The sequence below is a fragment of the Cavia porcellus genome, unplaced genomic scaffold, assembly GCF_034190915.1.
Source record: "Cavia porcellus strain 051 isolate PalLab524CR breed Dunkin Hartley unplaced genomic scaffold, mCavPor4.1 scaffold_8, whole genome shotgun sequence".
Lineage (NCBI taxonomy): Eukaryota > Metazoa > Chordata > Mammalia > Rodentia > Caviidae > Cavia > Cavia porcellus.
In genome coordinates, this window is record NW_026947491.1 from 26,842,268 (window position 1) to 27,129,405 (window position 287,138).

The 287,138-nt window shown below is 42.8% G+C and overlaps 3 protein-coding genes, 1 long non-coding RNA gene and 4 pseudogenes across 12 annotated transcripts; 2 read left to right on the plus strand and 6 right to left on the minus strand.

Moving 5' to 3' along the window:
• Positions 1 to 2,081: 2,081 nt before the first annotated feature.
• Sinhcaf (SIN3-HDAC complex associated factor) lies at positions 2,082 to 36,726 on the minus strand. 4 transcript variants are annotated; one of them, XM_063254506.1, is made up of 6 exons: positions 36,503 to 36,726; positions 20,222 to 20,369; positions 18,331 to 18,430; positions 16,679 to 16,805; positions 6,704 to 6,854; positions 2,082 to 4,105 (listed from the first exon to the last, which is right to left on the minus strand). In XM_063254506.1, the coding sequence occupies exons 2-6, from the start codon at positions 20,347 to 20,349 to the stop codon at positions 3,946 to 3,948; spliced, it is 666 nt and encodes a 221-aa protein (XP_063110576.1). In that variant the 5' UTR covers positions 20,350 to 20,369; positions 36,503 to 36,726; the 3' UTR covers positions 2,082 to 3,945. The 4 variants fall into 4 exon arrangements, with proteins under 4 accessions (XP_063110576.1, XP_063110575.1, XP_003466828.1 ...); XM_063254505.1 differs by lacking the exon at positions 36,503 to 36,726 and adding an exon at positions 36,264 to 36,469; XM_003466780.5 differs by lacking the exon at positions 36,503 to 36,726 and adding an exon at positions 34,729 to 35,205.
• Positions 26,822 to 26,914, plus strand: LOC111755923 (U6 spliceosomal RNA; annotated as a pseudogene).
• Positions 36,727 to 54,359: 17,633 nt separating the features above from the next.
• LOC134477271 (uncharacterized) lies at positions 54,360 to 61,952 on the minus strand. The gene is made up of 2 exons (XR_010049188.1): positions 60,920 to 61,952; positions 54,360 to 59,947 (listed from the first exon to the last, which is right to left on the minus strand). It is a non-coding gene; the product is annotated as an uncharacterized LOC134477271 (long non-coding RNA).
• A 5,500-nt stretch (positions 61,953 to 67,452) lies between these two features.
• On the minus strand, positions 67,453 to 239,912 carry Dennd5b (DENN domain containing 5B). 5 transcript variants are annotated; one of them, XR_010049189.1, is made up of 23 exons: positions 234,032 to 234,287; positions 160,608 to 160,673; positions 157,263 to 157,372; positions 146,987 to 147,653; positions 129,518 to 129,705; positions 121,715 to 122,251; positions 118,685 to 118,916; positions 114,693 to 114,843; positions 107,459 to 107,552; positions 103,237 to 103,368; positions 102,011 to 102,163; positions 99,016 to 99,094; positions 93,405 to 93,486; positions 89,390 to 89,518; positions 86,447 to 86,568; positions 80,116 to 80,261; positions 77,820 to 77,938; positions 76,529 to 76,716; positions 74,795 to 74,877; positions 74,550 to 74,676; positions 73,637 to 73,811; positions 72,351 to 72,455; positions 71,528 to 71,697 (listed from the first exon to the last, which is right to left on the minus strand). XR_010049189.1 is itself a non-coding variant. In XM_063254510.1 (22 exons), the coding sequence occupies exons 3-22, from the start codon at positions 157,263 to 157,265 to the stop codon at positions 71,514 to 71,516; spliced, it is 3,591 nt and encodes a 1,196-aa protein (XP_063110580.1). In that variant the 5' UTR covers positions 157,266 to 157,372; positions 160,608 to 160,673; positions 239,883 to 239,912; the 3' UTR covers positions 67,453 to 71,513. The 5 variants fall into 5 exon arrangements, 4 of the variants coding, with proteins under 4 accessions (XP_063110580.1, XP_063110578.1, XP_063110581.1 ...); XM_063254510.1 differs by lacking the exons at positions 72,351 to 72,455; positions 234,032 to 234,287 and adding an exon at positions 239,883 to 239,912 and having other exon boundaries at positions 67,453 to 71,697; XM_063254508.1 differs by lacking the exon at positions 72,351 to 72,455 and having other exon boundaries at positions 67,453 to 71,697.
• On the minus strand, positions 122,289 to 129,505 carry LOC106027005 (atlastin-2-like; annotated as a pseudogene).
• On the minus strand, positions 129,748 to 133,087 carry LOC134477273 (translationally-controlled tumor protein-like; annotated as a pseudogene).
• Positions 195,937 to 196,594, plus strand: LOC100712815 (large ribosomal subunit protein mL42-like; annotated as a pseudogene).
• Positions 239,913 to 271,398: 31,486 nt separating the features above from the next.
• Positions 271,399 to 277,294, minus strand: LOC106026991 (ataxin-2-like protein). 2 transcript variants are annotated; one of them, XR_010049190.1, is made up of 3 exons: positions 276,168 to 277,294; positions 274,950 to 275,679; positions 271,399 to 271,655 (listed from the first exon to the last, which is right to left on the minus strand). XR_010049190.1 is itself a non-coding variant. In XM_013149292.3 (2 exons), exons 1-2 carry the CDS (start codon positions 277,233 to 277,235, stop codon positions 275,515 to 275,517), a joined length of 1,233 nt encoding a protein of 410 aa, XP_013004746.2. In that variant the 5' UTR covers positions 277,236 to 277,294; the 3' UTR covers positions 271,399 to 275,514. The 2 variants fall into 2 exon arrangements, 1 of the variants encoding a protein (XP_013004746.2); XM_013149292.3 differs by having other exon boundaries at positions 271,399 to 275,679.
• Between the last annotated feature and the right edge of the window lie 9,844 nt (positions 277,295 to 287,138).

The following is a 287,138-nucleotide window of genomic DNA, read 5'->3' on the forward strand; positions in this document are numbered from 1 at the left end:
ATCACTGTCTTCCATGTGTATTTTTTGACACAAGGTCTAAATTGTACAGGCTGGGCTCTAATTCAAAATTCTTCTGCTTCAGCCTCCCGTAGTGCTGTGGTTGTAAGTATGCATAGCTTTTTTGAGATTTAAATACAGAACCTAAGCACAAAACAACCATTGCAAAAACCCCTCTGGAACAGGCTGAAGCTAACCCAAGCTGTAGAAGTATTGAGAGCTGATACTCTGAAGCAGTGATTGGCTGCTTTCAGATACTGAGTCCTGGGTGATGCCTCAAAATATGGGAGGGCCAGTCTTTGCCCAGAGGGGAAGGAATTGGATACATAGACATCATCCTGAGGACCAATAACCCAGCCCCTCGGTGGGTTGTGTTTTTGTCTGGATTTCTCCCCCTCCCGTTCCCCAGGCGCAGGCTGCACCAGAGGTCTGGACCTCGGCGCGCCAGGTGCCAGCTAATAGCATCCCTGGCAGGATGCATTCTTCACTGCAGGAGGGAAAGGCTTCCTTCCTTCCGGCTACTGGATTGGTCATGGGCATATCCAGTTTTTTCCACTGAACCGCAGTTTTTGCACACAAAATACAGCAAATGCTCTATCAGCAGTAGGCAAAAAGCAAACCTGATTTATAGACAAAGGGCAGCCTCTGTGAGGGTCCAAGGTGCTCCGCACTGTCCGCCTTCAGCAAGGAGGGAAGCAAGACCCAGTCCTCACTCGGCGTGATGGTGAAGATGCAGAGTAAATAACCCTGGGAATGCAGATGCAGAGAGGTTCCAGTGCACAGGAGGCTGGGGGTAGGGAGATGGAGTGCGAGACCAGCTTGAGCTACCCAGCATGACCTTGAGGACAGGGCAAGGGGGAGATAAAGAAGGGAGAAGAGAATCTGGAGAGCAAAATACTTTAGAATCGAAGATTCTTATCAAATACCATGACTTCCTTAGACCTTTACCTACCCACCCGTGAATTCATTTTTGTGTATAGATTTAAACAGTGTTGTTTTCCACTATTTTTTTTGGTACTAGGAGTCGAACTCAGGGCCTTGCGCTTGCCAGGCAGGTGCTTGAACAGTATTTAAAAGCACCCAGCCCACCTGGGCTGTTGGTGCACACCTTTAATGCCAGCATTCAGGAGGCTGCGGCGGAACCTCCCTCAGTTCAAGGGCAGCCTATACTACATTCGAGACCATCTTAAAAAACCAACTGGAAAATGCACCTGGCCCATGCTGTTTCATGAGGACTTCTTAATTGCTACACAAGTGTAACCATAGGTTGCAGAGGCAGACACACCTCCTGACTAGCATTCATTTGAGAGGGCAGAACACCCCACGCATTTGCTACAGTAAGGTGAAGTATGGAGCAACCAAGGTGGTAAGCAACCAAAGGAGGTGCCTCCCGGGGAGAAGGCAGTTGCTGGGTCCCCCAGCTACAAGGAGGGGTAGGGCAAAGCCTGGGCAGGGTGTAGTGCCCCATGGGGGAAATCAACCAACACCCTTCGGGACCCCTAGCATACAGCTCAGGTGGGCCCCACAGAAACTGAGCTCCTTGCTATCACCGCCCACTGTTCAGCCAGTAACTTCACAGCCTCTGTATCAGGTGCCAATAAAACATCTGACTGCCCACAGCAGCACAAGGCTGCAGCCTAGACTCACGAGGCCACAGTTCTAACATTCTAAGTAATTAACAACAAAATCCTCAACAGCAGCACAGGATGTCCAGCCCACAGACCTACCTCTCCAGGTAACAGAGCTGGTTTTCAGGGATTTGGTGGGGATTACACCTCCAGATTTCTCACAATGCTAAAGTAACTCTGTACATTTATTCCAGTGACCAGTAAAGAGCAGACTACAACACTGAAGTACTGAGAACACCACTCTTTACTGGCAAACCCTCTTAAAAACCAAGTTCATGACTGTGCATATCAGTTAAAATAGCCTGTGAAGTTGGGTCTTTATTTCCTGGTAAAGAAGTTTTTACCTCTCATGGCTAGGCTAGGAATACTACTAAGAGCTTAGACTGAGTGTCTTTAAGACCAAGAACACTAGGTAAGCTTATCAAAGATCTGGAATACAAAGCCACAAACAGCTCCTTTTATTTTCTAATAAGACTAAATTTATTCAATGTCCTAGTAAAAGTTTTGATTATAAGTATCCAACAGTATAAAAAGTACAAAACAGATTTGTAGATTTCTAATATATTAATACAAAGTGCATGACTACATACAGTACATCCTACAGGCAAAGAGAGGTGGAAGGGGAAAAAGAAGGCTGTGGTTGAGGTCTAGTAATAAATAAATAAATACAGAAGTAGAGATGATCCATATTATATTCTACCACCAATACTGCAGCCAAAATGTACAAAAAAAAAAAAAGCCATTTCAAAACACCTCAGGAGGATGGTATGGCTGGCCTCTTGCAATCCCTCAGGCCATGGAGAGCCACCTGTCTCTTGCTACGGTCTCTCATACTGTGGCTCTTGTATGTGGGTTTTCCAAAAAGAAATAAAAAACGTTTCGAGTCAGAGCTGTGAAAAACCTTCATGTGCCTGTAGAAAGTGGCTCACTCCTCAATATGACACTACCCGATTTTAGAAATCCAGTTTTGAAAACAAACAAGCATAGTGTAAGGCAAGTGAACACTCTTCTCACTGTGAGAAGTCTGACTGGTGTGATTTTCCTCCTGAACTTTCAGAGAGAAGACCACGAGTTGGTGAGAGGCCACCATGAACATCCTGGAACTGACTAGCTCCCCGCTCAGGCTGATCTCAATGTTCAGAAGCCTAAAGGGAAGAAGCCAAACCGAAACCAACTGGCTTAGCACTGACACACACCTCTTTCTTCCACTAACTTTTACTTCAAGTAGAGAGAAAACAAACCCTAAGAAGCTAAGTCAGACACCTACTCTACACAGATAAGACCTTCACAAAGGTCAACTGAAGTAATCCAGAGCTGAAACTGAATTGTGCAGATTTCAACGGAGTCACCAAACCAACGCCACCGAACTTACACGTGTGGCAAGCCCTCTAAGAAACATGCCCAGGAAGTGTCAGTCCTTGTCGTGTGCCATCCTGAAGACCTGCATGGTACCAAACAAGGTAATAGTGAGTGTGGTGAGGCCCCAGCACTACCTGAAGCATCCTGCATACCCTGTGGACTTGCCCTTTCCTTGGGAGGAGTAGATTCTGCTTGCTGTCTTTATCAAACATTGACATAAGGGAAGGTGACACAGGATACAACACAGGCAGCCAAACTACCTCTTAGCACTTTTTTTGAGCTCACTATGTAGCTCAGGCTGGCATCAAACTCAAGAGATCCTCCTGCCTCAACCTCCCTACATTAGGATTACAGGTATGCGCCACCACGCACAGCTAATTGTTTGTATAGTTTAAAACTACTTCCTCAAAGGTATTTGCACCAGAAAACTATCTGTCCTGCTTAGTAATCAGTAGTACAGGTTTGAATCATCAGAACCTTGGCAAGACCTTAATAATTTCAAAATTATTAGCAACTACCTGTCACCTAGTTAGGCAAATGTATGAGGGAAAACAAGAGTAGCCAGCCATCTTAAGAAATGCCCCAACCACTGCTTCTTAATATAGAAAGACTAAAACTACACACAGTTTATCATACAACGAATCCCATCTCTGTCCCCTGAAGTTCCCCTAATTCATTCATTAGAAGGGGATTTTAAAAAAGACTTAAAGAGCACTTTACAGCAGCATTCAGCTTTCCTATGAAACACTCAGCATCTTAAATATTATGTACACTTCTCTCTTAGTAAGCTAGACGCTGGCTTCAGAGTTTGGTGGAACTGGTGGAGTGGGGGGAAATAACCCATTCGACACTATTCTAAAAATGTCTTTTGGCAGAATAGCAGGTGTCCGAGTTGAGAACAGGAGTCAGTCTGTGGGTCCGCGGTCCTCTGAATCCTTGTCCCCCTGTGCATGAGCCTCGGTCACCACTCCTGCGTGGAGATGGGCAGTGGCTCGGGCGGCTGCTCCTCGGGCTTCTCCGGTGCCGCCTTCTTACTGCTGCAGCAGGGCTTGAAGAGGTGCGTGTCAATGAGGACCTCCCCGAAGCGGCCTTTGTAGATGATCCCGCAACACACTTTTTGTCTAAAGGGAAAAGTAGAGAATGAAAGGTATTAAAGGGCAGAAAACTAAATAGCAGCCAAACTAAACACAGAAAAACTACTGACTATTATTATTAGTCAAGCACGACCAAAAGTTTCTACTTCTTTTTTTTTTTTTTTTTTTTTGGTTTTTTTTTTTGTCTTTTTCGTTTTTATCGGTACCAGGGATCGAACTCACGACTGCCTGCTTGCAAGGCAGGCGCTTATGCCGCTGAGCTAAATCCCCAGCCCCAAAAGTTTCTACTTCTGCAATCCTATCAGAGTCCAGTAAAAGGACTCCTGACTGACTGCAAGCTGACTTGCGAATGGAAATCACCCGGCCCCCCTTTAAGACCACTCTGGAATTTTCTTAACTATTAGGGAGGAAGAAGGCATTTAAGAGCCGGCAGGCAGCAAGTTTCAGAGGCTGCTTCTAAAGTTAACTATTTCCTTCCAAACTCTTAGGTTCTTAAAGAAATGAAGGACCAGAGACACCAGAGACAAGCGAATAGCGGCAGAGGCTTTCAGTTAACTGAGTAGATCAAAGTGCATATATACACTATGGCTCTACTCAAGGCATTAAAACTAAGAAGAGTCAGGATCACCCCTGAGGAAAAGCGGGTCACATCCCAGGAGGTCACCATGCAGGCCTCTCAAGGAACACCCTGCTGCATCTGCCTCAACTCCCCTGGCACTAGGGCAGTGGTGGCGAACCTATGGCATGTGTGCCACAGCCAGCTGCTTGTTAGCATAGACAACTCTAAAAGGTTCACCATCACTCCAATTTCCCTTCTCCCTTATGTTTTCTGGCTGTTTCTGTTGTTTGTCTCTAAATACTGTACATGGCTAAATTATCTACTACACAAACACCCACACTTACTGTATTTGGCAACTTTTACTCAACAGAGAGGAACAGAGATGAAAATGTAGTTATGGGCTCTATTTTGTTGTTACGTGTAATAGTCTAACCAGGCAACCATCCAGTTTTGTTTATCCATTCTCCCTCTTGTGCATGACTGTTGCCATGATTAACACTGCTGCGTACCTTCAGCGTACACATCCTAAGACTACCTCCTGGGTTATACTATTAGGATACAAAGATAGGAACATCTTCAGCTTTCCTCAACAATGCCAATTATTAGTCACTAGGCTTATACCCATTCACCCCCATGATCCACCTTTCCAGTCTTTCCTCAAGATTTTGCAACAGAAGTTATTCTAGTATTGACTGATCTAGGGTATGTAAAATTAAGTTGTGCTTTCATAATTGTCTACAATCTGAACATTTTCCCACTTAATTAGCTATTTATTTTATGTGAGAACTTTGCTTTTGGTATAGCACCAGACAGAAAACCTAAGAACCTCTGCAATGACATATACCCTGTTCCTTTTTAAAAAATACACCTATTGAGACAAGGTCTTGTCCAGGATGGGCTCTGTAAATTGCCTAGCCTCTCATGTACTGGGACTGAAGGCAGGCCACTACCACACCACATGTGGCCTTTTCAAGTCCTGTGCAAAGGACAATGGACACTTGGCCTGATTACCTTTACCCCCAGCTAAGCGTTAACAGTTACCATGTAATTCTTTTTTAACTACCTTGAACACTATCACTTTAAACTTGTCTGCTAAATACTTTATTTCCACTTCTTTCCTCTCAGAATGTCTGCCTCTCTAAAGGTCAGCTTGTTCACAAACTTTATCTTCATCCAAGATGTCTTAAGCTCTTAGTCACAAAAGCTACTTTTATACATATACGATTTTGAGTTATTATCTCTTGACCCACTGAAGATACGTTTCACTGTTCTCTCCTCATTTATATTTTTAAGAACTCAGCTCTGTTTCTTGTTCCTTTGAAATTCCTTTTAAAAATTATTTTTATTAGTACATGATTGTGATAATGAATACGTTTGTTGTGCAGACGTGACTCTTGTAATATATATATATATATATATATATATATATATATATATATTTTTTTTTTTTTTTTTTTTTTTTTTTTTGTCTTTTTCCTTTTTATCGGTACCGGGGATCAAACTCACAACTGCCTGCTTGCAAGGCAGGCGCTTATGCCGCTGAGCTAAATCCCCAGCCCCTGTAATATATATTTTTAAAATACTGTTTTCTCACTGCTTACCACATATCTGTTTCATCTTCCTTGTTCTGTAGTTTCACTGATATATTTGTGTGAGATGTTTTATTCTTTTGCTTTTGTTTTCTGTAATCTGGGAAACCCTTAACTACTTTCCTTTTGAAAATATTTTCTTTTTCCTACTCTATTCTTGGATTTGGGGTCACAGACTTAAAACAGTATGTCTGGCACTTACACATTCTAGGTGGCAAAACTGAGTTATCAGTATTTTTAATCTACTCCCTCATAGAAAATATAGGTACCTATACAAGAAGTATTTTTTATCTTAAATCAATTTTAAGAAGAAAAACACAGAATCCCAACACCCTGTTTAGTTCCTGCTTAACCCACCTGCAAACATGTGTGCTATCAGCTGTTTGCCAAATGCCATTTAGTTACTACAGAAATGGGAAACTGCTGCCTGTAATTAAGATGGGTTGTTGATTACAGGGTATTTTCTGATGTTTTTACCTTTTCCAGTATGTAAGATCTAAAAAGGAGAAAACCGGTGTTCTGTTGGAGCCCGAAGCCATCTCTGTGTCTGAGCCATCATCTGACTGGTTGCTGTAACATGGAGACTGAGCAGGGGAGGCACTTGAGGTGGTACTATGAGCATCAGAATCTGCAGAGAGGAGAGAAGACAAAAGACTATGATAACTGTGACTACAGAGGCTGCTCTTTCTCTGGGCAGGGTTATATCCTGATAAACTCACTATAATATATGCTAAACTGGAAGCACGTTTACTCTACCTAACAAACAGCACAGCCTAGCAACAGCACACTGTGTGGAACACTGGTTGTTTGCCCTCGTGATTGTGTGGCGGCTGACAGGGAGCCATGGCTTGCTCTGGCTGCCCAGCACCAAGACAGAATCACATGCACATAGCTAGCTTGGAAATAGACCATAACTTGAAACTTACACCATTGTTTCTATTGCATACACCTTATTTCTGCACCATTGAAGTCAAAATGCCAGTAAATCTTTAAGATACTAAGTTATAAAATGGTAAAAAACAGAACTTATTTTTATGCCACTAATTTTGAAAACGTTGGTACTATAGTAATTGTACAAGAAAACAGGAGCTGGGGATTTAGCTTGGTGGCATTCAGTGCCTTGCTGGGAAATGCAAGGTCATGAGTTCAATCCTCAGTGCCAAAAAACAGAGAAAGAAAAAGGGAATACATACATTTCCCCTCTTCTTCCTGCTCATTACATTATAAAACAGATTTGAAACCCTGCAGGGTAATGGGCATACTAGCACCTCAAGACCTTAGACCTAAAAACGGGAGGACATAGTGGGAAATTCCTTTGCTTTTCTGGATTTTCTCTGTGCCTCAAAAATCACAACTTAGATATAAAGCAGCAGTAACTCAAGTGATGCAAAGAGAAACAGGTGATCTCAACACACACACACACACACACACACACACACACACGCCCCAGCGCACATCTCTGAATGCTTGTCAAAGGATCAGGGAAAGAGGAAGACTAGCAGACCTTTTTTTTTTTTAAATTACCTTTTATTAGACAATAACCACTCTTCTCCAACTAAACACCAAAGAAAACCTGGACAAAACCTTCCACCCAGCAAGGCCAAGGAGGGAGGCTACACTGCCCCCAGGTACGGGAACTTCAAGCAGGGGAGCTGCCAGATGCCCAGTGAGGAGCCAGGACTGTCACCACCCCTGGTCACAGGGGGCAGAGTCCTCCCCTGTTGGTAAGCAAGAACCAGCCCCACCTCAGTCCGTGGAGGCAGAGGCACCTGCAGTCAGGCAGCAACCAACAAAGTGCCTGTAGTCCTGTCCCCCACTCCTGCTGCAAGTCCAGATAACCCAGTCAAAACGGGTTCAGCTGAGATCCAGTCTCACAGCAGAAAATGAAAGGGCCCATAATTTCAACGAAAATCATAGTACACTAAAAAACGGGAACGTCTCTGACTGCATGGGAAGGCAAATACATGCCAGCACCAAGGTGACAGATGTTAGATTTATTAGACCAAGATTATGAAGTAGTCAGACAAAAACGTTTCAACTTGCACTCAGAAATATGGTGAAACAAACTGAAACACAGCTTTTGGCAGTCACAGGAGTCTTCACTGGGGGTAAGGGGGATACAGTGCAGGGGGGTCACAGCCCATTCCTGGCAAGCACGAGGTCCCAGTTCAATTCCTGGTAAAACTTCCCCCCTGCCTCCCAAAAAAGGAAAAGGAGAGGACACTAAGGATGGTGTGCAGGGGGAGCCATGTGCTTAGCAGGCCTTTATTCCCCAGCAACAGGAGAAGTAGGGACAACAGATACAAGCTATCAAGAAACAAATGCAGACTATCAAACCAAAAAGCTACAGTAAGTGAAATAGGCAGCTTGGTGGATTGGTGCAACAGCAAAGGGGACAGAGAACAAACAGAGAACTATAGTAACAGAAACCACTCAAATCTGAACACAAGTCGCACTCACAGCACTGCCCTCTTGGAGGGACAGGAGAAAGAGAAGAGGTGGAAAGGTAACAAAAAATGGCTGATATTTACCAAATGCAGTGACACAAACCTAAGAAGATCAAGAAGCTATCAAAGTCCAAACAGGACAAAGGTAAGAAACACCATACTACACATCTGAAAATCAAACAAAAGAAAATCCTGGAAGCAGCCAGGAAAACACCACCTCACCTACAATAAGGAAGATAACAGACCCTAGAGTTTACATTAGGAATAAAGTTCTTTCTAAGCAATGCTAATTGTTCAGGAGTCTTCATATAAATTTAAAAGCCAGAAAATACACCTTGGTTGCTCATTACAACACTACACTAGATGGCTACAATATTGCCTGTACCACAGCAAACAAGATCATAAACAGGGTAAAACTAACATCAACTGGGCAGGTGCATAAGGTAATCCTCTAAAATTCAGAGAATAATCAAATATTTCTTAAGCACCAAACCCTGTAAGTTGCCAGAGTGGGGGTGGGCATGGTTTGTATTAATGGCAACACAAAATGACAAAATTATCGACATGTAGAACAGAGTGCCGTTAGTATTTTATTTATTTATTTATTTATTTATTTTTGCTTTTTTATCGGTACCAGGGATCGAACTCACGACTGCCTGCTTGCAAGGCAGGCGCTTATGCTGCTGAGCTAAATCCCCAGCCCCAGCCGTTAGTATTTTTAACATGTTTATTTCCAATAAAAATATCACTCACCTTTATTTAAAAAAAAATCCTCAAAGGTTGCAAACTTTAAGACTAGTGGGATATTTTTTAAACTTTCCAAATAAAGTTGGACTGGTGGACTGGTACTGGGGAAACTCACTATTTTAGAAGTACTTAATAGCTTTGAACCATCTAAAATTACAGTGATGGACCATTTTTATTTATAAGTGCAATTTCATATGGTTTAATATATATAATGACATATAAACACAGTAAGGGACTTCCGGGAGAACATGGCGGACAGATAACAGCAACTACCGGAGGCTCTCTGGAAAACTAGGCTCAGAAGCCAGGTATGGTGCGGACTAAAGAGACATAAGCAGGTGGAGTTATGCTCTGCTGACTCAGGAACAAACTCGGCTGAGAGAAACCAACTTGGAATGCAGTCCTGGTGCTAAAACAGGAACAGAAAAGTCTCGCTGCTGAGGCTGGACCCTGCGCCATTGGAAGCCACGATTTGGGTTTCCCGCCGTGCGGCGGCTGGCTGCCTCTACATCGGCTCGGCAAGGAGAGAGACGCGCAGAAACTCTGAGAACGGGAATCTGCGAACGGAGTCGAAAACAGGACGGGCAGGGAGGCATGTTCTGACTTGTGGCGAGGTGAGTGAGAGAAACTGACACTCCACCACAGTTTGACTCCAGCGGACTTTCTGGGCCCGAGCAGTCCTGCGGGAGCAGGGCGCGGTGGAGACTCCAGCCACACATTCCCCTCTCGGGCGGGATTGGTGAAAAGTGCCTGGCCTGCGTGACGCTGCCGGCGGACCCCGTAGGCTGGCCCAAACCAGATCCCAGAGCCTGCCGGAAGCCAGGAGGGGCGGGCCTCCGCGTAGGCTGCCTGGTGCGCAGCGGTGAGTGGGAACACCTAACCGGCGCAATTCGATCAGGCTGTGGCTGGCAGGGAGAGAAGCTGGGCCTCTCATATAAGCTTGCATATATAACGAACAGAGAATATGGGAAGAGGCAGCAACAAGAAAGGCTCCTCGGCCCCCAATTCTGAGAAACAGGCAATAGCAGACACCGCACCAATACACATAAAGCACCATATAGAGAGCCTCATAGACCAATTCAGGAATGAAGTTATCAACGACCTGAAGCTAGAAGTATGCAAAATAGTTAGAGAAATGCTAAGCCCCACCCAAGAAAAAACAGATGGTGGAATGGAAGAACAGAAAAAGAGGGGAGAATTGTTTGATGGAGAAAACAGGGAAAGCATAGAATACGTGAAGCAGGTTCAAAGGGACTACCAAGAAACTAAGAAGTCTATCGAAGACTGGCATAACAGCTTGAAAGAAACTAAGGACAGACTATCTGAACTGGAGGGCAGAATTGTAATATGGGAGAATGAAATGAAAAACTTCTTAAAAATAACAAAGAAACAAACAGCAATAATACAAAGACAAGAAGATGATAAGAGGATCCATAACTTAAGGATTAAGAACATAAAAGAAGAAGTAGGGACACAAACAAGTGAACTACAAAAGCTACTCACAGAAATAATCCAGGAGAATTTTCCTAATTTAGCAAAAGGTAAAGATACTCAGATGTATGAGGCATACAGGACCCCAGCTACCTACAACCCAAACAGAGCAACACCCAGGCATATAATAATAAAAATTCCAGAAATTCAATACAAGAACAGAATATTAAAAGCTGTCAGAGACAAGAAACAGACCACTTACAAGGGAGCACCCATCAGAATTACAGCAGATTTCTCTGCACAAACCATCAAATCACGAAGAGCGTGGGGGGAAATAATTCAAGCTTTGAAAGATAATAATCTCCAGCCAAGATTGAGATATCCTGCACAACTGTCCCTGGAAATTGATGGAAAAACAAGATGCTTCCAGGATAAAGAGGAACTGGGGGAATTTGCAACCACCAATTCAACTCTACAGAGAGTATTGCAGGATATTCTAAAAAAAGAAAAATACAAAGAATCCAGAAATAGTGGAGGCCACAACTAATGGAGCAGAGAACAAAGTGAAGAAGACAAACTGACAGCTACTGACAGAATAAGAGCTCAACAGAAATGAGGCATAGAAGATTGGATGATAGGAACAGCTATTTTGGAGAAAATGACATCTTAATAGGTAATACTGATTTAGTACCATCTTGTTTTGAAGTCTCATCTAGCTTTTGTCCTTCTGTCTCCAATGGTCTAAATAGGTTGTATCTTACTGGATTTTATTATGTATGATAGTATAAGCAAAAACCTTTTAAAGACAAGGAGATTATACAGAAATCATTATTCATTTTCTGTTAGTCGGTTCTAAATATTCTGTAATGCTGTCATTCTCTTAAATGGTTTTACATTGTTTTGATATACTTAATGCTACAGTATACGAAGTTGTACTCAAGGATTTCAAGGAAAGAGACAATATGGTAACTACTTTTAGGTCAGGATTATCTGGTGGTGAAACACTATTCTGCTTAAATGGTTATGTTTTGATCTGTGCTGTTTAGTTGTTATGCCCTCTTTTATCTCAATCTCCACTCCATTATTTACTTTTTTAATACTTTTTTAAAATTTTTATCCTTTTAATTAATGGAAAAAATAGCAGGATATATTATAGTAACCCACTTTGACTTTCCATTACCTCGATTTAAAGCCCTGTATTACTCTCACCATCTGGTTTTTAACTGATGTTCCCCTATTCTGTTTTGCTGGATAGTATCAGGTTCGAAAATTTAGGCATCAGCTGTGAAGATAATGAGATTCATTATAACGCCCATTCTCGTTGACTTTTATCTACTTTTGAAGACCTACAATGTCTCCAATGGTTTGGTTTTGTTGGTTTTGTTCTTTACTGTTTTGTTCAATTGTATTATAACTAATGGTATAGGCAATTCTATTAGAGATAGCGAGAGGCATTATGGTAACCATTGTTGATCACCTTGTATTATGTTTTCACATTATCTATTATGTCCACCCTTTTGACTTGACCGATTCTGTTCTGTTATGTCACATTTGGTTTTACTCTCTTCCAAAAAAGTAATAAGAACCGTGAGAGCAATGAAACCCAAAATGTGTAATAGTCATTGTACAAAAGAGAGGAAAAGAAAGTGCTCTAAACTATATAACTGCATGTATATTTAAGTGTATAAGATAGAATATGATATCACAGAATTTTATCAGATCATTGAACAGAACTGTTTGCAGTATCATTGTTGGAATGTCCACTTTACAAGCTTTAATTTTGTGACTTGAACAATTATTTCTAAGATGACAATATGTAATCCATTAACTTGTGATTTCCTACTGTTCATTTTTTTTCTGCAAATCTGTATAACTTGTACCCTTTCTCTGCTTTTTTTTTCTCCTTAAATAAAATATTAAAAAAAAAAAAAAAAAAAAAAAAAAAAACAGTAAACAACTTTATTCTAGAAATGTAGGTACGGAAATTCTTCAAAGTCTAATTTTACAAGTCTTGAAAATCAAGCAGCTATTTCCAAAACTGTTACACAGATTCAATGCAATCTCAATCAAATTTCCAAAGGCATGTGTATCTCACGGAACTTGAGAAAACAATCCTATAATTCATCTAGGATCAGAAAGAGACCCAGAAAAGCAAAGACAATTCTGGGCAACAAAGGCAAGACGGGGGCATCGCAATCCCTGACTTGAAATTATACCATAAAGCTACTGTGATAAAGACCACATGGTACTGACAAAAAAACAGTCCCAAAGATCCATGAAACAGCTCAGAAGATGCAAAAATAACTCCAGGAACACCAAGCCACCTTATCTTTGACAGAGGTGCCAAACTTCCATTCACTGGAAGAAAGACAGCCTCTTTTAATAAAATGGCAGAAGAACTGGTTCTGCGCATGCCAAACATTACAGTTGGAGCCTATCTTTCACCATGTACTAAACTAAATGTGGAATGGATTAAAGGTCTAAATATTAAAAGAGAAACATTTGGAGATTTAGCTGGAGATTTAGCTCAGTGGCATAAGCGCCCGCCTAGCAAGCATGAGCTCATAAATTTGATCCTCAGTACAAAAAACAAGAGAGAAAAAAAGAAATATATTGAATCTGCTGAAAGATATAGTAGGTAACACTCATTGTGCAGGAACTATCACAGAGTCAACAACAGAGATCTCATTCTATTGAAAAGCTTTTGCAAAGCAGGAGAAACCACCAACATAGTGAAGAGACAGCCACAATGTGGGCGAAAATGTTTTCCAGCTGTCCTCAAAGGATTACTATCAAGAACATATAAACAACTTAAAGAAAAAAAAAACACCAAAAACAATCAGCCCAGGGGCTGGGGATTTAGCTCAGTGGTACAAGCGCCTGCCTGGCAAGCACCAACCTCCCACATTTAAAGACTCAATCCAAAAGCAGGCATCTGTGATGAATACACACTTCTCAGATAAAGAAATACAAGCAGCAAATAAATATATGAAAAAAGAAAAAAAAATGTTCAACATCACTAGTCATTCAAGAGATACAAATTAAAACACTGAGATTCCACCTTACCCCAGAAAGAATGGCTATTATCAAGAAATAAAGGGCCAGGGATTTAGCTCAGCTGTGTAAGCACCTGCCTATCAGGCATGAGGTCATGAATCTGATCCCTGGTACAGAAATAAAGTTTTTTAAAAATTAAGAAATCAAGCAATAACAAATGCTGGCAGGGCTGTGAGTAAAAAGGAACCCTTCTCTACTGTGGGTGGGAGTGTTGACTGGTGCACTGTGGAAATTAGTGTGAAGATTCCTCTAAAATCTAGGACTAGAGTTCCCATTCAACCCAGCTATTCCCTTCCTGGTTATCTTCCCAGAATAATTAAAAAACATCATACCACAGCGATGTATGTGCACCTATGCTTACAACAGAATAATTTGTAATAGCTAGATCTTGGAAACAAATGAAATGCCCAGTGATTGCAGAATGGATAAAAAAGATGCAGTATTTTTATGTGATGGAGTACTACTCAGCCATAAAGAAGGACAAGCTTGGTTTTTATAGGTAAACAGATGCAACTTGAAACCATACTCAAAAGTGAAATAAATCAGACACACGTGTCAACATCTTACTCTCTCACTAGTATGAAAGGCTGAAACAATATGTGTGTATGTATGTGTATTGTGTATCTATATATGAATCCGATAGTTGAGACAGTTATACTACTGGCTTCTGAGTCACTGAAGGGAAAGGTTTGTGCTAGTTATTTTTTGGATCACTCAATGCCGACCTCTTGTGCTCTGGGAGACTAATATGGGGATAGCAGTGCACAAAGTATGTAATAACATCATTGTCATGTTTTGAAATTGTTTTCCCTCTGTCTCTTTGAAATAAAATAGATTTCAAAACAAAAAAAAAACTAGGCAGATTTGAAAAGGTATAAAACAGTGCTGATGTAGACAGTGTGAGGCAGGCAGGCAGACGGGAACAGCAAGCATCTCCGCATTCTGCTTACTGCACAAAACTGATTCACAGCCAGCCCAGAGCCACTGTCCCTCCAACACAAACCTCCAAAGACTCTGCAGGTACCTAACAACATTTATTCTACAGAAACCAGAAATGACTAATTGCTGAAAAAAATGCCCAAAAAAAGGGCAAAAATTTCTTTGGGATGTGGATGTGGAGCTCTTGGCTTGAATGCACAAGGCCCTGGGTTCGATTCCCAGCACCACAAAGAAAGAAAAAATAGTATTGTTTTAAAAAAAAAAACAAAACAAAACTTGTTTGCACGCTGATCTCATTTCTCAGGCAAGGAAACCGTGGTTAAACATCAGCAATTCTAGAGTCAAACATCTACAACTAACTCAACAGATCTAGAAGCCCTAGGTCCAAGTCTTCCCAGCACTCCACATACGGGGTGTTTCCAACAGGTAACAGGACAGGTAGCTGCTGCATGTACAAGAGCAAACACCACTAGGAGGGGGCAGGAGGTGATTTTACCCAGCGCTGTGTAGAAATTCAAATGTCTTGAAACTGAGCTGCCAAAATTCAAATTCACCTCACCACTTATTAAGTGAGTGGTCAAGGTTAAACAGGCCCTCTGTGCTACCCTAAACTGTAAAGGTAAGTAACAGACGATAATAATGTACAAAGTGTATCAAAACGTGCTCTTCACAGTCTTCCTCTACTTCTTCAGTAAAATCATTTGTCTTTTCTTGTGTAGGAGGGTCTATACTGGCCATTAAATCCAGGGCCTTTGCACTAGCTATACCCCCAGAGCCACTGTCCTAAAATCCCTTTTCTTAAGATAGGGTTTTACTAAGTTGCCCAGGTTGGTTTAGAGCTGATGATCTCCCAACTCAGCCTCTCAGGCATACGCTAACATGTAAGCCTGTCTCTTTCCTTTGTTCTAAAACATGCACAATGATTGATTTGTCTGGACTGATAACATTTTGTTTACAAGATCCTATAGATATTTTTTAAAATCTTGAGAGCTCCAAATACAAGTCCTTAAACCCATCCACAGTTCTGAGATAGCAGTAAATCTGCCTTGACCTGAAATGTGATTATAGGGTGATGGACAAACCTATGCAGTCCACTCATCCCACCTAATGTGAAAATCCTTCTGCTTTTTTGCTGTAAAAACAAACATTTGATTCAACAATGGTAACTCAGCTCCCGAGGGGGATGAGAATATTGTGCAGCAATGTTATATGCAGTGTGGTTCCTTTTCAGAGCTGGAAACATTCCCAAACCTGAACACCACCCCACCCTCTGCAGGTTCAACGACAGCATGTGAAGCTGCTTTTAATCTGACACTAATTTTCCATTCCGTCACCCACAGGACACACTCGCCCTTAAACCTGAAAGCCCACGGACTGGCCATCCTTATGTATGAATGGTGAGCTCTGAAGTTCCCAGCAGTCTGGGCTTTGGCCGCAGACTGTCTGCTAATACACAGCTTTCTCTAGGACTCAAGCTTCTTTATGTGTAAGAAAGCTAAGCAAGCGAACTAGAAATGTACCTTCTAAAAAATTAAGTAGCCAGTGGACTCTGATGATGCTTTCATGGTATTAGAATCTGATAGACTTTGAAGATAACGATACAGTGTACTATTGCTATTCTTTTGTGGTTATGAAAGTTTATTTCTTCATAAAAAATAAATCAGATAAGAGTTCTAAGATTTCATAGTAATAACATCCTTACCAATTAAATACAAATGGTCTCTCTTCAAAACAGCTGTAAGGGGGAAAATGATCTACACATACCATGTACCAGCTCCCACCAAACACAAAAACTGAAAAATAACTGCTGAAGTTCTAATTCCAAACTTACTGTGACGTTTAAATTCCTTCTGCAGTTTGCTGATCTGGTTACCCTTTATCCTGTTTCCAGACAGGGTTTTCACTTTCTTTGGTTTCAGTGTAGTCTTTAGACTGGGTCCTGCCCTTGCGTCTACCACCTGGAAGAAAACACTGAATATTTAACATCATTTAAGAAAGGAGACAAGAGAACTGGTTCAGATCTATGGCTAAGAACTCAGGTTTTATACTCAGTTCTATACAGAAGGCTCTGTGCAACTCTAATCATCACATGAGATAAGAATAAATACCATTTATCTACTGGGGTTTCTATGGGTGGGGAGGGACCCAGGGGCACTCGTATGTCATGAAAACATTCTACCACTCAGTGATGCTTCCTGCACTTCTTAGTTGCTTTGTTATTTTTAATGCTGGAAAACATTTTAAAATAGATGTATGAGAGTTAATCATTACTGGCTAACCCAATTAGATTTAAAAAAAAAAAAAAAAAAAAAAAATCAAGCCCACCCTGGTGTGGGGGCACACACCTGTAATTCCAGCACTCTGGGAGGCTGAGGCAGGAAGGCTGCAAGGTTGAGCCCAGCCTGGATAACTCAGCAAGACTCTGGGTCAAAACGAAAAATAAGAGGCCAGAAATGTAGCTTAGAGTAAAGGCTTTGAGTTTAAACCCCTGCACTTCAAATTGTCACCACTGATCAAGCTTAGTAACTAACATTTCTACAAAATAATATTTTACAATTTAAAAATCTCTCAGATTCTTTTGATTTTATCACAAAGCAGCAAGAGAGCTATTTTGTTAGTCTAATTTTAGACTGAAGCAAATTAAGGCAAAGAACAATTACTTCCCAAGCTAGTAAATAGGTGAGGGTAGCTGGTGGGGTGGGATGAGACCAAGGCCTCCAGACCCACTGTCTGCCCTTGTTCCACTGTACCCTGACTTTAGGTGTTAGAGGCACAGGCTCCCCTCACACCAGCCAGCCTCGGGGCTACACATGCATTCATTCACACTGACCCTTGGAAGACTGCTGTGTGAACGAGAGGTGCCATCACCTCCAAAGATCACAATCCTGATCTCCTCCAAATACGGCCCTAAATGAAAACTCACATTTAATAAGGTTACAGATCTACCAGAGTACACTCCAGTCATACAACACTGTCCGTGAAGAATGGTGTAAAAGGAAATGCAGGGGAAGGGACAAGGAAAAACGCCCTCTACTTAAAAAGAACTGAGTAAGACTGAAGCTGGACAAGCATTTACGTGGCAAGTGCAAGGTAATATGCTCAATCCCTGATACAACAACTATAGCAAAAAAAAAAAAGATTGAGGCCAGGCACAGCTCAGCTGTGAAGCACTCTCCTAGCATGTTCAGGGGTCTGAGGCTCCGTCCCAGCACCAGAAAATTGAAACAAATGCACAAACACCCTCAAAAGCACTGTTCACAGCATCATAAATACTTTGTTCTAGAGCCCAGGCAAGATGGCATACACCTGTAATGCCAGAAGGATTGCCAGATCCAAGCCCATCCTGGGCAACTCGGGAGAACCTGCACCAAAGCAGGAAATGAGAAAGGACTGGGGACAGCCAGGGGAGACTTGGGTCCTGACTCCTGATGGTGAAACAGCAACAGGGGAGAGAGGAATCACTGGGGAAAAAGACCAACTCACGTGATTCCAGTTTTTCTTGGATCCTGCTGGCAGCTTCTTCCACCTCTTCACGAGCAGCACACAGGCATTGCAGATATCCCCTGAGCGAGTCTCGTGCAGCCTGGGAAAGAAGCGTGAAATTTCACCACAGCCCTTTATCTTAGAGGCTCCAGCACGTACATTTATTGTAGATAGGCACCACTTCTGTCTTGTTTTGTTCTGATTTTGTGAGACAGGGGCTCACTATGTATATAGTTCACTATGTATATAGCTTGGCCTTGAACTCACTGTGTAGCCCAGGCTGGCCTCAAACTCAGCAGTCCTGCCTCAGCCTCTCTGCAGATGTATGTCACATACCTGGTAACAAGGTATAACTTCTAATCATTCGAGATAACCCAATTAATTTGTATGAAGCCTAGAACCAATAGTACATATTGTAATTTGGTAGTTTTAGTATAATAAATTTCCTCAGCATGGAAATCAATAACCAATCAATCAATAAAATGCTTGTAAAATTTAAGACTAGAAAAAGATCCCAGCTGCCATGGTTTTGTTTTGTCTGTTTTGGTATGGGGGATTGAACCTCACAACCTCACACTTGTTGGGCAGGCACTTACACACAACACTGAGCTAAATGAAACTTTCTAATGAATCTTTCTGGAAACTTATAGGTATTTCATTAATTAGTAAAGTGCTACCTTTTAGAAATCAATGTGACATGATATTCCAGAATGGTGACATTCATCTGTAATTCTAGTTACACAGTAGGCTGAGGCAGGAGTGTTGCATGTTCAAGTCCCACCTGAGCAACTGAATGAGATCCTGACTTAAAACAATAAAAGGCCTGGGGCTATAGCTCAGTACAGTGGAAGAATGCTCCTGGCACCAACACAAAACTGCCCACCTTTTTTTTTTTTTTTCTTGGTACTGGGGATCGAACTCACAACTACATGCTTGCAAGGCAAGGCACCTATGCCACTGAGCTAAATCCCCAGCCCGAACTAACACAAAACCAACAGGCATGGCACACAATCCTTTTGACAACTCTCAAATACTGTATAATTATTAAATCTAGGATTAGCAAGTGGTCAATAAATGTTCTGCTAAGAAAAGTGGTGAAATTAATTTCTAACACAGAAAATGATTCAACAATATATATCTATTCAGGTGTTTACTGGAAAATAAACTCCCTGTTATTAAGCAGAGGCTTACTCTTTAAAAAAGAAATGAAATTATGACATTAAGCTAATACAGCCTGACAAGTGTCAGGACAGAACATCAAGTCTTACTTAATACCATCTTTCTCAGCAAGTTGGGTTAAAATATATCTCCATGGGGGCTGGGGATTTAACTCAGCGGCATAAGCACTTGCCTTGCAAGCAGGCAGTCGCGAGTTCGATCCATGGTACCAATAAAAACGAAAAAGACAAAAAAAAAAAAAAAAAAAAAATATATATATATATATATATATATATATATACACATATATATATCTCTCTCCATTGTTTAGAAAATCAATACCATGATTAGTAAGAGGGAATCAGGTAGTTTTTAAAAACCCCTTTATATATCCTGTAATTGTCAACAAAATGCTTTTTGTCTAGTTAGAACTATAAGAGAGCCCTCTCAATTTGGTAGCTCCTACTAATTTGTAAAAAACAGGTTGTTAGGGGGCTGGGCATTTAGAAGTGCCTGCCTTGCAAAGTGCGCAGTTGTGAGTTCGATCCTACCAATAAAGAATGGTTGTTGGTATGGTTTGATTCATTTAAAGAACAGGAGCCTTAAATATCCTGGAATAAAACACAAGTGCTTTTTAATTGTCAGCACAACGCTCCACTGCTTTGCTTGGAAATAGTTCTCCTGCTAGGACTGTTTTCTCTATAAGAACAGTGCAAAAGTCAGCTGCTCTCACCCGAAACAGCTCTGGAAGTCCTTTTCGTAGCGTTTACTGTCCGTGAATCGGGAACTGGAGGACTTCGCCCTGCAAATACAGCAGCCCTCCAGACTCCGGTACATCTTTGGCTTGTGAAAACCAAACATCTTTTCTTCTGGGCAGCAGTCTGGGAAAGCAAGGGAAGCGACACAGCTTTTGAGGATTGTAACAAGGCACTGAGTTTTTCTGTTCCCCACCACCCCTAAACTATTTGGTGTTGTATGACTGGGCCAAGCAGGCAGGCTGTGGGGAAGCCCTCCTGGATCAGTCTCCAGAACAGACAAGAGCAGCAGCACACACAGCACCCACCCCCGGAGGAAGGCCTCCTCTACCTCCTTCTGCTCTCCTAAACACGAGTTCTGAAAATGAGGAAGAAGGCTTTTTCAAAAACCAAGTGTTTCAAGAAATACCACAAACTCCCACAATCTTGTAAAATGATGAAATACTACACAATTAAGGATGTATCCTCACTTAAGGGTGCACTGTAAGGCATGGCTTTATGTGTCGTGCCTGATTCCCCTCTGGGGAAGTCCTGTGCTTTAACAGGACAGCCGCGACACCAAGCACATGGGCAGCTCAACACACATCAACCCACACTGCTTGCTCTGCCCACAGTAAGTTGGTTTGTATGTGTTCATTTCTCCTGTGATACACAGGGTGTTCTAAGAAGTCAAGTTTGGACTTGCACTGGAATTGCTGAAAAGAAGATTGAAAATTCCCAGAAACCTCAACACTGAGATTTTAGGGGAAAAAAAAAGAAAGAAAAAGAAAATGCCCAGAAACCAAAGCTTAGAATTTAGGATTAGTAATTCTATGAATCGTTAATACAAATTAAGAATGAGCTCATGTTGCCTGATCTGCTCTGCCCCTCAGCTGTTTATAGAAGTTACAAAGTTTTGTGCTAAGGATAGTTAATAGTAGACTGCAAAAACCCAAGAACTGCAGAGTCAAATAAACTGTGATTCCGCTGATCAAGGAATGTCAACATTAGTGTTAAGGAAGGAAGAAACCTTAGGACTTGACACAGAAACACAGCTGGCAGTAAATCTGTACTTGGAGATGTCATTTCCCAAACCACAGGCCAACCTCACCAGCTCATGTGGATGAAGACAGGTGATAAAAAGCCAAAGCCGGGGGCTGGGGATTTAGCTCAGTACCTGCCTTGCAAGCAAGCAGTCATGAGTTCGATCCCCGGTACCAATAAAAATGAAAAAGACCAAAAAAAAAAAAAAAGCTAAAGCCAAGTGGGTATGGAGGTACATGTCTGTAATCCCAGCAGTTGGGAGGCTGAGATAGAAGGATTGCTATTGAGTTCAAGGCTAGTCCAGGCTATAAAGTGAGTTCAAGGCAAGCCTGAACTGCTTTTCTGGTCTCAAAAAAAAAAAAGAAGAAGAAGAAAAATCCGATTGACAAGTCTGGGAGGTGATGCATGTGAGAACCCATCTATAATTGATCATAAAAGCATCAGACAGGCACCAGGTATAAGGAAATCACTAGCACCAATCACCTCTGTGCCAGTTAAGAAGTGTCATGACCACACAGGGTCATCCTTCTAAAGTTACTTTTGAAATACATGAGCAAAACAGAAACTTCAGGACCTGCCTTTAGCACACCCTCCCACTCCCAAGCTGATCAGTACTCTCCACCAGGCAAGACCAGTGTAAGTGATGCAAAGCAGCAGCCAAGCATGGGTCAGAAACATGGGAAGAGGATTTACAAACAACGTTTTAAGAAATTTTAATAAAATAAAATAAAATGCTTTTAATAGCATAATCTACAGCTTTTCTTTGAAGTGAGCTACTATTAATCGGTGTTGCCCCTCCTTAATGTTTTGTTGCTGAGGGAGGCAAGCAAAGGAGACATAAGGAAACAGAAGGCCACTGATGCAGTTTAAAGTGAAACCCACACTGGGCATGGTGGTACACACCTCCATCCAGCACTCAGGAAGCTGAGGCAGAAGGATCACTGCAAGTTCAAGGCCAGCCTGTGCTATATATTGAGTTCAAGCCCAAGTGTCTGAAAATAAACAGGTCTTAAAAAAATTTCTTTTAAAAAGCTAGGGATGTAGCTCTAGTGCAAGGGCCATCAGTTCAATTCTTAGTATGAAAAAAATCAAAGTTTTCTGTAAGAATTGTTAAACCATGAAAAACCCATTATAATGATTTTAGTTAAATGCTTGAGAATTATTTTGAAAGTAAAAAATGAGAAATTTACACTGCATGTAAGAAAAAGTATAATGAGACTTCTTTAAAAATAAGGCAGATTTTTTCAATCTAACAAACCCATGTTACAAATGAAAATAGCTTCCCACAAAAATGGCCATGTGTTGCTCTTGAAAAACCAGGGTCAAATGGCAGATTACAGAAACCAAAAAGTAAAATAAGTTACTGCTTTAATTTGCATATTCCTGTTCTAAAGCAAAGGTCTTGGGATCCCCACACCCCACCCTAGTTCACAGTCAACTCTAGTCCCTGTGCCATCCTCAACAGCTTCAGGAAACCTCGGCTCTCTCCCTTGTGAGAACAGAGGACAAAGGCAAGGCCACACTCCAGCAGGCCAGCTCCTTCCATCAGTGCCCAGCCAGTCCCCTCCTTCCTGCTGTGAAGGTGACAGAGCAGTAGCTCAGCACTCAAAACAGAAGCGAGGTGGCATCTGGACAGGCAGCCCTGTCTGTGGCCCCGCCATGCTGGCTGGCTGTAAAGGAATGCTATGCCTATCGCTAAACACCGGGCTTTCTTTTTCATCAACAGCTATTCTGAATCAATTGTTCACTTAAATGATCTTTTGTTTGTAGGAACCGCCATAAAACTTAAATGTTCAGCCACTCATTGGTCAGACACTCCATTTTCCACTGGAGGAACACCCCTAAATATACCAAGGAAACAATCGAAGCATCTTACGAGATCATGAGCCTTTACTGCACAGCTCTGGCCAGCTGCCTTTCGCTCTGTCCTGACCAGATTCTTCTTCTACCTGAACAGACCCTGAGGGAGACCCATGCCCAGGGCTTGCCCCCAGCAGCATGCTGGGGACAGCCTTGAAAGTAGGGCCACTCAGCCCTCCTGCAGCCAGCCCTGTGCGTGCCAGCCTCCAGGAACCTTCAGCAAACACTCAGGAGCTCATGCTGGGCTCTGTTTACAGCAACCCCGCTAAATAATGGTTGGTGTTTAACTGCTTTGAAGCTTGGGATGCCCTAAGATTAACTCAAAAGTATTTTCACCAAATCCAGACCTAACACAAAACCAAATCTGACTGCTGAAACGACTTAATGTATCTATATTTCAGACTGTGCTTGGTGGGGTGGCACAACCACTTTAAATTTCAGATTTCAGGGACTGGGGATTTAACTCAGCGGTGTTAGCTGTGCCTGCCTAGCAAGCATGAGGTCATGAGTTAGATCCCTGGTACCAAACTCACACATAACACACAGAATTCAGGTTTCAGTTACTTCAATCAACCGGATAGTTGGTTCTTTGCTGGTGCTGCATTTGTGAAATAATGATTCCTCCAGATCTGTCTGATTTGTTCAAATGAGGTTGGCTATTAAGCTTTTGTGCATTTTGTACATATTCTCACAGGCACATCATTCAACATTGGTTTTTGTTATTTTGAGATGAGGTCTCACTATTTAGTCGAGGTTGGCCTTAAATGCATTATGTAACCCAGGTTGGCCTCCAACTCCTGGAGATCCTGCCTCCACCTGGGAATGCTGGGTTAGAGGTGTGCGCTACCATGCCCTGCTCCACCACTGTTGTAACAGATGGAACCTAATACTGTACCTACTTCCTAACTGATGAACTGTTACAGGTAAAAGCAAAACGCATCCAATCCCACTCAAAATCACGTTAGGAAAGAGTAAAAGAAAACTAAGTTTGCGATAAAGCCAATAATCAGAATGAATTTTTAAAAATCTATTTAAAAGTCACCTGTCTTCTACAGATGGACAGTGATGATGTTTGCAAAAGACACCAAATAGCCCAAGTCTGTAATCCCTGAAATTGGAAGGCTGAGGCAGGAGGGTTGCTGTGAGTCCAACCTGGACTATATAGTGAAACCTGGTCTCAAAAAGCAAAATAAAACCAAAGTCACCAAATAGTATATAGTGTTACGAGAATACATTATCTGATCAGCCAGTTTTTAAACTACAATGAAAATGAAAATAAGTGAGCCAGCAACTGCTTTGTAATCCTGGCGTCTAGGCTCATGCTCTCTCCTCTCACAAAGTGTATTCAATAAACATGATTAAACTATTTCAAAAGCAGTTACTGTATATCATCTTACATCTGATAAAGTACTTTCTCTGACTTTTTTTAGCTAGTGTCAGCCAAATACTCACAAGTCTGAAAAATAATAGTGAAAAGTAATGGTGAAGTCAAAGATTAAGAATGTCATACTGTTTCATTCGTGTAACAAGCTGAAAGAAAAAAGCATTATGTGTATGTATACGTAAATAAAAAATAGGTAAGACAGTTGTATTACTGATTTCTCTGAGTTCACTGAAGAGAAAAATTTGTGCAGGTGTTGTTCAGACAGTTGAACACCCATGTCTTGTGATCTGGGTGAATGATTTGGGGATGACAATGCACCATCTATGTACCATTGGTGCCCCCATTGACCAAATGTCTTTAAATTTTGTTGTAGTTTTTTTCTTTTTATCCTTGAATAAAATGCATTTGGCAAAAAAAAAAAAGTCTAATTAAGGATGTCTAAATTTCACATCTAATCCAACACACATAAAGTTACCAAGTATAATGTAAATGAGAAAGGAAAACTATCTTTTTTCTCAGCCATATTGAGGAAAGGCTATATAAGAAGTCTTCTGGCCTGTAATGGCACACACCTGAATCCTAGCACTCTGGGAGGCTGAGGCAAGAGGATTCCAAAATTCAAACCCTGCCTGGGCAATTTAGCACCTTAGTGAGACCTTCTCCCTCCCCCCCCCCGCCCAAAAAAAAAGCATAAGCAGCCTGTGAAGGACTTGGGTTCAATCCCTAGTCCCACCAGAAGAAAAAAACAGTTCAGATGAATAATTTGAAACTTAAAATTGATCTCTTACAAGTTAACAATACCAAATACTTGATTTTAAGCTCCAACTAGCAAACTGAAATAAAAAACACAATTTGTAGTCCCCTTTCTAATACAGATTCAGGTGAAAAGGTGAAAAATTTAGTTCTTCCCAGCATTTTCTTGTCTTTTAAATCTTAGAAGAGTGTTAATTTAAGGCTTATGAAAATGGGAGCAGGAAAAAAAGGGGGGGGGGCTGGGGATTTAGCTCAGCGGCATAAGCACCTGCCTCGCAAGCAAGCAATCATGAGTTCGATCAAAGACAAAAAAAAAAAAAAAACCGAAAAAGACAACAAAAAAAAAAAAAAAAAAAAAAAAAAGAAAGAAAGAAAAGAAAAGAAAAGAAAATGGTAGCAGGGCCAGCTACTCATGCCCATGATCCCAACCCAGGCCAGGAGGAAAGCCAGGAGGGTCACAGATTCCAGACCAGCCTGGACAACTTAGCTTCTATCTCAAAATTTTTAAAAATGTATTTTAGGGCTGGGGATTTATCTCAGTGGCATAAGTGCCTGCCTGGCAAGCATGAGGTCATGAGTTCAATCCCCAGTACCGCAAAAAAAAGTATTTTAAAAGAGTAGGGATGTAGCTGGGTGTGGTGGCACATACCTGCAATGCTGGAAGCTGAGGCAGGAGGATCATCTTGAGTTCAAGACCAGGCTGGGCTACAAAGTGAGTGCCTGAATTGCACAGTGAGACCCTATCTCAAAAAGACCAAAAAAGAAAGAAAGAAAGAAAGAAAGAAAGAAAGAAAGAAAGAAAGAATAGGGATGTAGTTTTAATGGTAGAGCACTTGCCTAGTATGCACAAGCCCCCCCCCACTCAGTCTTTCAGCTGTAAAAGAAAATGAGACATATAGAGGGTTCTCACTATGATAAAAGTAACACCTGTCAGGTGCTCATGTGTGGCTTTAAAGGATTCCAATAACCACCCTATAATAATTTCCCCAATTCCACCTTTGAGTCCTTCTGGCTTTTTTATATTCAGAAATACAGGCATTTTCTGTCCAAAAATATCTTCAAAACTTGAAAATGTCCCTGGATGGACTAGAGAAAGAAAAGTAGCATAAACCCAAACATTTATCTTCTAGTCATCATTTTTTTTTCTAAAAATGACTGACCTAATATGTCGAAAAAGGAAAAGAAAGGCAAACAACCTAAGTACCTATGGACTTTCACATTGGTTAAATTATGCTATCTTCATACTATGAAGTACTGTTTCTGCCCTTAAAAAGAATACAGATCTGTTGGTATACGAAAAGATAAGAACTATGTACTGTGTGCAGGAAAACTTGTTCTATGTAACAAGCAAATTGGGTAACAGTATAATCTCACAAAGTATGTTTAAAAATTGAGACCTTGTTTAACGTAATTCTGATCAAAATTCCAATAGCAAAAAAAAAAAAAAAAATTGCAATAGCACCAACTCACAGTATTAGAAAAAACACCTTAAAATCTATTTGAAACCAGAAGAGACCTAGAATAGCAAAGGCAATTCTGGGCAACCAAGGCAAGGCAGGAGGCATCACATTTACTAAAACTGGAATGATACAGAAGAGCATGGCCTCTGCACAAAGATGACACACAAATTCATGAGGTGTTCCACATTTTTATGCTACAAATCTGTTAGTTCATTCAAAAGAACAATTTGTGCTCTCACTGTTTTGAGTGTTTGCTCATTTTTCTGTGCCTGTATCTTATAACCTGGACAACTACTAAGATAACAATATGAAATGTATTAGTGTTAATTTTCTATTTGTTTGAGATTCTTTATCATTTCTATCCTTCTTGTTTTACTTTTTTTAAAATAAAGAGAAGAAGTGTTGAAAAGAAATGCAAAGCTACTATGATAAAAACGTGGTACCAGCAAAAAAAAGAAACACCCACAGATAATGAAATAGATTAGAAGATGCAGAAACGGGTGCTGGAAAATGTTTGCCAGTTGGATACGTTCACTATTCAGAACATATAAAGAACTCAAAAAAAAGCAGACTTCCCAAATTTAAAGACTCAACCCAAAAATGGGCAACTGAGATGAATATACTTTTTTTTTTTTTTGTCTTTTTCCTTTTTATCGGTACCGGGGATCGAACTCACGACTGCCTGCTTTCAAGGCAGGCGCTTATGCCGCTGAGCTAAACCCCCAGTCCATGAATATACTTCTTAATGAATAAACATCCTGGGAAGAATGGTTATTATCAGGAAATCAAGCAATAACAAATGCTGGAAGGGCTGTGGGGAAAAAGGAACCTTCTCCACTGTTAGTGGGAATGCAAACTGATGCAACCACTGTGGAAATCACTGTGGAGTGAAGATTCCTCAAAAAACTAGGACTGATTGGAGGTTATCTTTCCTGGTTATCTTCTTAGAAGAATTAAAAACATCATACCACAGAGACATAGGTGCACCCATGTTTATAGGAGCACAATTTGTGATAGCTAAATTTTGGAAACAACTCAGGTGTCCAGACTGAGCAATGGACTAAAAAGAAGTGGTCTTTTTATATAATGGAGTACTACTCAGCCACTGAAAAGGATAAACTTGAGATCTTTGTAGGTAAATGGGATGCAACTTGAGACCACATTCCTAAGTGAAATAAGCCAGATGCACATGTGTAAACATTGTATTGGCTCCCTAGTGTAAGAAGCTGAGAGTATAAAGATCTAAAATGTACAAGAAATATTGTCAAATGAGTAGAGACTTCCAAAGGACCAAGTTAAAACAAACTTATATAGATATACACATACATACATACATATAAAAGATATGATAGTTAACATAGTTACACTACTAATTTCTCTTGGTTCATTGAAAAAGGTTTGTGCTAACATTTTCGGACAATTGAATGTCAGTATCTTGTACTCTGAATAACTAATTTAAAGATAATAAAGCACAATGTATTAGCCATCGTTACCCTATTATCTTCTTTTGAAGTTTTATTTTCTTGCTAAAAATTTTTTTCAGCCAGGCATGGTGGTGCAGGCCTGTAATCCCAGCACTTGGGAGGCTTGAAGCAGGAGGATCATTACGAGTTCGAGACCAGCCTGGGCTACAAAGTGAGCTCAAGGCCAGCCTGAACTGCAGAGAGACGCCGTCTCAAAAAAGACTAAATAAATAAATAAATATATATATATATATATATATATATATATATTTTTTTTTTTTTTTTTTAAAAGATTGAGACCTTAAAGATGCAAACTTTAATTTTTAAATTTATTTTTGGTGGTACTGGAATTAGACCGTAGGGCACTCTGCCACAGAACTACATCCCTGTCTTCTTTTAAATTTTGAGCCAGGGTCTCACTAAATTGCCCAGGCAGGATTCAAACGTGCAATTCTTATGCCTCAGTGTCCCAAGTAGTGACATTACAAGTGTGCACAATTATGCCTGACTTACTTTTCAAAAATAGTTAATTGGTTTACTGATGTTGGCGTAGTACTGGGAATTCAAACTTGCTAGGCAAATACACTACCATTGGGTTACATTGCTGTTCCTAAAAAAATTTTAAAGATTTTTAAAAAATTAAATATCGGTTGCCCCCAAGGAAAGAAGCATGAAAGAAGCTTATTTTCACTTTCTTGTTTTCTACATGTTGTTTTGGTTTTTTTTTTCGGTCTTTTTCCTTTTTATCGGTATGGGGATCGAACTCACAACTGCCTGTTTGCAAGCCAGGTGCTTATGCCGCTGAGCTAAATCCCCAGCCCCTACACGTTTTTTTTACATAGCTTTTAACACAGAGCATCACTCCCTAACAACCTTCCCTGAAACTGTAAGAGGCACTGGAAAAGGCCCAGAGAGCATAAACACATTTCCTCCAAGACAGACACACACGCTGGAAAATACATCAATCTGGAGAGACCACAGAACAGACTGGCAAAATCAGGACACAGCAGAACAGGAAGGAAATGGTGGGGAAGGGACAGAGAAGATTTGTAAAATGGGACGTACACAGCAATGAACAAAGACTGGGCACCAAACCTAACTCTGAGGTGAAGGAGGTACTTTCCTTTAGAGCTGAACTTTAAGACAGGATGATGGGAAAGGAGAGAAATAAACATACCAAGAACTTGTGATCATACAAGGGAGTCCTAAAGCTGCCAGTTTAGGCAATCCCAGCTCTCTGGTTACCTGGTCAGTACAGGATTCAGTCAACACTGGTGCAGCACTTCTAGAAGGGTCAAGGAGAGCAAGTATTTTGGATTTTGTACTCTCCTGCCGCTGGCCCACTTGGCTGCAGTATTCATAACAATCTCATAGTTCTTATCAGAGCATTAGGAAAGCTATGGAGTAATAAAACATTTCCTCTCACCTGATACCAGATACCACTAGTGGTTCTGAATTTAGTGAATCACTTTTAAGGGACAAATTTAAATTTCCCTGAAGAACTGAAAAAGAATGGGGCGTGAACCTCAATTGTTTGCCAAGAGTTCCTCCAAACACCCACCCTGTCTCTTAAAACATTAGCAAATGTGAATGTCTATATAGAATCCACACCTGGCAGAGGTGCCTGAACTTATCCCTCAGAGAAAGGGGTTCCAGCTCAAAGCAGTCTTCAGCTAACACAGCAACAGCTTAAAAATAAAAATCACAAATCCAAGTCTCTTCTAAAGTATTTTAAAAAAAGCCTGGCAAACACAAGGTGCTGAGTTCAATTCCTGTTACCAAAAAACCCCGTAATATTAAACAATCGCTTTGCCCATTTTAGTGAAGAAATGCCCTCCCCCAAACTAGGTTTCCCAGTTCCTCCCTGAGTTGATTCCTGTGAATAAGAAAACTGAAAAAGTCTGCAGAGTCTGTTTAAAGGCTGATTATGAGTTATACATGTTACTACAGTGAATGGTAAAAAGGTACCAAGACTCAACTGTCTATTTCTGTTCTGTCTCTACAAGCAAATAGGAAGTAACTTCTAATTTTATTTGCCTCGGTAATCTTAGGGTGAAATTTCACTTCTACTTTCCAAGGATGCTGAGAAAAAAAGTGTATGAAGGTATCACTGTGTAAGACTAGTGTGTTACAAAAAAGGAAACTGTCTCCCCAGGATACACCCAGGGTTTCCTGATACATCATGCTTTCCTGATTTTTGAAGGTTTTCTTGTAAGCTGAGGCTACAAGACAAGGACAGCCTCAATTCTCAGGGAACTTTTACAGTCATGAAGTGGGTCCATACTCCTTTCCATGAAACTTAAGCCACTACACTTCCACTTTCAAGCTTATCAAAAAATGTTCATGAAAAGAGTGAAAGCACATACAGCTGGATCTGACCTCAGCCGCAGTGAAGAAAGTTTCTTAATTTCTCTAGCCTTCTTTCCTTACCTATAAAATAGGGATAAATCCCAATTCTTTAGAATAAAAGCACCAACACAAGGACTGGAATATGGTAGACGTGCAGTTCTCACAGTTCTTTCTAAGCCCAGGTGGGTCTCCTTTTACCATTCATTTTTCTTTTTGTCTTAAGAATTTACTGTCATTAAGTTACTAACCCCCTCGCTGGTAATATCTGTCCAACCTCTGTCTTTTGCCATAACCAAAGGTAGCCAACTGACCATCATCAATCCATTGATTTTTTTTTTTTTGGATACAAGGTCTCACTATACAGTTCAAGTTGGCCTTGAGCTTATCTTGTAGCCCAGGCTGGCCTTGAACTTCCCCAGTACTGAGATTGCAGGCATGCACAACCATGCTCTCCCTACCCCATCCTAATTTTTAAATGCCCCAATGGACTGAAGTAATTTCCCCTCTAAACGTTCTTCCTTTGTTTGCCTATCTCCATTGCCACCCACAGGGTCACACTCACACACAAAGCCTGGAGGTCTCCTGGTCTCTTCCTCACCCTCTTCATGGCTCCTCAGCTGGATTCCTATCCTTTACTTCTCTGGTTTCAGTTCCTTCCATTCTTACTGACTGACCCCTCATCTTGGTGTTTCATCTGTCAGGATCTCACAGATTTCTCTGCATCCCTCAAATAGACAGCTCTCTTTGCAAAGCTCAAATATAAAAACTGTCTCCTCCAAGAGTTTCCTGATACATCAGGCTTTCCTCATTTTTGGAGGTTTTCTTCTAAGCCCAAACCTACAGGACAGGGAACAATCTGAATTCTCAGGGAAATTGTACAGCACTCCATATTCTGGTTTCAGACTATATCCAATCTCCTTGACAAGGAATTCAAAGTTGATCACAACCCAGTTCTGCCTTACTAAATGCTCCTAAATTGGGAATTCTGATATAGTAGGAATATCAAACCAACTTTAATACCTAGCTGCTACTCTAACATGGCTTCCTCTATTCCCTAAATCTGTTGAATTCTTTTAAGAATTAAGTCTTGCTGAGCATGGTGCTGCATGCCTGTAATACCAGCACACACCTCGAGGCTGAAGCAGCAGGACCACAAACCCATCCCAAATGACTTAGTGAAACCCTGTTTCAAAATAAAAAATAAAGTTAAAAGGACTTCCACTCTCTTTAAAAGAACTCACTGGGAAGACCTTGTGTTCAATGCCCAGTACTACCAAAACAAAACAACAAAAAAATTTAAGCCTTTTTACAATACTTCTCCATACCTTTATTAAAGTACCTCTCAAACAAGACTTTGTTACTGCATTATCTCCTCTGCTCAACAGCAAAAGGCTGCAGGCCTGGGAAGCCTTCCATTAGAGCTAGGTATCTGTGAAATTCCCCAACTACCCAGAGTGTGGAAAAGCCAAAGCAATCTAAAGGGCACAAAATGGGAAATGGTGAGAAAAAAAAACCTAATGTTTGGAAATCAGTTTTTTCTCCCTAAAAGTTAGCCTATATACTTTTGTGGGAAAAAAAAAAATGGTATTTAAAGAGTTCCAGGAAATGAATTAATGAATTGCTAAAAAGAGGACCAAGGATGAACAATTTTCCTGATAACTAGTAGAAAAAAAAGTTCACAACTACTTAAATCGATACTGTGGGGAAACCAGGAGACTATTATGGGGAGGAATGAGTCAAAGTTAGTGCTACTTCAAATCAGCAGACACTAACATTAACCAAAGCACAGTAACATTTAAACCAAATCAAACTTCTTAGGATAGCTGGAAACAACTGTATACAAAACTAGACTTTAGTTCAGTTGCAACTTCTGTACTTTAATAGGAAATACAGCTGTGACCTTAGTGGTCCTGATGCAGAAAGTAAACCTACTTATCTAAAAAGCGAACATCTTTCTTTTAGAATGGATTTCCAGATTATACCCATAATTAGTAGCAGATAAAATCAAAATAGAAACTGAAGAACCAAAAGACAACAAAACAGTTTCAACTAAAAAACCTACAGAACCAAAACTAAGTGTAAGAAGAAACCTAAGCACTTCTGTGCACAACAGAAACCAGGAAGAAAGTGACATTTTCTAGGACTTCGCTGGACTTTCTGATGTAAAATGGTTGAATCAGAATTGGAAAGGCGACCGGGAGCTAGGTACAGCAGCACGTCCCCAGAACCAGTTTCTAAAGGTGTAGGACAGGACCATTCACTCACTTTTTCCATTCAGCATTTACAGTACATGTGGACACGGTGAAGTGAGCTAGTAGGCCTGTTCTTATCCTCGGTAAAATGTCTACTTCCCAATGTTATGAGGATGAGAGTAGCCAGTATTTATTAACCACATCACTTGCTTAATCATTTACTACATATATTATAGCTACTACTGCCATTTGAAAAGTGAAAAAACTGGACCATGAAACTACCTGTGACCAGCTTTAAAACCCAGGCATGCTTAAATTCAGAAACTTTTGAGCTAACCTTTATTCAACGTGTTTGCTTTCTTCTCATTTATATTCCATTTCCTAAGTTCTGAAAATAATATTTCTAAAGCAACCTTCTATATAAATAAATTTTTTTTTAAAAAAGCAACCTACTATAAGCCTGTGCAGTTAATTACTTTGTCTTCATGGAGTTGCTTTTGGTTTCAAATAATCTTTCCCCAGTGAGAAACTTTTCTCATATGAAATATTCTCCCAATGTCTTGCTGACATAAATATGACACATGAGTCAAAGTTTTCTCAAGACAGGATCAGTATTCTGGAGGGAAAAGACTGACCTAATCTCAGATATTTAGGAATAAAACTACTATACAAAAACTTTGCAGCCTGCTATCCACCAAGGTTCTAGAATATGGAGTGAACTTTTCATCTCCAACCTCTCACAACAGAAATACAAAGAGAAGGTAGTGGAGACCTTGTCTGTGTCTCTTTCCCATTCTCATTCACTTTGATAAGCCAAATCTCTACATGCCCTGAATACTAGAACAAAACTACCAAATTCTAGGGCTAGGGATATGACTCAGTGGTATATGCCTAAGGCCGGGCTTCAATTCTCAGTATATGGTTGGGGGGGAGGGGCAGCACTAAGTTATTACAGGTTGCATCTAAAATTTCCCAGGATACTGAAATTGTACCAGTAAATTAGTAGGGAAAAAAAAAAAAAAAAAAAAACCAAAGAATCTGGTATATTTGCAAAATACCTCATATACTTTTAAATGCATGACCTAGAGAAATTCTAGCCTGAAGGAAACCAAAAGTTGTGTTTTCCAAGGTTTTTCATTTCCTTGACATGTTCTATTCATTTCTGAAACGCACTATACTGGTCACCATTCCATACTTGTAATCTGGTCAACCAAAACATAGGAGGAATGTGCTTATTGAATAACAACAATTTTTAAAAATACAAGATTTCAATTTGTATGGATTTTCTGGTGTGTTTGGGCAGAACACCAAGTATAGTTATTTTTTCAGTCAATTCCAGATTAACATTCAAACTGATTCAAATATAAGTAAATCAGGGAAAAAAAGCAACAGAAACAGTGCTGCTTTCTCGGATGTCTAGACTTCAGGCAAACCCCAAATACCAAAGAAGCATCCATGTGTCAAGCCAGCATAATTTCTGAGCTGTGCCTGGGGCCACATGCCGGGGAGGGAAAAAAAAAAGCTAGCCTGAAAAGACAACCTAGGAGGGTAAACTAGAAGGTCAACCCCAGACCACAGGAACTGGGGGAAGCTCCGGAGGGCTAGCTGGCCATTAACCAGTGTCATCTTCCTGAGCTGCTTCCTGTTGGCCCCCTGCAGTACCTCAGAAAAGCCCGACTACTGAAACTCAAGGTCACCCGGAGATAACCATCAAACCCTGCATACCTTCAGGCCAAAAGAGATTCCCCTTCCCCCAAAAAATTCACCAAGTAAAATACCTTAAATGCCATCCGGCTTTTCTCCGGAACTCCACCAGAAACAGGCATCCAGAATTTAATTTAGGCTGGGTAACAAAATGTGTTCTGTTTTGCAGCATAAATTTTTAAGGGGCTTTTTGACTTGGGCAAAGTACAGTTTAGAAAGCAGGTGCTTTCAGCGCACTTTTTAATGATAAGGTCAAATTCACTTTATTAAAACAAAAGGACGAAAAGTTGTTCTAACCTTCCTCAGGACTGCTTGGGTAAAACTCTGTGACAAGGTCCCTGTTTGGCTAAACAGTGACTCCTCATCTTCAGGTCTCAAGCAATCATACAGGGTTACCAGCAGAAAATAACAAAGAAACCGGGATCAGAGTTAGCGGCACGAACTGCACCCTCCTCAAGCGAGAGCACAGACCCCACGACCCGTGGAGACCTACCTCCCCGGCACCACCACCCCCACGTAAACACACAAAGGCCCGCAGCACGTCTCCACCAGTGTTTCCCTTCCTTACGAGGACGAGCGGAGTCCCTAAACTTCCCCGGGGAGACTTTCCGGGGGTCGGGAGGATTGGGTCCCCGAGACATGCGACCCGATCTCCCCGGAAGCGAAGCAACTCCTTCCCGACATTCGGGACTCTCGGGGTTCCCCCGCCCCGAAACCTGCACCCCCTCCGAGGTGACCGCGGAGCAGAGCGTAAAGAGCCGCCGAGCGGTCAGCGCTGCGGGCCGGCAGGCAGGAGGAGAGGCAGGCACCGCCCCGCCCTCACCTGCGCGAGAACCCCGCCGCCCCCCGCCGCCCGCAGGCCGCGCCTCCCGCACGCCGCGCTGCCGGGGCTTGTTCCTGTTCATGGCTTCGCCCTGACGTAATTCAAACATGGCAACAGTTCACTTCAAAGCCGGCCCGCGGACCTCCCAGGCTCGGCCCCGGCGCGGGGCGGGCGGTCGCGCTCGCTTTCGGGACCCGGGCCGGACTGGGAGCCCCGGGCCGCTACCGAGCGGGGAGCTCAAAGCCCCGCGCCTCGCCGCGCCCGCTGCGTCGCCAAAGTTTCCCCGCGCGGCCCGGGGGACAAAAGCCGCACCCGGCGCTCGCCCAACTCGCGGCCGCCCCACGGCGCGAGGCCCTTTGTCTCGGGCCCGGCTCTCGGGGCGCTGCCCTCCGCCCCCACCCCCCGCGGCCCGGCCCGTTCCTGCAAAGTTTGGCGGTGACCAGAGCAGCAGCGCCGCACGCCGCCCGCGCAAACGCGAGCGGCGACTTGGGCACCGCTTTCGAAACTGGCCGGGCGCCATCACGCGGGTCACATTGTCCCGCGGCCAGACCTCCGCGCCCGAGACGGCAGCCCGCACGGGGTCGCCTCCGTCGCACGTGCTCCGTCACGCCGAGCACAAAAAGCGGCGCCGCGAGGGTGGCCCGGCCCAGCCCGGCCGCCGAGTCCCCGACCTGGACCGCGCCGCGCCCACACCTGCGCCACAGGTGAGCGGGTGGGGACGCCGCGGACGCCAGCCAGGCTGCCAGGACCGACGCGCGTGGCGCTCATTGTCGCCTCTTCATCCCCAGAGTTGGCCAACCCCCCCCCCCCGCCGCCGCATCGCCCAACGCTGCCCCGAGGCTGCGGGCCCCTCCTGCCGCCCGCCTAGGGGCAACAACTTAGTTCCCTGCGACGGCGCTCATTGTCCCCCGGCCCACGCGCGACGGTGGCCGCTCCCCGCCGCCACCAGGGCGCCCTCCGCCCGGCCGGCCCGCGCGGGACTCGCCGCGGCGAGGAAAGTCATTGTCACCTTCGGTGCCCCCCCACTCGGGGCCGCGGTGCCTCCAGGTAGGGGCGCACGGGGAACGGGCATACACAAAAGGGCCGGGCCGGGCCCCACAGCAGGGCCCGCCGGTGCCACCGAGACAAAACTTCCTGTGTGCGTGCGCGCGTGTGTGAAGGACGAGGCGGTGAGCGAGGGAGAGAAAACACCCTGATCGGAGTCCCGAGTTCATCTCTGCACCCGAGAACTGCCTCGGAATCACTCACCTTCTCAAAGCGGCCGACCCACGCGCAACAACGTCCCCGAGGTGTGGTGTGCACGCCCAGCCAGCCCCTCCGAGCTCCGCTCCGCCTCAACTGCCGCGTCCAGAAAGATTGTCTCCTGCAGTTCTGCAGTTGCTACGGCCAGCCGAGAAGGTGTAGATTCCGCTTTCCCTCTGCGCACGCGCAGCTCCCGGGACGAAATTCTCTTGAATCGAGCTCATTTGCATGCGGGCGGGCGCGCGCGCGTCGCGGGCAGGGAGGGGGAGCGGGCCGGGCGGCCGCGCGCGCTCCCGAAGCCTCTATTGTCCTTTTAAGGGGAGAAGCTCCGCGACGCGGGAAACGCGGCTGCCCAAGGAATTGGGAGTGGAGGCGGGGCCTGCTTACTACGGCAACGTCACATAAACAAACGCCTCCGGGCGGCGCGGAGAGGGCGGGAGTGGGGCCGGGACGTCTGGCGACGTGCCGGGCACAGCGTGCGAACGTTCGGGTCCCACGGGTGTGAGTGGCCCTCGCACCTGTACGGAGAAGGTGCTTTGGCTACGCCCTGCAGTCTCCCGCTTCCTGAGTCTGAGAAGGCGCTCAACTTTTTAACGCTGTTTCAGGGAACCGGCACTGCTGCCCGCAGCCATGGCGCCCGGGGGACGCAGCCGCCGCCGCCGCCGGCCGTCCGCGCGACGGGAGGCGGGCGCCTGGTCTTCCCAGGCGGCCCGGCGGTTGTGCGGGTCGGAAGCGGGGCGCGGCTCGTCGGGGCTGCGCAGTAACTGACCGTCCGCACGCGTGTCGTCCGAGGGGAAACAGAAACTGAAACGACGCTCCCGGGAGAGCGGCGCCTGGCAGAGATCACTGCGACACCGCCGGCGCGCACGCGGCCGCCCGAGGGCGGCGACCCCGGTTTCGGGGCGACGAGAGTGGGGGAGGAGGCGGTGCTTTTCCTGGAAATTTGCGGCTGGTCCGAGCTACGAGTGCGACAGCCAACCGCAAAACTGTGGCTGCCGGTCTCGGGCTCCCTCCGAGCGGCTGCAGCCAGTGCAGTGGGCGCTTCGGGACCGGGGTCCCGGCGCTGGTCCGATGGAAAGTGAGCCAATCGCCCCTCCGCAAGGCGCCGAGCGCATGCCTACCTCGCTCCAGTGTCCAGTACCAAGTGACGGTGATCGGCAGAGAATGGGTGCCGAAGAGTGGCTTATAAAGCAGCGGACATTTTCAGGTTTATTACAGGGTTGTTTCAAGTGAAAATACACTTTTCATGTTTGATCTAAAATGCGTTGGCGGTTAGACACCACCTTGATTGGTAGGTGCCATCTTGGTCCTTGCGGCCGTAAAAATAACCAAGAGCTGACCTTGGTGCCACACAGCGGTAATCCCAGCAATCACAGATGCTAATACAAGGGGGATACCAAATTGGAGACCAGCCGGGGCAGTTTAGCGACTAGTGAGACTCTCCCCACCCCCAACAGTCTCAGAATTGACCGGGGCAGGAAAAGTTAGAGAGGCTGATTTAAAATAACTTTTTTGTGTTATTAGTAGTAAACTGGACCATAAGCATAAACTTCTACCTTGTTTTTTGAAGAGCATTTTAGAATGTTAGGTTGTCTCAAATGCTTGGTTTATGACAGATCCACCAAAAATAATTTCAAATTTATGTCTCTGAAAATTGCACAACGTGATAGTATTCTGAAATGTTATTTAGAGTTTAAAGGAGAAATACTGACATGTAAAGTAGAAAAACAGCTTGAATGACATTTCTCTTGAAAATTCGTGTCAAAAATATATACTAAAGGGCATGAGGTGTGGCTGCGTGCTACAGTGCTTGTTTGCCCAGCTTGAAAAAGACTGTCCAGTTGCACCCCAGTGCGCGTGCACACACACACACACAAGCACGCACTCACGAAATGAAACTGACTGTTGGAAGTAGCACAGGAATCAGACTGTTTAGGAAAAACTGCTCAGATAGGAAAACCTGGTCGCTCCAGAGTTCCTGAATTAATATAAAGCAAGACTTGTTTCAGTGTCGAAGTAGAGGTCAAGAAGTAACCTGAATAATTTTTGTAGGAAAGCTAGCAACAAAATCCTTAAAAAGAAATTTGAATTCCTTAGAGTCTTTTTTTTTAACAACCACCTGCTATTTTTGAACCACCAGGTGCATTCCAAAGGTTCTTTTGTTCATTTCCTTGCTTGAACATGTTGTTAGGGCTGGCCCTACCCAAAGCCAATAGCTCATTTATGGGCTACTTTAAAATTCTACTGCCTAAACAGCCCAAGTAAATTTTTAATTATAAAAAAGCAAGAAAAAGGAAATTTATAATAAATGTGAATCGTAGGAGATTGAATTATGCCATGCTGAGGAAATACCTGAATGTTATTAGTGACTTTAGTGTTATGTTGAGCATGTGAGTTCTAAAAGAGTTTGAAAATAAAATAGTTAACTAACCAGGTACTCGGGTTCAGCCAACAACTTTGATCGCAATGTATTGTCCTGCTGTGGAATCACCCTTCCTGCTTGAATATTCACAGTCCTTTAGCAAACACTGAATCGTCATAACCCTGTAGTGTAATCACAAGAACTAGAGAGCTCAAGCTGCCTTAATTTTTTAAAATTTGTTTCTGTTTTTATTTGTTTTTTTTTCCTCTGTAGAATGCATTACATTTTTAGAGATTTAAATTTTGTCACTAACTTGAGCATGTATGGCAAGATTCTTGTAGTGGAGGACAAATTACATTACTGAAAAGGATAATTCTTGCTTGGTCATGAAGGATACTATCCACAAATTTATTAGTATTTGCAATGACAATTCAAACAAATGATCATGGTTTAAAGTGAAGGCTGGTAGCCTCATCAGAAGCAGGGGCCATATTAAAACATTTGTGGTTAAGCCCAGAAAGGAGCTGCTTATTATTATTAAACATTGAGTTTGGTTTCCGCTATGACCTGAATGTGTCTGAAGTTCATATTTTGGAAACTTAATTTTCACTGTGGCAGTGCTGAAGTAGAGCTTTTGAGTGAGTTAATGCTGGAAGGTGAGTCCCTGATAAAGGATGAGTGTATCCCTTTTCCCCTCTGTGTTACAACACAGCAAGAAAGCCCTCCCCTACATACTGGACTTTCCTGCCCCCAGAACTATAAGCTGAACAAATTTCTATTCATTTTAAATCACCTGATCTCAAGGACCCTGTCATAGCAGGACATTATGAACTAATTGTGTTCTACAATAAGTAATACAGGACCAAACCAAAAGTAAATAAAAGAACAAAATAAAAGAGATGGTAAGGAACTAAAAAGCAGTCTTGCTGAGATGAAGAAGGAATTTGGGGAAGACAGATAGGACTAACTGGACTGAAAATGATTGTGGCATGTCACACACCTGTTCCAGTGCCCCAAACGAATGTAACTAGTGTATATCACAAACATACACTAAGGACAGATACATGGAACTAAACCAAGAGCTTTTTCCCAAACCCTTTTACCAAAACAAGTACTTACAGCATTTTGTTACTTAATTCCCTTTGAAGTTTAAATAGTAAGTGTTCAGAGCAAGTCAGACCGTTTGACACTGCCAAGGTACAGAGTTGATGGTACCTGCAGAGATGCCCAGTCCTCCAGCAAGTGTGGACAACTGCCTGAGAGAGACATTTGCTACTTAGTAGAGCAGAAATTACTCTTTCAAATTTCAGGCATTTAAAGACTTAAAGGATTATCACAAACATTCTTAGAGTGTCCTCTGAATGCATAGAGGCTACAAGTTTGGGGATAGGAATGCAGCTCATTGGTAAAGCTCTAACCCTGCTTGCACAAGATTGAATCAAATCCTGCTGCTGTGCAGAGGAGAAAGAGAGCTGGTGAGAGATTTTAAGTTTTATACTACCATCTCACATCATTTGAATACATATTGTTAGAATTATCAGTAACAAAAAGTTTTATTTTAAGAACACAGTGAAACAAGAATGAGTCCCCAGAAGAGTAATAGAGATTATGTAAACTATACCTGAAAAGCAGTCACAGAAGAGGGCTTGTGTTTTGGATGAGCAAGACATGTTAGTGTGCAAGGAGCCACGAGTTCTATCCCCAGAACCAAACCAAACCAAACAAATAAAAAGCACTGATGTGACTTGTGAAGGACTGTTGTTAGCAGAGCAAATGAGCTTGTCTTCGTTTTTTTTGTTTTGAACAAAAATTGAAAAATCAAAAATGTGGCTAAATTTGAAAAAATTTTCTAATATACAAATTTCCACAGATGGTTCAGGATGTTCAAAAGATACCCCAGAACTAATGATAAGTACTCATCAAACAAACTCCAGGTCCTACAGTAAGAGCTCCTTACTAACTGCATTATTAACAGCTATCTACCCTATCTGCATTATTAACACAGCTATCTACCCTCTACACTCAGGTGGAGTTTTATCAACCTGTAATTGCATTGGGTAAGTGACTGGTGCCAACAAGTGCCTCAAATCAGGAGAGAGATGTAGTTGTAATAGCTGCAGAGGTGAGGAATGTCTTTTTGGACAGGATGAGATTTGAAGTTCTACATGAATTCACTCATTTATTCATTCAACAAATTTTGGATATAAACTACATTCTAGGCTCTGATGAACAATACACAGTCACGCAAAGTGGAAATCATGCATCCCAAACACCCCACAAATCTAATTACAAACTGGAAAATAAAAGGAAAAAGTAGTCAGAGCCTAACCATGGGCTGGGACTGGGGTTGGTCTACCTGGATATGAGACTGGATTTGTGGGAGAAAGTGAAGTTACTGGGATCAGACAGAGAACTGGAGAGGAAGAGTGTCGCATTGGTGGCAAGTCTAGAAACAGCGTTTTGAAGACAACCTAGAACTTGGGACTATAGGGAAAGACACAACCAGGAAAGAAGCCAGGTCTTAGAAGAAACACTGTTGGCTATAAGTTATGTTGGACAGAAAGGATGATGTCCACGCTGAAAAAAAGTCAAGAGCAAAACCCCATGTTTGAGGACGTTGTGTGGGAGCTAGAAGTAACAAACCTTGCCCTGAGACAAACCCCTGCAATTAGGTTGCCACTGGCTTAATCAAAACACATCTCTCCTACGAAAATGATGTTTTCTTTTTATTTTGAATTAATGTACAATAATTTAAAAAATAGAATGCAATCTTAGAATTTAGATCACCAGATAACAATTATATATTTCAAAGATTCTAGCTATACTGTCATATGTATATAAGTACATATATATCTACATATTCCGGTGTATGAATTAATATTGTCAAGTAGTGCTGTAGTGTTCCAACAGAGGTAATTAGTGCACTTAGTGCGTTTCTAGCAAAGGCTAGAAAAGATGATTTTGTGAAAGAGTAAACACTGCATACTGACTGCCTAGCAGGCAAGCTTCAGTATTTGAACATATTTTAAATTTTTCTTCCAGAAATAAGTGTAGAAATATTTCTTAGGTTGTGCTGAAAGCAGACTATTCAAATAACTTATGAGAACTAAAATTACTGTAATGCAAATAATATAACTATAACCATACTTAATATATAAGACTTTGTGAAAAATGATAGCTCCAAGGTCTTTAAAACTATTTCTGAGTCAGGAATAGAGGCACACACCTGTAATCCCAGCATTATGTAAGAATGAGACAGGATAGGGGTTGGGGATTTAGCTTAGCGGCATAAGCGCCTGCCTTGCAAGCAGGCAGTAGTGAGTTCGATCCCCGGTACCGATAAAAAAAAAGAATGAGGCAGGACAATCTCAAATCCAAGCCCAGCCTGGGCAATTTAGCATGACCCTATTTACTTTACTCAGGAAGATCCTATCTAAAACTAAAAAATTAAAATATGGGCTGGGATGTAGTACAGTGCAAAGGCTCTAAATTCAATTTCCAGTACTATTCAGAAAAAAAAATCACTCCTTAAAAACTCACATTCCATAGGAAAAAAAATGTTAAAAAATAAAAATTACATTCCATAATTTCTCATCTTTTTTTAGCTTTTTGGAACAGACTCTCCCACGTAGCCCATGCTGGCTCAAACTCCTGATCTGCCTGCCTCAACCTCTTGAGTACTGACATTGCAAGAGTGTACCACCATGTCCTAGATCATTTCTTCAAATCTAGAACTCCTGCCAATCTTGCTAGAATGATTTGCAGAAATGTAATAACTAAGCATTTTTGCCCAAATTCCTGATGTGGAAAGCAAAATATATTTCTGTTAACTTTTATTATAATTCATATAACAAAGGAGAAAGTTTACCTTTTCCCGTTTTTAAAGCACTGAAAAGATGAAATGTAAAACTTTTAACAGGAGGCTAAGGCAGGAAGACCCACTGAGTCTAAAAGTTTAAGACTAGGCTGAAAAACATAGCAAGAACTCATCTCAAAAAATAAAGACAAGGGGCTGGAGATTTAGCTCAGCGGCATAAGTGCCTACCTTGCAAGCAGGCAGTCGTGAGTTCGATCCCTGGTACTGATAAAAAGGAAAAAGACAAAAAATAAAGACAAAAAGTTTTACATTGAATGATGTATTTACTGGGCTGGGGATTTAATTCAGTGGCCCAGCAGCAGCCTGGCAAGCATGAGGCCCTGAGTCTGGTTCTCAGTACCAAAAAGAAGAATATATTTACCTTTCCTGTGTGTGCATGTGCGCACATGTGTGTGTGTGAGTCCTGGCACTGACACCTGCAAGTGTGTCTTCTACCATGGAGCTATATACCTCCAACCCCCAAATAAAAACATTTTCCCCAGTATTGGGGATTGAAAAAGAATTTTTAAATCATGGAATGAAGAAATTTAAAATACTTAAGAGTAACAAATTTAACTATATAAAATTTAGAATTTGTACATTGGAGAAAATACCATATAGTCAAAGACCAAAAAAATAGGAAAGTTTTGTTTTGTTTTGTTTTGTCTTGTCTTTTTGAGACAGGGTCTCACTATGCAGTTCAGGCTGGCCTTGAGCTCACTTTGTATCCTAGGCTGTTCATGAACTCACAAAGATCTTCCAGCCTCAGCCTCCCAAGTGCTGGGATTACAGGCATGAGCCACTATGCCCGGGTAAAATAGGAAAGTTTTGCAAAATAAAGAGATAATTTCTTAATATCAGTAAAATATAAGAAAATTCATTTGGACTGGATATAGCTTGGTGATTTAGTGCTGACCCAGCAGTGTGAGTCCTTCAAGAAAGAAAAGTTGGGGCTGGGGATTTAGCTCAGTGGCATAAGCACCTGCCTTGCAAGCAGGCAGTCGTGAGTTCAATCCCCGGTACCGATAAAAAAAAGAAAAAGACAAAAAAAAAAAAAAAAGAAAGAAAAGTTTAGTTGCCCCAAAAGAATAGAAATGAAAAGAAGCATGTAGGAAGATGCTGGCTTGTATGCATAATAATTTTATAATAATTTGTTTATAAACTTTATCATCACCTCATTCATACTGTGAAAATGTAAATTGAATGAACCACTTTTATCTAGATTTGATCACTGACTATCCAGGATTGGCAGCCACACACGAAAAGATAAATGCTCTGACTTTCTTATTCTGAATGTGAATTACTGCTTGCAGCAATTTAACATCATCTAAAAAATTTTAAAACTGTCCAGTTCACTTCTAGGAATTTCCCTTAAGAAATATTTGCACTGGTACTGAAGTATATGTATAAAAGTACTCATTACAGCATAGTGTGTAGTACAAGTCAAAAACAGAAACAATCCAATGTCCATATGGAATAAATAATGGAACATCTGTAACATGAAATTCTATGTTGTTGTTACAAAGAATAAATGGATTTATTTTGGTAAATTATTATTCACAATAGTAGTAGTGTTTGCGGTAGAGGGATTTAACCCACGCCTTTTGCACGGAGCTACATCCCCAGCCTTGTTTTATCCCCTTTCATATCCCCATGTGGCACTCATTAAGTTGCTAAAATGATCAGATTATGCTTACTGTGGTCCTCCTGCCTCAGCCTCCTGGTGTGCCAGGACTGCGGGTGTACTTTGCACACCCTGCTCTGAAAAGACCTGAAGATGCACTAAGTGCGTGAGAAGCACATGTCCATGCACGGGTTTGCACACTGCAATGGAAAAAGAGTCCCAGTGACTTCTGTGGGTGGCAATGAGTGCCCGAGGGACATTTAGTTTTATGTAATTTTGCCCTCTTTGAGCTTTTATAAGGTCAATTACTTTCATAGTATAAAATATTTAAAAGTAAAAAATACCTATTTTTTTCCTCTCTCTCTCTCTTTTTTTTTTTAATCGGTACCGGGGATCGAGCTCACGACAGCCTGCTTGCAAGGCAGGTACTTATGCCGCTGAGCTAAATCCCCAACCCCTAAAAAATACCTATTAAAAACACGCCTCGGACGTCAGGGACGTAACCACCCCTCCGTTGAGGAAATGTCCACAGCAGAGTGGCAGGCGAGCTGTCCAGGGAACTTAGCTTCTGGAAAGCAGCACTCATGAGGCCTTCGGATGGCCGCGAGGAGCCCAGGGTCGCGAGCTCAGCGGCAGCCTAGATGACAGCGAAACCCTGGCTCAAAAAACAAAAGCGAACAGACGAGAAAGAAAGAAAAAAAATGAATGAATAGAATCGGAAGCAGAAACCAAAAGACCCATCAAGCGTCTGGGCTCCCTCCACCCCGAACCTCTGCCCTCTGCGGGTCGCCATCCCGCCTCCTGCCCGCTGCCGCCCCACGCCACCTTCTGTGCCCAGCGTGCTCTGACTCACTGCATGGTTTAACATCCTCACAGCAGTCCTGCACAGGGATCCCAGTCCTTGTTTGTGGATGAATAAAGAGCCTTCGAAGGGATGGCACTCTCTTTCCGTGTGTCCTGTGCCACTGTACAGTGGGGGAGGAAAGACAGAAAAGTACTTTTAACCTGCTTCAGTCTGAATTACTCCATTTTACTCTATCGCTGCCCTAGTATCACAAACAGGAAGCACTATTTTTCCTCACGGTAATTTTTGAGACAGGGTCTCACTATGTAATTGAGGCTGGCCTTGAACTCACTATGTAGCCCAGGCTGGCCTCCAACTCTCTGTGATCCTCCTGCTTCAGCTTCCTGAATAGTGGGATTACAAACAGTTCCTCATGGCAACTTTTTTTTTTTTTTTTTTTTTTGTCTTTTTCGTTTTTATCGGTACCAGGGATCGAACTCAGGACCGCACACTTGCAAGGAAGGCGCTTATGCTGCTGAGCTAAATCCCAGCCCCGCAACACTTTTTAATGCTTTGTCAGTCTCTCTCTTCCTCTGTTATTGCAAATTGAACTCAGGTCCTTCACAGGGAGCTACCTCCCTAGCATTTTTTTACTTTTTATTTTGAGACACTCCCAGAGTGCTGGGCTTCTGTCTGACATCATGCCTACCATACCCAGTCTCTATCTAAGACTGAGCATTGAAGATGAACATTGAACACATTCACACATAGACTTACAGAGTCAGAGTCTCAGCAGGTAAGTAAGCACCTGTCATTCCAGGAGGCTGAGACTCAAGTTCCAGGCCAGTCTGGGTGGGGGTGTGGGGTGTCAGTGAGTCCTTGTCCCAGGAAAGGAGGAAAGCCGGCGCTGGGTGTGTGGCTGGGTGGTGGAACACTTACCTGCTTGCCCATAGTGGCCCTCGGTTCACGTCAAAGCGGTTGGTTCAACTGCATTGATGGTTTCCATAATCCCAGTGTGGGAGGGGAGCTGCTTTTCTGGAAGAAAAGCCCAAGAGTTTGGGCAGTGCAGTGCAGGCGTGTGTGTGTGTGTGTGTGTGTGTGTGTGTGTGTGTGTGTGCGCGCCCCATCCTCCTGAGGAAGCTATGCAGAGGCAGAATGGCCCCAGGGGCAGTGGCCCTCCCCTTTGCAATGGATGTGGGTGTTTTACCCAGCTCATACTGGACAAAGAGCCACCGATGGTAGCAGTGCTTTGAGGAAGAATGAAGTGGCCCGGGATGGGGAAGGGGACTGGGTGACCGGGGCAAAAATGTGGCCGGGGAGGACTGACCACCTATGCACCCAAAAGTACAAGGTTTCCTCCCTGAGGCATTGCCTTCCAGAAGCCATTTTGAATGAGCTCTCTGTCTCTTACAATAACAAAAATCCCTGTTTGTGTGTGTATAAGATTAGCAGATAGGTCACTTCACAACTTTGATTTGATTTATTTTTTTTGGCTGTGGTACTGGGGATTGAACCCAGGGTCTTTGAACTGCATCCCCATCCCTTTTTATATTTTTTAAATTTTGAGACCGGATCTCTGTCACTAAGTTGCCTGGGCAAGGCTCAAACTCACAATCCTCCTGCCTCAGCCTCCAGTATTGCTGGTATTATACATGTGCACCAACACACATGTGTAATGGCTTCAGTGGACATTTCTGTTAGGCATGTCCATGGAGGACCCTCACGGGCGCTGCCCTAAAGGCTCCTCTGCACGGCCTGCCCCCTTCTCTCTCTCTGGGGTGTCTGCTGTGCCACTGCCGTCACAACCCTGCTCTTAGGCTTTGGCCCTGACTCTGAGCAGCCACCAGCAGCTGCCTGGTGCAGCCTCTTCTTGACTTGCTTACTTTAATTTTTGAACACATTTTTTTTTCTTTATGTATTTATTTTGTGGCCTTGAGGATCTGTGCTGCTCTCCCTGGCCCCAGGCACAAGTTATCAGGCACCTTTGCACAGAAAATAGGAGCTGCAGAAGCCCTGGCTCCCTCTTGAGAGATGCCCTGAGGGGAGAGAACAATACTGTGTGTGTGTGAACCAGATGGCTGCTGTACCCTCCAGCGAGCTGTCCTGCTGTCAAAGGCTGCTGTCACTCAGACAGGTGGGAGAATGTCACGAGGCCTTCTCTGAGGTCCCCTTGCTCTGTCCCTTGCATTCCCACAACATGAGCCGAGACTCCCGGGCCGAGACTCCTGAGCTGGAGGCCCGCTGAATGGGGCTCGTGGGACATAGAGAGCCATCCTGAGAAGCCAGGAATAGAAAGTGATGAGGGTGTCATGACTGAGAGAGGGCCATGGAGGCCCTTGGCGTCAGGAAGTGTGACCCGTGACAGTGGACGGCTGGAACACAGTGGTCAGTCCTGCAGTGAGGCTTGGCGGTGTGGAGCTACTTCTGCTGTTCTTCCCTTGGGCAGGAATCATCTGGGGCATGGTGCCCTGTGCTTGGGAAAGAATGAAGAGGAGTCAGAGCTCGGCTCAGTAGCACATATCTCTAATCCCTAGCTACTTGCAAGGCTGAGGCAGGAGGCTCACTAGTTCAAGGTCAGCCTGGGCAGTACACCAAGATGTCAATCAATTAACCAAAGAGTTGCAGAAGGAGGTAGGTGATAGAGCACTTGCCTAACACGCAGGTGGTCTTGAGTTTAATCCCCGGTACTGAAGAAAAGTACAGCATTACAGAAGTCATCCAGTGCCAGGACCTCTGTACTTCCCCCTATTTGTCCTCCACACCCCCACATGTGCTGCTGGCCAGCGGCAGCTCGGGGAGGGAGCAGGAGGAGTGGCACAGGCTGTCTCTCTGCCTGAGACAGCATGACCCTTCTAATTTCTGTAGTGGTCCCACTCCCTGGGAAAGATCATGACACAATTTGAAGACTCACTTTAGATTGGATAAAATGCACTCTTGTGAATATTAGCAGTGAACATTCACTTTTGCAACCTTAGACATTGAGTATAATTTTAAAAATCTCATTGAAGATTGTTGACTTGATCTTTTTCTCTGTAGGTTTGTGTGGGAGTGTGCATCACTGAGATTGAGTTGTCTTTTTTTTTTTTTTTTGTCTTTTTTCCTTTTTATCGGTACCGGGGATCGAACTCACGACTGCCTGCTTGCAAGGCAGGTGCTTATGCCGCTGAGCTAAATCCCCAGCCCCCAACATCACTGAGATTGAAGCCAGGACCTTCACAGTCAGCTAGACTCAGTTCTTTTTCATTTTTTATTGTGAGTCAGAGTCTTACAATGGCACTAAGACCTAAATTTCCCAGGATGGGTTTGAACTTGAGATCCTTCTGCCTCAGCCTCCTGCTTAGCTGGCTAGTTTAACTAGACTGTGCTTATTAAATGTGGATGATAGAGCTGACCCATAGCTAGACAGAAATATGCTTGAGTTGTTTTTTCATAACATCCATAATGATGATCCTAGTTATGGATTCTATCTGAATGCCTCCCCAAAGCCTCATGTGCTCAAATTGTGGGGTTTGATTGGATTATGGGGTGTAATAGTGCAGTGTGATGCCTGGAGGTGGTGTTGTCAGAAGGGGCAGGTCAGTGGAGGTGTGACCTGGAAGGGCACCTGTCTTCCTGCTTCCTCTCTTTTCTGTCTGCTTCCTGGGTGCCACAGGCAAGTGGATTTCCTTCACCAGGCCCTTCCTCTATGTCACTTGCTGTCAGCTATCTACAAATCAGAAGCTCTACAAACTGTGAGCCAAAATGCATCATTCCTCCTTTAAATCATGGATGCCAGGTATTGTGTCTCAAAAATGAGAGAGTAGGTAAGATACATTTTGGTATCAGAGAGGTGGGGTTGCAGCTGTGACATTATTCTGATCATGTGTTTCACAAGCCTTTAGAACTGACTTGAGGAGGAAGAGTTGGGAAAGGCTGGGAAAGGCTGGCTGAAGAAGCAGTCCTGGACTGCTGTGAGCCAAGTTTCATGGGCGATTCTGATTGCAGTTAAGAAGACCAAAATGCTACTAAAAAGGCAGAGGATAAAGGCCAGGCTTTCAGCTGGGAACATGGACTCCACTGGCAGTTGGACTCAAGACCATAGGTGTTGTGCTTTGGCAGGAAATTTATCTTCATTTTGCTCATGTCCTGAGATTTTGTGAGAGACTGAGATTAAAGGCAGCAGGTTACTTAATGTGATGACAAAATTTTAAAGGTGGCCCAATATTCAGACTGTAGTATAGGTCCTGTTGGAGCTTTTAGCCAGTTTTACACTGAGAATCAAGAGCAAATGGCACAGCTGGGTGATTTTTAAGGTTTTGAGTTTCATCAGAGAGAGAAGTCCTGTAAATTTGGGGCCTGTTAATTGGAGCAAAGAGAGCTTGATTCCTGAAAAGATTAGTATTAAAAAGAAACCCACATCAGGACACTATAAATGATGTCTTGAGAGCATCAGAGGAGTATGAAAGACCCCACCTTTTGTAGACTCAAGGGTGGAAAAGTAAAAGACTGCTTTGAGAAGAATGCCCAGGGTACTCTGTTCCAGGAAGTCTCTTAGGAAATTAGCTTTGTAGGATTCCATTCATAGTTCTCAGCCATCCAGACAATCAGGGACTGCTGCAGCCATGATGCAAAAGGGCTTGGCTACTGCTGGAGCCAGCCGCAGACCTTTGTGTTACCAACATGATGCTGGTTTTTCAAGCATACACATTTCAAGAGTTGTGGGATCATACACACTTGCATTCAGATTCCAGAAGGCATAGGAAGCCAGGCAGAATGCCCCTGAGAAGGCAGTGCCCTGAAGCTGTGTGAGTGGAATCAAAAGTGCAGTGGAGAGCCCCAGGAAGTTGAAATGTCTGAGAAATGTCTCAAAGAGAGAGCAAAGCAAGACAAGAGAAGCCATGAGAGCTATGGCCACCAACAGTGTTATGGAGTGGGACTGCTCACGATCTTTGGAGTTTATATCTCACCACAACTTGCCTTGGTTGCTAAATGTGGAGCTCTAGGATTCAATGTTTGCCTTGCTGGGTTTTAGCCTTAATTTGTCCCACTGGTTTCTATCCCTCTGTTTCTCCCTTTTGAAGTGGGGCGTTTATCTTAGGCCATTGTGTATCAGTAACTTCTTTCTTATTTTTACAGAGGGTCATAGCTGAGAGTTTGCCTTGAATCTCAGAGGAGACTTTTTTTTTCTTTTTTATCGGTACCAGGGATCGAACCCACAACTGCCTGCTTGCAAGGTAGGCGCTTATGCCGCTGAGCTAAATCCCCAGCCCCGAGAACTTTTTTTATGTATGTGTTGTATTTTATTTATTTATTTACTTGTCTGTTTGTGGGGTGCTCTGCAGATTGAACCCAAATCTTCATGCATGCTAGGCAGGCACTCAGAGGAGACTTTATTTTTTATTTTTTATTTTTTTAATTTTATTTAAGGAGAAAAGAAGAAAAAAAAGCAGGGAAAGGGTACAAGTTATACAGATTTACAGAAAAAAATGAACAGTAGGAAATCACTAGTTAATGGATTACATATTGTCATCTTAGAAATAATTGTTCAAGTCACAAAATTAAAGCTTGTAAAGTGGACATTCCATCAATGGTCAGAGGAGACTTTAGATTTGGACTTTTTGGCAGTGGTGGAATTGTTAGGAGTTTGGCAACTCAGAGATGGACTTAGTGCATGAAGAGATACACATGAATCTTTTAGGGGCAGGTTGGAATGTTATGGTTTATACTGGATGCTTCCCCTGCCAAGCCTCATGCTCTCAAAGATAGGATTTGAAAAGATGTTTGATTGTGGGGTGTGAAAGCTCGGTATGATGCTGGGAGGTGGGGCTGTCTGAAGAGGCAGGTCAGTGGAGGTGCCCTGGAAGGATGTCTTTCTTCCTGTTCCTCCCTTTGCTGTCTGCTTCCTGGGTGCCCTGAGAGTAGCACCTTTCCTCCATCAGCCCCCTCCAATGTGCTCTTCTACCTCAGAGCCAGCTAAGTATCAACTGAAACATCCTCAGACTGCGAGCCAAAATAAACCTCTCCTGTAAGGTGTGGGTGTTAGGTATTATGTCTCAATGGCCAGTAAAGTGACCAAGACAATCACTAATTATCTTTGTAGTGCATATATGAAGCTATATGATAAACAGACACAATAGTACAAGATAGTCTTCCTATCTATCAGGAGCTTCTGGCTCATTACACAAAATAGTTACCAAAAAAAAAAAAAAAAAAAAAAAAAATCTAAGTACCCAGAATAAAGGAATCCAGGTCCTGCACCCAATGATGTGTACTCACCCTTGTTTGGATATGAGCCAGAGGATCCATGCCTGAGGCAAATGTAGGAAGTCAGATAGGTAAATAGATTGTTTCAGAGCCCCAGGATGAGGCACAGCTCAGTGGCAGACTGCATGCTCCATATGTGCAAGACCCTGCACTGCAAACACACCAACACTATTTAAGCCTAATTTGATAAATTATGCACAAGAGTATAGAGAACCCTTATCCATCCTCGTCGTGGTCCAGGAAGGTTTATATTTGTAATCCCATGGAGTAGTTATTGGAATTCTAGTAAATTAATTCCAATCTACTACTTCAGTGCAACCTACAGTGAGAATAAAGACACTAATATATATATATATATATATATATATATATATATATATACACATATATACACACACACACAATTGTGGGGAGCCAAGGAGTCCTCAGTCCAGCCAAGATGGTGGTTCACCAGAACAAAGGCCCCAACCCAGAGCCAATCAGGTTTTATTAATTCTCCATGAGGGGAGTGGCTCAGGATGAGTGACAGTGAGAGTGGAGGGAAATTCATAACTGCCATGACTTCTGCGGGCTGGGCTAGGTAGGTCTGAGATCATCTCTGTGATAAGCAGAGGGCAAGAAATGCAGACAGAGCAATCTGCATAACAACTGAGGTAGCAGCTAATAATTTGAGGTCAGTGCTTTAGTTCTGATGTCCAATCCTTTTGCTCTGGGAAATCCGAGCCTCTTTTTCGAGGCTCAGTCCCAGGTGACCATCCTGCCTGGCTCATCGATGTATTTGGGGAGTCACTGAGTGGGGTAACTCTGACCTGTCACTTTGCTTCAGAGGTTACACATCAGCTCCTCAGCCAGCCCAGTTTACATTGCTTAAAGCCAGTTGAAGGAACAAGGAAATAGCCCAGCCAGCTCTGTACACATCAGTACATGGAGATAGGGCCAAGTTTATCCAAAATGGAGACAGCTGCTCTTCTTTCCAAGAAGAGTCATCTGGGTGGTTTCCCACACAAGAGCTCCTATGGAAAAATAAAAACGGGGTTGCTCATGCAGCAGGAACTGCAGAAGCCAGTAAGTAGGAGGCAGACACGTGCCATCCTCAAGGGCCATGCTGAATAAGGGGAATACTGAGCATACAGTTGGACCTTCGGGGACCTGGTGGGGAATCTCAGAGGACCTGGGAGCTGTGGCTTCAGCTGTAGGCAAAGGAGCCGTTAAAGTATCTGAGCAGATCGGTCGGTCCAGTGATTCCGTTTGTTTGTATTTGTTTTGAAGTACTGAGGACTGAATCCAAGGCCATATGCAAGCCTGACAAAGCACTCTACCGATGAGCTGTATCCCCAGGACATTTTATTCTTTATTTTGAGATAGAGTCTCACTAAGTTCACCAGGTGGGACTTGAACCTTTGATGCTTTTGCTTCTGCCTGCCAAGCAGCTGGGTTTACAGGCATGTGGCAGCACACTAGCTAGACTCATTTTGAAGTCTAGGGACACAGTAAAATGAGGAAAGATGGCTGGGGATGTAGCTCAGTAGTGGGGCTCTGGTTTAGTGCACAGGGTCTGTTTGATCCCCAGCAAGGAAGGGGGCAGAAGTGAGCAAGTCACTTTACACTGTGAAATCACATTCCCAAAGTTTAGCCACAATATGTGTAAGGACCATTAACAGGAGGTATTTTGCAGCACTGGGAATGTGGCACCACCAAACTCTACCCCACCCCGAGAATGGGGAGATGTTTGAGAAGTGAACCAGGACTTGATGACTGACTAAATGTATATGATGAGCAGAAGTTCTGGAACAGATCTGTGTTCTAGAGTGTAAAGTCTGGCATACGAGCGCACACTTGCAATTCCAGCACTTGGGAAGCTGAGGCAGGACTGCCACAAATTTGAGGCCACCTTAGGCTACATAATAAACTCACTTCAGCCTGAACTACATAGTGAAACCTTGCCTCAAAAACAAAACAAAACAAGAGTGTAGTCACATAAACTGAGGCTGGGAAAACCAGAAAATAAATGAGCAGGTTAAGGAAAAAGGTGATCAGACCTGACTTGGGGAAAGAAAAGTAAGCATAGACTTAGACAGGGATGAAAGGTCAAAGAAATTTTTCATTTTATTTTTTTTGAGACAGGGTCTTGCTATGCAGTTCAGGCTGGACTTGAACTCACTGTGTAGCCCAGGCAGCCTCACACTGGCAATGGCCCTGCTTGGGCCTCCTGAGGATGGGGATTAGAGGCCTGCACTAGCAGGTCAAGGAGGTCTGTGCCTTGTGCTGTACAGCAGGCGCTCAGTGTGTTGGAGTGGGGAGCCAGGTGAGCAGCAGGTAGGACGAAGAGTCTGTGCGGCTGACAGAGCGAAGCCCAGGGAGATGCAGTGGTGTTGAGAGCAGCACAGAGGGGACCAGGTGTCCCAGGTGCAGTCTTCCTGAGATGGCCTCCAGGCCAGGCCATGAAAGCAGTGAGAGCTGAGTGAACTGCACAGACAGGTCAGGTGCAGGGCTGCTGAGGGACTTCGGATCCCCTAGGTGACAGCAGAGGATTTGGAGACAGGTTCCCCAGGGGATCCTGGAGGCCGTGTGCTGGGCGACAGGAGAGGGCCCTTGAGGTTAGCCGAGTGAGCACACTGCAGTGCGGACCATCTGCTCTGGCTGGGGAGTTCCACACTGGGCTGGAGATGCCCCCAACCATGGCAGGCAGATCAGGCCACGTGTGACATGGACACACAGGCTGTGAAACCAGGGACACAGGAGGCCTAGAAAGCGACAAAGCCTCCTCAGAAGGGGCCTGCTGATGCTGGTCTTATAAAATGGGGAGAGATTTATTTGTATTTTGTAGCACTACAAGCTTGAGCCCAGGGCCTTCACACTGAGCTATACCCCGGCCCTTTTTAGTTTTTGAGACAGGAGCTTGCTAAAGTTGCCTAGGCCAAGCTTGAACTCCAGTTTCAGCCTCCCAGAGTGCTGGAAATAGAAACAGATAAAACAGATACCACCACATACAGCTTTTTTTTGTTTTTAAATGATTTTATTTATGTTTTGACAGACAACCCTAACTGTGTCACCCAGGCTGGTTTTGAATCCAGGATCAGCCATTTTCCTTGCCTTCCCTTCTGGAGGATCGGGGAGCACAGGCTGGTGCCACAGCAGCCTGACTGCTGGTACCTCGCTGTGTGTCCAGTGAGACTCACTTTGGACTTCTGATCTTCCGAGCTGTGAGAGAAGGAATGTGCCTTGCTTTCAGCCACTATCTTTATAGATTGGTAATCTTTACAGGAGTAATAGAAAACTAACGCAGGCAGTTAGGAAGAAAACCTGGCCACTGAAGGAAGGATAGGATGTACACAGCCAACAGAACAAGGATGTGGGCTGGCAGTTGCTCTGTCAGATTTAGATAGGGAACCGCCATGAACCAGGACAAGGAGAGGATGGGAAAATAAAGAGGAAAACCGAGTCCTGATGGAGCCCTCTCCTGATGGGAGGAAAGGGCCTGCTCAGCCACTGGAGCAGCTTTATTTATACACTCAGGAAGGAGGAGGAGGTCAGTTTCACCCCCTCTGCTTAGCAGTTTGTTTGCCTGGCTGGCCTGGGCCCCTGCCTTCTCCAAGCTGGAACAGCTGGTTTTCCTGCTGGGGGCTCTCCCTGGTCTCAGGGCTGGCCTGGCTTTAGCTCCACACTGGTGATCCATCTGCAGTCCCCCCTCTAGAGGAGCTGCTTCCTATACAAAAGCCCAGCTTCCAGCAGATCCTGTGCTGGGGCATAACAGGTACTTTTCTAGAGAAACAAAACCGACAGATGATGCTTGTACGTAATTCTAGTAAAAGGTTTTATTTATGTTTACTTAAATATTTGGTATGGAACTAGGCACTGAGCCCAAAGTCTCTTGTATGTAAGGAAATGCTCTGCTACTAAGCTGTATCTCCCGCCCTTGTGATATGAGAAAGGCTGGGCTGTTACTTTCTATCCTCCTGCCTCAGCCTCCAGAGTCCCTGAGATTACAGGCTCCTGTCCTTCCTTGTTCTTGGCCTAGGAAAAGACCCATGTTAAAGCGCTGACTCTGGCAGTTGTAGTGCAGACAAACTGAAACCCCAGGGCCAACCAGGAGGGGGAAGCCCAGGCCTCAGGCAGAGGCTGAGCTCGCCTGGTCGGTGAAGGTGAGGTTACTTCTGTAGGAAACCTGTTTGCACTCTTCCTTTGCGGTGCTGATGGTTTGGTCTTCACCCCTGGCTCCTGGCTCCTGGCTCCTGGCTCCCTAGGTCTAAGTGAGTAGAACAGTGTTGGGGCTCTGATCAGTCTCCGGTCTGCCTACTCTACCACCCCCACCCAAAGCACCTCTCCGAACCACCGTCTTTGCAGGTAGGACCAGGCTTGCTGAGGAATGTGGGCAGACAGGCCTTGCGGGGTCCCTGCCAGCTGTGAGCCTGCTGTGCTGCTGCTTCAGGCAGACCCAAAGCCAGTCTGGGGACCATCCAGCAGGCCTAGGTGCTGGGAGGGGACCGTTCCTGCATGCTCCCCTGGGCTTTTCTTCATCTCTTTGTACCATTCCTCCTAATAAACTGGTAAAGCCAGGCATGGTAGTGCATGCCTGTAACCTCAGCACCCTGGGAGGCTGAGGCAGAAGGACCCCACGCTGGAGCCCAGGCCAGGTAACTGGACTAAGGCTGTGAAAGTAACTGTGAGGGCCCTGGGTTTAATCCTCAGTGCAGGAGGAAAATTAAAATAAACTCTTGAATGTTAGCTCTTGAGTTTGTGAGCTGTTGAACAAATTCATGGGACCTCAACGGTCTAGTGGGAAGCAGGTGAGCCCATCTGGGGACATCAGAGGGCACGGTTCTGCAATGGAGCCCTCACTGCAGCCATGACACCACTTGTGGGGCAGCTGGCCTGCAGCGATCACCCAAGCTCTTGACTCAGCACCAAAGGGAGAAGGGAACAAACCAGGGAGCCACTGGCGCAGGCCACGCAGAGCTCAGGGAAGCCCCATGCATGGCTGCGGAATCGGTGTTGTCTGTCAGCGGGGGAGAAACTAAGTCTGAGCCAGGGCCGGGTTTTCCCTCTTCACCCTCAGGCTCATGGGGACCTGGAGTTGGTGGAAAGGTGACTTGAACCGGAGACTCACACAAACTCCCTCCCACCTTCACTCTGCGACTGCTGGGAAACATGCTGGACACAACCTCAGGGGACAGAGAAACAGCTGTCCCCGGAGGGGAGGGCGCCTTCCTCACTAGCTGCCTTGGCCTACCCAGCCTGCTCGTCCCCGCACTGGGGAAGCACTGGGTGTGTGCCCCTCCTGTCACGTCCTGGCCCACTGTCATCTTGAGACACAGTATCTCAGCCACTTTCCTCCTCAGTGGGACAAAATATCAAGTGCCTTCAATTTAAGGAAGGAGAGGGTCACAGTGGACTGGTGACTTAGGGGTTTTGGCCCTGGGTACTGGCCAGCTGCTTACCTGAAGGCAGTGAGACACCCTGCCAGGTGCTCCCAGTGACACCTACGTCCAACCAGACCCCAGCTAAGGGACAGCAGGTCCATGCTGGTGCCCATAATCCGGTCACCCCCCCCATCCCCAGCTGTGACCAGATGATGATCCTGGGGACACGCAGACACCTAGGCCTTGTCACACTGGCCAGGCTGGGCTCAGACTTTGAGTCCTCCTGCGTGCTGGGTGACAGTATCTCGGGAATATGGGACCCACAGGCAAGCTTGGTCCTGGCTGTTGCAGAGCAAGATTTTACCTAAGAGACAAGGGAGCTGTCACAGACGGAAGGAGGCCAAAGGCTGCGGGGGCACCTGCTGCGCTCAGGTGAAATGAATGCAAGGCACCGTCAGTGTCCACATCTGACCATGATTTATCATCTGGGTTGGTGTTTTCCTGAGTTTTGCATTCCTATTTTTTAAGTTTGGGTTTCTCTCAAAGTGACACACAGTCTGAATTGTAAATTATAAGCCTGGAGTTCTGGCAACCGTCAGAAGGAAAAACCTGAGGCAGGACGGTACAGGCTGTGAATTGGAGCTGGACGCACTTCCCTGGCTCAGTGAGATGGAGAGCCATTGCCAACAGAAACTGAAGAAGCACTTTGTGCAATTAACAGTAAGCGTTAACTATCATTAATGGCTCTGTTTTGACCTTCGGCTTTGGCCTGGCTGAACGGGTTCTGAGAAGTGAAAGGCATGAGCTTTGGGCCTGGGCCGAGACCAGGGCCTTGGAGAATGGATCGAGCTGCAGAACACCTTGTGCTGTGTAAGGTGAATTAAAACCAGGAACCCAGAGGCCATGCGACGGGCTTTACCCAACATGTCAGCAGTGGCTGGCAGTAGCTGCAGACTTCTGTATGAATCGTATGAAGTAAGCAGACCTTTTTCTAGACCCTCGCATTCATCCAGCACATGGTCTCCAAGTACCTTCCCATCTTCCGGCTGCAGCCCGCAGCCTTTGGGAGCTGGGGTCAGGAGGGGTTCTTCTGCAGGGCCCCACACAAAGTGCCAGCCTCCTGTGCTGCCGTTCTGTCCCCAGAACAGGACTGTGAGCACCAGGCTATCCTTGCTGCAAGCAGGGGATGGCACCAACCCTGGTCCCTCCAGATCAACACAGCATAGTGCTCAGAAGCTGTACCACAAACCAGTATTTCCTCTGCTGTGGAACCTGGACAGTCCTGGAGGGAGGCCCCCTTTCCAGGGGGTGGTCACCCAGTATGCAGGAGTGCGTGTCACCCTACAGCCAGCATCTCCCAGGACACTGTGGATGCAGCATTAGCAAAGGGGCCCTTGTATTTAGTCTCTGTGGTATACGGGGGAACAGGGCAGAGCTCAGACACCAACAGCAGCACAGCACCCAGTGACATGCCTCCCCAGGTGACATCCCTGTGGTTATCCACATGGCAAACACCCTTTCTCGAAAATGCAGTTGTGGGGACCCTTATTCCACCTCCACCCCAGTGAATACCCTTGCAGTAATGAGTGGAAACTTCTGAAAAAGAGCAATCACACCATCGTGTCCTGCACATGGGTCACGAATCAGCTGGCTGTCAGTGTCCACGAGGCTTGATGGGGTCTGAGTCCCCGCAACTGTGGTGGTCAGATACCGCTGTGGATTCCCAAAGCTCCTGGCTGTGTGAATGGGAAGCACATCAACCTTAAGGCCATGAAGCTAAACCTTAAGGCTAAGTGTGCAAAGACCCAGGTGGAACTGCTTTTGAAATTTTGGATTTAGGTTCCCCAGAACCTGCTGTTCCAATGGATCTGTAACTGTGCAAATCCCATCACCTGGACTCAGTTTCTCCATCTCTAAATGAGACAACAAAACAAACTTCACAGGACTCTTGTGAGGAGCAAAGGTGCTTATTAAACATACCAAGCTATAATCAGCTTTGACTAAGTGTTACCGTGGGGCAACCACACATTTTACGAGGTTGCACCAATCATACTGCCTAGGTGCCTGCTTAGAGAGGTGGGGACAGAAAGCTGCTCAGAAGTAGCTGAGAAAGATGCAAACACTTCCTAAAGAATCAACGAGGCGAGGTGGTACACACATGTAACACCAGCACTGGGAGGCGGACCAGGCATCAGGGCACACAGAGCCCTGAGGCGATCAGCCTAAGGGAGGAGAGCACTGCATAGCCCCAGCTTTTCACTCTGGCTTTTGGGGTGGCCCCGTCCCTGCAGGCTGCCATGGCCTCCTTCTCCAAACCAGGTCCCACAGCATGTGTTGGGGGCCTCCCACCAGCCCATCAGATTAGCACCCCATCTCAATGAGGACCTCATCCCCAAAACAGCTGCACAAAGCCAAGCCTGCACCTCGCCACAGCGAGGTCCAGGCAGGGCAGTACCCAGGGCTGCAGTGGAGGCTGAAGAAAAGGCACGCAGAGGCAGGGAAGGAACACAGCACATCTGAGGCCCAGCCTGCGACCCTGTGCAGGGGGAGCTGCAGAAGCTGCTCAGGAAGGGGGGGGGCGAGTCAGAGAAGCCACACTCATGGAAAAACAAGTCATGTAACCTATCCTGGTGTGTGGAGGACATGACCTTACTCTAGGCCATTGTTCTCTCAAGTACTAACCAGGCCCGACCCTGCTTAGCTTCCGAGATCAGGCGAGATCGGGCGCGTTCAGGGTGTATGGCCGTAGACTAGGCCATTATTCACTGGGCACAGCGGCATACAGTTTGCATACACCGTAAGGGAGGGATAGAAGCTTGCTCCTCCCTTTCCTCCTGTTGCTTTTGCTGTCTTCTGCTGCCTTGAAGGGCTGCCCCTGTGCCAGGCACGCCTCCTGCCTTGGAGCCAGCTGACTGCAAACTGAAACCTTCACAAACTGTGAGCTAAACAAACCTTTCCTTCTATACCTTTAGGTGCCAGGTATTTTGTCCCAGCAGCGAGCGGAAAGTAAGCAAGACAAGCCACTTTTCATGTCACTGTGAATTATCAAACCACAACGAGGGCTTTTGGCAAATGTTTTCTGTAAAGGGTCAGTTAGTAAATATTTTCATTTTGTAGAGTTTTAAAAAAATTTGGTTTTTTTTGCAGCAACATTTTCTGGAAGGCTGAGGCAGGAGGATGCCAAGGTCAAGCTCAGTATGGGGTGCCTTAGTGAGACCCTGCCTGAAAATAAAAAAGAGATTGGGGATGTAGGTCAGTGACAAGGTTCTAGTTCAAAATTCAGGATGAGAATTAAAGTTTCATTTTTATTTTTGGTACCAGAAATTGAGCTCACAGCCTCATGCTTGTAGATTGGTGCTTTGTCACTAAGCTAAATCCATAGCCCTCTGTTATTTTTAATTGTAACTAACCACAAAAGCTTAGGGTTACTCTGTGAATATTTAATACAGTGTGTAATGAGCAAATGAGGGGAGTTGGTTAACATTTCTATCTCCTTAGATATTTTAAAAAATTTCAATTAGTTACTCTGTTTCTCTGTTACACAGGCTGGCCCTGAACTCCTGGGCTCAAGCAATCTCACCTCATCCAGCAGAGTAGCTGGGACTTTTGGGGTCAGGCATCGCCCAACCTAGCATTTGTTCTTCTTGAGACAGAGGCTCACCATGTAGTCTAGGCTGGCCTAGAACTCGTGATCCTCTGCCTCAGCCTCACAAATGCTACATTTATTGGCATATACCATCATGCCAGGTTTAGGCAATGTTTGATTACCTCATAAAAGTTAAATATACTCATATGGGCATGGTGGCTCACAACTGTAATCCCAGCACTCAAAAGGCTGAGGCAGGAGTTGCGACATGAATTTAAGGCCAAGAGACAGACAGATTCGTAAATTCTAGTGAGACCCTGTCTCAAAACAAAATAAGGCTGGGGATGTAGCTCTGTGGAAATTCTTGATTCCATTCCCGTACTGCCAAACAAACAAAATGAAAAGAAAACTACTGTAGCTTTAAATCCATCTACTTGGAGATGGCTTAAAAACCACATCGCCCTTGGGACCTGAGATGGAGCCCAGCTCAGCTACCAGCACCGGCCTGGCAAAGGCAAAATCATGAGTTGGATTCCAGGTACCAAAACCAGAACATCAACACCTGGGGCTTCCGCCGCTGGCCCAGGTCGACTTCTGTTTTACCAGACCTGCACCCATTCCCAGGAGGGAGTCCGCGCTGCAGCCGCCGGGGGGGGGGGGGGGGGCGGGGCGCCGTGCAGCCTGTTGCAAGCGGCACAGTCCAATCTCTGGGACCCAGTCAGCTTCACTCCGTGTTCTTTAAGCGTAACACCGTCGACCGCCAGAAACAGTAGTAATTATTCTAAAGGGCGCACAACCCTGCAGAGCCCGGGGAGAGCAAGTCCAGATGTCGTCAGAACGAGTCCTGACTGCGATCACCGCGACATAGTCGCCTTGGCCTGTGCGTGTTTTGGGGAGGGGCTGGGGATGGAACCCTGAGTGTCACCGCTTGGCCCCAGCACCTGGACTCATTTTCCCCTGCACCCCAGTGGCAGGGTCGGGGCTCGGCCTCGGCTGGATTCTGCCCCGCAGCCCCCCGTCTCGGCGCCGGCCGGAGCACGCCTACTGCCTTGTACTTGTGGCCCGGCCTCCTCCGGACGAGCCCCGCACCGGTTGGGACGGACTGCGGGGCCCGAACCTCGGTCTTCCCGCGCGGCGAGCCCGCGCGCTCCGCAGACGCCACCCCACGAACCGGGACCGGCCGACGACGCTCCTGCCTCGCACCCTGCATTTCCAGGAAGCGGCGAGGGCCGGGAAAGGTCTCCGCGGCCAGGGGCTTGCTGGGCCGCGCGGGCTGCTCGGCCGCTCCCGGGCTCTGGCGAGCCTCCTGTCTCAGCCTCCCCGCGCCGCGCGCCTTGTGAATCGGCGGGGTCGTCCAAGCCCACGCGGGGCTCCCGGTCGACGGCTGCAGAGGCGCGGCCCAAACGTCCTCAGCGTCCGCACCCGGGCTCCGGCTGATCCCACCTTGGGAGGCTGAGGCAGGAGGGGTCCCGCAGGGGAACTTACTGACGCATCCAGACCGTGCGAAAACAAGAGGACCAGGGCTCGCTCAGCGCGCGGCCGGGTCACGGCCCAGAGCGCCGAGAGAAAAAGCTCGAACCGGCCGCCCCGCCCATCGCTCCCACGCGCAGCACGGCGCCGGGGGCGCGCCCAGCACGGGGCGTGTCCTGCGCTGCGCGCGCATGCGCAACAGCCGTGCTTGGCGTGCGCCTGCTCCCAGCCTGCACCCTCTGGGCGGTGTGCCCAACCCCTAGCGAGCATGACAACCGGCAGGCGCTGGGCTTCTGGGTGATGAGGGTTGGGCCTGGTGATCCACAAGGAAAAGATCTCACTGCAGGCAGGCGGGGTGGCACACACCTGTGAGCTCAACGCTCTGGAGGCTGAGGCAAGAGGATCGCAAGTTCAGGCCAGTCTGGGTTACATCATGCATTCTAGGGCCGATTGGACTGCATGGCAAGACTTTGTCTCAAAACATCAAACCAAACCAAACCAAAAAAACATGTTGCCCCTCCCCCCAGCACCCTCTCTCCTAAGAGAGCAAGGATTCATTTAGAAATTGGTTTCTTTTTATCTGTTGCTCTGTCTAGAATATAAACTTCAATACAGCAGGGATATTTACAAACTAAATAAATATCACCGGTTCACTTTGGTGGTTTTAGGTGAAAGAATGTGGTTCTTTCGTTGTTTCACTTTTCTGAGGTGAATTTGACCCAGGATTCTTGTTTCATTTTGTTGTTAGACCAGGGTGGGGTGTCACTGTATGTTACCCAGGCTGGTCTCAAAGTCCTGAACTCAAGGGATCCTCCTGCCTAAGCCTCTTAACTATAAGCACATGTGGCTGAATGGGTGAATGGATTCCTGCTTGGAGTAACCGGGAGAGACCATTCTCAGAGTTGAAGCCATACAGTAGTATCTTAACATTCAAGAAATATCTGGGCTGGTGATTTAGCTCAGCAGTGTAAGTGCCTGCCTGGCAAACGTGAGGTCGTGAGTTCGATCCCCCGTACCACTTAAAAAAAAAAACAAACCTGAGGATATGAGGCAACACCCAGGAATCTGTGCTTAGGCAGCACTTGAGGTGTGAGTGACCCAGAGAGCGCCTCAAAGGAACTGTCAGACACTCAAATCAGAAGCACCCAGGTTCCAATCCTGGGACTCCTTCCTACACCCAAGAGCCCCATGCAGTGATGCATATTTGTAATTCCAGCACACTGAGAGGCTGAGGCAGGCAAATCACAAGTTTGAGCCAGCCTGGGCAAGTTAGCAACATAGCAATCCTGTCTCGAAGTAAAAAATCACCAAGATCTGGGGCTGTAGCTTGCAGTGAAAGCCTTGAGTTCTATTCACTGGAGAGTACTGCAAAAATAAGTAAATCAGAAAGAGACCATGATGATACTATAGCAAGTACTGGAGTACGCACCTGGTGTAGGAGTTTGCACCTTGGTGGAGGATTGAAGGGGCGGAGGAACATGGGAGGTGAGCACAGGCAGCACAGTGAAGACCTGAAACTGGGGATTTAGCTCAGCAGCAAGAACACCTCCCTGGATCCCAGTGCCAAAAATAAATACACATAGACCAGGACCTGGGAGGGGCCGAGTAGAGCAGGAATTGCAGGTGGAGTCTGCCCCTCTTAGTGCAACCTTGCCTCATTTTCTCCACATTGTCTGTGTCACTACAACTTCATCCAGGTAGTGGTAAGTCTTTCACATTTTTCATCTCCCTTAAAATTATTTTGGCTCTTCTAGATCCTCTACATTTCAATATAATTTTAGAATCGGTTTGTTAAGTTCTACAAAGACTCCTAGGCTGGTTGGATGTTGGATGCTGTTAAAATGTCCTAACATCAGTGTCCATCCCTTTTTTTGTGGTGCTGGGGATGAGGCCTGGGGACTGACACCTGCCAGGCCTGAGCCAACCCCAGCACAGTTTTCCTTTCCCCCTAATCTATGAATGAAAGCTAGAACTTCTCAGTAATTTAAAACCTAGAGATAATTATAATTAAATAATTTTTAACTTTTAGAATTTTATTAGTACCTGTTTCCATACATGATTGCTTTGTGTAACCAAGACAGTAAGAAATATATTTTGTTGTTTAAAAAAATGACTGCTTTTTAAAAAATCCACAATAGAGCAGTACTCTTCCATAACAAAGTGTCTTACCTTCCTCTTGTTGCTGAAACAAAACACCTGATGCCCAAAATGAAGGAAGGAACGGTTTACTTAGCTCACAGTTTGTGGAGGTTTCAGTCCATAATCAGCTGGTTGCAAGGCAGGGTGGCATGGCAGAAGGCAGAACTTCATGGCAGCAGCCAACAAAAACAGCCAGAGAGGAGAGACCAAGGTGGCAGAGCAGTAAGCAGCAGAGAAAACAGCATCTCTGAGCTGCTGTCCTGCTGCTGGAATATAGCATCATGAGAAAGACAAGCAGGAGGGAAGTTGGTCCAGTGGACCCAGGAAGAATCTGAAGTGCGAACTGAAGCCCACAGAGAGAGCGAAGAGAGAAACTCCAACTAACAAGAGATAGCCGGTGGTGCCTTCTCCCTGAGATGGGACTAATTGCATGAGGGGCAGTTCAAATCTGCAGATCCAGAGTGATGGTGATGGATGGGGACCCCAAGAGCCTCTTCAGAATCATGGCAATGGAGGGGAGCAGCAGATGTGAAGGCCTGCAGTGGCTGGTGGTGAGTGCTGAGGGTTCTCCTACAGGAGAGAGTGTTTGGCCTGGGAGCCATCTTGGAGACAGACCAGCTGAGCTCAGAACCCAGAACTATTGCTGGCTCCGTCTAGCAGATCCTAGCTGGGCCTAGACCCACAGAAACTGCTTGGGCAGCGGTGAGCCCAGTGAGTCTGGTCTCTGGCAGGCCTGCTAAGATTACCCACTACCCCACCAAAAAGCTACTGCTGGCTTGCTGGGAGAGATCAGCAAGATCTGTCTCTACAGATTGTTTACTACTGAACCCAGAGAGAACTCTGAAAGTGGACATTTTCTTCCTTTTTTCCCCCTTTTCTTTACACTTTTTCTCTTTCTCTTTCATTGTTTTTGTTTTGTTTTGTTTTTATTGGTACTGGGGATCGAACTCATGACCACACACTTGCACGGCAGGCGCTTACGCCGATGAGCTAAATCCCCAGCCCCTCTCCTCCATTGTTCAAGCTTGTTTATGTGTGAGTGTGAACCTGGCTCTTAGCCTCCTTGTGGTGTGGTTCTGTTGTGTTGTTCCTTTTATCTCTTCCATCTCTCTTTTTCCTTCAGTCTTCTGCATCGGTTTCCCCAAGTTGGTATGATCACCTTGTCCTCCGACCTTCTAACCTCTTCCTCTTTTTCCACTCCTGTATTTTTCTCCATAATCCATTTTAAATTCTAACCCTGAGGACAAAATGGATTTGTATACTACAAAATAATTTTCTGGTCACAGATTTTGTTATATCACCACAAATCTAGTTTATATGGTTAAAAGTGGCAAATTAGGGGCTGGGGATTTAGCTCAGCGGCATAAGCGCCTGCCTTGCAAGCAGGCAGTCGTGAGTTCAATCCCTGGTACCGATAAAAAGGAAAAAGACAAAAAAAAAAAAAAAAAGTGGCAAATTAAGGGTTAGCTCAGTTTGTGATTTGACCGGATGTGTTAGATGCTATTGGTACCACTATAGCCAAACTGACATAATTATTCCTAACAGCTGTTGGTCCTAGTATTCCATGACTGAGATGGACTAAGGGTCACAGAAAATACGGTACTTCAGTGCCAAAGAACCAGGAACTAGGCAAAACAAACAACAACTTCTCATCTTCAACAAACCCAGAGGTAAGGTATTCCAAAACCAAAAACCAGCTACATTTGGAAGATACTTCAGAGAAGTAGCCATTATCTAGGGATCTTAATACTAGCAATAAATTGCCTCACCATAGGCAATTTATAAACATCACCCTAGGAATTAAACTAAAAAAAGAAAAAGTGAAAAGCTACTTAAACAAAATGCAACCCCACCTATCCAGTTCACCAAAAGCAAATCCAGGGGCCAGTGAGTTGGGACAATCGGCCCCTCCACCTGGCCTCTTTTATGGGCAACAACAAAGCAATTGAATGAGGCTCTGGAAAAATGAAATCAGAAATAATCTCTCAAATAAAGACCATGCTTAGTGACTTGACAGCAGATACAGACAAAAACAGATGAGCTTAAGAAAATTATGGAAGCTCAGCATAGGAAAGAAATGGAGCCCATAAAGCAGATTCAAGCAGATATCCAGAATAAAATTTCCATGGGAAGTATTCAAAGCAGGTTAGGTCAATGTGAGGATAGGATCTCAGATTCTACAGGCTTATAGTGAGCGACCAGGAAAAAAGATTTCTCAAAAACAGCAAAAGGAAAAAAAAAAAAAAAAAACAAAAGACAATGAGAAATCAATTCAGCAGCTGCTAGATGATACAAAGAAGAATCATTTAAGACTGACTGTACTCAATGAAAAACCAGGAGATGCCACAAATGACATTAAAGCAGCAAGAGCCATCTTGTGTCTTCTAGTTCATTAAGAGGGGAGCTCTTGAAGCAGGTTTGAGACTTTTTTAAAAACAGCTTTCAGGGCTAACACCCTTCTGCTTTAGATGTGGCCTATGAATTGACATGCTTTACTTTCATTCAGCTCCACTGATTGGAACTGAGATTGAACCTAGGGCCTTTCCACTGGGCTACATCTCCAGCCCTTTTAAAATGTTTTTGACAGGGCCTCACTGGGCTTGGCCTGCACTATCTGTCTCTTACCCCTACTTCCAGTGCTGGGGTTAGAGTGTGCTCAATAATGCCTGGCTCTGAACTGACTTCTTGTTGTCTGTTGAGCAAGGATAAAGCTAGACCTTGTGGACAGCACTGCCTACCGTCAGCAGCTCTGGAGAGCACTCCCAGTGCTAGTGTACCCCTCTCCCCTCTGCACTCCTGCCAGCTTTCCTCCTACTGGATGGGCCCGGAGGAAGGCTCCAGTGGGCCGGTCCATCGTCCCATAGCTTCTCTGGTGTCTCCCCAGTGGTCTGCCTGCATCACCGCCTAGTGCTGCCTCCTGAGCACTCTTGTCCAGCACCCTGTCTCCCCTCAGCCCCTTGTGCGCCTCAGGCTGGGCTCCTGCAGGGTGTCTGGCCTCAGCCCCAAGCTGCTCCTGTGTGCACCGCTCTCATGGCCTTCAGAGTTCCTGTCACTACTTGGCAGCAAATCCTCTGTCACTGCAACTTTTTATTACTGTCGGTGATAGTTACTCTTACGAGTCAGCTTGACTGGGCCAGCAGGTAGCTGGTCAAACACAACCCTGGATCTGACAGTGCTTGGGGGATGCAATTGACCCTGAAGTTGGGGATTTACTGTGGGGTGGGGCAGGCATCCTCTTAGATACGTGTGAGCCTTGGTCAGTAGGCCAAGGCCTCAATATAGTTCTAGGAACTGCCTTTTGTGTGTGGTGTCAAGGAAGGGTCAGTTGTTTTCCCATTGGGATAACCAGTTGCCAACTTTTTTTTTTGGTACCAGGAATCAAACTCAGGACTTTGCACTTGCAGGCAGGCACTATGCCACTGGAGCTACATCCCTGGCCCTTTTAAACAACTAAATAATGAGTCTGATCTCTGCTTTTAAAATCTCACTCCCTGTGAGCAGTAAAATTCTCCAATAAAAAAACAGAACAAAGTATCAATCCCACAATTTTATTTGTAAAGAACAAAGCATGAAAAGTCATATTTAAATGTACTCCAAAACCTGAAAAACCTACATCGGTTTGTCTGATATGTTAAAGTGCTTAATATCACAATACTCTTGAAATTTTGTATTACGTTCACATGAGGAAAAAAGAATCCAGTTCTGATACAACTCTGTTAACAATACAAAGGAAAAATATAATTTAAATGCAGAAATGCTAATTAAAAAAAGACACAAGATACATTTATACATGGTTCAAGTGTTAACACAGGACTTTCTCTGCTTCACACCCTCTACTGGCTGGTAACAGACTCCTTATTGTACTCCTCTACTGTCAAAGCGATGTGATGTGCAGGATAAAGACAGGCTCCAACACACAAGTACATTCGGTTAACTGGACTGAGCATGATTCCCTCCCACACAACCTGAGGAGATACTGGATTGCTCCAGACTGGAAAAGCTTGACTTGATGACTTGTTTTCATGCTGGCATTAGATCTTGAAGTTACGGTTTTTGCATGCCAAGTGTGTGCTCCACACCTGAGCTACAGCCCAGCCCTCCTTGGATTCCTTCCATCGCAACGCGACAGCACCTCTTCAAAGAGCCTGGAATTGTTTGATTCAACAGATTTATAAGGGACCCAGTCATTCTCTATCCTTTCTGTCTCCTACATACACTGAATGGTCACGTGCATACTCATGGAAGAGACGGGTAGACCACGTAGAAACAGGGCTCACTTCACAGACAAAGAGCTCAAGGCCCTTCTCTATCGGTGAAGTGTATTAATACTGAGACATCAGTACCACAGATCTGATTGTCCTTTCAACACTGAAAAGGGTAGACTAGTTTCTGTAAACCTCACAGGAAATACTCAGTTTTCTAAATGAAAAACTCTATTGAAAAGTCTTAATTCTTAGCAGAAGAAGATATTTCATTATGAAGAGCTATATTCTCAATGCTGTCAAATAAATACATCCCTGATCTGGGGTCCTTGCCTTATGTTTCAAAATATCTTGGGGTGTCAAAATATACTACACATAAGCTGATATGCATAGTCTTAGCCTCTTTTTCACTTAGTTACATACAACAGTGCTTTATTGCCAAAAAAGGAAATATGAACAATTCAGTATTTCCCTTACATCATTCACATAGTGACAGATTCATTAAAACAATTTTGTAAAAGCTGTGTTAAAATAAACACCACAGGGCTACAAAAGGTATAAAAATGTGTGAAATATTTAAAATGACATGTAGAGGGAAATCCAAGCCTTTGCACATTTTTATTTCCTGTATCAAACTCTTATTACCAGTGAGATGCTGGCTGGGAGGCTGACTTTTGACCCTGGGAGCCCCTTGGAGCCAGTTCCTCCAGTGCCACCCTCCACCTGCCCCTGCCCCTAGTCGTCCTTAAGGTGCTGATGCTGCCCACTCCTTCCAAGGCCAGACACAGGAACGCTATCAATCACTCAGAAAGGATGGTAGTGCAGGCTTTAGAATATGAAAAACACAGAGAATAAACTCTTGAGGAGTTAAGTTTTTGGCCATGGATTTAGTACAGTAAAATACCTTGGTCCACGAACACTGCTGTTTGCAAACAATTTGGTTTGCAAACAAAAGCATTTGGCAAAACTTTGCTTCCATTTACAAACTCCACACTGGGTGGCAAACACAACCACAGCCATCTTCCCCCACATAAAAACAAAGGCAGCTGTCTTCCCCCAAACTGCAGGACAAAGCAAGTTCACAGACCGAAGCACCACTGGATTTACTTTTGCAGTGGTGGAGAAGAAACCCAGGGTGTGTTAACAGGTGCTTGTCACTGAGCTCCACCCCAGCCCAGCAACTCCATTCTGAGGCTGTTTATGTAAAAACCCTAATTATTATTATTATTATTGTTTTTGGTACTGGGAATCAAACTTACAACCTCACATTTGCCAGGCAAGTACTTATGCCACTAAGCTAAATCCCCAGCCCTAATTATGATCCTAGGCATTAACTGTTAGGTTATGAGGTGGGAGTGCAGGCAGAGTTTTGGCTATCTTCTTTGAAGTGTGATTCTAAAGCAACAATGAGTGGGAAAATTAACACCACAGAGAGGATACCTTTAAGTGGGCATGGTCCATCAAAAAGTCAGCTTGTGCAGATATAAGACTTTTTTCAAGGGTTCTGCTACTTGCTTGCTCAAAATATTCTGGAATTGGCTTAGAGATAGTTAAAGCCAAAGGAGAATTAAATTATGACTGCACTCGATGACTCCAACTCCAGTTGCAGCATTCTTCCTATGCATCTGACTTGGATCCTAAGCACTTTATGCTCTTGCCAGTATTAAATCTGTTTTGAAAGGCTAAGATTTACCACCACTGGAAGTATTCAAAAGAATGAGCTGTCACCCACGGGCCCCACATGCAACTCTGCTCCCAGTTTTCACAGCAGACATGACTTCTAATGCATTATCAGTCCTTACAAGTGCACAGTGGGGGGACGTTATTTCCCACCTGTACAGGAAGATGAATAAAAGGACTGCAGAAGGCCCTGCAGGGAGTGTGGTGCACTGCAGGTTGGCGGGAGGCGGAGTGGCCCATGGTTTCCTTTTGGCTGTCCCATGGGAAGACAAGGCAGAAGACCAGAAGCACGGCCTGCAGGAAAGCCTGCGGGAGTGACCCCGCATTGGTACCTACAGTTTCTTTCTGAATTCTGGGACCAGGTCTCCCTGGGCTGCTCAGTCTGCCTTGAACTCTTGCCCCTCCAGCCTCGATCAGTAACTGTAGCCAAAGCCAGGGCAGTGGGCTTCGCTCGCCACCATATTCTTCTATTCCTGGCGTGGCTGGACTACCACACAGTCACTGTTTCCTCCAGGTGCCTGCCCAGACTCAGCGCCACGGGGCCAAGCAGATGAGGAGGGGCCACTGCTTCATTACACCACACTGCTGGTGGAAACTCAGGACCTCCAATCCCCCAGGGCCCCACTGGCTTCTCAGCCACAGCAGAGTAAACAATGCACTTTGCTGAGGTGATTTCATTTATGCTCTGCCAGTGCCCATAAGTTCAAAGACGTGCCCGAAGACAAAGTTAAGGTAACTAATAACACTCAGCTTCTTTATAAACTATCAAACTGCCCAGGCATGAAAAGCAGGTCGGCAGGTCAATACTCTGAGAGACTGAAGCAGAAAGATGGCAAGTTCGAGCCCAGTTTGGGCAACTTGGGACGCTCTCTCAAAAAACAAAATCAAGACCTAATCAAACCACCAGACTGCAGAGTCATGCACAACTGCTGATCTTATGTGGTGGCTGCCTCCTGGTTTGCTTCCATGCAGGCAGGCTGTTCCACAGTGGCCTTGAACTTCCCTGGCCAGTTGTTTCACATTATTGCCCCTTCCCACAGAGGGACACAAAGCTTACCCTGAGACACCCAGAAAGGATTCATTCTTCCCTTCTCCTTTTGTGATTTGCATTATCACAGCCAACAAAATTTTCACAAAAACAGTGCAGGTCACCAAGAGGGTGGCCTCCTCCGCCTCCCTCCATTGTCCTTCCCTTGCAAGGGTGGGTGAGCCACCTGCACTGGAGATGCCCTGCAAGAGGCAGCCGGGCTGCTTTCCTCCAGTGCTGACAGTACACCCAGCCTCCCGGGACTCCGTCCTGCACTCTCCAGCACGCCCAGCTCCAGGCCTGAGGCTAAAGTACTTCCTGTCTTTACCTCGAGTGGCTGAGAAAATGCTGCAAAAGCTGGAAGAGTGACATGAAGGGAGGAGTGGAAAGGCATGGAGCAATGACCTGGAAGTTATGGGGCTGGGCCACTCTGTGACACCCCTGCTGCGCCCCTGGCTTCTTCCTAACTGGCTCCAAACTATACAGTTAAACTCACAGGGAGATGCCATCTAAGGAAAATATCTCATTAGGGTCATAGGACTTCTTACAGAAGATAGCGTATTTACACACATCTACCACATGAAAATACTCTATTTTATACTAAATTCCAGGTTTAAAGCAACTATGGTCTGCAGCTGAGCCAGCTGCAGGGGAAGCCCTGCCACCCAGCCTTCCTCTCCTCCTTCACACGTCCACGCCTTTGATGAGTGAGCCCTCCAGCACAATGCTGAAGTCCTGGATGGTCTGCAGGATCCGAATGAGTGAGTTGACAGCCATGTGGTCGCGCAGCAGCGCACTCTCCTCATACATGCGGGTGATGGCAGGACACTCAGCCAGCAGCGGGATCCACTGTGGGAGCAGGCGGTCCCTGCGGAGTCAAGCAGAGCCAGCCTGAACCCCATGTGGACATTGTTTTTTTTTTGTCTTTTTCCTTTTTATCGGTACCAGGGATCGAACTCATGACTGCCTGCTTGCAAGGCAGGCGCTTATGCCGCTGAGCTAAATCCCCAGCCCCTCCATGTGGACATTGTTGCTGAGGGGTGGCAGAGGCACTGGGAAAGACAGCCCCGGGAGCACCAGACTAAGGGGGGACCCCACCTGATGCTGAAAATGTATCCAGAATCTGGGACCCTAAAATTCTCCACAACAGTAGAGAATGCAGAGTGCTTGCTTAATATGCCTGAGACCCTGAGTTCCATCCCCAACATAATGCCGAAAAAAAGAAGAAAATCCTAATTTTATCACATTTAAAAAGAAGTAGAAGTCAGGTATGGTGGTGTATGCCTATAATCTCAATAGTCTGGGGGGGTAGAGGGCTGGGGATTTAGCTCAGCGGCATAAGCACCTGCCTTGCAAGCAGGCGGTCGTGAGTTCGATCCCAGGTATGGATTAAAAAAAAAAGTTGCTAATAATCTGGGAGGATGAGGCAGGAAGATCTCAAACTGGAGCCCAACTTGGGGGGCAAATCAGCAATTTAGTGAGACCCTATTGCAAAATTAAAAAAGGGCTGGAGACACAAACCTGTTCAAAAACTGTGGCTTCAGTCTCTTGTATGGAGGGGGCTGTGGAGGGCTGGGGAATGGTTCAGTGATAGTTTTTCAGCAAGTGCCAGGCCTCAGCTAAAGCCTGGCAGCACACAAACGAACAGTAACAGAGTAGGATGTTAGTTTCTATGCCTTTTTTTTTGGAGAGGGGGGAAGTCAGGGCTTGGGTCAATGTCAGTGTTTGACGGCTGGCAATACAAATATAGTGGTGCCTCAGTTCATCCCTGGATTCGGGAAAAGGTGGCCAGGTTGATGCAGGGTTCATGAAGAAAAACAAAAGTTTGCAGAACGCTTCTGTTTACAAACTGAATGGTTTGCAAACAAAAGCATTCATGAACTGAGCTACCACTGTACATAAATAGAAGAGAAAGAGAAGCCATCGTGTCACTCAATCTGAAGCAATACTGCACAAGGGCTCTACGGAGAGGGCAAAGGTATAGGCTGGAGTGGGTTACCAGCCCCAACCAGTGCCCTCCGACCAGTGGGGATGGGAGGAAATCCTGGCTTTTCCTTTCCCTGCTGCATGCCCGGGAAAGTCTGCTAACCTAACCATGCTTCATCTATTTTCCCTTTTCTTAGTCCTGAAGTCCCTCCTTGGTTCACAACGCATTCTCCAGGTCCATAGTCCATGCTGGAACTATGTACTCCCAGGAAATCTTTTCAACCAAGGCTGCAATTTTTCCCAGAAGGCTGGAAGATTTACTAATATTGTTGTTTTGACTGGGGATTAGCTGGGGATGTAGCTCAGCGGCATTAAGTGCCTGCCTGGCAAGTGCTAGATCGTGAGTTCGATCCCCAGTTTAAAAAAAAAAAAAAAAAAATCTGGGGATTAAACCCAATGCCTTCACACTGAGCTACATACATGACCCCAAAACCCTCCCTTCCTGAATTTTGAAACAGGGTCTTGCCAGGTTACTGAGCTGTCAGGCTGGGCTCAAGCTTGGGATCCTCCTGCCCCAGCCTCCCAAAGCACTGGGATTGCAGGCATGCACTCTGCAGCTGAGCTCTACCCACAGTTTGAGGATTTACTCAGGGCCTGGACTTTCTGATACACTTCCGGGGTCTGCTGTCCGCCTGGCACTCAGTGCTCTCCTTGCAGGAAATGGGAGCCACATGCAGTGGTGGTAGTGACAAGACAGGGGACACTAGGGAACAGGAGTTTTGGAATAAAAGTTGGGATGAAAAGAAGAGTGAGCTTTGCTATAATTTTGGACTCCTGCTTAATAAGTAACAAAGGAGGAAAGTAAAAAACTGGTTTTATACCGTGTTCCAAGGCAAACTAAAATCTGGAATTTGCCATCCTTCCCAATGTTCCTGGGTGCAGTATTAATAGCATTTACATAGTGGCAGAAGGTTTTGCAGGACGATTTCTGAATAAGAACTTCATCTTCACTGTCTAGAATCTGGTCAGTGGTTTCAAAATAAGCAACCGCTTTCTCTGGGGGAGGAAAGCAGAATCACATCACAACGCAAGCAGCACCTCACTCCCGAGAGACCCAGCATCTAACCTCTCCCAGAGGCTCTGGTGGCAGTTGGTCCTGAAGCCAGGCCCCTCCCTGACCCCATCCGTGGCTAAGATTCTCAGGGGCTACGGCCCATGCTGAAACAATATGCTCCCAGGAAAGGTTTCCAACCAAGGCTGCAACTTTTCCCAGAAGGCTGGAAGGTTTACTGCTCTTGCTGTTCTGCCTGAACAGTTCTGCTGGGACTGAACCTAGGGCCTTCACACTGAGCTACATGCACAGCCATGGCACTCTTCCCCTTTCTGAATCTTGAGACAGGGTCTCGCTAAGTCACTAAGTTGTCCTGGCTGGGCTCAGGCTTGCAGTTCTCCCACCTCCGCCTCCCGGAGTGCTGGGATTGCAGGCATATACCACTGTACTGGCTCCAATGTACTGGGTGAATTATATCTTGTTAAGCCTTTGCATACCATTGGTGCTCCCTGCCCAAAGCAGATGAGTCCCCAGCTGGAGGTGTTTCTGTCTGCTGCGTCTGAGGCCAGGTGTGGAATGCAGTATGTACTATGAACATCTACTGAGTAAGCTTCAACGGTAGTATACATTTGGTGTTTATCTTTAAACCTCCTGCCTCAGTGGTTGTCTGTCTTCTCTCAGGTCCTGGGTCCTGTGTTCTCCAGGATGCACTTTCAGGACCTGGAAGCACTTGCCCAACTCACCCACGAAGTCCCATATGAAGACGTTCTTGTGAAAGATGCGGGCTGACTTGAAGCCGTGGTGGAAAACCTGCTCAAGGGCTGAGACCAGGCCATTTTCTCCGCAGAGCAACACGGTGAGGCTCCCCCTCTGTGAAGCGGAACACACCGTGCAAGGGAAGAGGGGGCCTCCCATGGGCGCCCTGGAGGACCCACACTTCCTGGGCCTCCCACACCAGCCCTGCCAGCTCGGCTCTGCAGCCCTGTACCTCTTTCTCAGGCTTGTGAAAATGTTTCACGATGTTGTTCACTGCTTCTCCAATCCCTTCCTGGATCTGCCCTGCATTAGGCCCTGTAAAACAGTGAAGGGAGGCCACTCCAGGTCACAGTGAGAGCCCACAGTGCAAGGACAGGGGTGCCACAGATGGTCACAGTGCACGGCATCACTCAGAGGCCACGCCAAAAATGGGAAAAACACAAGGAGGTGTAGACTTCCCTTCTATTTCTACATCATGACACAGAAACTGTTAAAACGCAACTGTCTTGGACCTGCAGATTGACATTGCAGTCTCTTCAGCAACTAGCAGTCTCTTTACCCAGCAGTTCTGTTTCATCTTTCACTTCTCTTTAAAATATCAAGTTTATTTTGAAAATTTTTACAGCTGGGCCTGATGGCGCACACGTGTAATTCCAGTACTGGGGAGGCTGGGGCAGGAAGATTTCTGAGAGTTCAAGGCAGTTTTGGCTACTTAGTGGGTTCAAAGCTAGCCAGAACTACATAGCAAGACTTTGCTTAAAAAAAAAAAAAAACAAAAAAACAAAAAAACAAAAAACAAAACCTTACAGATATTCCTTAATGACTTGTTAAACAACTGCTCAGACTTCTGACCTGCATTTGGGTTTGTGATACAGGAAAGAGAGTGGCAGAGTGGCCTTAGGGTAGCTTCCGTAGTGGTAACTTTGCTGATGGTCGTTGTAGCTTTACGTTCTGCTATACATTACAGTACTGCATGTAAGATTATACAAATTAAAGCAAGGTCATGGTGCCGGAGTTTCCTTTGATCACGTCTTTGTTCTGACTATTGTGCACACACAGTGACCAGTTCACTACTCAGAAGCTGAACTCAGCTGTTAAAGAGGAGGGTCTGTATCTGCTCCAAAAGAGCTATACCCTGGTCTGTAGTAGCTTGAAATGGATTTAAAACTTCTCTTTTGATTATTTCCCAGTGGATGAGAAAATACCCAGTTATGCATCTCTAAGTCTCAGATAAAATTTTCTGTTTATTAAGTAAGGAAAGAAAATGCAAGCAAAATTAGGAGGATAATGTTCTCTCAAAAACAGGCCTACTTTCCTGAAACTAGATTCAGAATATATAATAATCTGAATGGCTACTGGAGAAGTCCATTTCTGATTAAATTAAATTAATTAAAGAAGTATTTTGGAGCTTGGGACCAAGCCAGGGCCCTGTACCTGCTAAGCATGCACTCTCCCAACAAGCTACACACCCTCTCCCTGAGGCCCTTATTTATCACTGACAGGTGTGGCACTGGGGACTGACCCAGGCCCTGAGCTGTATTTTGCTTTGAGATAATGTTTTGTTATGTCACTGGGATGCCTGGGTTGCAAGCTTGCCATCCTCCTACCTCAGCTTCTCAGAGTGGTAGGATTAAAGGTGTGTCCCCTACACCAGACTACCTCCCTTTTAAGATCCCATCTCCTAGATCCATTTTCCTCAGATCCTGCTTTTTGTTTTTGGAAGTGATGGGGATTGAATAGAGGGCCTCAGGAATGGTAGGAGCTACACCCCCAGTCCTTTTTATCTGGAGACACAGCTTTGCTAAGCGGCTCTGGGTAGCCTGAAATTTGTGATCTTCCTGCCTCAGCCTATTGGCTGAGATCATGCCTGGCATTCTTCAGTTTCTGTCCCTCACCACATTCATTTATGCAGCTGTGTTCTGCAGCGTAAAAGGTGTGCTGGGCAATAAAAGAGCCAGCTACTCACTGGCAGCCTTCCCAGTCAGGGAGGTGATGCTCAGCCTCCGGGCTGAGGTAGGCGACTTCTGCTGGGGCGGGGTTCGACATTGCTTCCCCAGGTCCTCCTCTGCTGCTGGTGCCGTCAGCTCCCCTATGAGAATCCTCTCCAGGCTCCCATCGTCCACGCCCTTCCCCAGCCAGCGTCCGCACGGGAACCTGTAGGGAGCACGGGTGTGCCAAGTCAGCAGCCTCTCCAGGCTTTCATCAGGGCAAGCAAGCCCTGTGGGGAGCCCCTGTGCCCTCAGTCCTCTGAGATGTTTCCTTACTACGAACTCTTTACAAATGCAGAGAAATAGCAGAATGCCTCAGACACCTGTGTTTCCCACGTTTGGCTTTCATTGCAGCGGACAAGATGACACTTGGGACATCTAGCTGAGGACCAGTGCTGGGATCACACCCCAGTCACAGCAGTTCTTTTACAGTGTGTCCTCTCTTTTCCCTTTGTGTTGCTGGGGACCCAGTGTTTGTTTTACACCTAGTCTATTATGAAAGCTCTGGCTAATTTTTGAGCATTTTCGAGGGAGGAGTTAAAATGTGGGTACAGGTGCAGGCTGTCCCTGCAGGGCAGAGTTCAGTGTAACTCATCCCATCTGGCCTCTCCTCTCAGCAGAAGTATCTCAAGCTGGACATCCCTGGGCACTCTGGAAAATGGAGGCAGGAGGACTGCAAGTTTGAATCCACTCTCAAAATAAAAAGATTAAAAAAAGAGTTGGGGATGAAATTCGGGGTGAACGCCCTGCGTTTAATTCCCAGCAGTAAAAAAGGAGTGTTTTAAGGTCTCTTTAATTTCCCATCATTATAGAGATTTTTTTCAACACTTGAGGACTAAGCATTAGTGGCAAATATGTTTTTTTTTTTAGTGGTACTGGGGATTGAACCCCAGGACTTCTTCATACTGAACTATATCCCAGCATTTTAAAAAACTTTTTTATTTTTAAAATTTTAAGACAGGGTCTTGTTAAGTTTCTAAGTTACCCAGGCTGGGTTTGAATGCATGATCCTCCTGTTTCAGCCTCCCAGAGTGCTGGGGTTACAGGCATGTATCTGCATGCCTGGCTTTTGTTTGTAATGGGAATCAAACTCAGGACCTTGTGTTTGCCAGGAAGGCACTGTACTGCTGAGATATACCTCTGTTTTTTTTTTTTTTTGGAGACAATTTTACATCACAACATTTAAAAAACACACAAAAAAACCCTCAAAACAGACTAAAGCTTTAGAAAGAAAATGGGGGAAACCTTCTTCCCCATGCCCCTCCTCACCTGTACGTGTGTCCCGTGATTTCATTTCTGACCATGACGCAGTCCACCAGCCACTTGGTCAGCAGCCCGGAATTGTCATGCCCGATCTGCACAGTGGTGAGCTTCCCCAGGTTCTGACACTGCAGGGCGGGAGTACAGGCACATTATACCTTGCCTGCCTGTCCCTGGGGCGCCTGCGGGGACCACCCAGGCAAACACACCATGGTATTACTGTCTGGGAGCACAGGACTGGTCACCTGCCAAGGGGTTGGGCTGATACATGAGGGAGTGTGGGTGGATCACTGGGAAGGGACAGCTACTGCGTGTGGCTTAGGGTCCTGGCGAGAACGCCAAGCTGCTGGCCTTGAGAGAGGGAAGGGCATTTAAGAGGCAGAAGAGGTCCACATGGACTTACAGAGAGGCCGGCAAAACCCAAACCCCAAACTGCCAACGTGTGCCCGTCCCTCCAGGGCTGGGGTCGCAGGAGTGGTGGCAGGAGTTCAGGGCTAGCCTGCACTGTATAGCAAGACCCTGCCTTGAAAAAACGGTGTCTGTTTTTTTAAAAAAAATCATACGTGTGCATGACATATCTTAATTCTTTCTACTTCCTCAACTTCCCTTTCCTTCCCATGTGTATCTCCCTGTTTTCTACAAGCTATCTTCTGCTCTTTAAATTACTTACATTTTGGGCTTCTCATGTAGGAGAAACAGTATGGTATTTAAGTTTATGTGTTTGATTTATTTCACATAATACGGTCTCAAAGTATATCTAGTTTTGTAAAAATGAGTCAAATGTCCTTCTTTATAGCAGAGTGATGCTCTATTATGTATTGTGTACATTTTCTTTATTCTATACTTTTCTGTTTTCAATAAGGGGCTGGGGATCCAGCTTAGTAGAACAGCACTTGCCTAGCACATGCAAGATCCTGGTTTGATCCCTAGCACAGTGAAAAACCAAAACAAGAAAACTCAAATCAAATAAACTTATGTGTTATTTCTGGAACCTTTCACATAGTTTGTTTGGAGTGTGGTTGACTGACTATAGCTGACTGACACTGCCTTAGCTTCCCAAGGTGCTGGGTTACAGGCACGCACCACCATGCCTGGATTGCTTTGGTTTTCTGAAATGGTTTTGCTATGCAGCTCAGCCTGGCTTTGAACCCATGATCTTTCCACCTCCACCCCTTTAGTAATGGGATTACAGGCTTGTGCCATATGCCTGGAGATTGTGGCTTCTTCACAAGGCAGGTGGTGATCTCACTGAAAGAAGATGGTAATGTGATTTACTAACACAGTAGAGATGGAAAGACACAGTGTGAAGACTTGGAAACTGTAAGATGTGTCTCATGAGGTGGCTTAACGTCTGTGATTGGTAGGCAAAAAAAAAAAAAAAAAAAAAAAAAAAAAATCCAGGGATTTAAAAATCTTTCATGGGCCAGGGATACAGCTCAGCAGCACAGTGCTTGTCTGGCAAGCACAAGGTCCTGAGTTCAATTCCTGGTACCAACAAAACAAAACAAAACAACCCCCAAACTTTTCACATCCAGATAGCTGTGAGCTCATTACATACTATACAGGAGGCCCAAGAACTGCTGGCCTCCACTCCTAGACCATAAAGAACACAAGAATAGGAGATTTGGGCAGGACTGCTTCCCTCCTAAATTCTTCCTGTATGCCAGGATCAAACCGAATGTGCAAAGCTGGGCATGGTAGCACACGCCTATAATTCCAGCACTCAGGAGGCTGAAGCAGGAGGATTATTGTGAGTTCAAAACCAGCCTGGGCCACAAAGTAAGCTCAAAGCCATCCTGAGCTGCATAGTGAGACCCTGACTCAAAAAGATAAAACAAAACAAAACATCCACACAAGAAAGCAATATGCACTCAAAACCATGAAAATCATTTAACAGGTGAGACCTGGAATTCAGCTGTCACAAACAGGCATCTTTACCAAGTCTCTCTGTGAACATCACAGTGGGGTAAGCAAGATGTTGGCCTCTGGTCCTTTGCCAAAGACCCAGGAGACACAGGCAAGGAAGAGAGTGGCTATGGGGAGACAGTGAGCTGCTCTCTTTTGTCCCATCAGCCAGGGCTGAGGCTGGGCCCGGGCCTCACGGACTGCAGTGGCCCATGCCCAGGACAGTGGGAAGACAGCTGAACAGTGACTGATGGCCGTAATGATACGCAATGGTGACAAAAGCTGCTGTAAACAGAAATGTGCAGTCACACATGCTCCTGCCCTAGGTAAAATGGAAACAAGAAGGCAGAATGCGAACAAGGCGCTCAGGCCCCTGCAAGGAGTGAGCCTGCAGACTCACCTCGAAAGCCATCTCAAGGAGGTTCTTGGGGATCTGCATCACCCCCGTGTCTCCCAGCTCTCCTGACACACAGATCCAAGGGTTTGAGGTGATGATTGCATTGCTCAGCTTTTTAATCGGGATGATCACAGATCTGTAGGGGATCACTGCAAGCAAAAGGTGGAAATCAATGAAAAATTACAATAAACTCCCCTGGCCTTGAACTTTCAGTCCTCCTGCTCCTGCCTCCTGAGTGCTACGGTTACAGATGTGCATCAGGAACCAACAGCATGATCTTTTAAGATGTACTTACACTGCATGTAAAAATGAAGAGGTCTAAAAAAAAAAAAAAAAAAAAAAAAAAAAAAAAAAAAAAAAAAAAGAAGAGGTCTAAAGTCAGGTTGTAAACTCTTAAGTCCTTGTACATACGTGGTGGCTTCCTGACTATCCATTCTGTACCTGGGTAGTCAGGATGTAACCACCACTTACCACCTAGCAACAGCCTTTAGCACTGCAGGGGAATCTCTGAGGACACACGCACACTGACAATGCCACAGTGCTGCTACTGAACCCCTGCCTTGCCTATATGAGGCAAACTGCACCCCCAGGCTTTCCTGCCTCTCCTGGGGCTCAAACCCAGGGTGCTCTACCATTAAGCCATATCCCCATCCTACCCCTTTAAGTCTTCAGACAGGGTCTCTAAGATGTCCAGGCTGGCCTTGAATTAGTGATCCTCCTGCCCTGGCACGCCACAATGCTGACATTACAGAAGCGTACCACCGTGCCTGGCTCCTGCTTAGGTTTGAAAATTGATTCTGAAACAAAACTAAGCACAAAGCTGGGTGTGGTGGCGCACAGATGGAATCCCAGCACTTAGGAGGCTGAGACAAGAGCACTGCCATGAGTTCAAGGTTAGCCTGAGTTAAAAGTTAGCCTACACTACAAATTGAGACCCTTTATCAAAAAACAGAAAAAAATGAGTATGAATGAACATGGTTACTGATTTGATTTCATATAAAAACAGGGGCAGATGACTTCTTGGCTAGGCTCCGTTGCTGATTTTCTTTATTTATCTTTTTTTGTCTTTTTCATTTTTATTGGTACCAGGGATTGAACTCAGGACTGCTTGCTTGCAAGGCAGGCGCTTATGCCGCTGAGCTAAATCCCCAGCCCCTATTGCTGATTTTCTTGAAGAATGCTTGACCCCCCAGATGAGCCTTGGGCCTTGCAGAGCCAGGAGGGTGACCACAGCCCTCTCTTCTCGGGACACTTCCAAAAATCACCACTAGATGGCACAGTCGCACTGCAGCCCTTTCTATGCAGGCCAGGTAGATTGCATGGCTCCTCCTTTCTCAGAAAGCTAAGAGGCTTTAAATACATTAGCATACCTCTGTTCACTTATCAGTTCCCCAACCTCCCTCCCAAACCCTGCCTGAGGTGGGACTCAAGTACTGGGATTATAGGCACATGCCACTGCACCCAGGTTACATCTTCTTTGTTTTGTTCTGGTTTCTGTGAGTGGAGGTCTTGCTATGCAGTCCAGCATGGCATTATACTGTGTAGCTGCCCTTAAACTCACAGCAACCTTCCTGCCTCAGTCTCTCACGTGCTAGGTTTACAAGTGTGTACCACCATGCCCAGCATACTTGTTATAAAACACATGGTAGAATTAATACTTTTTCGTTGGAGCCTTTGTGATTTCCAACCACTGGGTTATAAGATTTGAGTGGTAGAAACTGTCCTTGAATAGAGATCACCTGCAGAACGGGCTGCCAGGACAGGGTCTCAATCTAAGCTCCTGAGACAGAAGAATGAATGGTGTTAAGTGGTTTATTTCCTAATTTTATGCAGCTATCTTTATGTTGGTTGCCTGGTGCCGGAAGCCCTCAGCTCCTACTGAACAAGGACTGTCCAGAGCCCTGCTCTGCTCTGTACTGCAGTGGGATCAGCAGCCTGCCTGCAGCTACTCTGCAGATGAATAAGAAGAGCAGTGCTGCCACATCAGGTAACTTGTGCGCAGGACTGAGTTCTCCAGGTGAAGATGCAGAGAACAGATCTGCAGACAGGAGGCAGGCGGACTTCTGGGAGAACATGGCGGACAGATAGCAGCAGCTACGGAGGCTCTCTTGAAAGACCCAGCTTAGAATCCAGGAATGGTGTGGAGTGAGGAATCCTAAGCAAGAGAGGAGATATGCCCTGCTGACCAAAGAACGAACTGGGCTGAGAGAAACCAACTGGGAATGCAATCCTGGTGTTATAACAGGAACAGATAAAGCCTCAGCGTGGAAGCTGGAGCCCGCGCCATTGGAAACCTTGATTTGGGTTTCCTGCTGCCGCAGCTACATCTGAATCGACTCAGCAGGGAGACAGACGTGAGAAAGCTCTGAGAACGGGAATCGGTGAACGGACTTGAGAGCAGGATGGGCGGGGAGCCGTGCATCGACCTGCGGTGAGTCAGAGAAACTGGGACTCTTCCACGATCTAGGAGGCTCCAACAGAGGACATTCTGGGACCGGACAGACTTGCTGGAACAGGGCGCTGTAGTGACTTCAGTCACATATCCCCCTCTCAAGCGGGACTGGTGAGCAGTACCTAGCCTACGTGACGCTGCTGGCTGAGACCCAGTAGGCTAGCACAGCCCAGGTCCCAGCGCCTAAAGGAGACCTGGAAGGGCGGACCCCACATAGGCTGCCTGGTCCGTAACTCCCTGGTGCGCTGCGGTGGGCGGGAACACCTAGCCAGTGCAATTCAATCAGACTGTGGCCAACAGGGAAAGAAGCTGGGCCTCCTATATACGCTTGCATATATAAGGAACAAAGAATATGGGAAGAGGGAGCAACAAGAAAGGCCCCTCAGCCCCCAATCCTGAGAAACAGGCAATAGTGGACACCGCACCAATAGACATAAAGTGCTATCTCCAGAGCCTCATAGATGAGTTTAGGAATCAAGTTATTAATGACCTGAAGCTAGAAATGGTTAGAGAAATGCTAAGCACCACCCAAGAAAAAACAGATGGTGGAATGGAAGAACAGAAAAAGAGGGGAGAATTGTTTGATGGAGAAAATAGAGAAAGCATAGAATATGTGAAGCAGTTTCAAAGAGATTACCAGAAAACTAAAAACTCTATCGAAAACTGGCATAACAGCTTGAAAGAAACTAGGGATAAATTATCTGAACTGGAGGGCAGATTTGTAATATGGGAGCATGAAATGAAAAACTTCTTAAAAATAACAAAGAAACAAACAGCAATAATACAAAGACAAGAAGATGATAAGAGGATCTATAACTTAAGAATTAAGAACATAAAAGAAGAAGTAGGGACACAAACAAATGAACTACAAAAGCTACTCACAGAAATAATCCAGGAGAATTTTCCTAATTTAGCAAAAGGTAAAGATACTCAGATGTATGAAGCATACAGGACCCCAGCCTCCTACAACCCAAACAGAGCTACACCCAGGCATATAATAATCAAAATACCAGAAATCCAATAAGAACAGAATATTAAAAGCCATCAGAGACAAGAAACAGATCACTTACAAGGGAACACCAATCAGAATTACAGCAGACTTCTCAGCGCAAACCATCAAATCACGAAGAGTGTGGGAGGAAATAATTCAAGCTTTGAAAGATAATAACCTCCAGCCAAGATTGAAATATCCTGCACAACTACCCTGGAAATTGATGGAAAAACAAGGTGCTTCCAGGATAAAGAGGAACTAGGGGAATATGCAACCACCAATTCAACTCTACAGAGAATATTGCAGGATATTCTAAAAAAGAAAAATACGAAGAATCCAGAAATAGTGGTAGAGAGGCCACAATGAATGGAGCAGAAAACAAAGTGAAGAAGACAAACTGACAACTAATGACAGAAAAAGAGCTCAACAGAAATGAGGCAGAGAAGACTAGATGATAGGAACAGCTATTTTGGAGAAAACGATGTCATAATAGGTAATGCTGATTTAGTATCATCTTGTTTTGAAGTCCCATCAAGCTTTTGCTCTTTTGTCTCCATTGGTCTTAGCATGTTGTATCTTACTGGATTGTATTATATGTGATAGTATAAAGTATAGTATAGTATAAACCAAAACTTTTATAGACAAGGAGATTATACACAAACCATTGTTCATTTTCTGTTAGTTGATTCCAAATACCCTGTAATACTGTCATTCTCTTGAATGGTTTTACATTGTTTTGATATATTTGATGCTACAATATATGAAGTTATACTCAAAGATTTCAAGGAAAGAGACAATATGGTAACTACTTTTATGTTGGGATTATCTTGTGGTAAAACATTATTTTGCTTAAATAGTTATGTTTTTTTCTGTGCTGGTTTGTTGTTATGCCCTCTTTTATCTCATCTCTATTTTATTATTTACTTTTTTATTTTTATCCTTTTAATTAAGGGAAAAATAAATAAAAAAATAGGATACATTATAGTAACCCACTTTGATTTACTATTAACTTGATTTGAAACCCTGTATTGCTCTTACCATCTTGTTTTGACTGATGTTCCTCTATTTTGTTTTGCTTGATAGTACAAGGTTCGAAAGTATAGGGAACAGCTGTGAAGATAGTGGGATTCATTATGATGCCCATTCTGGTTGACTATTATCTACTTTTGAAGACCTGTAATGTCTCCAATGTTTTGGTTTTGTTGGTTTCGTTCTTTACTGTTTTGTTCAATTTTATTATAACGATGATATAGGCATTTCTATTAGAGATAGCGGGAGGCATTATGGTAACCATTGTTGATCACCTTGTATTATGTTTTTACATTATCTATTATGTCCACCCTTTTGATTTGACCGACTCTGTTCTGTTATGTCACATTTGGTTTTACTCTCTTCCAAAAAAAGTAATAAGAACTGTGGGAGCAATAAAACCCAAAATGTGTAATTGTCATTGTACAAAAGAGAGGAAAACAAAGTGCTCTAAACGATATAACTGCATGTATATTTAAGTGTATAAGACAGACAATGATATTACTGAGTTTTGTTGGATCACTGAACAGAACTGTTTGGTCTCACTGTTTGAATGTCCACTATATAAGCTTTAATTTTGTAACTTGAACAAATATTTCTAAGATGACAATATGTAATCCATTAACTAGTGATTTCCTACTGTTTATTATTTTTCTGAAATTCTGTATAACTTGTACTCTTTCTCTGCTTTTTTTTTTCTCCTTAAATAAAATTAAAAAAAAAAAAAAAACAAACAAACAAAAACAGCAACCTGAACCGACTGCTTGTCTGGAACCACAGATCTTATTTTAGATTCTATGTCAGCAGCAACTGAGCTCTGAAGAGCCAGACAGCAATTTCAGATGCACTGTTATACCTGTTTCTACTTCCTTTTACTTATCAAAGCCTGGAGAGCAAATTACAGTTTCACAATGTGACACGAGTGTCATACTAACTGGGACTTGAGGAAAGTGTGTTTTTTGAGCACAGACCCTGCCGCCCTCCTCCTTGACCCTGCCGCCTCCTCCCTTCCTGTGGGTAGGAAGACGGAGAATGCAGCTTTCTGCCCAGGAGGTGACGGGTGCTTGGTAGGAGAGGGACACAGCCTTGGTCTGTGGCCATGAATCCCTTTCTCATGGAGTAGAAATAAAACCTCTGTGCTGTTTAAGGCACAGCCCTTTTCAAATTTCTGACATCTGTTGCTCAACACAATTCCTAACTGGTAGGAGCAAACTTCTTCCACAAGAGAAGGGACCTATTGCGGGGGCTGGGGATTTAGCTCAGCGGCATTCGCACCTGCCTTGCAAGCAGGCGGTTGTGAGTTCGATCCCTGGTACCGATAAAAATGAAAAAGACAAAAAAAAAGAGAAGGGACCAATTGCAATAAAGAATTAGTTTCAGTGGGCAGAGTACATGCTGCAGTATACATCCTATCAGACACATACTGCCAATTGGTATTTTCTCCCAGCAAAGACCTGACCTCCTTGTCCATCAGTTCTGTGCATCAGCAACGTCCAGCGATGTTCAGTTATGTGAGCAAACTGTCATGTCCTGACTCTCTGATGCTCTGTGTCTGGGACATGAGGTTATTTAACAAAATAGCCCTCTTTGCATCAACCCTAGCAACGTTTCTGGTCAGTCTCCACCTCAGGGTTCAGCACTGAGGAAGGCAGGCTGTGGAGGGGTCAGGGCATGCAAGGGTCCTGCAGGCCTCAGGTCACCTGTGAGGCTTCCTCAGGGTAGATAGACCCCAGCAGCCGGAGAGGCCCTGCTACCCTGTGGAGACCCCAGGGCCCATAGCACTGGCAGGGCCAGGTGCTCCCAGCTTTAGAGCCTGAGGTTTGCTCCCTCTGGCCACAGTCACTGGGGTAGCCCAGACTTACTGATGGTGGTGAACACGCTGGTGAAGCAGAAGTAGTCCACTGCATTGAGGGACAGAAGGTGGTAGAGAAACTGCTCCCGCTCCTCTTCACAGCGCAGGAAGGCATAGCGCTTGTATAGCTTCCTAGGAAGGGTGAGGCACAGAACAATGGGTTATGCCCTGCACTATGCCTGGATTACAGAGGAACAGGAAGTCACAGTGCGGGAAGAACTGATCACAGAAGTCAGACAGCCACACCTCTCCTATGTGTCTGTCAAGTACAGCTGTAAATGTGACAGACACAGTGATACCAGTGCTGGTAAAGAAGAGTACGGAGTTCCTGTCATGGCTGTGGGGCCGACAACTCTGTAAAGCTGTTTGTCTGTAATGATCCCTCTAAGGCAGTCATGGCCCTCAACTCATCGATTCCACTCTTAGCACCCAGCCCTGAGGACACACTGTGATGTGGGAGCAGAGTTCCTTACGTACTTCCACATCATGTCATCCGTGAAGTCAGAATAGCTCAGAATGAAGAGCTCGCCTGGCATGTGTATGGTCCTGGGTCTGATCCTCACAGCCGAAAACAAAGTTACAATATTGTATGGCCATTAAAAATAAAGTTTAGAAAGAGCTGAACAACAGCAAAGATACCATACAAATATTGTCACCAGACAGGCTCTAGCTATGTAGCACCAGCTGGTCTTGAACTGGAAGCAAGAATCCTCCTGAATCTTCCTGCCTCAGCCTCCTGAGTGCTGCAATTATAGGCATGTACCACCACGCCTGGCTTTCACTTTTTTTTTTTTTTTTTTTTATCGGTACCAGGGATCGAACTCACGACTGCCTGCTTGCAAGGCAGGTACTTATGCCACTGAGCTAAATGTCCAGCCCCCTGGCTTTCACTTTTATTAAGCGCTTACATTAGGCACTTTTCCCAGTGTTTTTTTAGAGGCATTAATCCTCCGTTTATTTTTGGCCTTAATTGAACGAGGGCCTCGTACGTTCTAGGTAAGTTTTCTACCATTTCACTACATCTCTAGCTCTTTTTATTTTATTTTTCAGATAGCATTTCTCTAAGTTGCTCAGGCTGGTCTTGAGTTCAAGATCCTCCTACCTCAGTCTCTTCAATAGCTTGGGTTACAGGCATGTACACAGCATTAAAATATTTCACCCTTGATTCTGTGACCACTGAGGTAGAGAAGTATCTGGTTCAAGGCTATACAAACAGTAAATATTAAAGGCAATATTTAAGCAGAAGCACTCAGGTTTCACAGGTTAAACTTCTGTATGGTGAAAGTTTATGAGATAACGTGAAGCTAATGAAGGATGGTACTGAACCATAAACCTAGAATTACCTAACCCAACAAGATATGAATAGAATACAGAAGAAAGCAGGAAATGCTTAGTACTGCTCTTTATGCAGCAAGATTGTATCATCAATTCCTTCTTCGTACCTTTGCCCCAGTGAGTATGAAAGATTTTTATCACTCTAAAAAGAGAGGGAAAGAAGGAAAGAAAAAGGGAAGGAGGGAGGCAGGGAGAGACCGATGGACATAAAGATACCAGATGACAATGATTTAAAAGAACAAGGTCAGGTACCCCAGTAATATGACACAATTTTTGTCTTTTTTGAGACAGGGTCTCAGTATGCAGTTTAGGCTGGCCTTGGGCTCACTTTGTAGCCCAGGCTGGTCTTGAACTCACAACGGTCCTCCTGCCTCAGCCTCCTGAGTGCTGGGATTACAGGAGTGAGCCACCATGCCGGGCTGACACATCGTATTTTTTTTTTTTTTTTTGTCTTTTTCATTTTTATCGGTACCAGGGATCGAACTCATGACCGCCTGCTTGCAAGGCAGGTGCTTATGCCGCTGAGCTAAATCCTCGGCCCCGACACATCATATTTTTTGTGAGGGGAAGTTGCGGATTGAACTGGGGTCTTTGTACTGGGCTACATCTCCAACCTCTGGCCTACCCCCTTTTTTACATTCTGAGACAGGATCTTGCTCAGCTGCGGAGCTGTCCAGGCTGGGCTTGAACCTGCCTTGGCCTCCCAGAGTGTTGACAGGAATATGCCACGACACTTGGCTTTTTAAAAAAAAAAAAAAAAAATCAAACCTACTCCTTGGATCTTGAATCTCCTAAAATGCTTCATGAGGTATGTAATGTAAGGGTGATTCATACAAATCCAGAATCACAGGAAAACACATCGGTAATCACAACAAGCTTCCAATAGGACCATCCGTTCCGAGGTCCTGAGGGAATTTTTTGCATAACTCTGCTCCTGAGAAATGAGTCCTGGTCTTCAAATAGCCTCGTATGCACATGGCTAGAAACATGCGTCATCCAAAAGGGCCTCTTGATAAAGGTCACAATGACTACACACTCAACTGACTGCTTTTCTGGCTCTCACCTACCCAGTGAAGTACTGGCAAGACTGTCGGGTAAGGCTTTCTACTGCTGACACTTGCCCTGTCCTTTCTTTACTAGTTCAGATTTTCTTTTCCACTTGGCTTTTTGAGACAGGGTCTCACTATGTAGCCTAACCTGGCCTTGAACTCACAGTGATCCTGTCTCAGCCTCTCCAGTGCTGGGATGACAGGTGTGTGCCACCATATGCAGCTCGCTCTTCCTTTCCCTTTCCCTTCTTCCTTCCTTCCTTCCTTCCTTCCTTCCTTCCTTCCTTCCTTCCTTCCTTCCTTTCTTCCTTCCTTCCTTCCCTCCCTCCCTCCCTCCCTTCCTTCCTTCACCTAATTGTTACTGTTTTACTTCTAAGGTGTTTGTAAGCTCAGCCCACAATCTGCCCCTTGGCTGTGAAGCTGGGGGCGCCTTCCACGCATGGCCACATATGCTGCACAGGCCGAGTTGCTGCTGAAGTGCAGAACAGCAGTGTAGTAAGATGCAGCCTCTGCAGCCAGCTTCCAGAGTGTGGGCCCAGAAACAATGGTTTTCCGGAGCACGGTCTTACTTGGTGAGTGGCTGGTTGGAGAGCAGCTGCTTGAGGTGCTGAGACAGAAGCTTCTTTTCCAGAGACAGCCTGATCCATGCTCGAGCTCGCCCGACATCCGTCTTGATCTCGCTCATGTTCTGAATGTGCCTATGGGACAGGAGCGACAGAAGAGAGCAGATCCTGAGCATGACACTGGGTGAGAGGGATCGAGAAGAGTCCACAGCATGGGCACAGGGAGGTTATCCTGCATGACAGGAAGCACTGGTCAGGACGCAGTTGGAAGGCTGGGGAGCCCTCCAAGGACAGTGCACTGCCTGCTCCAGGCTGTGTGGGATTCCCCAGACTGCACAGCTGTCTCAGGGCAAAATGCCTACAGCTCACTTGGTCTTTCAACCTTTATTACATCCTGGTTTCAGCTTGAATAAGGCAACTGATTATTTCAGATTCTTAACAAAAGACAAGTAATACAGCAATCTGAACGGTCAAGTTCAGATTAAAAATAACTGTTCTACAGGCCAAGGATTTAGGTCAGCCATGTAAGCGCCTGCCTGGCAAGTACAAGGTCATGAGTTCTATCCCTCGTGTTTGTTCCAGAAAATATATGGAAAAAAGTGAATCTATTTCCAGGCATTAGAGAAGCCAAGTTATACTGTGTTGATAATTTATTTATTTTTTTGGTTCAGGACCTCATGCTTGCCAGGCAGGCATTGTGCCGCTGAGCTGTACCCCTGGCCCTGTGTTGATAATCTTAAAAACTGGCAGGCCTAGGAAAATTGTGCAGTCATACAAAGAAACAAGCCAAACACCACTGAATGTCATTCACACATATGTGTGCACATACATGTACTTTGAGAGAAGGCATGCTATGTCCAGCGGAAGTGAATTTATTTCCCTAAACAGTTTTCTCCTGAAGGGGAAGGAGGATCAGACAGGAATGGGAGGCCTGCAAGTATAACTGGGAAATGACTGCAGGGAAGTTTCATTTCCGTGGCCACCACTCCCTCTGATCTAAAAACAGAAACACACATCCAGAACGACCCACCAGCTGTAATAAACTCTGTGAATCTCTTCTGGGCTGGTCCCCAGCCAGCATCCAGAGGGAGGACGCCCTGCAGTCTCTGCCTGGGTCCTCCCTCCCTCCTTCCCTGCTCTGATGGAGAGGATACTGGCGCACTCACAGTGCCCAGGGTCACAGTGACACGAGGCACTGCTGTGCACACACTGCAGAAATGGCCCAGCGCAGGGGATGGGAGATGTATGACCCCTCTGGTGGACTTGGCAAGGTTGCCCAGTCTCTGAGAACTGCACTCAGAACTGAGGAAGGCTCATCTCGCAGGAATTCCGCTGCACGTGAGCACGAGCAGAGGACCCTCCTCCCCATGAGCCATGGAAACTGGGCGGCTGCTCCTCAGCCCCACCTCACAGGGCTTCCCACTTCCACCAGCCCTATCTATTCCATCCCTCACATCCTTCATTGAGGCGCTTTTGTAAGAAAACACTTATTCTGAGCATGACTTTGTGTTCTGGCACCAAAACATGCCCAATGTGCTTCCTAGGTCTTCCTTACTTTGGCTTGGGGCTATCACCTGTCCAAGGTGCCATGGCCCCTTCACTGGACAGTGATGCTTGGAAACCTGTGGACATGTGGCCAGTGCTGCTAAAGGGACAAGGGAGCACAAAGGAGGGACTGGTGCCAGAAGAGGAGCACAGGCAGCAGTGTGAGGGGCAGGACAGCTCTCTGTGCCTGCTCTGGGCCTCTGTCAAGTCCAGAGAACCATTCACAACCTGAACATAAATTAGCAAAAACTCCACTAGGATGAGAAGAACCTGCAAACAGAATAAAAACTAACAAGAACCTAACTATACTGCTCACTCCTTGCTGAAGGGAATGGAGGAGAAAGCAGTGATCCAAGCTTTAGAAAGCACTCTCTTGACTGAATGATGAAGGGCTAAAGATGGAGAACACCAGAGCTGGACATAGCACTCTGCCTTGGTTAGCAAACTTGTTTCTCATAGGGCAGTGGGTCAGCACCTCGACAACCAAGCCGCACTGCTAGTTCCAGCAGGCAGGAAGCCAAGTGAGCATGTACAAGGCTAGCCTTGGCCACTCAGCAAGGGCCTGACTCCAAACAGCCAATTAAACCAAACCAGAGGAAAACACAACAAAACCCCCAGGCAAGCCAACCTGCCTGCTCACCCAAAGGGCCGTCTGTGCATACTGGGGTTCACAGTAAGTACACACACTGTAGATTAGGGCCAGGTTTCAAGTGACTGGACAAAGATCTTACAAATAACCAAAGGGGAAGATTAGGCCTAGAATGATTCCTGTAGTATGAAATCGGAAGCAGAGACATTACCAGCTCAAGGGTTAGGAATGTACCTGGTAACGCACAGTAACTTGTGCAGTTATGTGAGAACTGGCACACAGATGCACATTTCCAGGCCTGCTCTGGGCACTGCACACGGGTGAACTCACTCAATTTTGACACCATGGTTTTGAGAGAAGTATTTTACTGTCACCATTTTATAAGCAGAGGGCACGCAATTGCCTAGGCTACTGAGCTGGCCAACAGCAGGGCTGAAAATGCCCAACCGTGGAAGCTGAGCGGGAGCCACAGTCCTCCTCCTTCTAAAGTCAGGATCTTGCAGAGGCGCCACCACGCGTCTCGAACCTTGGGCTCCAGTGAGGGTCCTGCCTCGGCCTGGTGTGCTGGGACTGCGGACATGCACCGTGGAGCCCAGGGTCCTGGCCAGGACGTGCCATTGCCTTTCACACAGGTCCAGGCACAGATGTAAGAAGCTCCTCTTCCATTCCCCCTAAAATCAGCCTCAAGTACGTAAACATGAAGGACAGGACACTGCTGGGAATCCTTGGGTAACCTGACCACTTCTTTGCTAGGTTTCTGAAATTTAGCTTGAGGCCACTGCTACAAATCTGTTACCCATCACCACTTTGAGATGATAGCTACTGTGGCATCCCTAGAGACGTGGGCTTTACGTTCTGAAGAAACCAGAGATCGTCTCGGTACACTCACACTGACCATTAGCAAGACTCAAGCTGCATTTCATCTCCCAAGAATAATGGCATTTTAAACATAACTATGTAACTTGACAGCCAGCATTCAGCAAACTCTCAGCGTGAGCCACCTGCTCCTTTAAGCTTTTTTTTTTTCCAATTTTTTTTTCTTTTTCTCTTTTTTTATTGGTACTGGGGATTGAACTCACATCTGCCTGCTTGCAAGGCAGGTGCTTATGCCACTGAGCTAAATTCCCAGCCCTACCACATTCATTCTACATGCATGCATCTTAAGAGCTGGGCAAGTACTGTGCCTAAAATGTGTAAAAGAAAAAAGTTTATCTTCTTCAATCAAAACAGTCTATGGCATGCTTGGTGTGGTGGCGCACACCTGCAACCTCAGCACTTGAAGGCTGAGGGAGGAGGATCCCAATGAGTTCAAGGCCAGCCTGAACTAAATAAGATCACATCTCAAGACAAAACAAAAAACCAACCCAAACCAAATAAATTTTAAATGGTGTAACGCCTTCTGAAGATTCTCTCCCACCCCAATCTGGGGAATGAACCCAGGATCTTTGTCCTGAGGTGTATCTTCAACCCTTTTAAAAATTTTCATATTTTGAGACAGAGCCTTACTAATGCTAAGTTGCCTGGGCTGGTCTTGAACTGGTGCTCCTTCGGACTCAGCCTCCTGAATGCTGAGATTACAGATGTGTGCCACTGTACTTAGCCTTATTGACTGTTGTTGTTTTGGTATTTATCTGCCGACAGCAGGTATTTAAGGGGAATTGTTTTTAAAATTAAAGAATAATTTAGAGTTGTTTTATAACTCTTTTTAGTTGCATCTTCCCTTTGGATTCAATATCAGGCAAACAATAAAGTATAAAAGTAAAATAAATTACTAAAATGCTTTCCACGAGCCACATAAGAACATACACATAGCTATAACTAAGACATTTAGATGAAGGTGATAAAATATTTCAGTTATCATCATTTGCTACTCTTTGTAACAAATACCTCATGTCTTGGATAAGAGAGACCCTGAGTGTTGGTAACATAATTCCTGAGTCGGATTTTCTTCTTTCTGGTCCGAGGGCAACTATGTAGAAAAAATTAGCAAAGTGTTAGAAAAATAACAGTAAGAACTCAAAAGACAGCAACAGAAAATCCCAGCTGCCACTTGATGGACTTCCCCACCCGGGGACAGCCCCGGGGCCTCAGGTGGCTGAGGGGAATCTTCCCGCTGAGGCAGCCCTGGCAAATCTGAATCTTTTCTAAATGTCTGCCTCTCAAATAATGTAATGTGTGCAAATTCTAGGTATAAGGGCCAGTCATTTTCTTCAGCTTTTTACAGCTAGTCATCCCAGTAGCTCTGGATAATCACACCAAAACAACAACTCTAAATTAAGCTACTAAGTATATGACTCTCCACCTCTGGATTCATAAATTGAAGCCACATAGATTAAATCCCAAGGAATTTTTTTTTTTTAAGTTCTAAGCATTTTGGCTCTTTGGTTTGGTATGTTCCCACTTCAAAGTTCAGAATCCAGGTTATGATACACCTGGATTATCAAGTGAGTAGGCTCACAGTAAGCACAGTGTATTAAGTACCTGTACCTGGCTCACTAAGATGAAATCAAACTTCTTGTACAGCAAATGAAATTAAAAAAAGAGAGACTGACAGTTCACATTGAAGACAGAAGGAAAAAGGGTACTTCTACAGCAGCAGCCAACTGGCCAGTTATCTTTCATCCATGACAGCCTGCTGAGCATCCCTGCAATGAGATGCCCAGGAGTTTGGTGCTTGGTCTCCATGTCTAGTTTTCTCACCTGAGGATGAAAACTAAACTGCAACATGTCACCTAGAACATTCACTGGTACAAGCAGACCTTAGGGCATGGCGTTTGGCTGCAGTTTATACGCGCTAGTTTCTGTCTTTAGATTTGTTCCACTTTGGGGGACTGTGTGCACTGGTCCCTGTCCACACACAGCTGGCCCTGAGAACACAGAGGTGGGTAGCACCTGCCAGCTCAGCAGTTACTTTGGGGCCTGCTGAGGGCGCGGGTCACGCTGGCCAGCCCACAGGCATCAGAGCTTCAGAGAGGCCCAAGGCCCTTTCCCGGCTGGCTAGGGAGGGTGCTTACAATGTATAGCATTGAGCAGTCCTGTCTGCCCTAATGCTTCCGTCTCAGAATGTCACCTGTGTGTGTTACTAAACAAAGTGTATCTGGGGGGAAGGGGACAGTGAAACGGCTCAGAGAACGATGCTGATCAGACAGCATGAAAGACTGCCACACAAATAAGATGCAGGCTAGGATGCGGACCTGTGGCAGACAGGAAGCACTGAAGCCACAGCTAGCCAGAGACAGGACAGTCAAGGGAGCTGGAGCTGGTGAGAGGTGCTTAATAAAAGTGGGGCAGAGGTGGAGCCCGAGCATATGCAAAGCTTCACACCCAGCACCATAAGTTAATGAAAACGCCAGAGGTGCCTCCCGTGATAAAGCAACAGCATATGGAGTACCCTCACTCTCAGGTAAGCACAGCCTCCCAGGCCTGCTCTAGAACCTGGACACTGGGTGCCCTGCTCAGTCTGCTAAAGTTCTAAGCTCACTGCTCAGTGCTTCTGCATCTTTCTCCTTATTTCCAGCCAATGGTTACTACAGGTGTGCACACCACTTACTGACCCAGCACTCAGCTTGTTGGAGCCTTCAGGAACTGAACAGATGCCTACGTGGGCAGATGGCTGGCCCTCTGGCCCACTCCTGGGCTGTAACCTGGCCTCCTGTGAGACCCCAGAAGCTGACCCCTCTCCACAAGACTCGTGAGAGTGAGCCACTGGCACAGAACACACAGCATCCCGGCTACTCCGATCAAAGTCTCCCTCTAGTCTGGCGTCTCTTTGGAGGGCTGCAGAAGTCAACATCACACATACTCTGCAGACTCAACATAATGAGACACTTTTGGCCAGTGCTAGATAGAACTGTAGGGAGAGATTCTGAAAAAATGCCACACTTTGGGTGCCTTTTAGTTAAATGGAGTAACAGTGTGCTTGTGTGAGAGAAAGAAGTCAGATGTCCAGAACTATTAAAAAGGAAAGTAACAAAGAAGCTGAACCAGAAGTTATTCCAAAGGCCAGCTAGTACACAGGACAGTGGCATGCAGCAAGAAGAGGGACTCAAGACACATGAACATAACATGTTAACATGTTTGAATATAACCTGTCCCTGCTGTGTGTGGAGCTGTGCACCTGAATCTTAGCAATCTGAGAGGCCATGGCAGAAGTCTGGACGACCCAGTGGGGCCCTTCTTAAAATAAAAACAAGGGCTGGAGATGTGGCTTGTTGTAAAGAGCCTGGCCTCAAATCCTAGTATAAACACGTTTCTCCTGCCTTCCTTTTCTCTGTCTCTCATCTTCCTTTGATTTTCTATTTGGGTGCTAGGAATTGAGCCCAGGACGCTCACACACACTGAGCACGCACACTATCTCTGAGCTACACCCTGAGCCTTGGCTGAAAAGGTAGCAAAGCAGCCCAGTCACACAAGTCTCCTCTGGGGGACAGTGCTCTCATGCTAAGTTCATTTAGCTTTCCAGCAAACTGCAGATGACCAGTGGCCTGGCTGGTCTGATTACTTGAGACACCCCAATGAGAAAGCCTGCAAGGACAGAGATAAGATGTGCATGTTGAAATGTCTCCCATGCAGGGCGTGGTGGTGCATGCCTATAATCCTAGCACTTGGGAGGCTGAGGCAGGAGTACTGGCAAAGAGTCTAATGCCAGGGTGGGCTACATAGTGAGTTCATGGCCACACAGCAAGACCCTATCTCGAAAAAAAAAAAAAAAAAACCAAGATGAAAAAGATGCCCTAAATTTCATGATTTTGGTTTTTTTTTTTTGTGGTGCTGGTGATTGAACTCCAGGCCTTGTGCATGCAAGGCAAGAACTCTACCACTGAGCCACATCATCAGCCCTCCTCATCTCTGAAGGTAGAAACTAGGGCTGAAAACAGAGATCTGAAATAACATGGGCTGGATGACAACGCAAGGCATCAGTAGCTGCTGTGATTCAAATTGTGACCCCTGAAATGGCATGACAGGCCCAGGCCCAGTCCCCAGCCCCCAGGGTGTGATCCCACTGGGCATCTCTGCAGATGATCAAGTTGAGCTCATGAAGGTGAGGCCTAACTCAGCACATCTGGTGTCCTCACAGAGCAGAACAATTCAGAAAAGTCAGAGTGCAGCGGAAGGTGACAGAAAGGGCACTGAGCTGCCATCATAAGGCTGGACTTCATCTTTCCAGACCTGAGGCTGCTGGGACAGAAGATGGGACCTAACACATGCCAAGCACACATTCTTCCGGGCTCCATCCCTTATCCAAGGAACTTACTTCTGCACAGTTTCATGACACGCTTGCTCTCTACCTCTGCGTGGTGCTGGAGATTGAAACCACGACCTTTATGTGCTAAGCACATGCTCTAATACTGCACTACATCCCAGTCCAATAATGATGTATTTTTAAACTGATGTTTTTGTATGTATTTCATACTTTCATATTTTAAAGTCTGAACTAGGCTGAATAACAAGTATTAGAACAGTATTAGTAAAACTTAATCCCTTTAACATTCAAAAGCTACATGACTTGTGCTAATGCTACTTAGGATCAGTAAGTAACTTGCTGTGGTCCTTCTTATATCACTAACCCTTCACCAACACGTGGCAGTGGGGCACAAACAGCACCAGAGGAGCTCTGACATGCTTTTCTGTTTTGCTGTTCTCACTTCTGGCTGAGGGTAGCTGCAGGGGGCCAGACACAAACTCCAAGGGAAGCAGCCCTCTGGACCAGCCAGGGCCCCCAGTGCTTTGCGCTGCTGCTGCTGCAATCCGGGACTCTCTTTAGTTCACTAGGCAGCCACCACTTACTGGCCTTGCTGGAGCTGGGCTTCCCAGCATGTTGCCCTACAAAAGCCTGATTGTTTTCTCTGAGGAATTTACTTTTTTCTAATTAGGATCAAATGACCTCTTGGTCTTTGGGCTAGGATCAAGTGTGAAATGGTTGTGGTCTTTGGTTAGAATGGTTGTATTTCCTGTTAGGGACAATTCAGGGCAGAAACGAATCTCTTTTTAAATAGAAAAAGGAGATGACACTAAAGAATGCTTTTAAACTTACAATGAATCTTTAATAATATGGTTTTACCTGGGGCATCAGAAGTGGTCCTGGGCAATTCAGTGTCAAATTTATGTTCCTATGACAGCTGTCTGAGTAAATCCACTTTCAAGCTTGATTTGCAAGAATGAAAACATTATTTAGGGTAGTGCTGCCCTCTAAGGGTGGCAAGGAAAAGGAAGTAAGACTAAATAAGGGTGTTTGAGTCATATTCCCAATTTTATTTTTCCCTCCTTCCACCCTCTTGCTCTTTCTTTCCTCTCTTTGTTTATTCAGTATTGGGGATTGAACCCGGGTCCTCTGCACTGAGCTATGGCTTCAGGGCCTTACTAAGTTGCTAAATTTACCAGGCTCGGCTTCAACTTGTGATCCTCCTGCGTCAGCCTCCAAGAGTGCTGGGATTATATGTACCATTACATATAATGTTGCAATGCTTTTTTCTTTTTTAAATTTTTTTTTTCTTTTTTCTATCAGTACCGGGGATCAAACTCACGACTGCCTGCTTTCAAGGCAGGCGCTTATGCCGCTGAGCTAAACCCCCATCCCCATAATGCTTTCTTCTTAAACTGGTGATTGGCATATGAGTTTTTATATTTTTTATTTTTATTTTTTTGCATTTCTGAATATCTGATACAATCCATAAGTTTTTTGTTTGTTTTTTGAGACATGGCTTCATTATGTATGCCAAGCTGCTCTTAAAATCACTATGGAGCCCAGGCTGGCCTCGAACTTGTGGTTATCCTCTTGCCTCAGTCTCCCAAGGGCTGTAATATTAGAAAAGACACCTAAATGGCTGATTCAATATAAAACATTGTACCTTTATCAATTTTTCACTGTAACTTCTACTTTTTGTGAACTAAACGTTTATTTTCCATTAAAGCAAGCTAGCATTATATGTAGTAGAGTGCTTGTCTACCATGTACAAAGCCCTAGGTTTAGTCCCCAGCATCTTTAAAAGGGCACGCTCCTTGTTGTGAAAAAACACACAGTAGGTGGAATATTCGGGGTTGGACCCAGCACGGCAAATACAAGGAATCCAATTTAACTCTAGTTTTCAGAAAAATGATGACTCTCCTACATGTGGGGCCTCTGGGAAATGAGAATCTGACTGCTAAGGCACGCATGGCAGCTGCACCTGTGCACCTGCTGCTCTTGGGGGCTGAGCTTGGGTTCAGGACCAGCCATGGCAACACAGCAAAACCCTTTCTGAAAAGTAAAGAAACACAAAATAAAATAGTGTCTTGGAGATTGAGACACAAATGTATAGTTTCCCCTAAAAGATTATGGTCACAAATTTGTCTTTAAGATAAAAATCAGTATATATGATCCTGCTCTTCTGCTCTGTCCTATGACTTGTGAGACGGGTAAATGTTAGCTCCAGAGAGAGAGAGACAGAGGCAGAAACAAGGAAGCCAGTGTGGAGTCCCCTTAAGCTCAAGTCCACAAACCAACTCCACACCAACTTACCTGGCGATTCTGCAAGGTGCTCCTGTTTCTCCTCTCTGTCCTGAAACTGGATTAAATGTGACCACAAAGCCGACTTCCCCTGAAAGAATGAAGATAAATTGCATTCATCCTGATGAAACAAAGTGCTAAAACATGGTCTCTCTTCAAGACCACCCCCAGGTGCACCTATCCTCAGCTGGGACGCACGCAGGCACAAGTGTGTGTGTGGCTCTGGGACTGAACCCACAGTTGTGCTCTGGTCAGGACTTGGGAGCACCCCCATGCTCAGCAGAACAGTGATGCTGTCCCTCAGTGCACTGTCATAGCAGTGCACACAGATGAGAGATGCCTCTGAGACAAAGTCTACCAGGATGTCCCTGGATGAAAACCTGGGACCTTTCCCAGAGTCCTAGGTCACAAGGAATGACCAGGAAGCCACAGCTATCACTACTAAGTGAGGGTTGCCATTTGCCCACTCAGAGGCCAGCCCAAGTCAGGTATGGTGGTGCATGCCTGTAACCCTAGCACCTGGAAAGCTGACAAGAGGATTCTGGGTTCTAGGCCAGCCTTGTCTAAAGTGAGAGCCTCTCTCTCAGGAGGGAGGCAGAGAGGCTAGTTTGTTTTAAAGTTGCTACGGAGAGTTTCTGGCTAGTACTATGATTTATTTTTCTCTTTAAAAAACAGACATAAAAACTTACAATTCTGCATTATATTGATATTTTAATTAATAAACCAAAAATAAGTACATGTGTGTATGAGTGAGAATGTATATGGGTGTGCTTCTGGGGACTGAACCCAGTACTTTTGCATACCCAGACTTTTTTTTTCCAGACAAGGTGTTACTAAGTCACTAAATTATCCAGGCTGAGCTTGAATGTGAGATCCTCCTGCTTCAGCCTCCTACAGTGATGGGATGATGATGCTATCATGGCTGGCTCTTTTTTTAATTTTTGAGACAGGGTCTACTAATGCAGCCCAGGCCAGCCCGGAACTCACAGCTATCTTCTTGAATGGTGGGAGCACGCCTGTGCAACACCCCTCCTGGATTTTTCATTTTTAAACAGCAAGTTCTTGGATTTCAGCTAAGTGGCCTTGTAATCAAATTATTCTGAATTTGAGAGTGTCACCATTTGAATTTAAAATGCAAAACTGTATTACAAATGAGCATAACTTCATTCTAGGGGAAAATCATAGCAGTATTTTTAAAGGAAAGAGGACTCCGTTTGGTCACTGGCCTGTGAACTGTCTTGGAGTTCAGTCCAAACATGGGAGACGAGACACATGGAAAGGGATGCTGAAGTGGGGAGGAGCAAAGCACCACAACGCAACAGTTCTAGAGTGCTGGGGAGCAAGGCCAGGCAGTGGGGTCAGGACTTCTGGGATGCGGAGTTCGTTGGATAGGCCCGAGTGTCACCCTGCCCAGACAGCTAGTCCTGCACAACTGCTCCTTGCCAACAGCAGCCAGACTTTATGTCGCTGCCCAAATACAGTGTTTCTATAAAGCATCATGTTACTCTAGAGCAGTCCTGGCAAACCTATGGCATGTGTGCGCCACCACAGACCATCTGTTAGCACTGAAAGCTCTAGAAGGTTCGCCATCGCTGCTCCAGAATATTTCTCCTACAACGTATTTCAAGAAGGCTTGATTTTGAACCTATAGAAGCTGGGATATGGTAAATTGCGCTATGGCTCAGGAGATTAAGGATTTGAACATGTTCACTGACCAGGCACAGTGCATGTGCCCAATAAGGAGGTAATGAAAAAAATCATTCATTCTCTAGAAATGTTTCTTGCAGCCATATTAAAATCAACTTAAAGGAAAAATATCACATCAAGGGCTGGGTATGGTGGCGGATGCCTATTATCTCAGCATCTGGGAGGCTGGGGCAGGAGCACTGTCCTGAGTTCAAGGCCACTCTGGGGTACACAGTGAATTCAAGACCAGCTTGAACTACACACTGAAACCCTGTCTCAAAAAACTGAGACCAATCAACCCACTAAAAAGCCACATTAAAGAATGTATCCAAGGTCTTCTGCATTAAGGGGAAGCACACCCCAATCCTGAGGGACCCTCTGGGCAGCACACTGTGTTCTGAGGGGCACCATTTGCCTTGAAGCCTTGCAGGAACCTGACGAAGGGAAGGAAAGGGAAACAGCTCCACAGAGGCTGAAAAGGCAGGCTTGTGGTTCTGCTCCTCAGCTGTCTGGACGGCACCATGAGCGACCCAGGGTCAGGAAGCCTCAAGGGCACAGGATGATCTATACATATCTATCCACACACGTCCGGGCATGGCAGTGTCCCAGAAGAAACTGGAATGAGCAAAGAGGAAGAGAACCATAGCAGAAACCAGTCCAGAAAGGAGACTGGGAAGAGGCAATGATAGAGGTGAACTCTTCCACCAGATAAAAAGGTAAAGAATGGTCAACTCTGATTTCTAGATTTCTTTGCTGGGTAGACGCAGGCAATGAATCTACAGAGAATACAGCTTCCGCAATGAGTATGTGGGGTTTTCTTGTTTTTTGAGCAAGGTCTCACTATGCAGCCCCAGCTGGCTGCAAACTCACATTGATCCTCCTATCTCAGCCTCCTGAGTGCTTGGATTACAGGTACATACCACCCACACATGGCTGAGTGTGCTATTTCATCTTTTTCTATTTGGCAAAACACTCTCGGATCACTTCCTGATCATGGGCTGCTTTTTTTCTGGAATTAAAATGTTTGTGGCGCAGTTCTCATCTTGTGACAAAGGAATATCATTTCTTGTATTTTTTTCCTTGACTCTTTTTTTGGTGATAAAACCAGGGCCTTCCCAGTGAGCTATATTCCCAGTCCTGTTTATTTTAATTACTGTATTGTTATTTGGAAACAGAGTCTTGCAAAGTTGTTCAAGTTGGGCTTCAACTTGAACCCCTGCCTCAGCCTCCTGGAGATGGGATCTCAGGTGTGCACCACTGTGTCCTGAACAGTGATCAGAGATCCTCACTGTGAAGTCCCCAGCCTTCCTGCTCAAGTTACCTGCTTGACCTGCAAACCATGGCTCCATATCCTCTCCAGCAGGTCACAGAGGCTGGCGATCAGGGTGTTCTCCTCCAGACCAGTGATGTTTGCCTCCCCGTGGCCCAGCTCCACGGCCTCATGGCCCATCTTCTCCACCAGCATGCGTTTGGTCTGAAACACCATGGTGCACAGTTACTGGGAGGGAAATCCTAGAGCTGCCAGTTCATCAGTGATTAGGGGCCGGGCTTCCCCTGCTCTGTTTCTAACCATTGCTCTCAGATCACTGTCTTCATGGTGTGGTTAACCAATTGCAGTAACACATATACTGTATTTTTGTGTCAGAGATATGTAGGGTAACTAAAGAGAGTAAGATAGTATCGTAAAGTGCTGCTATGATGAAAAATGTTCACATGCAAGAACTTTCAGTTCATCACCTTCCATGATGCTGGACAAGTGTGGCAGACACAGAAACACTGCACTTCACACAACTCCCCTTCACCCTGGGCACTGTGTACTCCTAAAGCACCTGGCATGGGTCTGACTGCACTCAGGGCTTCTGAGAATATACTGATTTGTGATGGAACCAGAGCTTGCTTTCCCTTCCCCTTCTTGTTCCTGTCTCTTTCTATACGTAAGTGTGCACTAGAAAATAAAAGGAAATGGAAATGAGCTTTAGGTAAGTTAATCTGCATTAATCTTGGCTGCTCTTTAAAATGTAAACTGGGACAGGACCAGCTTCCGGAGATGGGGACTTGTCTGACTCTTTACCATCTGCAGAGCCTGAGGATGACTTTATTGAGTACACAAAGAAGGCCTCAACGATGGCTGGCTGTTGAATAAAGGAGAGGACCTGCTAAGATGACACTGAGTCATGTCTGTACTGCTGCCTCCTGTGACTCAGGTATCTGGGAGGCTGCTGAGTCGTGCATGCTAACCCACACTGCGATTGGCCAGCTCTTCCTAGCAAGGGCAGTACAGACAGCCCCTCCCACTCCTGGCATGGTCCTCAGTGGCCTAGCATTCCTTTGTGTTGCAGGGGAGGTCAGCAGTAGCTAAAAAGGTGTGTCACACTTAGTGCAGCTCCTGAGTCCCAGATGCAGAGTCCCATGCATGGAGGGCATGCGAGGTCTGCACTGTAGTTCCAAGCCCCTCTCTGGGTAGTGACAGGTGCTGATAGGCTGGCTCAGCCTAGCCTGGCCCAAGTGCAAGTGAAGAGGCTAGTGTCCAGCATCAGCAGCACGTACCTTCATCCTGCACTCCTTCAACAAACCTTCCACGAATTTTGAGTTGGTCTGGGCAATCACTGCAGGAGAGAGATCTGACAGCTTGGGTTGCCGCAGGTTTTTTCCTAAACTTCGTGCCTCTTGCATATATTTCTAAAAATTAAAAGTGTTTTTAGTGCATAAACATCAGCTATTCCTCTGTCCTACTTAATCGTAACAGACAAGCTACACAAAGGTGGTAAACAGGCGTGAACAGCGGAAATTAGCTTTAGTGTACTCCCTCAGCCCATAACCTGTGAACTCACCAGGTAAGACTCATTGAAAATGAGATGCAGTCTAGCTTTGTTCTGGTCTATCTGACACTGGGACTGGTCAGGATCAAGTTTATGACAAAAATCCTTAGGCTCAGGTGTGGATTATGACCTCAGGTTCTGCTAAAGGTTGCTGGTTCTCAGGCTACCACCTTCCTGACCTGCTCTCCCCACACAGAAGCCTTACACCCCAGCTCTGGGGTACACTACAGACTAACCCTCCACTCCAACCAAGCCACTGTGGTGCAGTCTGGAGCTCCAGGACTGTGCTGCCACTTATGTCAGGACCTGAGGCATATCTGCTAGCAGGGTTATATATCAGGTATATATATATATTAGGTAGACACTAACATGCCCAAGTAGCCCACCCACAGTTCTGACAACACAATGAGGAACACACACACTCAGGATATGTGTGCCCGCTTCCGCTGTGCTGCGAGGCTCTTGCTCTGGTTGGGAGAAAGTGGGGCGAAGGGACAGCACAGTGCCTGGTGACGCTGAAGCGCCACATTGGTTAGTGTAAAATGAACACTTTCTTCTCTGGGCTGCCTGAAAAGGCTTGTCTAGATGCTCTACGTCTGTATCAGGGCTACAGGGTGGAAACTTCAAGAGGTCCACGTGTCTTAGGGTCCTATTTAAAGAACAACCACTCTGAATTCACAAGCTGCACCCAACACTGTCCTCAGGCACACATGGGAAACCTGCCTTATACCTTATGTGGGGAGCCTGGTACTGTAAGAGAAGGTATGCAAACCCTCTACATTCTTCAAATGTGAGAGCATAAGGTTAACATTTTCCCTCTGAAAGAAAACTAATCTGCCAACCATGAAAATAAAAACTCCACCTGAAGGGATTTAACTGAGCAGTTTACCTACTTCCTTCTAACTCTCATGATAAAAGGCAACATTAGCAAAATAATCTATCTTTTCCTTCACTGATTTTAAGGAAAACTGAATTTTGTAAGCATTAGGTCCTGCAGCATTTATGATTTTGTTTCAAATATTTTTAAGAGAGTTTTAAAAAATGGAAAATTGATAACCAAGGAACTATTCCCAATGGAGAAGTTAAGTGTAACAGTATAAACAGAAACATTCTGCAAATTATTTTTCAAATAAGAAAATGTAGGAAATAAAATCTGACAAATCAATCTATAATGCAGAGCAGAATATACCTGTTTCCAATTGTTGTTGGGCTATGTACTGAAAATGAGAGATAAAAGATTGGTAGAAACAAAAGTTGAATGTTTACAAAGGGCCCCTTTTGCTCCTACTTTCAATACCTTCATCTTCAGCACTCTTGCAAACAATGAGAGAACCCCTACAAGACTCAATTCTCAGGAAGAGCTAAGTAGCAAACTGGATTCAAAAAAGAGACTATGGCTGGGCAGGAGGCTGGAGAAGCAGGAGTAGTTTTTTTTTCTGTTTTATGGATAAATTTTGGAAAGCCAGTAATTTGCTTAAAACCTAAGTGCTGTGACAATTTCTACTCATGGACACAAGCCAATTGAGGCTGTTCTGGCCGCATTCGTTGAGCACCTATGCATGTGCGCAGGTCCAGCCATAGGCCTACAGAGCCAGCAGCACTGCAGGGACCCAGCCAGAGGCAGAGAAGCGACATCCCTTTGCATACACAAAGCGGGCCATGCCTGAAAGTAAACAAGTGATGGCAAAAACAGCAACTGGAAAAAAGGTATATTTTGAAATAAAAAATGGAGAAGATGAACCTTTCATAAATAACATTTACATTCTAAAGTCCATCTCTCTACAGACAGAAGTAGCTCCAGATTTCTGAGATTTCTTTATTTCTGTCAAAGACAAAAAGCAACAAACTAGTAGGACACATCTATGAAAACATGTCTGAGCATTCAAGAAACACTAAAGGTTCTTTAATATAGGCTTTGTTTTGCTTTTCTAATAAACAATCTATCTCTCTCTCTTTTTTTTTTTTTTTTTGTCTTTTTCCTTTTTATTGGTACCAGGGATCGAACTCACGACTGCCTGTTTGCAGGGCAGGCGCTTATGCCGCTGAGCTAAATCTCTAGCCCCAACAATCTATCTCTTTAAGTGATGCTGAACTTAAGAAGAGAAGATCCATTGCAGGATTACCTACATTGATGCTAATGCTGTACCGAGAGAGGAAAAGATCCAAGGTCTCTGCACACCCGGGTGCGGGTTTGGACTGGTTAGCACAGCACGTTGCAGAGTCAGCAGGAGGCGACTCCTGGCTTAGACACCCTGGGTCATGGATCTCTGGCCCACTCTACCTCTGTGCTCTCCTAATTCCAGACACAGCTCCTGGATTTCAAGTGAGTTGTATTAGGCTGACAAGATGACCTGAAAGACTCTTCTTGGCCTAACACTGTACAGTGATGACTACATTTGCCAACAACATCAAGATGTAGACCAGGAAGGTAAGTGCTACAGAAAGAAATCTCGGTAAAAAGAAGCTGAAATGTAATCACATCTGTCCTTCTGCACAATGCTTAACTAAGAGGGAATTTGTAGTGAGGAGGTACAGCTCAGCAATGAATGCTTTCCTAACATGTAATAAGGCTCTGGGTTAAATGCCCTCCCACCCTGAGGCAGTCTGCACGTTCAACAAGTCTCTTCCCTTTAGAAGAAAAGCAATTTGCTACCCTGTTCCCAAAATAACAAAAACCATACCCCAAGCCAAGTGGACACACCCGACTGGGCAGACAGGTGGGCGCAGTGCCTGTGTCCCACAGCACACAGAGCACCTGAGGCAGGAGGTAGGGCTGGGGTTTGTGGCAAGAGGTGACGGGGTGTCTGCAGCTACGTGCACAAGTGTCCCTGCCACCAACACTCGTGCACATGGGGAACACTTCCAGGTAGAGGACATACCAGGCAGCACTCAGAGAAGGCCTTTTTAGGAAGCCGTGTGGGAGGAGGCAGGTGCTCCTGCTCCCACTCCCAGAATGCCATGGAGTTCTGACAAAGAGATTCCCTGTAAGGCTAAGATGATGGAGAAGTGGCGATGACAGGAAGTAAAGAGAAAAGAATGGGGAGAGAGAGAGAGGAAAGCAGAATAAGCATGCATATGACAAGAGCATGGTGTAAGCAAGGGGGAAAAAATTGTACAGCAGCTAAAGACAAGCACTGAACAAAAGATGTTTCCATTCTTAAGAAAACGCTTAAACTCACATGTGAATGTTAACATTCATGGTCAACAGATGTTCTGAATGATGTCTTCTGCTTTATTTTTACACATGTGAGCTTAAAAATAATTAACAGGTGTTTGCCTTTTCTTTTTTTGAGATGGAATCTTGCGACATAGTCAAGGCTGGCCTCACATACTCTTGATGATTCTCCTGTCTTATCCTCTCAAGTTCTGGGATGACAGGTATACACCACCATGCCCAGCAACAGACTTTCAGATTGCATTTTCTTTTGACCACAACAGATAAATTTGTAACTGTTGGCCTTATTTTTAAAGAGTAAAAATAAAGTACAAAGATTTCCATTTAGAAATAGTTTTATAATACTTATTTTTTGATTTTGTTTTTGTTTTTTGAGACAGAATCTCACTTTATAGTGCTGGCTGGCTTTGAACTCATGGGGATCCTCCTGCCTCATCTTCCTGAGTGCTGGAATTACAGGCATGCTCCATCACATCTCACTAAAACACTTTTGAAAAATGGAGTCAGCAAGCCAAGGCAGTGATAAATACACTCCTTACTAAGTCTAATTATACTTGAAACTTTGAAATGTCTGTTTCTCCTTATAGAAGATCTACAGTATCAACCTGAATTTTACCCTCAGTGTAACTTGATACAGCACACAGAAAGACTTGTTTCAGAGCCCTACTTCAAATAAAACATGGGAGTAGAGTGTTATCTGGTACTGATCAATACAAATGGTGAACTACACATCACAGAACGAGTCTGTTTGCACAGCAAGCCCTGGCACACCTACCTCCCGCAGGTCTCCATCCAGGCCAACGTGCTCCGAGTGCTGTCGCAGGCGCTCCTTCCTGCGCTGCGCCGTGGCACTCCGGCTCACCCAGCGGCTGTGGAGAGAAGCACATGAGAGGGGCCACCAAGTCAAGACGTACTTGAGATTTTTACAACAGGAAGGCTGGCTGCTCAATACAGAAGGCTGACACTAGCTATTTTCAATCAATTGTCTACAAAATGTTATTTGCGGCAGCTTTATAAGGCTATAATTAGAATGCTGTATAATCCACCTACTTAAAGTACACAATCATGTGGTTGTGATATATTTGCAGGTATGCCAACCACCACTACTATTAATGCCCTTTTTAACTAGGGCTAGCAAATGCTCAGTACAGGCCGTGGATGGAGCTCCATGGTGGGGCACTTGCCTAGCACTACCAAGACCCTGGTATACTACTGGTAGTCCCAGTGTAGCTAAAAACCCCCAAACAAACAAAACAGTTCCAGGCACATTAAATACACATACGACAATAACTCAGACCTTGACTGTAGGAGGCATGAAACATGCCTTGATGTGCTTGAGGTAAATATTTGGAGTCTGGGGGACTGGCAGTGCTGGGGTTCCAACCCAGGGCCTCTGACATGCCCTCCCCTAGGAGCCTTGTCTGGCCTTGCAGGCTGGGACTTGAAGGCTCTTGGGATTTCTCTTGGCTAAAAACCGTTATCACCATATGTTGCTGTGAAATGGTAGCTTACATTTGTCAATTACTCTGGGAAAAATATTTATTTTATGAACTCCATACCAAAATATGCAAGAAATGTAAGCTTAAAATAACCTACCCAGGCTGGAGATTTAGGTCAGTGGCACAAGCGCCTGCTGGGCAAGTGCAAGGTCGTGAGTTCAAACCCTGGTACCAAACCAAACCAAACCAAACCAAACCAAACCAAAAACACTTACCCTGCTTCCCATGGCCTGCAGCATTCTCACAGTGGCCTGTGCCTCATTCCCTGGACCTCACCTTGCAGCACTTCCTGGCGTTACTCTGACTGAAAGGTCACTAACAAAGCTTTCTCTGATTCAGAATTGTGGACTTCCAAGGTCTTTTCAGCTGTGATATTCTGTTTCTGTCACCTTTGGTTTTAGTTAACAGTGATCTGATGATTAACAGACCCTGGATCCAACTATCTACCCTGTTAGGAGCTGCCTCCTTTCATGTCACAGTGCCTCCAGGGAGCTGGGAGTGCAGATCAGTACTGGACTGTGGCCTGGCATGGCTGAGGCCTTTAGCTCAAGCCCTGCAGAGGAAGGAGTACACTGTGGCCAACCCCGCTTCCCATTGGCGCCAGATTCTTGTAGAAAAGTCTCACCGCTCAGCTGTACCACTCTTAATTACTTTCTCATCTTAGCACTTTCATTCAGAGCAGGATTGGGAACCTGGTTTAAGTTTTCTTTCCTGCTAAGGAAAACAGACTACAGAGACAACAGCTTCACACAGTTCTGGAGCCCTCCAAATCAAAATCACCTCACTTCCACTCTAGCCACATCAAGGATGTGACAAGCAAGTGATGACACAGAGCCCTGATCCCCTCTCCCCTGGGTAGACTCCCATCGCCCAGTGCTTTAGCTGTTCCATGCCTGACTCCCACTAGCGACGCCTTGTGTTCTTTTTGTTCTGTGCAGAGACTGAAACCCGGGGAAATCACTGGAATACTCATGGCAGCACTCCTGCCTTGGGACAGCCCTCCCCTTCCTCCCGAACCTGCCCAAGAGAGCCCTGGCCTTGGGTGGGTGCTGCTGTCTCCCCAAGTTCCTATTATGTGGTAGCTCTTGACTCCCCCATGCCTGCCTGTGAAGCACCCCAGCATCCTTTATTAACTCATCCTCACTCCTTCCAAGGCTACTGTTACCACTGCCCTCTACTTTCAGTGCCAGCACTTAGCCAATGAATGTAACACAAAACCTCTCACAATTTACATTTAGAATGCAGAGGATGGACTTATGCATTAAAGGGGGAAAACAGAATGTATGTTAACAAAAAACGTACAAAGATCTAGACACTCTGACATGCTGTAGGCTTTGAAAACAGCTCTAAAGAGATGAATTTAGTAGCACATGCCTGTTATCCCCACACAGTAGTGCCCTGGTTTAAGAATTGAATTCCGAATCAAATTTTCCCATATGGTCAACACTGAACCTGATCACTGAATTTGATTTAGTTTGTATCTAATTCAGTTTACAACCAAAATTATGTAGAGAATTAAGAGAATTTAGATGAACTGAAGCACCATTTGGGAGGCTGCAGCAGGAATATCTCAAGTTTAAGACCAGCATAGGCTACAAAATGAGACTGTCTTTAAAAAAAAAAAAAAAAAAAGAAAGAAAGAAAGAAAAAAAAATAGCCCTAGAAAAAAGATCAGAGTAAGACAATAAAATTTAACTGGGTACAGTGGCACACACCTGTAATCACAGCTATTCAAGATTCTGAGATAGAAAGATTTCAGGATAGAATTCCTGATTTAGTTCTTACCTAATTTGATTTGCAGCCACAACCATGGAAAGATCACGAAAGTCTTTTCATCTTTTTGGGACCCTGTCTCAAAAACTTAAAAAAAACTAGAAATGTAACTTGGTGGTAGTATGTCTTTTGCATGAACAATGCCCTTGGTTCTGTCCTCAGTCAAATAAGTAAACAAAACAGTAAAATTTGCTCGTATGAGAGTTCATAGTCAGGGTGGTCCAAATAAAGAGTATAATTATGAGACAATACAAGTATCAGCTATTGAACTTACATATTCAAGTGAAGGAGCAAAATGTAAACTTAGGGAGCATTAAGTGGGAACGACTTTGGAGAAAGAAAAAGATAATGACCAACTAATAATAAGAGAAATGGCCCTCCTCACCCTGTGCCCTATGGGACAAAACACCCTATTTAATTTTCATCTCCTAAGTAGGGAAATGAGCACTGCTTAAGAAAATTCCTACGAAGTCCACACGCAAGATAAACTACGTGAAATGCTTAGCTGCCAGTTATTCGCTTGTTTTGTAGCAGCACGGTAAATTCTGACCACCTTTCCCCCCCCCCAAAGAAAGTAATAAGCACTAAGGAGTAATAAAATCCAAGATGTGTAAATTTTGTTGTAAAAAAAGAGAGGGAAAAAAAAAAAAAAGAAAAAGAGCTCTAACGGATATAACAGCAAGTGTGTTTGGGGGTGTTAAATAGCTGACTTTATCAATGTTTTTGGAACATTGAACACAGCTGTTTGCAGTCTCCCTGTTTGAATGTCCACCTTGTGTTCTTTGATACTGTGATTTGAGGAACTATTTTCAAGAAGATAGTGTGTAATCTACTAGCAGGTGATTTCTTACTGTTATGTTTTTTTGTTTTGTTTTGTTTTTTTTGTAGTTCTGTATTGCGTGTACCCTTACGCCGCTTTGGTTTATTTTGTGTTTTTCTCTTTTCCTCTTAAATAAAAAAAAAAAAAAAAAAAAAAAATTCTGACCACCTGTAGTAAGTACTTTCCATAAAGCAACCATGAAAGTTTCCCAAGTTCTTGACCGACGCCTGTGAGGATGCCAGGCCGTAATGAAGACTGAAGGCAAGGGTCAACCATGAGCGCCACACTGAGACTGCTCCTGTTTACACGCACCGTTTCCAGATGCCACTGCCACTCTTCTCACTCCCTGGTATGTGGACCTGAACCAGCCATCCGCAACCTTTCAAAACCACGTTTGAACAAGGCGAAGCCCAAATGGTCAAGATGACAGATGTATACATGCCAATTCCCCACGATGAATATATTTATTATGAGCTGCGAACTAACAATAAAAATAAATTTCAGACCACTTGATGACTAAAAAAAAATTATGTAAAGTTTTTCAAGAGAAAATGCATATGAAAGGTAGCATTTTTATTCACTGGACTGTTTAGATAATGTGTTGTTTGCTTCTCATTAAATGTATGATATGGCTGGGTATGGTGGCTCACGCCTATAATCCCAGCACTCAGGAGGCTGAGGCAGGAGGTTCATTGCAAATTTGAGACCAGCCCAGGCTACAAAGTGAGTTCAAGGCCAGCCTTAACTACATAGTGAGGCTCTGTCTCAAAAAGACAAAAAAAGTATGATACAAAAAATTAAAAACACACCTGAACAATTTCAATTAGTCAACTAGCAAAATGGCAAGGCTTTCCTTTCTTTTGGGATATAAAATAAAAATAAAATATTAGCATGGCAAACCTGAATACAATGATACACAAATTTACCACCCCAAGAAATAGTGCCTACATAAGCACAATATTTGTTAAACCACTGGCTATCATCATTTTTTTCTTTTCTTTTTTGGAGACAAGGTCCCTTGCTCTGTAGCCCAGGCTGGCCTCAAATTGGTAATTCTTTTTTTTTTTTTTTTTTTTTTGTCTTTTTCATTTTTATCGTTACCAGGGATCAAACTCATGACCGCCTGCTTGCAAGGCAGGTGCTTATGCCACTGAGCTAAATCCCCAGCCCCTAAATTGGTAATTCTTCTGCCTCAGCCTTCAGAAGGTGGGGTTTACAGGCATGTGCCACCATGCCCAGCTATCATTATGTATTACTAGAATAATTTGCTACAGTTTCCTCTGCCCTGCCAAACAGAGATGCATTTTGGGAAAGGGATGAGTTCCAACCCTCCAACACTCCAGCACACCCTCTAAGAAGGGGCTATCATGCTTCCCTGCCATCTTTCAAGAGCTTATTTCTTTTTCTTTGTGTGTGTGTGTGTGTGTGTGTGTGTGTGTGTGTGTGTGTGTTTGAGACAGGGACTCACTATGCGGTTCATACTGGTCTTGAGCTTACTTTGTAGCCCAGGCCGGTCTTGAACTCTCCTTCCTCAGCCTCCTGAGTGCGGGATTACAGGTGTGCACCACCACGTCCAGCAAGCTTCTCATTTCTTACTTAGGTTGGAGGTGTCACAGCATTGTATATCCCCTCCCTGACGCTGTACATGCCTGGTGGAAAGTCAGGTGGGCTGATGCCACTCTGTCCTTTATCCCCCACCCACCCACCCATTTCCCTGGCCTGTCTGGCTCCCTGCACTGCCCTCCTCCAAGCCCCTGCCTGAAGGAGGAGATCACAGGTCTGCAGGGCTGTTGCCTTCCGTTGCAGAGATAACAGCTCACACTTAGGTCAAGGTTCCTAGGTTCCTAAGCTGGTAAGTGGTGAAGTGAAGTGAATCCTAGGGCTGGTTCCCCCTTTCCTATTTAGACCATGTCTCCATTAATCCTTTTAGCTCTTTCTCACTTGTTAACAGAACACTAATATTCATGTAAGATGATTTTTTTTTTTTTTTTTGTCTTTTTCATTTTTTATTTTTATCGGTACCGGGGATCGAACTCACGACCGCCTGCTTGCAAGGCAGGTGCTTATGCCGCTGAGCTAAACCCCCAGCAACACTAATATTCATGTAAATTCAAGCACTGCCCTGAGCCCAATATTGCATTTTATTTCACTCTCCCCTCCCCTTTCGGGGTGCTGATGGTATTAACAGGGCCTCACACACACACAAGACAAGCACTCTTAATTAACACTGCTGCATCTCCAGCCCTCTTCCTCCCCATTCTAACCATATTCAGATATTTTCTAAACAGACTCATCTAAAATAAAGAAGAGGGTTTATCTTAATATTTTTGTTTCCTTTGCTATAGTTTTGTATGTGATACTTCAGAGCAGGAGTTAGTACATAGGCTGAGCTGCACCCCTACAATGGCATGCTAAAGTCTCAGGCTTGGTAGCTATGGATCCTCCTTTTCACCTAGGCCTTTGCAGGAGTCACCAGGGTACAATCCTGAGTGGGAAGGGAGGTACAGACACAGATGCAGAGGGAGAGAGGTCTGGTGGAGAAAGAGTGGGGCTGACATTGAGCTGTTAAGAGCCAAGCAGCTGCTGGAGCTGCCAAGAGCTGGAAAAGGCAACAAAAAAGCCCGCGCAGGAACAGTGACCCTGCCAGGGCCTTGGTCTTCAGTTTCTGACTTCTAGGACTGTTGGAAAAAATGTCAGGGTTTCAAGGCAGCAAATTTGTGGTACTTTGTTGCAGCAGTACTAGGAAAGCAGTACAGATGGTAGAAGTACAGCTACTCTGAATCCCTTCAGACTATTAGCACTGTATTTAAGCACAGTTGTAAGAAAAGTGACCCTTTGTTTGATCCCTGGGCACTGACAAAAACAAACAAACAAACATACACACACCAAAAACAACAAAAAATCCCCCGCTATTCCCAATTGCACTTTTCTTTGGGAACAAACAAAAAACAAAATGAAATTCTCATCTTTGAATTTTTCTTCCTGTTGTATGAGGGACTGAATCAGGAACCTTATGCACACAGGCAAGTGCTTTACTATGGAGCTGCACCCCAGCCCTTTTTAAATTTTGCGACTGGCTTCCACTAAGCTGCCTAGGCTGGCCTCAAACCTGCAATCTTTCTGCCACAGCCTCTCAAGTAGCTGGGATTACATGTATGCATTTCCTCGCTTGGCCAATCTTTGGATATTTAATTTTACATGACAGAATTAACCCACATATGCCAAACATTGTACTCTTAAAAAAAAACTTTGCAAAAAATTAAGATTTTTTTTATCGGTACCAAAATTAAGATTTTTTTTTAAACATTTGACTATAATTATAGATAAAAAATGGTATCACAATACCCACAGTGTTTTTTTTTTTTTTTTGTCTTTTTCCTTTTTATCGGTACCGGGGATCGAACTCACGACTGCCTGATTGTAAGGCAGGCGCTTATGCCGCTGAGCTAAATCTCCAGCCCCTACCCACAGTGTTCTAAAACTTGTTTTCTCACATAATACACTGTGAAAATTGTTCAAGCCAAGAGAAATTAAGATTTTTTTGGTATTGGGGATTGAACTCACGACCTCAAGCTTACCAGGCAAGTACTTATGCCACTGAACTAAATCTCTAGCCCTGAGAAATTAAAATCTTTTACCTAGAAAAATTCATGCAACAAGCATCTAAAGAGAAAACGTTTCATTATGTTCCATTGTTTTGAGTATGCCAAAAATGGACCACTAGGCATTCAAGAGTTAAAAGTCAGTACTAACAGAGTGTCAATCTGTATTTCAAATGAATTCATGTGATCTTGAAAAAATAAAATCAGACAGAGAGATGTTTAATGATTACACACTGCCTCGTTAAGAGTGGTGGAGCACGTGCTCTTCACTCATTCTGTCAATTAGTTACCCCAGTGAAGGACAGATATGCTTACTTGTTATTGGTGGGTCCTGTTGCCAAGACTTCGGACTGTAACTTTGGAAAGAATCCTTGCTCATATTTGCCTTGACCAATTTTCATGTCTAGCAGATGTGGATGGATTGCAGTGTGATCCATTTTCATCAGTCTCTGCTCAATGGATTGGGCTATAAATTAAATTTACAACAAATCAGATCCATGATGAATGTGATCATTATGTACTACAAACATGTACTAACAAATAAAACAATAAATTTATAAAATGAAGAAAAAAGCAAATTAGAAATATTTCATTGCTAGTACTTCAAAAATAATGCTGCTTCCATTCACACACATGAACTCAAACATCCCAATATCTCAAATATTTTTATAGAAATGTTAATTTTAAATAAACACTGAATGATTGATTTTTATGGTGCTTTCTGCCTTTGCCAAAAGCTGAGCAGTGAGGTTGAAAAATGTAATTTAGTATTGAGATAGGTTTTCTAAAATAGGAAATTCAATATTCTTAACAAAAATATGGCTTTAAGCACAACATCAAAGAAAACTGATGGCAAAGAAAGTATTTTTCTTGAGTTGAAAGGCAACTCTTGAGCTGAAAGCAAGGAACAAACACTCATTAAAACTACTCCCACTCTGAACCAAGGAATCATGTGAGTCCTGCCCTGCACTTTCAGCAGCAGCCACGTTCCCATTCATATGGGTCTTTAGGAGTGCTTTTAGGGTACTGCAGAAAAGTCAAATAAGCAGGCGTTTAGAAAACATCCAGAGGATAAGAAGCTGGCCTGCTGAAGAACGAGTAAGTCAAAGTAAAAAGACAGGAGTTACTCAGCATTTGTTTTAAAACATACTAAATTTAGCGGAATTGGAGGACGTCCTCCAGCCTTAGGAAAGCAATCTTTTTTTTTTTTTTTGCTAAAACAAAGTAATTCTCATCTTATTTTTATCAACCAAATTTTTGGAAGAAAATATAACATTTGATGAGCAAGACCAGGTCCCCAGACCCTTGCCAACAGATTACTAAACAGGGATGATGACTGCCACTTGCCATCAGCTCACAGTCAGCTCCCCAAGCCAACTCTGTGTCTGATGGAGGTGCTGAGGGGTGCTGGATGGAAGGTGTTACTGTGACTTCATGCTGGACGATGGGTGATGGCCTTTCAGCTTCTCCAGATTTCCCTCATCATCCACAGAGTTCATCTAAAACCTTGCTGTATATTTAATACAGTAGTTGAACTTTTATGTTTATTTTTTGTTTTCTGGTACCCAGGATCGAACTCACCACTGCGTGCTTGCAAGGCAGGTGTTCACCCTGCTGAGTTAAACTCCCGGCCTGCAACTTAATATTTCTTAAAACACTGCCCATATGTTCTATGCTGCACAAAAAGATATAAAGTGACATTCAATTTTCAGTGATGTCCAATGACCTTCCACCTCCCTATCTACACTCTCTATACATCCTAATATTCACAAAACGTTTAATTAATGGATGCTTTTGGCAAAATGATGACCAGATCCATAGCATGGAATCTGGAGGTCTCTGTCAATTTTATGTTTCATGAAGTACTATAAAATTTCATCTCTGCCAAGAAGAGTTTCTGTTCTTACAAAACGAAAAAATAAAAAAGGAGCTTCAGGTTTTCTGTTGGGTTTATATATATCTATATGTGTGCATGGTTTGAGAGTCTTCCCATGTAGCTCAGACTGACCTCAAACTTTTTATGTAGCCTAGGTTACCCTGGAATTTTCAGTCCTCTTGCCTCAACCTCCCAAATGCTGGAATTACACCTATTGGAAAATGACAGACAAATCCCTACAACATAATATTAAGTTGTTTGCCTTTGCTTGGAATGCTTACAAGCTACCCACACAAAAATCATGATTCATGAGTTACTCTAGGGTTTATATTTAAAATTGTTTCAGGGATCATATTGCAACATCACTTTTAGTGAGTGTATCACCAGTGAATACTGAACATTCAGAAATCAGCAAATGCCTGCTTTGAGAGGTTGGGGGCTGCTAAGACTGATCTGTGGTATTTGGTAAGAAGAAAACCATTCTACTATATACTTCTTGTCTTTCTGCACAGAAATCATGAGATTCTGGTGCCACAATATCTACAGATAGCTGGTCCCTAACAGCTTACTTGTAAATCAGAATTTTTTCTGATCAGAGGTAAAACAAAGCAAAAACACAGGCATACACACAAAACCTGATATCTGGTAAAAACCCAGTGTCATCGACAATATCCCCTAATCTCTGGGTTTTGTGGGGAGGACAATATCACCTGAAAAGAAATAACCACTTCACTTATATGCAGTCAGCAGTCACAAGCAAGCTGTTCCTTTCACTGCTAAAAAGTCTGCGACAGTAAGATTCCGAGGAGGCTGCCATCTAAGCTTTATGTTATTTTCTCACATATGAAGTCTACAAAGGTACACTTCCAAAGGGGTTTTATGTAATTTTTGTAACAACAGTGGGAGTACCAAATTCTGGGAGAGGCTAAAGGAAAATCTTTTAATTGGAAAGACATTCTCTATGGAACACATAAATTAAGAAATTGATGCTTAATTCTATTTTTAAAATTTTGTCAGGAAAGTAGGAATGAAATTTACTCACTAAGGTATTGTATTACTCACATGGCTGTTAAAGCGCTGGAAGTCACTATATTCTCTGAATTTGTGTAAGCACTTTCATTTATTCTACCTACTCAGTTTCTAGAAACACAGAGGTAATTGTCATTTTCTGAAGGGGCTTCCAACAATCTATCCTTACGTATAGGAACCCAATGAGGCCACGCCTCAGAGACCTGTACTGCTAAGGTATCAGCTTTCCTTAAATATGCTAACAATCACCACTTTCCTCAAATATGCTAATGCATCACTACTTCTGAGAGTGATCTATTTAAGTGAAGTGGTAAAAGTAAGCAAGCAACACAACCAGAGTATAGAAAGCACTATAACTGTGGTCTCCTTTTTCTCCAGCAGAAAAATTTCTCTCAGCACCTACATTCAAAGGGAAAGAAACAAAAGGAAAATTTTTTTCCAGTAAAAAAAAGTTTAAGGGCTGTGAATTTAGCTCTGGGCAAAGTGCCTGCCTGGTAAGCACAAGGTGCTGAATTCGATCGTCAGTACTACAAAAAAAGCTTAAGAATAGCTAACAAGAAATTAAGGTTTCAGTGGCTAGGATCAGCTGGACCTGAATTCAAACCACAGCTGCACCAAAAACTAGCTATCCACAACCAGAGGCTTCCAGCCTTTTCAGCTGTACAGTAAGGATAGTGATAAAACAGTACAAACACAAGCACTGCTAAGATCAGCTGTGTGATGCCTCTACAGCACTTCGTATAATGAGTGGCACATAGTAGGTGCTGGCTGTTAGTATGGTCATCTCCTCAACGGATCACACTACATTGCAGACAAGGCCGACCATGACTCGTAATTCTGTGACTTGGGGAAAACAAGTGTCAGGGTTTCCGATGCAAGAGTTTCCTCTCATTTTTCAAATTGCAAGAATACAGCGATTTGGGGCTGGGGATTTAGCTCAGTGGCATAAGTGCCTGCCTTGCAAGCAGGCAGTCGTGAGTTCGATCACTGGTACCGATAAAAATGAAAAAGACAAAAAAAAAAAAAAGAATACAGCGATTTAATTTCAACAGATGAAGCTAAGCACCAATGCCAATGCAACAAATATGCCATTTGTTATATAAACTAGGCAGCTTCTTGGATCTTTCAAACTGATACTTTCTTGAATAATGAAAGCCAAAAGGACAGCGCCAGCAGCAAGATAGAAACCAACTTTTTTCTATGAGGCAACAGAGAGAATGAGATAAAAAATTACAGCAACATCCTAATTATGCACTATTCAATTTATGATTGCTTTTCTTTTTTTTTGTCTAAGGGAAAAGAAATGTCCAGGAGGAATAGGGACTCACAGAGATAGGAAGAAAACAACAGAAACTTCTTGATATTGTAGGACTGGCCATAAGGGCTAAAACTGAAAACGTACCTGCTTCTTTTAAAGTGCTGCATTTCTGATATATAGATGTCCTCAAGGTGGGTGCCCTTACATTGTACAATCTTATCTTCTCAATCCGAGAATCAAAGACCCGAAGCAAAGGGTCTTTCTCTTCCCACTGAGACATAATTTTATTATCAATAAAGGTGGCAAACATCTGTGTTTCAATGAAGCGTGAAAGAAATGGCAGGTAAGGCTCAGGCTGATCAGACAGGAAAGAAGCCTGTAATGAGATAATTAACAAATTATTACTGTTCACACTACTACGCGTTAAACTTGAAAATTATCATTTGCTGATCATTCTTTTTAAAACTTAGTAACATATAAAGCTGACACCTGAAATTAAAAAATCCTTTATAATCCTAATCTCCCTTTTTTTAAATTTATAGCTCACTTAGGTCTTGAGTACTCACATTTCTTTTCAAAATGATTACATTTTGAACCTGATGACCATTATGAAGATCACATGGTTTAATTAACGAAAGAAGATGGATAAGCTTCTGTGATTGTCAGTCCTTTACTTCACTTACCATTAAATCTTGATCCCTCTTCTCAGTAATTTCTTTTGCTCTCCATTCCTACCCAAAAGGCCATGAATTAACCGACGCAATAATGCTCACACATTAACAATAACTACCTCAAAATGACAACACAGAATTTACGGTGAGAGTGAAATTCTTTTGTTCTTCAAGGGCCATGTTTTTCTAGATTCCAATCTCTTTGTTAACTCAAGACCAAACTCATTAAACTTTTTTAAGACCTGTGAGGCCACAATAGTCTAGGGCTTAAGAACAAAGATCCTCACTTGAGAAATCACTGGGATTATGCCTTTGGAAAACTGTACAAGCTGGACTTTCCTATTTCTAGCTTGTTGGGTGCACAGCAAATTCACTAAGTTACAATACATTTCTGATCCAAAGTGGTCACTTTTTCTTGTTTTTCAGGCCCACATGTGCAAGAGGTCCCATTCAGACCAGCTGAAATGTGATTCACTGGGTCTGCTTTCCTTTCCATTCATTCAAACAGATGTGGCGTGGAAGAAGCAAAAAGGAATGAGAAGGGTGAATCCTGATGCAAGGTTTGTTTTTTGCATAACATACTCATCAGCTGCCTTTTAGTGTACTCATTTTCCACTGTGAATTTTCAGAGACCTTTTAAAAGCTTCCTTATAAAAACCACTTATTCAAGTTAAGTGCTCCAGAACCTCAGGTAAATTTATATAATTTCAAACTACCAGAGAAAGAGGCACAGCAGTCTCTAGAAATCAGTTCACCTCCTCAAAAGGTATCTTACTAATAAATATCACTCTTTTTATGGAGCCAACAGCCTTAGAAACAGGTACCAAACAGCCGAATCTAGCTTTTGTTGTGTAGGCTCTCCTGGGCTACAACATTTAAGATCAACATAACTTGGCTTGCAGTATTACTACATCCTGCATATTTTCCTCATGAAAAATGAGATGATTAAAAGCCTTTGGCAGAGTATCCAACATAAACTTTCATTTCTTTAGGGATTATAGAATCCTACTTTGAGTTTAAGCTGCATAAAGATTACCAAGGGAGAAATTACGAGGACTCAATTCTTATGTAAGAATTTGTATTTCCCCAAGGGCAAATCATGAATATAGAGATTAGTTCCCAAGAAGATAGAGAAAAAAGTGTAGGAAAAAAGCAAAGGTAAATGAGAAAGGGAACTAAGAGTAGAAATACATATGAATAAGTTTTTTAATATTAAAGACATTTTATCAAACATGAAATGTACCTGCAAGTTCTGATGTACATGGTGTAGTATCCTCTATCAGAAAAAATATGATGGGCTCAGGCAATTCTTTTAGCTACTGGCCTTGACAGAGAAGTTTAGTTCATATTATGTCAGATGGCCCAAGACTGTCCTGTTGATTAGCCTGCGGGAGCGCAGCCCCTTCAAGAGGCCGTGTGACGTGCAGATGCCACTCAGTGAGAGCCACAATTCACTGGAACAGCACTGCTGAGCCTCTAGTCACAGGCAGGGATTGGACTGTGCCTGGTGACCTCAGGATCAGTGCACATCCCTAAGTGCTTTTGTCTGGAAAAAAAACAAACCAAGCCAAACCCTAGGGTGTAAGTGAAGAAAATCTGGCAGAAGAACACTGATAACCCTTAGAGAGAAGTTTCATAAGCTGGTATCATTTTTTTGTCTTCCTTTTCCAAAAACTCTGTAACAGTCTTAGAGCAACAGTCATAAAAATCTAATTTATCCTTTCTTTCCACTGATCCTAAAATTTGGCAAAAATCTGGCTTTGGACACGGAATGTTGGGTTACTTTTACATGGACAAGTGAGTGACTTCAATACGGGATGAAAACTAAATACATATAACAAATAAGGATTTCTCACAAAAGGAACATGTTTCATTTGATTAGACTTGCTCATAAAATTAGAGTTAAAAGCCCTTACAAGGTCAAACAGTGTTAATAAATTGGAAAAACCTGTGAAAAATGAGTTTCCATAATTTAAACACTGTCAAAGTTCAAAAAATACAAGAATGAAATTACAGGAAATATAGCATACATTTCAATAATGAGTTGTGTGCAGGATGATTTACTTTTGGGTGAAATTATTGTTCAGTGCAAGGACTTTTACACAGAGCTACACGCTTTCCCCTTTTAAATTCTTAACTTCAAGATAGAGTTTTGGGTAGTCCCTAAAATGCCCAGTGTGGGCCCAAACTTGCAATCTTCCCGTCTCAACCTTTGAGAGTACTGCAATCACAGGCATGTGGCATCATGCCCAACTAAAGAAAAGTTGGTAATGGAACAAAGAAAGGAAAAATTAACCTGTGTTTAAAAATGTTAACCTGCCAGGGGTGGAGGCATAGGTTTGTAGTCCCAGCACCTGGGAGGCTGAAGTAGCAGGATTACTGCGAGTTCAAGGCCAGCTTGGACTACACTGTGAGACCCTGTCTCAAAAAACAACAGAAGTTAACCAAATCCGTTATACACCCCATTAAGAACCATGAAAAAGAAAACTATGGTTCTTTTTACTTTGTCGAAGTTCTGCATCTGCTCCCGGTTGGTCAGCCAGGACTCCATGTCCTGTGCGGTCTGAATCACAAATGCTTCATAATCTGCAAACATCTGTGTAAAGCGGCTAGCGAAGACTTCCCGCAGCTGCACATTTAGCTGGTAGTCCCTGAGTTCAGCCTCCTCACACTGCAGTTTCAGGTCCTTGTCCCTCTCAGCCAGGGAAGTGGAGAGGTCCATCTTTTCCACAGTCACTCCAGTGCGCTTGGCCAGGGCCTGCAGGCGAGCAATGGTTTCGTTGCCTTTCAGTAGCTCATACATACTGATGTTGCCGGTAGAGACATTGCCGTTCTTTTTGTCATTGACCAAATCCTTCAGCACCAGGTTCTTCAGCTTGGTGGCACTCTCACTGCAATGTAGGCTGCCCTCAGGTGGAATCCCAAACTGAAGGAGGACCTCAGAGAGTTCCTGGATGAAATCCACTCTATTGGGGAACTGTGGAAATTCTTCAGGCAATTCAATAAAATGGTTGTCAATATCCACAAAACACAAATTAGCCTGAAAGAGAAAAAAAAAAAAACCCCACAAAGGTTAACTGAATTTTATGTTTTAAATATTACTGCCAACTATTATAAATGACAGCATAGGTTATGGGTGGATTTTTGTTTCAGCGCTTAGAATTGAATTCAGGGCTTCAGCACTGACTACATCCTCATCCCTTCTTGAGACAGGGTGTTGTGAAGTTGCCCAGGCTGAGCCTGTATTTGTGACTCTCCTGTCTCAGTCTCTCAAGAGTGCTGGGGATTACAGGTGTATCTTGCCTCCTATGGTTTGCCTACGATGGTTTTTTATTTGTTAAACTTTAAAAAAAAAAAAAAAAACACTGATTTTTATGTTAACCATTCAAGGTTTAGCTTTTTGGGTTTTTGGTGGTCCTGGAGACTGGACCCATAGATAAGCACATATTCTACCACTCACCACACTCCTACTCCATGAATTTCAGAATTTGGTTTTGATTGTAAACTTTGGTTTATTTTTACTTGAGTTCTGATTTCACAGCAAACATGGAAAAAGGAGCATAGAGTTCATGAGGAGATAGACCATCAGTCTGTCTTGGATCTGGCATGCAGAGATACCTGGTCAGGCAGGCCTGCTCTGACAGTTTGTCACAGACTGCCGTATGTTTCCCTCCAGCAGACTGTCACCTGGGGCTTTAGTATCTCCTCCCATAGTGTCTCAACAATCTGACCCATCACTGTTCTAATTTCTCTGAATGCCCCAGAGCATTTAACATATGCCAAGTACAAAGAGATATCAGCGCTAACCAATGACAAAATTATACAAGACAGCTATAGCGTTTAGGCTAATGAAGCCAGTAGTTCTGAGATTCACATCGCAAACAGCATAAGAAGTATTTTTGCCATCACTGTGCTTTATAAAATTCGCATAGATTTCTTCAATTTCAGCTTCAAGTTGGTCCTGATAATGACAGTAAAACTGATTTCCATCCATTTTTTTTTTTTTACAGAGTGAAATTGATCACCAGTTACTTGAGATGCAGGTGTTTTTGCTCCAGAGTTGAAGGTGCAATGTACAGCTTGTCCCTGCCACACATCTATCCCATACTTTGCAATAGATGGCTAGTGCTCCTACAGCAAGATCATTAGCTTCAGCTGTTGCCTGAAGTGTGGACTCTGGATGTGCAAGTTCCTTTCCATAAACTTTAATTTAAGCCTTAAAATACTCTACAAGATCTCTACAAGTGATTTTAGATCCATTTATTTTTCTATTAAATTTTAAGGGGCAAGCAGCAGTAGAATGAGATCATAAGCTGTCATTTAAATTCCTCATCAATATTTTTCAATCTTGGGGTTGGAGATTTAGCTCAGCAGCATAAGCACCTGCCTTGCAAGTGTCATGAGTTTGATCCCTGGTACTGATAAAAAGGAAAAAGAAAAAAAATTTTTTTCAATCTCCTAGCAAAACTAGGGTTGACTGCAATGTTAAGACCAGGATGTGGCAAAAGGAAGTAACCCAGATCTGAGAAACAACTATGAACAGGCTTCCCTACATTTGGTAGCTCTTCATGTATTTTGTTTTACCTGCAATCCCTTTTCAAGAAATTATTTTCTACTTTACAAACCATATGAATGTGCATAAGAATAATCCCAATCTCTAAATAATTTCAAGTATTGAAGATCATCTAGAATATTCTGAGACAAATTATATACCTGGAAAGAACTAGCCATAGTGCTCACAGCAAATACTGTTGCACAGTCTTTGCAAGTTGACTGGCTATCAAAAGCACCCTGCATATCCATTAGTAGAACAACCACTTCCATTACATTTGGTCTGTCATTACAAATACTTCATTTCAAACTTGTATGCTACTTGTATGCTATTTTCTCTTTTATAATCACCTTGCCTTGTAAAGCCAGTGAATGGTTTGTTTTCACCAATCCAACTTTGAGAATCCTTGTTATATCTATAATGAGAATTAAACATGAAGTCCAGCAGAGAGGAGTTTCCTTTATGAAAAACTCCTACTACAGGCACCACAACTGTTAAGACTGTACATGTGCTTCTGTAGCCAAATCTGCACCAAAGCTTCTTCATCAAGCTCAAAGTTACATTGCTCACTACATGAGCTTTACCATTCTCCATGTTCCACTGCTCTAGATCTGTAACTTAGAATTCACAGTAAGTGCTAACAGCAAGCCAGAGTAGCCTGAAATGGGACAAAACTGACAAAGATCAATCCAACTGAAAGGTATCCACAACTGTCACTTGCTAAACTAGCTGGAATAATTCAATCATTTTAGAAGTCCCAGGACAAAAAGCAGGAGGCAGAAAGAAGTGGAAGAAGTGCCTGGATAATGACAAATGATTAATCTCTGAATGTTTAGAAGGTGACTCAGAAGACAGTCTTGAGGAAAAAAGGTAACAGGAATCAGAAAAAATGTTTTTTGAGTCTGCTTACATTTTAGACTTGGAATTCATTTTGAAGAAACGCAAGTATTTTTTGAGTACATATGAAAAACTTAAAAGGCCAAGTCCCTGAATAAAACCTGGATTCTCCCTTGGATATTTGATAGCAGTAAATGCCAAACAGTATTCTACCTCACTACCTCCCACCATCTGAATCAGAGCAGGCTGTGGGTGAGAAAGACCACTGAGCTGCGAGAGACAGGTACAGCTTGTTCCAGAAAACTGATCAAGCCCACTGGTGGCTGGCTGAGGCATAGTTGGAGTAGGAGCAACTTCAAGCAAGCCAGAAGCTTCAGCCTGCCCTTCCCTCTATGCACATCACCAAGGAGAGAATTCACACCATCCTCTGATCTCAATCTGCACAGCAAGGTGAAAGGAGAAGCAACTGGCCAATCTGTTTTTCTGATTCCTCTCATTGTGTTAGATAACAAGCAATAAATATAGTGAAGTTCAAAATAACAATAAAAATCCATCATTTCCCGTCATAACAGTTGATAATGATTCCCACAGCCTGATGTAACCATTAAATGCAGCTCTTTAGTCTTGCAGGTTGAGAAATTGTGGCCCAAGATGGCAACTGGCAACTGCACTGGATAGCCTTAAATAGAGCGGTGGCTTTTGGCATTTTTTTGTTTTGTTTTCATTTTTCAAGTTTTCCTTGTCTCCCATGTCAATAGCCTTTTCAAAATAAGCAGCTGAAATGAGCTGGGTAGTACATGCTTGTAATACTTGATACTCAGGAGGCTGAGGTGTGAAGATTCCAAGTTTTAGGTCAACCTGGGAGACCTAAAATTTAGTGAGATCCTGTCTAAAAATGAAGGGAGAAGAGTGGGAATGTAGCTCGTGGTAGAGTGTTGCCTTGCATGCAGCTCTGGGTTCAACTCCCAAAGAAACTAAGAAAGAGCTGACATATCATATCCTGCTGAAGATAGCAGTGTAGCCCATAGCTTTCTCTAAGGCCACATCTTTATACATGTGTCTTCAGTCTTTAGGAAGCAGGATAGATTAAAAGGCTTAAAATGAGAAAGTAGGTCACCATAACTCAAATAGATGATTATCTTTAAAAATGGGAAAAATTCTCTAACTTACTAATCCATGGGTCAACAAACACCCTCCTACCATTCCATGTTATACCATCTCCTCCATTAATGCCTGCCTGTCCTCTTTCAGTTCCTGTCCTCTCCCCAAGAAAATACAGAAGGACATGTTTTATGACATGTCAAAGCTGGCCATGCCTTGTGATTCCAGCTGAACTGAAGTATGTGGATGTGTGAATTTGGCATCTCAGCTCCTGGCCTGTCTTCCTGCTCCCCAAAATTCTCTCATCCCACCTGTGCCTGTTTGAAAGGGTCCAAAGGAGCTCTGATGATCACAAGGAGGAAGAAACAACAACCTGAGTTATGAAAATGTACTGCAGAAAAACCCTTTCTCTAAAACAGACTACTGCACACACTTTCCTTAATAGTATTAGAACTTTAAAACTATGTCACATGAGCTAAACAAAGATTACATGCATGATAAAAAAAATATAGTCCAGGGGCTGGGGATTTAGCTCAGTGGCATAAGCACCTGCCTCACAAGCCTGCAGTCGTGAGTTTGATCCCTGGTACTGATAAAAAAAAGAAAGAAAGAAAAAAAAATATAGTCGATGTCCGATATGACACTTTTTGGGACTAAATCTTTTTGAATTTCTACTGACTGACACCACTCACAAGCCTTCATGACCTGTAATTACTTCCAATTAGAAGCAACAAAAGCTGCCTCAAAGGTTGAAACAATCACCTCTTCCATGATTAAGCCTTTTTATACCCCTAAAAAAGGTTCTGTTATCCTCCATACCCCCTTAGTTCACTTATTCCTCCGATTCTTAAATGTGCTATTTAGTAGTAACTGTTACGAAAGCTGAATTTATCTCTTACATATCCTGCTGTCGTCCACTGCATTCTGTATTAACAATATCTGAGATAAGTGGTAAAGTTACACAAACACGGTCAGAAATGTAAGCAAGAGCACGCAGCATGCAGTGACTGAGCTGAGGCCAGTGGTCTTCATGCTGACTAGCAGTGAGGTGCCTTCTCTCATCTGGAGTTGAGTCAACTGGGGAGAACACTGAGGAGTTGCATCCCCTGTTGAGCCTGTGTGAGGAAGCCCTGGGTCTGATGCCCAAACCACAATTAAAAAAAAGTATTTCCTCAGAGTTTCAAAGCAAGATATGACAAAAAAAAGTAGCAAAAGCTATTGGGTTTCAGCTTTTTTTTATTTTACTTTTTTTTGCCTACTTCTTACTGTAAAGATGAGCAAGAATGAAAGAAACTGAGGTGTCACTGCAATTCACCTCCAAGCCACAGCCTTCTTCCCTTGTGCTCCCACATTCCTAAAAACAAGCTAACAAAAGGCAATGGCGCCTCCCACTGGGCATCACGGGATAAGGGAGTAGGTGACTAATGCTAAGTCTGAGCACTAATGTTAGTTACCTAACAACTATCATCACACCTCGTCAACCTAAGAACTAATATCATACCAACGACTATCATCACACCTCTTTCAGCCTAACAACTAACATCATACTTCTTAACTGTTTGGTAAACTTGTCATTTTTACTCTTTTTAGAAGCCTCATCAGTAGTTTTAGCCATAATTTTACTTCATATTTTTCAGGGTAGTGGGGTAGGAAATATTACTACTGAGTATATTCAAGTCATTTTTAAACATCTATGATGGATATTTTTATACTCATATCCTCCCCAAAATTATGTGAGACATTTCATTTCATTGTAAAGTAACACTGAACCAAAGTGATGTACTCTTAGCCTTTTCTTCTAAAAAGCAATGTACCTAATTTGTAATTTTCATACTAAAGCGCTGGTATTTTCCCAGCTGATTCAGGATCTTTCATATTACTCTGAATAAACAAGTGTGGGTATTAATTAGTGTTGAGAGGCTGAGGTGAAGCTCAGTGGCAGAGTACTTACCCAGTACAGTCCCTGGATTCTACCCACAGTTGTGCGCATGCACACACACACAACTCACACTCATACTGAGGTCATGACTGAACAAAGGCTTTCAGAATTCTTACCCTTTTTTTCTTTAGAAGCAGAAGATACATGCAGACATACAGAGATTTCCCAATAAGAAATTACCAAGGTGGCATTTAAAAATTTCTTAAAAGCACTTACGTAAAATGGATAATACCTATTTAAACAGCCTTATAAAATATCATTTGAAAAAATATCGTTTGAACAACATAGAAAATAGAACAGGTGTGAGAAACCAAAAGTGTAAATAATGACCAAAATGTGTATTAGGTCTTAAGACACAGGAATAAAATGTTCAAATGGAGAGGGGAACAAAGGGAGGGGGAAAGGAAAGAAGGGAAAAGTAAAAAAAAAGTGAGAAAAGTAAAAAATGGAAACAAAGCTTTTATAAATGGGGAAATGAAGAGAGGTGAAGGGAAGGCAGGAGAATGGGGAAAAAAAGAATCAAGTTGTATCATGTACAAATTCTCTATGATGAATGTGATTATTATGTTTATCTAAAATGTATCAATAAAATCTGATTAAAAAGGAAAGAGGTCAGATACTATTTAAATCTTTAAAACAACAAGAATTTGGCTAGTCTATTTCATTTTCTTTGAAAATTTAAAGGACTGACTTTGAATCAAAAAGATACTAAATTTAATGAAAGAGAAAACAAATAATTCAAGGAATGAAGAAAAGCAGCAAAATGCAGGGAATAAAATAAAAAAGCCTCCCCAAAGCAAGAAAGTTTGAATATATATTTTGTATAACCTGAATCAAGCTATTTTTCCTTGAATAAAAATGTTAATTTTGATAAGGAAATATTCATTAGAATAAAAGCAAGCAATAGATAATTACCAGAATCATCAGTAGGTATAATGTGGCTTAATGTGTTATTTTAAATTCATTTATTAAAAAGATAATCTCTATGCAAAACAGGAGCAAATAAAGTGAAGCTCAGCATTAGGGATTCTATTAAACAGCTATATGACTTCTTACATGACGTAATTAACCGGTCCATGCTTCTTAACAGGCCACGCCTCTCTCATCAGTATTTCACCTCAAACATCACAATTCTACGATGGGCAAATATTAGATTCTGAATGTGTTCAAAAATTCATGCCAAGGATTTAGCTCAGTAATATAAGCGCCTGTCTGGCAAGCATGAGGTCATGAATTTGATCCCTCGTATCAAGAAAAAAAAATCTTGCTTATTTTTCTCTTAAATAACATTTGAAAACACAATGCACAAAAAACATAACAATATTAAGGTAGAAAAAAATGAGAGGCTAAGAATTTGTTCTCATTGACCAAGCCAGGTTAACGCTTAAAGTGGGCTGACAATTGACCTTGGGTCTGAAAACAGCAGCAAAGCTTCCCTCTCTCCTACCTGCTGAAAGATACTACTTTTTTCCTTGAGGGAGGTAAAAAAATCAAATTCACCTTAACTAATAACAGTATGATTTTTTTAAATGTTAGGCTTGGGATTTACTGCTTAAAAACAAATTTTATAGCATGAATATGGAAAAGAAATGAAATGCCATGAGAATAGTAAAGCAATGAGATTGTGCTACTATTGCTCCATCTTCACAAATCAATGGCTGTGAAAACCTCCGCTGCCCTGCTTTGAAGTCTTTCATTCACTGTTACATTGTAGAAACCAACTGGAGCCAAAATCAGCATCTGATGGCTCAGCCCTATCTTAGCCACACAGGGGATTCAGGAGAGACAGACACAAGTGGGCAGAGACAGTGGTACTTCACCGAGGAGACTTGACCCACACCCACAGCAAATGTTTCATAGTTCATTGCGCTTGTTACCTCTTGAGGAAGCTCTAGTTTAGAGCGGTCGGTTCCTTCTTTTGACTGAAGGCCCATCAGATATGGGACAGGAGCATCAAGGAAATGCAGCAGGGAAGCAGGGAGGATGGGAACATATACATGCTGCCACTGAAACGGGAACAAGAGTGTGGTGATGCCTTCTGCCACTGTCATCAGGCGCTGATAATCTGCACAGAACAAGGAGAAATGGAAGGAAGAAGCCCGGTAAAACTAACTGCTGTGGTAATTGAGAAAATATTTAAAAAATTTAAACTAAGTAAAATGTTTATGATCTGATACAGAAAACAGGTGAGTTCTACACCATCATGAGAGAGTTAAGTGATCTCACTTGAATGGTTTTAAAGAAAAGCAGGTAGACAGCAAACATCACACATTTTGCTTCTTAAAATCATGGCATGTGAATTTATATTCCCTTAAAAGAAATAAAAGGCTATAAATACACGCATGAATGAATGAATGAAAAAAGGAAGGGTTGGGGGTGTAGCTCAGACTGAAGGCCCTGGATTCAATTATGGCTAGGGTTCTCATAAACCACTCTATCATAGGTGTTACTTACATATGCCCATGATCTCAGGGAAGCAGACTTGTTTTAGAATTCAGCCATGCTTTAGAATTAGATTTTTTTTAATTTAGAAAGGTAACAGTACTATACTTATACCATGTGTGGATTATCTAAGGCAGTACCCTGTAATCAGGAACATTAATATTTTCAGAGCAAACCATACAAAAATTCTAGGAATGGGCTGACTGGGTGAGAGTCAGATGCCAGTCCTCTCCAGGAAGTCAGTGCCATTTGCAGATGGGGGTGGGAGGGATAAGAAGTCAAGGAGAAGCTAAGACCTCTGGTGAGCTGGCGTCATGCACAGGCTGACTGGGGAGAGCCAAATGCCAGTCTCTTCTGGTGCACAGGCTGGGAGACAAGAAGAGCCAATGTCCCCCACACCCCCACTGGCTGATTCGGAGAAACATAGGCTGTGATGGTGGCTAATGAGGTACAATACAACTTAATGCTGGTAGTCTGATCACCTATTCGGAAGCTAACAATATGCAATGCAGCATATATGGGGATCTCCTTCTGAAGGTGGTGGCCATTGTTAATTGCCTCTTACCTTGTTTTGAAGTTTTGTATCATTCTCATTGTTTTGTTTATTTGGGTTTTATCTTGTTTGATTTTGTTGTATTTGATGAAATGAGCAACTATTTCCAGGATAATAAGATATATTATGGTAACCATTTTTGATATACTATATCTTGCTTTGAAGTCTTGTATTACATTCACTAGTTTGTTTTTATTTGTTTCTATTTTATTTGATTTTACTAGGTCTGAGGCTATGGGCAGCTATTTTGAAGACAACAAGAGGCATTATGGTAACCATTATTGATTTCTTACTATCTTGTTTAGAAATCTTGTGTCGCACTCTCATTTTGGTTGGCTTTATTCCATTTTATTTTGCTTGGTTTTATTCTAAAATTTAAAAAAAAGTTCTTAAGGGCAGAAAAACTAACAGCTATAAATAAGGTCTTTTTGGTTTGGTCTGGTTTTGCTGATAAGTGAGTTACAGAATGTTTGGTTTTCAGATTTTTTTTTTTTGCATTTGAGCACTGAGACAAGGGATTGTGGATTTGTAACAATCTCACAGAATGTACTGTACACACTGTAAGCCTGGAGGAAGAAAGAGTTTGGGGGAGTCTTTTAAAATGGTTATGAGGTTGAGTGTGGTGGTACATGCCTGTTATTTCAGCACTTAGGAGGCTGAGGCAGAAAGGATCACTGAGAGGTCAAGGCCAACCTCAGTTACACAGTGAAATCCTGTCTCAACAAGACAAAAAACAAATTGTTATGAGTTGTGAATCAGACACTATTTAGTTCACAGCAACTCAAGGAATACTTGAGAAGCAGAAGCAGGATGGTTTTCATTAAAACGTATTTTTTGTATCATTTGTTAGTATTTTGCTTTCATTTTCTTATTTTAAAGACAGTAAAATACAACGGAACAAAGCCAGTCAAAATACTGCAGCAAAATTGACACAGAACTTCAAAGCAGGACACTAGGAAAACACTAGCTACCATAGTATACCTTGTTATCTTCACAAAAAGTTGCCCATTCCATCACCTATATCAAAATCAAACCAAAAACAAAATAGAATAAAACCAATCAAAACAGAATACTGAGTAAAGCAAAAACAATCAGAACAAAGCAAAACAGTGAGAACAATATTGGCCTTCAAAGACAAGATAGAAGAAAATCCCCCATATTTGCTATATTGCATATGGTCATCTTCCCAAGAGATGCTCAGACCACCGGTCTCAAGGCAGAAAGGCTGGCAGGCTGATTTCTTGGTAGGTCCTCCCAGTCTCAGTATGGCTGATTGTTGGGAGGTACTGGTTTTCCTCTCTGCTTTTGTTTTTTATTTTTATTTTTTGTCCAATTAGTTAAGTATTTTTATTCTTTTGATAATATCTGCCAGGGTTAACTACTTCCATTGTAGGTAATGAAACATATAGGCTCTACTTCAAATGTTGGCACTGCCGGGCACAACACAGTCTTTTCCCCTTCACCGTAGCTCAGAATTAACACTTTGATTCTTGTTTTATGTTCCAGTCTCAGAAATAGTTTCCACTGCAGAAGTTATATGAAGACAGTCTTATGCTTTTTAACAGTGATCTGTGATTAGGTTCTGACTTCTCCACAAACACTACAATGGACTCAGTTTATACATGTATTAAACTATGAGGCATTCTCTCAAATGAGTTTAAGTGCACTTTATTTTTAGACAACCTACTTGACACATGTGTTTTTCCTAAAAAAATAATGCCTCCTCTCCAAATAAATCAATGGCCAAAATAAAAAAATGCTCAAGATGACATCAGTCCTGTTTATTTAAAATCCTGTTGCTGTGTGAATGACAAGCAGCAGCCAGTTAGGACAAGTGATAGATCCAAAGTAATCTCTGAATCCATTAACGTTTTTCCATGTCTAAACTTCCCTTAAAGAAAATCATAAATGGGTTCACACCATCCTTACGGTGGTCCAGGAGAGCAACCATGCCATCTGGATTCATATTTGTACCAATAAAGAACTGACAGATTTTGAAATTAGCAAGGATGTGTCTGATTTGTTCTGCAGCTCCTGTCATAAATAGTTTTACTCTTTCTGGTCTTTTTCTTCAACTTTGCCTTTGATTGATTTCATATAATTTTTGATGTACTTCTTGTAGGCTTCTTTGTGAAGCTGGTTTGCTGCAAATGATAGTTCAGACATATCAACACCAGTGACTGCTGTGCTTTTGGAGCCTTTGCCCTCTAGACCTTCAGTGGAGGTGTATCTACCAATGAAAAGGTCATCAATGCTACCCTTTGTTCTACTGATCATCTTGTCCCTCCACCTCCAGGCACAGCCTGTCCACGATCTCCCAGGTCTTGTAAATATCAGAGAACATCTCATTGTGGCTGATGAGATCCTGATAGATAATCACGGTGGTAGCTGGCAGAAGACAGCTTAGTAAGAGCTGGGAGCTGAGGGTGAGTGAGGTACAGCTGGAGCAGTGCTAAGGGGAGGGGAGGTGGTAGAAAACGCTACTTTCATTCTTTAAAGCAGGGCCTCACTCTGTAATCTAGGCTGGCCTCAAACTCAAAATCCTTCTGCTTTAGCCTCCCAAGTAGTGGAATTAAATTTTGTAATTTTCAATAGCTATTTTTAATGGTCTACAGCGGTATTTTGATAATAAAGCATCAAGAACTCAAGATGCTTAAAAATTTATTTTGACTCATTAAAATTTTAGGTGAAAATTTCTTCACATGAATATTTCTGAAACAAAAAAGAGGCAGCCTGAAGGGAGAGGGCCAGTTCTGTGAGCACAAAGAGCTGACCCAACTACTGGGCATGCATGGATGGACACACACACACACAGAGTTGTGTCTGAGGCCCTTGGAAGGGGCAGATTAGGGCGGAGCCGGCTGCTGCTCTGGGAGGTGGTGGAGACTGTGCAGAGAGGAGGTCCAACAGTGCTATATCCCCTACTGCACAGTGACAGGGATGCGATGTGCAGTGTAGGTGAGAAGGGTCTTCTCTCATGGGGCTGGGAGGAGGATGGCACACTGGCTTGGTGGTCATGAATTACTTCAGTTGTTCTTTATCATGGAAGTATTTTATTTTTCCATCAATCTTGAAAGACAGTTTTGCAGGACACATCAATCTAGGTTGGAAGTTGTTTTCTTTCAGGATTTGAAACACTTTACTCCAAACTTCTCTTAACTTGATGTTTTTGGGTTGTTAATACTCTGTTCTTGTGCTATATTTCTGGGATCTTGATTATTATATGTCTGAATGTAGAATTATTTTGGTTATGGCTAGTAGGAGTTCTATATGCCTCACTTATCTGTATACCAGATCCTTTCCCCAAATTTGGTAATTTTTCTGCTACTACTTCTGTAAATGCTCTTTTTATCTCCCATCCAAGTAATAACCAGGCCCGACCCTGCTTAGCTTCCGAGATCAGATGAGATCAAGCATGTTCAGGGTGGTATGGCTGTAGACTACTCTTTTTATCTCATTTGTGTTGACACCTCTGCTTTTTTGCTGATACTTACTCACTTTTTTTTTTGAGACAGAGTCTCACTATGCAGTTTAGGCTGGCATTGGGCTCACTTTGTAGCCCAGGCCAGTCTCAAACTTGCAATAATCCTCCTGCTTCAGCCTCTGAAGTTTTGGGATTACAGGCATGCACCACTGTACCCGGCTTCGCTGATGCCTATTACTCTTAAATTATTTTTGTGTTCTCTTGTAGCCAATGAACTGCTATTTCTTGGTTCCTTTTGGTTATTTTTAAGAGCTCTCTAATAATCACTAGCTCAGCTCTGTCTTCAAGGTCTGAAAGTCTACCTTCAATCTCTTTCAAGTGGTTTTGCCAGCTTTCAGTCAATTTTTTAATTTCCTGGATATCTCTTTGAATCTGGTTCATATATCCTAATTCCTTCCTATATTGTTCATTCAAGGTTGCCATCATTTCCCTACATTCCTCTTTTTTATCTATGTCTTCTTTAGATATGCTCAGCAATTCTTCATTATGTTTGTGATTTCTTCTTTTATCTGAAATGCTATTTCTGATCTGATTACTTCTACAGTCTCATGAAGTTGTTTCTTTACTCCAGTTGCTATCCTCTCTGAGGTTTCAGGTATGTGCTTGCCATTTTCTTCCATCTAGACTTCTTCTGTGTAGACTGGAGGTCTGAGATTACTGTTTGCTGCTTCTTCCTGACATTTTCCTGGGTTCCTCCCAAGAAGCTGGTTGTGGGGTCCCACGTACTTCCCATGTTGGCTGTCCCTCCGCAGTGTAGGGGAATGGGTTTCTTTGAACCTAGGTTTCCAGGGAGGTAGCAGGGTATGGGGTGGGCTTCTCCAGACCCATGCAGCTAGGTGGAGGCTTGCCCAATGGCCAGGGGTGTGTGGTGGCAGAGGTTGTTTTTCTTAGCCTGTGTGTCTACACTGGGACTCCCCTGACAGTGGCAGGCACACAGGGGTGTGTTTGTCTGATTCTCTCAGTGGGTGCTGGCTGCCCAAATGAAACAGGGATCTCCAAAGGCAGGTCGTGGGCGCAGGGGGAGTATCTGGCTGTGTCTCCCTGCCTGTGCTGGTTACCTAAGGGAGGCAAGCTTTTTAGCAGCAGGCACGCTAGGGTCAAAAAATCACTTTAAAAAGTCAGTGTTTCTAACTCAGCTAGCTTCTTGTTTTTTTTTTTTTTTTTGTCTTTTTGCTTTTTATCGGTACCAGGGATCGAACTCACGACTGCCTGCTCGCAAGGCAGGCGCTTATGCCGCTGAGCTAAATCCCCAGCCCCATCAGCTAGCTTCTTACACACACACACACACACACACACACACACACACACACACACACACAAAATATAATGAAAATCTAGATTTTAAAAAAGTAACTATTTTCCACAGCATTAAAAGAACTACATTTTGCCCTTTAATAATTTAAAGGAGGGGTATATTCTTTCTGTAATTTTTTTACTCACTTCTAACACTTTAGAACATTTTACTTAGGATTTTTTTTTAAAGAAAAAGGAGGGTGAAAAGATTTATTTGGCTAAGGGAAATTATTAATTTATTTCTTATTTCAATAATGCTCTTCAGGCAAAAGCCCTAGGGCCACACTTTATTTGAAGCTGGATGTGTTCCTAACAGCTGAAGGTACTCTTGGATACCTTGTGAGAAAAGTATCTGGGTCAGGAGTTAGGTTTTGCCTGGATAATTCTGAGAACTCTCTGAGGAAATGGAGACTTGCTTTGGTACTAATTACTAGGTAGCACTAATTACTACCTAGGTACTAATTACTCATGGATTGTCTTGTATTCATGTCCACTCTGCATGCTCTGTGCTAATCAGCTGAACCCTAAGCGCTGTCCACACCAAGTGAAAGGTTACAGCTCTGCCAGCAAAAGGCAAAGGAGTGGCTGCAGGCAGTGTGCTATGTCTGCTTGTCCTTGCCATGTATGGGGCTGTCCAGTACTGTAACATGTTGAACAGCTGGCGGTAACTGCCCCAGTCAAGGCCAGAGGGAGGTCCCACCTTCTGAGCCCTGCAGCACAGACACTGCGCGTTCAGATACCCCACAGCGGTACCCAAAGGCAGCTAGCTGCTGCTCAACAGCACAGCTCACTTGTGCCTTGGAGGTTAGTGATGGGTTCCCCCCATGTGAAGTGCTGCCAGACTCAGCATGGGCCTGTCCAACATTGCCCTGGACAGTGGCTCCTTTCAACACTGACTTCTAAGCTCCTCTTCCAAACCAGAAAACTGAACTCCCTACTTTTTGTATATATCAATAGTCCCCCAATCAGCTGTCAAAAGGTCACTCTGCCCGCCTCTTCAAACTTCACCCCTTATCAAACTGAATAAAAGCTCGCAGCTTCTTTGTCTGCCCTGAGAGGACCTTGTACTCTATCGTAGCCCTCCCATACGCGCAATAAAGGCCTTTTTCTTTTTCCTTTCTTTGCTCTTGCTTTTTTAACACACCAAGGAAAAACCTATCACTTGGCTTTCTGCTATCCCTGAGGTCTGAACACCAGCCCTGAGCCAGGTACCTACTGACTTTCTCCAGACTTTGGTAAGGTTAGTCCTCCCTGGCTTGCCTGGCTAGCTTCTCTGCTAGGTTCCTATCAATGCTTCATAATGTTGCACTATATCCTCAATGAGTGTGAGTTCAGTCTCCTAGCTGGGTCTTGGAAGAGTTGAATCAAAGCCCAGCACAGGCCTTGGAAGAGTTCAAAGCCTAACATGAGATTAGCCATGAGATTTACAGCTGTTGCGGAAAATGTTTTACCTTTTTTTTTGTACTGGGGATTGAACTGGCGACCCTGAGTTTTCTAAGCAAGTGCCTGAGCCACTGAGCTAAATCCCCAGCTCTAGGAAAAAATGTTTAATCTCCTAGAAACACAAATTCTAAAGCAACAGTGCCTGGCTCCTCCTTCCTTTGATTATGGAAAACATCACCTCGGGCAGCAGAAATAAACTACTTCCACCAACATTCAAAGACTAAGGCACACAGTTCCTCCTCCTTCACCTCGGTTCTGTCTGCTTGTGGGGTTTATCTCTATTCTTCCAGTTCCATATTCTATGGATGATTGTTTAAGACTTCACATCATTTTAAATATTGCAATTATTGAGCAAAAACAAGACCATTCTTTTAAACTGAAGTAAGACATAAACAAAAATGTTTTTCAGCATTTTAAAAATTAAAATATTTAGGAAATATTTTCCATTAATACTCAAGGTGACGAAGTGTAAAGAAGTTGCTGTACTACCTAACACAAGCCTTTGAGCAGTCCACGAGGTCACCCTTCCCTCACCATCACCCTAGATGCTGTGCTCCTAGCTCACTCCCAGAGTGCCCTGTGTCCTCCCAGGCCCCCTGCTCACAATGCCTCTGGCCAAGCCCTTCACTTCTCTCAGGCAGATGTTCCATCACTCCAGAGAGACCTACCACAGGCTTTGGTAGTCTCCTGTCTTTATTTTCATCAGGAAGAAATTATTCATCCCATAGAGTATTACAAGTCTATTATAATTCTGTATTGATGGGTGTCTCTATTCTAGTTTAGCATTTCCTCCTGGGGAGTAATTAATGACTGTCTCCACATATCTCTACCTTCTTAAAGAGTTAGTCTTGCTACATGGTCCATATTGGTTCCCCAAGCCTTCTCAATGGCTGGTCTGTAGGCACCAACCATTTAATGAGCAGAAATAATCTTAAGAATTCCTACCCCCTGAGATACATGGTGAATAGCTAATTTGTTAAGAAAATAATACATTACCATTTAGTCTAAGGTATTAAGCTTGGTTACATTATACAATAAAAAATAATCAAACCTTTGCTCAGCAAAGGCTCTGATGCAGATCCCATGGAGGCAAAGGCCTCTGCTGCCTCTCAGCCTGCTGCTTGGCCCACTACACAGTCTGCCAGCATCACTGTGCAGGTCTGCTCACTGACAGCAGCAGCAGGCTCTGGCTGGGGTGGCTGGGGGCACAGGATGGTAGTGGCATGGCCAGGTAGCACAGACTCTGGTGGGGCTCTTGGAGTGATGCACATATGAGGCCACGTCTAAGGCCACTAATGCATGGCCATGTCCACGCACTGCCAAGGAGCTGGCGTGTCAGCGTGCCTCTGATGGACTTCCTGGGCAACTGAAGGATGCCATGTCTCTAAGCCTGGATATACTGACTGGTTATCACTTGGACCAGGTGTAGAGGGCTACCAGGATGGTTTTCCCTGAAATAAGACCTTTTGTCTCTATGTTGGCCAAAGGTGGCCTAATTCTGTGTGCTGATCTGCACAGAGGTGACTAGGTTAATACTTTGCCCCTCAACTGGCTTTAATTAATGCACATGGGTCTAGGTGAGTGCTGATGTGTAGCCTTTGAAGCAATGCAACAAGTCAGTGATGCCCCACCTACAGCTCTCTACAAAATGTGAGCTAGAATAAGATGCCAAGCTGTTGGCTGAGACTTAGGCTTGAGAAAGAGAAGAGTCTGTGAGGTCTCAGGGCTGGGGGGCCACACATCAAAGCTGAGGCACCACCCCAAAACACAAGACACTTTCTCAAACTCTGCAATGCAAATTCTTCCAAACTTACAGGCAAATGGTACTCTTTTTGCTACCTGTCTCTGCATATTGCAGAGGAGCTATTGTGCCTCTTCCCTCACCCAGCTCACAGCACTGATACTTCCCGCCACTTTCAGAGTCACTCATGCCATAGTTACCTTCCTCAGGAATGAATAAAACCTGGGTTTGGTCCTGGGTCATGGCCTTTGTTCCAATTATCCACTATTCCCACTGGACTTATATCTCTGTCTCTTTATTTTCCCCGTAGATTGCACTGGAAGTGGTAGACTGGAGTTCACTTACTAGAGTTCCAGTAACTCTTCCCTAGGATTACAAATATAAACCTCCCAGACTGTGATGAGGTTGGAGCTAGTTCTTCATACTGGGATTGCTGTGCGGCCTCAAACTGCTACAGACTGGCTGGGCCTCTCTCACTGCTGCAGAGAAATTCACTCGAGACACTACTCTCCTGCCTCTGGCTTCTGGCATAGAGCAAGGACAGTGAGCACACAATTGCACTCCAGCCCCTCAGCCTGAGCATCCCTTTTTGCCCATGTGTCCCCATGCTGACCTGTTTCCGTTAAAAATGAAATGAAACAAACCTTACCTGTAAATACAATGAAAAGAGAGATTTCTAGACTGCTGAATTAAAGTGACCGTGCCAGCTAACTTCTCAACAGCCATACGGAAAATCAGAAGATAGAAGGAAATTATCCTCAGACTGCCAACCAAAAACTTTAGCATTTAATATTTAAAGAAACTGTCACTTGGAAAAAAAATGACAATAAAAAAATACATCTAGCAAGGCATGTTGATCCGTGCCTATAACCCCAGGTACTTGGGTGGCTGAGGCCAGAAGGATCCAAGTTCAAGTTCAAGGTCAACTTGGACAATTTAGACAGACTTTGATTCTAAACACACACACACACACACACGAATATGTATATACATTCAGGCAGAGGTGTAGCTTGGCATACTTGGGTTCAGTCTTCTGCAACATACATGCGTATCACACAAATACAGATCCCTTAGAATAAAAATACTAGATATTAAGATTCATGAAATGAAGCTAAAAATGGGATGAAAGTTTATCTAAGGACTGTCTATCCTAAAGAGGTAGACTGCCTGCCTTCCCTGGGAAATACTGCACTGCAGAACGGGGCAGGAGGATAGAAAGGTTTAATGAATCCACCTGAAGTAAGAGAAAGAGGGCTGCACACCCAAAAGGTCACTAAAGCTCAGCCCTCCTAACTTTGGCCTCACATCTCCCATTCATAGTTTCTATTTGGTAGTTTCTGAGTTGTAGTCAAAATGCATTGGTTAACAGGAGGTAAAGTGCTATCCTGAATTCTGTGAATCATTGTATCGAGTTATCCAACCTACAGGCTAGAAGGGTGTCAAGGAAGCCCCTCAATTCAGAGTCGGCAATAAAGAAATGTAGGCAACTTAGCGCTGTGTTTCTGTTTCTGGCTGGAACTGGAAGTGAGGAAAACCTCAAGAGCCTGAAATCTAAGCGGTATCGGAGAGGAACTGAATTGCAGAGCAGGGGTCAGCTGAAAGGTACCAGAACACATTCGAGTCACCAGAGGTCCCAGACCCCTGAGAACGTATGTTTGGGAAGAGAAGAATGAATGGGAAACCTTTGATTTCAGACCAGCCACATGGTCACCCACAGAAGATCTAGGTTTGGAACCACAGATGTACTACGATCAATCACCAAAGGCAAAACCACTGGGACTTTAGAGATAGATCAACACTAGGGTGTTTACTGGACACTAAAAAAAATAAGCTAGTAAGAAAAAAAGCAAAAAAAAAAAAAATCCCTCGGTTACTGTTACATGCAAAAGCTAAAAAATGACTGCTGGAATGCCAGGCCAGCCTTTGAGGCTGGATTAAGCAAATTTTGGCTGGTCCAAACTTTACCATGAGCCTCAAAACCACCCCTACATGGAAAAACTATGTGGCAACAACAAAGAGAACCTCTAAGACCTTTGATAATAAAAAGCAGCCCATGGGGCAGTGCAAAAAACTAAGAAATTGATATTGGCATAGTATGAGGGCTCCCCTCAATTAGATCAGTATCTCTGGGTTCCTGAAGGACCTTTATGACACTGACTTATTTATTTACTTTTGATGTTTTGAGAGAAGGTCTCACTATGCAGCCCAGCCTGGCTTCAAACTAAGCAATCCTCCTGCCTCAGCCTCCTAGCATGTTAGGATACAGGCTATCTGGCTGGCAGTGACTAATTTAGTGACAATGCCTTTGTAAATGCTGTGGAGCAGAACATGCTTGGGTTGGTGTAGGAGCCACAGGCTCACTATGAAATTGTGTCAGAGGGCCACCTCTGATCCAGACCCATACAGGTCATCCTGAGGGACCAGCCAGCTCGTGGACTGGACAAGAACCGTGGTAAGAGGTGGACCAGCTGTCTTCGTTGGGAAATGCCAAGTGAATGCCCCGGATGTGGCAGCTCTGTGGCTCTGGCTTTGTAATAGTCAGGATATCTACTGTTGCATATTCCTGCATCCAGGTCAGAGGCTGTGGCCAAGGACCCTCTTCTGTATGAGCACTTCCCAGAATTCGACTGCTAGACTGGACAGTCTGAGAAGCTTTTACTGATTTTGCTATGTCCACTTTCTTTCATCTTACCAATGTTAATAAAAACATTAGATGAGTTAATAAGAAATTATGAAATATAGACAGATAAGCCAAGAGACTTGTTCTAGCAGGGCAGAAAGTTTTAAATGGTTATAACTAAACAGGACAGATAAAATGACCGTTGTTGATGGGATTGAAACAAGGTTATGTGTATGTGTGTGTGGTGCTGGGATTTGAACTCAAGGTACACTGAGTTACATCCCTGTTTTTTTTTTTTTTTTAAGTTTTGGAGACAAGTTCTTATTAGGTCCAAAGTTGTTCGGGCTGGACTCAAACTTATGATTCTCGTGCCTCAGCTTCCCAGAGTTCTGGGATTATGAGTGTACACCACCGTACCACGCTGAAATAAAGGTCTTAGCACTATCCAAGGCTGAGTAAACAGAAGACCCTCAACAGTGTGCTAATGTTAAAGGGCTCAAATAAAGCAGGCATGTGGTGGGGACACACCTGTAATCCCAGCACTCTGGGAGGCTGAGGCAAGAAGATCACAAGTTTTGAATCCCACCTGGATAACTTAACAAGATCTTATCTCAAAATAAAAAATATAAAGGATCAGTGATAAGTTCAGTGTAAAAGCTCTGGGTTTAATCTCCAGGACTTCACAAAAATAAAGAGAACAAAGGGAAGGCGAGGGGAGGGAAAGAAAAGAAAGAAGGAAGGAAGGATGGATAGATAGATGAATGGACAGGAAATCCATTGGGGCAACAGACTAATAAAGATAAAGATCTACAAAAGGGCCAAGCTCTCTTGGCACAACTGCTTGCTAGGGCCCAAAGACTATTGCATGGTGTGTATGATATGGTCAGGGGCTAAAACAGGGGTCTGGGAATCCCACTGCAGTACCAAGATCTGCTGATGTCTTTCCACAGGCTCAGACATCACTAATGTTAATGCTATAGTTGCCAGGATTAACATGGAGTTTGAATGAGACTAGAATGCATAAAACAGTTTTACTGGAGTGTCTTATGGGGAAGGATCTTATGTCTGACCAGAGAACACTTTTCTCACCTAGCGCTGTGAAACAGAAAGCATGATGCAATGTCACTGGAGTCATTAACCAAGAATAAGTCAAAGTCCTAGGCCTGACCTGTGCGGCACAGAGGCTGCAGTGCTATACACACAAATCCTACCTGGACCCCGGCAAAAGCCTGGAGGGCAACAATTTAACTTAAGCGATAAAACCAGTTTTTTAATCTGATGTTAACTGAAACTGATTTGATTAAAGGACATAACCCTTGAAGCCCAAAACACCCATGGCAACCCCAGTGACATCAAGAAAACTCTCTCTCTAATCGAAGAGGGCAGTGTCCAGAGGTCCCCAACAAAACAGAACAGTGTACAGTGGATCACAGTACCACAGGACTGTGAAGAGAAAAAAGCAGGAAGACTTTGCCCAGGCTGACCAGAGCTGACTAGAGCTGTGTGAGAAGCTGCCAGGTTCTACTGTTCCTGGCATGGGCCCCATGAACACCAATCAGCTACCAAAAGTAGCTATTTGGTTTATGAATGGGAGTTCCAAGGTGAATGGCAAAACCAAATCAAGCTTTAGAAGGTAAAACAAAATCCATTCAGTAGGCTGACTGACCCGCATGTTATTTTCCTAGCAGTAACACAAGAGCTAAATGGTAAATACTCTTTTATCTAGGTTTTTACCACAACTGGGCTGCAGCCAATAACTTGGCCACCTGGTCAAGGAGACAGACAGTGGAAAATTAGACTATTAAAGGGTAGTGCAGGAGTACATTTCTGCCTCAACTGAGTCTGTCTGGCCATTTAAAAAGCATCATGAATAACTTTTAACAATATTACAATTGCATTTATCATGAAGTTAAAAATACTGGTCAAAGCTGGCAAATCCTACTGCTTTTAGAGTCCATGGGAAGCCATTCTATAGCCATCAGAATGTCAGGTTTACTTTTATGATTTATAAACTCATACCCAAGGGCTGGGGATTTAGCTCAGTGGCATAAGTGCCTGCCTGGCAAGTGCAAGGTTGTGAGTTTGATCCCTGGTACAAAAACAAAAAAACAAAACCCAAAACTCAAACCCAGTAAGTTATGCTGTCTGCTTGAATGGGTCTACCAATTTGTGAAAGGTTCCCAACGGTTTCGGAAAAGCATGCGATGCTTCTACTTCCTGATAGGGACAACCCACAGTTCCCTGGAGGGGCAGCAGTGGGAGGGCCAGGAGCACCTCGAAGGTGAAGGTGCAGGGCTCTCTGTGCAGCCCAAAAGCAGGCAACTGTGGATTTCCTCTGTGAAGAGCCAGAGATGGCCAGCATGTCCCCCAGGCTGTTGTTACTGGCACTAAAGGTTAGAAGCTGGCATTGAAAACTCCCTGTCTTTTATTTTTCTGCTATTCTCTTGAAAAGAAAATCTTACTCCCTATTCTGCCCTACAGATTTCCAGGCTGCACCAAGAAAGGGCCTTTGTGTGATCTGGTGTTCCACAAGGAGCCTTCACCTCTTGGGTGCACTTTCTACTTCACGTGTCTAACTGACTGCCACCATGAAGTGTCTGTCATGTATACAATCCCCCCATAATAGACTGGGTCTGTTCTATGGGCTACCGACCAGAATTGCAAATCAATCTAGACAGACCCCCATCACTAAAAAACCATCCACTTTAACTCACTCTGGGTTTTCATGGCAATTGCAACATTTTTTAATGTTATGGTGCACCTCTACTGGTGCGGAAATGAAGTAGATGCCCTGAAAACCCCTTCCAGAGCTAAGAAAGACAAGGGACACCAGAGTATGAGTCAACACAGTAACTCGTGGATTTAATCTGTTTAAGAAAAACCTCCTTCTTAACGAGAAAGACAAACCTGGGCTTCACTTTACACTCAGCAAGTACTTGCTGGACAACACTTTAAAAAGGCTGACAGACTATGGCACAACAGAGATGGCTGGGGAAGGGAGAGGGCACAGTCAGCAAGGTGGTGAGATGCTCTGGGGAGACTGAACCCAGTTCTTACTGCTACCACTTACTTGTTTATTGGCCATTCCAGGCACTCACTCAGCTTTCCTGATCCAGCATTTCCTCCTCAGTTACACACTGACAACAGCACTGGCTTATGCTGATGGGATTAAATGGAGGGGACAATTCCAAAATGTATGTGTTTTTGCAGTGTGCCGACGAAGTGAGTTTTGTGAATGGCTATAAACTTTGTAACACCTTTCTTTCCAGATGACACAGAAAGAAAAGTCTAGTTCTAGAAGCTGAGTTCATGACACATGCCTGTAACTCCGATTAATCAGAAAGCTGAAGCAGGATCGTAAGTTGAAGGATTCTGAGTTGAAGGCTAGTATAAACAACGTAGTGAGACCTTGTTTCAAAAAATAAATAACCCAAGCAGTACCTCAATTCATGACCTTCATTCTCTCTACCATTCTGGTAGCAAACAGAACTGGATGAGAACCAAATCAAATTTCCCCATAAGGTTAACACTGAACCTATGCACTGAATTTGATTTGGTTCTCACTCAATTTGGTTTTCAACCAGAATAGTAAAAAGAATGAAGTTTGTGAACTGAGGCACCATAGTAAATCTAATCCCGTAATCTCAGGTGTTGTCATCAGTATATAGATTAAGTTACCAAAAACTATTTAGGGTACAGAACATAGCCATAAATATTCTTCATTTGATACTAAATTGGTATATACAGTCAACTCAAACTTCATAACGGACTCCTCCTTAATCCAACAGGACAAAGTACTCAGATCAGAAGAGTAGAGGTTAAGGGTAAAGGGCAAAAGTTTAGGCCAGACAAACAATGAGACATAAAATGCTGCTTAAAAAGTGTGATCATAGGGGCTGGGGTTTTAGCTCAGCAGCATAAGCACCTGCCTAGCAAGCAAGGTTGTAAGATAGATCTGAAAAAAGTGTGATGATGGGAAGTTTTGTTTTTTCTTATTAAAAAAAAAGCATGGTACAGAATAGGAAAGAACATTTATTAAGTTTCTGTCTGAGTTTTGTTTTGGGTTTTTTGGGTGACACTGGGGATTGAACCCAGGACTTCGCCTGTCAGGTAAGCGCTATCTTGAGCCACTGCCCAACAACCCTCAGCCCAATACCCTGACTGTTTAATGAAGCTATAATTTAAAGTTACATGTTGGATCTTCACAACTTCACATCAGTATAATTTACAGAGGAGTCTATGGGACTAATAGTATTGATAAGAATTATAATCACGTCAACCATCACTTGGCAGTGTCAATTACACTCTGAGCGCTCTGTAGTGGTTCTTAACTTCCGCTGTCAATCAGCTGGAGGAAGTCGACAGGAAGATTAAGCAGCCTGCCCACGGTTACAATAGTCAGGGACAAAGCAGAGATTTGAACCCAAGATTGTTAGGACTTCTAAAACCAATATAAGTGGAACATTCTTAACACACAATGAAATGCTCCAAAATCTGAACCCATGCGAGAGCACTGACATGATACAACTCTCCAATCTTACCCTCTTCAGGGAAAAGGAAAGAGAAAGTTATTTAAAAATTTCAATTGGACATGGTTGGTTTATAGGTGATGCGAGCACTCAGGAAGACAGCCGGAAGGAGAGAAATTACACTGGCCATGAGAGTAGAATTCCTGACAAACTGGCACCAGAACACACCACCGAAGAAAACTCTGCAGTATAAACTGAAAGAAAACACAACCTCCTGACAGGCTGTCAACACACAAACAGTGTCAACATACACACAAGATGGGGAGTACAAATATAGCTTACTTGGCTCAGCCTTGCTTATGATTTAAAATAGAAAAATAAAAACAAGTGAAGTGGTAAAATAAGCACTTGATAGCAGCAGTTGGAAGATGGCACTGTAATTCATTCTGCCAGCCTAAATACAAATTAAATTAGCAAAATCCTAACCCAAACATCTCTGCCACATTTCCTGAAGGCACCACGCACACCCATCCTGCAATTCCCTCACTGCCCACAAAGGCACTCACCCTTCGCTCTCTAGTGAGTTCATGCAGATGCGAACTGGTACCTAGTCTAGGCTGGACACCAGTTACTGCAAATGCAGTATAAAAGAACTCCCACCAATTAATTGAACCCAGGGCTTTGTGTATGCTAGGCAAGTGCTGTATCACTGAGCCAGTCTCAGCCCAATTTGGTAGTTTGTGTGTGTTTGGACAGCTTTGACTAAATGATTATATATAGACATCATCTTTCTTCTGTGTCTTAAAAAGGCCAAGCCTGCACACATTCAACCTGAGCTCGTGGCTGGGCCTGGGGAAGTGGTGCCTGTCTCTTGCCCACATGCCTTCTGCTCCCTCCTATGAGCTGGGAGCTACTTTAGACACTGAATCAGGGCTGCTGCTTCTTCCTCTCAATACAACAGAATTTTCATGTGCACCTTTACTAACCTGTAAAGAATCAATCTACATGTTCCTTGCACTATGAAAAAAATGCTTCTTTAATGATGATTATGAATTATCAGAGAAAAGTCCATTGTTTTTAAAAAATAAATACATCCAGATATGTCATATTAGCACTTTTATATTCCCAGTTTCTCTCTACAACCACTGCAGCCTATAGTCCCTCTCACAGCTGCTTCCCTGATGGGAAACAGCAGACACCTGGTCATTCATTATTTGATTCTAATAATATGATTCAAGGAAATATAGTAGTTGAGGGCACAGGTACTTGTTTTTAGGCAATGAAGTGCAAGGAACACCTACCTTGTGAGTAGAGAAGGATCTGCATTTCCAACAGAACACAAGTGAACACCTGCACTAGGTTCTCCAGTCCCAAGAGCTCGAAGGCCTCTCGGAGTGGGTAGTCAGAGAGGGGGAGTTCATTGGGCCCAGGCCTCTGGCAGACAACAGGTTCATAAACACCATAAAACTTCAGTGAACGTCCTGGAGGTGGAAGGGGTACCTCATAAAGAATATTGTGGATATAGCTTTCCAGTGGTAAGGGGGGCGGCTGTTGCGAGGTGACTGCTTTGTGAAGCTGCATGAGGAACTTCTTGCAGGCCTGCATGAATGGGAGCGGAGTGATGAGGCAGATACTTTTTGAAACATACAAGGTGTCTCTGTTGATGTCATAGGAATTGTAGCGTTGAAGCTTCAGGAGAGAGGTGGCGTCAGCCTCATCAGCGCTGCTGGAGAGCGAGTCCATGCTGCAGGAGGAGGATGCACACACGCTGCCACAACGCTCTGCGTGGTGCATCTGGTACAGTGTCTGCATGGCTGTGCAGATCTGCTTGCTGGTAACCTCTTCAAAGAAAGTGAGGACGAAGCCATAGGTGCGAGAGCCATCCTCCCGAGTAATTATGAACGAGTGGAAATGAGGGTCTCTATTGTCGTTCTGTGTCCTGAATGACAGCCCTTTAGGCATGCATAGCTGTGGAGGGAGAGAGGGAGCATCAGAACTTCAAACCAGAACAAAAGTTCCTCTTTCAACATGATAAGACTCAGACAAATTCCAGCCAGATTTAACTCAACCACTCCCCCAGGACTCTGGCCAAACCATCTGGCCTGTGTGTCTTACTTGTACATCACACACGGACCTAAGGGAAAAGTACACGTGTGGGCATCACATGTAGCGTTTATTAAGAATGAGAAGATCTTCTATTTGGTTCCGGGAAGCCTCTGCCCAACACTGTGACCTTGAACAACACCTGTACCTCATTTCCTTTTTCTACTATAGCTGCTGCTCCAATACTGTGAGGCAGAACAGGCAAAGATGCGCTGCAAAGACTTCATTTTCAGTACCATTTCTTTAGTAACAATAATGTCTCAGAAGAATAAGAAAACAAGCGGAGGCTCATTAGATAAAATGATACAAAGAAAAAAGTTAAAAACAACAGCATGATTTTCACTGTTTTGAAGAATGATATTTTATCTTAGAAAAATAATTTTTTTCCAAATGTATTTTATTTCAATGAGTAAAAAAGTAAAATTTTGAAATACAACAATCAGGGGACAGCAATGGTACATACACTGTACATTGCCATCCCCAAATCAGTCACCCAGAGGGCAAAACATTTGCATTTGATTGTCTAAACAGTACTAGTGCAAACCTTTATCTTCAATGAACGCTGAGAAACTAGTTGTTTAACCATTTTAACTATATTTTATTATATATACACATATACATATATTGAGAAAAATAAATTTTGAAAATTAAAACCTTTTTTATTTTATGAAGCAAAAAGTAGGAACACGACATTTTATATTCTCTATAGCAGAGATCTGAGTAAATCTTCGAAACTATCCAGGACTGAGCCAATTTTGGGAGCAAAATTACCCAAGATGCTTAAAATGCATAAGAAATTTGAATTTTTAAAAACACTTCAAAAATTACAATTTAAAATAGCTGACAAAAGCATAGTCCCTGTGGCGGCCCTAGAGCTCCCAGTCTGAGACAATAGATGATTACAAAGCACAGCAGGACAGCACAGATGACAAGGAGCTGCCAGGGAGGCTGAAGCCCACGCTGAGGGTTGAGCACAGCAAGATCAGACTAAGGTGGAGAGAACAACCAGTGCCAATGCCCAGAGGGCCTTGGGAGGATGAGGCAGGAGGATCACAAGTACAAGCTCAGCTGGGCAATTTGGTGAGACTGGTCTTAAAAATTAAAAAAATCTGGGTGTGTAGCTCCGCATGAAGGCTCTGCAGCATTTAATTCCTCGTAGGGGAGGAAGGAGAGGGCAGCAGACCATGGGGGCTGAGGAACTGAAACTGAACATGGTCCGTATAAGTGAGGAACAAAAGGTGAGGTGGGGAGGGGACAGATAACCAGAAATCACAAGGGGCCAGGGCCTGGGGACCTCTGAGGTTTACCCAAATGGGAAGAAGACATCAGCAGCCTCAGAGGGTCTTTAAGAGGGATAGAGCATAGACATGCCAGGTGGTTGGCACCTGTCCACCAGCAGGAAGGGCAGCAGCACTGTCTCAAGGTCTGGCAGAGGTCAGAGGAGAAAGCTGAGCACTCGGGGCACCTCTCTCCCCTGAACATCCCACCTTCATGAGTCTCCTGGCTTTCACCCTTGGCCTCCCCAAGAATTGACTCTGAGTCCCAGCAACCCCAGCCCTCACCTCTCCACATGGCTGAGTGTACTCAGGAAGAGACTAGCATGCACTTCCCTCCCCAGGATGCTGTGTGGCTTGTTCCCTTGACAGCCTGCAGCCTCAGAAGGGCTCAAGGACCCTTGTAGTTTCCTGTGCTCCAGACCTCACCACCAGGGCCCCATACATGGGAGAGTCTAACCCTTGCCCAGAGCTGGTGGACTGCTGAGAGCACTTAGACCAGGCAGCTGCAAACGTTTTCTGCCAAGAGCCAGAGAAAGCAGGGCATGGTGGCACACACCTGTAATCCCAACACTCTAGGAGGCTGAGGCAGGTGGATCACAAAGTGATATGGCTCAGTGGGAAGGCTACTCTGAGTAACCATTTTACTCAAGTAAAATGAAATGGCAGGGAAAATGTCACTGTGGCTCTGAGGCAAGGCAACAGGAGGCACCCAGCTTCTTCCTGTCCTGTTGGCCACTGAGGCTGGGAATTTGGTGAACCAGAAGCAGTCATACTGGAGGGACAGAAGAGGCCCGGTACTACTCTTGGCCCTCAGCACCACAAAACAAAACAATGTATAATTTGGGGCCAAAGTAAAAAGTGATTCCTAAGGACAGAAAGAAAACTGTGCTGTAGGCAGCGTACTATGCCCAGGGGAGATGTTCATGCCAAGTTACTTTTGCTTCCTGTCCCTTGGGCCTGCACTCAAAATTCTAACGAAAAGCTGTGCTCAAGTACTAAAGAGTTAACTACTGATCATCTTTCTTCAGATTTACACAACTCCAAGATCTGACAGCCCTTGGATAAGACCAGAGCGTGCACTGGCCCTCTTCATTCTGGTTTCACATCAGGTAACACTAAGCATGTGTAATGCCATGAGTAGTGACGCATTTGTCCTGTGAACCAGCCCAGGAGTTTGAGGCTGGTTCTGATATCCTGGCCAAAAAAGGGCAAAAAACCAAAACGAAACAAACAAACAAACAAAAAGAAACAAGGAAGCAAACAAGACATGCTGGGGTGAGGAAGAGCTCCCTCACCTGGGAGCCTCTAAGTCCTCTGCCCCCATTTTCCCGTATCTGAGCTGCAGAGACCGTCCTCTGAGGTGGTAGCACTGTCGCCTCAGGGCCAGCTGTTAAGGAACTGGCTCCTGGGCAGGGAGCAGGTGACGGGCCCAGCAGCAGCACGATTAACTGGTGAGCTGCCTTTGTACTCACACACTGAGCACAGACTCTGAGTACCATACAGGACAATGAGCACGCCTCTGTTACTCACGTATGGAGTATGAGACTATGAGAGGAGTTAGCTTTACATAATTTCTTTACATACACTGACAGTAATTGAGTTATTAAGTACATCTAAATAGAATAAGCTGTAGACATAAATAAAACAAATACTTGGATTTGCTAGGGGAAACACTATTTTTAGCACTGGGGATATAAGTACAGGGGAAGAAAATACAGGCAGGAGTTTTTCTGCCTTCAAAGGAAGCCTGCTCTCATCATAATAAAAAGAGAACAAGCTCCTCTCAGCAGTAAAAATAAACCCATATGACACATTTACTTCAGTCAACGAAGACTGTAGAAGGGATGATTTGAATTACTTTTGTTCTTGGTTATTTCAAACTTGCTCAGTATTGGTGCATGGCACATCAATATTTGTTGAATTTATAAATGAAAGAACAAGAAAACAAAAAATACAACAGCTTTGGGTACAAGTCTTAATTTAGTTCACCTCTTGCACCTGCCTGAAGTTTTCTCTCTGTCAAGTAGTAATACAGAAACACAGAGACTCCCAAGTCAACATAAAAGCTGGAGTTTATTTTTAGGTTTTCCTCACATCCTAAACTATAGAACTCATGGCTCACCTACTTTGAACAGTGACCAAACCACCCTTCTCAAATTTGCAGCTTTCTTGAGCACATCAACAAACAAAAACATTTACAGAAAGAACTTGCCAACTCTGTGCTCTGTGCTCAGAGCGAAGGGAGATTTCCTATGCTACAGATGACATGTGGAAAAATCTCCTCTGACGGCTCTCCTTATAAATCAGAAAGTCCAAATTACATTTTTAATCTGGAAACCATGAATTGCTTATTTTTAAAACACAGAATCAGAGCTGCGGATGGGCACATGTTTGGAATCCCAGCACTATGTGAGGCAGAGGCAAGAGGATCACAACTTTGAGCCCTGCCTGGGCAATGCACTGAGGCCCTGTGTCAGGGCAAAGGCTCTGGGTTCAAACACTAGTACTGAAGAAAATAAATAAACAAAATTCATAAACTTTTAGAAGATATATTTTATTTCTCTGAAAATCTGAGATACAAAGATTTTGTCTAGCACAGTATTTAGTCTTTTTCCACTTGACAATACCATTTACTAATAATACACTCATCCTCCCACAATAAAACAACTAAAAATGAGACATGTCAGGGGATCTAGATTGCCACTTATGACTAAATTATATTCTCCAAAGGAGGTTAATAAGACTGTCCACAGATCTTAGTCTGAGTGAACAAATGTCTTTAATTATCTCTGTGATCACTTTCAGGCAGTTTGGCTTGACTTTAATTATTTCCACTTTTTTTTTCCTTTTCCTCTTTGGCTAGAATTTAGCATCCCCTTTTACCATGTTCTATAGTTCTAGGGCTCCATAGCCCATCATTGTTCAAATAAAAGAAAAATTATTCAGAAAAGAATTGGCACGGTTACTCACCCTTCCTTCTTCCCTTTCTTCTCTTCTTTCCCTCCCACTCTTCTCTTTAACGAACATTTACTTTATACCATGTATTACATCAGGTTATACAATTCATAATAGAAACATGAAAATAATCCCTTCTTTCAGGAAGCTTAGTCTAGCAGGAAAGACAAACACCTACACAAAAACCAACAAAGTTACAAAATAATGTGATCAGTATTTCTATGGAGGGTGCTCAAGAAGCTACATGAAGAATAGAGAGAACTTAAGTACTTCTGCCTAACAGAGACAGTTTTGCAGAGACAGTGCCCAGACAGACAAGAACAGGGAAGAAAAGTATTATAAGCAAGTAAGTATTTCTTAGTTTATTCAGTAATGTGAGCACCTACAATGTGTAAGGCTAGGGACCTAGAAAGGAATAAAGAAACTGCTCCTGTCCTCAACAATGACTATACTATAGCAGACATACAGAAGTGTATCTTAGTTACTTTTCTTGTTGCAGAGACAAAATATACAACAGTCAAAGTTAAAGGAGGAAAGGTTTGTTTAGCTCATGATCTGTAGAGGTTTCAGTCCATAATTGGCTGGTTCCAGGCAGGGTGGCTTGGTAGAGGGGCACCACAAAGGAGAAATAGGTCATAGCATGCAGAAGGCAGCAAAAAGCAACTTATCAGCTTCTTTCTGCCCCTTTTATACTTTTTCTAGGCTACTGGGCTTAGGTGTGCCAAAACCATCAGCGGACTGATTCAGTAATCACCTACCTTTAATTCCAGCATCATGCCTCCCATACCCCGTCACTTCTGAAAAGCCTATAACTGCATGAAGCATTGAGGGGATATCCAGATACAAGTCATAACAAGGTCAGTCTTAGTTATATAATTATTTAATTGCAATCAGATAGGTTCTACAAAAAGGTACAACATATTAAGGGAACTCTATCTTGTGCTACCCTCTTAGTAGCTCATCAAGTCCCTTCAGGAGATAAGGTGCGAGGCCCTGCAGTCAGGGGTGTGGGGTGTGTATGAAAAACAGAAACAGACAGACAGCGGACTGCCTAGCAGAGAGGGTAAGAAAATGACAATTCCCAAGGATGACCTCAAAATGTCTGGCTTATGTAAACAGGCAGACAGCTGTGTTATTTACTGCCCATGATTAACATGGGGAATGATTCTGGTTTGGGCCATGATGAGTCTGAGATGCCAGTGAAGCATGCTGGGTAATGTTAAGGAAGTGGCTGGCCTGCCCTAGCAAAGGCTGACTGAAAACCCCATACCTACGATGTTATTTTAAGACACAAAATAAACTGGGTCTAAAAGAAACCTTTCACTATGAAGTCATACCTAGAGATATATGTTGAGTTACCAGTTTCAAATTCTAGTACTTGCCAAGTACATAAAAAGCATATGCTTCCCCCTCGCCTTCGCTTTTTTTTGAGATGGGATCTCACTATGGAGTTCAGGCTAGCCTAGAACTCACTATGTCTCAAACTCATGGCAGTCCTCTTGCCTCAGCCTCCTGAGTGCTGGGATTACAGGTGTGCACCGCTGGACCTTTTTCCTTTTAATCTTGCCAAATGGCCATCTGGCAAGGTTTGTTCTGCCAATTTTTTACCCTTTACTCTTGGCCATCATGCCTCTCTACCCTTCCTTGTCATCAAAGTAAACAGTACATTATAAACCTACAACTTTACAAAGAGCTTTATAATAGATCTTTAATTTCCAGAAGTACAATCTATCACAATTAACTTTGAACATTTAAGACAGAGTACTCATAATCCATCTAACTTGTTTAAAAAGGTACTGTTATGGTTTATATCCAGATGTCTCCCAGAAGCCTCACACTCATTATGGGAGGTATGAGGTAATGGATCATGGGAGCTCACAGCTGAACTTGCTAGGCTGGGCCCCTGGGGGCATGTCCTGACAAGGTTCCCTCCTCCCTAGCTCCTCCCCTCACTCCAGGCTTCCTGGCTGCATGATGTAAGCAGCTTTCCTCTGCCAGACACATCCATTGTGTGCCTTTCTGCCTCAGAGTTGGCCAGCTAGGAACTAAAAATGAGAACCAAAACAAAGCTCCTCTCCTTTAAATTGCAGTGGTGGGAACGTGTCTCAGGTACCAGGAATAAGAAGGTAGTGTATTGAATGTGCCTTCTTTCTTCCCGAGAATTCCTAGGTGTCACACGTTTGTTTTTTTTTTTGCACTGGTGATTGAACTCGTGACCTCATGCTTGCCTGGCAGGCACTTATGCCGCTGAGCTAAATCCCTGGCAATGTGTCACACATTCTTAAGGGGAAGACTCACCTACTAGAACATTACTGTACATAGTCACAGACACAAACATGCAGTTACCTCAGAGACACAAAGTGGAGTTAGAGGGAAAAGTGGCAGAATTTCTGTTCTGTTTTGCAGTGCTTTATTTCATTTAATATGAAAGATACATGCCAAGTGTAATGAATGGCACATGCCTATAGTCTCAGCTATTCAGAAGCCGTGGCAGGATTCAGTTTGAGCCCAGCTTGAGTAATTTAATAAGATTATGTTTCAAAATAAAATGAAGAAGGCTGGGGCTGTAACTCAGTGGCAGAGTTGCATAGCATCTATGGTACCAAAAACAAACAAACAAACAAACAAAAAACAACAACAAAAAACCCCCCTTATATACTGCAAATAAAAGAACAAGCTCGGCATGGTGGTGCTCATCTATAATCCCAGCACTTGGAAGGCTGAGGCTCTGGCCACGAGTTCAAGGCCAGAGTCAGAAAATCAGAGTCAGCAACAACACATAAAAATAGTTCAAAAATAATTTTACTTGTCACATACATATTTTATATATTTTCATGATACTCATACACATGGGATTTTTTATTTAATAAAGTCTGTGGCTCCTGGTACTTAACTTATGTATGAAACTAATGGCCTCTATTCAAAGCTCCACTGTGGCTTCTTAGTAAAACAACTAACACTACAGACGACAGAGACTCTGATTTTATTAAAGGTAAGACAAAGCTTTGTATCTTTAGGTAAGAAAAAATTATAGCTTTGTACAAATGAACTTATTAATAAATCAAAGAGGAAATTAAGGGCAATAAATCTATGGCCCCAAAGCAAACTAGTTCAAAGGAATGTTTTTTAGAGTTTCAAGTATTAATGGTAAATCCTTTTAAATCTGCAGCAGAAATCAAATTGCTATGTGGCACTTTACCATTGAATCACAGCTTTTGCATTTATTCTTCAGAGGGAAATTTTTGTGGTTTATATAAAATAATCTCAGAAGCAAGCATTAAAATTATCATGAAGAGATAAAGGAAGCTGATAACTGCTTTAACAATGAATGTTTGGCAGATAGAGGCGAAAGTTACCATGGGTATCACACTATTAACGCATTCAAATGATTAAAGGAAAGAGCACACTAAGTGCGGATTTTGTTCTGAGCGGTGAGCTCATGTTCTCAGAACGCGGTTTTGAACATCACTTTGATTGCCTCACAGAAGAATTCATACTCTGAAATGTTTTACTAATTTAAGGAGGGTATTACATTCTATTCATGTTCTTACGCATTTTTCCATTGCTTCAGTTAGACACTCCTTAATACCTTTCTATTAAGTTGCTGACATAGCAGCTGATGGATTTTTTTTTTTTGTCTTTTTCATTTCTATCAGCACCGGGATTGAACTCAAGACCACCTGCTTGCAAGGCAGGTACTTATGCCGCTGAGCTAAATCTCCAGCCCTGGATTATTTTTTTGTCACTGTTGTCTGCTGACTATTTTAGTCAGAAGCTTGTTTAGACTCCCTCAAATTGCAGAAAGATAACCACCAGTTATGTTCTACCCAGCATCAAAATATACTATCTTCACTAAAGATGAAGCCAAGTGTCCAACAAAAAACATCTCTGGTTATCCTGGTACTGAGTAATGGTCTGGGAAAATAACTACGTTGTGCTCTGTAAAGAATCCAAGTCAACATGTTAAGTGCTTCAGGCATTCAACCTTACCAAAATAAAAAAACATCCCGCTAGCACTCCTCCCTCACTGGTGCAGACTCAGGGTACAAACGTTTTGCTATGATACAAAGACCAGTAGGGGTCCAGTGTGACCCACAGCATCTCTTAGCATGACAAATGGGTAAAAATGATCTGGCTTTAGCCTCAGATTCTTACTGCATGACTTTGGAAAGATCAGTATTATTATTACTTTGTGGGTATTTAATTTGCTTTGCTTTGTTTTGCTGTACCGGGGCTGAATTCAGGGCCTTCAGTGAGCTAGAACTTCACACATATTCCCTCTCCCATTTAGGGACAGGGTATCCCTAAATTGCCAAGTAGAATTAGGCAATGTTCTTTCTTCAGCCTCTTAAAGTGCTGTAATTACAGGCAAGTGCACAAATTACTGAAATCTGTAAAATATGAACAAGAATTCACACGGGGACATATCAACATGTATATGAAGCTAACATACTTGAAGTCTCTAGCAAGCATTTACTAAATATTAATTTCTTTTCTTTTCTTCTGAGTATCATAATAATAGGATCTTTCATGTTCTTTGGTTCTGCCTTTAAAATTCTCAAAAAGAACTGTATCAGAGGGCTTCAGCCCACTACTAAGCATTCCTAAGCACATGAAGCCTGACACTTGGTTTGGTCATTCCTGAATTATGTAATCACAGAGTAGATAGCGACTTAAAATATTATCTAGATTCCAGGCAGAACTTGTCCTAAAGTGAGAGGGAAACTATGTACGATTTTATTTCTAAGACTAAAGGAGATTTTTAATCACTACTAGTAACTCATTACATTGGCTCAGATTCCTTACAAATACCTGCTAATGTCTAAACAATACATTTAGGTTTCATTCTAGTCTCACGCTGTCTGTGGAAATGATGCATTGCAGCTACATCATACAATACTTCTTAAAATACGAAAACTAACCATGCTTCTTCCATCAGATATCACTGCTTATCAAAGCATCTATATATTAGTTAATACAAACCCACAATACAGTTTAATAGTAAGAAATAAATGAGTTTTGAGAGTCTCTTGTAAACATTTATTGGCTGAGGGGAACACTTGGAAGTGACTCTGAGCTTCAGTTTACATATCTACAAAATGTGGGCAATATTATGTTTCTTACATAATTATCCAAGGATTAAATAAAATAATGTGGACATTCAAAATATAGCCACTGTTGTCATCTTTACAAAATAAAACAAAAACTAAAGACAGACTGTAGAGGAAAAGAAAATACAAACCATGTTCACTGCATCTCGATCAAAAGGGTTCCACTCTATGTTCTGAGGGTAATGGGCCAGAACTTTGGATCTGAACGTTCTTCTCAAAGGGCTCTGGTCAAAATTTTCACCTACAACAAATAATTAATAATTAGTATCTACAACTTTTTCAAAACTCTGTCATTGTTTTCTAGTTTCTTTTGTATATAGGTATTTACTGATAATGCTGATGTCTGATTCAAGTTTTACTTTTAACACTGTGAGTTGTAAAATCTCCAGTGGACAACTGAAAAAAATCTAAGTAAGAGACTGGCACTTAAAATTTCAGAATCTGAATTTAAAACACTAGCTATATTACTGATATTAAAACACACACTAAAATAAGTATTGCCATGATATAATTATTATACTCATTTCAATACAGGGTGATGCTTTTATATGTAAGTTAACTCACTAAAGAAATATCCAGATGTAAGTTAATCTACTTTTTTATGATTCTAAAGTTTTATACACAGACACAGTGCTGCAGAGCACAGAGGAGGCAATTTTGATTTTTCACAAAATTTTCTGATAATTGTGATTTTCATATCTAGGTTCTTTAGGAACCAAATTACAAAATCAGAAGCATTGTTATTGAGCTACCTAGTTTAGTGGACAGAACACACTAACCACATTTAACATTTAAAAAAATGAGTTAAGTCTAAGGTAAGTTCATCTGTCAAAATTCTAGAAAGATAAAAAAGTAAACTATTTCATATGAGAAAATTCAAGGACTGTCAAATCAGTTCTTTATCAGAGACCTCTGACCAAATCAATTCCCATAAAATCTGTTATTTCCACATCTTAATTCATAAAATATTTTAATGTAGATGGATCTTAAATTCTCAATGTCAAAAAGCTGGGATCAAGGAATAAGAACACCTTGGAGTAATTTTATTCTGTCACCTGTGTTTCTGCTTATGAATACTAGTTATGGTAGCAAAACATAAATGTCATTTACCAGTACCCGCAAAACCAAAAATACTATAAAGCAACCTGATTTATGAGTCATTTTTTGATATCTTGTTAGATTCGGTTTCCACTATGGGTAAAAACATGAAAAGACATACTGAAACACCTTTGAGTGCAAAACTTAACAGGAGGGAGAAGTCACACTCTGAAATCTTGTTGGAGATTATCATATGAAACACACGGGAGCTTTTCTGAGTAAGAGCCCGTAATTTAAATATATCTGCTGAGACAACTAACTGTAGATTCTAACTGTCCTTGCCTAAGATCATTTTCCCTGGGATGCCACTAACTTATTTAGGCAAGTATCAATTTTCTTTATTTTTCTACTTCTAAGAGTGGAAAACTTCCATTTCCAGAAGAGAAACTGTGAAAAGCATCTTTAAAGAATGTTTAATCAACTTTTGCACCATACTCCTAAGTGACATAATATCAGAAAGTCAGTGGAGAGGCTAGGCGTGGTGGGTACCTGTCTATAATGTCAGCACTCTATGAGGCTGAGGCAGGAGGATCAAAAGTACGAGCCCAGACTGAACAACTTAATGAGAGACTCTGTCTAAAAATAAAACACAAAAAAAAGGCTGAAAAGGCAGCTCAGTTTAAAGTTCCTGGGTTCAATCCCCAGTGCCACAGAAGGATGTGGGGAAGGTCAATGGAAAAATGTGAAATTGCCTGTGAGTCAATGTGGCTGAAGAACAATCAGGGTTCAAAATTGTTACCATAGGTAAGTGAAATCCTTAAGCTTTTTTTTTTCTTTTTTTTTTTTTGGTCTTTTTCATTTTTATTGGTACCAGGGATCGAACTCACGACTACCTGCTTACAAGGCAGGTGCTTATGCCGCTGAGCTAAATCCCAGCCCCGAAATCCTTAAGCTTTTACTAGATTTTCATTTTACTAGATTTTACTAGATTTTCATGACTAAGAATTTTTTTTTTTTTTTGTCTTTTTCCTTTTTATCGGTACCAGGTTTCGAACTCACGACTGCCTGCTTGCAAGGCAGGTGCTTATGCCACTGAGCTAAATTCCCAGCCCCTAATACTAAGAATTTTTAAAGCTTCTTAGTAATAAGTTACATTTCATCTCAGTTTAAGTTGAAGAAAAAAACAAAATAAAATTTGGTACTAAAAGTGTATGCTTCTGACTCTGATGATTTGGCAATAAGCATTATCTTGAGATAACCAAGAGACATGTTCTCTTCTTCTCTGCCCTTCAATGCCTGTTTTTACACCCACTCATGAAAAGTAAAGCAGACAACACTGTAGAAGTGAAAGAAACAGCACACATTCCATTATAGGACTCGCTGTACCACTTACCTGTTTATGAAGTCCTGCCTGTGTCTGGTTAAAAATAATAACATTATCTTCATTTACATACTAGTTATTAATGGGAAAGGTGATAAATCAAAGCAGCCAGAAAAGGCCATTATCAGTATGATTGTTTTGCTACCTTCCTGAGGCATAATGAATCAAAGGGAGAGAAGGAAATCACCTCCAGAGAGACAATTTCACAAGGACATAAAACCTACAGGATACTAACGCAAAATTTAGCAAAAGAAAAATAAAACCACCACCACCACCACCACCACCACCTCTTACACTGTTAAAAAAGGGAGCAACAGGAAATTTGATTGTTATACAGACAGCTGTCTTGGCAAATATTATTTCAGAGGAAATAAGAGAAAGTATCAACTCTGCAGAATTTCTAACATCACTGCCAAGGATTTAAAATGAGTGGATGCAGCTTTTCTCAGTCAAAGAAGTGAATCTTGGAGATGCCTTTTGCAAACAACCTACACTTTGAATTTTGAATGTATGTTTTAAAAACTTAGAATTTACTGCTTGGACTAATCAGGAAAAATGACTAGTTTTGAAAATTTAGGTCCCCAGGAAATAGAAACTGTATATACACATCCTTAAGTTAAAATTTGCCTTTTAAGTATTATTCTAAAAAATTATAAATTGATATACCCTTCTGAGGCTGTGGGTTTGATTCATAGCACCCCCCTACCAAAAAACACCTAAAACTCAATTATTAATGTCCTTGCCATAATTACATACAAAGTTAATTACAAATAGTATTCCCAAGTTAATTACTAAATTTAAGCTGCAATTAAGCCTTTCTCCTAACAAAGCAGAAAATATATGCCAAGAGAGCTTAAAAAGCTAGTGAGCAAATTCTTTTCAAGGCCTGAAGCAAATAAGGTATTCATAAAAATTAAGATACAAGTAGAGAACAGGATACAAACTATTACCTATGTTTGTCCAAGCAAAATCAAGTGAGAAAGCATTTATAATGGGCTTTGGTGAATTAAAATAATAATTTCTAACACCTCGTCTTTTGTTTTCAGCTTATTTTTACCTGAAGTCGAATTGGCAGCATCTTGGCTCTTGCCATGACGATCTGCTTCTAGCCATTGGTACAAAACTACATAATGTAACAGAAACAAAAAAGCTTGATGAACAAAGAACAAACAAACAAAAATGGCAAAAATGACTTTGAAGAATGGAAAATGAAAATAAAAAATTAACAAAAGCAATTAAACATGGGACACTAATACCAAGACTGTAGTTTAACACCAGCGAAATGTAGCTTCTATGTTATTAGTAACAAGAAAGCAAAAAGAAAAGGTAATTTTAATGTAATAAATAAAATGCCATTTAAACATGTGTTACAGTCATTCTTCTGAGAGAAAGCACACAATCCTCTGAAGGCTAATCACAAGAGAAATAGCACCCAAAAGCTGGTGTTTCTGTAGTAAGGCTTAGTAAAGAATGATAGCAAGACTAAATGACCAACTTTACACATGGTACCTCACCCACTGTACCAAAAAACTAACTCTACCAAATGCTAACAAGGGTGTGAAAACGACAGGAACTCTCCTTCCTTGCTGGCGGGAATGCGAAATGGCACACACACCACGGGAGACGTTCAAAGATGTCTTGAAGGTTAGACACAGTCTCACACATAATCCCCAAACTCCTGTATAATAAGTAAAAAATTGAATTCCAAAAGAGCCCTCAGTAATATGTGCAACAGTACTCATGGAAATCACAAGGACAACAAAGTCTGAGAACCTGTCAGAGGCAAGAAGAGCCTAGGGAAACGCAACCATGGAATGGAACGGAACATGCTGAGATACATTCCAGAAGGGGAAAGGCATTGGGAAAAAACTAAGGAACACTAAGCAGGGTGCAGACTTTAATTAGCAGTGACTTATCACTACTGATTCATTAACATTAACAAATATACTAGGCCACTAAAAGATGTTAATGACAGGAGAAACTGTACAGAGGGTGGGTATTTGAGAATTCTGTAAGATCATCTCAATTTTCCTGTAAATTAAAACTGCTCTAGAAATCAAGTATGTATATATGTATGTATGTATGCATGCATGCATTTACTCTTGGTTTGAGATAGCATCTCACTAGATAGTCTAAATTGGTCTTGAACTCACTATGTAGCCTAGGCGGGCCTCAAACTTGTGGTGATTCTCCTGCTTCAGCCTTCCAAGTGCTGGGGTTCAGGCAGTTGCAACTGTACCTGGCTCAAAGTCACATGTAGTTTAAAATTACATTCCAAAATCAAGTGTGATAGCATTCTTGTAGTTCCAGCTAATTGGGAACCTGAGGTAGGAAGATCACTCAAACCGAGGAGTCAGGATCATCCTAGATGAGACAGCAAGATCCCCAAAATTTATATTCCAGTATTTATGGTAAAGACATAGGCATATATTATATCCACTCTTATAAATAATTTACCTTTTGTAAGTCACTCTACACAAATATAAGCTAATATGTATTTTTACTATGGCCCAAATTAATAAACTATCTTGTTAAGCACCCTTAACTATGAAGCGTCAACTCCTGGAGGAAAGTTGACTACTCTAGGCACATGGGCTACCAATACACTTACATTAGAGCTCTGTAACAGCATTTTTGAAGAATGGTAGTTAAAACTCCTGGATGTCTCTTATGGGCTATCCAGATGTCCACAGTTACCAGATATCCCCAAAGAGATGCTGGAGTCCTTCCTTTAAAGAGTCAAAAGCCAGGCGTGATGGCACTCCCCTGTAATCTCAACATTCAGGAGGCTGAGGCAAGAGGATCACTACGAGTTCAAGGCCAGCCCACACTATATAATGAGTTCAAGTCTAGCCTGAACAACATAGCAAAATCCTGTCTCAAAAAACCCCCAAATGATGACGATGATGAAGATGATGATGATGATGATGACAGTAATAAAATACTTAAGTAGTGATAATACTAATGGTCAGGAAATTTTCCCCTCCACAATCTGAGGTTTGAATAACTCCAGGACAATCACAAAGGCTAAGCTATTTTAGGGTACCATCCACCTATAGACACTGAGAATTCTATATTCCAAAAAGCTCTGCCAAAACCTACTAAAACAGAGACCTCAGAAAGCTGCCTACCGGACTTGTGAACTGAACGAATAAAGGAATGATTCATTACAAATACCCTCCAGTCCCCACACACAGCGTACCTACTTTTCGACATCTAGGGTCTCCTCTTTCCACACCCTTGCCTCTGGGGGTTAGAAGCAAATGATTCTTCTTTACAACTGAGTGACTGGGTTACACCCAGGCTTAGAGTATAATCTATCTTTCTGCTGGTGTCCATCCGCTAAATATAATGAGCCCTTAAAAGGGAAGAAAGTCAGGTCACCAAATGGCTCTACAAAGCAAAGTCCCTGTAACCCTTCTCCCACCTTAAATGTGAGCGAGAAACAAACTTTCATTGTGTCAAGACAGTGAGGTGGGGTTGTTACGACAGTGGCAGCAGTTGGCTGGTGATGCATTTCTGCATTAGCCTGAGTTATTATGTGTTAGTCTAACCTTCACCATATAATACTAACCCCTGACTACATTCTATGCCACCTATTCCTTGGTGATTCCCCACATCACATGTCCTATGTTCAAGTAAGATACATGGTAAATATAGTTCTTTAAATATGGAACAGAAAAAAAAAAAGAAAAAATATGAAACAGAAAAAAAAAAAAGGAACAGAATTTGCCTGTTTTTAACCTTTCATGGAAGCCACACACCCATTACTAAGCTAAAACCAGGTAGTCTAACCTGCAATAAGCTGGTAGCCTTCCTAAACCCCAACCTCAAAGTCAGGGATGGTGCATGTCCAGGATGCTGAGCATTAAAGGGACCAAGCAAAAGAACCAAGACAGAGCTCTGCAAACCCACTGACCCTACTGAGGAATATCTGACAAGAAAGCCAACATTTTCAAAGTTTATTTTAATTAAGAATTTATCAGGAATTCATTAACATCAACCCAGTATATCCCAAATTAATATATCCTCAGTACTTTCCTTTTCACAACATCAAAATTAAGCAGCCATAACATATTTAACTTTACACTAAAAACAGGTCCATTACTGAATTTATTCATGCAGTTTCAGTACTCTGCTTCAGCCCCAGCTGGGTGTCTACAACTCTGAGCCTCTCACTAATCAGGAGTTAGTGCAGACTCTGCAAGTGTAAGGGGATGTGCTCTAATGACTGTGTTTTGGCCGCACCACATTCCAGGGGTGCCCATGCTATCTGCACTTCTGACAGATTAGCTACAAACAGGAAGTGCTCACAAGCCCTTCAGGTTTGATTAACTCAACATAAAATGTACAGAACTCAGAGAAAAGTGGCATATTGATTATTACAAAGAATACAAATCCCAAGGACCAAATGAAGACACCTGGTGAGGCCTTGTCAGGAAAGCTGGGGTTGCACCACATCTTTTCTCTGCAAAGTTGAGGCATACCCCCCCCCCCCCACACACACACGGACCCCTATGTATCAATCTACCAAGAAGCACCATTAAGCTTCAGTGTTCAGGGTTTTGCTATTGGGACTCCATCACATAGGCACATCACCAGCCACAACACAACTTGATTTCCAATCTCCTCCATTCCCCAGGAGCAAGACTGGTTCAAAGCCCTACATCTACTCACATCAGGTCCTTGGGGCGGCTCCCACTCTGAAGCTCTGGTTCTGAAGTTACCAAAGGACCCATCATTAGTCATTTTATTACCATAACTTTCTATCACTCAGGGAAATCCATGAGTTTTAGGAATTCAGTGCCAACAATCCAGATCAAAGAGTAGACAGATTCTTTATTACACAGAAACAGTACCAGGCATCATGCAGTCTAGCACCAAGCATAGAGCATAGTAGTGTATTTACTTGTAAAAACTTCAGCAATGAATCCAACATCTAGCACCCTCTAGTAAAGAGGAATAAAGAAAGTTTTCACTCTTAATCCTGATTTTAGCATACTATTTTAATACTATATATAAAACAAGGAAAAAAAAAAAACCTTAGAAACTCACTGAAGCTAGGCATGATTGTGCCTATCTGCAATCCCAGCATTCTGGGAGGCTGAGGAGGATGACCTCAGGTCAAGCACAGCCTGGGGAACTAAGCAAGACCCTGTCTCAAAATAAAAAATAAAAAGGGACGAGGATGCTGCTCAGTGTAAAGGTCCTGGGCTCAATTCCCAGTACCAATAATGAACGAATGAATGAATGAATAGAAAAAAAGAAAGAATTAACTTCTAAAGGGAGAGGAAACAAAAATGATTAATATGCAATCTGTGTATCAACCAAATCTCCAAGATTATTGTAATTCTTTGGTATCAAAAACATGTACCAATAAAAAATATGTAAGTCACTGAATGTATTTGTATTTTATTACACAGTACAAGACAAATCTGTCTTTCTTGCTAACTAATGTATTCTCTAACAAGACACCAAGAGAGCAATCCTTAGCCTCCAGGAACAAAACAAAGTCACTTGACATTAAAACATTTGTACTGACAAGGAACCTTTTTAAGATGATTCAAAATGGAATTTTCCTGCTGCACAACTCACAGCAGTCTTTTTTTGAGCTGAGGTTGATCTTTCTCTCCATTTCCATCCACTACTTTTTGCTGCCAATACCAACTCTCTTCACAAAATTTTTTGAGGAGTCAAAAAAAAAAGTATGTAACTCAGGTTAACTTACATAAAGGTATCATTTCACACAATACTGCTTTCAGGCTGGGGCAGAGCTCAGTGGTAGTATGCACAAGGTCCTGAATCGAACCAACAGTAACACACACACATGCATACACACATGCACATGTTACTATCTTTGGAAGAAAAAAATACCAGGTGAGAGATTAACGAAGTTCTCTAAAGCAAAGCTACAAATAACAAGGTGGGGAAGGAAGTACAGGTACATTTGTTTACTAATGTAAAACAATGTTACATCCTGCTTCATGGTCTGTTAAATAATTTTTATGTTAGAAAATAGAGCAAAAAAATGTTAGCAACAAGACTTACGGAGAGCACTTTTGTGTTAAGAATCAAACTTAAGTATTATTATCCCACTAGTTACCAAGCTACAGGTAAGCACAATGACTCAGTGGATGTGAATTTTGAGCGCAAGGGGCCAATGGGTTTTATTGCATCAGTGTGTCCTTTTATCCAAAGGCTTCTCTCATATGCTAACTGAAAGACCCATGTGTAAATGGCACTGAGGAACTGCACAGACCTGTGAAATCATGCCCTTCAGATTTTCATGAGAAGTCCAAGTGACCCATGTATAAGAATTTCCCAGTTCCATAAGATAGGGATTCCCAAAACTACTGTCAAAGAAAGAAAAAAAGTCAAGTCACTTTTGATAGAGGGAAAAAAACATTCTAGCCATTTTCTGAAGTTACTAAGTTGAACATAAAACAACCAGGAAAAATAAAATGAGGCAAGGGGAATAGAATAATTGTTTCCTATATGGAGAAAACAAAGTCATCCATCCTTCTTTCACCAGAAAAAAAGAAAACCCTTGCAGCTGTGAGTTCAAATCCTAAGTCCTCTAAGACCCTCCATTTGGCCATTTTGGTTCCAAAAGCCTTGGCTTCATCACTTCTAGAACCGAGTCCCACTTGTCCCTTAAAGCTGTTTCTCTGCAACAGTTCCACAACTCATGAGGCTATCTCAGTATGTCTATTTCTTCAGGCCTGAAAACGGGTTAATACTGAAAAATCCTATCAAGAAAGGACACATATTTGTAACACCTCCACTAACACTCAGTATTATCTGGGACATATATCTCACCAACAAGGTCTAAAACTAAAGAGTCTAGATTTCTCTTTTTCCTTTTCTCATCTTCCTTTCTTCTGATTTAAATGGCCATAGAACTTTGCAATTTGGATCTCTTCAGTTTCCTTTCCAGCTTCACGCAGCTTGCCAGGCTCAGAACCCTGCAGCAGCAGCCAGTGGCTCTCTGCACACTGCACGTGTAACCAGCCTGCTCCACACTCATTCACTCATGGTGGATTCACAGGGCTCTGTGAGCCAAGCTGCTATTCTAGGCTCTCAGGATTGAATAAAACAGCAGATTGTATCTTCCAAATGGGGTCCAAACGGCAGCTCTCATCTCACATGCTTTGTTCAATCCCTAAGGGAAAAAACTGTTTCAAGCAAAAATGTTATCAGATGCTTGATTTCTACCATTAGAGACTCAGGAATACACATTTTAGCTCATAATTTGTTATGCCTTTATTTTGGTTTTCAACACTTTTTGGTTATTGAGAACCCTCATTTGCCTCCTGTGTCCCCAGGAGAAACCCTTCTCTATGTGGTTGGTAGTTTGGTTTGGTTCCCTCTTCATTTTGCTTTTCTTTTGCAGTGCTATGACTCAGATCCTGGGTCATGAGTGCTAGGCAAGTTCTCCACCACTGAGCTACATTCCCAGGCCTGGTGTGACTTTTGAGCACTTTCTTAATTTAAAGCGACATATAATGTTCCATCCAGGCAAAGCAGCCCTGTCTCTACAGCTCCTTTGTCCTTCTGACTGGAGAAAGGCATGAGAAATGAAGAGTTTGTGGCTGCGATGTTTATTATTACAAGAGAGCGGGAAAGCTTTTGGGGGCCTCACAGGTTAAGCAATTTTTACTTCTGACCTAGTAAATATTCAGAAATAAGGTACAGCTGGTAATACAAATTTATACATAAAAATTTTTAAATCCTACACAACAGTATTTTTAAGTACTTTTCCCTTCTGAGGAAAACTCTTCAGCATCTTCTTCAGTGCTGCGAATCCACTTCTCTCTTCCCATCTCGACTTTCCTCTAGCACAGCCTTCAACTCTCAACCCCCAGGAGCAGTAGTTTTAACACTTTTGTTTCACTCTTTGTATTAACCTTTGTACACAGTTTGTATATAAATGTAATTGCAAAGTAGGTTAAGCTCAATACAAGGAACTTTATCTCATACTGCCCACACTTAAAAAAGTTTCATGCGTCGCATTCATCCTGCATAAAAGAGAACTGAGAGTTCACACTTTTCACAGATTTCTCACAAGTTTTTACTTTGAATGGTCTGAAACTTCAAATTTGAGCCCAGCCAGGGCAACTCAGCAAGACTTGTCTCAAAATAAAAATAAAAAAAGGCTAACGATGTAGCCTAAGGCCCAAGTCTCACATTCAACTCTCAGAGGAGACAAGAAGAGAGAAGTGTAGGAGGGAGGAGAAATGAATCTATGAATGACCCTCTCCAAAAAATAGGAAACGACCTCAAAAGATCAGGTGAACAACTGAAGCAGCCACATAAAAATTTTCCTAAAGTTTCATTTGTCACTTCCTGCTGTATGGGCAGCTCCTATGCAAAGCTTCACTATTCTCAGCTGTAACCATTAGGAGGCCACTGCAGGAGAAGCCATTCTCCCCACAGCAAGTTCAGGCCAGCGCCAGCTGCTGAGACCCGAAACAAACACCTGTGTTTAGAAAGGTCAGGTGTCCTTCCCAGTTGCCCAACCCCTAAAATCTGGGCCAATGTCCTGCCAGGGCACTACTCCAAGCAAACTCCTCCTCTAGTGTCTGAATATCACTGTGCTCTACTAGCCTCTGCCTGAGCTCCAGTTTTCTTTCTCTACCCACCACCAACTCGTGCTACTACCATATTCGTATTTGTGATTTTTCAACGTTTGCATCTCCACCTTGGGCAAGCCCAAGTCCAGTTTGCGTTCCCAAAGGGCTAGGGAAACCTCTGCCATAAGAGGCCAAAACCCAAAGGCCCTCACACTGACACTCTCATCCCAGACACTCTCTCCTTCCATCAGTTAACAATGCCAAGTCAAAATAAGGATTAGCTCTCCTTTCTCTTGGAAGAGGGTAAAGAAAATAAGCCAGAAAGAAAGAAATCTCTAAAGCACAAAGTTCTATGTAATAAATGGCTAAATGTTTTCATCTTGTAGAGAATGACTTTACCTGTGATGTGTCTAGAACATAAATATATATGGCTAAACAAGCCATATGTGACCTATGGTGAGCCAGGAGGATAGCAATGATGGGTGGTTACATAATAAAAATAGTAAACCTATTATTTCAACAGTAAATACTTTTTGGAAAAAGCAAGCATGACAGCAAGCATGGTTAACAGCATTCTGTTGTTCTTCCCCCAAGACATTGTATCATCTACACTGGCCTTGAACTCCCGAATTCTCCTTCCTCCTGCCTCAGCCTCCTGCATACTGGGACTGCACATGTGTGCCACCTTAATGGCTTTCTTGTGGGTTTTTTTTTGTTCTTTTTTTGAGGCAAGGTTCTCTATACAGTTTAGGCTGGCCTCAAACTTGCAGCAATCCTCCTCCCCCAGTCTCCCTGAGTAGTAGGATCACAGACATGTGCCACCATGCTCAGCCTTTAATGGCATTCTTGACTTACAGAGTTAATGCTTCAATTACTTTTATCTATTTTTTTCATTGGAAAAAAACTTCACTAACATGAGTCTATTATTGAGTATTTTTTTTTTTTTGTCTTTTTCCTTTTTATCGGTACCAGGGATCGAACTCACGACTGCCTGCTTACAAGGCAGGCGCTTATGCCGCTGAGCTAAATCTCCAGCCCCTATTATTGAGTATTGATGAGGAGCTAGGAAGAAATGCCTTTTACTCACTATGTAACCCTCTTTCTCTTACTCCCCAAAACTGATTATCTATCAGTTCATCTTACTGGTTTCATCTTTAATCTCTGAATCTGTCCAAATCTCTCATCCCTCCTGTCATGGTTGTGGTTTACTGGCATCTGTTATCTAAATTACCACAGATGTCATCATTGTTCTGTCTACCTTTGCGCTTGTTCCCTTTATACTTGACTACATAATGCAGTGAAGAAATCTTTCTGAATACAAATCTCACATTACACCCATTCAAAACGGTGCTTCACCGTGCTGATGGCAAATCCTTTTAAAAATTCCTCTGCAGGCTCCCAATGTTCTCAGGACCTGGATGTGTCTCAGCCCTTCCTAGAGGTTCTCCACATCCTTGGCACTAGGTACCTGAGTCCCACAGATTCCTAGCTGGGTGTCAAGTATGCTAGGTAACCTTTCTCCGTGTTATCCCTGGCTACAGGAATTTCCTTCAGTACTGCCCTATCCCTCCTGAAGTTCTTGGCCATCCCTCAGATCAAAACTTATCTTCCCATCATCCGGGAAAGTCTTCAGCTCTGAGACAGAAGCTGCGCCTTGCTTGCCAGTGAGCCCTCAGGGCCTACAATCAGGGTTGGTATAGAGTAAAGGGGAGGACTATTTACCAAACAAGCTAGTTTCACTACATGCAGTGAGCCGCTACTTTGTGCTTTTGTGGCGCTGGGGGTTTAATTCAGGGCCCAGCACACACTATGCACGTGCTGTAGCCCAGCCCTGCACAGAAACTGGCTGAAAGAACACAGGAGTGCTCTGTGCATGAAGGCTGTTTATCGTGTCTGTACAAAATGTAGAATAATGGTTTTTATACTATGGAAGTCATTTATTAAGAATTTAAGATCTGGCATTATAATTATACTGAGGTTATAAATTATTATAGCAGTATTTGCTTTTTCCATGGTGTGATACAGAAATATTTAAGAAATGACCAAAGAAATTATATGCTGGGTTTTGTGGTTCCTGCAAAACCATTCTGGATACTTACAATTCTGCAGATATACTTGTATGATGGGTAAATTTTATTGCCATAAGTAGGTACTAAGTTATACTTCTGTAAAAGAACATAGTAAGTAAAACCTTTGTAGGATGAGTTCTACAGGACTTCTCATTCTCTGTGTACTTCTTGAACTTTGGTCATTTACACAGTCAGAAGACTGCAATTTAGAAAATTGTGTTATCTAATGGGTTCGTAGCTCTCAGTGGCAAGATCCCTGGGCCAGCACCTGGTAGGCCCTGCGCTCCATCTGTGGGATCATGAACATACAAAACTTACACAGAAACATTTTTTGCACTAACAGTAAATTTATATTCAGAAAGACCATAATATTATCAGAAGTAAACATTCAAAATTCTTTAAACAACAGATATATTTAGTGTTTGTTATGAATATAACCAAGCATATTAGGAATACAGAAAAATTATTAGGATGACTCTTCACTCTGCTTACAAAGAAATTCTTAAGGAAAATGTTGCACAGTTGATATATCACTCACAACAGAGAAGTTTCACTTTTTTGTTTGTTTGTTTGTGTTTTTGAGACAGTGTCTTGGTATGTAGTTCAGGTGGGGCTTGAGCTCATAGTGAGCCTCCTAAGTGTTGGGATTACAGGGGTGTACCACCACGCCTGGTTTTTATGATGATCTCTCTTTTCATTTTCTCCTTCCTTTTCTTTTCTCTGTCTCTCTCCCTCTCTTTCTCTGAGACAGGGTCTCACTATGTAGTTCAGGCCAGCTTTGAATTCAGTTTGTAGGCTAGGTTAGGCTTGAACTTGTGGCAATCCTCCTACCTCTGCCTCCTGAGTACTGAGATTGTAGGCCTGCACCACAATGCCCAGCTCTTACAGTGTTTTTTTTTAAAATAATGTAAATATTTGCATTAAAATCACTCAGAAAAATATGTTTTTCACATAGATATGTGGATATGAGAAGTAGGTGGGTAAGAAACCCTTATTTCTTGTGTAGTTTTCATGAATTTGCTATTTTGATGACAGCAACTACAATGTCATTTATTAATATTAATTTCTGGTAATGATATGTAATATTCTGTTAGTATACTGCATGTTTAAAAGAAGTTAAGCCCAAGCACAAAGAAGCTTTGGTTTTACGTTTGTTTTATCCATTTCTTTATTACATTTGATATTTAATTCTCGATGATCTTAGACACTTACCTACTCTTTTGTTGCTGTGAGCAGTCTTGCTATGTAGCCACATCCACCATCCTACCTCAGCCTAAGAGCTAAGGCCGCAGACATGTGCCACCATGCCAGCACCTCTTAGCTCTGTGGCTATCTAAAAGCACAATACCTACATCTCCCTTGAGACAAGGGCATAAGAAGTGACTGCCATTTAATATCTGCTAATTCAAATGGTGACCATCTAGTCTGTAAACTATTTGAATTCCTTCCTTTGTCTCTGTGCTGCTCATTTTTAAGACTATTTCATTTTTTATAATTAAAAGTATTTTGAACATTAGAAAAGAACAGAAATAATGAGCTCAGGTAGCTATCAACAAATCTTACACCTGTGTGTGGAAACTTCAACAAATGTTAACATTTTGCTATGCTTGTTTTACATTTTTAAAAAGCAGAGGCCACGTTCCCCACCATGTGAGCCAGAGGAGGCGCACTGGTCAGGGGAGAACCAGGAAGGAAGCCATACCCCCACCCCAAGAAGAACACCACCACTACCCTGCCACCATAAGCAACTGGCTGATTGGGAGGAACACAGGCTGAAAGGATAACAGAAGTAAAGAAACAATCTAATACTTGTATTGTTTGATTTACTTTGCAAGCCTAAAGCAAGTAGGCTGAACAACTATTTACAGGATAACAATATGCAACACAGTAACTATGGTGGATTCCCCACTGATTTATTTTTTAAACCCTATACTGGGTTCTCACTTGTTCCATTTTACAGTTCTGTTCTACTCCTTTTCATTTTTAAAGGAAGAAGCTATTAGATATATACAGTGGAAACTCCTCTGTGCTCCTCACTGACCCCTTTAGTGGAAGATGCCTGCCTGCTTTAGCTCTATTCATCCATTATTTCAGGATTCACCTTCATTCCACAGGGACAATTCCTCTGGTCTCTAAGCATTGCCTACTTTACTACCTAATTCAGACAGCTCTTGTTTTCTTCCTGTGACATTTTCTCCAGCCTGCAGCTCAAATGGACTGTGAGTAGTTAGCACACTGACCACACCGCTCATCATCCTCATGCTGCATTGGCTGTTGCTACCTTCGTTTTGAGACACAGGTAGCACCATCTCAGTTGAGGCCAATGGCTGTGGAAAGTACAGTACATTTGGGGGAAATGTACAAAAATATGAGTTGATAAGAGGAAGAAACTGTCTGTAACCACCCATGCTTCAGTTCAAGCTAAGTTTTAGCTTTACTAATTGTATTCATAGGTTGGTTCACAAAAAATAAAGAATTGGTTTTCCATACAATGTTAGAAGATAGTTAAGACTTATCTCTCTAGCCTGAACTAGTAGATGCACTTTTAAATGATTCAAGACAGGGCTCCAGGAAGGTCAGAGGAGAGAGAGGGAAATAAGTTCAGGAGCTCTGGGGTCCAAAAGGGAGCTCTGGGGTCCAGAGCTCCTGAAAGGCCAGGTAGTGAAACACAGGGCTCTGGAGTCTAAGAGGTCAAGATCAGAGGAGCTATCAGGAAATCAGCCTACCAGCCCTCCTTCCTGTGCCTTTCTGTCTTACCCTCCCTTTCCTGCACTTCCCCCTCCTCTTTTTTCCCTCAGTTCATTCTTGCACTGCTGAGGGTAAAGCAGAGGTAAGTCTTCCCAGAAGTCAGCAGGCAGGGTCTGCAGTGGGAGAGAGAGGAGAGACAGGGAAAGGGGGCATTGTAAACCGAAGCTCAGGAAGTCAGAGCCCTCTCACCTTCCAGTCCTCTGAGCACCTTCTCCCGCACACTGAAACCCTTTTATCAGCTGTCACTATAGAAACCCATAAAATGATTCAAATGTTTTAGAAAAATAACACTGCATAAATGAATAATTCATAAATTGTTAGGCTTAAATCATCTTTGTGAGATTATGCAGGCTCTCCTCTCCTCCCTTATTTCACATTAGGAGGGCATGGATGCTGTTTGACGGCTCACGTAAGACTAAAGGCAGCTGCAGCTTGAATTAAAGTACCCAGAAATAGAAAGACAGCGTCATCTCTACTGCCTGTCCACTCTGTACCATATGCCGGGGCCAGGGCTAAGTGCCAAGGGGCCTCCAATGTGGTCCATGAGCAGTCAAGCACTGCTCAAATGCAATGTTCTTATTAGGACTATCAGCAAGCAAATCTTTCAAGTGACTTTTAGTACAGTATATTCCATTCTTGTCTCAAACTGACTGCAAAGTCACTCATTCACTGCATCACACTTGCCTAGCACGCTAATTTTTTTTAATGCTTTCACCCTTTTGCTTCATGCTGTGCTAATCTAACCTTGTCTTGACAAAGAGAACAGCCCTCATCTGAGAGACTTGCTGCAGCAGCTGTAGCTGGCCTGTGCACAGCCAGCTTGTTCTTCATGCTGGGGAGTGTCCATCATAAGTGTCAGGGACTGATCACATTACTCTGAGTCTGAAGGCTGCCGGGGCAGCCTTAGGCAAAGCTGAGATAAACGAGGCAGCTGAGCAGATAACTACATGAGGTGTTCCTTGCCTGGAGCCCAGCCTCCTTTGGGATGCTGGTACTCCTACCTAAACAATTTGGAGAGAAGATGCTTCGAGAACACAGATGCACCATGTGTGCTCTCTTTACTTCACTTTGGGCAATTGATGACTAGCCAGGAACTGTTACTAACTTCAGATGGCAGCAAATGAAAAAGAAAGACATTCGCATGCTTACTCTGGGAAGCTGAAGACACTGCACAAAACTTTTTCTGGGTGCCCTTGTGATGTGGAGAGCAGGACACTGTACAAGGTAGATCTGAGGCAATAGAAACAAAGTGCCTAGCCAAATCCACAGCAGATGGAAATGACTCTGTCCCCCAAATCTGTCAAAGGATAAGTTCCTCCACATCAAAGGATCAAAATACTGAGCGTTTCTTTCCCTATTCACCTGCCAGATTCAGTCTATATCTTCCAGTGTATCACATTCATTTTATATCAGAACTTGAATAATAATAAAATATTCAGTCAGGTGGGTGTGTGTGGGGGGGGCACACTTATGATCCTAGCACTCTAGTGGGCTAAGGCGTGAGGATTCCAAATTTAAGCCCAGCCTGGGCAACTCTGACTCAGTGAAATCCTGATTCAAAAAATAAAAAAAGGGTTGGGGATGTAGTTCAGGGCTGAGACTCTGGGTTCTTTTTCCAGTAATACCAGAAAAAACAGCATTTGTTCTTTCAGTCTCACTAGAGTCAGATAAACTGCTAAATCACTCCTGAAGTGCCCACAAAAGGTCATGTCACCCCCTCACTATGACTAGGCCTGAGGGCTCCTGCAGCAATCAAAGGCTAGTCCACCGTCTGCTCATCTGAGCTTCATCACCGGGCTGGTGGATCTGTCACTGCAACAGATGTGCTGGTGCAAATGGAGGGCTTTCCCAGCAGCCCCACAGAGGTGCACTTCACACGCCTAATGTGCACCTGTGTAAACTACACAATTCAGTAATTTTTCAGTGTACTCACTGAATTATGCAACCATCTCAACTACGGAATTTTAGCGCATTTTCACCGCCCAACAAAGAAACTCTGCACCATTAGCTGGATGTGTCTGTTACCTCTGCAGACATTTCTCAACTGCAATATGGCAAAAAAAAAAAAAAAAAAAAATTATAGGGTTTAGACAATGTAAAAAGGCACAAAAGAATTTATTCTAGTCCAATCTTATCCACATACCAGTTGGGAACTTATTGAAGAAATAATTCATTTGCAGAAGATTAAATAAACATTACCCAGCTTATGGATCTGAAAATGAATTGTGATATTATCCATTTCTTTTTTTATTTTTCTTGAGGCAGGGTCTCACTATGTGGTGCAAACCATTCTTAAACTCACAGCAACCCTCCTCCCTCAGCCACCCAAGTGCTCAGATTATAGGCATGCATCACCACACCTGGCCCAATATTATCTATAAAAGTCAATTTCCTGAAGACATTTAGTGTTGAGGATTTTAATAACAAAATTAACCATAATTTCCAAAGACCTTTTAACCTTCCCAAAATACAGGAAAACAATTTTGCACTATTGCAGTTTTTAGACACAATGAATTAAGACAAAACAGTTGCTAATTCATAGCCTAGCATAAAAGTAGACTACTAAGCTGAAATAAATTTGGTCAGCAAAGAACACATTTGTTTTGAGCAATATGTATAATTTAAAACAGCGTGATACTCATTTTTTAAAAGTGAAAAATTAATGTTGATGATATATTTAATCCAGTGCATCCAAAATTTTATTTCAACCATGTAATCAAAATGCAAACATTTCAGTGAGATATCAAGTTCTGAATATGCTATTTTATGTCCACAGCACATTTCACAGACTAGGTAATTTCAAATGTTCAGAAGTCACGAGGGACTAAGTGATGCCCATATATTTCAGCAAGAGCCTTATGAAAGAGTTGCTGGCCCAGACCAGACACTTTAACCAGGAAAAGCCTCGGCCAAGTTAGGGGGCTCCTGCCTCCCCCGCCCCTATAGATTTGCCTGTAACCCTATACCCCCATCCCTGGGAACCTGTCCCTGGCACAAAGCGTGTGCCAATAAAATACCTGTGCATCCCTAATGCCCCTTGGGGTCCGCCCCAGACAGAGGCTACTTATGGGCCTCACTCCACGAGTTAAGAAGAAGAAGAAGAAGGAGAAAGGGAGAGTGTGTTCCAGAGAGAGACCACCAGCCCCGGGGTGGAGATGCTGCGCCCCGGGGCCCGGGTCTCTCCCCACATTCCCGAAATAAAGGTTACTTATATTTTATGTTTCTTATCTTTGCAGCCACCGCCGCCCACTCCTTCCACGGACCTCTTTCCCTTCCTTCCCCTCTCCCATCTTCCCCTTCTCAGGCCTAACACTGAATATGCTATTTTATGTCCACAGCACATTTCACAGACTAGGTAATTTCAAATGTTCAGAAGTCACGAGGGACTAAGTGATGCCCATATATTTCAGCAAGAGCCTTAGATCACTGAAATGTTTCTCCTTCACTTCATCACAAGGAAAAGGCCTGGGTATAAAGGTGCCAAGATAAATCATACTGACTGAATAAAATAAGGGTCAAAAGCAAGGGAAGTAATATCAATTCCATGCATAGTAAGCTCAGAGATAAAAATATAGAATTTTATATCTCTACAGACATGCATGCTATTATTCATTTTACTATAAAAATTCAGTATTCTTGTAGACTGAACTGTATAAGGTTGAGTAAAATGTTAATCAGAAAACCAATGGTTATTTTTGTTAAATTTTTAAAAAATTGCATATTTATCACACTATCCTAGACAGGATGCTCACATGAAACAAAAAATAAAAAATACTGAAATCACTTAAATGGCTTCTGTACCTCGGTCCATCCTGTCATTAAAAATGACTGCCATCCAAGCCACTCACTGATCCAGGCTTCCTTCTGCTGTCCCAGCCTACCCAGGTGATGAGTGCCTTTGACTTCCTCCCTCTCCTCACGGCTTTCATCCAGGCTGTTCTAGCAGACTCCAACCTGGACAAGACCTGCCCGCCCAGTAGACAACCAGCCTTTGTCCTGCTGCCAAAACAGTATTATGGTGGTCTGATGATTATAATGCTTTAGATAAAACCCCACAATGGCTCTCTATGGCTAGGAAAAAATTCAAATTCTTTAGCTCCTCATATAAATCTTGTATTTGGCTTCTGTTTACCTCTTAGGTTCTTAAGTACCTTACTGCATTAGCTATTGTAAATTACTTGCTGTTATATTCCCCCTCCTTTTTACCTTCGCAAAGATTTTTTTTCCTTCAGTTTAAAATATCCTCCCTTGAATCACTGGCTACTTAGCAAACATATGCTCCTACCATATTCTCAGTGAAACTTTCTGCCTTTAATTTAGACACATTCTTGTAGTCTCGTATTTACAGAATCTGTAATACATGGTGTAGCAGAGTAAGGTTAAGTTCAGAGTCAAATTAACTTTGGAAATTTCTTAGGCAAATACCACCACATTGTGACTTGAAATGATATACTCTGCATTCCTAAAGGCACGCCCATCCTCTGGCAGTTGGGCAGATCCTGATTTGAGGGGTGGAGTTACAGTTCTTTGAGGCAGAATTTTGCTAAATTGCATGGAATGGGCTCAAACTTGTAGTCTTCCTGTTTCCCACAGTGTGTGGATTACAAAGGTGAGCTACCATATCTGGTTCCATATCATAAATTTATAAGTGAAGAAAGTATCTAAAACTAGTAAGATTGCCAACATTATTCTTAGTATATTCCATAACCATCAGGGTGGCTTTCTCATCTTGTTAAATAAATAAATGAATCACTGAGTTATTACCTAACGAAGCTACTGTTTCCTCCAATCATCTTGCTTCTAGTCCATTCTATCCCACTCTAGTCATCTAGTGGAATGTTAAGATCATCAACTCTTTGGAACAGACTTCCTTCCTCACAGAACTCTCTTCTCTTTCCACTACTTAGGTCAAAGGAGATGGAAATTCACCTTTGAGACTGTTACTAATTGTGGGAAAGGACACAACAATTAAAAACCAAATCTTTAGCTGAGCACAGAGGCATCTGTAATTTCAACTACTGAGCAGGCTGAGGCAGGAAAACTGGGACTTTAAGGTAAGCCTGGACAACTTATCTGTTCAGTTCTTTCGGATCTCAGGCAAGTGTCAATGACAGAAACGCTTCAACTGCTCTCCTTTTTAGAGGGAAGGAGGAGTAGCCTGCTGGCTACCAAGAGTGGCTTCAGCTCAGAATGGTTCATTCGACTGTACACAATACACTTGGATCCATGATGCTGCCCAGGAATGACCCTCAATCCTAGGACTGCTGGGAAGGGGTGTGAGAGAAGAGACTAACTACGCTGTCAGTGTCCTTAGCTGTGAGGTATGATTAATGCTTACTGTTGCCCAGTGAAGTGGTATCAGAACATTCTTTCCAGCATATTACAGGAAATGAGTCCTAATTACCTCTATGATAACTCTGTTGGTGACCTCATTGTCTTTGAAGTAAAAAGTACTAAATCTTTTTTTTTTTTAATCTCTACCATTATCTTGTGTTCTTTTGGATCTTGTGTTATAAACACTAGAAGTAAAAGGCATGTGGTAAGGGATAAATTAACACATAATAGAAATGAAGGATGGTCAGCAGTAAACAAATTTTAAGTGTGATTATCTTTTGTTAGAGAACTCTTAAGGGTTTTCTCCCTTCCAGTAATATGTCTGCCAACAACTTTTCCTTTCCCTGTATGGACATGTCACATCCATCAAGATGAGGGGTCTACATCCCTGATCCTGGTTTGGCCTTTGACTTACTTTAACCAGCAGAATGCAGTTGAAATGTCACTGTGATGGTACTAAGCATAGCTGTTAAGGAGTCTTGGCAGCTCTCACTGTTCTTCTCTTAGACTACAGCTACCATCTAAAGACCTTGTGCTAACCTACTGAATAATGAGATGCAGGAAGTGCAGAGAAGACAACTGGCCATAAGCCATCAGTCACTTATCAAGTGACAAGAGGTCACTGTGAACACACAGCCGTATCAGTAACCCCAGCCAGCAACGTGTGAGCCAAAAGCACTGCCTGGCTAACCCAGACAAATTAAGAAATAATCTCTCTGACGATTTAAATGGACACACTCTAAGGTGACACTCTTCTCTGTCAGGAGCTGGAGAGTATGATCTAGAATGAGACCTAGAACTAAGCCCATACTTCCTTGACTGAGAGATTGGATTCAGGATCATGACTTTGAAAATGAAGAGCAAGGTCAAGACCCGATTTGTTTGTTTTTGATACCTCTGAAGAGAGGTTCCATTTTTCAATTACACATTCCACAGGGTAACGGTACTGATTCACTCAGTTTTAACATTGCCCTCAAACACCTAGGTTCAAGTGTCCTCCTGCCTCAGCTCTCAAGTAACTTGTCAGAACAGTGCTCAGCTTGTACTGGACTCAGACACTGCCTCTGGAAGACACTGGCAGTACCACCAGCAGCAATGGCAATTGCCATCTTACCACGGCACAACTGGCCTGCACCTCACCACTGCCTGACAGCCAATGACTGGTTTTTTAAGGACTCAGATTGTTCTGCCTTTTAAAACAAATAATTATTGAATGGCTTATATAAATAAGACATTCTGCTAAGTGCTGTGAAAGATATGAGCCAGTAAAGATTCCAACGTTCAGCTTTCTGTAGTACTACTCTCTCACAGAATTCATTCACACAACAGACAGGACCATTATCTATGCAGAGATACAATGACTCCTGTGCTCAGCAAATTCAAGAGCACACGATCTGATGGCAGTTTAATTCATATAGTTTGTATAACTAATGAATAAAGTAGACAACAAGGATCTCTCAGAACATAATTCATTTAAAGGACCTTCATCATCCTATTCTCCATTCCCCAAACTCAGTAATTTAAATTTTTCCCATTAAGTACTTGCTGTCTGCCAACCATTAATATGGAGACAGGTACTAAAGATGCCAGCAGTGAATAAAAGTTTCTGTTTTATGGAATTAACACTTTAGGGAAGTTAAGTTACGCCATGTGAACATGCATCTTAAAATCTTATCACTGCAGTCCAACACAATGCAAATCCAGTGGGGCAGCTCTGAATGCAACACACAGCAAAGGCATCCTGGAGTCACACAGGGCTGCCACAGGGTTCAAAAGCCTTGTCACAACACTGCGCTGCACTGAGTTTACCGTCAACTCAAATTTTACAGTGAAAATATAATTATGTACGTATGAACCTCACACAAAGACTGAAGTTCCATAAGGAGGATAAGTACAAGGAACCAATTAAACTGGAGAAACAAATGTCATAAAAGAAGTACCTACAGTCTACCGACAGCACAGCAGAAGTGCATTCAGTTTGGTAGATATACAACCACTTCTAACCAAATTCTCTTTAAATAACAACATGAATGGAACAATTTTCCCCCTGTGAACCTTTTTTCTTTTCTTTTGACAGTACCAAAAATTGAATCTAGGACCTTCACATTGAGCTACATTTCCAGTCCTTTTTTTATTTTTCATTTTTAAACAGGATCTCCATACTCTTAAGTGAAATAAACCCATACTGTCTTTCTGGTATGAGAAACTGAGAGAGTAACTAAGGTCTAAAATGTACAACAGATGTTGTGAAATGGGCAGAAATTATTCAAAAGGAAAAAGGAACTAGGTTAGGGAAAAGGGGAAAGGAAGGAGCTAAAAGGAAATAAAATACAAGTTAGTTGTACTATTAATGTCTCTTAGTTCAATGGAAAGGAAGGTCTGTGCTAATATCAATTAGAGATTTTTTTTTTTTGTCTTTTTCCTTTTTATCGGTACCAGGGATCAAACTCAGGACTGCCTGCTTACAAGGCAGACGCTTATGCCGTTGAGCTAAATCCCCAGCCCCGATTAGAGATTTTTTATGACAATATCTTATACTCTGAGTAATTACTTCAAAGATAACAATATGCAATGTACTAACTATTGTTATTCTGTCATGAAATTTTGTTTTACTTTTTTTCATAAAAACAAAACAGGGTCTCAGCAAGTTGCTAAACTGCCTAGGATAGGCTGGAATTTGTGTGAGCCTCCTGTCTCAGTCTCCCAGAGTGCTGGCATTACAGATGTGTGCCACCATACCTGGTTCTCTTGTGAAATTTAATTGCTGGTGTCCACACAAGGTCAAATGCTTATAGTCAATAGCATTCTGTTTTTTTTCTTATATTCGCTTACCAAAAACTATTCCCAACCTGTCTTTGCAGTTGTACGTGATACTCAATTCGTAATTTAATTTTCTGTAAACCTATAAAATATGACTGAAAGAACTGTGATTTTCTGCGAGGCACAGAGGTGCATGCCTGCAAGTTCAGCTACTTGAAGTGGAGACAGAAAGATCACAAAAGTGAGGCCAGCCTGGGTAACTCAGCAAGTCCTTGTCTCAAAAAATGGGGACGAGGCTTGAGATGTACTTCAGTGATAGACAGCTTGCCTAGCACACAGAACTGCAAACAAACAGAAGTACAATTTTATAAATATGAAGTTGAATGCACATATAGGTGAGTTGCTAAAATAGCAAAACTACCATCTGATTGAATGTAGGCGGACTAAAAATTAGGGCAGAAAACCATAAAAATCTAGAAAGACTATACAGTCTAATTGCTTTGAGATGACTAAACTCTCACTCCACTTCAAAGAAACAGAAGCTAAAAATCATAGGGTGACTCACTGCTGGTGGAGTTTATATAAGAAAACCTACAAAAATTAGTCAGCAGATCCTTACTGATAGGACAAGCACTGGTCTTAAAACAGATGAGTGAGAGAAATGCAAACGTGTTTTAGTATGTTTAAAATAGGTATGTCATTTTTCTTTACAGTCTGACTTTTTACTAACTGGTAAGAACTATAGTGGAAAAACAGACCTCAACTGCAATAGTCTCAGAAAAGCAAAACAAGAATGCCAGCAGGGATACCAGGCTGCAGCCCTGTGACAGATGACTAAAGATCAGAATGTAGGTCTGAACAAGTAAAAGTCAATAAAACCACAAACAGCATAAATAAAGCAGACATGAATTTATTTACCAAACCCCAAAAGTGCACTTATACAAAATCATCCCCACTAGAAAATATGCTCCATGAAAAGCTAAGACTTGATCTGCCCATTTCCTTAATGGGTCTACCCCACTAATTATTTCCTTCAGGCTGAATGAATTGACTGAATGAACTGGGCACAATGCTCTGACATTTACAAAAGAAGGAGTCCTTGAAATATGAGCAGTGTTAGCTTGAAACAAGAGGAGGACAATGTGACTGAATACAACAGAAAACAAATACAAGAGACCCAATTTTCCATTTTCCTTTTATTCCCACCCTCTGAGAGGCCCACTTTCTAGTTTTCCTGATTCAGAATTTTTCAGGTCTTTGCCCTATTCTCTTTATCCCTTCCCTTCTGTTTTCTTCATCTATTAAAATCTCTGCTTCAAGATATAATGGCCAATAAGGACATGAAAGATGCTCAACATCACCAGTCATCAAGGAAATATAAGTCAAAAACACAAGAGATTATCACTTTCACACCCACTATTAAGGCAAAACTAAAACAGACAGATGCTACCTGATGTTGGATACAGAGAAACTGAACCCTCACACATTGCTGGTGGGCATGTACAATGGTATGGCTGTGTTGGAACAGCCTAATTTCTCAAGCAGTTAAACATAGAGCTATCACATGACACAGCAATTCCACTCAAATAGTCATCCAAGATTACAGAAAACATGTACATGCAAATGTCTATATATGAAATACTCATAGCAGTACTATCATAATAGCTGACAAGTGGATAGCCATCAACTTGATGAAGGAAAAAATATGCTATTTGCATAAAATCGAATGTTTGGCAATAAAAAGAATTACCTACAGGTGCTATGACGTGAATAAATCTTGGAAATAATGCTAAGTGAAAGAAATCAGGCAGATAATGCATGATTCCACTTATACGAAATAGCCAATACAGACAGGCAACTCTGTAGAGATTGGAAGTATATTTGTTAACAGTGGCTGAGGGAAGGGGAGAAAAAGCAAACACAGTATGGGCTGTTTTTTTGTTTTTGTTTGTTTCTCTGCATTTCTGGGGATTGAACCAGGGTCGTGTATACAGTAAGCAAGCTCTCTTCTATGGAGCTACCACCCCAGCAGGTTCAGGGTTTCTTGGAGGGGGGGGGGGTGTCAAGCTAAATAAAACTGATTATTTTACTGCTGGATAGCCCTACAGATACACAAAAAGCCACTAAATTGCTCACTTTGAATGGTACATGTACGCATACATAAAATATATTTCAACAAAGCTATTTTAAAAAAATTCTACGAGTTCTTTGAAGACCAAACTCAAATGTGACCATCCTCCTATATTTCACTTGCCCAGTCAAAATTAATTTTCTCTATGCTAAAAAACAAGTTGTTATTACAGAGTCTTAACTTATACTAGAGCCCAAGTTGCTTAATAGTAAAAGACTTACTTTGCTTTGGGAGTTCAATTCAGTGTGTTACATAGTTGTCTTAGTTACTTTTTTCCTTGCTGGTACAAAATACCTGACATTCAAAGTTAAAGGAGGAAAGGTTTACTTGTCTCACAGTTTGCAGAGGTTTCAGTCTATATATAGCTGGCTAGCTCCCAGGCACAGGGGAGTCACAGAGGAGAAACAAGTCCATGACAAAGCAGGGCAGGCAGAGGGGAGGTGGCAGCGACAGCAGCAGCAACAGCAAGCCTGCCTGTCCCTTTATCCCTTGCAGACTACTAGCTGCTTGAGTGGTGCCACCCACACCCAGAGTGAGGGAGCTTTAATCCCACTACCACATCCTTTAGCCAAAGCATCCCACACCCCAGATCCAGCTACTGCTGAAAAGTCCTACCTATGACCACACGAGACTTTGGTGGGACATCTAGACACAACAACAAGACATAACAGCAGGTACTTAACAGTATTTTTGTCTCAAAGCATGACATAAGGAGAGAACAACAATGAAATTTAACATATTTAGTCCATTTACCCATTAAAAAGTCACAGTTGGTTAAGTACCTTTCTAGGATTCACATCTTCAAATGATAGCATGGATTGGGAAATTTTGACAGCAGACAATATATCAGATATATTGTTCAAGTGACCCAGAAAACGCCAGATCTTATGATCATCTCATCTAACATTTAACAATGCCCAGGTACTATTTTTGTATTCTAGTGTCTCTAAATTCTGTGCTCTTTGTCTCCCTTAGAAATAGTCACTTGTGGTCAGAGATGGTGCACGTATCATAATCCCAGCACTTTGGGAGGCTGAGGCAGGAAGATCAGAAGTTCAAGTCCAGCCTGGGCAACTTTGTAATTAGCCACTTTGTAATATCCTGTCTCAAAATAAAAAGTAAAAAGAGGACTGCTGATGTAACTTAGAACCCAGTAGGAAAAAAAAAAATACTTGTTCAAATAACACCGGTGCAATTTTTTACAGTAACTAATACAGTGATGCTTACAGTATTTTAAAAAGCAGTCTTGATACTGATTAGGGATGATTTAAAAACATAACTAAATGTAGCTGGGGATATAGATGGGTGGTAGAGTACTTGCCTAGCATGTAAGTCCTGCGTTCAGTCCTTAGCACTGCAACAAAACCAATCAACCAACCAATCACAAACTGATAAATGTGATGCATTATCCTGAATTGATCAAGAGCAAAAAAGATAAATGGAAAAAATGAAATCAAAATAAAGTTTACAGTTTATAATTCCAATATTATTACTTTTGGCTTTTATAAATGTTCCACAGTTTTTTGTTTTTTTTTTTTTTTTTACTTTTTTTTAATCGGTACCGGGGATTGAACTCATGACCACCTGCTTGCAAGGCAGGTGCTTATGCCACTGAGCTAAATCTCCAGCCCCTCCACAGTTTTAGGAAATGATAGTGTTTGCACAAAATAGGGGAAGCATACATTCTCAATTGTCTCTGGAATTCTGTAAATCTAAAGTTACTTTAAAACAAAGTTGTACTTTTTTTAAGTTATCTCTGCTGTGAAATAGGTAAATCTATGTAAAGAAGGAGTTTTTTTGTGTTTGCTTGGCAGTGCAGGGGACAGAATGAGGGCATTCCCACTGAGCTACATCCCCAACATCCCCGTTTTGAGACAGGGTCTTGCTAAGTCACTAAGTTCCTCAGACTGGATTTGAACTTGTGATCCTCCAACCTCAGCATCTTAGAGTTCTGGACCAGTCAGCTGAAATACTTTCCATCTTTATCCATTCAACAAATTATTTTGTGCCTGCTACAAACATTCAGGTTCTAGAAGTTTCAGCCTCATAGTAGTTTGTAATCCAAGGAAGAGACAATAGTGGCTATGACCATGTGGTAAAAGTGGAGATACTGAGATGAACTGGACTCTGGATTTATTCTGAAGACTGACGCTGTAATTACCGTGACTGAACACGTTCAGTAAGAGAAAGGAATAAAGAACGGCTCTGACAGATGGATTCAGCATCAACTGAGAAGGGGAGGGCTACTTTTTAGAGGAAATACTATAAACTCAGTTTTGGACATAACAATTTTGAGGCGCCAATCCAAAAGGAGACGTTAAGAAGGCAGTTGGACATTTAAGTCTGGATTTCAGGAGAAAGATCTGGAAAAAAGATCTGGTTTAGAGATGTAAACTGAGTACTTGTCAATGCTGATTTTAGATCATAATAAAGTCATGATGTGGAATGAGACAACCAAAAGTGAAGATGGTGAAATAATCTATAAAATCACAAGATGTCTGACACTAGAGCAAAAGAAGAGAGAAAAATTTAAATTTCAGTCACCTTAAACTCACAGACTCAGCATATCTTTAAGGAAAGTACATTCACTGAAAGAAGCCCAGACTATGGAAATGTCTTCTGGTTCGCTTTGATTTTAAAAATATATGTGTCCCTGCTGTTTTGCCTTGACTGATTTTATTCAAATTTGGTATGCTTCATAGTATCAAGTCTACGAATAGAGGCAACTGCTTTGAAGATGACAAGATGTAATAAGATACCCATTCCAGTTTGAATATTAACTGCTTTTGAAGTCCTACAATGTCTCCAAAGTTGTGTTTTTATTAAAATAGCTATGTAACGCTATGTTCAATTATATTATATCTGACTATGTGGACAATTCTATTGAAAATAACAAGAGAAAGCATAGTAACTATTGTAGATCATCTAATATTGTGGTTTTATGTCTTTTTCATTTCATGTTTTTCTAGGAATTTGTCTTATTGTCTTGTTTGATCTGTTTTTCCTTATAATACAAAAAGGATAGATATACGTGTAGAGAATCACACATGGGGAGAATTTCTAAATAGTTTACAGGAACACATTATATAATGCACGATGTAATGAACAGATACTCTGAAAAAGAAGAGACACTAAGATACCCAGTGCTAATTTTGTAGCATTATGATATAAAATCTAGCAATACTGTTATTCACTGTTCGGAGTGATATTAATCTAGTCCCTTATGTTCAATTTCAGCATACGTAAAGAAAGACCGCTAATTTGAAGAGAATGAGAGACATTATAGCAGTCATTATTGACTTCCCCAATGTCAGGTCTTGAAGACCTAAAAAGCCTTCATCATCCTGTTATGATTAGATTAGTTCTATATTGTTAAGATGGGGACAACTATTTGGAGGAAAACTAGAGACAATAAGATAGACAGTAAAGATCTCCAGTGGACTTGCTTTGAAATCTATGCTTCTTAAAATTGTTTCTTATGATCTGTTTTGTTCTGTTTAATCTTACCCTCTTTAAAATAAAAAAAAAAATACATATGTGTCTAGTCATATGGCAGGTTAAGAATCCTCGAGAGGGGGACTTATGCATCCTATGAGAGCATTACCAGGCTGGGTGTGGTGACATAGATCCTGAGTTTCCACAATGCCGTCAACAAAAAAACAAAACAAAACAACCACAAAAATATCTTGAGTGCCACAAAAAGAAGTCAACAGCCACCAAATGAAGAAAATACTCTTCTAAGCTGGGCACACTGGTACATGCCTCTGTTTGAAAAGATGATGCAGGAGGACCACAAGTTTGAGCCTAGCATGGGCAATTCAGTGGGAAAATAAACAAAAGGGAGCATAGCTAAGTGGTAGAGCACTTGTCTAGTATGTGCAAGGCCCTAAATTCAATATCCAGTACAAAAACAAAACAAGACAAACTTTTTAAAAATGCTCAACACAAAATCATGTCAATTTTTATTAAGAATCCTCTATATTTTTAAAACTCAGAATGATAAAAACCAACATGAATATATCCACCACACTGGTAGCCACTGCCTAGAATTCTGCATCCCTCCAAAAACACTCATTTAGGGCCAGGGATTTACCTCAGTGGCATAAGTGCCTGCCTGCTAAGCACTAGGCCATGAGTTCGATCCCCCATACTAAAAAAAAGGACTCATTTAGCATAACTGTCTCTTTTACTTTGTGAGTGCTTGCAGATGGAGAAACCAAAAACTTCACTGCCCAAATTCAATTATAGCACTATAAATCAATTTTAATGAAACTGAATAAAATGGGGCATATTAAATACTAGTAATATATCTAAAGGTAAGCAACATTTATACATGGATAGATTTCATGATACTTGTGAAAAGCTTGAAATTATCAACAGTATTTTGAATATGCATTTATTTTCTAGAACATTCAAAATTAGATTACCAAAGGCAATTCTGGGCAACAAAGGCAAAGCAGGGGGCTTCACAATTCCTGATATGAAATTATACAAAACTACTATTAATAAAAACAGCACTGAACTGACAAAAATAACAGACGTAAGAATCAATGGAATAGATTAGAAAATGCAGAAACAACTCCAAACACACTTAGGACACCTTATCTTTGACAAAGGAACTGACTAAACATGTTCACTGGGAGAAAGAGACCCTCTGTTATGGATTAAAAACTGGTGGTCAACTTAATGCCAGTATGGTGCTGAGTGTAGATTCCCAGAGGAAAGTTGCCAGCATAAAGAGACATGGAGAAGGAGAAGCTATGTGTTGAGGCACTGAGGTGTGTTGAGGCATTGAGGCTTTGTGGGTTCTCCTACGTGTTGCTGTTTGAGCCATTCGTTCTCCTGGAGAAGCTTTGGTCATCACATCAAGCAATGCTTCCTGGCTCTGGAGGGGAAGATGTGTGCTGCTTGGTCTCCAGGATGAACTTGTCATGCTGGCTTCCTGGCATATACTCGACTGTGCTTGTCATTAGAGGAGCTTGGGGCCTCCATGTCACTGACATGGCTGTACTGCTTTTCAGGACAGCCCTGGTCTTTGTTATGAGTGTGACTTCTCAGCTGCAGTGTAGAACCTTTGACCTACCAGCACAGCTCCTTTACCCTGCTGGCATAGATTTCCTGGCTTCCACCACTGACCTTTGGGCCTTCCCAGCACAGATCCGTAAGCCAGACTGGTGTGAGTCCTTCTTGTGGGCTCTAGACCTCCAGTTAGACTTGTGGTAGGCACTGTCATGAGCTCTGGCTCTTCATCTGGACTCATGTGGGACATTGCTGTGCGATTTAGGCCCTTGGCTGGACATTCTGTCTTTAGTGTTGTGGATAGATTTCTTGCATCTTCTTGTGTTAACTCTGGGTGACCATCATAAAAATAATATTATAATCCCCATGTCCTGATTCTAACTGTTCTCCTCCCAACTTCTGACTGCAACAGCCTCTTTAATAAATGATGCTGGAAAAACTGTCTTTCCACATGTCAAAGTCTAAAACTAGATCCATGTCTCTTCATCATGCACTAAACTCAAATCAAAATGGACCAAAGATCTAAATATTAAAGCAGAAACACTAAATCTACTGGAAAAGAGAATAGGTAGAACTCTTGAAGACACTGGTGTAAGCAAAGACTTTCTGAACAAAACCCCACTCACAGAGGAAATATCACAAAGAATCAAAAACTGGAACCTCAACTTATTAAAAAGCTTCTGCATAGCAAGATGAACCACGAACAGACAACCCACAGAGTGGAAAAAATCTTTCCAGCTGTTCTTCAAAGCTAATATTTAGAATATAAAAAGCACTCAGAAAAACCAGACCTCCCCCACCAATCTAAAGACCCAATGCAAAATCAGGCATGTGAAATGAATAGACTCTTCTCAAATGAAGTAGAAATGGCAAATAAATATATGAAAAAAACTTCAACATCACTGGTCATTCAAGACATGCATATTAAACAATGTTGAGATTCCATCTCACCTCATCAAAAAAGTCAACCAATAACAAATGCTGGAGGGGATGTCGGAAAAAAGGAATACTTCTTCACTGTTGGTGGGAGTACAGACTGGTGCAACCACTGTGGAAATCAGTGTGGAGAGGCCTCAAAACTAGTTTGGTACCTTCCTGAAAGAATTAAAATATCATACAACAGCAATGTATGCACACCCATGTTTACAGCAGCACAGTTTGTAATTGTTAACTTAGGAGCAACTGTTCAACTGATGAATGGATAAAGATGTGAGGTCTTTTTAAAATACAATGGAATATTATGCCATAAAGAAGAATACATTTGAGACCTTTTTAGGTAAATGAATATACCTTGAGATCATACAATTTTTAATTCTTTTTTATTTTAAAGAGAACAAAACAAAACAGAACAAATCAAATCAGAACAGAACAATACAAGCAATACGGGACTTCAAAACAAGACAATAGGAAATCAACAATGGCTACCATAATGTCTCTCGTTTTTTTCAAAACAGCTGTCCATACAATCAGACACAATAAAATTCAAACCAAACAAAGCAGAACAAAAACAATCAAAATAAAAGAATGAAAGCATTATAGGCCTTCCAAACAAGATAATAGGAAATCAACAATGGGGCCATAATGTCTCTTGTTTTCTTCAAACAGCTGTCCATAACACATAATAAAATCAATCAATACAAAACAGACTAAAATCAATCAAAATAGAAGAATGAAAGCATTACAGGACTTCAAAATAAAGTAATAGGAAATAAACAATGGCTACCATAATGCCTTGTTTTCTTCAAAACAGCTTACCAAACTATCACACATAATAAAATCAAATAAAACAAGACAATAAAACCAATCAAAGTAAAAGAATGAAAGCATTACAGGACTTCAAAATAGGGTAATAGAAAATCAACAATGATTACCATAATACATCCCACTATCTTCAAGATAGCTGCTCATGCCATCAGACACAGTAAAATCTAGCAAAACAAGACAGAATAAAACCAAACCTAACAAAATTGTGAAAACGATACAAGAACACAAACAAGAAAATAGGAAATTAACAGTGGTTACCACTTTCTCTTTTAGGCATTTCCTCCCCTATCACTTTCATAATATCTACTGTGCTTTTTGGGTCCTGCTAACTCCTTCAGTTTTTTTATGCTAAGGAGATAACTTGGTGTTCACCTGTTGAGTCCAAACCATCTCACACATGAGCATGATCTCTAGTTGCATTCATTTACCTACAAGAGCCTCAAGATTATCCTATAGCAGGGTAGCTTTCCATTGTATGAAAATGCCGTATCTTTCTTATCCATTCTGTGGTTGATGGGCAAGTTACCCTTGCTTTTCTCTGGTCTCCTGTCATTGGAAAACGGTTTTCTCTCCTTTGATTTTTAGTCTATGAATTTCTTTTTGAGTTAAGTCTGTTTCTTGTATACAATGTATTGATGGATCCTGTTTCTTGACCCACCCTCCCTGTGTTTTTTATTGCTAACTTGAGGCCATCTACATTAATGGTTACAACCAGCATACTTTGGTTTGTCTCTGCCATGTTATCCTGCTGTTGGCCCTCCACTTTTCCCCTTCATTCAGTTGCCTGTCTTGTTTGGCAGTCCTCCTCTGCTGCTGTTTCTGGAACCATGGTCATCTTTATCTCCCTCTAGAATATTCTTTAGCACTCTCTGTAGGGTTGGTTTGGTGGTCATGAATTCCTTCAGTTGTTATTTATAATGGAAATATCTTATTTTTTCATCAATTTTGAAAGACAGTTTTGCAAGGTACATCAACCTGGGTTGGGAGTTGTTTTCTTTCAGGATTTGAAACATCTCACTCCAAACTCTTCTTGACTTCATGGCTGGTATTGACAAATCTGCTGCGATTCTGATTGGTTTTCCTTTATAGGTGATGTTTCTTTTCTTTAACAGTTTTTAATATTCTGTTCTTGAACTGAATTTCTGGGATCTTGATTGTTATAGGTAGAGGTGTAGTTTTATTTTGGTTATGGTTAGTTGAAGTTTTATATATGCTTCGCTTATCTGTATGCCAGATCCTTCTCCCATGTTTGGGGAGTTTTCTGCTAGTACTTCTGTAAATAGTCTTTGTCCTTTGTATTGATCCCTGGTTTTTCACTGATACTTATCACTTTAAATTATTTTTCTTTGTTTTGTCTTGTAGCCGCTGAACCGTTATTTCCTGGTTCCTTGTTATTAAGAGATCTCTCATGATCACTAGCTGTGATTCTATCTTCAAGATCTGAAAGTCTACCTTCAACCTCTTTCAAGTGGTTTTGCCAGTTTTCAATTTTTTAATTTCCTGGATATCTCTTTGAATCTGGTTCATGTATCCTAATTCCTTCCTATATTGTTCATTCAAGGTTGCCATCATTTCCCTACATTCCTCTTTTTTATCTATGTCTTCTTTAGATATGCTCAGCAATTCTTCATTATGTTTGTGATTTCTTCTTTTATCTGAAATGCTATTTCTAATCTGATCACTTCTACAGTCTCATGAAGTTGTTTCTTTACTCCAGTTGCTATCCTCTCTGAGGTTTCAGGTATGTGCTTGCCATTTTCTTCCATCTAGACTTCTTCTGTGTAGACTGGAGGTCTGAGATTGCTGTTTGCTTCTTCCTGACATTTTCCTGGGTTCCTCCCAAGAAGCTGGTTGTGGGGTCCCACGTACTTCCCATGTTGGCTGTTCCTTCGCAGTGTAGAGGAATAGGTTTCTTTGAACCTAGGTTTCCAGGGAGGTAGCAAGGTGTGGGGTGGGCTTCTCCAGACCCATGTAGCTAGGCAGAAGCTTGCCCAATGGCCAGGGGTGTGTGGTGGCAGGGCGTCTGATTCTCTCAGCCTGTGTGCCTACACTGGGACTCACCTGAGAGCGGCAGGCACACAGGGGTGTGTTTGTCTGATTCTCTCAGTGGGCACTAGCTGCCCAAAGGAAGCAGGGGTCTCCAAAGGCAGGCTGTGTGCACAAGGGGAGTATCTGGCTGTGTTTCCCTGCCCATGCTGCCTGCTTGCAGGAAGCAAGCTTTCTGATGGTGGCAGCCACACACAGGGGCAGATCTGGCTGTGTCACACTGCCTGCACTATGAGATCATACTCTTAAGTGAAATAAATTGTATTCACATGTGTAAACACCACACTCTCTGGTGTGAGAAACCAAATGTGTAAACAAGGACAAAGATGATAATGTATATTGTGAAACAGTATGAAAATGTTCAAATGGAAAAGAGAACTTGGTGGGGGAGAAGGAAAAATGGAAACAAGGCTTTTGTAAATAAGGCATTGGAGGGATTGAAGGGAGGGGAAGAGGATGGGAAAAAAAAAACCCAGATCTATCATGTACAGGTATAAATGTCTCATAATGAATTGATCAGTAAGTGTACCTAAAATGTACCAATAACCTTATTTCTTAACCAATAAACTTAAGTTTAAAAAAACTTTTACTATATTCTCAATGAGATCCATTATTCCAAAATAATTTAAAACTCCCAGGTTTTAAATATTATTGCCAAAAGAAAATCAAAATAAAATCAGTAGACTGTATCAAAATCAAAAAGATAATGAAAAAAGAATATACTTTCATATCCTTTAAAAGTAATTACACTGAAGACAAGGAAAATTTGTCACATCCATGCCATGTTCAGACACGATGACAATTCTCTAATGAGAACAAGCTCCAAATAATTTACTTAATAGAATATTTTCTTTGGAAAGTTTTAAACTTTAGAGCAAAGACTAGGACCTCAATTTTAAATTGTTACAGTAAGGTGATCAGTGAAGTCTTCCTGTTTCTAGCCATGAGCCAACACTCATCTCCTTTTATTCCAAGGATGTGAAAGAGACTTTTAAATTATATCAGAAATGAGTTAAACTGAGGAAGGTTTGAAACACAAAAGAGGAGAGTTAAGTCATCATTTTCAACTTGGTACAACTTATGCATTTTCAAAGAAATTTCATGCTTTCCTGAATTAAAAAGTTCCTACCTCACTGAATATTAGACACAAAAGCTGACTCATCCCAACTCTGCATAATTAAATACTTACATTTGTACTACATGATAATAACTTCTTAGCACTTTTTGTACAGCTCATTTAATTAGTGTGTGTATATTTTTTGTTTTGTGTTTTAGTACTTAAGGACCATGGCAAACTGATTTTTTTTCTGGGATAAACATCTTGGACTGACGAGAATCAGTGGTATTCACAACCTAGTTATCCCTGCAGGTCCATTTTGCAGTTTGACCCAGAAGTGCAACTCTCACAGAGCCTCGCTAACCCTGGTTCACAGAGCTATCAAGAGTCTGGACCAAAAAGTCTCTGATAGCTCTGGTCAACCTAGAAGCATACTCTTTCAGGATGAATTTAAGAATCACACTCAGTTCAAAACTTACTCAAAACACTAGATGTACTCTACAATTCTCCAACAGAAAGTGGCCTCGTATCTTTATTCTACTTGCCATAATGGACAAAGGAGAATTGGCCTAAAAATAAATCGGAATAGAAAAGACATTTCTAGAGCATTCATTCAGGGATATGAACGTCTTCATCCAGACTGTGTCAAGAATTATTTCACCTACTCAAGTGATATTGATAGACGTTCACTGTGCTGCATACTGGAAATATAACACAGTATTTTAAAAAAATAGATGCTTGCTCTTACAGAGTGTACAGTTTGGAGAGATGATTTACATTAACCAAAACTTCTCTGACAGAAACAAGCAGTTCAAACTCTAGGGTGTAAAAATAAAAGACTTTCTTGTGTCAGAGATGTTTAAAACAAGATCTGACCAATGCTGGCAAGAGGCAAGAGGATCACTGGGAGTTTAAGGCCGCCTGGACTACACAGCAAGTTCAAGTCCAGCCTGAACTACATCTGTTTAAAAGCAAAGCAAAGCAAAACAAATATGAAGAGTAACTAAGCACTAGCTAGACTTAGAACTTCCAGTCACTGGATATAGCCTAGTGATTTAAATGATCCATGAATAAGTTTGCAGGAGGTACTAAATAGTTAAATTATGAAAGCTCATATTTGCTCTATTTTTCTCTGATATAAGAACTAGATTTATTTTAGATATATATAATCACCTTTCTAAACCGTATCATTAAAAAAAAGAAATGGATAAGAAAGGTCTTTTAGTACAGAGCACTTTGAAGATTAATGCAAATTGTGCTTCATAAGGACTTCAGGCCGTATAAATAATTTCCACACATTGTGCTACAGAAAAAACTAGGAACAGAGTGACATAATAATGCAAAGTATTGCTTGTCATATGCTAGATCATTAGCTTAGCTTTTACAGCAACCCCTGACTCTCTTTAAAAGTAAGCACACGTACATAAAATAGTAATTACTTAGATCTTTACCTTACACCCAAACAAATTCCAGACATATCTCTACCTATTTTACACATAAAAGAAATCCATAGAATCCAGCAAGGAGTAAACTGGGGAAAACATCTGTAATTTCAGACAACCAGCACTGTGCACTTCTTCAAAGGATATACTGTGATTTCTATAAAACTACTAACAGAACATCCCACCCCCAAAGTTGACCTACATCTGATAAAGCCTTTGAGAAAAGGTGACAGGAATCTAGAAGACAGGAACTGAGCTCCGTGGCAGAGGCCTGGCCTGCTGCAGGGTGGTTCCTGAAGTAAGCAAGCCAATCATCAAGCACTAACAGGAATCAACAGATAGTTCTGACAGGACAAAACTCACTCTACTCAGAAAGACAGAAGTGTAACAGTAAAGAAGGAAGGGTCCTTGGGTCCAAGCAAGAAAGCCACAAGGAATCAGTTTTGAGACACCTCCCCAACACATTGTACAAAGCTTTCAGTACACTCAGAATAAAGCCAAATCAGTCATTACTGGAAACTACAGTTCCTGGAATATCCACTTATGAAAAAGGATCCAATGAGCCACACATTCACACAAAAACATCCACTTCAATATGATTTTTAAGTGAAAAACTACAAGTAACAAAAGGATGGTTAAGCAAATAAGGTATATCCAAATGTAGTATTATATGGCCTTTAAAATATTTCTAACAATGAGAAGAATCTATAAAAATGGAAAGTGCTTATTTTATGATATATGATAAAAAATCAGGATAAAAGGATATGCATCTTAAAAAGAAAAATACATAAAACACATTAAAGACAAAGAAAATATAGTGAAATGGTAATAGCTGAAATGGGGGGGGGGGTTGTTTTCGAGCTGTTTTATTTTTTCTTTTCTAGTTTTAACCTGGCACTATTTGTGATTTTTTAAAACACTAGTCTCAGCCAAGTGTGGGGGCACATGCCTATAATCCCAGCATTTGGGAGATTACAGGCAGGAGGATGTCGAGTCTGAGGCCAATTTTGACTATGAAGTAAAACCCTGTCTCAAAAAAAAAAAAAAAAAAAATCAATAAAATTAAAAATAATTCCTAAATGAGATCAAAGACATAATTAGAAATTATACAAATATCCATGTAACAACTAATCTAGGTAAGTAAGGCTTCTTAGAACTTATTTGTCTACACATCAAAATGTTATTTGCCAAACATTTTCTGGTCGTTTCCCTAAACCCTTACCAAAACAAAGCATTTTTCTCTTTGTTTTCTACTCTCTAATACATATCTAGTGGAACTCAAATTTTTATTTTACGAGTGTAAAACAACTCTGGGCTTAAAAGCAACATTATAAAAACATCACTTCTAAAAGACCATAGGATAGTGAATAACGTTTATTGAAGGTACACATCACCTTATTTTAAGTAATTTTGTACTATTAAAATACAGTAAATATGGGGCAAGATGGCAGCCTAGTGGAATGAAAATTGGTGCCTAGAAGCAGATTTTAAAGGCAGTTTCTTCCCCATCTTTTTTCACACTACCTGATAAGCTTCTTGATATATTATGGCGGCGGCAGCAGCAGCAGCAGTGAAATGGGCCATATCAAAGAGCGCTCTCTTGAAACATTTATTTCCAATCCAAAATGGAGCTTTACCTCATGTTTGCTGTAAGTCTACGTATTCTTCTCTTCCAGATGACTATAATTGCAAAGTAGAGCTTGCTTTGACTTCTGATGGCAGGACAATCGTATGCTACCACCCTTCTGTGAAATTCCATATGAACACACAAGACCTATTCCTCAACCAGATGCTGTCCAAAATATTGAAGAAACACATGATCAAGTGCTGAAAACCAGATTAGAAGAAAACGAATGTCTTGAGCAAGGACCCATGATAGAACAACTTAGCAAAATGTTCTTTACAACAAAGCATCATTGGTATCCTCGTGGACAGTATCACAGACGTCATATGAAACTGAATCCTCCAAAGGACAGATGATATTGAGGTTCTTGGGAGAATCAGAGAGAAACGTTATCCTGTACCTTGGAGAAAATGCATTCTAATACTGCATGGTGATAGTAAAATAATAAAATGTCTTTTCAAAAAAAAATACAGTAAATATTTGAAAGGTTCAACGCAACCAAAATCTATTTTGCGTTTATAGTCTGAAAAGTCAATTTCCCAAACTATGACACTTTCGCATTTAGTTGACACAGACTCATCTGCCACACACAACAGAAGCCAAAGCCCATAGTCAGGAGCAGGGAGCAGTTGCACCCTCCAGGGAATGCTCAGGCTGCAGCCACCTCACTTCCACCAGCAGTAGGTGCTGAGGAATTTTGCCTGGCCAGAATGCAGCAGGTTCACATTATTTTTGTTTTACGTTTTGTTCTTTTTAAGTATAGATTTAAAAGGGGCTGGGGGTTTAGCTCAGCGGCATAAGCGCCTGCCTTGCAAGCAGGCAGTCGTGAGTTCGATCCCCGGTACCGATAAAAATTGAAAAAGAAAAAAATAATAATAAAAATAAATAAAAATAAAAAGTATAGATTTAAAACACTCGCCACCTGGGGACTAATAAGGGAAAAGTGTGTATACATTACTCAGTTTTAACAATTACAATATTTTACTATTCTTATATCTGTTCTTTTTTCAGGAAGGCAGTACAGGTGTATTTAAAAACAAACCTTAGAAATGATCAGTTAAACATTTCTGGCTAGCTAGGTGTGGTGGGTCATACCTGTAATCCCAGCACTCTGGGTGCTTGAGGCAGGAGGATCACACTTTTGAGCCTAGCCCAGGTAATTTAGCAGCTTTATGAGGCAACACTTCAAAACATTTAAGATAGCACTGGAGATATAGCTCACTGTAAATGCCCTATTTCAATCCTCAGTACTAAAAAATAAAATTAAGATTCTGGTTAGCAAACTTTTAAGATATTACACTTAACACCTAGCATTTACCAAACTAGAATCAGACTTTGAGAGCTACAAGAAAACACAGCTATTATGTATTCATGTGTCTGTTCTGCAAACTGATGCCTGGACCAGCAGCATGGGTACCACCCACATTGGGAAGTTGTAGACTCTCAGGCTCAGCCCCACCTCTGAACCACCCCACAGTGTGCCAGGCTCCTGAGGTGATTGGTGTGCTCGCTCAAGTCTTCACCAGCTAAGAACCTGAGGCCACAAGACGTTAAATTACTTGCCCACCAGGGGTGAAGCCCAGAGCCTCAACTATGCGCCAAGTGTTTTCCTCATATGACACTCTGCCTCCTGGAAAACCTGTCACAGGACCTCTTGGACTTTCATATCCTTAAGGAAACCAATTCAATTAACAAGTGAATTAATTTCCAGTGGTAATTTTAATTCCCACTGTTTTGCCATTTTCTCAAATACTTTATCATATGCTATAGTTAAATCTACAAATTAATAAAGCTCTTTCTTCTTTTGAGTAAAGGAACGGACCTTTTCAACAACTGTGATTACAAAGGACCAGTTTCTTTTTATCTAAAGAAAGGTAAAACAGAAAAAAGGTAGAAATAATAATTTCAAAGAAAAACAGTAAGAAACCACTAGTTGATAATTACGTATTGCCCTCTTACAAATAGTTGTTCAAGTTACAAAAATGAAGCATACAAAGTGGACATTTAAACAGCAAGACTGCAAACAGTTCTGTTCAACTACCCGACAAAAACTTAGTAATATGATTAACAATCCTATACACTTAAACATAATGCAGTTATCCATATCTTCATGTATGTCAAGATTAAACAAACCAAAGCAGGCTAAAATCATTCCAAACAAAGAATAATAGTATTGCTGAATTTCACATCATGACGCTATGGGAACAGCACTGGATACTGTAGTGTCTTTTTTTCTTCAAAGTAGTTGTTCATTTCATCATGTGTTATAAGATCAATTCTCATAAACTGTTTATAGGTTCTACGCATGCATGAGTCAACATGTATTTCTATCCTTTCTGTATTAGAGGGAGAAACAAAACAAAACATATTCCTATATATACATGAAATGAAAAAGTCATATAAAACCACATTACAAGGTGTTCTACAATGGTTATTGTGTCGTCTCTTGTTATCTTCAATAGAACTGTCTGTATCATCAGGCACAGTATAATTGAATATAGCAGTACATAACAGTATAAAACAAAACATTGTAGATAGTGTAAAACTTCAAAAACAAGTAATAATCAAACCAGAATGGGTATCATAGTGAATCTTGTCATCTTCAGTGTAGCTGCCTATACTCTCAAACTTGATACTATCAATCATCACAGTTTTGAATAAAATCCGTTGATACCAAACAGCAATCTAACAACCCAGATTCAGCAAAGATGGTAAAACAGTGTAAGTTATACATGGCTTCAGATTAAGTTGATAGGGAATTAAGGATGATTACCACACTATATCCTGCTATTTTGGGGATAGCTGTCTGTGCCCTCAGATCTAGTGCAAGTACACAAACTGGGACAGAATATAATCTATCTAAACAGAGCAGTGTGAGTAATGTGGGTTTTAAATCCTGATACACTATTAACAATATCCTCTGCCTTCTCTTTTTAGACTATTTCTCAACTTTCACTCCCACAGGGTGTACTATGCATTTTTGGGCCCCACCAACTCCCCCAGTTTTTAGACTGAGGGGCAACCTGCTATTTACCTAAGTGGTTCCAAACCTTCTCACTCCCGAACTTGATCTCAAGTTGTATTCCTTTACCTACAAAACCTGTCTTTCCAACCTAACTGCAGGTGCTGGTCGAGTTATCCCTATTACTCTTTGGATCCCTGTCACATACAGCATTGTTTTCTCATATTTGATTTTTGGTCTGTAAACCCTTTTTCAGGTAAATTGTATTTCCTATATAGAGCATCTTGGTGGACCCTGCCTCCTGATCTACTCTTGCCTGTTTCTTTTTTTTTTTTTTTTCAGTGTACCAAGGGCATCTATATTAGAGATTATAGCTAATCTTCTCTGTCTCATTTCTGTTGTGCTCTTTTTCTGCCATTAGTTGTCTGCTTTTCTCCTTCATTCCACTTTCTGCCCCATTCATTGAAGCCTCTCTGCCACTGTTCTGAAATCCTGGTACTTTTTTCTCTCTCTCTAGAATGTCCTTCAGTACTCTCTGTAGGGTTGGAATGGTGGTTGTGAATTCCCCCAGTTCCTCTTTGTAATGGAAGCATCTTGTTTCTCCATTAATTTCTAGAGACAGTTTTTCAGGGTACATATCTCTGGGCTGGAGGTTATTTTCTTTCAGGGCTTGGAATACTTCGCTCCAAGCTCTTCTTGATTTGTGTCGAAGTCTGCCATGATTTTGATGGGTTTTCCTTTATAGGTGATCTGTTTCTTTTCTCTGATGGCTTTTAATATTCCATTTTTATATTGAATCTATGGATCTTAATTATTATATGATTGGGTGTAGCTCTGTTTTGGTTGTAGGTGACTGGAGTTCTGTATGCCTCATACATTTGAATATCATTTCCTTTTCCTATGCTGGGAAAGTTTTCCTTAATTATTTCTGTGAATAGCCTTTGCATTTCCTTTTTTTTTACTCCTGCTTCTTCATTCACATTCTTTATTCTTGTCTTCTAGCCTTTGTATTGTTACTGCCTGTTTCCTTGTTATTTTTAAGAAATTTTTCCTTTTATGATCACACATTGCAAACCTGTCTTCAAGTTTTGATATCCTATCTTTAGTTTCTTTCAAGCAGTTTTGCCAGCTTTTGATGGAGTTTTTTTTATTTCCTGGTAATCTCTTTGAACCTGCTTCATGTATTCTAGGTTTTCTTTATATTCATCGAACGTTTCTTTCCTTTTTTTTGTGCTCCTCCATTCTTCCATCTATGTGTTCTTGAGAGGTGCTTAGTATTTCTTTTATTAATCTACTTATATCTTGCTTTACTTGATTAAATATTTCACTTTTGAGCTTGTCTATGAGGTCCCCAAGATACCTCTTTATGTTCACTGATATCATGTCTGATAATGCATGTTTGTTGCCCTCAATCTCTTTTGTATTTACCGCTCCTGGATCAATGTTCTCAGGGCTGGGGGCTGGGGACTTTTTCTTATTTCTTTCTCTTGTCATGTTTTTGGTTTCTTTCAAACAGGTGTATAGAGGAGGCCCCTGCCCCTTTCCTTGTTGGTTATGGTTCTTCTGAAGCATTCTGGCTAGGAATTTCTGCCCTCTCCAGTTTGCTATTGGTCACTGAGGTGCAAACAGAGGTGGTGTATGCTGGCCTCTCACCTCCCGGGCAGTCAACCTGTGGGGGCCTTCACTACATTAGCGTGTGCTGCATGTACAGAATTGGCTTAGGGTGACTTACTGAGTTCCAGCCAGAGGCGTGACTCAGGCCAAGAATATCCCACCAATCTGGTCTGGGAAGGGAACAAGTGACTGAAGTCACTGCTGTTACTTATTCCTGCCCATCCTGTCCAATTCCAACATGTCATACACTTGGCTGCCCCTTTCCTGGGGGAGGATCTTACTCCCAGCACTCACTTTGGGTCAATGCAGGTCCCTTGCCAGCTCCGTTGTCTGTTGGGCTCGCTGACCTCCAACTTCAGCATGACCTTGGTTCCAAAGAGTTGCAGCAGCAGGAGTTCAGGCAGCTCGGTCAAAGCACAGTGGCAGGATTCAGTGGCTCGGCAAGTCACAGCTGCGTGAATTTGGGCACTGTGGCGAGAGCACTGTGGCTAATCTTAGCTCTAATGGTAGCCCTGGGACTGCATGTTTGATCGGTTCTTTACCCTTTAGTTTTTTCCTGGGTCGAGAGGATCCATCTACCTCTGTCTGGATCTTCCCACGATGTTTTATTCTGGCATCTGAGTTGTCTGTCTCAAGGAGCCTCTGTACTTCTGCTGCTTATCTATCCATTATCTTTAGCTTCTATGGAGAGCATGTGTTTACAAGGACCAGTTTAGTTATCTAATGGATAAGCAATTTTCAAAGGTCAGTACTATTGTCCCCTTATGTAGACTATATTATTAGATAAAGTGAAACCTTGAGCCTTTTAGCACAGCATCAATAAACCCACTACTAAAAGGCAAGCTCATTGTTTAGCCGTGACTTCACTAAAACAGTTAAAAAATGAGAAATATAATGTACATCTGTTCCACCAACAACTATCAAGTCTTCTGGTTATTCTAAAAGGATGTGCCTTTCCCTCCTTAATTCTAAGAAAACAGAATCACAATTTTTAAAGAAAAATTGTGAATGACAACTAAGACCAAGACTTGTAAAATTATTTTAAAGGCAAGTATTAGTCTAATTATGGTATCTGGATGGTGTTTTTGGTTTTTGGTGCTGAAAATTGGACTCAGGGCTTCCCATATGCTAAGCTCTAAATCTCTGAAAATTTGTGTATCTCCAGAGTTCAACATAAAGATTTTAATAAAATTCCTAAGATTCAAATAACTACCTCCATTCCTTGTCTTTAGTCTGTAGTATCCAGCTACCACAAACTGATTTATAATCCTTATTCTGACCTATGCAAATAGAAGTATTTTATTCACATATCTCTGAATTCATTACTCCATGAACAAAATGAGAAAATACCAACAGTGATAGGTAAACTGCAATCTGCATGCTATGAGCCAGCTCTGCTTTGCATCCCTCCTGCAAAGGATCAGTTTAATTACAGTAGCAGAACCCAAACAACCATTGATCTCATGACTAACTGTGCATCTATTCAGCAATCGAAAGTTTATTTTAGTATCTGAAATTCTGTGGCTTTTTTAAAGCCTCTCGAACACAACCAGATACTGACTTTTATTAATGAATGCAACTAACATCATTTCATTCTCTAACTAGGAAAACAATGAAAATTTTTTTTCAGTGCCATTCATTCAGTATTGTGGAATCATTATCTTTATTACAAAAATAAAAAATACAGTTGTACTGTCAAAGACAAGTTCAAGGCCATGCATGGTGGTACACACCTATAATCCCAGCACTCAGGAGGCTGAGTCAAGAGGATTGCCACTAGTTCAAGAACATCTTTGGCTACATAGTGAATTCAAGGTCAACCTGGACTATATAGGGGGTCAAAAAAAAAAAACAAAACACATACATATACAACCAAAATCCAAAATTTTCTGAGAACTGACTTGACACTACATGTTGCAAATTCCATCCCTAGGGCTGGGGATTTAGCTCAGCGGCATAAGTGCCTGCCTTGCAAGCAGGCAGTCGTGAGTTCGATCCCTGGTACCAGTAAAAACAAAAAAGACAAAAAAAAAAAAAAAAAATTAAAAAAAACAAATTCCATCCCTAACCTCATATGACAGTGACCTGTCATTGTCATATAGAGGTAAAACATAGATGCACTGAAATACTGTATAATACTACTTCAGGTTACGAGTTTAAAGTGTACTTAAAACATAAATGAATTTCATATACACATTACTACATATATATGTATATAAATAACAATGTGGTACCCCATGTTAGGTTTGGGTCATCTCCAACCTATCTCATTACGTATATACAAACACTCTGAAGCATGAAAAGTTTCTGGTTCCAAGCATTTTTATAAGTTCTATCAACTTGTGTAGGCCATCCAATCCAATACATCTTATTTCAATGGCAAATGTATTTTAGTATATTTGGAACAAAAGTTTTAACCCCAATGAAAGACTCAAAAGTAGTTTCTTATTATCTTAATATTGACAAATAATCCTATGGGATACCCCATTAATATGCACAGTTTTTGGTTTTATCAATTAAAAAATAAACTTGGTTGAGTATGATGGCATATGCCTATAATCTCAGCACTCTGGGAAGCTGAAGCAAGAGGATCCTAAGATGAAGCTCAGTCTGGACAACATAGCAAGACCTATCTCAAAATTTAAAAAAGAGGCTGGGAATGTAGCTTAGTGTCAAGAGCCTGAGCTCAATCTATTGCACTGGGAAAAATAAGTAAGTTTCATTTAAATTTTTAAATTTTATGTATTTACTTAGCAATACATATTAAAAATCTCAAAAATAAAGAACTTCAATGTACTAGGGAAAGGAATAAACTCAAGGTATTAATCCATCAGGTGTGTGTTCAGTACCACCTTAAATTTATTATCAAATTTTAAATTTTAACAAACGTGAAAATGAGGGAAAAAAAGAGTGTTCTAAGTGCTGCTGCCCAGTCTTTGAGTGGTTCTATTCTCCATTCCTTTAAAAAGGCTCAGCCAGGTTGAGGGTGTGGCTCAGTCCACAGAGCACATGCCTAACATCCATGTATGGGGCCCTAGATTCAAATCCCAGCTCCACAAACAAAAATAAGATTAGTAATCTTTCCCTATAATGTGCTGCAGTTAAATGTGCTTTCTGATTCAGTCTTAGTAGGACAGTGCCCGAGAAGTACATTACTGTTGGTGCCTTCCCTCTTCTCTACCCACATTCTCTCCCTTGGTGGTCTTATCTTGACTCAAGATTTGAATCCATGCATAATTTACAATTCCAGCTCAGGCTTGCAACCTCAGGCTCTTGAATCTGTCTCACTGTCCAGGATATTTAACCAGCATCTCAAATTAAGGATATCCAACAATCACTTCCTGATCTGTACTACCCTTCCTCCAGACCTCTGAAGCCACAGTCTTCTCCACTTAAGCTCATGGCAACTCATTTCCAACTTGTTCAAGTCCAAACCCATCAGAATTGCCCTTAATTCTTTCCTTCCTCTTATACCTCACCACTTGGAAATTAAATCTCACGGCTCTAGTTCTCAAAGTATATCTGGAAATGACCACACCACACCACACCACCTGTACTGCATTCACCTGGTCAGTGGTCACCTGACCACTGAGTGCTCATACCTTAATTGTTACAAGCTACAGAGGGGCACCCTGCTTCTCCCCCTGTACCTCTACAATGCATTCTTATAAAATTGCAAGAATCATTCTCCTAAAACTAAGTTGGACGTCTGTATTCTATTAAAACCCTGTGACAATTTCCCACCTCTCTTAAGGTAAAAACCAGAAGTCCTTCCCTTCTTAATCTGGCTCCTTATGACCTTTCTGACTTTCCCTTTCTAGTTGTTCTTTCCTCCTGCTCACTTCTGCAGGCTCCCGAGGGCTCGAACTCACTCTAAGGATTTTGAAATATTTTCCAAAATATCTACTTGATTAATCTCCTGACTTGCTTTTGTGTTTTTGTGACATCTAGCGGTGTTGTCCTATTTAATATTGCAATCAGTCCTTCCATGAGAGAGAGAGAAAAACACACACACACACACACACACACACACACACACACACACACACGGGGACAGGGACAGCTTCTTGCCCTTAAGAACTCATCCTCCAGCAGAAGTTGTGGGAGAAAGTACTAGAATTTGAGGAAATACTCTGTTGTGGTTTATTTAAATGTCCCCCCAAAGCCTTATCAGTCATGGAGGTGACTGAATCTAGCATTTGTGATTGGTTCGTTGTCTAGCAGTCGGATTGGTGGTGTGTTTCACCACCAATCAGCATAATGGCAAGAAGGTGGGCTTTTCTCTTTTGCTTTTGCTGTTGGCTGTGACCATGAATGGTTGTGCTGCCACACCACGCTGCCTTGAAGCCAAATGAGTATGGATTGAAACCTCTAAGAACTGTAAGAAACAAACCTTTCCTTTCCTAATTTAGAGCGTCTGGTATTTTGTCTCAGTGACAAGTAAAAATAAATAACACATACTCTCATGAGAAATTAGCTATAATCTCTTTTCAAGATACCAGTTACATTTAGGGACTTGAAAAGAGAGCTCAATATGTAAACAATGGAAAAAGAGTTTAGCTACCAAACGATCTATAGTCAGAGGCCAAGTCACTGATAAACAAACAAAAAAAAAGTCAACGAGGGAAAACCAACAATTTAAAGCACAGCACAGCACTTTCTTGCCCACATGCAGCAGAGGGACAGTAAGGGTTGTATCTCACCTCTGGCATATGCAAAAAAAATTAATAATTTCTGATCCACATGCCTGAAACAATCTGTCTCTAAGAAAAGGGGCTGACTTAAGGCTTAACAAGTTAAGCTTTAAAAACAAATGAAACATCATTTTGAAATCTAACCAACATCTAGTCACCTGAATTTAGTTTGTTTTCAAAGACATACAGAACTCTTATTTTTTTTAGCATAACAAAGTGACAAACAGAAACCCTGCCATTTCAAGAGGGAATGAAAAAATCAACAATTTTTTCCAACATGCACTGAGCATCTACTTGTCCAGTCTGTGTTACAACTTCTACAGTGTTACAACTGGGCATGAATTTCACATGTTTACAGCACAAAATTCTTCCCTTGTGAGCCAGATGAATGGGCACATGCTAAGAAGCTGAGATAGGAGAATCATGAGTTTGAGCCCAGTCTAGACAACTGAAATGACTTAGCCAGGCCCTGCCTCCGAAGTGAAAGTTTTAAAAAGCCCCTGGGTTGCATCCCCATACTACCCCTCCTTAAAATATGCTGAAACTACAGTCAAAATGAAGTGCAGATATGAAGCACATGAGCATTTTTCCTTTTAATATATTTATCAGTTAAAGTGATGATGGCTGTACATTCTGGAACTGAAACCCTCCCTTAGGGTCAGGGTCAGGGTCAGGGTCAGGGTCAGGACTGCGGTTATGGCTAGCTGCACATGCAATGAGTATCTATCACATGCATGGCACTGTACATTACACCAGGTGCAAAAGAATCCTAACTATGAACAACAGGTTACCATTACTGATTCTTATGTCCTTGAGACACTGTAACTGAATAAAACGTATCCCAGTTCTGAAGATGACAAAGACTTTAAAAGTTTAGGGCACACCCAGACATGGCAGGACAAGCTTACAATGCCAGGTATTCTAGAGGCTAAGGAAGAGGGACACAGAGTTCAAGGTCAGCCTGGGCAGGAGTGTGAGACCCTGTTTCAAAAAAAAAAAGTCCAAAACACAAAACTAGCAAACAGCAGAGCTAAGATTTGATCTCAAGTACTATAATCTCCAGGACAAAAGTACAAATATTAATAAGCTCAGTTGTTCTCTTTAAGCCCAAGTTTAGAAGGAAACAATGAATACATCCAGTGAGCTGGGAATGTAGCTCAGTGGTTGAAGTACTTGCTTAGTATACTCAAGGGTCTGGGTTCAATCCCTAGCACTGCAATAAACTAATTAACTGGAGACCTCATTATGTCATCTAAAACGAAAATAAAATCTGGCCAACCCCGCTGCTTATCACCTGGCAGTCCATCTGACAAATGGAAACGCTAAATTACCCACAGGTAAAAAATCAGTGTTTACATACACTACATTATCACACTTTTATATTACAAAATTAATCCCGGAAGGACAAATTTGATTATAAATAAATAAACAACTAGTAGTTATAGATGATCTGTGTCATTATAGCAGTTTTACAAGAAAAATAAAATGAAACTAATAACTAATGAAAGCAACTTATGACTGATTTGCAGCTTCTTCCTTTTACTTTAAAAAAGTTGCTCTATAATAACTTCGATTTAATTACATCAGGGACAAGAATTCTAATTCTGCCCAACTCTTCTAAGATATGGGAACAAGATCAAGTGATTTGTAATACAGTACAAAATGAACTGCACGATGCACATTTTAAGTACAATATGTATCTACAAATGGTTTTTTGCTGTTTTATAAATTCTGATATTTGTTACATAGAACTTTAGGGCATCCTTTGGTCACTAAGTAAAACTTCTTGCACACTGGCTGCTCCAAGCTCCAAGAGACATGTTACCCATACAAGACCTCCAAATGTTTTGTTTAAAAGGAAGCAAATGGGTCTACTGAGTATCACGGTCATCAAGTCTCTGAGAAGCACTGACCCCAATAAAAAGCCACACTATCTCTTCATCACTAGAGGCCACAGAAGACAGAGGAGCCAAAACTAAAAGATTACAAGAGAGCCCGTGGTGTACAAATCTGTTGCACTGCCTTATTTTTTAACACTACCTTCACAATAACAACATACAAAACTGAAAATGCTGGCCCTCTTCTCTTAAAAATCTTTATTTGTCATTTAACTATGTGGAAATCTCAACAGTGTGAATTCAACCTGCTAACTCCTGTGGGGGAAGGACCAACATGGAAAGACTCCTTCTCAGGTAAACCAGAGAGCTAATGGAAGAAAATGTTATTTAGCTTTGAAGAGAAAGTGGCAGTTTCTTTTTGCAGTTAGAGTAACCAACTTGTGAATCTCAGGTTACTACAGTATTCAACACAAAAAGTAACCTTGTTAGGTTTGAAGAGCTCATAAGACAAATTTTCAATTCTTTTGAATGATACATGATAAACATGATTATCAATTTTCTGAAACAACAATAATTTCAAAAACACAAAAGGATTACTTATGGTCTCTCTTCATCTATATTCTAAATTATTTTAGGACACTTAGAGCTGGGCTTGGTGGTGCACACCGGTAATCCTAACACCTGGTAGTCCGATGTGGGAAGAAAAAGATCTCTTAGAAATTAATATGATACAGGACAGGGCATTTAGCTCAGCAGCACACGCATCTGCCTGGTGAGCACAAGGTTTTGAGTTCAATCCCTGGTACCCTCCCCCAAAAAAAGAAAAAAAGAAAAGAAACTAATATGAAACATATATATCATTTGTTAATACAAAGATTAAAGTTTGCTTTTAATTATATGTTCTCTAAACAAAAATAATATTTCTTCAGCGAAAATGAAGGATACTATTTAATAATTTAATCATGAAGAGATTCATAATTGAGAGGTTCTTAAAGCATTAATAAACTATGGTAATTACCTCAGTCATTGTCTGTTTTCAAAAGGTATGTTATTTAATTTGCTCCAGTTTATTCTGCAAGAGAATTTGTATATCCATAAACTTTTCCTTGCATGTCTGTTCCATGGAGCACACCCTCACCAACATGGAGCACACATAAGAAACTCCACGATTCAAAAAAAAAAAAAAAAAGAAACTCCACGATTCCACAATGACCATTGAAGATGCTGCTCTGAGGACACAATGGAAACAAGACAAGGGCTGCTGGAGCCCATGAATATTTCACAGGGATGAGAGCAGATGCCAGATGGGTTCACTTGCAGCTGCCTAACACTCCATTTCTCGCCAAAGCCAAACGCTTCCTTATATAACTTATCAAGCACTTTTCAGTTCCCTTCCAGAACTACCACCTTCTATTTTCATTCTCGTTTTTCTTTTTCTTTTTTTAAAAGACCAATGCCACCATCACTCCTCATTCGAGTAGGACCATTATAACAGAAATGAACACCTGTGCACCCTGCAGGGCTGAGCTGGACCCATGAGAATGCAGGTGTCACTACGGAAGCACACACGGACAGAGAAAGAACTCTGGCATTGGAGTTTAAATAAAAACTGAGTGCCAAGGACTGGCAACAATACAAATACAAAGCAACTCCGTTTAGCAATCAGAGTAAAAGTACACCCCTTCCCAGAGCACACTGGCCCCATCCCGCCAGTCTTCTTCCAATATTTCACTCAGGTCCCAGGTATTAAAAAAAAAAAAGCAACTGGGCTAGTGCAATTTCTCTGGTGCTTTCAACAGTAACATCTGAGCATTTATTATGTGCCGGCCCTGTTAAGTACAAACATCTGACAAGCATTTAACCCTAATTCCGCAGGGTACTATTATTACATAAAAAGAATTTAGGAAATTCGTCCAAGGAAGTCTGACTTCCATACTGCAGTTCTAATGACACTAAGTGCATCTGTATTATTTCTTTCTAATATAAACTGCTTCAAAATCCTGCATACTTCTATAGAATTTATTTATTTGTCTTTTTCCTTTTTATCAGTACCAGGGATCGAACTCATGACTGCCTGCTTGCAAGGCAGGCGCTTATGCCGCTGAGCTAAATCCCCAGGCCCTGAATTGTTATATTCTTATTTACAACAATTGCTGAAGATTATAAAGTCCTAAATTAGAGGTTTAAAGGCTTCAACATTGCCAAAATCGGTATGGCAGTCAGCACTCACTACAATCCCCAAAGACTGCAGCCTCTGGGTGCTGGCGTAGTCCTTGCTCACAATGTGGCAGTACTGGTCCCGGTGACAACAACCTATGACAGAAGTAATGGTTGGTAGTTACTTCTGAGATGAAGTCGTGCCATCTCTGTCTTCTGTTGGGGGGACCTCATATATCACTTGCTCAGGCAGTGGCCAGCAGCCACTTTACTAGGACACATAGGCAGCCTGTGGAGAGACCGGAACGGTAAGGACATCCACCAATAACCACCACACAAGGAAGGCTGCAGTAGATTCTATAGCCACAATCAGCCCTAGAGATGACCACCATCCCTGCAAAAGCCTGAGAGACTCTGGGTGAAAACCACCCCACCAAATTATGCCTAACCCTCAGAAGCTGTGAGATAAATGCTTGTTTTTCATGTGGCTCGGCACTCAGGATTGACCTTGGGACCTCACACGTGCTAAGCACATTACCAAAAAAATCCCAAGCTCATGCTTCTTTTAAGTGGGAAATTTTGGAGTAATCTGTTCTGAACAACACTTAACTACTTAAGCAGCCCTAGTGATGAGCTTATGACCAAAGTGTTAAAGGAAAGAACATCCTAGCCAGGCATGGTGATGTATGCCTGTAATCCCATCATCAGGAAACTGAGGCAGAAGGATAATGAGTTCAAGGCCATCCTGGCCTACATAACAAGACATTACCTCAAAAAACGAAAAGGAAAGAAAGAGCATTCTAAGATTTCTAAATTAGGGGCCAGGGGTACAGTCCAATAGCATGAGTGCCTGCCTGGCAAGTGCAAGGTGCTGAGTTCGATTCCCAATATCAAAAAAAAAAAATGCAAAAAATTTCTACATTAAAAATAATAATACAAATATCACATGGTTTCTCTAATATGAGAAACCCCAAATATAAATAATTCAAAGAGCAAAATAGAAGGAGAAATGGTAGGAAACAGAGAGACAGACTCTGGAGATTGGAAGGGGATTTGGAGAAGGAGGGAGAGAGGCGAGAGGAAGCAAAAACTATCAGGATTCTGTACACTATATATTTACCAATACTCTCAGATCAGTGTATTATAAAATGCAAACACAGTAAGAAATATAAATATATAAATGCTATAAATATAAGTGTATAAGAACTAGAGTAAGATGGACTCTTTCAATAACTAATCATCCCTCAAAATCTATACATGCCAATGTAACTTCGGAAATGTTGGGCTAGGGATGCAGCTCAGCAACAGAGCATTCATTCATTCACACATGGGGAAGGCCCTGGCTCAATCACCCCACAGAATAAACAAAACAAACTTTGGAGATGCTAACAGCATATGCAAGATTTACTTTTTAATTTCTACATTTGGTTAATGAGGCTAAGTATCATCTTAGTTGCTACACATTTGTAACTGGGATGATTAAATAGAAATAAAGCTTCATTTTCAACAGTGTACATAAAAAGAGTCCTTATCTTTAGACAAACATTCTAAAATACCATGGATGAAATGACAGAAAATCTGAACTCTATTCCAAAATAACTGCAGTGGTAGGTAGGAGTAAGAAGAGAGAGGATGAAGATGAAGTACTATTGGTAGTGAGTTAAAAACTGGATGATGGCCATAAAGAGACTCACCATACTATTCTACTCTCATACATTTGAAAATTTCCATTATAAAAAGTTTTAAATTTTTTTTTCAACAGATAAAACAAAACATACTCTCTCTTGGGTAATTTTCTACTTTACCACCATAATCTATCAAAATTTCTATAAGCCAGGTACAGTACTACATACCTATAATTCCACCTCTAGGAGAAAGAGGCAGGAAGACTGCAAAATGGACCCCAGGCTGGACAGGAGAGTGACTTAGAAACACCCTGCCTCAAAACAGATGTGGCTCAATGAAAGGTTCTGAGTTCAATCCCCAGATTACTACTAAATAAATAAATAAAGGTGGAGTGGGGTTGATGAAACCAAAACACAAACTCTGTACCTTTTTTTAGAAACTAAAGATTTTTCAGTAAAACTTTTATTACTGTAACATGTGAATTATACTGTAGTTTTCAACTATTAAAAAAAAAGTTGTATTTATCAAGTCTTTTTTTTTTTTTTTTTTTTTTTCTTTTTGGTACTGGGGATCGAACTCACAACCTTGCACTTGCCAGGCAGGCAGCTTATGCCACTCAGCCCTTTAGCAAGTCTTTTTGCACTTAACATTGTTAAGATCTGTTAACTAACTTAATCATCTTATTTATGTGAGTGTCATTGGTCAATTACTGGAGATAATCCATTCCTAAAAGAGACAAATGACCAATAATTTATATATTTATGTAATATAAAATCTGGAATTCTCACAAGTAAAAGGGCACAAAGTAGTTCTTGCTTTCACTTAGCAAGTGATTCAGATGAACATGTAATACATGCATCACTGTTCCTTTGAAATATAAATGTGCTTTTCATCTGATTAAAGAGGCAGCACTCAGGAGGCTGAGAGAGGAGATCGTTAAGGCCAGCTTGGGCTCATAGTGAGTTCAAGGTCAGCTTGAGCGACAGTGAGATCCTGTTTCAGTAAACCAAAATTCATCCTGGGCTCTCCTACACATAAGAATGGTGAAACCCTTGAAGACCATTCCTTAGGAAGAAGGGCCCTGCACCACAATTCAGACCAAGAGAAATCCCTGTTCTGTCTACACTATTGCTAATGCTAGCAATGCAAACTCAGGGAATTAGCTTAAACATCTCTGGCTGTAACTGCCAAGTGAAAGCAAGCAAATGTATTTGGTTAGAAACAATAGAAAAATCTAATTTAAGCATACACCACTGTTACTAAGTAAGAGTTTTAGAAAGCAAGTAACACTGGTAAAAGAACTGTATTAAAGTTGAAAGGAATATACTCTAGGAAACATAATAAAGAGCAATGCCTCTGGAAGCATGAACAAGAATGTGATAACTGCAGTGACAGGAAGAGGAATGACATGCATGTTCTTTTTTGAAGTGTATTTTCTAACATAATTTTTTATATCACTAAGAATGACACATGAACATATGAAAAATAAGTTAACTGTTGGCAGAAAAGGTCATACTCCCAGGGGTGGTTTGTGAATGACGAAAGGACAGTTCCAGGGAGATCTTAAAACTCCATAGACATTCTGGAGGTTAATACAATCAATTATAGTGATGATAAGAAAGTGGCTAATATTCCTTAAACAATGATATTCTACAAATTCCACAGTAGGTTTTACATCTGAGTTACCAATCAGTAACTGCTGAGCCATGGAAGCCGAATACACATGCAGCGCCGCTGTGGCATAGCTGAACTGAGAACAAGGGAGCAAGATAGGCCACAGCTGAGGCAATGTGGCAGCTTTCTCCTAGGACACAGTTCTCCTTAATTAGCATCATCTGTTGCTTGGAGGGGTCCTTGAACCCCTCTCAAGGTCCTGCTCAGTTTCCTGCATTTTCCACTCTAACCCCTTCCTTATTTGAACACTAAATAAATGTGGACTGCCCAGACATTGTCTGTCTCAGCCACCAGAGTCAGAGTCAAGAACTCTGCAGAGGGTTTGGTCCCCTTGGAGCCCTAAAGATCATACCACTGTCTCATTTGTTTGGTCTTTGTCGTGCACTTGTTTGGGAAACTGGGGATCGGGGATCTAGGCATAGAACCCAATAAATAACCGGTATTTTAACATCAGATTTTTTTTTTTTTTTTTTTTTTTTTTTTTGAGACAGAATCTGACTATGTAGTTCAGGCTGGCCTGGAACTCACTGTGATCCTCCTGTCTCAGCCTCTGGAGTGCCTGAATTATAGATAAGCACCACCACATTTGACCAGATTCTTCTATGTAATTCTTCCAGAAGAGTAACACATTATAGGGGGCAATGGCTAGAAATCAGTGCAAGCTTTTGAACTGGTAACAGACAAGTGTACACTACAGAAACTGCAAAACATTACAGAACATATGGTTCAATGACTTATGGTTACACAATACAGATGAACTCCAAATACACTTATAAAGCCTGCCACCTTGCTGCACACCTGTAATCCCAACATTGGAAAGACTAAGACAGGAGGATAGCTGTGAGTTTGAGAGCAGCCTGGACTACAAAGTGAGCTCATGGCCAGCCTGAACTACATATTGAGACCCTGACTCAAAAAACAAGAAACAAAAAGCATGTCCCATAAACCATATACTTTAACCATAAATCAAAACTTAAAAAAAAAAACCACAACTATTTACTAATGAATGCTTAACACATTTTTCTAATTCAAAAGTAAACCTCAGAGCTATGCTAAGATTTCATTTCACCCCAGTCAGAATGGCTACTACCATCAAGAATGCAAAACAGGAAAAAATGGTATGCATGGGTTATGGGGGAGGAATTCTTCTACACTGCAGGTGGGAATATAAATTAGTGTAGCCACTATGGAAACAGTACAGAGGTGCCTCAAAAGAGTAACTCCCGATATACTACATCCAAAGGAATGGAACCAGTGTGCTGTAGGGACACCTGCACCTACATGTTCACTGTGGCACAATCCACATGACACGAAACCGGTCTGGGGTGCATCAAGAGATGAACAGAGAAGCAAATGTGGCATACAGACACATGTGATATTATTCACCATGAAAGTTTATCATTTGGAGGAAATGGATGGATATGAAGGTCGCCATACTGAACAAAACAAGTCAGGCTGAGAAAGACAAATATTCCATGTTCTCCCTAAGGTGTGGTGTCTTAAAAAGATGATAACAAAGGAGAGAGGAGACTAATGAAAGAGGAAGGCAAGAAGGGAATGGAGAGGGGGCAGGTAAAGGGGAGATGAGTATGATCAAGACACACTGTACACACTGAACCCTCTAAACATGTGAAATGGGAGGAATGTGGAGCAAGGGGAATGATGCAAAGGATGTTTAAAGCAGATTATGTGTGTTAAGAATCTGCTATAAATAAAACTCATTAATCTGTATAACAATATGCACTAATAAAAAATAAAAAGGTAATTTAAAAAAAATAATTCTGTTTGCATTCGACATTTTCAAAATTTTTCTCAATCATAGTACTTTTGTATGTCTTTAAAAGAACAGATTTAGGAATGCAGATGGAGCTCAGGAGTACAGTGCTTGCCTGACAAGTGTAAGGCCCTAAGTTTGACTCTTGATACTCCAAAAAATACCTAAATAAAAAAGCAAGGACTTAGCCAGGCACAGTGGCACATACATATATTCCCAGCATGTGGGAGGGCTGCCATGAGTTCAAGGCCAGCCTGAACTACACGGTTAAGACCTTGTCTCAAAAAAGAAAAACAGCGTAAATTTAAACTACTATTGCACATCTTAAACAAATGGAGAAGAGAATGAGAGGAGGAGAGGGAAGACAAGAGAAGAATGCTTGAGTTACATCTATAAATACAGTATAACTACGGAAAATGCAGAAATCTGGGTCTGAAACCTTGAATTCAAATTCTAGCTCCACCACTTGCTTTGTAAAAACATATATTAACATAGTTAACATTACTATCAAAATAAGATGTGAAGAATGTAGTGGTGCACCCCGTGTATATCCCACACTCAAGAGGCTGAAGCAGGAAAACCATCTCAAATTTGAAGCCAACCTGGGATACATAGCGAGGCTCCATCTCATACACATACATACACAAATAAATAAAAGTGTCAAAACCATTTTAATCCTCCCTGCTAGAAAGGACAATAAAGTTAGACTGCTCTTTTGCTATCATGAATTCAAAACTGACCTCATTCTGTGTCACTGGAAACTTCGCTCCTTCTGTGTTCCTGGCTTGTGCAAATGCACACCATTGTATCCCTGCTGCCTACATTCTGAATCCTAAGCCATGTGACACAGTTTCTTTCTCCTTCAACCTAAAATACAGTAAAAAGCAGAAATTCAATGGATGTATCTCTCCTACTTCTTCATCCATCCCATCTTTTTTATTCCCAATGCCCTCTAATTTGCCTTAGAGAATAGCAACCTAATTGTTTTCCCCAATTCAAGCCCCTTTCCAATTTATTTCCATCCAACATCTTTCACCTAGCGAGATATTGTTGACACACAGCTTTGAGCACATCATCCTTCCATAGGTCAAAACCTTTCAGGCAGCTGGGCTTTGGGGAGTAAATCTGTAATCCCAGCCATCTGGAAAGCTGAGGCAGGGGGGTTGCAACTCAAGTCCTACCTGGGCAATTTGGTGAAACCTTGTCTCAAAATTTCAAAAAATTTAAAAGCTTGGGGTGTCTCTCAGCACGAAAACCCTGGGTTCAAACCCTAGGACTGTCCACACGCACATAGGGGTTGTTTCCTCTCAGGGAAGGGTTCTGCCCTCTCTAATCGCCTGGCATCACACAGAATGGGAAGTCCTGGGGTGGCCTCCCGTCATCCACCACCCTGCACACCACTGTGAAATGCTGCATCTCCATTCTACACCGATCTCTAAGCCACCAACTTACAATCCGTCTTACTTGTCTCATGGACTTAGAGGAAGGATGCCTTCAAATGGTCCAAGCACAGCAAAAACCCACATTGTGCTCCACAGCTACAGTGGGTAATGGAGGAGAAAGTCCACTGTCCTCTAGGGAAGACACAATCCTGAAGAGGAGGTCAACACACAGGCAGAGGCAGAGCCTAAAGCTTGTATTGAAATGGACCTAGAATCTGTCCAAACTACCCCAAAACACTTTCAATTACACCCATCAGTCAAATTCCTATTGCCTGGATCCTCTTTGACCTATTCACCGTGAGCATTTTAACAGATCTCTTTCCAGATCCCCTCCTGCTCTGTGAAATGCTGAAGGCTGGCAGTCTACATTCAGCCTTTGGGAATGTAACACATACATCTAGCTCTGCAGGCAAACAATACCAGAGTTCTAGGTCTAAAGAGAACTCTCTTTTCTGAAACGTGTCCTCTACATTCTATTGTGACTGTTACATACTCCAAAGCTTTTTTTTTTAAAGAATTGATGCCAGTTACAGAATTTAGGAGCAACTAGAATACATCATAATTCAATTCATTCTAAAAAATAACTAAAAAACAGAAGATATACAAATATCTCTCTGGATACAAACTAACCAGGATTCTTTCTTTTTAATATTTCTTATTTATTTATTTTTCCATTTTAGTTGTTTGTTTTTGGTACTGAGAACCCAACTCATGACCTCACACTTGCCAGACAGGCTCTGTGCCTACTGAGTTATATCCCCAGTCCACTTTAGGAATTTTATTTACTCAAAATTTTTGAAAACACAATCATTACTGAAAAAAATCATACCCATTTTCAGTAAATTGATAGTTTAAAGAAATATGAAAGGCACTTACCTGTCCTTGCATAAGTTCTTCCAAATTACTATGACAAATATCTGCACTTTGGTGTCAAGTCTATTTGCTTTGAATGTTTGAAACCCATGGTAAGTGTCATTTAGCAGAAACTCATCAATTAAGAGGTCACAAGTCTGAACTTCCTTCCAGCAACACAGTCAGAATTTTAAAAGCACCCACAGCCAACACACAGCAAGACAATCAAGAGACTGTGCCCTTCCTTTCCTGTGAAAAGGGAAACTTCTCTGCATCCTAACACTGGTGTGGCACTGATATGAAATGTTCACATGGCCCTCATCAGGGCTCAGGAAGGGGTGTGAGGCAAAGGTTGGATCTTCTGGGCCTCCTCCAGTCAGCCCCCCTAAAATATTAGTCTCTTGTGGCAAAATAGCAAGAAACTGCCATGTAAACTGAAGTCCAAAGCTTCATTATTATAAATCTTTAACCCCAGGGCCTCTGAATTGAGCTATATCCTCATTTCTTTTTTAATTCTGAGACAAAGACTCCAACGAAGTTACTAAGATGCCCAGATTGGACTGGAATACATGATCCTCCTGTCTCAGTCTCCCCAAATACCAGGATTATAAGCATGCACCACCAAGATTATTATAAATAACATAAAAATGTCTGGTATAGAAAACAGACATTCGGCAAGGGGTGGTACCACACACCTATAATCCTAGCACTTGGGAGGCTGAAGCAGGAGGATCATTGTGAGGTCAAGGCCAGCCTGGACTACAAAGTAAGAACCTGTGTCAAAAAAAAAAAAAAAAAAAAAAAAAACCATATATTCCTCAGAAATTCCTATTAAAATATCTGAAACAGAGAAAATGTTTCATTTTCTTAGATAAAACAATATAAAATGCAAAACAAGGAAAATTCCCAAACCATTTTTTCTTTATAACTAATTCTGTACTTTGCCAAAAACTCATACATGGATACTAATAAGTAGACAAACTAAGTGAGTTTATCTCCTTTTCTCTGTTCGTTTCTCTTTTTACTTCGTTTTAGATGTATCTACTAAGGTATTTAAAATGTCAGTTTGGGGGCTGGGGGTTTAGCTCAGCGGCATAAACGCCTGCCTTGCAAGTGCACAGTTGTGAGTTTGATCCCTGGTACTGATAAAAAAATAAATAAATAAAATAAAGTGTCAGCCTGCTTATTATAAGCAAATTAAAATGGTTCTCTCTGTACATATTCAATCCGCTTCTAATGGGTGATACTCTGAATCTAGCTTTTAACTTCTCAGACCTAAGAGGATAAAAATGGAGTAAGTAGTGGAGTATCTCATCCTGGAAACCTCTATAATTTTCAGCTGTTCCCTAAATAACCATTTTCCTTTATGAAATTTCTCAAGAATGTTTACTGTCAAAGGAGAGAGAAAAAAAGGTAGTCATATACACAAAAAACAAGTTAAAATTACTATTGAAAATATAATTAAACAGCTACTATAGGCAGGAAAGTTTTAAGGAAAAAAAGTTTTTTTAAAGAAAAAATATTTATAAAACTTATGCCCATAATTAACTCTGAATGATTCTAAAAATATATCCCAAGGAAGTTTAAAGCTTTATTTTATTGCCTGAGGAAACCTGAGCAGAAGGGAGAAAAGCTCAAAGGCCCAAAAGCTCATCACAAATAGAGAGGTCAAAGTGCAAAGGTCAGGGAACAGGACACATGGTTCAAAATAGTACCCACACTGGAAAGAAGAGGATTTCATTATTTCAGAGGCATCTAAAAATCATTCGACTGCATTCACTAAAATAATACAACCATTTATACTTTCCTTTAAGTCTCGAGGCAGACTGGAATACCGTATTATCAAAGAATTTATTTTTAAGAGCAAGGAATTTGAAAATTGACTTTCTCCTGTGTCTGAACACCAATCTCTGACACACACATTCCAGTATTTCAGTTGTCCCTCAAAGACTGACTTTGCGATAAAAGCTATCACCTGATCTCTTCAGAAAAATTCCATACAGTGCAGAAATAAACACTACTTCCACAGATAAGTCAAGGGAGATTCCATGTTACTGTCTGCCTGCTAAGGATTCAACAAGGAATGTCTATTTCACGGACTTAATCATGCACTCAGGAAAGCTGTATTTCTATTCATACTTAGCAGAAATTCCATTCTAGGAAACAGTGGATGTAATTATGTTTAACTTTTCTAAGTACGCTCACCATCTGTGCAGAAGACTAGCATGATCCACGACTTCCTCAACAAGCAATTAAATCTGTCAAGAGTTTTAGGGTCTGGGGAATTTATCTAGGTATCTCTGTAACACTCCACCTGTCTTCTAGCCCTAAATTCTGGGTTCCAGAGAAACAGCACAGTGAAACACAGATATAGTTTTTGTTTTCCTCCAACTTCAGCCCAGATACTCCCATTACTATTTCCACCATGACCCCTTCCACCAGGAGTAAGAGTCTGTAAGTGGGTCACGGTGAATGAGGCGTGTCCATCTTTTCAGAATGAAGAATATTTTACATTCTGGCACACACATTTTCATGTATATAATTAAAATCACATTGTAGCTATGGCTGCCAATGATAAACTAAGCAGACAGGAGTGCCAGACAGGAGTGAGAACAACCAAACAAAATAACTATTTTGGCAGAATAGCCTCAGTAGTGCCGTGCCTGTGTTTTAATAAACTGTGAATCACAGTCATTGTTCATCACTGTTCTTGTGAACAATGGCACAAACAATGTCAAAGGCTCATTTCCCTGGCGTTAAATCAGAATATTTTGAAATTCAGACTAAAGTTTATTAAGAAAAAAATGCACTTGAGATAGGAGATAGGAAACATTGTTAAACAATCTGCTATCTTGTTACCACAGCCATTTAAATTTCCTTCAAGGCTAAGGTTAAATTTAAAGTGAAAATAAATTAACCTAGAAAATAAAACACTGTGGCTGTTAAGGTGAATCATCTAAAAGCTTTAAACCAGCAAAAGTCACTAAATTCTTATAGCACAAACTTTGCTTTTTAAAGTGAGTATCTCATTCTCACAAAATCCCAACATGCTGGTGCTGATTCTTAGGCCAGAAAGGGCTTCCACAGGAGAGAACACACAGGACGTGGGGCTGAAGGTAGCTCAGTAGTGTAGCAGCAGGCTTAGCATGCATGAAGTCCAAGTTCAACCCCCATTAATTATACTACAATCTAATGTTTTCTTTTTTTTTTTTTAACCATATCTATATAGTAAAAAAAAAAAAAAATTCCGTATCTCTTTGATAGTACTAGGGTTTGAACCCATGGCAGAGTAGTAAACCATTATACAGTATATAAAATACCACATTCTCTTTATCCATTTATCTATAGCTGGACATTTTAGGCTTCTTCCAAGATTTAGCTATTATGATTTCTGCTGCTATGAACATGGGTTTGCACAGATCATTCTAATATGATGTTTTTAAATCTTTTGGGGAGATACTAAGAATGGGAATAGCTGGGTCAAATGGAATTTCTAGTTTCAGTTTTTTGAGGATAAATTTCCATAATGATTGTACTAGTTTACATTCCCACAAATACAGAAGGCTTCCTTTTCCCCACAGCCTCACCAGCCATTTGTTTCTATTTGATTTCTTGATGATGGCCATTCTTTCTGGGGTAAAATGCAATCTTAGTATTGTTTTAATTTGCATTTCTCAAATGGCTTGATGACGTTAAGCATTTCTGCATGATTTATTGGCCATGTGAAGTTCTTCTGTAAATGTGTCAATTCATTTCACTTGTCCATTTTTTTACTGGGTCTTTTATTTTGGGGAGTGTAATTTTCTTGAATTCCTTACACAGTCTTGATATTAGTCTTCAGTCTGAAAAAATAGCTAGCAAATTTTTTCCCATTCTGTATGTTTTCTTTTCACTCCATCAGTTCTTTCCTTAGGTAGGCAGAAGCTTTTAAATTTGATACGAGCCCATTTGTTGATTCTGTTTTACTTCCTGTGCAACTGGAATTCAGTTCAGAAAGTCTCTGTGTAGTCCTAAGACTTTAAGAGTTTTACCTATTTTATCTTCCAGCAGGTTATGTGTTTAACTTTCAGATTTTTGATCTATTTTGATTTTAGTTTAGTACATGGGAAGAGGCTGGGTCTAGTTTCAATCTTCAGCACCATTAATTAAAGAGGTTATATTTTTTCCAGTGTACGTTTTTAGCTGCTGTGTCAAAGACCAAACAGTTGAATGTGTTGTTTCTGCATCCTCTATTCTGTTCCGATGATCCTCATGTCTGTTTTTGTGTCAGGCCCATGCAATTTTTATCATCATAGCTGTATAATATAACTTAAATCTCAGATTGTAATACCTCCTGCTTTGCTCGTTACTCAAGATTGCTATTCTGAATTTTAGGATTGTTTTCTTCAGTTCTGTGAAGAATGCTGTTGATAATTCCATTGGGATTGTGTTAAATCTGTGTATCAATTTTGGAAGTAGGGCATTTTTCCTAGATTGGTTCTGCCTATACAGGAACAGGGAATATGCGATGTCTAAGAGACAGAAGTGGTACCAAATGAGTTGCTGATTTCCTTTTTCAGAGTATTAGTTTTCATTGTAGAGGTATTTTACTTCTGGAAGCTAATTCCTAAGTACTCAATTTTTCTTGGTACTACATGAATATTTTCCCCCAATTTCTTTTGTAGTGGGTTCATTATTAGTATAGAGGAGCACTGATAATTTCTGACCATCACATTTTATAATTAAGAAAGTATTACAAATAATTTAGATCAGCATGAGTGTTGAGAAACACATTCTCATGGATATCCTCAAACAATGAACTAAGTACTTTAAAAATCTAGAGGGAAGCAGGGCATGGTGGTGCAGATCTGTAATCCTAGCACCTGGGAGGCTGAAGCAAGGAGGATCACTGTGAGTTCAAAACCAGTTTGGGCTACAAAGTGAGCTTAAAACAGCCTGAACTGCATTATGAGAACCCTATCTCAAAAAGACAGAAAAAAAAAAAAAAGTCTAAAGGAAAGGAAAAAGGAACACTGCTTCTGCAAAGGTAACCTTAAAAGACTTTAGAATTATGTGCAAATTATTCTCAGTTCTCCAGTAAATGGTTTAGCTTAGCAAGAATACCAAATCTTTTTAGAAGTTTTTTCCTTATGTATGGGACTGTGCACAATACTACCGCTCTTTCTTCTATTCAAAAGCACTCAAGATTGGAACTGAGTGTAAATGACAGCACTAGAGGAAAGACCCTGAAAAAATATATACCAAATTTATAACCAGTTTGTCTGCCATTGTTAACAACAGGACACGACTCATAGATGGCAGCCCAAGCATGTGTCACCACCCAGCAAGTGAGGACAGCTGGCCTGGAGGACTCAGAAGGATAACAGAGGTAAAGGCAAAGGGCCACTGTGGAGCCAGACAACCTGGGTGGGATCCGAGCTTTGGCCTTTATCATCTCTATGACTGCAGGCTACAACTCACTGAGCCTCAGCTTCCTCATTTATAAACTGAGAAAAAGCGAGAGCCCTTCTACTTCCAGTGAACATTAAATGTAATGTTTACAGGTCACCAACCACAGTTCACGCCTGATAAACGCCAGCTATTTTCATGGCATCGTATTATAATGAACCTGGTGTTAATTCTGACTCAATGCTAGCACATTAAAGGCATTTTTAAAAAGTATTATCAATTCCTTAAGGATTATCAAGTTCGAGTCCAGTTTGAGCAACTCAACAATTTAGTGAGACCCTCCCCCCATCTCAAAATTAAAAAACAGAAAGGACTGGGCAATGCAGCTCACTATGAAAGCCCCTGGATTCAACCTCCAGCAATCTGCAATCTTAGCTCTCTGGATAGCTGAGGGAGGAGGAGCAAGAATTGGAAGTCAGCCTGTGATATACAGCAAGTTCAGTGCTAGCCCTGACCACACGGTGAAATCTTTTCTTAAAACAAACAAAAAGCAAGGTAGCATATGTCTGTAATCCTAAGACTGAGGAAGGCTGAGACAGAAGGATCACCACAACTTCAAAGCTAGTCTGGGCTAACTTACGTCAAGGCAACCCTCAACTACACAGTGAGATTCTGTCTCAATCAATCAATCATTCAATCAATAAATAGGGCTGGGAGTGTAGCTCAATGAGAGAGCAACACTGAGTTCAATCCCCAGTGCCACCTGCAAAAACAAAAAAAAAAAGAAAAAAAAAAAAGATTCCTTGTTAGCAAACAATATTCTTGAGAAGGTAAATGATATCTGAGGAAGCAAATGTTCTAGGCTCTTCTAACCTCACGCTGTTTTCTCAACAGCATATAAAACGTTTCCACTTTCATTCCTACAATTCTCAGTGCTTACCTCCTCAGACTAAGCCAGCTTACTTGCATTTTATTTGAAAAGGAATGAAGAAGAAAACAATCTCCTACTAAACATTTCTGGACTCTCTGGCTCAGAGGACATTAGCATCATCTTAGAAAGTCAAGCCTAGGGCAACAGACTACCATAAAACACGAGAGTGTAAACAGGACTGAGGGTATAGCCAGCAGCAAAGGCCTGCAAAGCACATGCAAGGGTCTATCTTGCACAAAACACAGAGAAAATAAAATACAATAAACCAAAAAAGCAGACAAAGTTTTTAAAAATATTCTTTGTTTATTTATCGCAGTATCAGAGCTTTTGCTGTGCGCTACATTCTTAGTCCTTTTTATTTTTTATTTTTAAGTTAAAGTCTTGCTATGTCATAAGTTACTTAAGTTGGGTTTCAACTTTTGATCCTCTCACCTCAGCCTCCCATAGCACTGGGATTACAGATATATGTGACATGACTAAATTTTAGGACTAAATTTTAGGGAAACAACAAAAACCGATCTGCCCAACCAAAGCTGATGTGGGTGCCTACAAAGAATAAAATGATGAATGCAACTTCCTAAGACAGTCCCTTAAAACCACAACGGAAGCTGCAAGCACTCTTCAATGCAACCACTTTGTAAAACTCTATAAACATTACCCACAATTTATGTGCTTGGCACTAATTCATAAATAAATAAAACAAGTTATTTGTTTAAAAAAAGTCAAAGCCGCTGGGGATTTAGCTCAGCGGCATAAAGCGCCTGCCTTGAAAGCAGGCAGTCGTGAGTTCCATCCCTGGTACCGATAAAAACGAAAAAAAAAAGCCAAAAAAAAAAAGTCAAAGCCTTGCTGACATATACATGCCTGCTTAAATAGAGCTGATTTTTAAAAGTTAATTTATCAGAGCATGATGTTCCTGTAATCCCAGTATTTTGGGAGTCTGAGGCAGGATGATTACAAATTTGAAACCATCCTGGACAACTCAGCAAGACCTTGTCACTAAATAAAAATTAAAAAGGATTGAAGATATAATCCAGTGCAACCGCCCTACATTCAACCCCCGATAGCACCAAAGGGAAAAAAAAAAGATTAATTTTATTATCATACCCTATTTCAAGAGAAAAGGAATATGCCAATGAAGTTTAAAGTCAGAAGAAATTATGGTACCCTCCCACAAAGCCATTAGACACTTTTAAAAGAAAATTAACCATTGGTCTTGCTTTTTCTATCAATTTCAAGCTTCTCCTTTTGAAAGTTTCCATTTCTAGCTTCCATTTCAGTTTGGGAAGATAGCCTTTTTAATAAATGATGCTAGAAAAACAACCTTTGTACATGCCAAAGATTAGAACTGGACCTATGCTCTAAACTGAAGTCAAAATGGAAAAGATCTAAATGTTAAAACTATTCTGCTAAAAGATAGAATAAACTGTTGAAGACACTGGTGTAGATAAGGACTTTATGAATAAAATCCTGATTGCACAGAAATCATCATTTTATAGTTTAAAAACCTCATGTACATCAACTATAATAGCTTTATTGTTGATATCAAAGATATAAGCTGCATTTCTGTCCCTATCAAAGTATCTCATTCAATTGACTATATCTGAGACCCTAAGAAGTGCAAACTAATTTTTCAGTCACTGGGTGAACAATACTAAACAAGAGGCAGAGGTTCTGCTCTTTAGGTGCCAACGATGCAGTAGGAAAGAGGACATTAAAAGGTACAGAAGTGCAGCAACAACAGACATCCGGCCAGGTGCTAATGAACACTGGGGCAGAACTGAGAGTGTGGCCTGGGCCAGAGATGGAAACACCCAGCCTACTGTGGCCTTAGCTGCATGGTCAGTAGGCAGCCACAGCCATATGTGGCCCTGAATACTTGAAATACAGTAAGTTCAGTGCTAGCCCGAACTACTGGAGATACTTCAAGTGCAAAATACACACTAGACTATAAAGACTAGAAACAGAAAAGAGAATTAAGAAATCTATGAATAATGTTGATATGTTGAAACAGTTTACATTGGGTTACATTTAAATATATCATTGGAATTAGTATCAATTGTTTCTTACCTTTTAAAATACAATTACTAGAAAATGTGGAATTACAAATATGTCTCACATTGCAGTGCATTTCTATAGACATCACTGGCCTACGGAACAGGGTTCCAGGGACAGAAGAGAAGATGGCCAGAACATGAAACAGGAAACAGCTGGCTCTGTTTAAGAACCTGCAAGAAGACTAATATAGGTACTGTGTTGCAATCACAATAGCCAATATATGGAACTAGTCTGGGTGCCCACAGACAGGGAAACGGACAAAGGAAAGGTGGTACTGAGACACAAAGGTGTATTATTTAGCCTTAAGGAAGAATGGAATTTAGTCACCTGAAGGAAAATGGGTGGATATGGATTGTGATGTTAGGCGAAATAAGCCAGACTCAGAAAAACACATGTTCTAAAGATGTAGAACCTTAAAAAGATGACAACAAAGTAGAGGGAGACGATTCCCAGACAAGATGAAGGGAATAAGGGAGAAAGACGAGGTGGGAGAATAGAGGGCTAATGCTCAAAATACAAGCCCTGAACCCCCTAAAATGTAAAATGAGGGGTGAGGCAGGACAAGGAGGGTAAACGGGAGATAAAAATGACCAAAGTAATTTATATGCATGTATGAATCAGCCAACATGAAAACTTGTTAATCTGTATAAGCAATATGTGCCAATAAAAAAGAAAAAGAAAACTAATATAGGCAGAGTCACCTAGTCAGAAAATATTAGGAAAGCAGGGATCAGACCATGATGAACTTTGTGAACCAGGACAAAATTTTTTGTTGATGTAGACATAAAGAAAGAAATTAGAAAAGTTTAGGTTAAAAAATTATTCTAAGAACTCACTGGTTATTATGTAGCAAAATGACAATATAATCTCAAAGATTAGTACTGAGGTTGATAATTTCAAACAGGGACCACTGGGTCCCTACAAGTCCATGTAGATTATAGTTAGGAGTCTGGACTTGATATGAACATATCAAAAAGAAAGTTAACTATTTTAAGAATTGTGTTTTTCTATAAGTAAACAGACTAACTATTCTTTCCCCCTTTCTTTGGCTGATGTTGTACTTACTCAATTGTCCTTGTGTGATATATACTGGTCCTCTAATTTTATGACACTCAGTGTATTTTATATTTTTTAAAATACTTTCACACACAAGGCCCTTAGTTCAATTCCCAACACCAAAAAACAAAACAAAACAAAAAAACCCACACCTTTAGGTATTTTCCTAAAAACAATTTTAGGCCTTATGGGTGGTCTCCTTGGAAATCATCTCATTTAACCCCTCAGAGACACAGAGAACATGATGCCGGGGTTCTCCTCAGTGACAAGTCAGGACTGGAATCAGCTTTCATGGAGGTCTACCATCGACAGCTTCTAAAGCAATCCTACATTCATTTTAAAAGTTAAAAACTCAGGGCGGGAAGGACATAAGCAAAATATATACACAATGAAACAGAAGATTGTGAATCTAGGAAGAATGAAGAGGTGGTAGAGGGGTGAAAAGGATCAAAGCATGTGATACGTATGCACAAGCCTGTCAAAATAAGGCTATTAATCTGCATAATTAATAAAAAAGGAGAAAAAATTAAAAATTCTCACCTCAGGACAAGTAACAATTCTATGCTAAGAAAAGAAGGATGACAAAACTGATGGAAAAAAAGTAGAGATTGAAAGAAATTTGACTGTTATTTTTACTTAATCGTAAAAGTCCTGTATGCATGCAGTAACATCTTTATAAACATTCATTAAAGGCTGAGGGCATTGAGTACAGTGCTGCTTTGGCAAAACTAAGGCTCTCAATTAGATCTCCAGTACCATCACCAAAAAAAAAAAAAAAAAAAGGGAGAGAGAGAGAGCAAGAAAAGAAACAGAGCATGTTGACCCAGTTCTGTGGTATATGCCTATAACCTCAACACTCTGGAAGGCTGAGGCAACAGGATCACAAGTTCAAGCCCAGTCTGAGCAATTCAGCAAGACCCTGTCTCAAAATAGAAATTTTACAAAGGGTTGGAGACACAACTCAGTGCAAAGCCCCTAGGTTCACTCTCAGTTACACACACAGCCAGGATGGTGGCATACATCTAAAATCCTAGTACTCTTGTGAGGCTGAGGCAAAGGACACCAAGTTTGAGACCCACCTGGGCATGTAAGCAATTTTAATGTGACCCTGTCTCAAAGGGGAAAAAGAGGAAGAATCACGTGTAGTCGTATGGGAATGGATGGATTACATCAGACTTTCAATCTAGCTCTCACTTATCATATAAATCTGAGTAAAGAACTTCCAACTCTGCGGCCTGAGTTTCCTTGTCCATGAAACAGATGTCCTAAAGGCACTGTCAGAATTAAATGAAGCAACTGACTATAAAATGTTTCATCATCACTGTGTCAGGTATGTGGGAAGCACATGGATGTTATGTTATCATTACTATTTCACTGTAGATTCTAACAGAACAGTGACTGTCACCTGTATGTTGTACAACCTTGCATTCTGTAAATACATAATAATGAATAATCCAAGATGTAATAAGTTATGGCCTCACCAAAACTAAAGCTTAGGTCATTAATAAATGAGAAGGTTAAGGACCTGGGCAGTTGGTACTTCCTCAGGCACCTTCATGCTTGTAAATTCCCTAACCTGAAACTACTCAGCTATAAAGAAAGAAAACCTTGACGATCTTGTAGGCAAATGGTTACAGCTTGAGATCATGCTCAGGTATAAAAGATTCAGAGTCACTTTTTTTTTTGTTTGTTTTGGTTCAGAATCACTTTGGTGAATAGTGGGTTGCCTCCCTAATACAAAAACTAAAGGAGTTAGTGGGATCCAAATTCCATAACCTGCGTTAAACTGGAGAAGAGGGAAATGCTTTCTTCCAAGTGACCTCCATGTAAATTGTAACTAGTGATGCACTGAATTCTAGATACTTACTTTCATTAACAAAGAGTGGCTGTGGCCAGCAGTAGAAATACAAGCACAAAAAGTTACACTCAAGAATTTCAGAGTGGTCTACCTTAATACTCAGCATAATCTGTATTCCTCCCACCTCTTTGTATCCTTCTCCTTTTCCTTTTTCCTACTATTGTCTCCTTTCCCAACTCCAGCCTTCTGGGCTCTCTGTGCCTGTGTGCTGCACTAGCAACACAGCCATGCAGCTGAGCCCTGGTTACACTAAGGAGCAGAGCTAGCTCTCTACTGCACGGATTTCACAATAATAAGTTTTAACTCAACTCGGTTGACTTTTAAAAACATTTAGCATTATATTACAGCAACTAGATCTTAAATCACTTTTGGCCTCGTTAGAATGGAAGCTGAGCTCTTTTCCCAGTCTTCAGTAACCAACTTAAACCCTTCAAAATCTCAATCACAGCCACGTGTGGTGGCACATGCCTGCAATCCCAGCACTCAGGAAGATAAAGTGAAAGGATCACTGCGAGGCTGCATAGTGGGTTCAAGGCCAGCCCGAAATGTATAGTGAGAACCCCCTCTCAAAAAAACAAAAACAAAACAAACAAAAAAATCTCAATTGTAATCTACTGTGAGCCAACTAGATCAACCAAATCACTCAGGGGCCTCACGTGCGTGTCAAGTGCTCTCCAACCTGGCCACACCCCAGTCTTAGTAAGGCCAATTGGGACACTCCCATCAGTGATTAGACCAAAACAGCTCCCACCACAGCATCGCTGCACACCTGGCTGCTGTCTTGAAAGACAGCTTTTAGTACAATCTTTTGTATGATGTTCAGCCTACTGAAATGCTTGACTTACAGCAAGCTCATCTTTTTCTGAAGCTTGAATAAGGTAACTACCGGGCACTAGGCAGGAGGCTACTAAACCACTAAACTATCTGAGAAGGCCCTTAATCTCTCAGTCTCAGTTTCATCACCTTACGTGCTGTCTAAGGTTCCTTCCAGAAATACTGTGACATGAAACTCTACCTCAACTAAATTTTATACATGAGTTTGGAGGATGATCTCCACTGCCTCTAAAGTCTTTTGGAAACAACAACCAACCCAACCAAAGCTAAAAACAGAGACCAAGGAAGAGCTCCAAACAAAGGTCTGTGCTAGAGATCTCACTGGTCAGACTTCCACAGCTTTCAGGACTGAATCCAAACCACCGTGAAAACACTTAAAAGGATATATTCTAGGGTTGGAGATGTGACACTTGCTTAGCACACAGGACACCCTGGCCCCACCTCCAGAACACTCTCACACACACACACACACACACACCCCATACTACATACATACGAGAATATATGTATGTTCTAGACTCTTGTAAACATATTTGGTCACATATGCCCATGTGCAGCACTGAGGATCAAATCCAGGGTCTTCCACATGCAAGGCAAGCACTATGCCACTGAGCTGCACATCCATTTCCCCCATACCCTCACTTATTTACCAAACACTGTATCAGGAATGGGAAAAGTAACGACACTCTACATCGATCACAGTGGTACATGCTTTACTTCCAACTCTGGGAGGCTGACGCAGAAAAGTTTGAGACCAGCCTGTGCAACATACTATATTAGCACAACATTGTCTCAAAATAAAAATTTAAAAAGGGTTAGGAACATAGTTTAGTGCAAAGACCCTGGGTTCAATCCCCAGTGCTGAAGAAAGGGAGAGGCACAGATCTAAAAGGTCTTTTCCACAGTTGTTAAAGCTAGGTGTTAATGAAAAGAGTATCTAAAAACACTACAGAAGTCTCCATAACTTTTATCACAAGGTTTTGGTCCATTTAATTACTACTTGATGATATCTATCCTTAACTTGATTGCAATGTGTCACTACCTGTAGAATTTCAGAAACATGTATGTTAAGAAAAAGTCTAGTGGGTCATCATGACACATGCCTGTATTCTCAGGAGTGGGGAAACTGAGGCAAGAGAATTGCTGTGAGTTTGAGGCCAGGCCTGAACTACACAGTGACACCCTGTCTCAAAAAACAAACAAACAAAAAACCTATTCAGCAAAATTATGTCTTTGTTTTTTTGGTTTGGTTTGGTTTTTTGAGAGAAGGCTTCACTATGTAGCCTAGCCATGATCCTCCCACCTCAGCCCCCCCAATGCTGGGACTGCAGGCTTGCACCATGACACCTAGCTAACATCTATGTTTAACAGAAGTCAAGACAACTAAAGGCAGGGCAACAACTTCCTAATAAATAATAAGATAAAGAGATCAATTCCAGAAAAACACAATAAAATTCCATCATTACCAAGTTTCAAATCAATGTGGCAAAATAGAACCAACCTCCTGAGTAGCTCACCTGACTCAGTGCTGTCTGCAGTCTGTCCCCCACAGGGCATGTAAGCCTGAGCATCCCTGTGACAGTGAGAGGTGGTGCAATCTAAGAGGTGTGGGTCACTGAGGTAATGAGGTCAAGGAGATGCTGCCTTGGGGAGGACTGAGACAGTTCCCTCAGGCCAGGGTTGGTTGGGTCAGTTACAGCAGGAGTAACCGAATAAGCCACCATGCCTCACCCCTACATCTCCCTGGCTTCCTGTCTCAGCATTTGCTCTTGTGCAAGTGTTCCTACCCATTCGAAACCATCCACTAAGTGGCCTGACCTAAGACCTAACAGTAAGGCCACCCTTACATCACCCTCACCTTCCGAAACTTACATAAATGAGCTGTACTGATCCCTGATGTACCCTGTCTCCCATGTTCTGTCACAGCCCAGATGAACACATACATTACCACATGTAGGCCTAAGAAAAATGAAAAGGAGGGCTAGGTGAGAACATGACCCCACATTCCCACTTTCCTCCTTACACTGTCCACACCCCTTAACTTCCCTCCATCTTCTACAGACACACACTAGAGTTCATTCAACCCTGGACTCAAATCTTTCTATCCACACTCACTTTCTAAGTGATTCCATCCAATTTCATGGTTTTCAGTTTATGTCTACAGGGCCAGGAATACAGCTCAGTGGCACAATGCCTGCACAAGGTCCCAAGTTCAATTCCCAGCCAAAATAAAAAAAATTTTTTTTTTGTCTTTTTCCTTTTTATCGGTACCGGGGATCGAACTCATGACTGCCTGCTTACAAGGCAGGTGCTTATGCCGCTGAGCTAAATCCCCAGCCCCAAAATAAATTTTAAAATAAATAAATAAAATAAATTTGTCAAGTCTAAACCTCTCCCTCAGAAGATGTCTTCTCTATCCAACATCTCCATTTGAAAGTCTAATAGGAACTTCAAACTTAACATATCCAAAACTGAATTAATCTCCTGCCTGCATCTCCATTAGTCCTATTTCAGTAGAGATGCTCCGATCTGTTGCAGCCAAAAACCTTGCAGTCATCTTTGATCATTTTCTGAGTATGACTATACTATACTGATACAATAATATGGATTCACACAATTCATCAGCAAGTTCTGTTGGCGGGCCCTTCCAGATGCACCACCTAGAACTTCAGCGCCTCTCACCTCAAACAGTGAGGCAGTTTCCCACCCAGGCCCTGACTCCTCCACTCAATGCGCAGCCCCAGGGTCCTACCACAGGAAACATCAGATCTCATCAGTACTCTGTGGAAGGCCTTCCAGGAGCTTCCCATCTCCAAAGAAAAGGCTAAAAACTGTCTATGAGGCCAGAGACCGGTGATGGCGAACCCATGACACATGTGCCACAGCAGGTAGTTTGTATCACTCAAAGATCTAAAAGGCTCACCACCGCTGCCCCAGGCAATCCACAAGGCTTGCTTCCTTACTTCCTTCTCTGGCAGGCCTTTCCCAACCTTCACACACAAAATCTCACACTGGAAGGAATGGCACTTAGTGGAGAGCACCAGCACAGGAGAGGCCCTGGGGTTAATAATCCCCAGCATGTTCTATGGCCTGCATCTTGCTGCCACCATTCTGGACTCCTTTTTCTGAAGCTATTCCTCTTCACAGCACTAATATCTGGCAAACTATCTTTTCCTTATTTCTTTTCACTAGAATGTAAGCTCCCTAATTTTCAAATGCTTTGCTCACAGTCATTTCCAATGCCTAGAATACAAATTACACACAGGCTTTCAAGACTATTTGTTGAGCCGTGTGTGGTGATGAACACTTTTAATTCCAGTACTCTGGAAGACTCTTTAATAAAAGAGTTCAAGGCCAGCCTAGGATACATAGTGAGTTTCAGAACTGCCTGGAACACATTGACTGATATCCAAAATCTTTTCATTAAATAAATATACTGAAATCTTACCAGTTAACATATATTATTTCCTGAATACACCAAATACTAAGAGCAGAAATTCCACATAATCACATTCCTACTGTATTGTAACAAGAGAAATCACAGTTTGTCTTTAAAAAAAAAAAATCTTCTTGGTTTTGTCAGTTCTAGAAACTTTGTACTCGTTTCTTCCTCAGATAATGCTTTTCTTCCATTCAGGTTTTTTGTTTTTTTTTTTTTTTTAATAAGAAAGTTCAAAAGTGCATTAAAATGGAATGTTTTACTGTTTAGTTTTGTTAAGCCCTTTGTACTGTGCCTAGAGTGTACCAGGTAACCTGGGCATGGTGGCACACATTCTGTAGCCCTAGCACTCTGGGAAGCTAAAGCAGGAAGATTACAAGTTTAAGATAACCCTGAGGAACTCAATGACAGTGAGATCCTTTCTCAAAATTAAAAACTAAAACGGACTGAAAGCCTGTGCTTCTATTCCCAGTTTTACAAATAAAATAGAGTCGAGTCCCAGGTCACACTTACGAGACAGTTTAGAGTTCAAGGGAAAACAGAAATAAGAAAGGCTTTCTTTTGTCACTTGTCAACACCCACAGGAGTCCTCCAAGTGACCCTTCTAAACACTGAGGGTTGTTTAGAAGAAGGGATCCTAGAAAAGTAAGTAGTTCTTTCACCAGCTCCCACCGCAGAATCGCTCCAAATCCTGCAGACCCTTTTTTTGTAATTCAAATCCCTTAACAAAGCCATTTTTAACAGGTACAGGAAATCTCAGATAAAGAAACAGTATGATTACATAATTACACATACAGGAAAAGCCTATTACTCTATTATCCATCTTTTCCATACATTTTTAAACTAAAACTAGACTTTTTAAAAAGAGTTTTTTTGGAAAAATGTTTAGCTCTGAGGCTAACTTAAAAATACTTCGCTAAAGATATAGGATGTCAGGCACAGGGTTTTAAGGCTAAACGGTTTTGTTTACTATCATTCATTATTTAATGCATTCTTCCATTCCTCCTCCCAAAAGGAAAAAAATATCCACACTGGTGCAATCAATAGGAATGGCATTTCCAAAGAAAGCTGTCCTGAAAGCCTATGACCTAAGTGTTAAGCGCTGACACAGATAAAAGTTCAGGCGATAGATGTCACTTGTCTCACCATTTAACAAAAAAAAAAAAAAAAAAAAAAAAATCAAGACTCAGCTCGCAGGAGGAAGGCGAGGAAAAAGAAACGGCGAAAGCCATGGCAGAAACCGGCTCCCCGGCCTCCGCGCACCCTGCCCCGCGCCGCGCTCCAGCGCACCCCGCACTGCGCCACCGGGAGCCCCGCGGGGACCGAGCCCCTCTCCAGAAGCTCTGGTGGGGGCGCACGGGCTCGAGTGCGGCGGTGATGCCCGCTTCTGTACCAGGGCCGGGCGGGCAGCGTCCACAAAGCGCCAGAAACCCCGCCAGTCCCCGTGACGCCGCCCAGGCGACTGGGCTCCCCAAAGGGGTCGGCAGTCCTCGCGGACCGAAGCTGCCCGGGTCAAGCCCAGCCAGGGCGACCGACCGCCGGCCGGGCCGGGCCTGAAAGCGCACGTTCCAGGAGCCATGGTCGCCGAGGCCCGGCCCTGGGCCGCGGCAGGGTCGCTTGGGCCGCCCGCCCGGCCACGCGGAGAAAGCTAGGGCTCTGAGCGCGCCCCGCGCCGAGCGACAACAAAGTCCAGGCGCCGCCGCGCGCCCGGCCTTACCCGCCAGCTCGTCGGGCTCCAGCCCGCTGTCCGCGTCGACGCCGCACAGCACGAAGTAATGCGCGAAGCGGCAGGCTGCCGGGGAGGAGCCCGGACTGGGCGCCGCGCCGCTCGCGCTCATGCCGCCGCCGGGGAAGAGCTCGCGAGGCTGAGGCGCTAAGGCGCCGCACCGCTCCCGCCGCCCGCGCCGGCCTAGCACCGCCCCGGCGCGCCCATGGCCGGAGCCGCCGCGGGTCCCGGTCGCGCTGCGCGCCCGCTGAGGAGCGGGGGGCGTGTCACGGGGGAGGTCGGGCCGCGGGGGAGGTCGGGCCGCGGCCGGCGCCAGCCGGTCAGCTGAGCGCGCGCGGTGCGGCGGCGGCGCGCGCGGGGACGCGCACGGCTCTGAGGCGCGCCCGCTACCGCTGCCGCTGCCGCGGGGCGACCCCACCACGGCCTGCTAGCTCTCCCTTGTCGAGGAGCGGAGGCGTAGAGGGCAGGGCGCCCTGAGGCCGCCGCCACCGCGCGCGGAGCGGCACCGTGATGGGCGCTCTCCTCATTCAGGGTCCCGGTCCGGGAGCTGTTCCAGTTCGCAGCGCCCGTTCCTTGTCTGGGCGTTGTGACAAGGGTGCAGACTCCGGGTCCGCTGGGAGCTGGGACTCCAGAGCGACGCCCTCCCAGGGCGCTCGGCCGGCGCCCCCAGGCCGTAGTTCCCGGCGCGCACACCGTGAACACCCCTGGCGCGCGCGCGAGGCACACCTGCGGGTTGGACTGCGCCTCTGGTGGGGTGCGCGCCGCCTTCCTGGGGTGTTTACACCGCACGCCGCCGCGGAAGCGGGCATCGCCGCTTGCTCCCTCTGTTTTTGCCAAGTCGGAATAATCAAGAAATCTGGGCGAGTCTCAGTTTAGCGGTCGACCTTTGGCTCCTCTTGAAGCCTGTCTGCACTTTGCCTTGGCCACACTGCTGATTTTTCTGTCACCTACCTGCGCTGTGAGCCCCACGGGGCGGAAATGGTGCTCTTTAGTTAGCCTGGGCCCACCTGCCCCTCACTTCGGAGTGTATCTGAGGGAATGAGAGGAGGGTCGTAATATGATCTGAGAGAAGGTGTGCGTGCCTGTAATCTCAAGTACTACCGAAGCTGAGGCAGAATGATTTGCAAATTGAAGCCACCAAATTCAATACTCCGTACCTTTCATGTGGTGGGGGGAAGTCTAGGTAACAGATTGTTGATACTACCAAGAAAATAAACTTTAATATGTGTTAAATGTTTATGAACATATATTCATTTATTACATGAGTATTACTTCCCCTCACATGGGTAGTACTTAAATACACTAAGTATTTTACTAGTAAGAGTGATTATTTTAGACTGTCGGTAGAAAACTTATTTACTGTTTAGTGAGGAGACATGTTACGTTTTGTTCATTTGAATAGCAACTAATTTATGACCTTGTAAACCCTGCATTAGTGTTTTAAAATGAAAAAAATAGAGGCCCCTTTCCATTATGATATATAAATCTTATCAAAATAGACAAAATCCCTATGATCTTTCCTAAAGCTTTCAAAGGAATAGTCACACGTGACAAGATTAAACACTAATATGAAAATATCTGGGACTGGGGTGGGGGCGGGGGCACACTCCTGTAATTTCAGTACTCTAGAAGCTCAGGCAGGAGAGTCATAAGTTCAAGGCCAGCCGGGGCAAGTTAGTAGGATCCTGTCCAAAAAAAAAGTCTCTGCCTTTTGCCCGTGGGTTGCCGGCTCAGCTCCTCTTTTTGTCAGAACGGGTTTAGTAGCAAGGTTCTCAGCCAGGTCCAGCTCACACCTTGCCCTCCGCTTTCAGGGTTAAGATTGGGATCTGAAATCTACCCTGAGGCTGTGTAGTACCATTGGGAGGGGTGAGACCTCTAGGTGAGCCTCCCCTCTACTCCATAGGAGGGAGGAAGAGAGGTCTGTCAGTGGGGACAGGCCCTGGGGGTCCTGGGACCTCCTTCCCTCCTCTTTATCCCCCACTTTTTGCTCATCCCCAGAGCTGTGAGCCTAGAGTGAGCTCTACAGTACACTCCCACTGTGATGCCTGCCTCAGAACAGACCCAAACTTTGGGAACAAGCAAATGCGATGGGAGCCTTTAAAACTGTGAGCCAAAAGACTGGTTCCTTCTTTAAGTGGTTCATCTCAAGTATCATCACAGCAATGTAAAATTGACTGAAGCAATCAGGCTGCTCCTACAGACGCCAAGCCAACTGCATCACCTGGCAACGTCAGGCCCAGCCCCTGTCCTCAGTGAGTGTCTTCCCTGCTGGACTGCACAGCCCTGGGGCAACCATGTGCCTTCTGAAAGAGGGACAGAAGGGCATCTGGTGAGGGGCACGGCCTCCTCAGCAAAGCCCTCGGTTCCTTAAGGGCCTTCTCTTGCTCATCTTCTGTGTAGTGTGATTGAAACATATGGTGAAAGTTTAAATTTAAAAATTTCTTTACAGAAAAAGGCACTTTGCCATTAATCCCCTTTAGGTTTCCCCCACTTCAGTCACATTTATCCCATTGTTCTTGCCACTTTCTGAAGCAGTTCTGAAGTCCTGGTTTTTGTGTTTAGTTGTGCTGCAGAACAGACTCGGAACACTTTCCTTCTGTGGTGATTTTGCTGTGGGGAAGAGCCAGGAGCTGCACAGTCCCAGCCCTGTCAATGAGATGGGTGACGATGCGCGCTCGTGCTTTTCTATTGGATGGTACTTGGTAGCTGTATTCCTCATAGTTCTGATCACACCTTGTAAAGACATGCGTGAAAGAAGACTCTAGAACTGCATCAAAAAGTGGCAGGAACAATGGGAGAAATGTGGCTGAAGTGGGGGAAACATAAAGGGGAGGTGAGGGGGAGTGTTTTCGGGGAGATTAATAGCAATGTGTCTTTTACTGTCATACATCTTTTAAGCATTTAGACATTCATTGTAATTTCATGGTTTGTAGATCTTCAGGGTCCCCTTTCATCCACTGTTGTTATTAACCACTGTTTACCAGCTGACAATTATATTAAATCTAATTATTCACATTACCAGCTGACAATTACAATAAATCTAACTACTCACATTACCAGTTTCTGTCTCTGGATTGAGAACATGACCTGTGAGTTTATCACCAGATGAAGAGAGAGCTAAAGTGCTCTGTTCCTACCATAGAATACTATGCAGCAGTAAAGAATAATGAATGCCTGATGCATGCAGAAAGGTACGTGACTGTCAAAAATGTGCTGAGCAAAAGATGCCAGACACAAGGACTCTGTGGTGTGTTATTGTACTTACAGGAAATTCTAGACTGGGCAGGAAGCACTTGCCTGGGGCCAGGGAGCAGGGAATGCAAAAGACACTGGGAATTGTCCTGGAGGGGCATTGATATTTTGACAGATTCACACATTCTTCAAAACTCATTGCACTGTGCTCCTAAAATACATTTTTTTTTATTGGTACCAGGGATTGAACTCCCGACCGCCTGCTTGCAAGGCAGGTGCTTATGCCACTGAGCTAAATCCCCAGCCCTAATACATTTAAATTATAGCTCAAAATCTACTTAGAAGGAAAAAGCCAAAAGGTTTGTATCTGTTTTTAACTATATCTTGTTTTTTCAAACTTTACACTTCCTAAGATTCTACTCATTGTGACAGACTGACAAGAACTGAGTGATATTCTTACAGATATCTTGTTCAGCTGGGCATGGTGGCACACACCTGGAGTCCCAGCACCCTGAGAGGTTGAGGCAGGAGGAACACAAATTTTAATCTAGCTTGGGCAAGTAGGTGAAAGCTTGTCTCAAAATAAAAAATTTTAAGAAGGGCTGGAGATTTATCTCAGTGCAAAGGTCCTGGGTTCAATCTCTGGTACCTCCTAAAACTCTTGTTCAGCTTTCATGTTTTCAACCGGCAGGTTTTGAAGCCGTGAGCTGGTGCAGGGTGTGGCCTCCAGCCCCACACTGTCTAAGCCCCTCAGAGGACTTCAGCACACACCACACATTCCACTAAGGCTTCTACTTTTTGTTTTCATATGCTGTATTTTTAAAAATTGTCAGCTAGCATCTATAGCTTTTTGTAATTCAAAATCTTCCTTTTTTTAAGTATGCATTTTTCTGTGAAGAAGCATGACCTATTTTGTAAATCATGGTTATTCTTACATAAATAACTCAAACTCATGACTGTTATAATGGCTTCCCTTGGTACTATTTCAAGAGACTACACATATACTCATACATGCAAGTATTCACTAGTCAACATTTCCTATTAAAGCATGCTATATATCAGGCAGTGTTCCAGGGATATGTCAATAAATAAAAACCAAAGGTGTAAGGCATAGTACAAACATATATGTAAATCCAAAATTTTCTCAAAAGTATAAATAACTATTATTAAATAAAAATCATTGGCACCCATTCAACTAAGCTCCTATATATGCCCCAACTGACCAGTTCTAGAAACTCTAATGAAGTCTCACACACTAAATTTCAGTGTCACCAGGCTGAAATCAAATCATTTAGTTAACCTAGGCAAAAATGAAAACCAAGACTATAAGAATATAAAAGTAGGGCATGGTGGCATGTACCTGTTATCCCAGCTATCCTAGAGGCTGAAGCAGGAGGACTGGATGTTCAAGCCTAGCCAGGGCAGCTTAACAACTAGCAAGACCTTGTCTCAAAAAACAAAAAAGGCCCGGAACTATAAAGGTCAGTACTGTGGCCCTGAGTCCGACCTAGTACCAAACACAGTCCAGTAACCTAGAGCTAACCAATTAACTATTTTCCTAGTATTCTGTCACTGCTCTGGGCACTATAAGAAAAGTAACTTTAAGATGACCAATCTGATTTTTGCTTTTGTTTATGCTTTTATCAGACCTTTCCTGCTATAAAACCAATCTTGTCAGTGCTCTGAGGAAACAAAACAAAAACAAACAACCTCTCGGCTTGGGTCATTGGAAAACTCACTGTATTATTTATTTAGTTACTTTTAGCAGTTCTGAAAGTTGAACCTGGAGCCCTTCACTGACTACATCCTCAGCCCTTTTTAATTTTTTATTTTGGCACAGGGCCTCACTATGTTGCCAACTTGCCCAAGCTGGACTTGAACTTTTAGTTCTCCTGCCTCAGCCTCCCAAAGTGCTGGGATTACAGGCCTGTGCCACCACATGCAGCTAACATCTCTTTTAAATCACAGAAATCTCACTCATTCTATTCTTTCCTTTTTTGAATTTAGAGGCCTCGTGATTTAGTCCCTCACGTTTCATTACTCATTTTAAAGTATTTCAGGTAGTTGTATTGTCTTAAGCTTTTTGGGCTGCTACAACAAAATACCAGTCCAGAGACTGGGAAGTCAGGGCTGGGGGCCAGATGGACTGGGGACCTGCAAAGGCTGTTTCCCAGATCCCAGCCCAAGCCCAAGTCCTTGCATGTCCTCGGGGAAGGAGACCCTGGAGTTCTCTGGGGCTGGTCCTGTGAGGGCTCAGAAGGCATTCCCCCTTGTGACCTCGTACTGAGGCTATCACCGTGGGAACCAGGACTCCAATCCCAATCCTGGAAGGCACATTCAAAGCACATCATGCACCTTCTCTTCCCTCCTGTGTCACCAAGAATCCTGCGGGCCAGGAAGTGTTCTCGCTGTCTGCTCAGCCACACATCATAGGCGCGCACAGTCTTGGGGTCAGAAGACCAAGTAAACGCATCCCTCAGCTCCTGCAAAGAAGTTCACTACACTAAAAATAGGAGGCGGCTGCGCAGTGCTCTTCAGTCATGATCAATATGACTATGCATGAAGCGGTTATTTTAAGCTCAGCTATTTAGCCACGATCCCATCACTGAATCAGGCCTGGAGGTTTAGAGGGAGGTTTCAGGGTGTTTACCTGCTGCAGCTCCTCAGCAGTGTCCTGCCAGGGCGCCATTTCCCTGGAGCAGTGTGAGCTTATATAATAACTTGGGGGGACAGTCTGGAAAGTGCCTCATTTTGTTTTAGGAAAACTATAAACTCTTGTCCCCACCCCCTTGCAGAATTCTTCTCCCCTGACTGTTTCTAGCGTCAGAGTCGAGGGATAATTAAAGGTGGCAAGAAAGAAGCTGGGAGTGAAGCCAGTTCCATTGTTCTGCTCCGAACAGTTGTTCCTTCCAGCACTGCCTGTTGTGATCCGATTCCAGCTGCCGTCAAACAAGTAGAAATTATAATCTGGTGGGTGCCTATTTAAAGGAACAGAATTCAAGGCAAGAGAGGCGGTGTAATTCTGGATATACATGTTATTAACTCAGATCAGAGAGAGCATTTATCTCTCCCGAGTGAATGTCAGTAGCCTTTCAGATCTCCAGTACCATTTCTTCAAGGTGTAAGGTTGATAAAATGATGTTGTGTCTCTGCATTTAGCTCCTCTGTGCTTAAACTACAAGCAACTTGTTATCACTTCAGAAAGTTCTGTACTACCTAAGCCTACAAGATAAAACACCAAGCTCCCTAGAGAAGTTGACTTGCAAATAATGACTCCTCACAAAAAATGTAATCTCAATTTAATTTGACACTGTAGGTCTGAAGTTGGGGTAAGTATATTTTTCAAACAGGAAATCTTACTATCAAAGGTAAGCTATAATTCAAATTACACACTTTAATTTTTTTCTTCCATTAGTAAATAATAGGTTGAGAAGACTGGAGAAAGTTGAACAGCTTTCACATATCTTTGTCTGATTTCCTTAACATTAATGAATATCATTAAATTAAAGAGTATGGCTCTTTCTGATTAAATCCTAATTAGAAATATGATAAACTAGATTACAAAAAAAAGCCACAAAAAGAACAATGTATTTTGGCCTTTAAAATGAGCCAAGCCAGGGGTCTGAGGATGTAGCTTCGTGGTACAGTGTTTGCCTAGCATGCATAAAGCCTTGAGTTCAATCCTCAGCACCATCGAAAGAAAGAAAAAAATTGATTTTCATCAACTAAAGTAAATAAGTAAATTTAAAGAAAAGGAACCCCTGCAAAAATGAGTCAAGCCAGACATAGTGTCACATTCCTGTAATCCTAGCACTCACGGAGGCTGAGGAAGGAGGATTGCAAGTTCAAACCCACTTGAAACTTAGTGAGACCCTGTCTTGAAATGTTCACACACACGTATATTCACAACGGCTTGGGATATACCTCAGAGGCGAACCACTCTTGGGCTCAAGGTCCAGTACTACAAAAATATGTAAATAAAATGAGGAAATAAGAGTCATGAGGCTTGGCGATACAGTTCAGAGTGTGTGCAAAGCCCTGTATTTGTCCAACACCACATACACATAGAGTAAAGAAATCAAAATGTTAAATTAACATAAAATTCGAGCTTACCATGCCCACTAAAATCTTCCTTGAATTTCCCTTCTACAAACCCATTAGAGTTTATTTATTTATTTATTTATTTGTCTTCTTGAGAAAAGGTGTTGCTATGCAGTTGAGGCTGGCCTTGAGCTCACTTTGTATTCAGGCTGTTATTGAACTCACAACCATCCTCCTGGCTCAGCCTCTCAAGTGCAGGGATTACAGACATGCGTCACCATGCCTGGTTCCATTTGAGGTTGTTATAAACAGAATCCATTCCCCACCAACGATTGCTAAGGAAGAGAGGTAGGGATCTCTTCCTTGGGTTATACATCCTGTAGAATTCATAGCTAGAAATTGGAAAGTATTGCAAAGCTTCTCTTTTCTTTCCTTCTCAACTCCAGTGGGTAAAAATGGAGATCTGGAGACTTCTCTAAGGCAACATATGTTCGCATTATCATCAAGAATTAACTCAATGCCAGAACTTCAAATTTTTAGCTTAAATGTTACCAAAAAGTGGAGAGCTTCCTAAATTAATAGTGAATTTATAGATGCTAAAGCATTGTCTGACTTGTGAGGCTTTTAAAAATATTCTCACTGGCTCCCAGCAGGCAGCAGCAACACAAAGGTAGCAATTAATTTGACAGTGGCTGAGTGTTGAGGCAAAATTAGATGGAATTATTTACTGTCATCATGTGAGTGGGGGAGTAGAGAAGGTACCTAGAAGTTGGGTAAAGGAGAAAGATTAAATACATGCTGCTTTCTATATTCATCTTGAAACACATAACTGGACAAAACCCTTTCAATGAAAGCCATGCTAAAGGAAGTGAAAACAATTTACAATTGTTATTTTGTTTCTGTTTTTGAATGGCAGACAGAGGCTCTAGACATTGACTAAATATGGAAATTTTTCTAAAGGTTTTGTTATGGAAATTTCTAAATGTACATGAAATAAAAAGAGTAACAAAATGATCCTGTATGCCTCTATTACCCAGGCTTAATATAGTCAATCTATTTTATTTAAAACCCACTATATCCACCCCATCAGCTGCTGGATTTCACTACCATTGTGTTCCAGGAAACACTGTAGTGTGACAGCTAGGAGATACAGTCAGTCACATTAAAAGTACAGTCAGTAACAGCAAAAGTCTCATAGTATAGTACTATATAGTATTTAGTATATAACAATTTTCAGGTTGGGTTCTATGGGAACCTGGAATTTTGCATTTAATTGCTATGCTGATTGATGGGTTCTGCCTGTATGAGACACTGTCAGGCCCAGCATGGTACCTGTCCAACATGACTCTGGACCCTAACATGGCAACATGTCCCTCCAATACTGGCTTCTGTGTTCTTCTTCCAAGCCTGAATTGAATTTCCTGCTTTTCATGCTCATGCCAGCATCTCCCCAATCAGCTATCATTACGTCATTCTGTGCCCTCTCCAAACTTCACCCCTGTCAAACCTAATAAAAGCCCAACAGCTTCTCTGTCTGCCTCAAAGCGATCTTGCAGTCTTCTGCAGCCCTTCTGTGCCTGGAATAAAGGCCTTTTTCCTTTTCTGTCTTTTTTTCTCTACCATGCCCCCCCATTAAAAGTAACATTTTTGGTGCCATGTCTTGGATCAACAAGGTGAGTGGCTCCTGGGGCTGCCTCTGGTTTGAGCTCCCCCATCAGTGAGCCACCTCTCTGCTTTCTCTTACTCTCTTTTTCCTCTTTCTCTTCTCTCTGCTGCTGTCATTACTAGCCTCCATCCAAAACCAACTCACCTCAGTGCTTACAGGTGAGCCACCTCTTGCTCCAGGTGAGACAGGTTCCTGTCTCATAAATCATGGATGCATGTCAGGATTCAGAACCACATCATTTGGGACCCTCCACTATTCCCTTTGTGATGACTGTCAAGTGCCGGTGTTGGGGATTTCTCTTGCTCACACAATCCTAAGAAGGGTGGCAACTCTCCGAGGGACTGTGACTCGGCTTTTGTGGCCTCTCAGATTTTGTAGCCTTCCGCTCACCTTTGATTGAGTCACAGTGGGAAATATTCCTTGTCAACCCCCAAAACCCATTGCATTTGGGTGTCTCACCCTAGATCTTAAACCAAAATGACAAATCTTTTACTTCCAGATGGTTTGAGCCCAGTATAAGCTCAATAACGCCCATCACACTTGCCAGAGGGGGTCAGCTTTGATTACAATACCCTTCATGATCTAGACAGTTTCTGCTACTGTACTGGCAAGTATACGGGCCCTTGTTGCTTTCAGGACATGTCCCTTCCTCATTCAGGCATGCAGGGTGGCCCTGCTCTTTTGGCCCGCTCCATAATGCCAAGCCTCCCACCTGACAATCTCAATTTTTCTTGCACTTTCCTGCTCCCCACAACCCTTATACTTCAGACCCAGCTGTTATGCACCACCACCTCCACTCCTCTCCTTCCTCTTTCCCGTTTTGACCCTGCAGTCTGGTGTACTTCCAACCCTACTCAGGTCACCTACACCACTCCAGTGTTGGTCTGCCTCAAAGACCCTTTGATCAAAGACCCTTTGATCTTTCCCTGTGTTCCCCCAATACTCAGTAGCCCCTAAACACCAAAAAGGACTTAACACTATAATTAATTGTTGGTTAACCAATGGTTTTCTTAAGGTCATCCACTAGCCTACAATACCCCTATTCTCCCTATACTCAAGTCCAATGGTTTCTACTGCTTAGTTCAAGGCCTCAGAGCTATTAACAATGCAGAGATGCTAATTCACACAGTGGTGCCAAACCCTTACACTATACTGTCTTATATTCTCCTATCTACCTCCCACTTTTCTGTGTTGGATCTTTTTTTTTTTTGTCTTTTTCTTTTTTATTGGTACTGGGGATCGAATTCACGACTGCCTGCTTGCAAGGCAGGCGCTTATGCTGCTGAGCTAAACCTCGAGCCCCCTCTGTGTTGGATCTTAAAGATGCATTTTTCACTATCCCTTTATACCCTGATTGCAAGATCTCTTTGCTTGCACATGGACAGACCCTGACACCCACCAGTCTACACAGCTCACGTGGACAGTCCTACCCCAAGGCTTTAGGGACTGTTGATCTCATGACTGTCATTCTCAAACACAGCACCCTCCTCCAATACATGGATGACCTTCCTCTCTGTTCCCCATCTTACGCCCTTGCTATACAACATATGACTTTTCTTTTTAACTGTCTTTCAGGCCGAAGATATAGGGTGTCCCACCAAAGCTCAGATAGCCTCATCAAAGGTCAGATAGCTAGGACTCACCCCCAAAACTGTAAGAAATAAACCTTTCCTTTCCCAACTTTGGGCATCATGTATTTTGTCTCAGTGACAAGTAAAAAGTAACTGAGACACTCCATTTTAGGTCTTTTCATCACCATTCTTTTTTTGTTACTCATAGCGTCCTGTGTCTAAATATTTTGGACATTTCTTCAGTCCAGGACTGGACATTTCTTCACCACCACAGAGCTTCTTGTCCTGGCTGACACTCCTGGCACCAGCTTCTATATGGGCATCAACCATCATCCAGGCAACCACGCCAGCCCCTACAGTAACTGTCTCAGCACCCTCATTCAGCAGGAATCAGTCTAAGAGGGTCATTGCCCCTAACAACCAAAAGATGAGAAAAATGGGTTCTGCCTATGTGAAACTCAGTCAGGCCCAGTGTGGCACCTGCCTAACATGGCACTGAACCCTAAAACGGTAGCATGTCCCTCCAACACTGATTTCCATGTTACTCTTCCAAGCCTGAATTGAATTTCCTGCTTTTTGTACACACACCAGTGTCTCCCCAATCAGTTGTTACTATGTCACTCTGCCTGCTCCTTCAAACTCCACCTCCTGTCAAACCTAATAGAAGCCCTCTGGCTTCTCTGTCTGCCTCAGAGGGACCTTGCACTCTTCTGCAGCCCTCCTGTGCCTGCAATAAAGGCCTTTTTTCTTTCCTGCCTTTGTTTCTCTACCACGCTAAAAAACCTAACACTTGTGTTGAAATTATACTAGAATGAATACCTGTATATCTTACAGTTTACATTCCCTGTATTTGGCAGATTGGGTGGACCCCCCCACACCATATTGGAGTTTGAACCCGCAGCCTTCACACTGAGCTATTATTTTTTATTTTGAGACAAGTTCCCCTTATCTCACACATCTCAGACCCAGGAAATCCAGCCGAGGGCCTAGATCCCACAGAAATGTCCTGCATGAGTCCAACTGGAACCCATGACAATGCCTCCCACGAATTCAACTGGAGGCCTAAAACCCACAACATTGGCTCATATGAGTCTATTTTATGGATCTGAAAAGACCCAAAGGTCAGTGGCAAAATTTGATAGTCTATGCCAGCAGGATGAAGGATCTTTGCCATTAGTATGAGCCAAGAGGCAATGCTCAAAATAGGGTCTAAGGCTCTCCTGAAAAGTACCACAGCCATCCTCAGTGACAATCCGGTCCCGAGCTCCTCCAACAATAAGAACAGTTGAGTACATATCAGGAAGCCAGCATGACAACTTCTGTCAGAGATTAAACAGCACACATCTTCCCCTCCAGAGCCAGGAGGAAATGCTCTAAGTAAGGGTCAGAGCTCCCCCAAAGTGAACCACAGGCATTCTCAGCAAAAAGGTCCTGAGGTCCTCTTATGAATTCATATCTGGGAAGCTAACCATGACAGGCTTCTCCAGAAGAAGCAATGGCTCCAAACAATAGCAACACTTAGGAGAACCCATAATGCTATGCTCTTCCTCTCCATGTCCCTAGTTATGCTGGCAACTTTCTTCAGGTGGGCCATCTATACTCAGCGCCATGCTGATTCAATTCAGCTATTGTTAAATTGTCCATCAGTTTTTAATCCATAACAATTATATAATATATATGTATATCAAAACATCACGTGGGGGGCTGGGGATTTAGCTCAGTAGCATAAGCGCCTGCCTTCCTTGCAATCAGGCAGTCATGAGTTCAATCCCTGGTACCGATAAAAAGGAAAAAGACAAAAAAAAAAAAAAATCACGTGGTATCTCATAATTATTTGTGACTTTTTTTTATTTTAAAGAGAATAAAGCCTAACAAAATAAACAGAATAAAGCCAATCAAAACAAAACAGTGAAAGTGGCTACAGAACTTCAAAACAGGATAATAGAAAATCAACAATGGCACCATAATATATCTTGTTATCTTTACAATAGTTGTCCATTCCATCAGACATAGTAAAATCAAATAAAATGCAACAGAATACAACCGATCAAAACAGAACATTAAATAAAACAAAACAATAAATCAGAACAAAACCAGTCAGTGAGAAAAATATTGGATTTCAAAAACAAGACAGAAGAAAATCCCCATATTTGCTATATTGCATGCTGTTATCTTAATAGATGCTCAGACTACAGGCCTCAGGCCTGCAAAGTCAATCAAACAATACAAAGCTTTTAGTTGTTTTTGTACATAGTTGTTTTTGTGCTATCAAGTTAGCCTGTCCTCCAAATCAGCCAGTTGTTTAATGGGGTGGGGGTGGGGTCTTGATTCTCAGCCCACACACCAGTCAGCTCATGGGAAGGATGAACTGGCTTCTCTTGTGTGACTTGTTTTGTTTTGTTTTGTTCTGAGACAAGGTCTCTTTGTTTCAGAATAGCCTTGATCACACTGTGTAGCCCAGGCTGGCCCTCAAACTTGGAAAGGTCGACCTGACCTGCCTGAGCCTCCTGGGTGTTGGGATTAGACATGCCACTACACCTGGCTAAGTAAGTGCAACTATTATGTGTCAATAAAAGGAAGGAAGAAGGCAAAAAAGGAAGGGAGACCAGGGAGGGAAAAACAGAGGAAGGGAGCAAAGGGAAGAAGGAAGAGAAACCCGTCTCTGAATCTGGGATGGAAGGAACCCTGTCTTGAGCTCTCCAAGGAAGCTGTCAGTTGCTCTGTGGGCTGGTGCTGCACCGCTGCAGTTCTCAGTCTTCTGAAAAGGCAGGAAACGGCCACTGGCCTTCCCATTGCCCTGCCTGACTCCTCGTAGTGGCAGGAGCTGCCCTGCAGGCCCTGGGCAGTGCTGCTCGCCTCACAGACCCTCCTGTGCCTCTGCACAGCACCCACCTGGTCACTCCATGTGTTAAGTATTATTTTTACCTAATGCCTTTATTATTTTCTTGCGTTAGAGGGCTGACGAGAGTTTATTAGGGTACTGGGATAAGTGTGGACTGCAGGTTGACCCAGCTCAGGCAGAGCCTCATCAGCCAGGTCTTCCCATGTGAGAGGAGGTAGGTGACACGTCCCTACACGCCTCGCTGCAGTGGGGAGGGTGCCATGAGGCGGCCTTCAGCATCTACACATAGGTTTCCCATCCAGAAAATTCTTCACCTTCTCTGCCAGCCTGCTGCCCCCAGTTCTGCCCACATCTGCTTAGACACCACCATTCACCTCTGTGTCAGCCCCTAACCAGCACTCCTCAAGTGTTTGTTTTTCAAGAATGTGTCTTCCAGCCAAGCGTGGTGGCTCATGCCTGTAATCCTAGCCCTCATGAGACTGAGGCAGGAGGATTGCTGCAAATTCAAGGCCAGCCTAGGCTACAAAGTGAGCTCAAGGCCAGCCTGAACAGCATAGCAAAACCTTATCTCGAAAAGACAAAGGAAAGCAAAACAAAACAAGACAGCAATGATATTACTGTAATATCAGTGACTGGGGAAGTTGAGGCAGGAGGACTACAAGTTCAAGGCCAGGCTGGACAATTTGGAATGTCTCAGAATGAAATACAAAATGGATGGGAGGTAAAGTACTCCTCGGTTCAATTCCCATAACTGGGAGAAGAAGAAAAAAAGAAAAGAAAAAGAAAGGAAAAAAACCTATTCATTAACTGTTAACTTTTTTTCAAGAATTCATGTGCTAACAGTAGAGTCAGAAGTTAAATCCAACCACTTGGTATCAATCCATGGCTCTCACTCACATCATCAGTCCTCAGACTCTACATGTGGGGTACTAGGAGTCCAACCCAAGGTTTTGCACTGGGCTACACTCCCAGCAGACCCACTCTTTAATTTTGAGACAGGGTTGCGTTACTAAATTGTCCAGGCTAGCTCTGACTTGCCATTTACCTGACTCAGCCTTCCAGAGAGATGGGGTTTCAGGAATGTGCCTTTGTACCTGGTTTATTCCTTAATCTTTTTGGTCACAGGATCATTTTACTGTCTTGGAAACAACTGCGAACCCCAAAGCCTTTGTCCAAGTGTGTTACATGAATATTTACTTGAGCATTAGAAACTAGATCACAGACAAAAACATTTACTTGTTCACAAAAAATAATGTTTACAAGATGTTAATATAATCACATAATTTTTAAAGTAGCCATAATTTTAAAAAGTTAATTAGAATAGTGGCATTAATATTTTTTCCAATCAGCTGTGCCCGGTGGCATACACATAAGTAATCTCAGCACTTGGAATGCTGAGGCAGGAGGATTGCTATGATTTCTAAGCCACTTGAAGCTATACAGTGAGACCCTGTCTCAAAAGAAATTATTTTTGTCAACTTTGTTAGTGTCTGGTTTAATAAAAAAAATTGGATTTTCATGTCTATTTCTGGATTCACAATCTGCAGCAGTATCACATGTAAGATAACCTCTGAAAAACTGTACTGTTTATTATTGAAAGAATGAAACAAAGGATAGAGATATATGCCTGTAATCCCAGCAGTCTGGAAGGTTGAGACAGAAAGATTGCAAGTTGAAACCAACCTGGGCAATTTATTTATTTTTAACTTCTGATTTTGTCTTTTTGAGACAGGGTCTCACTATGCAGTTCAGACTGGCCTTGGCTCACTTTGTAGCCCATGCCGGTCTTGAATTTGCAATGATTCTCCTGCCTCAGCCTTGTGAGTTCTGGGATTACAGGAGTGTGCCACCACGTCTGGCTCAACCTGGGCAATTCAGACTCTGTCTCAAAAACTAAAAAAGAGACCTGAATTCAGTCCTCAGGACCACAAAAAAGAAAAAAAAAACCTAATGAGAATAAAAATGGCAAATAATATATTTGTGATACTACAAAAATGCTTTCGACCAAGCAGACCCACTAGTGTATCTCAGGGATCCCAAAAAGTTGCTGGAGTAAAATTTTAAATATATTTTAAAATTCAGACAAAATTTCTCAAAGGACATGTTTACTGGAGTGAAAAATACCAGTTTTAAGAGTTTATTTTTGTTAGACTGGAGTTTGAACTTGGGTCTTCCTACTCAGTTATATTCCCGCTCCTTTTTTATTCCTTATCTCAGGGTCACTTAGTTACTGAACTACACAGGCTGACCTCTCAAGTAGCTGGGATTATAGGCGTGCACCGCCATGCCTGCCTCATAGGTATGATTTAACCCAGACAGTGGCTCAGAGGATAGATTTATGTGACATCAACTTTCGGGGCAGGCAGGCGGCAGCACCCAGATGGCCCGAGGTGGCCCTGGCCAGGCAAGGAGAACCTTGGAGCACAGCCATTCCTGCTCAGTCCACGCACTTACACACCTTCCTTTTTACCTCTTCTGGCCTTCACCTGCTTGGACAAGGCCCATGCATAGTACAGAAAGGAATCCCCTTGTCTTGTTCTGCAGACTGAAATGTGAGTCTCACCCAGAGATACCCGAAACCTTGTTTGAGCAAACCCCGGGACAGCCAGTGTGTAGTTGGGTTGGTATACAAAAGTCACCCTCACAGATTAACTTAAAAGACAAGGAGCAGGACCTTGGGTTCCCTGCTTTGCTGCAGGACATGGAGAGCAGGGTGTGGGAGACTCCAGTGGCTACAGTCCCTTGTGCACAGTACCTGACCTCTGTCACTTTACTCAGCTCCAGTGCTCTTTGAACTCTCTGACCAGAGTCCTCTCTCTTCAGAAGCTCTGTCCTAGTCCCCTGCCCCACCCAGCCTGGCAGTCTGGGGTTCCCTTTTAGGCTCTTCTTTTGCACTCACCGCCTGTCTTAGACCTGGTTGTTTCTGTGGATTTCCCAAAAGGGATTCCCAACTCCCAGTTCCTTGACACTCAGGACAAGAGGAAAGTAACCCTCCTCTGTGGCATTTTCCTTCTGGCCTCAAGAGGGACCCTTCAGCCTGCAGGTGTGTCAGTGTCTTGGAGGAAGGGGATAGATCTGTGGTTTCCTACCCCTTTTCTTGCTAATCCTTCTGCCTGGCTATACTGGTGTGGATGTTGCCATGGCAACCAACAGTCACAGAAGATGAATTACAACCCCTCCCCCATTAGCCAGAGAGCCTTCGGAGTGGAAGATTCTCTCAAATCCCCTGTTAATGCTCCAGGAGTTGGCAGTGAATCTTCCTCTCCATCTCCCATCTGTTCCCCTTTGGAAGCTCCCTACCTAGACAGAGATGCTCATATTGGCTCTTCAATTCCATAGCATCCTCATCCCCTAGCAGTGACCTCTCTGACACAGAGGGTTGCGATTCCAAAACCCAGTCCATGCTGAGCATCTTGGGACTGCTTCGCCTGTGCAGACTCCTGTCCTGTGAAGACGTCAGCCTGCTGCAAGACACGGCTCTCAGTGTGTGTCCTTCAGGCGCCCTCCTCCCTCCTATCCAAGGCACTTGGGGCCTGAAGGGAGGAAGAGACGCCCAGCCTAGGAAAGCTACTGTGGGAGGCTGAGATGGTGCCTGTAGAGTCATGAAAGCCTACACGGAGGTAAGGAGTTGCTGACGGGTGCCCCAAAGACGAAACACAACTCACAGAGGGCAAACCTGATGACCTCATGAAGCTGCTACAGACATTTCAGAGTATTCATGCGGACAGACAAGGGAAAACCCAAAGGCTGATGGTAAAACTCAAAACACTGACCCAGAAAACCCCATAAAAATTCAGAGAAAGGAGAAGAGAAGGCTGGGATTTCTTTTTTTTTTTTTTTAATTTTTATTTAAGGAGAAAAGAAAAGAAAGAAAAAAAAACAGTGAAGGGGTACAAGTTATACAGATTTACAGAATAAAAAAATGCGCAGTAGGAAATCACTTGTTAATGGATTACATATTGCCATCTTAGAAATAATTGTTCAAGTCACAAAATTAAAGCTTGTAGAGTGGACATTCCACCAATGATACTGCAAACAGTTCTGTTCAATGATCCAATAAAACTCTGTGATATCATTTTCTATCTTATACTTTTAAATATACATGCAGTTATCCAAGTTACTGTGGTCAAAGACCTCCGGCTGAGCAGCTGTTCCCCTCCCCCCTGGCTCAGGTCACTGGACAGAGATGTCCAGCCTTGCCCACTGCAACCTGTCAGAAAGGACAGAGGTCGCCCCATCCCCAGAGCACCCACTATGCGGGAAGGACTGAGAGGCACAGAGGTGAGCAGAGCCATCTCCGGAGAGGAGAGTATCATATCATTTACAAACAATGATAGTTGAACTTCTTCCTTTCCTATCATTATTCCTTTCATTTCTCTCTTGTCTAATTGCTCTGGGTAGGTATTCACTGCTATAACTTTCTCTCTTAGGACTGCTTTTGTTGTATCCTACAAATTCCAGTCTGTTAAACTGTCATCATTATTTAATTGTAGAAATTATCTACTTTCTTCTCTAATTTCATCTGCGACCCATTGTTTGTTCAGGAGGGTGTTATTTAATTTCCACGCGTTTATGAAGTTCTTGTAGTTTCTTTTGCCATTAATTTCTAATTTTATCACATTATGGTCTGATAATATGCATGGAATAATTTCAATTCCTTTGAATTTGTTTAGAATGTTCTATGAGCTAGTTTGTGGTCTATTTTGGAGAATGTTCCACGTGCAGCTGAGAAGAACGTGTAATCTAATGTTATAGGCTGGAACACTGTAGGCATCTAGTAAGTCCATTTGTTCAAAATTTTGGCTCAGTTCTAATATTTAACTAAAAGAATGCTAGATTTAATAAGTAAACACAGCAGTGTAGCCTGAGACAAAGTCAACACTCAAAAATCAATAGTACTGCCAAGCATAGTGGCACATGCCTGTAATCCCAGCACTCCAGAGGCTGAGGCAGGAGGATTGTTTCAAATTCGAGACAGCCTGGATTACAAAGTAAGTTCAAAGCCAGCCTGAATCTCATAGTGAGACTCTGTCTCAAAAAGACAAAAAAAAAAAAAAAAAAAAGACAGTAGTATTCCTATACACGAATAAAAAACTCACTGCGAGAGACATTAGGAAAACAACATCTTTTACAATAGCATTCAAAAAAATTAAACACTTAGGAATCAATCTAATGAAGGATGTGAAAGATCTACACATTGAAAACTACAATACTCTGAAAAAGGAGATTGAAGAGGATAACAGAAAATGTAAAGATACCTCTTGCTCCTGGATAGAAAGAATCAGTGTAGTGAAAATGGTCATACTTCCAAAACTGTTATATAAATTTAATGCAATTCTGATCAAAATTCCAACACGTATCTCACAGAATTAGAGAAAACAATGTAAAATTCATTTGGAACCAGAAGAGATCTAGAATAGCAAAGGCAATTCTGAGCAATAAAGCAAGGTAGGGGGCATCACAATCCCTGACTTGAAATTATACTATAAAGCCTCTGTGATAAAAACAACTAAATATTTCATTGTTGATTTTTTTGTCTATTGATCTATCTTTTTGTGACAGTGGAATATTAATATCTCTCAATACAAGTGTATTAGAGCTTATTTGATTTTTCATGTCCATAATTGTTTTATATAGTTGGGTGCACTGGTATGTGTTGCATATATATTTATGATTGTTATCTCTTTGTCCTGGATTGTTCCCTTTATGCAGATGAAGTGACCTTCTCTATCTCTCTTAATCAGTCTTGGCTTAAAATTTACATTGTTGCCTGTGATTGAACTCAGTGGCTTAAGCGTCTGCCTGGCAAGCGTGAGGTTGTGAGCTCAATTCCCAGTACCAAAAAAGAAAAATTCACATTGTCTGCAAATAGAATAGCTACCCCTGCTACGTTTTTCTGAGTTCCTGTTGCATGGAGTATTGTTTTCATCCTTTGATTTTCAGTCTGTGTATTTTCTTTTGAACTAAATGTGTTTCTCATATGTAGCATATTGTTGGATCCCACTTCTTTTTTTTTGTCCTTTTGAGAAAGAGTCTCACTATGCACTCAGGCTGGCCTTGGACTCACTTTGTAGCCTGGCTGGTCTCAAACTTGCAATGATCCTCTTGCCTCAGCCTCCTGAGTGCTCGGCTTACAGGACTACACCACCATGCCTGGTTTGGATCTTGCTTCTTTTTTTTTTTTTTTTTTTTTTTTTGTCTTTTTCCTTTTTATCCCTACTGGGGATCGAACTCACGACTGCCTGCTTGCAAGGCAGGCGCTTATGCTGCTGAGCTAAATCTCCAGCCCTGGATCTTGTTTCTTGATCCATTCTGCCAGTTCTTGTCCTTTGACTGGTGAATTGAGACCATTAAAATCAATGGTTATAACTGACTTATCCTTGTCATATTATTTTCCTGTTGTTAGCTCTCCCCGTTTTGTTTCCCCTACTCTATTTAATTGTTTACCTTGCCTGGTGGATTCCTTGCCTCCTTGCCTGTTGGAGTTCATGAGGTCATAGACCTTGTTATCTCTGTCTAGAATGTTCTTCAAAACATTCTGGAGTGCTAGTTTGGTGGTCATAAATTTCCTCAGATGTTCTTTGTCATAGAAGTATCTTATTTCTCCATCAATTTTGAAAGATAGTTTTGTGGAGAATGTCAATCTGCGTTGGAGTTTGTTTTCCTTTAGAGCTTGAAAACATTACTGAAAGTTCCTCTTCATTTGATGTTTGTGCTGAGAAGTCAGCTGTAATTCTAACAGGCTTTCCTTTTTAAGTAATGTGTTTCTTTCTGTTAATAGCTTTTAGGATTCTATTCTTGTGTTGAATTTCTTTAATTTTGACTATGACATGCTTGATATAGATTTTTTTTATCGTGGCTAATTGGGGTTCTATATGCCTTACCTGTGTCAAATTCTTTTTTCCTTCCATGGGAGTTTCCTACTATGATGTCTATGAACAGCTTTTTAAAGTATCCTTTGTGCTATCTACTGCTTTTTCATTGACTACAATCAATCTTAAATTATTCTTCTTTGCATCTTCTAGCAGCTGCTAGATTGATTTCTCATGGTCTCTTGCTATTTTTAAGAAACATTTTTTTTTTCATGATCACTAACTTCAAGCCTGTCTTCTTTATCTGAGATTCTGTCTTCATACTGGCTCATTCTGCTGTGGATACTTTCAATGGAACTTTTATTCTTCTGGATATCTGTTTGAATCTGTCTTATGGGTTCCATTTTTTCCTTTGCTGAGCATCCATGGCTTCCATAATTTTCTTAAAATTCTCTATTTTTTAAAGATATATCTGCTCTAGGGTCACTAAGCATGCTTTTTACCCTGGACGCCATTTTCGCAGTTATCTGAGAAATTATTTTTGATTTGATTTTTTTCCAGAGCCTCATTGAATTGCTTTGTTGTTACCACTTCAGAGAGTTCAAGTGGGTGGTTTTCAGATTTTCCCACCTGATTGCCCCCTAGTTTTCCTTTGGTGGACTAGATGTCTGGGTTTGCATCTTGTTTAAGTGTCTTCTCATTTTCTTTCTTTTTTTTTTATTTTAAGTTTAATCTCTGGGTTGATTCTTATAGTTTGCCTATGGTGAATTGTTTTATTGCTAGTATTTTAGAACCCTTAAGAAATGACTACTTCTCGTTGGGCGTGGTGGCTCACGCCTGTAATCTCAGCACTCGGGAGGCTGAGGTGGGAGGATTGTTGAGAGTTCGAGACCAGCCTGGGCTACAAAGTGAGCTCAAGGCCAGCCTGAACTGCATAGCAAGACCCCATCTCAAAAAAAAAAAAAAAATGACTACTTCTCTGAGGTATCTTCTATGTGTAGCTAGTTTTGAGTCTTGCAAGGTCCTACCTCTTCAATTTGTTAGGGATGAGAAGTTACTGCCTACTTGACCTGATTCCTGGTTCTTTGGCACTGCCACAATATTTTCCATCACCCTTATACAACCTGAGTCTTGGGATACTAGGAAAAATAGCTGGTTAGAACAATTATGTCACTTTTGTCTAGAGTGGTACCATCAGCAATAACAGTAGCATCAAACACTGTCTAGCAAATGACAAACTGAAGTAACCATTTAATTTTTCAGCTTTGACTGTATGAACTAGATTTGTGGTTATATAAAAAACAAACCAGAAAATTGTATGCAGTATATAGGTTCTTAATATGTCAATTTTACCCTCAGGGATGAAAATTTAAAAGGGATTAGTGAGAAAATAGAGAAATGGAAGAAGAGGAAGAGAATAGAAGGTTGGGAGAAAAAAAGGATCATGCTAACTGGGAAACGTGCAGAAGATAGGAGGGAGCGCGAGAAGAAAGAGATAAAAGGAAGAACAGAATAAAACTACAACCACAAGAAGGCTAAAAACCACACTGACACTCTGCTGTGGCCTGCTCAACAGCTCTTGAACTTCCTGGGGTGAGAACCAAGAAGGGTGGCAAGAAGGTAAAGAAATGAAGACAAGATACAGAAAGCTGGGAGCAGGAGGAGCCCTTTCTCCAGACAGGAGGAAAGGAACTGCTCAGCCATCACAGTGTATTTATTTATACATTCAGCAGGTTGGTGTCATGTGACATCCCTTTGCCTAGCAACCTATCTGCATGGTAGTCTGAGGGCTTGGTGCTCCCTCGACTGGATTAGTTTGTTCATGAGGCTCGCCTTGGGTGCTCTTTGTTCTCAGACCAGCCTTTTCTTCAGCCTTATACATGGGATCATTCTCCAGCTTCAGCTACTCCTGACAAAACTCGTATAAAAACAGGATCAAAAAATGAAGGAGAAGAATCCAAAACCAAAACAAAACAATAACAACAATAAACGAGAGAGAAAAAAACAAAGTTCACTTCCAGATTTGTCTCTCTTTTCACTGGTAGATAACATGTGGAGATAGAATCCAGATCTGTGTTGATTTATCCCAACAAGCCAGCAGTAGTTTATGGTAGGGTAGTGGATAATCTCAGTGAGCCTGCACCTTTATTTCCCCTGAAGTTCAGGCTGTGCTATTCTGGCCATGAGGCTGAGACCAGGCTTACTCAGCCTGCAACAGTCAGCGGGCCTAAGCCCAGTTGGGGGTTGCTAGATGGAGCTGGCAGTTGCTCTGAAAGCTGAGCTTAGCTGGCCCCTCTCCAAGGTGGCTCCCGGCCAATTGCTTTCTCCTGTGGGATGACTGAGCTCTCAGCACTCACCACCAACTAGTGCAGTACTTCCCACCCACTGCTGTGTGTCTCTGTGGAGGCCTCTGAAGTTGCCAGGAGTCATGCTGTATCCATAGGTTTGAACCTCTTCAGTCACACAGTGAGTCCCAACTCAGGGAGAAGAAGCTACCTCCTTCTTCTTTGTTAAGGTTACCTTTTTCACTCTTTTCACAGGCTTCAGTTCTCACTTCAGGTCCTTCCTGAGCCCAGGGGATGCACTTCCTCCTCCTTGTCTTTCTTGTGTTGCTGTATTCCAGCATCTGGATGGTGACTCTCTGAGATGCTCTTTCTCTGTGGCTCACTGCCCCACCATCTTGGTGTTCCTTCCATGACTAGGTTTTTAAAGCCAGTAAAATATCCAAACAGGCTGTAAAGGGTTTGTAAACATGAACATCAGCTTTCAGATTCTTACATGTGTGACTGATTTGGTCATAATTAATTAAAAGTGCTATTTGAAGGGTTTTCTAAAAGGAAAATGCAATACATTACTATGGAAGGAAAATCTAACTCTATCTAACGTCATGAAATTTTTTTAAAAACATGGGTCTGTTAATGTTGATTTCAGCCTTTACAAGGGAATGTATTTAATGTAGGACATATAATTTGTAGGATTATAATATTCACCCAAAGAGTCAAATGAGTGGAGATCTGCAATGCACTAGAGACTCAAAGAATCTAGCTGAGAGCCTACATCCCACATCAATATACTACAGGACTCCAACTGAGCCCATGGCAGTGTCCTCCATGAGTCCAGCAGGAGGCCCAGAACCCACCACAATGTCTCATATAAATCTGTATAAGGATATGCACTGGGAAGGCCCAAAGGTCAGTGGCGGAAGCTAGAAAGTCTGTGCCAGGGGATGAAGGATCTGTGCCAGCAGGCTGAGGGAACTGCACTGGAGCCAGGAAGTGATACTCATGGTAAGGACCAGAGCTCCTCCAAACAGAACCTCAGCTAGTCTTAGTGACAGCTATCCTTTGACAATGAGAACAGCTGGGTTCATATCAAGAAAGCCAGCACGACAAGCTTCTCCAGCAGAATCAACAGCACGCTATCTTCCCCTCCAGTTATCTTTTTATGCTATTGACAACAATCCTCAGGTGGGCCTTTCACTCACAGAACCATGCAGATTCAGTTCAGCTGGGTGTTACAAGTTGACCATTAGTTAATTCACCAGGGTATTTAGAAAACTGACTTAAAAAACAAGGATTTCATATTCTACAAAGATTACTTCTTATGTTTTCTTGTATTTCAGTGTTAGACTTTTGACTACTTAAGGAACTGAGATAGGGTTTGTTTAAGTTTCAGTTAGCAGAAAGATCTTTTTAAAAATACTTAAAATTTTTTAATTTTTAAAAAGCAAAACAAAAAAGAGTAGAAATAACATAGAATTTCAAAAACTAACAGTAAGAAATCAACAGTAGTTAATATTATATTATACATTGTTATCTTAGAAGTAGTTGTTCAAGTTACAAAATCAAAGCATAGAAAATAGACAAGCAAGGAGAGCACAAACTATTTTTGATTAACTACTAGAGAATTAGTAATATTATCTATCTTGCATATTTAAGCATACATTTATGTATGTATACCTACAATTTATTCTTTCCTCTTGAGCACTTTCTTTTCCTTTATTACAATATCTGTTGTACATTTTGAGTCTTATTCTTCTTTCAGTTTATTATTATTATTTATTTTTACACTAGAGACAATACAACATTTACAAATGTGAGTCTGATTTATCTCATTTATTAGTACCAAGATGCCTCCATTTACCTATAAAAGCCTCAAGATAATCCTTTCTATAGCTGAGTATTATTCCATTGTATAAAAAGCCACATCTTTTTATCCATTCTTCAGTTGATGGGCATTTTGGTTGTTTCCAAGATTTAGCTATTACAAATTGTGCTGCTATAAACATGGGTACACATATATTGCTGTGACATGACATTTTCAATTTTTCTGGGAAAATATACATGAGTGGAATAGCTGGATTGAATGGGACTTTCTATCCTAGTTTTTTGAGAATCTCCACACTGATTTCCACAGTGGCTGTACCAGTCTACACTCCCACCAACAATGGAGAAGTGTTTCTTTTCCCCACAGCCTCGCCAACATTCGTTATTGGTTGATTTCTTGATGGCAGCCATTCTTTCTGGAATCTCAACACAATTTGCATTTCTCAAATGACCAGTGATGGTGAACATTTCTTCATGTATTTATTTGCCACTTACATATCTCCATCGATAAGTGTGTATTCATTTCAGATGCTCATTTTTGGAGAGGGTCTTTGAATTTGGGGGTTTTGATATTTTTTAATTCTTATATGTTCTGGGTATGAGTACTTCGTCTGAGGTACTACTGGCTAAAATTCTTTTCCATTATGTGGGTTTTCTTTTCACTTTGTAGTCATTTCTTTTGAAGTGCAGAAAATTTTTAATAATGTGACATCCCAGTTGATTCTTTCAAGTGTTTCCCATGCAGTTTGCATTTTGTTCATGAATTCTCTGCCTACTCCTATGTCTCCAAGACTTCTACCTACCTTGTGTTTTAGCAGATTTAATATTTCAGTTTTAATACTTAGATCTTTGATCCATTTTGATTTTAGTTTTGTGCATGGTGATAGACATGGGTCTAGTTTCAGTCTTCAGCAATGTGGAAAGCCAATTTTTCCAGCACCATATATTAAAGAGGCTGTCCTTCTTCCAGTGAACATGTTTAGCCCCTTTGTCAAATACAAGGTGGCTGAGTGTCTTTTGTAGTTGTGTTTGCATCTTCTAATGTATTCCATTGATCCTCGGGGTCTATTTCTTTGCCAGTTTATGCTGATTTTATCATTGTGGCTTTGTAGTGTAGTTTCAAGTCAGGAATTGAGGTGCTTCTTGCCTTGCTTTTGTTGCTCAGAATTGCCTTTGCTATTCTAGGTCTCTTCTATTCCATATGAATTTTAGGAATGATTTCTCTAGATCTGTGAGGTATGCAAATGGTATTTTGATTGGGCTTGCATTAAATCTGTACAACAGTTTTGGGAGTATGGCCATTTTCACAATGTTGGTTCTTCCTAACCAAGAACATGGGATGTCTTTCCATTTTCTAATATTCTCTTCAATCTCCTTTTTTAGAGTAGTATAATTGTCAGTGTATAGGACTTCTACATTCTTTGTTAGGTTGATTCCTAAGTATTTCATTTGTTTGGATGCTGTTGTGAAAGGTGTCATTCCCCTAATTTCTCTCTCAGTGAGTTTGTTGTTTGTGTACAGGAATGCTATTGTTTTCTGAGTGTTGCCTTTATATCCAGTTACAAGCAGGAAGCTCTTTTTATTCAGACCATCAGTTTATGCTCTGATTCTATGAATAACTTTTACAATGTATTTATTATAGCATATTTAATAACCCTGCATTTGGAACTAGAGAGGTATGTCCACTGAGGAGTGAATGTGCTGTGAGCCTGATTTGTCTGAATACTGCTAAGTTCACAGACTTAGAAGCACACACATTTAATATACACACAGTGACCAGTATGTGCTCGCTCATGTAACACATGCTGCATCTGACCTCAAACACAAAAATGGTCGACGTAACCTTACGCATTTGTGTTCAGTGCCATGAAACAGAAACTCATCATTGCTCAGTTGTGCTCCTCAAAACCTCGTCTGCTTCTGGCCTACGCAGACCTGTTACAGGTCTTGAGACTTCCTCTTTGTTTTTTTTTTTTTGTCTTTTTTGTCTTTTTCGGTACCAGGGATCGAACTCATGACCGCCTGCTGGCAAGGCAGGTGCTTATGCCGCTGAGCTAAATCCCCAGCCCCTGAGACTTCCTCTTGAGATAAGAAGTTGTGTCACTGCATAAAGCCTTGTATGTCATTGTGGCACTAGTTACCGCTGACTTCTTTGGATGTTAAGTGCATTTATGTTCCCTAATATCTTGGTTAATTTTCTCTCATTGCTGATACAAAAACTCAATGCCCAAAATTAAGGAAGGAAAGGTTTATTTAGCTCATAGTTTATACAGGTTTTAGTCCATAATCAGCTGGCTCCAAGGCAGGGTGGTGTGGCAGAGGGGCAACAGTTCGTGGTGGTGGAAGACAGCAAAAGCAACAAGAGCAAAAAGGAGCAAAGGTGGAGGACCAAGCCTCTGTCTCCTTTATAATGTACTCAGGCTACCTGCTCTAGGGCAGTGCAGCACTCACACTGCCAATTCCAGCACCAGACAATGAACCAATCACAAACTCTAGATTCAGCTGCCTTTGAAAAGCCCACCCCCCGGACCACATGAGGTTCTGGGGGGACCTCTATACACAAACCATAATATTCTGCCCCTGGGATCCCAAAACACATGCACATCACTTTAGGCAAAAGGAATTCAGTCCATCTCTAAGAGTTGCCAACATCCTGACAGTTTCAGCATTGCTGAAAAGTCCAAGACCCTAATACCCTCTGAGATCTAAGGTAAACTCTTTAACTGTGAGCTCCTGTACAAACAAAAAGTTAAACACTTCCAGAATTCACTGGGGCAAGATAAACATTCTATTCTAAGAGTTACAAATAGGAATAAAAAGGATTGAGACCAAAGTAAGCCCAAAATTCAGCAGGGCAAACACTAAGTCCTGTAGTTTTTTGTGCAGCACCTAAGGCAACACATGGCAAGTTGTGAGCTCCAAAAGGCTTGCGTGATTCTGCCCCTATGGCACTTTGAGTGGTTGTAGCTCCCAGGGCTTTTCCCTTTAGACCTGCTTTGCTCTCTCCTTAAATGATCCATGTTGCTGGCTTTTCCAAACTCCTGGAGTCTGTGCCTTTGAGTTCACAATCACAGGTTCACACACTGCCCTCTCAGGTGCACACTGCCTGACCTCACAGGCCTTCTGAAATCAGGGCAAAAGCCACCTTAACTCTATAGTTCTTGCATTCTGCATGTGCTTAACACCAGCATCACGTGGATGATGCCAAGATCTGCTGCCAGCTGGTGCTGTAGCCAGGCCTTTCTCTCTTTTGCCTGTAGGAGTCAAGTACCTGGGTCACTGAGAATTCTGAATCCAATTCTGAGGAACAAACTTTCTTTTTTTTTTTAATTTTTTTTTTGTCTTTTTCATTTTTATCGGTACCAGGGATCAAACTCACGACTGCCTGCTTGCAAGGCAGGCGCTTATGCCGGTGAGCTAAATCCCCGGCCCCTCACTTTTGGAATTTTGAAGGATAGAGACTTGCTGCTTCTTGTGATTCTCTCACCACCTTTTACAGTCTCCTTTCCTTCTCAGCAACAGAGATCTCCTTTGCTCCATATGTGCAGTCACAGCTATACTGGAGCTTTTTTCCTGGCCAAACTCACAATTTTAAATCATTCTGTTGGCCTCTTTCTCTTGATTCTCAACATAAATCTGGCTAAAAGACCCCAAAAATAGCCATGCCACGGCCTCAACATTACTGCCTTGAAATTTCTTCTGCCATCTGTAAATTCAGGAGGAAACTGACGTTCAACAGTATGATATATCACACTATTTTGTTTTTTAAAAAATGTTCTATAAAATTTCCTTATACGGGCTTTTCATTTAGTTTGTTAGATTTATTACTAGGTACTTGGCAATTTATGATAAAGTAAATGGTTAGTTTTCTATACTTTGGTTTGTGACTGGTATATTGCAATAAAATTGATTAAAAAAAATAAATTTCTTCTGCTAGATTACTTACCCTGATACCCTTAATCTCAGTCTCAGGCAAAGTCTCTCGACATGAGCAAAATTATTGCCAAGTGTTTTGCCAAGCTGTAATATGCATTGTCTGGAGTTCCATAGCCAATGCAGTCCTTCTTCCTAGAAGAATCCTCCGGATCCTAGACTTTACCGGCAGGATTTCTATCAGCCTTCTGGTCTTCCAAGCTCTGACTAGAATCTCGCATACAGAACAGCCTAAGGAGTTCCAGGGCTACTCTTTCAGGCAACGTCTCCAAATCTTCCCAAACTCTTCCCACAAGCCAATCTCAAAGGCTTTTGAACCACATGTACCTTACCAGGTATAGTCACAGCAACAATCCCACTTCTCTGGTACCAAACTCTTAGTTACTTTTCTCTCATTGCTGAGATGAAATGCCTTATGCTCAAAATTAAAACAAAAAAGGTTTATTTAGCTCAGAGTTTATTGGGATTTCAGCTGTTTATAGAGAATCAGCTGGCTCCAAGGCAAGGCGGCATGGCACAGGGTCAACAGTTCACCACACTGGAAGACAGCAACAGCAATAAGAGCAAGGGAGAGGGGAGAGAAAGCCTGGTTCCCGCCCTTAGATTGAATTCAGGCTGTCCTCTAGGGTGGGTGTAGCACTCACACAGCCAATCCCAGCACTAAATGATGAATCAGTCACAAACTTCACATTCAGCCATCTCTGAAAAGTTAGCCCCCACAACCACACGAGGCTTTAGGGGGACATCTATACACAAACCATAACGCCCAAGAACATAGATCTCTTAGAACGGCGAGGCAAACCCCTCGCCACACTGGTGTATTCCAAGCTAAGACTGTTAGTATGATATCCTTGATTGGCATGTGTTATTGTCTGTATTAAAATGAAGTTTGAAGCATTTTGGGGGAAACAACAAGGACAGCCTAGTGGTCCTGCTATAATAATGTCAATCATAACTGTTACCCTAAAAATGCCGAGTACAAGAAAAGTGACTGAATGGCTCATTGATCACTGTACTGTCCTCACTGTTCTGACCATTGCTATTGTGAATCTTTTTTTTTTTTTCTTTTTTGGTACCAGGGATTGAACTCATGACCTCGTGCTTGCTAAGCATGTGCTTGTGTTGCTGAGCTAAACACATGGCCCAGCTATTGTAAATCTTTTGTCACCCATACTTCTTGAATGCATTTGCAGTCACACTGAAAAAATAATTCTAACATATACTCTGGAATACAACTTTCTGACAAAGCTAGGCCTATAATTGTGCTTCTTGGTTCAGGATTATTATACTAACATGAATGCTTTTGCTCATTAGTTTTCTAGGTTTTCAAATTTACCTAATAACTAACTCTGATAAAACATTAACTTCTTGATAGTAAATGCATGAATTTTTCCATCCCAAGTAATTCCCACTCTCCAACAGCTCCTGGGAGTTCTGCAGTTTAATCCAATCCAACACCCTCTATATTTGCAATGCAATGATGATCCTCACTTCTAACCACGATAACTGCAGGGGACAGCCAACAACCCATAGCATTTCTAGAAATCTAGTCAGCTAAAGAAGTACATCTTTTTTTTATTCTGAAAAAGGGTAGAAACACTATCTTGAAAGACAGAACAACTACACTGGAGAAAAAGTTAAAAATTCACTCAATCATACAATAGAAGCTTTGAAAAATGCAGTTTGCCTACAAAAAATTACACATTGCACAGGCTGATAGGCGAGTTCCTGGTTAATTTAATCTTATGATTAATTCTGATCTAACATTAGATCAAAAAAGTCTTATTTGAAGATGAATGGGTCATTTCTCCTTTCAGTCTTTCAGCAAGTATTTCAAGTATAGACATGTGCATCCATGTTTAATTTAAATGTTTAAAACACAAGACATGGAACCACCCTGTATATATCTTAACTGATTTTCTGTATGAATTCTAACTTGGGTTATTTTCCTCTTTGAAGAATTTTGTTGATAAATGTAATCCTATTTCTCTGACATCTTCACACAGCTGCACACTACTGTTACCCATGAATTCTTTTAGAAACGGCTCACCAATTAAATGTATTCTAGGTCCTTCTTGCTTCAGAGATCTGGATGAGACAAGCCAAAAATGGTGCCAAAGGTTTATTTGAAATTGAGAGATAAAGGAGCAAGGAAAGAACTAGCTGTGTGGAGTGAACTTGGGCCAAACTCAATGTCCTTCTCAGACAAAGCTATTTCTATTAGTGAACCACGCTCTGGTTCTTGAAGTGGCAGGTCACTGATGTCCTGCTGCCTGCATAGGTCTGGGAGATCCCTTGTTCATAAGAGTGCCTAAACTTTGGTTCTGTGGGCATCCAAAAAGGAAGTTTAATAATAGTGCAAGCTTTTTTAATGGCCTAAAAGTATCTAAAAGCATAGAGTGATATTTGGTAAGCTGTTCCCCTGCTGGCCGCAAGGAGTCTTTTGTCTGCAAAATAGCTCTGACCTGATGGGGAGTCAGAACTTTTCGTCTCTATCCCGAAGTTAACTTTGTGGCCTTTTCTGTTAATATAGCTACTGCTCTCAGGCAGTATGGCTATTCAGCAGCCACATCTAACTTTTTTGAAAAACATACCACTGGGCAGGGTTCTTGTGCTGGCCTTTAGGTCAAGACCCCCAAAGCATATACCCCCTTTTCTGATACACAGTAAAAGAAGGCTTTGCTCTTTTTTTTTTTTTTAATCAGATATTCCCAGTGCAAGAACCTGAGTAAGGACATACTCTATTTTTCTAAAGGCATTGCCAGTCACTTTGGTTTATTCTCAAGGTGCTGACTTAGAGCCTTTTATGGCCCTTTATAAGCTTTTCCCATTAGTCCATATTAGGTAGCCAGGTGCTACAAAACCTGCCATTCCCAGGAAGGAACAAAGATGTTGTTTGGTGGGAGGGGGCCCAGGATCACAGATAGCCTGGGTCCAGCCCCCGGACAGCTGTTACTTCCCAGGTGTATCCCAGATACTGAACTTTTTGGAGAGATATTTGAGCCTTTTCCTTGGAAACTTTATATCCCTTGCTGGCTAGAAAGTTGAGTTTGTACAGTGTTACAGTTAGATAGTTCCTGCATTGGGTTGCAAACTAGAATGTCACCTACAGACTGTAGGATGGGTTCTCTTGTCCTAGCTTTAAGTTCCTCAAATCTTTTTCTAGTGCTCAGGCAAAAAGGTGAAGACTATCTCTAAACCCCTGTGGAGAACAGTCCAAGTATATTGCTGCTTTTCTCTTGATTTTTCCCATTCAAAGGCAAACAGAAACTGAGAGTCTGGATGCAGGGGGCTGTAGAAGAACTGTCACTCTACAGAGAATACTGCAGGATAGTCTAAAAAAAGAAAATTCCAAGATTCCAGAAATAGTGGCTGAGAGGCCACAATGAATGGAACAGAACATGAAATGAAGAATGACAAACTGACAACTAATGACAGAAAAAGAGCTCAACAGAAATGAGGCAGGGAAGATCGGAAGGTAGGAACAGCAATTTTGGAGAAAACAAGACATCATAATAGCTAGTGCTGATTTAGTATCATCTTGTTTTGAAGTCTCATCAAATGTGTATTCTTCAGTCTCCGTTGGTCTTAAAAGTTTGTATCTTATTGGATTTTATTATATATGATAATATAAGCAAAAACTTTTATAGACAAGGAGTTTATATAGAAACCATTCTTCATTTTCTGTCAGTTGGTTCTAAATACCCTGTAATAATGTCATTCTCTTGAATGGTTTTATAGTGTCGTGATATGTTTGGTGCTACAGTATAAGAAGTTATACTCAAAGATTTCAAGGAAAGAGACACTATGGTAAGTATTTTTATGTCAGGATATCTTGTGGTGAAACACTAGTTTGCTTAAATGGTTATGATTTGACCTGCGCTGTTCTGTTGTTATGCCCTCTTTTATCTCAATCCTCCCCTTTTTAAAATTATTTACTTTTTTCTTTTTATTTTTTTAAATTAAGGGAAAAATAAAAAATAGCAGGATACATTATAGTAACCTACTTTGATTTCCTATTAACATGATTTGAAATCCTGTATTGCCCTCACCATCTTGTTTTGACTGATTTTCCCCTATTCTGCTTTGCTTGATAGTACCAAGTTCGAAAGTACAGGCATAACTGTGAAGACAATAAGAATCATTATGACGCCCATTCCGATTGACTATTATTTTCTTTTAAAATCTTGTAATGTCTCCAATGCTTTGGTTTTATTCTTTACTGTTTAGTTCAATTTTATTATAACTGCCAATTCTTCTTAAAATAGCAAGAGGCAGTATGGTAACCATTGTTGATCACCTTATATTTTGTTTTTACATTATCTATTATGTCCATCCTTTTGATTTGACTGACTCTGTTCTGATATGTCACATTTGGTTTTACTCACTTCAAAAAAAAAAAAAATAATAAGAACTGTGGGAGTAATAAAACCCACAATGTGTAATTGTTATTCTACAAAAAAAGAGAAAGTGCTCTAAAGGTTATAACTGCATATATGTTTAACTGTATAAGATAGATAACCATATTACTGAGTGTTTTTTTGGATCAATGAACAAAACTGTTTGCATTCTCACTGTTTGAAAGTCCACTTTATGTGATTCAATTTTGTAACGTGAACAACTATTTCTAAGATGAGAATATGTAATCTATTAACTAGTGATTTCTTACTGTTTATTTTTTAAATTTTATATTATGTGTACCCTTTTTCTGTTTTTTTTTTTCCCTTTTTCTCCTTAAATAAAAAAAAAAATCTAAGTCTGAGAACCTACCAGTATCTCCTGAGGTTGGGAGCGAATGTACGTGGATTTGCCACTGGAGGATGACAGGAATGACAGCCTCCTTAACGAGGTGGAGGTCTTGTGCCATCTGAGACTCTCCCGAGGGCTTCAGTACAGGAGAGTAGGAGTGTTCAAAGGGAGCTGATAAGATTCAAAGGCCATACTGAGAAATCTGTGTACGAGAGGCTGGAGGTGCTCACGTGACTCTCCCTTGATTAGATACTGTTTTCAGTTAGGAAATTGGCTGAGGTCTTTTAGTCTTATAATCACTAGCAGTGCTGAATTTGCCCAACCAGGTGTTTCTTTATAGCACGCAGCAGGACCCACCTGTTGGCTAATTTGGTCAGGAAGACCTGGGGTATTTCCTGCAAGTAAAATCCATTTGGGACTAAGCTGGAATTTGAGAATTGCTCCCAATTGTGTGACTAGATCTCTTTCTAGCAGGGGAGTAGGACACTTAGAAACTCATGGCTAGACATTCGATCTTGAAAGTGACATGTCAGTGGGGAAGTATAGAATCTCCACAAGGAGTCCCTTTGATCCCAACTATGACTGAGACTTCAAGGAGAGTTTCCAGAGGAAGAAATCAAAGCAGAATGAGCCCCCTGACCCTTGTGTCTAAAAGGAGTTGAATCAGCTCACCCATGATGCCTGAGTTTACCCAGGTCCTTCAGAAGAGACAGCGATGTCCATTGACAGGGCAGGTTCCCCTGGCCTCTTCATCATCAGAGCAGGCGGTGGGGGTTTGGCTGGCCTGGCTCCTGTCTGGGAGTGAGGATGGTCAGATCTCCAGTGCATGATAGGCGCATCAGCTGCCTCCCATGCAGGGCAGGGCCCAGGGTCCAGTGCTTTTCCCCAGACACAGGAACTCTTTCCTCAGCTGCTCAGGTGTCCCTAGATTTTCTCTGAGATCACCTGAGTGGGTTTAAAGCTTGACCAACTACAGCAGCCATAACCCTAGCCTTTCTCTTTAGTCTCTCTGGGTCCTGATTGTTGCATACAGAAAAGGCCATGACCAGCAATTGGGCCATAGATGTCCACGGGCCCGTATGAAGCTTTTGCAGCTTATGCCATATACCTGGGGCTGACCAAGGGTGAGATGCTGTGTCATCAGTGCCGCTTCCTCCCCAGAAGATGGGTCTATGTCAGTACATTTGAAGAAAGCCTCTGCTAATTAGTTATGAAACAAAGCTGGATTGTTCTCTGTGCCCTGTAAGACTCCTCACTTTATTATAGCTTTTAATGCACCTTTTCTTTTCTTTGTTTTTGTACTGGGAATCAAACTCATGACTTCACGCTTGCCAGTTGGGTGCTTATACTGCTGAGCTAAATCCCTGGCTAATGAACCTTTGCATCCGCATGGTGAGAGCAGCTAGTGTTCTAGGCACCATTTCCAGACACTCCTGAGTGTTAGAGTTCCAGTGGTTTTGCTGAAGGGAGAATAGCTGTTCCATGGTGCTTTCCTTCCCTTTTCAAAGCTTAGGATCCATCCACACAGGTCCTAACCTCTTGTAGGATTCTGTCTTTCATCAGAGCTATAGCAAGTGACCAAGATGAATTAGACATCCTGCAATGGTAAGCCAAAAGCAAGGTCACAGTTTGGAACCCATCTGCAAACTTCCTAGGGTCTCCTGGCAGTTGGCCTAGTCATTCCTTACACAGCTGGACATCTGCAAAGGACAAAGTAACTGTACTGGAGTAGTTCCTCCTGCCCCTGGGCCTTCTCCTAGGGAGGATAAGTGGAGAACCAGTGAAGTAGGAATCACTTTGGGAGTGCCCCATGGAGCCATCCATGTGTGTCTGGGGGCCTGAGGCCCACTGAGAGGCACAGAGGAGGCTGAGACATGCTGGGTCCTCCGGGCTCTAAAGGAATGCCCCAGTCACTCAGAGGGGAAGGACCTGATTTATCAGCCTGAGAATGGGAAGAGACAGGTTGAGTGACTTCCTAGTGTGCTTATCCTCCCTAACCAGACCAGCACGACTGAGATCTCCTTGAGAGACAAGTAGGGGGCCTCAGATCAGGGCCCCCCAGGATATCCTTTACTCCCTAGGGCCCATACCAAGTATCACAGCTGTTGAGGATTCCCTTTGATAGAGAATCACCAAAGGGTGATCTCAAAGCATCTCACTCCATCTTTCATGTTCCAAGAAGAAATGCTGTACCTGGAGAATGATCTCACAGTTTTAAGAACCATCTTGATCCCATCTTTGGCGACCTCCCAATTTGCACTGTAAAAGTAGATCAGCTGTTCTTGTTCTAAATTGTCAAGATAAAACCTGTCCATTCATCAAGGATATAGCCTAGTGGCAAAGTCAGAGGGATCTGAGTAACAAGAACTTACCAACTGGATGAGCTTGAGGCCTGTGAAGAGAAGGAGGCATCCGGATGCAAACTCTTCCAGCAGATCTCACACAGAAGGCAAGGAAGCCTGGAGTCACGGGTGCCCTGCTGGGGCTTCATGGAGCCTGGACGGACATCTCTGTCTGAACCTCAAAGTGATGCTTGGCTTTTGTCTCCATATTGAGGACCCTTTAACTCCTCAAGGACAAAGGGCTGGGCCATCTATGGGCCTTGCCTGGTCCAAACTCCCAATTTTTCTAAGCAAAGTCCTTTGATGCCTCATTGGAGCCCTGGATGATCCGTGTGTTTGCTGTAAGCTGTTTGATGGCCTAGCTGGTATCTCAGTCCCTGGATGACTGACTTAACCAGAGTGAAACTGGGGGTGTGGGGAGAGGCATCTCTTGTATTTCTTTGCTGGAAAAAAGAACTAAGGATGGGATGGCTCTGTGTTTACCCACTCATCACCTTAATTCACTGTGAATGTCCTTAAGCTTTGCCTCCTTGGGCATCAGACACAAGTCTTTAGTTTCAGTACATTTAAGCAGAGAAGCAGGACGTTAGGCAGTGCCCCTCGGGCAGGCTCTGGGGGTGGCTGGGGTGCACTGCGGGCAGCAGTGGTGGCACAGTGGCCGTCATGGAGGGATGTCGGGGGCACACCCACACCCCAGCACTGTGCACCTGTGCCCACTGTGAGGCTCGCCTGCTCAGGGTGGCACTGCAATGCCAGCATGCTCAGTGCCACCCAAGCACTGCTCCACCAGCCTGGCGCTCAGCTTTGGCCAAAAGTCTTGGGCATTTATTAAAACAGACAAGTTTGGTTTTCTTCTTGTGTGAGGTGCCCATGCCACCCAGCAGGCTGCTGGTGCTGCCTGTCTCTGTCCCGCGTTCAGCCCAGTGACCAGGCTGCCGTGTAACCCCAAATGCATCCTGAGTTTTTAAAGGGTTACTACAGTGTTTCTTACATGTGAGAAGGAAAAAAAAAAGCCTCCTTCTTCTTGTTCACAAGCCCATATGTTTGTTAAAATCTGAAGCTTGGCTCCTAGTTATTTAAAAAGGGGGAAAAAAAGATAGGGAAAAAATGCTGATGGCAGTGACACCCACCCATGTCCAAGTCATGCCACAGGACCAGACTACCAGCTGGCTTGCAGGTAGTATTCTTGTGGACGGTGACGTTAGTTACAGATACCTCGGGCAGTCAGAAGGGGCGGGGCCCTGGGCGCAGAACAGCTGTGACGGAGGTGCCTTCACCGAGGGCCAGGCTCCAGGAAAAAGAGGAAGGACTGCGCTCACATCCTTCCCTGAGGAACAAGCAGCCGTGGCTGTACTCTAAATCAACAGCAGTCACCCTGGTGGAGGACCCTAGTGCCTGCCTTCCCAGAGTCCCTACTAAATCATTATTACCCTAGCCACTATGCTTGTTGTATATTTATTGATTGACTACAGTTTTATCCTACCTCACACCCATCTTATGATTTGCCATTGGATCGTTACCTAGGCAACTATACCTGTCATCTTATTGATCAACTATCGTCCTGTCCCATCTTGAGCCTGCCTCACTGCATGGTGTTCGGAAGCAGGGTCCATTGGCCTCCTACTTTCTTGGCCCCCTTGTCCTTGTCTCAGACAGAAGGCTCTCTCTCTGGATAAATACTCTTGACTCCAAATCACCATTGTTCTGAGTTCATTATTCCAAGTTACAGAACAGGGGCTTGGCGTTCCAGAAACTAGCAAGCCTGAGCATGAATTATGATACTGCCCTTTCTGCACGTGGAGGTCCAGCATTGTCCCTGCATCGGTGTGGCTGCTGGGCGTGGGATGGGGCACTGTGGTGGCATCTCAACTGATACACACCTTGAGCAGGAGGAGGCCAGGCTGATTTCCAGAAGGGCAGCAAAGCACACAACAAAGAAACACGAGGACAACAAGGTGAACTATGGCGTGTCTCTGAACAGCTAGGAAAAAAGCCAAAAACCACCCCTCTCCCCGTGTCCCTTTCTGGTGTCAGGTGAGGTGGTGACCCCGATTCCTAGGTCGGGGGACAGAGTGAGGGAAAGAAGGAAAGACGCCTCCAAGCATTTTACTTTTTAAATTTTTTTTACTTTTTGGTACCAAGGATTAAACTCAATGACCACACGCTTGCAAGGCAGGCGCTTAAGCTGCTGAGCAAAATCTCCAGCCCCCTCTAAGCATTTTAGAGAGAAGCAAAAGCCATGCCCATGCAGGCTGCACCTCCTTGGCACCTGAGCTTTGCTCTCCTGCTGGTTATGCTAAAAGTGTTCCTGGATTGTTCCTTTACAAATGGCCTGTTAACCAGATCCCAGGAGCTTCTTGCCTGGAACAAAGAATTGGACAAGTCAAGCCAAAGATGGTGTCAGAAGTTTGAGAAATTCAGGGTGACAGGGAAAGGGGAAAACTGGCTCTGCCGAGGGAACTTGGGCCAAATAGGAGAGACCAGGATAAAAAGCCAAAGTCAGCATTCACACTGTGTGTAGCACGGCTGGGCTGCTGTGAGGAGTCCAGGAGCGCTGCCCAGGGCACCTCATCTTCTCTGTACTGTCCATGTCTCAGTGAGCCTGAGAAGTTCCCCTCACTCCTGAGGAAGATTTGGCACCGTCCTGGGGTCTTGAAACCCACAGGTCCTGCTCCTGTCCTGGGCCAGATTTGCCACGCCCTACCTTCTGTATCAGCGCCATTCTTGGCTTCTATGTTTCTGTAGATTTCCCTTTTCTGACCAGTTTATACACAGCGCCACATAACGTGTGGCTGTTAAGTCTGGCTTCCTTCTCTCAGTGAGCTATTTTCAAACATTCATCCATGTTTCAGCCTGTGTCCAATTCTCCACTCTGTTTAGGGCTGAACACTGTGGATGGACCACAGCGATTTATCCATGCAGTAGCTGCTGGCCAATTTCTACTTTTGGGCTGGTATCAGTAATTTTTCTGTATACATCAGGATTCAAGTTTTTGTAGATATAAGCTTTGAATTCTCTCTGTCTCTGTCTCTCTGTGAGACAAGGCGTTATTATGTAGTCCAGGCTGGCCTTGACTCACTACATTATGCAGCCCAGGCTTCCCTGGAGATCCTCCTGCCTCATCCTCCTGAGTGCTGATTATAGATGCACCAGGATGCCAGCTTGTTTCCAGTTCTTTCATGCAGATCCCCAGGAGCAGGGGGCTGTAGCACTGTGTCCATCTTTTGAGGATTCCCATGTAGGGCAGCACTGGGAGAAGAGCCTTCCTAACCAGAGCCTCCACTGGGCCCACCAAGACCACACAGCCGCTGCCCAAGCACCTTCTGGTCCCCATTTCCCTGCTCCTAGCACCTGTCCAGCCCACTCTGCCCTGCCCTCCATGGTCTCCTCTTGAGCCACTGCAGCTGGGTCTGATCCATGCTGCGTTACCCTTCCAGGCACTCAAGTCTCTATGGAAAGCAGAGCCCTAGGCCAGCTCTGCCTTCCCATCTGAAGCACCCCGGGAGCCTGAGCAGGAGAACCCCAAGGTCCAGATAAGCATGGGAGACAGTAACCTAGAGAGAGCCTGCCTCTACTGTAAATCAGGCCTGGGGACATAGCTCAGTGTGTTCTCTCCCCACTTCTGAAAAGCAGGAATTCAGATAGAAAGAGAGAAATAAAAGAGCCATTGTCACCAACCACTCTTTCTCTTTCGCCTGACTACATTTTATTCAGCGTACTACACTGTTTACTTGGTGATTTTTCACTACTAGATCTACATCCCGGAACCAGCACACGGTAGGGGTTCCCTAATAATGAATGAATACATTAATAAACACCGATGGTACTTAGCATTCTAATTATCTACTGTTTCATGACAAGCTATCCTATTGTAATGCCAATACTCAGGAGGCTGAGGCAGAGGATTGCTGTGAGTTTGAGGACAGCCTCGGTTACACAGTGCGTTCAAGGCCAGCCTGACATACACATACATAGCAAGACTCTCTCAAAAAAACAAAACAAAACAAAATGATCACAGCTTGGCATGGTGGCATATATCATCCAAGCCTTTGGGAGGCTGAGGCAGGAGGGTCCTGAATCCCAGGCCAGCATAGCCACACGGTGAGACCCTTTCTTGAAACAGCAAATGCAAACAATTGCAACCCATGGGCCTGGGCCCAGCACAGTGTCACCTGTCTGAGTTTTGGGTTAATGTGGGGCTTGGGGCAGCCCAGACCTTGGGACAAAGCAGGTGAAGCCAGGGGACAGAACATGGTGACCTAGTGGGATGAGAGCCCACGGAGGCTCAGCACCCTCTCTGTGCAGCTCTGTGCCCTCTGCATTCAGACTGCAAACCACAGCCTCTCTGCTGTGAGCGGTGCAAACTTGAGCAGGAGGTGGCTAGGACGCTCCGGAGCTTGGCTTCTATGTTTCTGTAGATTTCCCTTTTCTGACCAGTTTATACACAGCGCCACATAACATGTGGCTGTTAAGTCTGGCTTCCTTTTCTCAGTGAGCTATTTTCAAACATTCATCCATGTTTCAACCTGTGTCCAATTCTCCACTCTGTTTAGGGCCGTACACTGTGGATGGACCACAGCGATTTATCGCTGGGATGCATCTCCAGGCACAGCAGCACTGCCCTTTCAGATGCCTGCTAAAACGACGCATGCCCTGACCGGCTGGGACATCTGACCCAAGAACAGTGGCAGCCATGCTCTCCCCTGGGCATGAGGGACAGTGCCTAGGGCCAACACGTGAAGACCAGGCGTTTGCTTGGCCTCCCCTCCCTCTCTCCTTTCCTTTACTGGTGGTCGAGCCCAGGGCCTTCACTCTGAGCTATATCCCTGCCCTTTAAACTTTTTTATTTTGAGACAAGAGTCTTGCATAGCCCTTAGTTGTCCAACTTCCCATCCTCCTGCCTCAGCCTCCCAGAGTGCTGGGATTACAGGTGCGCACCCCCACACCAGCTCCAACAGGTGTCTTCACCTCCTGGAGCTCTGTCCCCTTGCCTATAAATGAGGCAGATGAGGATGGCACCTAACAGGTCACTGAGAGTGGAGTTAGTAATTGTCTAAACTCCCACCTAGTGTGCTGGTCACCAGTTTTGGGTGAACACGTGTAGTGTTAAATCCTAGGGTACAGTGACTGTGTTGTCAGAACATAGACCTCTCCCTGCAAGCTGTCTACAAGGCCACCTAGCTGCACCTGGGACTATGAGACATCATCAAACCCGCCCCCGCTGGGCTCCTCCCAGTGATTAACCAGGAGAGCACAGGAGTAGCCAGGCCAGCAAGCAGTTGGCCTTGGGAAAGCTGTTTCAGCAGTGATCAGTCAGATTTCCCTCAGACTCTGACCTCCCTGCACTTTTGCCTTCTCATAACTCTTCCGAAGAGTCCTTTAGAAAGGGCAGGGTGAGGTGATACTACCCCAGGGCTGTGTCACAACCCCAGGAGGCATGTGAGATCAGGGCTGCAGAGACTACCGCCCTCCTGCCATGTCCCAGGGTCTTCCATGACCTCGGATCTTTTTCCAGCTTCTTATTTTGAGTGAACTTCTCCCTAAGTTGCTAAATTGCCCAGGCTGTGCTGACTTTGTGATCCTCCTGTCTCATCCTCCCTGAACGCTGAGATTCTAGATGTGCAGTGGCACATAGGGCCCACCTGGGACTCTCACCTGCAGCTTGTTTATCACAGGTTCCTGCAGGCCGCCAAACCTGTCCAACCACAAACACCGAGCTCAGAGGCAGGCAGGGGCACGGCATCCACCCTGCTTTGGGATGCATCTCCAGGCACAGCAGCACTGCCCTTTCAGATGCCTGGGCAGGTGACTTCACAGTGAAAAAGGTGAAAACATTACCGACATCTGTGCATCACAGTGGCCTCCAAGCACGTCCTGCCATCTCGGCATCACACTCTTGGGAACAAAGCAAGCCCAGGAGGTGGCAATGGAAGAGCAGCCATAGAGGACAGTGTCTGTGTGTCCTCAGCTGGACGTCTGTCCAAATTCTTTCGCTGTAGGGAGAAGCAGCTTCCCTCTGCCCCGTGCAGTCTTCACTCACATCCTGGCCTCAGGCCAGCACTGGATTAAACTCCATCCCCTTGTTTCTGCTTTCCTTTTCTGAGACACAGGGCAGCGAGTCGCCTCTTTCTCTGGATGTGAGCCCAATTGCCAGGGGCATGGCCCTGTGCTCTGTCCCAGCTGGTCCTGGCCTGAGACCCAGCTCAGACCTCTTTGTTCTTCAGATGGCTCTCAGTGAGCGGCCCCAGGTGGGCTTGCATTTTCCTTTTAAACAACATTTACCAAGTGAGGCTTGGTGGTAGAAGCTTATAACCCTCTCACTCTGTGAGCCTGAGGCAGGAGCATACTCCTGAAATTGGGCTATTTTGGTCCACATAGGAAGACCCTGTTTCAAACAAACAAAACAATTCATGTCAGTGCCACGGTGCCTGAGGCACCATCCTTAAGGAGCCTGTTGTTACCTACCTGCTGCCCCAAGGGCAGCCACCATCCCAAGCACAGCACGAAGGCCAAGCCCAAGGCAGGTAAGCAGGCTGAGGGGCTGCGGAGAAGACAGTGAGCCAGATGCGTCAACTATTGTGACACCAGGCCCGTGGAGGACAGCGTCTGTGCGCTCAGCCCTGACTGCTGCAAACAGCCAGGCTAACAAACATCCCCTTTCCTATCCTCTTCCCCACACAGCTGTGGGCACAGAAAATGTCAGACCTAACTATGAGATTCCTCCCTACTTAATACTTGATTTTCATCTCCTTTGCTTTGCTTTTGAGACATCATGGTCCCACTATGTAGGCCAGGCTGAATCAGATTACAGGCTTCTGCTACCAAGTCAAACCTAATTGTAACATATCTGAAATGCAGGCAAAAAGAGGTTACCTTTTCCAAAATCTTTGCAAAAGTGCTCCTAATGGGACCAGTGGGTTTAAGGTACAAACCCAGGAAGAGTCTACTCTCTGAACTCTGGGTTTCCTCATCCGATGGGGTGGGGGTGGAGTTAGGGGGCCGGGGGACTGGGGGATGGGGTGGGGACAGCAGCAGCACCCAGCCTTTTGCGGGGACTGCGGCCTGGCATCCTCTGCCTAGGCAGCCGCCGCAGACTCCGCGGGTTTCCCCTGCCCGTCTTGGCCTCCTTCCTTCCTCTCCGACTTGCAGGCGATCCAGTTTTAGCAGACACACGCTTGGCGTGCATTGGCTGCGTGTGAGCACACGGAGCTCCCCGAATGCTCGCCGGCTCTGCTCTCTTCGGGCCCGGTCCGATTCTGGTCCTGGAAGCCGCACCGCCAGCAGGGGGCTGCGCGGAGGGTCGTCCCTGCGGCACGGAGCCAGCCCCACGGGCAGTTCACTCGCGACAGACTCGCGTCCCCGCACGGCCGCAGGTGCGTGGCTGAGGCCGCCGCTGCCTCGGTTTACGACCAAGCGGGGCGACGTTCTCACTGCCACGAAACCGGCGGCGGTCGGTTCCGGAGTCCCCGGCGTGTGAGCTGCGGCCCGCGCGTCCGGCTGGCTGGCCGGCGCTCTCCCTTCCTCGCCTTCCGCGTGGGGGTCGCCTGGGCCGGGCTGAAACTGACGACTAGCCTGCCTCGGCCTCCAGAGTGCCGGGCCTCCGGGCCTCCGGGCCTCGACACGCCGGCTCAGCCGGGAGAAGCTGGCTCCGGGAAGCAACGAGGCGCCGCCGAAGGAAAGCGGCCTCCGGTGGGCGCCTCCCGAGAGCCGGGAGCCGGGACCGGCGCCGTGGCGCGGGGCTGGGTCTGGTACTTGGCTTAAACAGTAACCTACGAGAATACGCGGGCCTCTGGGCTGGCGTCCACCGCGCCCACCGCGCCCACCGCGCCCAGGCCCGGACCTGCACGGTCCGGCCGAGCCCACTGCCCCCGGGGTTGGGACGGCGCGCCCCCTGCCGGCCACCTCCAGCACTGCGCGCCCCGCGACTCCGGTCTCAGTCATCGCGATCTCGCTTAGGAGCTCCACCTGGCGGGGGACCGTGGAATCGGCCCCTTAAAGCACTGCACTTCTGGTCGGGCCCACGCTGTTAGCCCAGCAGTCTGGGAGGCTGCCGCAGGAGGACCACAAATTACAGCCCAGCAACTTTGCAACTTATAGAGACCTAGCCTGAAAACAACAAAAAAGTTAAAAAAAATTTTAAAGACCTAATTAAAAAAAAAGTTTGCAATTTCCAAAGCCTAATCACAAAAGTCACCCAAAAATTCTTTGTGTGTGTGTGTGTGGGGGGGGGAGCACCAGGGGTTGAACCTAGGGTCTTCGCATTGTGCAACACTTCCAGCCTTTATAAATACTTTTATTTCCAGACTGGATCTCACTAAGTCACTGAATGGTCCAAGCTGGTCCTGCTATCCTCCTGCCTCAGCCTCCCAGAATGCTGGAAATAGAGATAGGCATATGCTACCATGCCTGCTTTTAAAGTTACTTCAGAAAACAGAAAACTTGCACAGTTCAACAAAGTGAGAAGGATTTGTTTTTGTTTTGTTTTTTAAGGCAGGGTCTTGCTGTGTAGTTTATGCTGGCCTTGAACTCACTTTGTAGCTCAGGCTGGCCTCGAACCCACAGATCTTCCTGCCTTAGTCTCCCTTGTGCTGGAATTTTCTTTAAAAAAAAAAAAACAGGCTCTCCCTATATAGTTCAGGCTGGCCTTGAAGTCACAGCAAGCCTTCTATCTCAGCCTCCTGAGTGGTGAGATTACAGGTATGTGCTAATGGGTTTTTAGCCACATAAATCTGCCTAGTCATCATGGTGGAAACCCAACATGGCCAAGAGACTATAAAAAGACACTGTAGCAGTGTTCTTCCTCTAGTGCTCCAGACCCAAAATAGACTTCCTGCCTTTCTTCCCGTTTGCACCTAGGGCACTCCAATCCCTAGTTAAAACGTCACTTCTGCTCCACCATCACCAGCCGGTCTAGCACCACCCCAGTGAGAGTTGATATAAGCAGCTCCCCGCCCTGTGTCTGCATTTCTCCCCTCTCCCGCACCCCCTCATTAGCCTCTTCATACTTTGTCTCCTTCTTACCTCTCCTGGGGCTTCAGATTGAGTGCCACAAAATAATCATGTGCCACCACCAGGGGTGAGTATTGTTAGCATATAATGTGGTACTTTCTTTTTCCTTCTCTCTTTCTCTTTTCCCCATGTTGATTCCGGAGATTGATTTTGAACGTTGTACTACTGAACCACATCCCCAGCCTTCCTGCTTCAGCCTCCTCAGTGTGCACTGCCAGCCACACTAAGGTCATTGCAACGCTGGGGATCAAACCCAGGGCCTTGAACAGCCTTGGCAAGTGCTCAACCTCTAAGCCCGAGTCACATTCCCAGCCCAAGGTGACATTGGTTGCCAGTCCTGTAGTCTCCATTCCTGTCCCTCCCTTCCTTTGTCTTTTTCCTCCTTCATGTTTTTGAGACGAGGTCTTGCTACATAGTCCAGTCTGGCCTTGAACTCCAGATGTTTCTGTCTCAGCCACCCTAGTGCTGAGATTTCAAATGTGAGCACCACACCTGTCTGCCTCATGCAGCACTTTTAAAATTACACAAAAACTCATCGATGAACCAATTTTCATGGTCAAAAACACCTAGGCAAAGTTCTTCCGTCCCTGATGGATGGGCTATGACAAGAGTGTTCTTTGAGGCTAAGGAGCACTCCAGGAAATCCTACATAGATTAAAACGCTTACATTGGTTAAAATGTTTTGGATAGAGTTTGATCCCCAGTAATGACCAAAAAAAAATTCTAAAAAAAAAATGTTTCGGGCAATGTCTCAAGAAAATGACAGTTTTATTTGGTTTCTCCCTCTTAGTAGCAACTTTATAGAATCCAAGGATGTAAAGTTGAAATGGAAAGATAAAATTGACACTTGCTGAAAGATGTTTGGCTAGAAAACTTACAGAGTCCATTCCATGTATTCAGCAAAACATTTCTTTTTCAATACAGAGCAAATCTCCCAGTGTTCCCTGGCACCCAAATCCTCTCATCAACTGTGTGGAAGGGGAGGTGCAAGATGGCTGCTGAGAGATGGGGTGGAGGTGCCAAGGCGGTGGACACATAGTGTGGAGGTGGAAGGGAGGAGCCAAGATGGCGGACACATGGAGTGGAGGAGGGCTAGAGCCCAGGTATGCTGCTGGAGAAGAGCTGCTCTGGGGAACCCTCTGGCTGGAACCATTGCTATGGATGAAAAATGAGCCTTTATAATAGTGCTCATGGCTGACTTGTTATTGGGGCATGGTTGGTGCCTTCTGACACCATGCTTTGGGCTTCATTACTCTTCCCTGGAGTGGCAGGTCATGGCAAGCTGGGGAAAGTCACTGTGGATGACGGACTGAAAGGTGTTCCAAAGTGCTGGCTCTCCACTTATCCTCCCCTATGAGAGAGGCCCAGGGGCAGGAGGGACTACTCCAGTACAGCTGCTTTGTCAGTCACAGGTGTCCAGCTGTGCGAGGAAAGACTAGGCCAACTGCCAGGAGACCTAGGAAGTTTGCAGATGGGTTCCAAACTGTGGCCTTGCTTTTGACTTATTGTGGTGAGATGTCTAACTCATCTTGGCCACTTGCTGTACCTCTGATGAAAGACAAAATCCTACAAGAGGTTAGGACCTGTGCGGATGGATCCCAGGCTTTGGAAAGGGAAGGAAAGCACCCTGGAACAGCTATTCTCCCTTCAGCAGAGCCACTGGAACTCTAACACTCAGGAGTGTCTGGAAATGGAGCCTACAACAGTAGCTGCTCTCACCATGGGGATGCAAAGGTGCATTAAAGTCTGTTAACTATGATAAAGTGAGAGGCACAGAGAACTGCTGTGACCTCTGCAGCTCTAAATGTTCCCAGGAAGAAGCACGATGAGAGGATGAGCAAACAGAGATGAAGGTCAGGGGGAGCCCTCTCACCTGATGGGAGGGAAGGAACTGCTCAACCTCTGTAGCAGGTTTATTTATATATTCAGAAGGATGATGTCAATTTCAGCCTCACTGCCTAGCACCTTCTTTGGCTGTCCTGGACCACTTTCTTTCTTAGAGCTAAAACAGATTCTTTATATGGCTTGTTTTGGGCTCTGTGTTTTCTGGACTAGCCTTGCGTTAGCCCCCTACATGTGATCAATCTCCAGCTTCAACAGCTCCCTACGGAGAACAATCCAGCTTTGTCTGTAAATGATTATCGGAGGCCTTCTAGTCACTAACACAGACCCATCTTCCCCGAAGGGAGCGGCACTGATGCAACGACATCTCACCCTCAGTCAGCCCCAGGAATCCGGCCTGAGCTGCAAAAGCTTCAGATACCTATGGCCGAATTGCTTTTATTTTATTTTTTAATGTATTTATTTTTATTTTAAAGGGAATAAAACAACAATAAAATGAAACAAAACAGTGGTAAGACAGTAGGAAACCTATAATAGTTACTATATTGCATACTGTTGTCCTCTAAATAGCTGCACAGACTTCTGGCTTTAGGCTGGCGCACAGGTGGGAGCTTAGCTGCTTTCCTGGTTCTTCCTGGTCTGTGCTTGGGTGGCTCTTAGGTGGGGGTCTCAGCTTCCTTCCCGGTTCCCCCCTTTCCGTGCTCCTGGACTTTGTTGTGTGCAACGATCAGGACCCAGAGAGACAAGAGAAAGGCTAGGGTTATGACTGTTGTAGTTGGTCAAGCTTTAAACCCACTCAGGTGGTCTCAGGGAAAACCCAGGGATAGCTGAGCAGCTGAGAAAAGGGTTCCCGTGTCTGGGGAAAAGCACTGGACCCTGGGCAGAGGTTGCCCCGAGCCTCCGACTGGGCCCTGCCCTGAATGGGAGGCAGCTGATGCACCTGCCTCGTGCACTGGAGGTCTGACTAGCCCCCCTTCCAGAGGGGGCCAGGCCAACCAAACCCCCACCACCTGCTCTGATGACTGAAGAGGCCAGGGAACCTGCAATGGCCCTGTCCATGGACATCGTGATCTCCTCTGAAGGACCTAGGTAAACTCAGGCATCATGGGCGGGCCAGTTCAACTGCTTATTAGACAGGCAGCTCGAGCACTATTGCAATCTGTTCCAATTTCTTTCTCTAGAAAACTGTCTTCTAGTTCTGTAGCTATAGTTTGGGGTCAAGGGACCTCTACTCAGATTCTTTACTGCTCCTATGTTTAACCATAATTTACTTACTTTTTCTTTCTTTCTTTCTTCTTCTTATTTTTTCTTTCCTTTCTTTCTTTTTTTTTCATCTTTTTGAGACAGGGTTTTGCTGTTTGTTCAAGCTGGCCTTGAGCTCACTTTGTAACCCAGCCTGGTCTTGGATGCAAAATGTTCCTTCTACCTCAGCCTCCCAACTGCTGGAATTACAGGAATGTGCCACCATCTCTGGCTCTAACCATGTGTTTCAAATTGCTGAGGGTCCTACTCCTTTGCGAGGAGGAGATTTCCTAACAAATTTGAGGGTGACTTTTAAATTTCAGCTAAGACTAAAATGGATTTTACTTGTTGGAACTACACAAGGTCTCCCTGACCAAATAGCCTACTTGTAGTAGGTTCTATTGCATAGTTTAATGGCAAATTCTGCTCTGCCAGTAGTCATAAGGCTAAAAGCCTGCAGTTGATTTCTTGACTGAAAGCAATATCCAATCAAGGAAGGGCATGTACTGGCCTCCGGCTTCTCATAGACAAATTTCCCAAATGTAGCCTTCTAAAGCCTGATCAGACCCCTTACAATATTCCACTGTCCCTGCAGTAAATCTTGGAGGACATCAGATGCTATGAGACCTCTGCCTCAATAACGAGGCTGTCATTCCAATCCATCCCCTGGTGGCAGATACATATAAAATTGTCTCCCCAATTTCAGGGGACACTAATTAGTTCTCAGCCTTATATTCAAAAGGATATAAAAATACTTCATGATTCCTTCCTTATGGGAAGAGAATCTACACTAGAGATGGCCACTTGAGTTTTCAGAGGCCTGGCAATAGTGACAACTCCCTGGCAGGTCTGCAGAGCTTGCTTCTGAGCACCCTGGGCAAGCCCAGACCCGGTCGCCTCCTTTGCTAGAACCTGGCGGGTTCCTAGAGATTTGGACAGCGTGTATGAAGACAAGCTTGGTCTCATGGCTCTCCTCGTGATAGTCCTCCCTGCTTTCTCCAGACTGTCCTTTTATCTTGCTTTTCCTCTTTTCCTTGACCTAAGTGTGCCCTGCAGGACTAGTTATCCCTCATTCTTCACCTTTATTTTTTTCAAATAAACTTTATTACTGCTTTAAAAAAGAAAGTCAAAGAAAGAAACTTCATAGAAAGTTGATTCTGTACATCATACCACTCCTGTGAAACATGTTAACCTCTTTGTGTCACAGGTCCATAAACTCGAAGCAGCGAGAGTCCACCCCACCTCTGCCAGACACACTCACAGGTCTGGGCCAAGTCCCTCTGCTGGATCCTATGTTTGTCCTGTTGGCCCAAAGGCCACATCTTTGTTTTTGTATTCCTCTCACTAACCTTTCCTCATTTCTCTGTTGCACATGTGTTTTCTCTATCCTCTGCCTCAGGTTCCCTGTGGGTCGCCCTGATGCTGTCAGGGGAAGGAGACTGCAGGGGTGGGGTGGCTGTGGCTGCTGCTCGGAGGAGTGGGTGCAGACTTCCCACCTAAAATGGATGAACTCATTTTTTCTCAGGATGAACGTCAGGTGCTTCTGTGCTGCAGCCCACAGCCTGCACAAGCAGCAGTGATTCTGTAAGCTGCTTTTGGTGGGCCCTGCACCATGTTCCAGATTGAGCTCACAGTTCCTGGGGGCTCCCTGTGTTTTTTTGCAGGGAGATCCCACCTTGTGGAGGACCACCTGGACAATCCTCCTTGAAAGAAGAGCAGTTACTTCCATCTTGGCTAAATCCAGCCCTATTTCCATGTATTGATCTGTACAGAGCTGGCTAGGACTTTCCCTTAACCCCTACAACTGATTTTAAGCAGAGCAAATGGGTCTAGCCGAGGTGCTGATGTGTAGTCTTTGAAGCAAGGTGACAGGCCAGTGTTATCCTGCCCAGTGACTCCCAAGGCCCATGTGGGAGAGTGAGGCTCCATGATGTCGGCTGGGATGGAGCCTCGAGATATGGAAGCTATGGCTTTCCAGTGCAAGAAAGATTACACATCAGAGCTGAAGTGCCAGCCACAGTAAACACTACCTCGGATTGTGTTACGCAGACTGCTCTTTCTGCGTGGCCTTCTTTCTGCACATTGTAGAAGTTACCTCTGGCCACCTCCCCAGCCCAGCTCACAGCACTCATGCACTTCTCACCACTCGCACAGTCACTCATCCTCAAGCCACTTGCTTCTTCATGAATGAATAAAACCCAGGCTCGGTCCTAGGCTGAGGCCTTTGTGCCAGTTAGCCATTGTTCTAACTGGGCTTAGGATCCCTTGGCTCCCCACAACTATAGATATGCCTTGGTGTCTTTATTCTCATTGTGTGTTGCACTGGAAGTGGTAGATTGGAATTAACTCACTAGAATTCCAGTAACTTTTCCATGCAATTACAAATGTAAACTTCCTGGACCATGATGAGGAATGAAAGGGCTCTCTACCCCACCCCAGGAGCCCCTGGTCAGCATTCCAGCCGTAACTGCCTAAGATGCAAGTGGTGTTGGCACAGCCCCTACTGGTGAGGACAGGTGTGCGTCTTCAGGGGAGATCTGTATTCCACTAGGATCCAAGATGAGATGGGTCAGTTTTACTGTGTCCAGATTTCCTCTGCTCTCTCTGCTGAGGACACAGTTCTGGGACCTGTGCTGCATCTATAGCCACAGTTTGAGCCCAAGGCCGGCTCCCCATTCACTGTAATGACTGTGGCAGGAAAATTCCCAAATCAAACTGAAAGGAAGACTCTTCCCACTGAGGACATAAGAAGGCAGCATTTAATCTTTACTCCAGCAGACTGTTGGGGGATCAGGATGGTTCCCAAAGGCAACAGCCCTGAGTTCACAGAGAGTTTAATTTGTATAGCATGTAGAAGAGGAAAATACAAAGCAAGTGACCAAATGTTACATAACTGGTTACATGCATTGAGTCATATATTGGCAGGCAGGCTGGTCTTGAACAGATTTGTTGAAACAAAGGAATTGTTTATCATGGTATAGAAACATACTGGGAATAAGCAGAAGGGACCACTTTCAGGGTGAGCACAGTGTAGAGCTGGGAACAAGAAGAGGGGCCCGTACAGGGGTGAGCATAATCAAAGGTGCCCTTGAGTAGCCCAGGGTGCCTTAAGATATAGACAGGCTGACTGGGTGCTTCGGAGAGGTGTAAACCTGGGCTGTAGACATTGTCGAGGTCAACTGAATTCAGCAGAAACTTGGTGAGACCTCTAATTGCTCTCTAATTTGTATCACGAGATACCCATAAGTTTGCTATTTTACAAATGTGTTCTTAGGTTATAATTGTGCCCCAACACAATCAGGTATCATAGGCACTGAGATCTGCAAAAGTTCCTAAAACTTCAACATTTCTCAGCATCCTCTATTTTGTTTTCAGGATACGTAGTCATAGATTTACAAAATGTAGTATCTAATATATGCCATATTGGCAAAAACTTTAGGGTTCTTTGTCGGAAAAATTACTTTTGAATGAAAAGGAAAAATATGATTAGATTTGGTTTTTGTTTTAAATTTAAGGGTCTCTTGATGCCTTTTGAACTGTTGTTGAATTTAGCCTTATGTAGGGAAGGCTGACCTCAAACTTGCAGTAATTCACCCTCCGGAGTGCTGGAATTAGATGAGTGTGCCACTCTGCCAGGCTTGTTAGATTTAAAAAACTATTCAAACTTTAATCAGCAAGGAATTAAACAGTTAGCATATTAAAAAATAAAAAATTTTCATTATATAAACCAAAATTTAATATTGCCTTTGGCATCTTTTTTTTGAAAAAAGAAATGCCTTTTCAATTGGTTTTTAACCAGGTGGTTTTTTAAACACAAAAACTAAACATATTTTTAGTTTGAACACCATCTACATCGAAAGACAATGCTAAAAAAAAAAAAAAAAAAAAAGCTATGTATCCTCAGGAACCAAGAACAGATACATTCAAGGACCCAAATTCAGCAGAGATCTGAGACACTGTGTAACTCTCCTGCACAGAAGTGAGGGGAGGTCAAAACCGGCGGTTCTGTGGCCTAACTAAGCCCCAAAATACCTGCAACTAAGCTCGGAGGACAGACTCACTCTGTTTTCTAGGTTTCCTTTCCTTTTCAAAGTAACTTCCTCCCTTCCTTCTTCCTTCCCTTCCTCTTTTCTTTTCTTCTTCTTCGTTTTTTTAGAGACAGGGTCTCACTCACAATGTATCCCAGGCTGGCTCTGAACCCATGGCAATGCTCCTGCCTCAGCCTCCCGAATGCTGGGCTTACAGGTGTGCGCCATCACGCCGGGCCAGAGGACAGAGTTGAATCTCCGACCCCCAGCACTCTGGAGATCCCGCGCGGGCTCCGCCTCTGGAGAGTCACAGCGGCGCGGAGTCTGCAGCCCGCGCCCGCCTGGCCCCGCCTGGCTGCTGACCTCGGGGAGGCGCCGCGTGCGCAAGGCTTCTGGGGGTCTCCCGGCCCAGCAGCGCGCCGAGCCGGGCGCCCCCCTCGGTCAGGCTGCAAACTAGAGCGGGTGCGCCCTCCACGCCTGCCGTGGTTCCCTAACTCGGCCACTCGGGAGACTGGAGCAGGGCGGTCGCAAGCATGGGCCCGCCGAGGGATTGAGGTCTGCAGGTCAGCCGAGGAGGCGGGAACGGGCTTCGACCCGACACTCCTTCGGAGCGGCTGATTTGGCTGTTTCCCACTGGTGTTTCAGAGTCCTCCTTCGTCGCTGACTTTTTTGAGACAAGGTCTTGCCTCGTAGTACAGGACTGAGGGAGGAGGTCCTCCCCGCATGGCAAAGCTGGCCGGGGACAGGGGCAGACCTGTGGCCCAATAACTCTCAGGACCGGCTTGGACCCTCCGAGGTGGAGCCTTCCCGTGTGGACCCTCCTCGCGCGGAACCTCTCCTGACTCCCACAGGGCTGTGGACGGCCTGAGAGAGGAGAGCGCGAGCTGAGCTGCGTACAGTGGCCAGGCAGCGTTTCCCAGACGCAGCGTGTACTTTGATGTTTGCTTTTACCCCCTTTTTCTCTTGTTCTGTCCAAGTTCACTCTGCAGAGATGGTTTCCCCCCTACCCATTCACCCCGCACTTCGAAAACAAAACTTTTGGCCTGTTCTTGGCTTGTTGTACCTAATTCTTTGTTTGAGGCAAGAAGGACCTGGAATACTTACGACCTGCGAGCCAAACAACCGACGCTCCTGCCTCCCCTGGGCTTCAGAGCTTCCCACCCGCTGTCCTGCGTGGGCGCCTGTGTGTCCCCCTACCCCGAGCGCCAGCTCCGAATCTCCGGGTTGCTCAGACCCGGCCGCAGCGAGGCGGGGCTGTGCTGAGGTCACCCGAGTTCTGGCTTCTGCTGGGGAGAACGGAACGTGCTGGCCTGAGCAGCTCACGTTTTAAATTGTGAATTTCACATCTGGAAACTACTGACTTGGTAAAATACTCAATATTAAATTTTATTGGTTTGTCTTTAGAAAAATGTAACCATGTATTGAATCTGCCTTCGATTGCTATTAGAAGGGGTTTTGTACCTATCTGAACACTGTGGGTGTCCAGGATCAAAGCTGCTTCTCACCGGGCACTGGCCTTCCTAGAATTTTAACTTCGTGATTCTGAACTGTATTTTCCATGGAGCGGGTCCAGGCTGGATCCTGCCCCAGCAGCACTGGCTTCTGCTCTCTGTAGGCCGGAAGGTCTGCAGAGAACAGGCCTTACCCACGGTACACATACATGATAGATCGCACACTTGCAAAGCAAGGCCAGGCTGGGCCAAAAAAAGGGCATCAATTATTA

Bases quoted from the DNA above. Each gene is read 5' to 3' on its own strand.
- LOC106026991 (XM_013149292.3), bottom strand. From the start codon at position 277,235: ATGACTGAGACCGGAGTCGCGGGGCGCGCAGTGCTGGAGGTGGCCGGC. The intron at 275,680-276,167 runs GTAACCTCTTTT...TGTTTGAAACAG, and splicing joins TTGCAAAGATTTTGGAAAAG to GGTCTTCCTATGTGGACCAA.
- Dennd5b (XM_063254508.1), bottom strand. From the start codon at position 234,152: ATGAGCGCGAGCGGCGCGGCGCCCAGTCCGGGCTCCTCCCCGGCAGCC. The intron at 129,706-146,986 runs GTAGGTGTTCCT...TGTTCTGTGCAG, and splicing joins GATCCTTCTCTACTCACAAG to ATTATCAGCGCCTGATGACA. The intron at 86,569-89,389 runs GTAAGACCGTGC...CACCCTTCCTAG, and splicing joins TCCAACCAGCCACTCACCAA to GAAGCTATACAAGCGCTATG.
- Sinhcaf (XM_063254505.1), bottom strand. From the start codon at position 36,468: ATGAACTCGGGACTCCGATCAGGGTGTTTTCTCTCCCTCGCTCACCGC. The intron at 18,431-20,221 runs GTGAGAGCAGCT...CTTCTTTCCCAG, and splicing joins GACTTCCAGAGCTGTTTCGG to GCTGCACGAGACTCGCTCAG. The intron at 16,806-18,330 runs GTGAGTTGGTCT...GTTTTCTTCCAG, and splicing joins CCAAGAAAAACTGGAATCAC to GTGGTAGACGCAAGGGCAGG.